Here is a 288,358-nt window from a genome sequence, read left to right as displayed (position 1 = left end):
AAAGAAAACATGTTCTATGATCAACGGAATCTCGCCACTAATGCGAATTTGGACATCCTGCACAAACCTGCCATTTTTAAATAACCAATCCCGCCCACACTGAGCGGTACTGTCATGCATCGTAATAAAACATCTCTGCAATTCATTCCTCATGAGGGAAAGATGATAAAATTACATTTTTTAAGTGATAATTTATGCGCTATTTAATCCTAGCGTGTAGCAGGCTAGTAATTGTTTTTTTGACCTTGGAATCCCAAACACAGATTCCTCAATTAAATTAGTCAGGTTCAATATATTTCAAGCTCCTCTGATTTTTAAGAGCATGTGAGCAGGAAACAGAATATTCATAAATTGATTCATAAACAGACAGTCTCCCATCATCCCTGCATCACATTCTAGAGCAGCACTGTGACTAATTACACCAATCAAGCCAGTTAAAATCCAAATTAATGTACTTATATATAGAACATACACTGTAACAGATTGCTGAAAGAAAACAGCCAAATTTTGACAGTAACATACCGTTTTTCATTAAAAATGTATTATACTGTAGAAAACAATGCATTGCAATGGGCAATATTTGTAGGTAGCTTGCAGTTTCCCATAAAATATATGATATATATATATATATATATATATATATATATATAAAAGATATTTTCTAAGTCTCTTCTTGTCCACATTCTTAATGGCTGTATTTCACGTAACTAACTCATTCAGTATATGGTATATAAATGACTAAAGACAGCGCTTAATTCATAGTAATTGGCTTTCAGACAGTAAAATGCTCTATTTACAAAAAATGACTGCATTGTTTACTGCAACAATATTGCAACTAGCTTCAGCACTATACTGTGATTTAGTCTACTGTAAAAATCAATGAAATGCAGGATTTTACTGTAATTCAGTATGTGGTTTTATCACAGTAACTACTGTAAAGTAGATAACAGTAGAGGAACTGTAGAATTAACAGTAGAATGCTGCCAGTATTTTACTGTTAATTTACGACAATTGTTTACAGTGTATGCAAACAATTCCCTTTACCCTTTACCTTAGTGTACTAGTACCAGATGTATAAAATGTATCTGTGATTACTCACAAAGACAGAAATAAGCATTATTTTGTTTAATTACAGACTAAAATTGCACACACTGATTCTGTTAAATACATTAGAGTGACTGTGGAGGGAGAAGCCTGTTCATCAGCCTCATTTCCACATCCACAGTGACCCATTAATGAATGTAATAAAGCTCTTCTCATCAATAGGCCACTCATTAGACCTGTCAGTGAGATAGAAAGGAGGGCGATTTCACCAACAGTGTCGCATCATTACACTCGTCATTATGAAGGCTGTGGCTGTGTGTCCATGCCACTTATTCATTACATTTCTGCAAACCATCATTGCATTAAAATCTCAATTATCATTATTATTATTCAACATCAGAAGAATGATTTATGATTGATTCAAAGTGGTCATGTTGAGTGCTTCATAATTCATGATCAGATTAAATGATCATCAATAGGGAAGTGATGAATGACGCAAATGTAAATAAAACAATAATTTAAAATGAAGTGCATTAATTTGCCTTTGATTAACACAATGTAAATAATGGCTGTGATATCTAGAGTTATTTACTGTTTTATTCACAGTTCATCACTGTGTTTGATTTTTACAGTATGGTGCTGTATAATTTACAATAAAAATCGGTCCTTGTGACAAAATTACAGTAGTCAAAGCATTTATGTGGAAAAAACACAGTAGACAGTATAAATAGTAAAGTAGACTACTGTATTTTTCCATTTTCATCATAATTTTGATCAGAATCAGTCCTATACAAATGCTGTTTAAATAATTAACTTAAAGTAAAGTTTTTCATACAAAACACAGCATGGAAATCAATTGTAAAACTGTTAATATTATTTTCTTTAGTGAGTAGAGTAATTACTTGCGATTACTAGTTATTTCTATAAAAAAATAATGATGAAATTATTATCAAACAGCATTGTTTACTGTGCCATATTCCCATATACAGTACCATTAAAAATCACAATGTTTGACTGTTTTTTTATTCTTACAGTAAACAAATCAGTACTGTAAATACAACTAAAAAATCAGTGTTTAATTTTTTTATTTTACAGTATAAAAAACAGTACTGTAAATAAAATACAGTAGTTCTACTGTAAATAATAATTACAGTCATTTACTTGTTAATTGCTGCCAATAAGTTACTGTAAAAATTACAGTAAATTCGTTACAGTGTACATTCAGTGAAACTGACAAACAATTTAAAAACAATGTTACCCGATCCATCTCCTAATATATATTTAATCTGCTTCTTACTATATCACCCACATGGCCCATGTGTACTCCTGGTCTGATGTCAGCATGTTCTTCTTTTATAAATACCAATCAATGTGTGGGAAAATGCATACACATTATTTATTCATATGGCCTCTACATCTGCTGACGATGCCATGTTTGTAGGATTGTCAAAACTGAATTCCACAACATTGGGTACTAATTTACAGGACCTTATACACTGCAAAAAAAGAAAAGTTGGGTGAACTCAAAATTTCAAGGCAACAAACATCGATAAAATTTCAAGTTGGACAATTAAACTAAATATTTTAAGTTTTGTTTTTGAGTTTGCTCAACTCTGAATTCAGATTTTTGTCAACTCAACTGTAAGTTGTGCTAACTTGTGCTTCTTTACATTGTAATAACTTTTAATCCTTACTTCTGCTAACTTCTGCAATGTGCTGAATTGGCACGATTGTAACGCCGCAATGAAATGTCAGCTAATGTTGTGACCACAATTTTGAGTTAGCTTTGATATGCTAATGGCTACTCTTGTAGCTGTAACAAGCAGCGCCGCTAGCATCAGTTAGCCGCTAGCATCAGTTAGCCGCTAGCTTCAGTTAGCCGCTAGCATCAGTTAGCCGCTAGCATCAGTTAGCCGCTAGCTTCAGTTAGCCGCTAGCTTCAGTCAGCCGCTAGCATCAGTTAGCCGCTAGCTTTCACTAATGACCAAATTTCCCAACAAAGAAATAAGAGTTAGCAGAACTATTGTCCCTTGTTGTGAACCCCAACTTAAAGATATAAGTAACAACAACTCACCAACTTGTTTTTGAGCAGACAACTGGCTTCCTTTGTTGTGCTAACTTACATTATTGCCCTAAATGTCAATAATTTATATTTCCAAGTTTTACCAACTTAAATCACTGTTTTAGGCCAAAAAACACAAGTTGGCTTTTTTGCAGTGCAGAATAGGAGGAGCACACAAAAATAGAGCGCACATCGATTAAAATACGGCTTCTACTCATAGTAATATCTGATATCTGAAGAGGAGAGAGGCTGCTAAACTCCATAGTTAGCACAACAGCTAGTATTCAGCTACCAGCGTTTCTTATTTTGGGCACCCTTCCAACCCCGTTTGAGGTAATAAACCTGGTTAAACGTCAGCCACTGTGTCTTCATCCTTTCCTTTTCAGCGAGGACCCGCTGTGTTGGGTTGCAAACGCCACAATACTGAATTATTTTAAGTTCATAAGTAAACAGACAAAGAAGAACTTTTGATTCCAGACTTTTATTTTCTGACGTTTGTGTTGAGTGCAAAGAACTTTGAGGTCCTACAACTAGTGAGTAAGCATTGCTGCACTCACACTAGTGGCTCAGTACAGTGAAAAGAACTGCACAAAGCTTGGGCAGTAAGCAATAACTAACAAAAATAAGACACTCATAGTAACAAAGTCTGCAAGAAAAGTAAAAAAAAAACAACAATAATGAAGAAGCACAGGGTGATTGGAGTCACAGCATCGAGGGGCCTCTTGCACCATGCATCAGTGTTTTAAGTTTTAAGTTTTTTTTTAGGAATAATAAGCCGCCACCTCAACCACATGTTAATAGCCTCAGAATGACTGGAAGTATGAACAATGTTGCAGTAAAACCATGTACCATCCAACCCCAGCAGGTTGTTGTTATCGGACGATTGGCATGCTTCCTGTTTTTTTTAAAGGTTTTGTAAAAGGCTGTGTCAATGCAACTTATGAACCACCTTGAAACAAACAATTACCTACACAATTTGTATTCAGACCCAAACGTTCCACAGAGAAAGCAAATTGCAACCTTTTGGAAAAAATCTAGTCATACACAAACAAAACTAATTTAGTCTACCTGGGCCTTTAAAAAGCATTTTACACATCATAAATCACAGCAACCTTATCTCCAAACTTTCCAAGTTGCCTGTATTAAGTTTCTCTGAAATAAAAAACCTTGTCACAGTTTGCACAAAATAAGGAATCCCACAGGGATCCATGCTAGAACCTTTAGTCTTTACATGAACAACCTTCCTGATACATGACCAGTTTTCAGTTAACAGTCATTCAAGCTTATGTTTGACACTTTATTTATTGCCTTTCTTACTAAATACTGTAAAGAAAGGCTGGTAAAAACAGTGGAAATATTTAATCAAATTAAGAAGATTAACTAAATGGTCCCCTCCCCAACACTAACACTAACACATGCAGACACACACACACAGATTCATGAACACGCATACATGCACCACCCCTTATTTTATCATTAGTCTATTTTAGTATATCTTAGTATTTTATTTATTTATTTATTTATTTGTTTATTTTTATTATTATTATTATTATTATTATTATTATTTTTTGTGTCGTTAGTTTGTTGTTTATTCCTTTTCTTGGAGATTCTCATTTGGGGAATACCAGTTTGCCTTGTATATATGTTTGTCTGTTTATTGTTTTGTTATTTACTTTGTGAATATATACCTTGAAAAAAAGGGGGAAAAATGCAAGGTACAATATTGTAAAGAAAACAAAATTATTGATTATGTTAGTGAAAGTAAGAAGCCTTGCAATAAAGTATATAAAAAAAATGTTTGACACTTTATTTCAATAAAACAGTGTCCATTAGTTTCTCCAATGGAAGACAGCCCACATCAACTGATCTAGATCAGCTGATCTCAACCTTGGGGTCGGGACCCCAATTGGGGTCGCGAGATGATTTCTGGGGGTCGCCAAATCATTTTGGAAGTCAGCTCTGTCTCCACTGTGTTAAAGTGTTCATGTGTTCATGTGTTTTAGTCTTTTTGGTCATTTAATGTCTTTTTTTTTGGGTCATTTTGTGTCTTTTTTTTTATCATTTTGTGGTCATTTTGTGTCTTTTTTAGTCATTTTGTGTCTTTTTTTTGTCATTTTGTTTCTTTTTTGGGTAATTTTGATCATTTTGTGGTCAATTTGTGTCTTTTTTGGGTGATCTGAACTGTGCGTGTGAGATTGTGTTCAGTGAGTGGGGGTCAAGGACAACATGCATGTTAAATTGGGGGTCGCGACTCAAAAAGGTTGACAACTACTGCTCTAGATGTAGATGTAGTGATGTTTTTTCGTTCTTCCTTCCTTGGATGTAGTCCAGGAGTTCCTTAACTGCATTAAAGTTCCCTTCACTTGCATCTTTTCCTTGCACCTTGGTCCCTCCCAGGAAACCAACTAAACTCGCTGAGAGGAAATGTTTTCAGAGATGTGAGACAGATTTTATGAAGCGTGATATTCACACAAACAACAGCCCCCACTAGCTGAGTCATATTTTCTTTCATAGAAAGGAAATCAATAGAACAGGTTGTTTGTGCTGTAAACAAGCTGTCATTATTCCAGTTTGCTCACATCAACTTATCTGTTTAACTTTTATATTTTGTTCACATTGTCTCCTTGTTTTTTTGCACAATTTGTTTTTGCTTTGTGCTATTTCTACAGTTTGTGCTCATAAATCTACAAAATCCTTGAAGAGGTGTTTGGTGTATGAATGCATTTTATTTATGAGATGCTGTGAATAAAACTATGAATGAGAAAAAGAAGTTTGAGTTGTGCAACACGGCTGTTTGGAACATAACTTTGGAAAATTAATTTGTGAAGAGACATTAGTTACTTATATAACTAAAATCATTGTTATCCCCAAGAAAACAAAACTATTTAACACACTTTGTTCAAGAAATACAAAAATCACCATGATCATGATCATCTGATGACTTAATAAAGACACATGGATAAGACACATGGCTGCTTTCATGAAATAATAGATAGATAATGAATAGAAATAATTATTTATTGACTAACTGTTCAAATAAATCAATTCCATGTGTGTCTCAGAGTGGCCCGTCCTCCTCCTCAGTCTCATCCTGAGGGAACTCCATGAGCTCCCCTTGTTTTGAATTGTTTAATTTGAATTCAAGTTGAAGGTTACTATATTACATTAATGTTGTTTAGTTAAAAAGGAATAACAAAACATTAAAACATGCTATTATCATTCACATTTACATAATACTGCAGCATATTTGAGAGTAAATGTTCCAATTTGAACAATGCCTGCAAATGTAATAAACCACAAACGTAACAAAAATCTGCAGCTTTTTTTTCTTTTTCAGAAATTTTATTGAGTAGGATAAACCCCTTGAGAGGAATCCTCTCGTTTTCGAGGGGGTCCTAAAGTACATTACAAAACAAAACAAAACACTCAACAATTTACAGACATACAACAACAACAAAGACAACAGGCATCAACACAAACATAACAAACAAAAAATGAACACAAGAATAATCACAACCTCTCAATGGCCACAAGTTGGCCATAACATTAGCCTAGTAAAACTGAAAGAAGTAACATAATATTATTGTAAATTGAAATTGCATTTCTAAAAATTAAAAAAATTCAAATAAAAAATAAAAATGACATAATATTATCTGAAACATGTGCAGTTTAACTCAAAATAAGAAGACAGGGCATATTTAAAACTATGAAAAGACGTCAATGATCGTATGTTTAAAGGAAGATTATTCCAGGCCGATGGCGCTTTGAACATAAATGCTTTTAATGCAATAATCCCACAAATGTAATACATTTTCCACAAACGTAATAACCGCTGCTACTACAAACATAACATGAGATTTACCACAAATGTAATAACTATTAGGTTTGCAGGGATTTATTAAGTTTGTGGGGAAGTGGAAATCTTCAACTTTAAATATTGTAATAAGTTCCCACAAATGTAATAAGGCAAAGAATAATGGTTGTTGTTGTTTGTTTGTTTATACACACAATACAAGATAATTTAACTTTTTGTGTGTGAAAACAATACGTCGCGTTAGTCTATTATTCAAATAACCGGCCTTACCAGCCTTATTTATTATTATTATTATTATAACTATTATTATTATATATTATATATCATATTATTTTACTAATAATTACTTTATTTATATTTTTCATTTTATTTCTATATTGTTTATTATCTATTATTACATATTATATTATATATAATATATACTGTACTATTATTATTATTATTATATACCGTCTAGTCACTATAGCTTCATTGCCATCATATCACCAGTATAATTACCTTCATCTTGCCAACCATCCTACCAACTGATGTTCTTTTTTAACTTCTTAAGTGTCCTTGTTCTATTCTGTGTTTTTTTTCTATTGTTGTTTTTATTTATGCTACCTCAGTATTTTATTCTATTGTATTTTATTGTACTTGAATACCGAACTGCTGTGACAACCGAATTTCCCTTCGGGGATGAATAAAGTAATCTATCTATCTATCTATAAAGGTATTTTATATAGGCTACACCTTGAAACATGTCTAGCAGGAGTCTTTAATGATTGAATTGTGTTATTTACATCACAAAATGATAATTTATTGGATGGGCGGAGAGCCAGCAGCTGGATTTTGCATCCTCGGTCAGTATTAGTAGTGTGTGTGTATAGGCAAACAAACAAACAACAACAACCATTATTCTTTGCATTATTACATTTGTGGTAAATCTCGTGTTACGTTTGTAGTAGGGAGTGGCTATTACGTTTGTGGAAAATGTATTACATTTGTGGGATTATTGCATTAAAAACTGCAGATTTTCATTACGTTTGTGGTTTATTACGTACACAAAATAAGTACAACAGGAATCCCACAGGGATCCATGCTAAAACCACTAGTCTTTAGTCTTTACACAAACAACCTTCCTGATGAATGACCAGTTTTCAGTTAACAGTCACTCAAGCTGTTGCATTCACATTCCCTTCACTTGCATCTTTTCCTATTCGTTTGTGGGATTTTTACATTGAAAACTGCTGATTTTTATTACATTTGTGGTTTATTACGTTTGTGGGGATTATTACATTTGCGGGCCTTACACCCACTTTTTGTCTTTACTGAAGCTTCTACTACACTACACCAGCTATTCTCAACCTTGGGGTCGGGACCCCAATTGGGGTCGCAAGATGATTTCTGGGGGTCACCAAATCATTTTGGAAGTCAGCTCTGTCTCCACTGTGTTAAAGAGTTTATGTGTTAATGTGTTTTAGTCTTCACTTAGTCTTAGTGGTCACTTAATGTCTTTTTTTAGTCATTTTGTGTCTTTTTTTTTGTCATTTTGTGGTCAATTTGTGTCTTTTTTGGTCATTGTGTTTCCTTTTTTGGTCATTTTATTTTTTTTGGGTTATTTTGTTTCTTTTTTTGGTCATTTTGAGTCTTTTTTTGGTCAATTTGTGTCATTTTTTAGGTAATTTTGTGTCTTTTTTGCCAATTTGTGTCTGTTTTGGTCATTTTGTTTCCTTTTTTGGTCATTTTGTGTCTTTTTATGTCATTTTATTTCTTTTGGGTTATTTTGTTTCTTTTTTTGGTAATTTTGAGTCTTTTTTGGTCAATTTGTGTCGTTTTTTAGGTAATTTTGTGTCTTTTTGGTCATTTTGTGTCTTCTGGTCATTTTGTGTCTTTTTTAGGTCATTTTGTGTCTTTTTGGTCAATTTGTGTCTTTTCTGGTCATTTTGTGTCTTTTTTTGGTCATTTTGTTTCTTTTTTTGGGTGATCTGAACTGTGCATGTGAGATTGTGTTCAGTGAGTGGGGGTCACGGACAACATGCATGTTAAATTGGGGGTCTCGACTCAAAAAGGTTGAGAACTACTGGACTACACCAATCTACTGTCAAGACTTTTTTCCAAAGGGGGACATGCAGAGGTGGTTGTCTCATCATTCTGCTCTGTGGCGGGGCCATTACTGGTGCAATGCTGTGCTCAGTCCTCACTAGCTGGCCACCAGTAGTGTCCCCAGCTGGAGGAGATGATGAGCCACCACTGGAGGCTGATGGTCATCATTGACATATGAGTCTAAAGTGACTGAGGCTCAGCAGAGTTCAGCCTCCCAAAGGCCTCATGCATCATGGAAACCAGGGCCAGGTGCTGCTGTGGCCCCCCGTTAGTCCCCATCAGGTGGGTTTTTGAAGATGTAGACACACTAAAACCACTAGAATGAGATGCATTCTCAATTTCAATTCAATTCAGTTTATTTGCCAGACTCATGTCCAAAAGCCACGCAAGACAGGACAGATAAAAACAAGACAAGCAAACAAACAAGAAGGAAAACAAATACAAGAATTAAAATACATACAGACATTTCAGCCAATGTACTCTCAGTCTGGATGTGTACCTGGAGCAGCTCACAAAGGGATCTGAGAGTACCACCATGATGCTGTTGGTGGACTCATCCAGACGCTGCATGAACTTAAACATCAAATTTATTAAAAATGCTTTCAGTGTGCTAACTCCTACAGATACAAACATCTGACTAACACTCCCTCCTCTGGGAATCTTGAGTAAAATTCTCATTGCATCATTGTAACTTGGCAACTTGTAAGTTAAATCACTCAAATTTCTGTGAAACTGACACGGATTTGGCTACAATGTATGTTGGAACTTGCAAAGTGATTATGTACATTCACTGAGTGAATATTTAGAAAATAAAACATATATTTCTCGCTAGAAATGTAATCAAAATCCATTTTTATGCAGAAACTAAGTCAAAATATTGATTTTTTTCACTAAAAATGAGAGAACTGTCCGCCATTGCAGCAAAATCCGTGTCAGTTTCACGTAAATTTGAGTGATTCCGTGGCTATTCCACAGATTTTGAGTTAAGCAAATCCATGGCTATTCCACGGGTTCCTGTGAGACCAGGTTCTACAATAAGCAAGATCAATATTTACAGCACACACGTCATAGGTATACGTTAACAACTGGGATAGCACAAAATTGAACCAATTGAATGTCAACCAACCCAGCACAATATATAATGATACAGTTTCCTCAATTAATAATCTTCAGACCTATACTTGATGAAGGATTTTTTGTGTCTCTGTCCCTGTTAAGTGAGATATTTTTCAAAGGCCTGCATGTCATTAAGGAGAAACCTTATTTCACTCATGACATACAATCAATGATCAGCAAATGAATGGTTATCGTTGATGAATGGTTTACTCCTTTCCATCAACAAATTTCGATGCACATTTTAAAGATTGGCATTAGAAAAGGTTGATTGAAACTGAAAATGTGCATAAAGGTTTTACAGTCGCTTGAGGAGATTTTTGTCCTTTTTGAAAAATATTTAACGCTTTCTGAATAAGTTCTAGCAACGTAGCGAACATTTAACTCACATGACCGATGAGCTGTTTCACTCTGCTGGTCAAGACGAGAGGACATGGAAGAATAATTAGTTGCCTAATTTAATTTAATCTAATTCTTGGAGACCTGTTTTCTCTCATGGGTGGCCAAGGTTGTCGGAATAGCAACCTCTTTCTTATTTTTATTTTTTCTCTTGCTCAATCTTTGCCATCTTAGTACATATATGCAGCTTTGTTCATTAGATCTAACCAGGTGATGGAAACATCCCTAATTCACATTTTCTTTAATGCAACATGTCAAAATTTCACTTCAAAATTTTGTTTCGACTTTAAAGAAAACACGTCTACAGAAAGTTTGGGTCTTGATATTGGCAGCTGAACAAAAATATGTGAACACTGCAAAAAAGATGTTTAGTCTAAAAACCAGATAAAAACAGTAAATCTGAGGGAAATGATCTTGCTGCATGGACAGATAATTTACCTTGACAAGATTTATTAAATTAAGATGAAAAATCTAAAAATGTATAAACGCTTAAAATAAGAAATGAACTCTTAAAAACAAGATAAATTATCTAACACTTCTAAATCTAAAGTTTTTTTTTATCTTGGGAAGAAACAAATAATTTGCAGTGCACCCTTTAATTTATCTTGTTTTAAGAGTTAGTTTCTTATTTTGTGTTCAACATGCTTATTTCTAGATTTAATAATCTGAATTTAATAAATCTTGTCAAGGTAAATTATCTGTCCATGCAGCAAGATCATTTCCCTCAGATTTACTGTTTTTATGCTGGTTACCATGGTGACATGACGTGATGAACAAATATGTTGGAAACATGTTTACTGACAGACATCAAATCCATGATGAAATTATTTTACATTACAGCCATTTAACACTTGTTTGTGCTGTTTTTCTGCTATGTTTTTGGAAGTTTCCAGATGGAGCAACAAATAATGTAATTAATGATTAATCCTCTATAATACACATTATGATGCCAGTTAGGTAAAAAATGTTTGGAGTGTCTTTTTGTCTTAAAATAAGCAAAATAAACATAATCTGAAGACATTTTATAATTCTTTTTTTTTTTCTTTTTTTTTATTTGTTTTTAAGTTTTTGGGGTTTGTTTCCTATAGGCCAGTAGTTCTCAACCTTTTTGAGTCGTTAACATGCATGTTGTCAGCGACCCCCGCTCACTGAACACAATCTCACACGCACAGTTCAGATCACCCAAAAAAGAAACAAAATGACCAAAAAAAGGAAACAAAATGACCAAAAAAAGACACAAATTGACTACAAAATGACCAAAAAAGACATTAAATTACCAAAAAAGACACAAAATGACCCAAAAAAGAAACAAAATTACCAAAAAAACCACAAAATGACTAAAAAAAGACACAAAATGATTAAAAAAAGACACAAAATTACAAAAAAAAGGAAACAAAATTACCAAAAAAGACACAAATTGACCACAAAATGATCAAAAAAAGACACAAAATGACCAAAAAAAAAGACATTAAGTGACCAAAGAGACTAAAACACATTAACACATGAACACTTTAACACAGTGGAGACAGAGCTGACTTCCAAAATGATCTGGCGACCCCCAGAAATCATCTCGCGACCCCAATTGGGGTCCCGACCCCAAGGTTGAGAATAGCTGCTATAGGCAACATTGTACCAAAATGGTGCACAAGTGAAAAAGAGAGTTCTTAAAATTTTAACATACTTTATTTGATAAACATGTAAAAGATTCAGTTGCTTCAACAGGATACAATACAAAACATTTTAAATTTAAAAACTTTATAAAAGGGAACTTTTTTGACCTGTTTCTTGTCTGAATACCATTGAACCAAGGACCCATTGAAATGAATGTCTTGAACAGTTTATGTTTATGTTTATGAAACTATCAAAAATGAAGATTTACTCAGTAGGAATATTTTTTGTCCAGATGGAAAAGTGCCAGGTGTTTTGAGTGGTTTTTGGTGGAGCTGTTTCCTTTGGAAAAGTCTGAAAAATAGTGTTTCAATGTGGCCTCCTGGAGGTCATGTGACAAATTAAAGCATTGCTATTGGTTCCCTATACTCTTCCCTCTTTTTTAAAGTATTGCGTCACTCAAAAATATGCATTGTAGAAATCTGACAGGCCAAAAAAGGGTATGCTGCCTGAGGGCAACACCGTACCATAGAGGGTTAAATAAATGTGCATTGGAGACATTTTCATCTGAAGTTCTGGTACTGAAGAAGAAAAGTGTACATCAAACTAGTGATGACTCAGCACAAACAGAACTAAGGCCGTATGTCTGAATCTGAGCATGACCGTTGAACATTAAGCCATATTTGTTTTGCTACAGTAAGTTTAGCTTTCTTTAGTTAAAACCATTAACATTCTGCTGGAGACATCACCAGTGATGCGATTACCCTGCATTAAGCTTGTTATTGTTATTGTTATTGTTGCTAATGTGCACATCTATTTTTCATGACTCATGTCTATCCATCCATTATCGTTAACCGCTCATCTGTATCGGGGTCCGGGGTGCTGGAGACGATCAGCTGACATCAGAGGTCAAGAGGCAAACAGACAGAACAGAGGAGCCACGAGACTCTCCTCTGGAGGCTCTGTACTCCTTCTAATGAAAGGAGGTGCTGGGACGCCATCTCACTCAACAACCAGAAAAACTGTTCCGCCCACTTCTATGAAGAATATTAATGATTACTAGAAAATTTCCTCTGGGGAAATTCTGAAAGGGCCACGGGGGCGCAGATTCACGAGAAAAAAAGTGAAAAAAAAAACAACAACTTTTTTCTTGCACATTCACCACTTTAAATCTCATAAATCTGTGCATTTTTTTCTCGTAGATTTGCCACTTTAATCTCGTCAACTTTTTTACAGTTAATTTGAGAATTTTTTCTCACAAATGTGTAACTTTTTTTTACCATTAATTTGAGAATTTTTTTCTCATAAATTTGTAACTTTTTTTACCATTAATTTGAGATTTTTTTCTCACAAATGTGTAGCTTTTTTACCATTAATTTGAGATTTTTTCCTCATAAATTTGTAACTTTTTTTTACCATTAATTTGAGATTATTTTCTCACAAATCTGTTACTTTTTTTACCATTAATTTGAGATTTTTTCTCATAAATTTGTAACTTTTTTTACCATTAATTTGAGATTTCTTTCTCATACATTTGTAACTTTTTTTTACTGTTAATTTGAGATTTTTTTCTCATAAATTTGTAACCTTTTTTTTTACCAATAATTTGAGATTTTTTTCTCATACATTTGTAACTATTTTTTTACTGTTAATTTGAGATTTTTTTCTCATACATTTGTAACTTTTTTTTACCATTAATTTGAGATTTTTTTCTAACAAATGCGTAACTTTTTTTTACCATTAATTTGAGAATTTTTTCTCATAAATGTGTAACTTTTTTACCATTAATTTGAGATTTTTTTCTCATAAATTTGTAACTTTTTTTACCATTAATTTGAGATTTTTTTCTCATAAATTTGTAACTTTTTTTTACCATTAATTTGAGATTTTTTTCCTCATAAATGTGTAACTTTTTTACCATTAATTTGAGATTTTTTTCTCATAAATTTGTGACTTTTTTTACTGTTAATTTGAGATTTTTTTCTCATAAATTTGTAACTTTTTTTTACAATTAATTTGAGATTTTTTTCCTCACAAATGTGTGACTTTTTTTACCATTAATTTGAGATTTTTTTCTCATAAATTTGTGTCTTTTTTACTGTTAATTTGAGATTTTTTTTTCTCATAAATTTGTAACTTTTTTAGCATTAATTTGGAGGTTTTTTTTCTCATAAATTTGTAACTTTTTTACCAATAATTTGAGATTTTTTTCCTCACAAATGTGTGACTTTTTTTACCGTTAATTTGAGATTTTTTTCTCATAAATTTGTGACTTTTTTTTACTGTTAATTTGAGATTTTTTTCTCATAAATTTGTAACTTTTTTTTACAATTAATTTGAGATTTTTTTTCTCATAAATTTGTAACTTTTTTTTACCATTAATTTGAGATTTTTTTCTCATAAATTTGTGTCTTTTTTACTGTTAATTTGAGATTTTTTTTTCTCATAAATTTGTAACTTTTTTACCAATAATTTGAGATTTTTTTCCTCACAAATGTGTGACTTTTTTTACCGTTAATTTGAGATTTTTTTCCCATAAATTTGTAACTTTTTTAACCGTTAATTTGAGATTTTTTTCTCATAAATTTGTAATTTTTTTACTGTTAATTTGAGATTTTTTTCTCATAAATTTGTAACTTTTTTCTCATAAATTTGTAACTTTGTTTTAACATTGATTTGAGATTTTTTTCCTCATAAATTTGTAACTTTTTTACCATTAATTTGAGATTTTTTTCTCATAAATTTGTAATTTTTTTACTGTTAATTTGAGATTTTTTTCTCATAAATTTGTAACTTTTTTCTCATAAATTTGTAACTTTGTTTTAACATTGATTTGAGATTTTTTTCCTCATAAATTTGTAACTTTTTTACCATTAATTTGAGATTTTTTTCTCATAAATTTGTAACTTTGTTTTAACATTGATTTGAGATTTTTTTCCTCATAAATTTGTAACTTTTTTACCATTAATTTGAGATTTTTTTCTCATAAATTTGTAATTTTTTTTACTGTTAATTTGGAGGTTTTTTCCTCATAAATTTGTAACTTTTTTTTACCATTAATTTGAGATTTTTTTCCTCACAAATGTGTGACTTTTTTACCATTCATTTGAGATTTTTTTCTCACAAATTTTTAACTTTTTTTTACCATTAATTTGAGATTTTTTTCGAACAAATGTGTAACATTTTTTCCATTAATTTGAGATTTTTTTCTCACAAATGTGCAGCTTTTTTACCATTAATTTGAGATTTTTTCCTCATTAATTTGTAACTTTTTTTACCATTAATTTGAGATTTTTTTCTCATAAATTTGTAACTTTTTTACCATTAATTTGAGAATTTTTTTCTCATAAATTTGTAATTTTTTTTACTGTTAATTTGGAGGTTTTTTTCTCATAAATTTGTAACTTTTTTTTACCATTAATTTGAGATTTTTTTCTCACAAATGTGTTACTTTTTTACCATTAATTTGAGAATTTTTTTCTCATAAATTTGTAATTTTTTTTACTGTTAATTTGAGATTTTTTTCCTCACAAATGTGTGACTTTTTTTAGCATTAATTTGAGATTTTTTTCTCACAAATGTGTTACTTTTTTACCATTAATTTGAGATTTTTTTCTCACAAATGTGTGGCTTTTTTACCATTAATTTGAGATTATTTTCTCACAAATGTGTTACTTTTTTTACCATCAATTTGAGATTTTTTTCTCATAAATTTGTAACTTTGTTTTAACATTGATTTGAAATTTTTTTCTCATAAATTTGTGACTTTTTTCACTGTTAATTTGAGATTTTTTTCTCATAAATTAGTAAATTTTTTTACTGTTAATTTGAGATTTTTTTCTCATAAATTTTTAATTTTTTTAGTGTTAATTTGGAGGTGTTTTTCTCATAAAGTTGTAACTTTTTTTTACCATTAATTTGAGATTTTTTTCTCATAAATTTGTAACTTTGTTTTAACATTGATTTGAAATTTTTTTCTCATAAATTTGTGACTTTTTTCACTGTTAATTTGAGATTTTTTTCTCATAAATTTGTAAATTTTTTTACTATTAATTTGAGATTTTTTTCTCATAAATTTGTAACTTTTTTTACTGTTAATTTGGAGGTTTTTTTCTCATAAATTTCTAACTTTTTTACTGTTAATTTGGAAGTTTTTTTCTCATAAATTTGTAACTTTTTTTTATCATTAATTTGAGATGTTTTTCTTCACAAATGTGTGACTTTTTTTACCATTAATTTGAGATTTTTTTCCTCACAAATGTGTGACTTTTTTACCATTCATTTGAGATTTTTTTCTCACAAATTTTTAACTTTTTTTACCATTAATTTGAGATTTTTTTCTAACAAATGTGTAACATTTTTTCCATTAATTTGAGATTTTTTTCTCACAAATGTGCAGCTTTTTTACCATTAATTGAGATTTTTTTCCTCATTAATTTGTAACTTTTTTTACCATTAATTTGAGATTTTTTTCTCATAAATTTGTAACTTTTTTACCATTAATTTGAGAATTTTTTTCTCATAAATTTGTAATTTTTTTTACTGTTAATTTGGAGGTTTTTTTCTCATAAATTTGTAACTTTTTTTTACCATTAATTTGAGATTTTTTTCTCATAAATTTGTAACTTTGTTTTAACATTGATTTGAGATTTTTTTCTCATAAATTTGTAACTTTTTCACAGGTAATTTGAGATTCTTCTTCTCATAAATTTGTAACTTTTTTACCATTAATTTGAGAATTTTTTTCTCATAAATTTGTAATTTTTTTTTACTGTTAATTTGGAGGTTTTTTTCTCATAAATTTGTAACTTTTTTTTACCATTAATTTGAGATTTTTTTTCTCATAAATTTGTAACTTTGTTTTAACATTGATTTGAGATTTTTTTCTCATAAATTTGTAACTTTTTTCACAGGTAATTTGAGATTCTTCTTCTCATAAATTTGTAACTTTTTTACCATTAATTTGAGAATTTTTTTCTCATAAATTTGTAATTTTTTTTACTGTTAATTTGGAGGTTTTTTTCTCATAAATTTGTAACTTTTTTTTACCATTAATTTGAGATTTTTTTCTCATAAATTTGTAACTTTGTTTTAACATTGATTTGAGATTTTTTTCTCATAAATTTGTAACTTTTTTCACAGGTAATTTGAGATTCTTCTTCTCATAAATTTGTAACTTTTTTACCATTAATTTGAGAATTTTTTTCTCATAAATTTGTAATTTTTTTTACTGTTAATTTGGAGGTTTTTTTCTCATAAATTTGTAACTTTTTTTTACCATTAATTTGAGATTTTTTTCTCATGAATTTGTAACTTTGTTTTAACATTGATTTGAGATTTTTTTCTCATAAATTTGTAACTTTTTTCACAGGTAATTTGAGATTCTTCTTCTCATAAATTTGTAAATTTTTTTACTGTTAATTTGAGATTTTTTTCTCACAAATTTGTAACTTTTTTTTACCATTAATTTGAGATTTTTTTCTAACAAATGTGTAACTTTTTTTTACCATTAATTTGAGATTTTTTTCTCACAAATTTGCAACTTTTTTTACCATTAATTTGAGATTTTTTTCTAACAAATGTGCAGCTTTTTTACCATTAATTTGAGATTTTTTTCTCATAAATTTGTAACTTTTTTACCATTAATTTGAGAATTTTTTCTCATAAATTTGTAATTTTTTTTACTGTTAATTTGGAGTTTTTTTTCTCACAAATGTGTAGCTTTTTTTACCATTAATTTGAGATTTTTTCCTCATAAATTTGTAAAATTTTTTACCATTAATTTGAGATTTTTTTCTCACAAATGTGTAGCTTTTTTTACCATTAATTTGAGATTTTTTTCTCATAAATTTGTAACTTTGTTTTAACATTGATTTGAATTTTTTTCTCATAAATTTGTGACTTTTTTCACTGTTAATTTGAGATTTTTTTCTCATAAATTTGTAATTTTTTTTCTGTTAATTTGAGATTTTTTTCTCATAAATTTGTAACTTTTTTTTACTGTTAATTTGGAGGTTTTTTTTCTCATAAATTTGTAACTTTTTTACTGTTAATTTGGAGTTTTTTTTTCTCATAAATTTGTAACTTTTTTTATCATTAATTTGAGATTTTTTTCTTCACAAATGTGTGACTTTTTTACCATTAATTTGGGATTTTTTTCTTCACAAATGTGTGACTTTTTTTACCATTCATTTGAGATTTTTTTCTCATAAATTTGTAACTTTTTTTACCATTAATTTGAGATTTTTTTCTCACAAATTTTTTCACTTTTTTTTACTGTTAATTTGGAGGTTTTTTTCTCACAAATGTGCAGCTTTTTTACCATTAATTTGGAGTTTTTTTTCTCATAAATTTGTAACTTTTTTTTACCATTAATTTGAGATTTTTCTTCTCATAAATTTGTAAATTTTTTTACTGTTAATTTGAGAATTTTTTCTCACAAATGTGTAACTTTTTTTTACCATTAATTTGAGATTTTTTTTCTCACAAATGTGCAGCTTTTTTACCATTAATTTGAGATTTTTTTCTAACAAATGTGTAACATTTTTTCCATTAATTTGAGATTTTTTTCTCACAAATGTGCAGCTTTTTTACCATTAATTTGAGATTTTTTCCTCATTAATTTGTAACTTTTTTTACCATTAATTTGAGATTTTTTTCTCATAAATTTGTAACTTTTTTACCATTAATTTGAGAATTTTTTTCTCATAAATTTGTAATTTTTTTTACTGTTAATTTGGAGGTTTTTTTCTCATAAATTTGTAACTTTTTTTTACCATTAATTTGAGATTTTTTTCTCATAAATTTGTAACTTTGTTTTAACATTGATTTGAGATTTTTTTCTCATAAATTTGTAACTTTTTTCACAGGTAATTTGAGATTCTTCTTCTCATAAATTTGTAACTTTTTTACCATTAATTTGAGAATTTTTTTCTCATAAATTTGTAATTTTTTTTACTGTTAATTTGGAGGTTTTTTTCTCATAAATTTGTAACTTTTTTTTACATTAATTTGAGATTTTTTTCTCATAAATTTGTAACTTTGTTTTAACATTGATTTGAGATTTTTTTCTCATAAATTTGTAACTTTTTTCACAGGTAATTTGAGATTCTTCTTCTCATAAATTTGTAACTTTTTTACCATTAATTTGAGAATTTTTTTCTCATAAATTTGTAATTTTTTTTACTGTTAATTTGGAGGTTTTTTTCTCATAAATTTGTAACTTTTTTTTACCATTAATTTGAGATTTTTTTCTCATAAATTTGTAACTTTGTTTTAACATTGATTTGAGATTTTTTCTCATAAATTTGTAACTTTTTTCACAGGTAATTTGAGATTCTTCTTCTTATAAATTTGTAACTTTTTTACCATTAATTTGAGAATTTTTTTCTCATAAATTTGTAATTTTTTTTACTGTTAATTTGGAGGTTTTTTTCTCATAAATTTGTAACTTTTTTTTACCATTAATTTGAGATTTTTTTTCTCATAAATTTGTAACTTTGTTTTAACATTGATTTGAGATTTTTTTCTCATAAATTTGTAACTTTTTTCACAGGTAATTTGAGATTCTTCTTCTCATAAATTTGTAAATTTTTTTACTGTTAATTTGAGATTTTTTTCTCACAAATTTGTAACTTTTTTTTACCATTAATTTGAGATTTTTTTCTAACAAATGTGTAACTTTTTTTTACCATTAATTTGAGATTTTTTTCTCACAAATTTGCAACTTTTTTTTACCATTAATTTGAGATTTTTTTCTAACAAATGTGCAGCTTTTTTACCATTAATTTGAGATTTTTTTCTCATAAATTTGTAACTTTTTTACCATTAATTTGAGAATTTTTTTCTCATAAATTTGTAATTTTTTTACTGTTAATTTGGAGTTTTTTTTCTCACAAATGTGTAGCTTTTTTACCATTAATTTGAGATTTTTTCCTCATAAATTTGTAAAATTTTTTACCATTAATTTGAGATTTTTTTCTCACAAATGTGTAGCTTTTTTTACCATTAATTTGAGATTTTTTTCTCATAAATTTGTAACTTTGTTTTAACATTGATTTGAATTTTTTTTCTCATAAATTTGTGACTTTTTTCACTGTTAATTTGAGATTTTTTTCTCATAAATTTGTAAATTTTTTTTCTGTTAATTTGAGATTTTTTTCTCATAAATTTGTAACTTTTTTTTACTGTTAATTTGGAGGTTTTTTTTCTCATAAATTTGTAACTTTTTTACTGTTAATTTGGAGTTTTTTTTCTCATAAATTTGTAACTTTTTTTATCATTAATTTGAGATTTTTTTCTTCACAAATGTGTGACTTTTTTACCATTAATTTGGGATTTTTTTCTTCACAAATGTGTGACTTTTTTTACCATTCATTTGAGATTTTTTTCTCATAAATTTGTAACTTTTTTTACCATTAATTTGAGATTTTTTTCTCACAAATTTTTTCACTTTTTTTTACTGTTAATTTGGAGGTTTTTTTCTCACAAATGTGCAGCTTTTTTACCATTAATTTGGAGTTTTTTTTCTCATAAATTTGTAACTTTTTTTTACCATTAATTTGAGATTTTTCTTCTCATAAATTTGTAAATTTTTTTACTGTTAATTTGAGAATTTTTTCTCACAAATGTGTAACTTTTTTTTACCATTAATTTGAGATTTTTTTTCTCACAAATGTGCAGCTTTTTTACCATTAATTTGAGATTTTTTCCACATACATTTGTAACTTTTTTTACCATTAATTTGAGATTTTTTTCTCATAAATTTGTAAAATTTTTTACCATTAATTTGAGATTTTTTTCTCACAAATGTGTAGCTTTTTTACCATTAATTTGAGAATTTTTTCTCATAAATGTGTAGCTTTTTTTACCATTAATTTGAGATTTTTTTCCTCACAAATGTGTGACTTTTTTACCATTCATTTGAGATTTTTTTCTCACAAATTTTTAACTTTTTTTTACCATTAATTTGAGATTTTTTTCTAACAAATGTGTAACATTTTTTCCATTAATTTGAGATTTTTTTCTCACAAATGTGCAGCTTTTTTACCATTAATTTGAGATTTTTTCCTCATTAATTTGTAACTTTTTTTTACCATTAATTTGAGATTTTTTTCTCATAAATTTGTAACTTTTTTACCATTAATTTGAGAATTTTTTTCTCATAAATTTGTAATTTTTTTTACTGTTAATTTGGAGGTTTTTTTCTCATAAATTTGTAACTTTTTTTTACCATTAATTTGAGATTTTTTTCTCATAAATTTGTAACTTTGTTTTAACATTGATTTGAGATTTTTTTCTCATAAATTTGTAACTTTTTTCACAGGTAATTTGAGATTCTTCTTCTCATAAATTTGTAAATTTTTTTACTGTTAATTTGAGATTTTTTTCTCACAAATTTGTAACTTTTTTTTACCATTAATTTGAGATTTTTTTCTAACAAATGTGTAACTTTTTTTTACCATTAATTTGAGATTTTTTTCTCACAAATTTGCAACTTTTTTTTAACATTAATTTGAGATTTTTTTCTAACAAATGTGCAGCTTTTTTACCATTAATTTGAGATTTTTTCCTCATTAATTTGTAACTTTTTTTACCATTAATTTGAGATTTTTTTCTCATAAATTTGTAACTTTTTTACCATTAATTTGAGAATTTTTTTCTCATAAATTTGTAATTTTTTTTACTGTTAATTTGGAGTTTTTTTTCTCACAAATGTGTAGCTTTTTTTACCATTAATTTGAGATTTTTTCCTCATAAATTTGTAAATTTTTTTACCATTAATTTGAGATTTTTTTCTCACAAATGTGTAGCTTTTTTTACCATTAATTTGAGATTTTTTTCTCATAAATTTGTAACTTTGTTTTAACATTGATTTGAATTTTTTTTCTCATAAATTTGTGACTTTTTTCACTGTTAATTTGAGATTTTTTTCTCATAAATTTGTAAATTTTTTTTCTGTTAATTTGAGATTTTTTTCTCATAAATTTGTAACTTTTTTTTACTGTTAATTTGGAGGTTTTTTTTCTCATAAATTTGTAACTTTTTTACTGTTAATTTGGAGTTTTTTTTCTCATAAATTTGTAACTTTTTTTATCATTAATTTGAGATTTTTTTCTTCACAAATGTGTGACTTTTTTACCATTAATTTGGGATTTTTTTCTTCACAAATGTGTGACTTTTTTTACCATTCATTTGAGATTTTTTTCTCATAAATTTGTAACTTTTTTTACCATTAATTTGGGATTTTTTTCTCACAAATTTTTTCACTTTTTTTTACTGTTAATTTGGAGGTTTTTTTCTCACAAATGTGCAGCTTTTTTATCATTAATTTGAGATTTTTTTCCTCATAAATTTGTAACTTTTTTTACCATTAATTTGAGATTTTTTTCTCATAAATTTGTAATTTTTTTTACTGTTAATTTGAGAATTTTTTCTCACAAATGTGTAACTTTTTTTTACCATTAATTTGAGATTTTTTTTCTCACAAATGTGCAGCTTTTTTACCATTAATTTGAGATTTTTTCCACATAAATTTGTAACTTTTTTTACCATTAATTTGAGATTTTTTTCTCATAAATTTGTAAAATTTTTTACCATTAATTTGAGATTTTTTTCTCATAAATTTGTAACTTTTTTCACAGGTAATTTGAGATTTTTCTTCTCATAAATTTGTAAATTTTTTTACTGTTAATTTGAGATTTTTTTCTCACAAATTTGTAACTTTTTTTTACCATTAATTTTAGATTTTTTTCTAACAAATGTGTAACTTTTTTTTACCATTAATTTGAGATTTTTCCTCATAAATTTGTAACTTTTTTTTATCATTAATTTGAGATTTTTTTTCTCACAAATGTGCAGCTTTTTTACCATTAATTTGAGATTTTTTTCTCATAAATTTGTAACTTTTTTTTATCATTAATTTGAGATTTTTTTCTTCACAAATGTGTGACTTTTTTTACCATTAATTTGGGATTTTTTTCCTCACAAATGTGTGACTTTTTTTACCATTCATTTGAGATTTTTTTCTCATAAATTTGTAACTTTTTTTACCATTAATTTGAGATTTTTTTCTCACAAATTTTTAACTTTTTTTTACCATTAATTTGAGATTTTTTTCTAACAAATATGTAACTTTTTTTACCATTAATTTGAGATTTTTTTCTCACAAATGTGCAGCTTTTTTACCATTAATTTGAGATTTTTTTCCTCATAAATTTGTAACTTTTTTTACCATTAATTTGAGATTTTTTTCTCATAAATTTGTAATTTTTTTTACTGTTAATTTGGAGTTTTTTTTCTCATAAATTTGTAACTTTTTTTTACCATTAATTTGAGATTTTTCTTCTCATAAATTTGTAAATTTTTTTACTGTTAATTTGAGATTTTTTTCTAACAAATGTGTAACTTTTTTTTACCATTAATTTGAGATTTTTTTTCTCACAAATGTGCAGCTTTTTTACCATTAATTTGAGATTTTTTCCTCATAAATTTGTAACTTTTTTTACCATCAATTTGAGATTTTTTTCTCATAAATTTGTAAAAATTTTTACCATTAATTTGAGATTTTTTTCTCACAAATGTGTAGCTTTTTTACCATTAATTTGAGATTTTTTTCTCATAAATTTGTAAAAAATTTTTCCATTAATTTGAGATTTTTTTCTCATAAATTTGTTATTTTTTTTACTGTCAATTTGAGATTCTTTTCTCATAAATTTGTAACTTTTTTACCATTAATTTGAGAATTTTTTCTCACAAATGTGTAGCTTTTTTTTACCATTAATTTGAGATTTTTTTCTCATAAATGTGTAACTTTTTTACCATTAATTTGAGAATTTTTTTCTCATAAATTTGTAATTTTTTTTACTGTTAATTTGGAGGTTTTTTTCTCATAAATTTGTAACTTTTTTACCATTAATTTGAGATTTTTTTCTCATAAATTTGTAACTTTTTTCACAGGTAATTTGAGATTTTTCTTCTCATAAATTTGTAAATTTTTTTACTGTTAATTTGAGATTTTTTTCTCACAAATTTGTAACTTTTTTTACCATTAATTTGAGATTTTTTTCTAACAAATGTGTAACTTTTTTTACCATTAATTTGAGATGTTTTTTCTCACAAATGTGCAGCTTTTTTACCATTTATTTGAGATTTTTTCCTCATAAATTTGTAACTTTTTTTACCATTAATTTGAGATTTTTTTCTCATAAATTTGTAAAATTTTTTACCATTAATTTGAGATTTTTTTCTCATAAATTTGTAACTTTTTTCACAGGTAATTTGAGATTTTTCTTCTCATAAATTTGTAAATTTTTTTACTGTTAATTGAGATTTTTTTCTCACAAATTTGTAACTTTTTTTACCATTAATTTGAGATTTTTTTCTAACAAATGTGTAACTTTTTTTTACCATTAATTTGAGATTTTTTTTCTCACAAATGTGCAGCTTTTTACCATTAATTTGAGATTTTTTCCTCATAAATTTGTAACTTTTTTTACCATTAATTTGAGATTTTTTTCTCATAAATTTGTAAAATTTTTTACCATTAATTTGAGATTTTTTTCTCACAAATGTGTAACTTTTTTACCATTAATTTGAGAATTTTTTTCTCATAAATGTGTAACTTTTTTACCATTAATTTGAGATTTTTCTTCTCATAAATTTGTAAATTTTTTTACTGTTAATTTGAGATTTTTTTCTAACAAATGTGTAACTTTTTTTTACCATTAATTTGAGATTTTTTTTCTCACAAATGTGCAGCTTTTTTACCATTAATTTGAGATTTTTTCCTCATAAATTTGTAACTTTTTTTACCATCAATTTGAGATTTTTTTCTCATAAATTTGTAAAAATTTTTACCATTAATTTGAGATTTTTTTCTCACAAATGTGTAGCTTTTTTACCATTAATTTGAGATTTTTTTCTCATAAATTTGTAAAAAATTTTTCCATTAATTTGAGATTTTTTTCTCATAAATTTGTTATTTTTTTTACTGTCAATTTGAGATTCTTTTCTCATAAATTTGTAACTTTTTTACCATTAATTTGAGAATTTTTTCTCACAAATGTGTAGCTTTTTTTTACCATTAATTTGAGATTTTTTTCTCATAAATGTGTAACTTTTTTACCATTAATTTGAGAATTTTTTTCTCATAAATTTGTAATTTTTTTTACTGTTAATTTGGAGGTTTTTTTCTCATAAATTTGTAACTTTTTTACCATTAATTTGAGATTTTTTTCTCATAAATTTGTAACTTTTTTCACAGGTAATTTGAGATTTTTCTTCTCATAAATTTGTAAATTTTTTTACTGTTAATTTGAGATTTTTTTCTCACAAATTTGTAACTTTTTTTACCATTAATTTGAGATTTTTTTCTAACAAATGTGTAACTTTTTTTACCATTAATTTGAGATGTTTTTTCTCACAAATGTGCAGCTTTTTTACCATTTATTTGAGATTTTTTCCTCATAAATTTGTAACTTTTTTTACCATTAATTTGAGATTTTTTTCTCATAAATTTGTAAAATTTTTTACCATTAATTTGAGATTTTTTTCTCATAAATTTGTAACTTTTTTCACAGGTAATTTGAGATTTTTCTTCTCATAAATTTGTAAATTTTTTTACTGTTAATTGAGATTTTTTTCTCACAAATTTGTAACTTTTTTTACCATTAATTTGAGATTTTTTTCTAACAAATGTGTAACTTTTTTTTACCATTAATTTGAGATTTTTTTTCTCACAAATGTGCAGCTTTTTACCATTAATTTGAGATTTTTTCCTCATAAATTTGTAACTTTTTTTACCATTAATTTGAGATTTTTTTCTCATAAATTTGTAAAATTTTTTACCATTAATTTGAGATTTTTTTCTCACAAATGTGTAACTTTTTTACCATTAATTTGAGAATTTTTTTCTCATAAATGTGTAACTTTTTTACCATTAATTTGAGAATTTTTTTCTCATAAATTTGTAAATTTTTTTACTGTTAATTTGGAGGTTTTTTTCCTCATAAATTTGTAACTTTTTTTCCCATTAATTTGAGAATTTTTTTCTCATAAATTTGTAATTTCTTTTACTGTTAATTTGAGATTTTTTTCTCATAAATTTGTTACTTTTTTTACCATTAATTTGAGAATTTTTTTCTCATAAATTTGTAATTTTTTTTACTGTTAATTTGAGATTTTTTTCTTATAAATTTGTAACTTTTTTTACCATTAATTTGAGAAATTTTTTCTCACAAATGTGTAACTTTTTTACCATTAATTTGAGATTTTTTTCTCATAAATTTGTAACTTTTTTTTACCATTAATTTGAGATTTTTTTCTCATAAATATGTAACTTTTTTTTACCATCAATTTGAGATTTTTTTCTAACAAATGTGTAACTTTTTTTTTACCATTAATTTGAGATTTTTTTCTCATAAATTTGTACATTTTTTCCTCAAAATATTACCCCCCTCCCCCGGGTCGGTATGTTTTTTTATTTTTTTACACATTCTGGCTGTATGTAATATCCTCCAATATTCTCTAGGGTTGAAATTTGGAATTTGCAAGTATTTCAATGAGTCCTATTAAGGGTTAAATACATTTTTTTTAACATCTACTCGCTGAATGGGATTTTTTGGGTCACTTACTTGTTTTGAATGACTCTTGGTCCTTGAAAGTTGCAGAACTCTGAAGTGGATGAAAAGCAGGTTGGTGCCAGTGTGAAAACAGGCCTTCGTTTTCATTCACATTCTATTTTTGACATTTCATTTTTAGCTGACAACAGCGCCATGAATTCTTGATGAGAAGTCTCGGTTCCCAGGGACCATTTCTCAAAAAAGACAACTAAATGGCCGTATTTATCTTCCTCCAGGATACGGCCAATCGCATCTAAGACGGCCAATATTCTGGCTGTAAATATCTTTTGTGGAACGATGGTGCTTGTGAATCAGATGTGAAAATACAGCCAAGCTTTAGATCTTTCCCTCTTTTTTACCCTCTCTGAATCTTAAACGCACACACACAATTCACCCGGTCATTTCATCCTTGGGATTTAGAAGTGACAGTTCCATTTACCCCATGGAGAGCTGGACTCTCTTCAACCACTTCCATCTGTTTTGATGAGCAGAATGAAGTAATGTGTCTCCATGGGAAGTGGCTTTGAAATCAGCTTTCTTTTAAAGGATTCATAATTGAATTAGTAGAAACGGCTCACACAGATATATTCAGATTTATATAGCACCATGTAAAGCTTATGTAAGGGTTTAATGGAATAGTATACAGCTTTTTCTCAACACAAAACTTATTAACTACAGAAATTACTACACTTTCAACCAATTTTCGATCACCTTGTCCCTCTAAAATGTCCTTAATTTGAAATATTTTTCCATAAAAGCTTATCTTTCATGCCAGAAGGACTTTAATCAGAGTAGGTGTTGCAATTTTTTTTCAGTGGCTATCTTGCGTGGGAACTACTCTTCAGATATTCCCTTAATGTTATTTCATCAGGCCATCACTCGCCAGCTTTAGATGCAAATTAAAATTCCGGCTACACTCACCCACATCTAGAGAGATGGAGACGACACACAGCAAAAATGTGCCCCAGTATCTCGTTTCTCTCTGGGAAAAAAACATAAAACACTCAGGAATGTGGAGATGCTCTAAATCTATCTGCAATCCACCCAAACACACACACACACACACACACACACACACACACACACACACAGACATTATTGTACTTCTATCTTTGTGAGGACCCTCATTGGAACAGTTAATTCCCTATCAAGGTTATAATAGTTTTGTATTCAAATTCAGTTAGTTTTAATGAGCTTTTAGAGTGAGTTTTCTAGTTTTAGTTTAATGTTTATTTATTTTAAATGCGTTATTTTTAGTTTACTTTGTAGTTTTTTGTAATGGGGTATTTGTTTGGTGGGAGATTAAAAGAGGTCACAGTAAATTTTGCCTTTATTTCCTTTGTCAACTTTTTTCATAGATAATGAAGATGGATTAGACAAAGACGAAAACGAAGGACATTTTCACTATAATTTTAGTTAGTTTTGTAACCACACAATACAGTTTCAGTTAATTATCATTATCATGTAACCTTTAACCCTTAAAACAAAGTCTGAAATCTAAAAAAAGCCTTTAAAGAAGTGAGGACCGGCCGAAATCTCCTCACTTTGCAAAAATGTCCTCACTCTGTTGGTTAAAAATGTGTTCCGGTCCTCACAATGTAGGAAGTACAAGAACACACACACACACACACACACACACACACACACACTCACACACACACACACACACACACACACACACACACACACACACAGACGTGTGCCTCCATCCAGCAGTCCCATTACTGCCGTTAGAGGATTCCAGCAGTAGTGACCACCCTGGTGGCAGATCAATAAGCTGCCAGCAGCACATAATAGTGTCAGCTAGCCAACAATGCAGTCAATGCTGAGAGGAACAATGCTCCATGTAATATTTAACCCATAGACTGTATATGAATAATGACGTAGTGTCACCCATTGGTTTGTGGCCCGTTGGAAGCATCGAGTTCAGCGTTATACTCGTCTCCATCTTGTTTCCGATACAGGAAGCAGACCATATTTGGACTGTGGAGGAGGAGAGGGATCTGATCACTGACTACAGCCTCTCTACACCTCAACCTGACTGAGAGAAGCTGCTGCTAATTCATGTTAGCATTAGCTGGGATGTTAGCTTTGGCTAGCAAAAAAACAAAATCAAAATGTTTGTTACTGACCTCAGAAAACTGAGCAGCGACTCCTTGGAGTGTCTGTTAGTCCAACCAAACACTGAACAAGACATTTACTGAACAAAACGTTCAAATAAACTGTCATTAAGTGAAAATACAGTGAAAGGGTCAAAGTTATGAGACCAAACGCTGAACGTTCTTTTTAACTTTATTGACACGTTGCCGTGGATACGCATTGCTCTGCTTCTCTCCTGATGACGGCTCGCCTTGTTAGTGACCTGTCAATCAAAGGTAGCCCCGCCCCAAATCATACGATTCTTTATCTTCTATTTTCTTCTAAATGGGGCCATTATTAGAACTATTGACATCAAATTGTCTTGAAGAAGATTTTTTACTAGTGATTGAGACCATAGTGTTGTCCTGAAAAATGTTTCATTTTGATACTGTCTCTTCCTGCTCTAAAAAGAGAAAATCTTCCAGGGACTATATTTGTACTATATTTGGTGCAAAACATATTTGTGTACCTGTATCAAACAATGTGAAGTTGTGGACAAAATTAAAATATGTGCAAATCTGAATGTGAACTTGTGCAATAAATGTTCAATGTATGTGAAATAATTTCTCACAAAAATATTTGTGTTCTTTTAAAACACAAACACATTCAATAAGTACAACTGGAATCTCCCCCACCAGTCACAGATTCTGTTTCCTTCAACTACAAATCACAAATCGCTCCACTCCACTGAGGTCTGTGGTGCACAACGATCTGTGCATTCAGTCTATGGAGCAAAAGGCGGGTGTTGATCTGAGATGGACTGATCCATCAGCCAATCAGAGGAGAAAAATGTGAGCGTGTCAGTTTTTTTATCTGTGCACCTGTAATTAAGAATTTATGAATGTGTAAGTACACAACTCATAGTATGGGACTTCAAATTTACTGATACACATTGTAACCCAGGTGAAGAAACGCACTTGGGATTAGTTAAAGAATAAATTATTAAATTGTTATTAGGGCCTCGGGGCAATCTCCCCAGCACTGGTCCCATACAGCAATATCTGTAGGGACCAGTGCTGCACTACTGTTATACTGTGGATTTCTTCTTATTCCTCTTCCGGACGCAATTTCGTCCCGCTACTAACAAGGCGAGCCGTCATCAACAAATTATATATCAAAACGTGCGGTTTGATCGGGATCGGTGTGCTATTACTTTTCTCTACGGAATATGAATTTTTCGCGACAAACCAAAATTTTGCATTGAAATGAATGGGACGGCCGACAAAAAATGAGCAAAAAAGAACATTAATTGAAGATTTTCAGACGTCTACTTCTCCGGCGTAATTTCACCTAGAGACTCCATTTAAACTTTAAACAGTAGACACAAGTCTTGTGTATTGGTGTATTACTTTGCGTTTCGATAGGTCATATAGTTTTTTATCAATCCCTGTTCAATGACCATGATCATTTTTGGAGAAATTCTGAGATTATAATGGGTGTGTATTGCACGGAATGTTCGTGTCACAGTGTGTGATGTCATCACTCAGAGTGTAGAGGGAGAGGTAAAACTGTCAAAAAATAAATTTGAAAACTGCGCTCCAGGCCGCAAATTCCACTCTACAGAAATAATTTATACATAGAAACGTAGGAAAATTTGTCTTCTCACTCACAATCCTCTGGTAAAGCTGTCAGAGTTATAGTTTGGGCGTACGACGCAAAGATGCGCCACCAAAACCACCAACAGCCTCATTGGGTCCCATATTAAAAACGCAGGAAGATTTCGGAAAAAGTGAGATTTAACTGTTTTTTTAGATCGCTCTAACAAAGCTATTTTTTCATTTTTCTTAAAAAAAAAACATATGTAGAGGTTCAGGAAGAACTCAGGACGCTCAAAGTGAAGTCGGATCAATGATAGGTATTATGGTTTTGCCAAAAATGCTTTCTGCTTGAGGCCAGAAATTTCACTCTGCCCACCTCTGGCTGCTGTCACTCTGCCAGAAGATTCCACAGCTGTTAATTCCGTTGATTGCTCTGCTCTGATTGGTCGACCCCAACGCTTTGATGCTTTGATGTGATTACAGTTACAGATACACGCACGCACACACACACACACACACACGCACACACACACACACACTGGTCATTTAATGTAATAACAGTTAAAGATACACGCACACACACACACACACACACACACACACACACACACTGGTCATTTAATGTAATAACAGTTAAAGATACACGCACACACACACACACACACACTGGTCATTTAATGTAATATCAGTTAAAGATACATGCACGCACACACACACACACTGGTCATTTAATGTAATAACAGTTAAAGATACACGCACACACACACACACACACACATATGCGCGCGTAAGCGCGCACACTCCTCCAGATACAAATGTTTCACACACACACACACACACATTTTGAGGTTAAAGGTCATAGGTTGCTGTATAAATAAATACTTGAAGAGGAATGCTTGTTGTACGTGTGCTCCTTGTATATTATATAGTATCATAACATTACTAGTATTAATTGTTTGAAATCTCTGAAGAATCTCATCATAGTGTACACACACCGGCAGTAGCCCCCGTGGCCCTTTCAAAATTTCCCCCAGAGGAAATTTTCTAGTTATGTTTGTTGTATCGGTAAAGTTTCAGAAATCCGATTGTATTTGAATGCACCATCCAGCCCTCTGACCCTTAGCAGCCAATCAGGTGTTGCGCAGGCCACGTTCAGTGCCGGCGCGGTGTTTTCTGTTTTTTTTTTTCTCTGACTTGAGCCACGAGAGAGAGCCGCAAAAAAAGCTAAGACACACGAGGAAAAGAAGAGGAATAAGAACAAAGTTAACCCTATAAAGCCTGAACCATGAAATAATTGCCAGAAAATTCAATTTTTGTAAAAACTGAGTGCTTATTAACCTGCTGACGAATTTTAAGAAATAAATAAATTGCATATATGAATTCTAATTTGTATCATATTTGATACATCAGGTCTTTTTCTGCAATTTGTTGCTCACAGTTTGTTTTTCTCGAACTAACAAAAACATATAAACCCTAACATATTTAACCTATTAAGACTTTGACTTTTCCTTTTTCCTCAAACATGCAAAATACATATTTTTTCCATATAACACAACATCATACATCTGCTGATATGAAGTTTTTTAATGCAGCAATGACTGATCCATTTTTGGAACCTGCATATCATTTTTGCTACATCTGGTATTTTTGTGCAATTTGTTGCTCAGTTTGTTTATCTTCAACACATGTATACATCAGGTTTTTGATGATGTAGAGGTCTCAAAAATAACTGTATCTAATATGATACACTTGGCTTTATAGGGTTAAACGACTTTGCAGAAGAGGAGAGTTTGCCGGTAAGACGAGTCGTTTATTGAGAAAAAATGCTCGTTGGTACTTACAACGTCGTCATGCTAATGCTAACTCGCTATCTCGTGGGCTACGGGAGTGGCCCTTTCCACCTGCAGAGCCGCTGCGAGCCTCGTCAACAGCGTGTTTGATTTTGTCCACCCAGAGCAACGGTGAGAAACACGTTAGCTGCTCTGATGCTCATTTTTGCTCTCAGCATGCTGGAAAAATAGCGGTGGTGGCATTAAAATCAAGTCAGAGAAATAATATAATGGTGTAATGTTTTGTATAAATGTATTGAGTATATTTTATGCCAATTTATACATTTAAAGGGATCTGTTTGGTTCTATTGCAAAGTTAAAAAAAAGGTAATTTTGTTATATGTGAGGGCACAATTACAATTTATTTTGTAAATGTAAAGCACTTATGTATTTTATTTAATTTCAGTCATGAGTTTAAAGTTAAACTAGAGGGTAATTTTTCTTGCAGTTTCTCACATTATTAGGCCTGTAGTGTGAGAATACTTAAGCATATTTCCTAAATATCTCTGAAACCTCATGTGTATTGTTTACAATGTAATTACAAATTGTTTGGTTTGACATGGTTATATACATATATGTTGAATTATAATGGTTACTTACCATAAATATTGAGATGCTGTCACATGAGCGGTATGAAGTGAGTTCTGAAAATGTTTAGTGCTCAGAATTGATTTGATACATTTGAACTTTAAAGTTGTACAACTGAAGAACTGAACTGAACTAAAGATTTAATAAGATTTGATGAGATTTATGTGCAAGATTGATAAAACATTTAGTATACTTGTACCTTATGTCTGTAAATGATGCATCTGACAGAATATAGATTGAATAGAGTGTAATATTAACTTATATGACCTTGTCTATAGGTCAGGTTTTAAGGAGACGGGGAAATCCCGGATCTTGGCAGAAGGCGAGCCGGAGGCGTGAGAAGCACATTGAAGGCGACACACATACACATATACACAAACACTTTCCTGAGTTTTAAGGATCAAAACAGGTACCTGCAACACTTTTACTATTAAAGGGCCCCAACGTGCACACTTTTTGGATGCTTTTTGGACATTTGTTTTGACACTTTTGGACACTTTAAGGTTGTTTTGTTTACATGTTTAGTTTTGGTAATATTTGGTATCTTGTATATTTTCCTGCAAGGTAGCTATTTTTCTTATTTTGCTGTACAATACATGAGTGGCTACTCAAACTCAAATTTTCTTGTCTGAATCATTATTGGTTGCTCAACATTGGCTCCTAGCGAATTTAGTTTTCTTCTGATACTGGTCTCATTATTGGTTTAATCTATTTATATACTGTAATTCTCTTTTAAATTCCTAAACTTGGTTACAACATACACAATCACTGTACTACTACAAATTCCACTGTTAGAGGCGCTTCAATGTACACTACTAAGAGCTGCAGTGCATTTGGAAAGAATTTAGACTCCTTCAGTTTTTTCACATTTTGTTATGTTGCAGACATGCATAAATAATTTCAATGATTTTTTTTTCCCATCATGAATCTACACTTAATACACCGTAATGACATACACTACCGGTCAAAAGTTTTTTTTTGGTCATTTTGTGTCTTTTTTTAGTCCTTTAGTCCAACATAAAATGTGATTTTGAATCTTTTTTTTTACTTTCAAAACACTATCATGCTCAATAAAGAATTTTAAAAGTTGCAAATGTGCATTCATTTCAGAGTACACTGAGACATTAAACTGCATCATTTTCAATTAAATTCTGGAAAAGTTGGTGTGTTCTTAAACTTTTGACCAGTAGTGTACCTTCATACTTTTAGCTCGGACACAAAATGCATAAACTGACAAACTAATCTGTAACACGACAGCGTATCAATAATGCTTTCTTTAATAATTTAGAACTGAGGGGTTTTTTTAACCCATAAGAACCCACGGTGACACGGTGTCACAAACATTTAAATGTTCTAGTAATGTTCATGAATGTTTTCTCAAGTACATAAGTCTGTTTTCAGTGTCCTACAGCTACAGTAGCTTGTTGAGACACCTTCCAATAAGGCAGTGTTATTTATATTTATTTATTCTCCATTTATTATTATTTTGTTACTTAAAAACAAATCTGAAATGGAATTTGTTGTCTAACAGCACTATTAAAGTCACAATTGTGATATATGTGGTGGAGATGCAAAGAAAAAGGCAAATTTGAGTTTCTGTAAGCAGAAAAGGTGTCTAGTTTATTCATTTAAAAATAAGATATATCATAAGGTCCACTTGGTCTATGGTATATCCCCCATCATTTTCCTTTTTAAGGATTACTGGCTCTGGGTTCTTACGGGTTAATACCAGGTTCTGGTACCCATGCCTCTAAGTTTTCCTTCCAGTCGAGAAAATGTGAGGACGTGCCCTTCAGAGTGCACTAATGGAAGGAATACATGATGCAGGCCATATACAGTGGCCTGCCCTACATGTGAGATAACGTTCTGCACTCAGACAGCCTGAGCTCCTCATCACTAGTAGGTACGCTTCAGATTGGTAGGCCTGTCTCGCCCATGGGGAATGAGCGAGTACGAGACACATGCCGAGATGGGATAGACTGGTGCCTAATGAGTGTAGTCAATGAATCTTTGATTGAGTCAGTAAGTCAGGAGTCTTCCCCTGGCAGTGAGGCTACCAGTCTCCCTGCTGTGGACTTGCATGCAGATGAGCTGCATGTAATCACAAGACAGCCTACCTAACATACACACATGCATGCATGCACACATGTTGGCATGCAAACACACACGCACAAACACACACACGTGTGAAATGCTAATTAAGAATACATGGCTTGGCTTATGTGAGGGCCTGCAAATTTGCATATATTCCTCCATACCCTGGAGGTGCTACTGACAATCGCATGCTACTGTGCAGCAAATACACATGCAACATACAGCCGAGTACAGTATAATTATGTAAACTGTGCAAAGGAAATAACCAGAAGCATTGTCATCTCACTGGAAAACAAACTGACAAATGGATTGTGATCTACACGACCTTTGTCTGCAGTAATGAGACAATGTGACAGTAATCTAACCAACAACCACTTGATGAATCTCTGACAAAGACACGAGACGAGACACAATAGAAACAAATCATCCACCAGCTAAAGGTCAAACTCCTCCTTTTGGCGTGGCTCTGCTGTTATTGAGGGATTCATTGATGCTTTCCAGGTTTCAAGCTCTCTGGGGTTTTAAATGCAATGTGATTGGGAGGCAGGCCATCGTGCTGCCCTTTAGGCCCATCAATTATGAATGGACATTTGTTGAAAAGCCTTTTGGTGAATGGTGTATAGGGTGCTGGAAACTGCTTTTGACGCTCCCAGACATTAGATAGACAAATACAGAAAGGTTATGTTGAATAAATAAACACATTTAAAACTCAAAGGATAAATAGAAATATATGTACATATGATATAAAATGGCTGTTTCCAGGTGGACAACACATGTTGGATTGTAACAGATAGGGCATGATGGGAAAGGAAATGATTTTCACTGTGCTGTTGAGATTAACAGGCCATGCTTAAGGCTGACAGAGTTTCCTGGTGTGTAGCTGACCCTTACCAGACAGAGCTGTTGATGTTTAGCTGTGCCCTGTGGATGGCAATGATGGTCTTCCAGTCACGATGTTGGTTGGTTCATCACTTTGGTCCAGAGTTAACCCTTTATCAGGCAAAGAACCATATTTGGTAACTTGAGCGGACATCTATAACAGGTCTCCTCGCTCTCCGTGAGCTCATAGAACCACATAGTGACACTGTGGCATCTGACCAATCAGTAAATCATACAAGATTCAAGCTTTCCTTTATTGTCATTGTATTAAAAAAGTATAAAACTAAATGTACGTGTGCTTCTCACATATAAGGTGCTTTAAAAAAGACATTCAAACATTACGCATATGTAATAAGTATTCTAAAAAGATGATAAATAGGTAAAAGATAAAGTGGTGATAGATGCAAAGAGACTATAATAATAACTAGAAAATTTCCTCTGGGGAAATTCTGAAAGGGCCACGGGGGCTACTGCCGGTGTGTGTACACTATGATGAGATTCTTCAGAGATTTCAAACTATGCCCTTTAACCTCAAAATGTGTGTGCGTGTGTGTGTGTGTGTGTGTGTGTGTGTGTGTGTGTGTAGCGAAAATCGCATAAAGTTACCTGTGTGTGTGTGTGTGTAGCGAAAATCGCATAAAGTTACCTGTGTGTGTGTGTGTGTGTGTGTAATTAAAATCACATAAAGTTACCTGTGTGTGTGTGTGTGTATGAAGCATGTGTATGCATGTGTGAGGATTGTGCGCACTTTAGTGTGTGTGTGTATCTGTAACTGTAATCACATCAAAGATCAAAGCAATCAACAGAATTAACTGCAGCTGTTAATATTCCGAAAGAGTGACAGCAGCCAGAGGTAGACAGACTGGAATTTCTGGCCTCGAACAGAAAGCATTTTTGGCAAAACCATAATACCTATCATTGATCCGACTTCACTTTGAGCGTCCCGAGTTCTTCCTTATCGTCTACATATGTTTTTTTAAAAAAAAATGAAAAAATAGCTTTGTTAGAGCGATCTAAAAAAATGTTAAAAACTCCCTTCTTTTAGAAATCTCCCTGCGTTTTTAATATGGGAGCCAATGAGGCTGTTGGTGGTGTTGGTAGATCATCTGTGCGTCGTACACCCAAACTATAACTCTGACAGCTTTACCAGAGGATTGTGAGTGAGAAGACAAATTTTCCTACGTTTCTATGTATAAATTATTTCTGTAGAGTGGAATTTGCGGCCTGGAGTGCCGTTTTCAAATTTATTTTTTGACAGTTTTACCTCTCCCTCTACACTCTGGCGATGATGTCACACACTCTGACACGAACATTCCGTGCAATACACACCCATTATAATCTCAGAATTTCTCCAAAAATTATCATGGTTATTGAACAGGGACTGATAAAAAACTATATGACCTATCGAAACGTGGATTAATTCACCGATACACAAGACTTGTGTCTACTGTTTAAAGTTTAAATGGAGTCTCTAGGTGAAATTATGCCGGAGAAGTAGACATTTAAAAATCTCCAATTATTGTTCTTTTTCGCTCATTTTTTGTCAGCTGTCCCATTCATTTCAATGCAAAATTTTGAGCAGTTTTTCGCGACTTACGTCGTGAAAAATTAGTATTCTGTAGAGAAAAGTAATAGCACACCGATCCCGATCAAACCGCACGTTTTGATATATAATTTGTCCTGCAACTCTTCAAGTTGTAGGACTAGTAGCGGGACGAAATTGCGTCCGCAAGAGGTAGAAGAAGAAATCCACAGTATAACAGTAGTGCAGCACTGGTCCCTACAGATATTGCTGTATGGGACCAGTGCTGGTGAGATTGCCCAGAGGCCCTAATAATAATGACTCAATTGACCTCGATTTGCAACATAAAAATGAAACATTTTGCAAAAAGTCTTGTAATGTCCTCCACTAACACTTCAGGGTTGAATTTTCAATTTCCAGGAGTCCCTATAAAGGGTTAATATTGTATATTGTAGTTTTTGAAGGTTAAACATAGGACCTTTTTTTCTAAAAATGGGGAACATAGGGATGACCCCGCTGGCGCTAGTGTTACCTAATGACTCATTCTGACTCCCAATACATTCTGCTTATCACTGTCTACAAAAAACATGATGACAGCCAAAATATTGAACTCTCAGGCTTCAAAACCGAAGTCCACCAACCAGTGAGTGACATCACGGTGACTAAATTAGTTATTTTCATACAGTCACACGTGTGACTAACGTTAGAAAATAATATTACCTGGATTGCTGTGTCTGGTATCATTGCTCTTGCTTGATGTTAGCAAAGTTGTTTTTTACTAGATTTTGATCACATAAGTAATGTAATCATAACTAATGGAAGTGTACAGCTGCAAAGGAATCTTGAAAACTTATTTAAATTATTCATCAAGATGACCCATTCTAGCCCCTTATAGTCTAGACGGAATTGTCCAAAAAGTGAAAGTGAGGAGCATTTATGGGTACAAGTCGGGAACTGGCCTACTTTACTTATTTCAAGGGTGCTGAATCCAAAAAAAAATGGTTCCCAAGCGAAATTTTGAGTTTTTGACCTTCTCATTTGCATATCAAAATGGCAGCCGTTGGTCATTGGACCATTTCCCCTTAGTTTTTTTGTAAGTAGGCAATCAAAGATGAGGAAAATAAGTTTCTGGATCTAATGGAGGCTCAGTGTCTTTATATATATATATATATATATATATATATATATATATGCAAAATACAAACTTTTAAGGTGAAATTAAGCATTATTTGTGTCATTTTTTAAGGCCGACATAAATATTCAATCAATATCACTTTTAAATGTTCCAGTTGGTATTTTGCATATATATATATATATATATATATATATATATGCATAAAAAAGACACTGAGCCTCCACTATATCCTTGCTCTGACTCTAGACTATAGATCCAGAAACTTAATTTCCTCATCTTTGATTGCCTACTTACAAAAAAACTAAGGGGAAATGGTCCAATGACTGTGCAAGATGGGCAACTTGGTGGCCATTTGATACAATTTAGAAGGTCAAAAACTCAAAATTTCGCTTGGGAACCATTTTTTTTGGACTCAGCACCCTTGAGATATGTACGGTAGGCCGGTTCCTGACTTGTACCCATAAATGCTCCTCACTTCTTATAGGAGGCCTTTTTTCTGAAATCCGTCTAGACTATTAGAAGAGTCCACAGATCTGCAGGGACCAAGGGCATTGCATACTGTGTACCAGCTTTCTGGCAGATTTACCTGATCCTTTTCCTGAAAAGGTACTGCATGTGTGGCCCCAAGGGGCTCAGGAGGTCATTGTGCCAAGCATGGGGCTACTGGCCCTCACTTGTGGGAGTTGGTATGACATGTGATGCAGCCACAGGAATACTGATGATGTTAGCCTGTTTGACTGGCAGCCCAGTCCCACATGTAACATACACACATAATCCACCTGCAATGCTAAACCATCCTGACAGGTCCAACCCCCAGGACAGCATCTTAGGATGCATGGAGCACCAACAAAAGTGAGCCATTACCATGTAATGTTTCTGTTTCTTTTTATGTCTGTAATCTGGATTGCAAAATGAGATATTCAGACTAATACATGAGGCTGATTTGCCTTTGATTAGAAAAGTGGAAATCAGACAATCAGTGTTGGTTCATTTTCAGTATGATGCAGACTGTTTGACTGACAGTTAATTTCACTTGTTGTCTGTGGGATGTCATTATTCATTCATCCAATTACAACATTATGATTGGATTCATCGGAGTGTCTGTAATAATGTGATCATCATACTGTGTTTTATCCAGGACTTAATTTGTCCCACTGGTCTGCGGTTTCACTTAGCACTTTTATCTTGTTCAATTTATTGGCAAGAAAATTGCCTGACTCAAAGCCACTGATTGTCAGCACAAATTACAGCTTCATTGAAATTTTGTATTATCTGTTAAAATTAATTAAAATAATTTGAATTTTTCTATGTTTTTTCTATTTTTTCAAGATTTGCTTGCAGCGACATGTGAAGGCAGCTGTGGACTCAGGTTGACGGCTGGACAGATGTACCTTGACAAGCCTGAATTCCCTCCAGACAAAATCTGGGAATCCAATCATGCAAGAATAAAGAGGATATAACAGCCTGCCGCCCCTCCCTGGATATTTCACAAGCAACATGTGAGTCAGAGGAAATGGATCGAAGTGGTTAATTGTTTTTAGAGTGAGTTTGCTAGTTATATATATGTACATTATGTACATTTATTTACTGTTTAAAATGTCTTTTACAACGTCTTTCTAAGAAGTTTTTTGCCGTAAACCTAGGTCTGTGGTTTTGTAGCCTAAATTTACAGAAACTGAAGCCTTTTTTACAACCGTGTGCTACTTTTAGAACGACCCATGGTACCGTGAGCTGCGAAACGCTCATTTTAACAAATTCTCATATGTGTCGTTGTGGGTGGACTATTACAGGACTGACACATCAATGACTGAAGTGCCCTTAAGCAAGGCTCCTTATCCCACCACTGCCTGGGCGCAGAAACGTTCTGCCCACTCCTCCTAAGCACGGTGTGTAAAAAGGATGGGCTAAACGAAGAGGTTAAAAACATTAGGCATTCATTATGTGAGAAAGAGCTGCAGTGCATTCGGAAATAATTTAGACCCCTTCAGTTTTTTCACATTTTGTTATGTTGCAGACATGCATAAATCATTTCAATGATTTTTTTTCCCCCATCATGAATCTACACTTAATACACCGTAATGACATACACTACTGGTCAAAAGTTTTAGAACACCACAATTTTTCAATTTTTTAATTGAAATTCAAGCAGTTCAACTCCAATGAACAGCTAGGGAGGGTACAAAGGTAAGTGGTGAACTGCCAGAGTAGGCTTTACTGCTGGCGGCCATGTTTTCCGCTACTTCCGTAAACACTGAGCACGCTCGCTGCGTGTGACGTCGTCGTGTCCTCCAATGTGCATGCGGGACACTTTTGGTACGTTTAAAGTTCACACTGGAGATCACATACAAGTCACATTTAATTGGAAATGTGAACGACCTTGCAAAAAAATCGGATTCCACAAAAAAATCAGAATTGAGCATTAAGCCCTGCTGTCTGAACGTAGCCTAAAACTGGACCTCACATGCAAAATTGATGGAAGTGCACCATTGAAATCATTCATTCATTATCCTAAAGCGCTTATCAGCACTCGTTTGGAGCTGGAGCCGATCCCAGCTGACATTGGGCGAGAGGCAGATACTCCCTGGACAGATCTCAGACTACAGCAGGGCTGACATATATACAAACAATCACACTCTCATTCACTCCTATGGGCAATTTAGAGTCACCAATTAAACCTAAGTGCATGAAGCCGGAGGACCCGGAGAGCCCCAGAAGAGCCGCAGGCGGGAGTCGAACCGGCGACCCTCTTGCTGTGAGGCGAGAGCGATAACCACTAGACCAATGGAAATAAGAAATAAAATATTTAAATAGAGACACTAATCTATTTCCAGTACTCTGAGGCTGATATAAACAGAAGTAATTTGAAAGCAGCCAGCAGCACCAATGGTAAAGGCCAATCACTTAACCTGTAGAGGCCCAGGTAATAATGCTGCAAGCAGCTGGTGATTACACATTAAAAACTCAGATTATATTTATTTCATGCGGTGATAAACTGAGGATTTATTCTCCTGACTAAAGCTGTTTTTGTGTACATGCATGCATTCCTGTGTGTACTGTGGAGAGCCATGCAGCGTTCCCTCAACATCACGGTAATGAGAGCAGCTCGTTGCGGCTTCAGGGAAGTTTAAGGAGGAAGTGTTTCAGCCTCAGGAAATTATGAGGCAAAAAATATTTTATTAATGTGTCATTAAAAATTGATTCATGTTCATTACTTTCTCTGATAACTTTCACCCACTTCGTATGCAGAGAGAGAGAATGTAATTTCCTCCAAGAAGAGGCATTAGTGGTTTGATGCAATAAGCTCTAAATATTCTTTTGCCGGGAATGGCTGAGTTAAGAATCTGCCAATCAGCACACAGAGCTATTAAAGACTCAATTATCATGATACTGCTGTCTCAATTCAGAGTTTAGTGAGAAGATTGAAAAATGTCTTGGCTTGGAATGTTTTTTGTAATGTTACAACACCATAAAGACATTAGTAGAGATATGCTTTACATTGCATGTTGCATACATGTACATTACATGGGTCCAAACTTATGGAAGTGAATTTCAAACAGAGAGTCACGTGATCCAGAACTGAATACGTATTTTTTGAACATTAAAGCATGTAAACAATGTTCAAAATACCAGTCTGAACCAAGGCTATTGTAGTTAACGAAAACTAACGAAAAAACAAAAAAAAGAAAATTGAAAAAACATTTTCATTAACTGAAATAAAAATAAAAACGATAACTAACTGAAACTGTATTTTGTGGTTACAAAACTAACTAAAATTAACTAAAATTATAGTGAAAATGTCCTTCGTTTTCATCTTTGACAACTTTTTTCATCCGTAAACCTTTTTGGTTGATATGAAATCTATTTCATCTATCTGGTTTTATGACTTAATAAACTTATTGGGGCTGAGATGGATCAGACAAAGGAAATAAAGGAAACATTTATTGTGACCTTATTGAATCTGGACCCAACAAATACCCCATTACAAAACAACTACAACTAATAAAAACTAAACTACAACTAATAAAAACTAAAACTAATAAAAACTAAACTAAAACTAACCTTTTTCCAAAAAAACCCAACTAATTAAAACTAGCAAACTCACTCTAAAAACGAATTAAAACTAACTGAATTTGAAAACAAAAAATCACAACAAAATTAAAACTAAAACTAATGAAAAATTATTAAAACTATTATAACCTTGGTCTGAACCTGAATATGAGAATAGTTTTATGAATAGCGGCTCTGCTAACCTGTGACTTTTTCAGAAAAATGATAAAAGGATATTATTGCTCTAAAACTCATAACCAACTCTTCACTTGCTTTCACTGTTATTTGATTTTAATGTGACATGGAAATGTATGTAACAATAAACTATTAAATACATAAATAAATAAAAAAGAAGTACATGCAACAATATGTGCTGTATTTCACTTTAATTCTTTGTTTGATTTTTTTCTTATTCAGGCATTTGAAATCTTCCATACCAAACCAAAACTAAGACCATGCTTGTTCATACACTGTAAAAACCAGCAGCTGTGGTTGCCAGAACTTTACCGTAATAAATATGGTGCAACTTTTTATACTATTACGGTAAAATGATATTAGCACTGTTGATTTCATGTTTAAGATTGCCATTTTATTCCATATTTTACTGTAAAAAAGAAAACGTTTTTCAATCAAAAGAAACTCTGTTCTGCCATATAATTGACAAGAAAATACTAATTATAATTATAAATGCCGCATAATACAAAGATTTTAACATTAAATATCACAGTATATTTCTGTTAGAGATATGGTGTTTAGTCCATTTAAAAGTGAGAAAAAGTATTTTTACAAAAAATAAATGCAAAAATTATAGTGGTGGCTTGTATATATATTACAATATATTTTGTTACAAACAAGGTGCCAGTGTATTTTACAGTGGAGTTATGTATTTAAAAAAAAAACAGTTTTGGCTGATATATATATTTACAGTGTTTCATTGTTACTGAAACTGAATTAACTCATTTATCATTTTACGGTATTTTACTGTCATGGTTTAGCAGTTTTTCACCGTAAAATCTACAGACATTTTTTACAGTGTACTTCATACAGTATTTCTTAACATTTACTGAAGATGGTTTCTGCTTGGAATGTAATGAATCTGCGGATTGTAAACTCTGCCTCTGACACACATAGCTTTACCAAAGCTCCTTAAATCTCTCCCTAATTCTCTCAGTCCTGGAAAAGAGCAATTGCACATATTTCCTGTGCATACTATGAATACATAGGGGACTTGCACCAGATAAACTGGGTACTGTCCCAGATCCAGACATTCTTCTTTCACCTCTTTTCCTGCATCTGTTCTCTCTAATGGCTGTGAATGGCTGGGAGTGTTGAAACATGTGAGGGTTTAAGAGCTGAAGAGGAATAAAGAGCCGTCCTTACCTTCGCCCCGGTCCTCAGAAGAAGCGCCCCTCCTCTTCTTTCAAAGGGAAGGACAGAACTGCACCAACCCCCACACATTTCCCTGGCTCAGATGTTTTCCAGCCTGCAGGCTGCAACTCCTCTTCATGGCTCTTATCAGGCTCAGGTAGAACATTAGAGATGATCTGATTCCATCTCTGGAAACCACACGTCTCCAGATCAAACGCACACCTACACATCAGGTGTAAACTGGCCAGTCAGCAGCTGCAGCGTGAAACGGGATTAAAGTGTTTCCACACAACAAAGCTCGGTCCTCAACTATCCCAATTTAAAGGATTTTAATTCCAAAAATCTTAAAAAAAAGAGAGAAAAAGGAATAAATCAGTTAATATATACCGTCCCAGACTAACCCTTGCAGTTTTATGATCTGCTCCCATTTTGATTGATGGCTCTGCTTTAAAGGTGTCATTGACAAATTGATGAATGCAGTGTGATCTGTCAGTGTGTTAAGAGAATTTTAATGACCCCTTAGAGGTCAGAACCGATACCTCAGCAACACTCTGGCTTCTCTCCCTGCACACCTCCTCATGCAGAAACCAATTTAGGACCCTTTCCCATTTCCATTCTATTATTCAAATGTTAAAAGAGTGAATTAATGAGTCTTGCTTCCTGATGGGCTGCTGTTGTCTGCATAGCTTAATTAGAATAATCTATCTTCACGGGTCAGGACACACAGAGCTAACCCTGCTGGAGCATCTCACTGCAGAATGTTCTGTCAGGAGGTTCACGGAGGAAACTGTGGACTGAAAAAAATGTTGAATTAATAATTTTCATAGCAGACATTTTGACTTTGTCGAACAAAGATCTTACTAATTGCTGCACTGCAATTAATGTAATAATTTTTGTTTCATCTGTGACATGTCTGTAGTGAGAACCTGGTCTCACAGGAATCCGTGGAATAACCACGGATTCGCTTAACTCAAAATCCGTGGAATAGCCACGGAATCACTCAAATTTCCGTGAAACTGACACGGATTTGGCTACAATGCAAGTTAATGACAGTCATATCCCGTGGCTATTCCATGGATATTTGTTCCTATTGGTTTGTTCCAAGTCACGTGACTTTCAAGGTCCCGGCGGTCAGAACAAAAAACATGGCGGACAGTTCTCTCATTTTTAGTGAAAAAAATCAATATTTTGACTTAGTTTCTGCATAAAAATGGATTTTGATCACATTTCTAGCGAGAAATATGTTTTATTTTCTAAATATTCACTCAGTGAATGTACATAATCACTTTGTATGTTGGAATAGCCACGGGATATGACTGGCATTAACTTGCATTGTAGCGAAATCCGTGTCAGTTTCACGGAAATTTGAGTGATTCCGTGGCTATTCCACGGATTCCTGTGAGACCAGGTTGGTAGTGAATTAAGTCTGTGTATGAAATTGCGTACTAACATATGCTGCCTACTCCATCACTATATACTGATATCAATAAATGATTAAGTATGATATTTCCAACTGACTGTGTGTCCAGAACGACTACCACAGCTAGTGTTGCCAGCTCCCTGAGAGATAAAGGGACACCTCATTGGCAGGGCCGGTCGGGTGTAAAAAATGAGAGCAATATTTTGGTTATGAGTGCATATATTATACCGTCTATGTCTGTCTTTTGCTGTTTGTATGCTGCTGTAACACAACAATTTTATGTTATTAATAAAGTGTCTATCTGAGCACAATATATAACGAACTAAACCAGGGATGGGCAACTTAAATGCTGCAGGGGGCCTCAATTTATCATGTTCACTACCACAGGGCATCACTAACCAGATATGATGAAACTGCAACTTTAAATATGTTTACAGTGCAGTAACTTAACATATTTCATGCTCTAATGCATGTTTAACAGTATAAATAGGAATACAAAAGGTTTGAAGCAAATAAAAAATAACCACTTACTGTGATTTTTTTCTTTTTGTGTCATTTTGTGTCTGTTGTGTCTTTTTAGTTATTTTGTGTCTTTTTTTTTGGTCTTTTTGTGTCTTTTTTTTTGTCATTTTGTGTCTTTTTTTGGGTCTTTTTGTGTCATTTTGTGTCTGTTGTTCTGTCTTTTTTAGTCATTTTGTGTTTCAATATTAAATATGTTTACAGTGCAGTAACTAAACATATTTCATGCTCAAATGCATGTATAAATATATTCAGTATAAATAGGAATACAAAAGGTTTGAAGCAAATAAAAAATAACCACTTACTGTGATTTCTTTTTTTTTTAGTCCAAGAACAGCAGACCAACATTAATTGCAAGAAGTAATTTTGTGCATTTTTACACTGCACTTTTAAGATTTCATGCTCAAATACATGTAGTTGTACTGAGGGCCACTTCAGGTGAGGGTGAGGTCCGTATGTGGCCCCCAGGCCTCCAGTTGCCCATCCCTGGACTAAATTATTGCTACTGCCTGACATTGTAGAACATTTTTGTGTTATTAAAACAACAATTTCTCAGCACTGTGCTGCCTTGGTGGTGTAGTGATTTCAAAATGCTTTCTCCCTTTTCATCTTAACCCATAAGAACCCAGACACAGTAATCCTTAAAGGAAAATTATGGACGATATACCACAGACCAGGTGGACCACATAGAACACATTTATGTTTTTAAAAAAAAAATTCTACCCCTAAATGTCAAAGATCTGACGTGTGACATAAATGTTATATTGTGTGTTTATGGTATTTATGTTTATGATATTTTTTCAATTTTAAAAATAAAAAACTAGACACATTTTATGCTCACAGAAACACAAATTTGCCTTTTTCTTTGCATCTCCACAACATTTATCAAAAATTATTTTTCAGATTTGTCTTTAAGTAACAAAATAAGAATAAATCAATAATAAAAAATAACCATTTGCCTTTTTCTTTGCATCTCCATAACATATATCAAAATTGTGACTTTAATTTGTTCATGAAATATGGTCAGAACAAGTTAAATGTAATACAGGACACCTTATTAACAGATTAGAATTGTTAAATGGGTTTAAACTTAGCCCTGGAACAAAAAATAAGCTCTTTGAAATTAGCCACTTTTTCACATTTCTGTTTCCAGTCACAGCCACATTTTGGAGAAGTCACTATATGACCACCACACCAGGTGTTGAGTATGTGTCGCTTAGGGATTTAATGAGTTAATGTGAAGCATAAAGCTGAATATGGGAGATTCTAGAAGATTTAACCCTTTATCAGGCAAAGAACCATATTTGGTAACTTGAGCTTCAGTAAATCATACAAGATTCAAGCTTTCCTTTATTGTCATTGTATTAAAAAAGTATACAACTAAATTTATGTGTGCTTCTCATATATAAGGTGCTTTAAAAAAGACATTCAGACATTACGCATATGTAATAAGTAGTCTAAAAAGATAATAAAGAGTTTAAAGGTAAAAGATAAAGTGGTGATGTATGCAGATGATGTGTTATTGTCTATTTAGGGTTGCTGTGGGAAAGAGACTATCATAAATATAACTAGAAAATTTCCTCTGGGGGAAATTTTGAAAGGGCCACGGGGGCTACTGCCGGTGTGTGTACACTATGATGAGATTCTTCAGAGATTTCAAACAATTAATACTAGTAATGTTATGATACTATTCCTCTTCAAGTATTTATTTATACAGCAACCTATGCCCTTTAACCTCAAAATGTGTGTGTGTGTGTGAAACATTTGTATCTGGAGGAGTGTGCGCGCTTACGCGCGCATATGTGTGTGTGTGTGTGTGTGTGTGTGTGCGTGCGTGTATCTTTAACTGTTATTACATTAAATGACCAGTGTGTGTGTGTGTATCTTTAACTGTTATTACATTAAATGACCAGTGTGTGTGTGTGTGCGTGTATCTTTAACTGTTATTACATTAAATGACCAGTGTGTGTGTGTGTGTGTGTGTATCTTTAACTGTTATTACATTAAATGACCAGTGTGTGTGTGTGCGTGTATCTTTAACTGTTATTACATTAAATGACCAGTGTGTGTGTGTGTGTGTGTGTGTGTGTGTGCGTGCGTGTATCTGTAACTGTAATCACATCAAAGCATCAAAGCGTTGGGTCGACCAATCAGAGCAGAGCAATCAACAGAATTAACAGCTGTGGAATCTTCTGGCAGAGTGAAAGCAGCCAGAGGTGGGCAGAGTGAAATTTCTGGCCTCAAACAGAAAGCATTTTTGGCAAAACCATAATACCTATCATTGATCCGACTTCACTTTGAGCTTCCTGATATCTTCCTGAACCTCTACATATGTTTTTTTTTAAGAAAAATGAAAAAATAGCTCTGTTAGAGCGATCTAAAAAAACTGTTTAATCTCACTTTTTCCGAAATCTTCCTGCGTTTTTAATATGGGACCCAATGAGGCTGTTGGTGGTTTTGGTGGCGCATCTTTGCGTCGTACGCCCAAACTATAACTCTGACAGCTTTACCAGAGGATTGTGAGTGAGAAGACAAATTTTCCTACATTTCTATGTATAAATTATTTCTGTAGAGTGGAATTTGCGGCCTGGAGTGCAGTTTTCAAATTTATTTTTTGACAGTTTTACCTCTCCCTCTACACTCTGAGCGATGACATCACACACTCTGACACAAACATTCCGTGCAATACACACCCATTATAATCTCAGAATTTCTCCAAAAATGATCATGGTCATTGAACAGGGATTGATAAAAAACTATATGACCTATTGAAATGCAAATTAATACACCAATACACAAGACTTGTGTCTACTGTTTAAAGTTTAAATGGAGTGTCTAGGTGAAATTATGCCGGAGAAGTAGACGTCTGAAAATCTTCAATTAATGTTCTTTTTTGCTCATTTTCTTTCGGCCGTCCCATTCATTTCAATGCAAAATTTTGGGCAGTTTTTACGTCGCGAAAAATTCGTATTCCGTAGAGAAAAGTAATAGCACACCGATCCCGATCAAACCGCACGTTTTGATATATAATTTGTCCTGCAACTAGTAGCGGGACGAAATTGCGTCCGCAAGAGGAATAAGAAGAAATCCACAGTATAACAGTAGTGCAGCACTGGTCCCTACAGATATTGCTGTATGGGACCAGTGCTCGGTGCGATTGCCCCGAGGCCCTAATAATAATAATAATAATAATAATAATAATAATGACTCAATTGACCTCGATTTGCAATATAAAAATGAAACATTTTGCAAAAAGTCTTGTAATGTCCTCCAATAACACTTCAGGGTTTGTTAAAGTGTTTGCTACATGGGTGTCACCATAGGTTCTTATGGGTAAAAGTTGGTGTGCAACATGTCAAAACCTTAATTACAGTGATTATAACAACCTACTATAAAGACAGACATTAGTGTAATTATTGTAAACAAGAAATACAAGCAACACGGTACAAAGCAGAGTTTGTGTAGTTGCAAGTGTCTTTTATTCTTTTCTCAGACACAATAGAGCACATAACCCAGAGCACAGGGGGACTAAAGGGTGATGAGGAGGAGTCCTGATGAAGAGTAACGACTGGTCCAAACCTCTGGACAGACGTGTCATCACTCAGGCTGAGCAAAGCATTTCAGTGGAGTTTTTTTTTTTTTTTTAACTTGCAATAACAAATCACACGTGCACTTCTTATTTGCAATATTAAAAAACACATTTCTATAAATTATTGTTAATGTCGTCGGCGGTGGCGTCTTTCTCATCGGCTGGCGGCTCTGACATCATCCAGCAACGGGTCATTTCACTCCATGATGAATTGCGATGATTTATTTTCCCTTTCTCTACAGTACAAAGCTCCACCTGGGTGTTCAAGTGATTTCAGCTGTCAATTAACCAAATAAAGCGCTTTAACAACACGTCAAAGCTACATTTTGATAAAACACAGTTCTGCAGAAAACAGTAGAAGAAATCACTTATACTGTAAACAGATAGCAATTACAATGTAATCTGATCCACAACAGTAATATATTATTCTTTTATAATTCCCGTCATAGCTCTCATTTATACAACATTGGCTTTAAAGTCAACATCTTTAATTTCTTTACATGACATGTAAGAAAGTATGCTACATAAGCTTTGAATAAGAGATATATATAAAGCTGAATTACCCTTTAAAACACTCCACAATATCAATATTCTTTTTGTGAAACCATAATAGTTATGGCTCAGTCCTTTTGACCTTTTCTACCAACACATTCTACCAGACTCTGTAGTGGATGGACTCAGTACATGAGAACATTTGACTCAAATTTCACTAAAGCAACCAGTTACACCTCCCTGAGATGAAGACCATACTGAAATGAAAGCATCTTAACCAGGAAATAGAACACTGACCACATACAGCTGACTGTATATGGCGCATTACACAGCAAAAGAAAAGATTGCAATTTGTGGAAAAGATCATGTCTTTTAATATCTGTTTAATCTGGGAGGCATCATTTTTGTTTGTTTGTTTGTTTGTTTTGGTTTATCTCGACAGGAGCATCATTTCTGTCTCATGTCTGAGACTTTGGTGCAATCGCTGCGACAAAGTAAAGGCAAGAAACATGAGCAGTCAGTCAGGTTGTACACAAGCTAGCAGTTTATCCAGATTATACAAACCACTGTAAGGCCTGCAAATGTAATAATGCCCACAAACGTAATGAATATCTTCAGTTTTTGAAAACCAACGGATGGAAGCGTCCATAAGAGCATGGTTGTGTTGCTAGGCAACAAGGAATTCACATATCACCATAGCAGCACATCCAGCCTCAAGTATCACCTCAATGCTAAACATATAGCAGCTAGCGGCTAGTGTGCTAGCTAGCGTGGATTGTGTTTTACTTCAAAAACCAAAGTATTCTAGTTTACAGAAGGTCTACCTACCTATAGGCTACCTGGATTTATGAAATGTACTATATTTATAAATATGCTATTGCTACACTTAATGGCAAAAATAGCACTGACTGGTCTGTTGGACTTGAACAAAAATAAACAATATTTTTGTTGCTTAAGCTTATGTATTCAGTCCTTATTCAATGGTATACTAAAAATCCATGTGAAAAAAATGACTTCTCACTGTTCTCAGGTCAAATATTTATATGCGATTAAATTAAATTAATTAATTACAAAGCCTCTAATTAATTAGATTAATTATTTTAATCGAGTCCTGGCCATAGTTATTACATTTGTGGGAACTTATTACAATATTGAAAGTTGAAGATTTCAACTTCCCCACAAACCTAATAGTTATTACATTTGTGGTAAATCTCGTGTTACATTTGTAGTAGCAGCGGCTATTACGTTTGTGGAAAATGTATTACGTTTGTGGGATTATTGCATTAAAAGCTGCAGATATTTATTATGTTTGTGGATTATTACATCTGTGGGCATTATTAAATTCACAGACGTTCCAAACACTTTACTTCCCTGTCAAATCAAAGGGGCACTGCTCGTGTTTTTTGCCTCATAGTGTGACAAATTTGAATGAACCTTTGGAAGCTTTAAAATGATCTTCTGTTCCTGTGTAGATGCAGACACATAATTTTACCCGAGTCACAGACAGAAGTCTATAATTCCATTACAACACATAGTAAGGGTCCGACTGGTGTCATTATTGCCATCGACCCCTTTATGACACAAGGGGATTTAGCTCCACTGCAAGCATGAATGCAACAGAAGCATTTTAGTTGAGTTGCACTGTGTGTACCATACAGAATCTGAAAGGGTAAAGAAAATGATCGACTCATAATTAAAGCCCACAATGCTAAATAATGTAAAAATAATCTTTCCCCTTTAATTTCAAATAAATATGCTCTCTTTCATTCAAGTAAAAGCAAACAAAACAAGTTTAAAAAAACAACCCCTTATATTCTCAAGTCAAAATTCCATATACAGTACGTAGCTTTCTTGTGAAAAATAAAGTATAATTTAGTCTATGCATTTTTAGAAAGGCTGCTGTGAATCAGATCCACTTTTCATGCTCTCAGACGGTCAGTGGATAAAAAACACAGCTGCAGTGGAATGTCAAAGGTCAATGATTGAAGAGCAGAGAAACTGTGTAAACTGTACTGTATACCGACAGGTGAGAGAGTTGATGCAGTGCTAGAGTGTTACAAAAAATCTCTTTATTTTCCTCCTTGTCAGGGTGGCTGAAAGAGACAGAAAGAGAGAAAGAGAGAGAAAGAGAGAGACTTGAATGATGTGGAGGAGAGCAGAAGCAGGGCAGAGGCAGAAAAAGCAGGGCAAGCTGACCACAGCTTGTCTGACATCAATCCAATAGTTGGTTTTTATCTTCGGCCCACACTCACTGGACACATATCTGATTCTTCAGACTGTTGGAGGAAGACAGACAGAGAGGGCAAAGGTCAGGCTTATCAGAGATACATAGCAGGTCTCATCATCACAATAAGAAAATCATTTTTGAACAATGTAATGCCAGCCATCCCCTGCACACTGTCATCAACAACCAGAAGAGCGTGTTCAGGATGCTCCTCCCCAAGAACAACACAAACAGACTGAGAAACTCCTTTGTCCCCCGTGCCATTAAACTGTAGAACACCACACTTGGAGGTAGGCGGCAGCAAAAAGGAGGTCAGAGGTCGCGGAGCAGAACCAGGCCTGACCCACTACACAACACCAATCACAACATGGCCACTCTATACACTTGCACTAATTAAGTACTGTTGTTAGAGTGATAGTTTATCTATCTATCCATCCATCCATCCATCCATCCAACCCATTCTATCCATCCATCCATCAATTCATCCAACCAATTCCATCCATCCATCCAACCAACCGATTCTATCCATCCATCCATCCATCCATCCATCCAACCCATTCATCCATCCATCCAACCCATCCATCCATCCATCCATCCACCCATCCAAACCATTCCATCCATCCATCCATCCATCCATCTATCTATCCAACCCATTCCATCCATCCATCCATCCATCCATCCATCCATCCAACCCATCCATCCATCCATCCATCCATCCATCCATCCATCCATCCATCCAACCCATTCCATCCATCCATCCATCCATCCATCCATCCATCCATCCATCCATCCATCCATCCATCCATCTATCTATCCAACCCATTCCATCCATCTATCCATCCATCCACCCATCCATCCATCCACCCATCCAACCCATTCCATCCATCCATCCATCCATCCATCCATCCATCCAACCCATTCCATCCATCCATCCATCCATCCAACCCATTCATCCATCCATCCAACCCATCCATCCATCCATCCATCCATCCACCCATCCAACCCATTCCATTCATCCATCCAACCCATCCATCCATCCATCCACCCATCCAACCCATTCCATCCATCCATCCATCCATCCATCCATCCATCCAACCCATTCCATCCATCCACCCATCCACCCATCTAACCCATTCCATCCATCCATCCATCCATCCATCCATCCATCCATCCAACCCATTCTATCCATCCATCCATCCATCCATCCATCCATCCAACCCATTCCATCCAACCATCCATCCATCCATCCATCCATCCATCTATATTGGCCTTATTCACAGAGAAGTCATCGATTTGTACAGTTTCCCCAAAACAGTAAATGGTTAATATATTGCACCTGTATAGCACTTTTCTAGTCAGAGCAACCTCATCATTCACACACACATTGACTCACTGGTGGCCCATGTGACCACAATGTGCCTCCTGCCAATGAAGATTTACAGGAGACATGACACCAACTGAACCAATGCTGAATGGAACAGTGGACTCAATAGTAGCATCTCCAGACAGTTTGCTAGTGTTATTTTTGTTAGTGTTATTATTGTCACTTTAACTTGTACCTTGTTTGCTGTATTGTTTTTGTCTATATACAGTACATGTAAAAACTCAATAAAAATTTAAGTGATATATGTATATAAAAAGGACAGGATGGGCCAGGACTAGCTGTTTAGCAGTAGCAGGACATCTCTACACGTACATAGACATCATCGGCCTAACGGCAACATTGTCAGGTTGTCACATTCTGTTGATTATGTGATTTCGGTTTTAAAATGTTTTAGATTAAAAATCTGGCCAACAATTACAAATTGCACCTTGAAACAAATTGTTTTTTTGTTTAAAAATCAGTCATAACAATGATTGTCACATTGTGTTGCAGTTGTCTAGTGCAGTAGTTCTCAACCTTAATGAGTCGCGATCCCCAATTTAACGTTATGATCCCCATAACCGCGACCCCACTTACTGAACACAATCTCACGCGCACAGTTCAGATCACCCAAAAAAAACACAAATTGACCAAAAAAAGGAAACAAAATGACCAAATAAGACACAAATTGGCCACAAAATGATCAAAAAAAGACACAAAATGACCAAAAAAAAAATACACAAAATGACCAAAAAAAGACACAAGTTGACCAAAAAACAAACAAAATGACCAAAAAAAGACACAAAATTACAAAAAAAAGACACAAATTGACCAAAAAATACACAAAATGACCCAAAAATGAAACAAAATGACCAAAAAAGACACAAAATGCCCAAAAAAAGGAAACAAAATGACCAAAAAGGACACAAAATTATCAAAAAGAGACACAAAATGACCAGAAAAGACACAAAATGACCAAAAAGACTAAAACACATTAACACATGAACACTTTAACACAGTGGAGACAGAGCTGACTTCAAAATGATTTGGTGACCCCCAGAAATCCTCTTGGGACCCCAATTGGGGTCCCGACCCCAAGGTTGAGAACAGCTGATCTAGTGTATGCAACGTACAAGTTCACATTCAACATATCTGTGGTTCAAAAATATTGAGATGGCCTACATTTATACTATCGGCTTTCTCCCTGCATCATCCTAAGAAGAATATTGTACTCAGCATGTCAGCTGCTGAGATCTGGGAATGTGGCGACATCACTTAACATGAGCAGTCAGATGCTCCACCACATCAATCTGACCTAGTGATAATCAGACTAAACTATTCTCCCTTCAGTTTACAGCCTGTTTGATTGTCAGACTGCTCATTTCTTCCTCCACTGAATTTCCTGGGAGTGATGTTGCCATTGTCCCAGACTGCAGCAATTACTGTGGTGAGTACAATAATATCATAACAGACAGAAATGATGGCCAAAACTATGAAAGTAAGTAAACCATGATCATCATTTAAATGGCATTTTTATCTGACAAATTAATCCTCAAAGCATTCAGTTTTTTGACATTACTAACACAAAATAGCACTACTTGTAATGGTGTAAACAGATCATAAAGGAAAGGGAGACCATCAAAAAGAGGCTCCTCTTGAAACCTTATCAGGCTATTCCCATATTCCCATATTTGAAATGAACCCTCCCAAGAAAAGTGACACTTCAGATGTATTAGCAAATGCCCAAAAAGACAAACTTACAACGTACATATAGTATGAGTCTACATGAACAAAGGCCACAATAATTAAGTCCTTTTATATACAGAACACATGCTGTACAGCAGTAGTTCTCAACCTTTTTGAGTCGCGATCCCCAATTTAACATGCATGTTGTCCGTGACCCCCACTCACTGAACACAATCTCACACGCACAGTTCAGATCACCCAAAAAAGAAACAAAATGACCAAAAAAAGGAAACAAAATGACCAAAAAAGACACAAATTGACCACAAAATTGTCAAAAAAGCCACAAAATGACCAAAAAAGCCACAAAATGACCAAAAAAGACACAAAATGACCCAAAAAAGACACACAATTACCAAGAAAGGAAACAAAATGACCAAAAAACACACAAATTGACCACAAAAAAGATCAAAAAAAGAATCAAAATGACAAAAAAACACACAAAATGACCAAAAAAAGACATTAAGTGACCAAAAAGACTAAAACACATTAACACAAGAACACTTTAACACAGTGGAGACAGAGCTGACTTCCAAAATGATTTGGCGACCCCCAGAAATCATCTCGAGACCCCAATTGGGGTCCCGACCCCAAGGTTGACAATAGCTGCTGTACAGTATGTGTTGTTATAGAACTATGGAGATGGAGAGGTCCTTGTGGATGGATGGGTCAAGGACTTGTCAAACCTGAAAAACGCCACTCCAGTAGATATTCTAACCCAAATAACAATGTCCCCCTAAACCACTTTACCAAGTATTTGTCAAATCAAAAACTCAATGTGGAAATGCCTTAAACCTGCATTCCATCTAAAGGCCAGCAGGGGGCGACTCCACTGGTTGCAGAAAAAAGTCTCATATGAAAGTAAAGAGGAAAATGACCCTACTGCTCACTGGACTTATTACCTCAGTAAATATTCACATAATGAGTAATTCAAAAATAAAACAAAATGGTGTTTGGTGATATTAGGGTCAAAGGAGGCATAAAATTGAAATTAAATTGTTTTGAAATTGAAAGTGTTTATAAAATCAAGTTTTTGGGAGTAATTATAGATCATGCATTTGTTGGAAGCTACATATAGAATATATTAAAAGGAAATAAGCTAAATCTATTGCATTCTTATGGTTTCTCTGGTCTGATCGTCGGTGATATTTCCATTTTAAAATGCGTCTCTCCTGCATATCTAATCAAGCACTTTCTACACCAGTAGTCCACCAACCACCAGGGGGCAGGGCCGTTTTTCTTTATATTGATTACAATACTGATCAACATAATCGTGATTATCATTTTGGCCCTAATTGTGCAGCCCTGCCCCTAAGGTAACACTCGGGGGACACCTTCAGTACATTTGGACTGACCTGTAGAGGACATAGAGCTGTTTGGGAGTATGGACAAACTGCTGTGCCTGACTAGATGCATGAATCTGAAAACTGCTTTGTTCCATGGAACAGAAAATGAAATGCCCCCAAAGGGAAAACAAAGTTGTCCTGTTAGTTTTAAGACTTAATTATAATTGAGTAAAAAACTAAAGTGACTCTTTAAAGTGATTTGTTTTGGCAGTTTTACTCAGAGCAGTGATCAATGACTCTCAAGAGAAAATACCTGGAGCTATTGTGATGGATAGAAAAATCATAATAACTGCAATTATAATCATCAATATAATTATTGAGTAAACAATGAAGTAGACGTGTAGACTTCAGCTGCAGCTTTTATTTGATAGTCACAAGATTCCAAATCCCCTTCTGCTGCGTGCTACACTGTAAAAAAAACAACTGTTTTTTTTACGGTAAAAAAACGGCAGATGTGGTTGCCAGAACTTTACCGTAATAAATAAAGTGCAACTTTTTCTAATATTACAGTAAAATTATATTAGCACTGTCATCATCATTAGAATGATTTCACATTTAAGACTGCCATTTTTATTCCATAATAAAACATAAAAAATAAAATATTTTCCCATCAAAAGAAACGCTGTTTTGCCATATAATTGACAAGAAATATACTTTATAAATGCTACATAAATTAAAGATTTACCATTAAATATTACAGTATATATTTTGTTAGAAATATGATGTTTAGTACATTTAAGAGTTATAAAAAGCATTTTTCCAAAAATAAATGCAAAAATTAAAGTCATGGCCTGTATTTATATTACAGTATATTTTTGTTACAAACAAGATGCCAGAGTATTTTACAATAGAGTAATGCATTTTTTTTTAAATGTAAAAAACACAGTTTTGGCTTATATATACACTACTGGTCAAAAGTTTTAGAACACACCAACTTTTCCAGAATTGAATTGAAAATGATGCAGTTTAATGTCTCAGTGTACTCTGAAATTAATGCACATTTGCAACATTTAAAATTCTTTATTGAGCATGATAGTGTTTTGAAAGTTAAAAAAAAGATTCAAAATCACATTTTATGTTGGACTAAAGGACTAAAAAAAGACACAAAATGACCAAAAAAAAAGACACCAAAAGACACAAAATGACTTAAAAAAGACACAAAATGACTTACAAAGACATGAAAAGAATTCAAAAATGGACAAAATAGCCCAAGACTCCATAGAGTTAAGTTGTTAACCCATTTCTTGTTCCCTGAAAAAGGCCTACTTGTATAATTCTGAAATGTACATTATTTTTCAGTTTTGGTTAAGCTTACCTTTTTTTATTTACCTCTGGCAGTTCACCACTTACCTTTGGACCCTTTCAAGCTGTTCATTTGACTTGAACTGCTTGAATTTCAATAAAGAAATTGAAAAATTGTGGTGTTCTAAAACTTTTGCCCAGTAGTGTACATTTACGGCGTTACATTGTTACTGAAACTGAATGAACCCATTTATCATTTTACGGTCTTTTACTGTCATGGTTTAGCAGTTTTTCACAGTAAAATCTACAGACATTTTTTACAGTGTACATGACGCTTTTGTTTCATGTGTTCAACAAAGCCCTGTTCCTCTCTTGTGTCAGGAGGTTGCCATCTAATCCCGCTGCTGTGTGATTGAATAGGTGAGTGGAAGCCTTTCATGTAGCGGTCCAGCAGCCCGGACCATCAGACGGCCTCGTCTTATCACTTTATCACCGCACAATCGCTGTTCTTATCTCTCCCCGGCTAGCAGACAAGATTTACTCGCAGGCACAATCGCTCAACCCACTGAGGACTGTGTCAAGACAAGCCTGTCTGTCTGTCTCATAGTCAGTATAAACAGGATCACCACTGCTGCTGTGGATTAATAGCACAGATGGAAATAAATGGAGAGGAAACCTGCAGCGTGCCCCAGTGGGGCTATACGGTGTACGGTGACAGCTAACGGGGGCGGATACATGACAGAATGACAGCGTTGTTTGTTGCTTTATTTTTACTGCACATAATCAATGCAGCTTCCACTGTGGGATTGCATGTTGTCTTCAGGTGAACTAAGCAGAGTGATCACAGCCTGCTCTGTAACGGGGACCTCCCGCTGCAGGGACACACCTGCTGCAACACAACAAGCTGTCATGCTTATTGTCCTGCTGAGCTTAATGTGGCAGAACGCAGCGATGCAGCAACATTTACAATCAAGCATAAACCTATACACACATAATGTTTTGATTTATGTACATATTAGATATAGCTACACTGTAAAAAAAACAACTGTTGTTTTTAAGGTAAAATAACAGCAGCTGTGGTTGCCAGAACTTTACCGTAATAAATACGGTGCAACTTTTTTTTATAATATTATGGTAAAATATATTAGCACTGTTGATTTCATGTTTAAGATTGCCATTTTATTCCATATTTTACCGTAAAAAAAATAAAACGTTTTTCCATCAAAAGAAATGCTGTTCTGCCATAGAATTGACAAGAAAATACTTTATAAATGCCGCATGAACTAAAGATTTTACCATTAAATAATACAATGTATTTTTGTTAGGGTTATGGTGTTTACATTTAACAGTGAGAAAAAGTATTTTTTACAAAAAATAAATGCAAAAATTATATATTTTGCTACAAACACGGTGCCAGAGTATTTTACAGTGGAGTTATGTATTTTTAAAAAATAAATAAAAATGTAAAAAATACTGTTTTGGCTTATATAAACATCTACGGTGTTTAATTGTTACTGAAACTGAATTAACTCATTTATCATTTTACGGTCTTTTACTGTCACGGTTTAGCAGTTTTCCACTGTAAAATCTACAGACATTTTTTACAGCGAAAAAAAACCCAACTTACAGATTGTGGAACTATTAAAGGAAATGCACGACATGCTTTTCCCCTACGAGCCTGAACGCTGCCTGAGGTCCCGTCTCATTACAAACGGTGACCGGACATTCGCTGTCCGTGCACCACAGCTGAGGAACTTCCTGCTGGAGATCTCAGGCAGGCGAAAGACTCACTTTTATCCATTGGCCTTCTCTTAATTTCCTTTTATTATCGTTGTATGATTACCTTGTTGTAAATGGTGATTTTACATTTAAAATTTTTTAAGTCCAATGTCATTTCTTTTTTGTGGTTTTATTTTGTTGTTGTTGTCAGTTAATTGTATTTGATACATTTTATTTCTGTTGTACAGCACCTTGCAACTCGTTTTTCAAAGGTGCTATATAAATAAAGCTATTATTAGTATGATTATTATTAATAATAAAAAAGAAATTATATCCATTGTCAAATTTTAATCTCTTGTCTCACTCATATCTTGCGATCTGTCTACAACACTCTCTTAACTAGACATGGCTTATTAAGCACTGTGTAATGTGTAATTTATCCACAAGATAAACCTTTCACATGTCTTTCAGCACACAGTCAGACACATACATAGCCATATATAATTACTATGCAGTAAGTGAAACATATGTATGTATGTACAACCTTAAGACTGCAGGGGGAAAAGCCTTAAATTCTTAGAATACCAGTAATGGATTGCTTTCATGTTGTATTCTGCTATAATTTGAGGTGCTTCACATTTCTGGTATCTTTCATATCCATAAATGTACACTCAGTCTTACGCTTTGCATTGCTGTAAAACCTGCCTTAATTATGGTGCATTCAGGATGAGGTGTTGTCTCTTTTCATAATCCCACAGATGAAACATACAGCACAATGACCTTATTCAAAGAGAGAATTTTCCCCTTCAAGGCATCATTACATCACATCCATTCTTCTAACATAAAACCATATTTAATTTGATATGATGCAGCTGGCAAACCTTGGTTAAAACACAGTGTGAAGGTCTCAGAGCAGAGTTCAATCTGTCCAATTTAGCAGCTCGTTACACCAGTGAGCCGTCTCAGCCTGCAGCTGGATCCAGAGCCTCCTTCAGACCTGCTTACCTTCTCCTGGTCTGTGTGGTAAACAGCCTGCAGGGAGTCAGGCTGCTGGTAAACTGCATGTCAGGGGGTTGATCACTAGGTAGTCAGTGTATTTATTCACCGGGTCAAAGATCAGACATCCTGACATCCTTACATTATGTTGTATGCTCAATCCTCCCTAAAGCCTGATTTCCACCGGGCGCGTTACAGCAGCGTAACGTCAGCGTCGCGTCTGACGTTGCAAATAGGTAACACTCTAATCAATGAGAGCGTTTCCACCGGGCGCGTAGCGTAACGTTACAACAGCGTCTCTACGCGAGCATTAGGTAGGACTTCTATTTCTCCGTGAGACGCTGCCAAACCACGTGAATCTCAACAGAGCAGATCACCAGACAGGAAGTCTGACTCAGAATCAGCGTAAAACACTTCCACCCCTTTCAAAATAAAACACAATACACAGTTCATGCAGCCTAAAACTACTTCACCTCAACATGATTATGATTGTAATGTAATGACCGGGGCACCAGATCAGCAATCAATCAATCAATCAATCAATCAATCAATCAAAGGGTCTCAGAGGATCAGTGACACGGACGACAAGAGACTGATTGTTGAAGTGGAACATCATACAATCATTTATATATTTAACATATTGTTTTTATAAGGATAGATGGTCAGATCAACAGATCTTTCACGTGAGAGAAGCAAAGTAAGTTGGTTGTTGTTGTTGTTGTTTACTTTATACACACAGTTTATCCATAGACTGTATAAATAGAGTTTAAAGTTTATCACGGGATCTTGCGGTCTCCCGTATGGTCAGGATTATCGCGTGATCTCGTTATCTCGCGTGTATACGACCGGCTCGCTAAGCTGACGTGCTGCTGCTGTAACGCGCCCGGTGGAAATCCCCAGTCAGACAGTTGTTTGTTCTACTTTAATATGAGAGCCTCTGAATGTCTCTTATTCAGATCCACTGTGTGTGTGCATTTATATTTATATATGTTTTCTGCCCCGTGTCTCTGGTTTTCTCTCCATTTTAAAGCATTGGAGATCATTTTAGCTGAACAGCCTATAATTGTTTGCACCTCTTTATAAGTTTTTCCTCTCCAATCAACTTTTTAATCAAAGTACGCTGTTCTTCTGAACAATGTCTTGAACCACCCATGTTCAACAAGTGCTGCTTCATCTTAAATAGAGGCCACCTGATTCACACCTGGTTATTCACTAAATTGATGACCTCACTGATTGAATGCCACACTGCTATATTTTTGAACACACCCCTTTCAACTAATTGCCCAATGTGACAGCCTTCAGAGCTGCATATCACCAATGCTGGTCTGGTTGGTTTTCTGAGAATCTACTGCACCTACTGGTACCTTGTTTACCATGTAGCAATAAAAATATACTAAAAACCTGGATTAATCTGGTTAGTCACATTGGACTGATATTATTTTGAACACTACTATAGATGTATGCACAATGCATTATCATCCCATCTGCTGTTGCAGAGAAATGCCTCAATATTGCCGACATGTTGTTGTTAGCTTCCTGAATCGGCATGCAGCTAACACCTGACATAATACGCACGTGCATACAAAAACCTGTTGTTTTTACGGTAAAAAACCAGCAGGTGTGGTTGCCAGAACTTTACCATAATTAATACGGTGCAACTTTTTCTAATATTACGGTAAAATGATATTAGCACTGTTGATTTCACGTTTAAGATTGCCATTTTATTTCATATTTTACCGTTAAAAAAAAAAGGTTTTCCATCAAAAGAAATGCTGTTCTGCCATATAATTGACAAGAAAATACTTTATAAATGCTGCATAAATGAAATATTTTACCATTAAATATTACAGTATATTTCTGTTAGAGATATGGTTTTTAGTACATTAAACAGTGAGAAAAAGTATTTTTACAAAAAAATGAATGCAGAAACTACAGTGATATATATATATATTACAGTATATTGCCAGTGTATTTTACAGTAGAGTAATGTATTTTTTAAAAACTGTAAATAATACTGTTTTGGCTGATACATTTACGGTGTTTCATTGTTACTGAAACTGAATTAACCCTTTTATCATTTTACATCTTTTACTGTCATGGTTTAGCAGTTTTTCCACCTTAAAATCTACAGACATTTTTTACAGTGTAGGTTTTTCTTGGGAATATGTAACTTATTTGGCATGTAGTGTGGGAGAAATGCTTTAAAATAACCTAACACCCAACCACAGGATTAGTAACAAGTAGAGATAATATAAAACTTCACAACTTTGATACTTAGCGTCTCATTAGTGGAATTAACAGAGATGGTAGGGACTAATGTTAGAAGAGCTGGAGACACCCGTGTGTTGTGACTCCTCTCATAATGCTCCTCTGGATTGCAAAAAGCAAGTATTGGTTATTTAATAAACTCCTCTCCAGCACAGCATGGCGTCTCACACTTTCCTGATGAGCACTTTGAATAGATTAATCAGTCAAGTGAAGGCACTGAGAAAACATCTTAAGGGCTTTTTGGTGCAAGGGGCAAGTTGGTGAAAAGACTTTTCAGTGAGTATCTGGAACCCTTGCTGCTGTTTGCCTTCCTCTCCATCAAAATGTCAGCGCTCAAATGTGCATCCTCCCCAAACTGACACCAGGACAGGCTTTTAAAGACGCTCGGGGATGATACATGGCCTCAAGCCCAGCCATCAAATCCTACAGCTCCACACACACACTCACAGATTTAAGAGTAACAATTTTTAAAGCGACTGTATATCAAGGCTCCCAGCCGAAGAAGGCTCTCATAAGTAATTCACCGTGCGGTCTGTATAGGTTACAGCGCTGCACGACCTCCAGCGGCCCAGAGAAACCACACCACTGACAGCATACACTCCTCCAACGTGGCTACTCTGCAACTTATGTATTCCTGTGGCGTGTGACAAATTGTGTCAGCACATTACTCTAGTGAAGCATTTTTCATGCATAATTCATCCTCAAGCCTACATTCCACATGGACATTTTCAAATCCCTTTGAAGTTAATTCCCTCTTCGTGATAAACAGCCCCGCTCGCTTCAGCTGTGTGCAGCTTATGATTGTCTGTGTCGTCTGTTTGGAGGAAGTCACCTGTCCGAAACAATTTCACTGTACAATAGTGTAGAGCTGCAGAGATTTACATCAATAATCCACCGTGCAAACAGCAGAAACAGCCTCCTGCGTAGCTTCACTGTTGTACAGTCAAGGAAAAAAGGATAGTTTTACATGTTTAAGTTAACACACACACACACACACACACACATGCACACACACATTCTTGTACTTCTATCTTTGTGGGGACCATCGTTGAAGTAGTGAATTCCCTAGCCCCTTAACCTAACCTTCACCATCACAACTAAATGCCCAACCCTAACCCTAACATGAACCTTATTGTAACCCTTAACCCTAAAACAAAGTCTGAACCCTCAACGAGCATTCAAAAAGGTGAGGACCAGGTGAAATGTCCTCACTACGCAAAATGTCCTCACTCTGTTGGTTGAAAAACTGTTCCGGTCCTCACTATGTAGGAAGTACAAGAACACACACACACACACACACACACACACTCATTCTTGTACTTCTATCTTTGTGACGACCCTCATTGGAATAGTGAATTTGCTAGCCCCTTACCCTAACCCTTAACCTAACCTTCTCACACACACACACACACACACACACAAATTCTTGTACTTCTATCTTTGTGGGGACCATCGTTGGAATAGTGAATTCCCTAGCCCCTTAACCTAACCTTCACCATCACAACTAAATGCCCAACCTTAACCCTAACATAAACCTAATATTAACCTTAACCATAAAACAAAGTCTGAACTCTCAACAAGCCTTTAAAGAAGTGAGGACCGGCTGAAATGTCCTCATTTCGCAAAATGTCCTCACTCTGTTGGTTAAAAACCTGTTCCGGTCCTCACTCTGTAGTAAGTACAAGAACACACACACACACACACACACACATTGTTAACCCTAACATAAACCTAATATTAACCTTAACCCTAAAACAAAGTCTGAACTCTCAACAAGCCTTGTCCTCATTTTGCAAAATGTCTTCACTCTGTTGGTTAAAAACCTGTTGCGGTCCTCACTATGTAGGAAGTACAAGAACACACACACACACACACACACACACTCATTCTTGTACTTCTATCTTTGTGAGGACCATCGTTGGAATAGTGAATTATCTAGCCCCTTAACCTAACCCTTACCCTAACCTTCACCATCATCACTAAATGTCCAACCCTAACCCTAACATAAACCTTATTGTAACCTTAACACACGCACAATAAATAACAATAAATAATCTCGCACCGCAGCAGCGTCCACACAGACAGTGTTGCTGCTGCTGCTCCGCTGCTGCCATCTACATTGCCTGTTACAAACTATGGAGCTGTGCAACTGCCTGCAAGTATTTCACAATAAAAGCTTTGTGTTTACGAATCAAGGGATTTTTGTCAACGAACAAAATATTAAAAGAAAACATCAGAGTCACGCATACACGGAAGAAGCATTGAGAAACAAAATGATGAGTATTATCAAACTAAAACACAAGACAACAAAAACATAATAATCTAAAGTTAAAAAAAGTAATTATGGTTTGATCTCTGCCCGCCATTATGTGTTGGGACTATTATCGTCACCACTACATTGCATTGTGGGACATTCATGTTGGCATGGTGTCCAATGTTTACATACTGTAATAATTAATTGGAAATAGTATGCAATTTGTATTCTATTTGTTTCTTACTGAAGTTTTGGACACACCTGTACTGCTAATGCAGGCAGGGATTGGTAATGCTTTCTAGAGGGTCACTGCTCAATCCAAGGTGCCTCAAAACAATCACTCAAACATTATTTATCCTTGTAAGATCATTCAGGAGGAACCGTCATTTACAATTAAAACATCAAATGAAGGACAAGGCAATGACAGACAGATTTATGATTAAGGAAAATCATTTTAAAGACAAATTAGGACAGGGGTGCTCACAGTGTTGATGGCTGAGTTCCAATTTGTTCAGAATATTATTGAGGGCTGCAAATGTCACCAAGCAGTCCCACACAAACGCTCCATAACTGAACAACTCACTCTGCATAGCGATTTCAGGAACTAGCACACAGCTAGCCTGTATTAAAGCTTCACTTCTATTCAAAAGATTTGTGAAGACTGTTTTACAGCTGAGACTTGTTCACCTTTTTTTAATTAACACTCTTCACTCATGAATTTATCATCAGATTTGTGCCGTTTAAGAGTAAATTATATGAGAACCAAATTCACCTGTTTGCTGATAAGGAATATCAGTTTATCTGTCCGAGCACTATGTCATGTAAGGAGACCTGTTCATCTAAAAATGGGCAAAGTTTGCAAAGACTATTCCTGTAAAGGATCATTTCTTTTGTTTCAACAACCAGGTGATGATGATTCATTTTTACTCTGAGATCTGTAGGCTTTAGCTTCTTCTTTCTTCATCTTTTAATGTCAGTTTGACATCCTAGATCAGACCTGGGCATTTGGCGGCCCGCGGGCCACATCCGGCCCGTTGGCTGTCCTTGTCCGGCATTTTTGCATAAAGTTAATAAATTAACAATTAACAAGTTAATAAATTCCTTGGTCACCTTGTGAATCCACCATAAGAGCTACGAGGTGGGAAAACAATAACAAACATTAGCATTAGCACTGGAGCTAACAAGCCCAAGACAACAAATATAGCCACTAATATATATGACAGAAGAAAATAAACTCTAACAAACCTTGTGTCCTGTCAGTCACTATAGAAGCCTTTTGATACTTTATATCAACTTTATATGAATTACAACGCACTCGCTATTATTTACCGTTCGTTTTTCATTTTACCGTTCCACCTGTTATTTCCTGTCACTACCTTTCAAAATTAAAGCACCCGTTTCACATTGGACAGCACCTTTTCAAAATAAAAGCATCACAACATTGTAAAACACCTAGAAAATTTACAAACATGAAAAACAAGCTATATAATACAAAAAACTCTCACTCACTGTTAAAAATTAACAGTCTTATCATAACATGTATTCTCATCAGCAGCAGCTCAAAACCAGATAATTTACTGTATTTTATAAAGCGATTACATTAATATTGAGCAGAATTTAGTTCAGTTTTGGTCCGGCCCCTGCAACCTTCGTGGTATTGGTCATGTGGCCCCTTGGGAAAATGAATTGCCCACCCCTGTCCTAGATCAATCCTTATATGCATATCAGACACTTTTTCTTTCCGAAAGCACCTTTTCATTTTTCCAAAAAAAGTTATAGTATTTCCTCAGGGAGTGCAGTTAGTAACAGTGTGGGCTCCACCAAGCTCTGACAGCTTGGTGGAGTAGCAGCAGCTAACAACAGGGCGGGGCTTAGCAAAGGCTCAATTATTTCCAAGAGAGTCTGGCTGAAGACCTGCACTGTCAGGACCCTTCGTTGCAGACCTGCACTGTGAGGTCCACTGCACTGTCAGGACCAGAAGTTGATTTGAAGCCTGTCAAAATAAAAGCAAGCATACTGGAAGCTGGAACTTAATTCTTTCAAATTAATATAACTTTACAGGGCAATGTATAGTGTGCAACGTAACGTTCTAGTGATGAAGACTTTTCTGTTTCTTCGTATGACGAAAAGTTGTTGTCACTTGACTTTTACTCACTTTCTGGTCTCTACACTTCACACAGGAACAAAAAACATGTGCTTCCGGTAGACTGGCTTTTATTTTGAAAGGCTTCAAATTACTTTCCGGTCCTGACAGTGCAGTTCTGCAGCCAGACCCATCTCATTATTTCTGGGGAGAATATGTTTTCGCTCAATGAATTTAATGGCAATACATCCAATATTTGTAGATAAACTTAACAAAAATCCACAAATGAGAAGCTCATGGTGGCACTGGAAGAAAATGATCAAAGTCATTAAGATTCATCTTCTGGGAACCCTGAATTAAAAAAAAAAAATTCATGGCAAACCATCCAGTAGTTGTTAAGATACAAAGGTTGACTGGCCGCCAATGCCACCCAAAGAGCTGCTTTTTAGCTTAGCTAAAACTAAAAAGCTTGCTAACTTGATCTTGATTTAATGGAGGGGGGGGGGGGGGGGTTACCGGACACAGGGAGGTTTGTAGTTGAAGGACACTTTATGCTTTTAGGTGATGGTTGTCACAATGCCATGCTGCATCTGTACACTATGAATTCAAACTGATCTTCTTATACACAGAGATAAGATTTCCAATATTACAAAATTCAGAAGTGGATGTGTAATTACCCTCCAGGAAATGAGAGTGAATAAAATGATCAATTGTTGGCATATCCTCTAGCCTCAACATCAGCAGGCCCAGGGATAACACCAGCAGAAGAAAGTGACAGAAAGAAAAGAGGAAGGCGGGTGAATTGATAGGCTCTTGCCCCAATTGGAGGTTGACAACTGCCTGCTCTGTAGCTAACAGCTCCGTGAGTTATTCCCCTGTGCACCAGGGAAAAGGGCCTTGATGATTGGGAAATGAGGCCGAATAATAAAGGAGCATGACAATCCCTCTCTGTGGTGTTTCTTCCTTCGTCCTTTGTCCCAAACAGTGACAATTCCTCCTGCTTCCTCCACACACACAATGCACTGTACATGCTACATATTTAGCCTTCCAGTGCTCCAAGTCATTTCCACAGCTTCCCACTGATGAGATCATTTCAAAAACACTCTCTCCACACTTCTTTTTTTTTCCTTCAATTTTCGATGTTGGATGAGGTAGTTAGCTGAAGATCACCATTCAGTAACTCACAGGGAAAGCAAAGTATATTTTTTATAGTCAGTTTGTCATGGCAGTGAGATGCAAGTATTGAAGCAAATAAGAAAATGACTTGTTTAACAACCCTTCCACCCTGTGATGTTTCATATTAGGTAATATAAAATAAGCAGTATGTCACGCCGTGGTGAGGTGGTGTTTTATTTGTGTTCTGGTCTTGTTATTTCCTGTTTTATTTTGAAATAGTAACTCTCCTCTGGTTTCAGGTCACTTGTCCTTCCCCGTGTGTCATCTGTCTGATTGTCTCCCCTAATTACTGATTGTGTTCACCTGGTGCTCCCTTCCCTCCATGTGTTCAATAGTCTGTGTTCACCTGGTGCTCCCTTCCCTCCATGTGTTCAATAGTCTGTGTTCACCTGGTGCTCCCTTCCCTCCATGTGTTCAATAATCTGTGTTCACCTGGTGCTCCCTTCCCTCCATGTGTTCAATAGTCTGTGTTTCCTTGTCTTGGTCCAGTGTTTTGGATTCCTCACTAGAGTGATTTTTCTTTGTAATTTATTAGTTTAGCTCAGTTCTTAGTTTCATAGTTTTTTGAGTCAGCCGTTTTGTTTTTCCTCCTTTTGGAGTCATTTTGTGTTCTTTATTATTTCCCCCCCTTTAGTCCTGATCCAGTTATTTATAATGTTTTTGTAGAATCTTTTATTTTTCCTATCAGGTTTTGTTTCTCCCTTTTGGAGCGCTTTTTTGTGGGTGTTTTTATTTTATTGTTTTCCTCTTATCTTAGATTAGGATTTATTTAGTTTATTAGTGTAGCTAGCTTTCAGTGTTTTCCTCCTTTGGAGCGACTTTTCTTTGTCAGGTTTCTCCTCAGAGTCAGGAGTTTCATAGCCATGTTCTTTCACTCTGTGAGGTTTTCCTTGCTGCCTTTTGAATAAAGACATTTTAAGTTCATCTGAGTCCTGACTTGAGCCCGGCTTGACACAGTGTAGGATTTCACTCTCAATTCAAGTCATTTTATCTGTACAAACAGGTCTCAATTTTTGGGAATAAATAATAATACTCAACTGCAGTGCCTCACCTTAAGCCTCACAAAGACAAAAAGTAATAATGCATTTGGCTGCCTTCTTCAATTCATAATGTACATATGACATTGTAAACATTAGATTGTGATGGCACGGTGAATATATTTATCACTGACAACAAGATGGTGACATTTTAACACATTCAACATCTAGATGACAAACTGCCTTGTACACTGTTGACAGATGGAAGAGACCCCGTTTACACAAGATTGGCAAAAAAAGAGTTCAAGGTGCTGACTGGTAGACTTTCATAAGCTATAATGCACATTTTAGTTGATTAAAATGTTTTAAAAATCTTTTTACAGCCATGTATAATCTACACATTTTTACAATTGGAGAATACAAATTGCTTTCGGCCTACACCATTGAAAAATACAATTGTAAATGTAAAGAAATAAACATTTTTGTATAATAATTTTGTATATTTTTTTGTCACAGCCACATGGTTGCCTGCCCCTACACTGTAAAATGTTTTTGTAGAAATAACAATAAAACACAGTCAATTTGCAGCAGAAATAGGTCGTAAAATTAAACATTGTACATCACCGTAGCAGATACTTTTAATTACTGTCAATCAAAGAATAGTAAAAAACTTTAAATTCTACCGCCATAAACTGTAGAAAACACACAGTTTTGCTGTAAAAATATACATTTTTAATGTAAAGTTAATGGAGAAATACCATGATGACACAATGATCCTAAAAGTAATGGGATTATTCAGTATAAATCACAGTTTCTGCTGATATTTACATTTACATACGCTCACTGTATTTCTTACGGTGATGTTCTGACAACCACAGCTGCCGGTATTTTATCGTAAATTAAACTGATTTTTTTTCACAGTGTACCCTATAACTTTAAAATGAATGGAAGTGGACATAAAAAAAACCCTGCTACAGATAAATTAAGTTTGTCCTCTAAAATGAGCCAAAGGAAATAAATATCTCTCTGAGACATGGCTTCTTATTGTCTGAGACCACGTTTACACCAGATTGGCAAAAAAAGAGTTCAAGGTGCCGACTGGTAGACTTTCATAAGCTATAATGCACATTTTAGTTGATTAAAATGTTTTAAAAATCTTTTTACAGCCATGTATAATCTACACATTTTTACAATTGAAGAATACAAATTGCTTTGGGCCTACACCATTGAAAAATACAATTGTAAATGTAAAGAAATAAACATTTTTGTATAATCCTTTTGTATATCACAGCCACATGGTTGTCTACCCCTACCCTATGCCTTATGATACCCTTACCATCTATTTTCTTGTCTTAACCACAACCCAGCCACGACAGAAACGGTAAAAAAAACAAGAACTTTAAAATGAATGGAAGTGGACATAAAAAACCCTGCAACAGATAAATTAAGTTTGTCCTCTAAAATGAGCCAAAGGAAATAAATATCTCTCTGAGACAGGGCATAGCCTTGCTGCAGTTATTATGGATTTGATGTTAAAATGCAAATTTCAACAGAAGCTGGCCTTTCAAATTGGACACAGTATATTTGTTGATAGATGTTTCCCAAGGATGCCCAAATGGCCATTTTGTTTCCATGTTGGAAAAAGCACCAGTCAATTCCCAGCAGGCTGCTGGAGCTTTGCATACTGTACAGATAACAAATGTGAGCAGCTGAATCTGGCTTCCTTTTGAATAGACAGAGTAAATATGTTGTCTGAATTGCAATGAGGGAAACTGTCAAGGCTTATTAGAGAGCGTTCTTTCATGCTTTGAAGATGTTATCATTTGTATGCGCATGTTTTACTTGTTTGAAATAGGTTGAATGGGAGGGAAGAATAATGGTGGTGGTGATGGTGATTGGTGGCAGGCAGGATGGAGCCTCATGGGGCTGATTGCTCCCCAGGCTAGCTCTCTCACTGACTACCATGCCTGAGAGAACACTAAAGAAAGACTTTGGATAGACCTGTCAATGACACCCAAAGGAATTCTGCTGCAGAGTCGCTGCCAATTATAGTCAATGGATGGGAAATCACTCCAAAATAACATACAGGCTGGAGACTTTTAAGAGTTGACAGTGAAGCGCTGGTTGACATGACTATTTTTCAAGTCTGAGAAAAGTAAATATTAGATTGTGATAGCAGGGTGTTGTTGAAATGTCATTGATAAACAACATCAGCCAGATGATAAATGGCCTCCAGCTAGAGTGTGACAGACAGGAGAGAGCTTCTTATTGTTAGAGTGGAGATATAAAAAAAAACAAATCAACAACTTTATTTGAAAAACCTGTCTCATGCAAACACTGGCTGTTATAGGAAGTGAAGCACTAACTTTAGCTTTTAGCCCTTAAGTAACTACAGTTTTGTATTAAATATCAAAGCCATGAACAAACGTGTCAGTTCCATTTAGAGCTTTGCATCTGTCATGAACCAGCTCATAGATCATGACAAACAAGGAGACCACACATGTTTTGAAGTTATAATAAAGTAATGTTTATTTTATTTACCAAAAGCAACACAAAGGAACTTAATTATGTGAGTCAGTAAATCAGTGGTGAGGTGTGTGCATGCATGCGACGTGATGAAATGCAAATGTATAAGCCAAAGCAACCAACCAAACTAAACAAAACCAACATAATCAAACCAACTAAACAAACCAAGGTGGAGGCTGTGGAGGAGAAGAGAGAGAGACAAAAACGAGGCCTCAGCTCCTGTATATAACCTCAGTAATTGAGAGTGGAGTCAGGTGTGCTCCTCCAGCCTCCTCCAGCCTCTGCAGACTGGAGGAGTGGCATGTCCTGTGACTCCTCCTACACAGGAAGAGAAATACAGAATGGCACAACACCCAGAGGGGGAGGGGATCATCACACCCCCCCGCATAAGAAAGGAGACCAAACAGGTACTCCGCAACATACATTAAACACTTAAATAATCCCATCCCCCAAGATACATCTTTTCTGGGCACTCAAGTCTGACTGAAAACACAATTAGGCCTCCTTCAATTTTAAGTTTGTTTATCTTACCAGTTTGGCAAAAACTCTTCCTACCCCCTCCGCAACCTTGAGACCTAGGAGCACTTTAAGAGAGAGCAGAAGAGAACATGATGGAATGAAGGGAAAACGCATATAAGGCAATATTAACTATGCAGACTTAGCAAGCCACTAGAAGGCACGAGAGAGGGCATCAGCCATATATTTTCCTTGCCCTCTATAAAAAGGCATCAACCCAAATCACAAGACAGCAGAAACGGCCACCTCAAATGGCAAAACCTTTGTTTTGTCATTTGCCCCACCATATACAGTCTATGCCTGAAGACATTCACAAAGTCAAGCAAATTCTGCCGCTGACAAGTTTTGCTGAAAACAGCGACATCCTCTTCCAATCTGGGCCAAAAGAAATGCTGCAAGACTTGATGGCAAGTTCCATGAACAGCCCCATGCCCAGCCACATCATCATGGGAGGCTTTCATGACAGACTCTCCAAATTTTCCAGGCACCACAATCTGCACTACTGGTTTTCCCACACAATCACCCTGTGCAGAACATTTACACACCAGCGCACCACTTTGTAAGTACCCCTGAGCTGCAGTTTCCATGTCTACCACTGGAGACACCAGATCAAACAAAGCACTCACTGAAGGATCAGTTTCTTGTTCTCTAACAAGATCAATGTAAGGGATGGACTTCAGAGGCTCAGGTATGATAACAACTTTTCCCTCAGCCTTCGATCGTTGAGCAGGTTGGTCTCTTACCTGACTCATTGCTCGAGTTACTGCACAAACTGGAAACAGCTCAGCCTCAGGATCAGCCTCTGTCCTCACAGCCTGTGAGACAGCAGGTAGAGGTTCAGGAACCTGGGTGACCTCACTAAGGGGTGGAGCCTCAGCCCAAACTCTATCTCCTGCCAGGTCATTACCAAGAATTACGTCAAGCCCTTCCACAGGTAATGCAGAAAACGGAGGTACTAAACGCAGACTAGTGGCAACCTCAAACAAAGGTGGACCAGGAAACACTTGAGCTCCACTTACTGAGCTACCAGGTGCACTTAAGCTCAACCGACGCACCTCTAGTTCCAGCCTGCGTGTTTCCAACCTAATCCTTTCATTATCCAGCCGCAACAAAAACAACTCTCTCTGCTGTTCAAACGTTAGACCCGAATTACTTCTAGCACTCAGAAACTCCATGGCTACCAAAACAAACAAATCAGCCTGACAAAATCACTCCAGACAAACTACAAGTCAATGTATCTCTTAAACTACACTCCACATCCAATGATGCTACAGGTAAATAAATTACACATGACCCACAGCACGCCAACCGTCCACAATACACATCCAAACCTACCACCAAAGTTCGTCCCACTAACTGCCTAACCAGAATCTAAACTAAGTTCCCCCCCTAGTCTTCAGGAGGCTAATTGCGGCGGGTAATTATGCACTAAAGCCCGATTTTTGTTGCAGCCCGGTAGCCCGATGCAGCCACCAGCAATGGCAGCTTCCTGCAACGCCGGATGTGCTCCCGAGACAACTGCTGAAAACCGCTTTCACCCCCACACTATAAACCCCCCAAACGAATTCCAAGGGAACCCGCTCTTATCCTAACAGGGACAAACAATGGCAGTTAACAAAGAACCTGCATGTGAACGCTTGTACACTGAGCCACAGTGTCCGAGCACCAAACTAAGACACAAAACAAAAGCTCTCACTCCCAAAACAATACATGTGTGTCTCCCACAAACAATGTAATCCAACAACCAAAATGGTGGAACAAACTTTCCCAAAGGTTACTTACCAAGAAAGTCCACAATCAAATTCCACCACTGCAAACTAGTCCAAACAAAAACACTAAATTAGTCCTAAATGGACGAGCGGACGAGCCCCCATTTTGTCATGAACCAGCTCATAGATCATGACAAACAAGGAGACCACACATGTTTTGAAGTTATAATAAAGTAATGTTTATTTTATTTACCAAAAGCAACACAAAGGAACTTAATTATGTGAGTCAGTAAATCAGTGGTGAGGTGTGTGCATGCATGCGACGTGATGAAATGCAAATGTATAAGCCAAAGCAACCAACCAAACTAAACAAAACCAACATAATCAAACCAACTAAACAAACCAAGGTGGAGGCTGTGGAGGAGAAGAGAGAGAGACAAAAACGAGGCCTCAGCTCCTGTATATAACCTCAGTAATTGAGAGTGGAGTCAGGTGTGCTCCTCCAGCCTCCTCCAGCCTCTGCAGACTGGAGGAGTGGCATGTCCTGTGACTCCTCCTACACAGGAAGAGAAATACAGAATGGCACAACACCCAGAGGGGGAGGGGATCATCACACATCAGAAGTGAATAAAATGCTTATAATACTGGAGCTTAAAAAATGAACATTGTATAATAGATATAGATATACACTACTGGTCAAAAGTTTTAGAACACTCCAACTTTTCCAGAATTTGATTGAAAATGATGCAGTTTAATGTCTCAGTGTACTCTGAAATTAATGCATATAACAAATAAACAACTGAAGTTAAAAAAATAAATCGTAGAATCAATTTAGAAAGGAAAATGTGTTCTAAACTGTTGACTCATTGGAGTAGCACCTTAACAGATAGAACAGCTGAACACACTCAATGGAAACCAAATATTCTTCAGAAAGTTCTTCCCAACTCTGTTGCAGAAGTTCCCTTAAATGTGGAGCAACTTGTAGGTTGTAAGTGATCAAGAAAAGTTGGGACACCTGTAGGAATTGGTAGCAACTTAGCAACTTTCAAGGCTTGATCAACCTCCGTTGCTGCAGAACTGCTTTAAGTTTTTAACCCATTTCTTGTTCCCTTTAAAAGGCCTACTTGTATAATTCTGAAATGTACATTATTTTTCAGTTTTGGTTAACCTTACCTTTTTTTATTTACCTCTGGCAGTTCACCACTTACCTTTGTACCCTCCCTAGCTGTTCATTGGACTTGAACTGCTTGAATTTCAATAGAAAAAAATGAAAAATTGTGGTGTTCTAAAACTTTTGACCAGTAGTGTATATGAAAAAAGGGGGAAAAAAGAACATTGTGACAAGTTATTCCACAGAAAGGACCATAGCCAGGATTTGAAAAATAAAATATGTAAATAAGTCATTAAAATGATTATCTTAAAAACCAAACATACAGATTAATACAGGAAGCCATCCGTCCTCTGACATCTCTACCGCATGAGGCTGTGATTATCCCAGAGGTCACAACAGGTTATTTTATACTTTTTTTATATATAAAAATGGTCTCACAATAAAATGGCAACTAGGGGGACAAACCCAGAAATATTCAAATACAATAGGCAAAACTAGAAAATTTCCTCTGGGGAAATTCTGAAAGGGCCACGGGGGCTACTGCCGGTGTGTGTACACTATGATGAGATTATTCAGAGATTTCAAACAATTAATACTAGTAATGTTATGATACTATATTATATACAAGGAGCACACCTACAACAAACATTCCTCTTCAAGTATTTATTTATACAGCAACCTATGCCCTTTAACCTCAAAATGTGTGTGTGTGTGTGTGTGTGTGTGTGTGTGTGTGTGTGGGTGAAACATTTGTATCTGGAGGAGTGTGCGCGCTTACGTGCGCATATATGTGTGTGTGTGCGTGTATCTTTAACTGTTATTACATTAAATGACCAGTGTGTGTGTGTGTGCATGCGTGTGTGCGTGCGTGTATCTTTAACTGTTATTACATTAAATGACCAGTGTGTGTGTGTGTGTGTGCGTGCGTGTATCTGTAACTGTAATCACATCAAAGCATCAAAGCGTTGGGGTCGACCAATCAGAGCAGAGCAATCAACAGAATTAACAGCTGTGGAATCTTCTGGCAGAGTGAAAGCAGCCAGAGGTGGGCAGAGTGAAATTTTTGGCCTCGAACAGAAAGCATTCTTGGCAAAACCATAATACCTATCATTGATCCGACTTCACTTTGAGCGTCCTGAGTTCTTCCTGAACCTCTACATATGTTTTTTTTAAGAAAAATGAAAAAATAGCTTTGTTAGAGCAATGTAAAAAAAATTTTCCATCTCCCCTTTTCCGAAATCTCCCTGCGTTTTTAATATGGGACCCAATGAGGCTGTTGGTGCTGTTGGTGGCGCATCTATGCGTTGTACGCCAAAACTATAACTCTGACAGCTTTACCAGAGGATTGTGAGTGAGAAGACACATTTTCCTACGTTTCTATGTATAAATTATTTCTGTAGAGTGGAATTTGCGGCCTGGAGCGCAGTTTTCAAATTTATTTTTTGACAGTTTTACCTCTCCCTCTACACTCTGAGCGATGACATCACACACTCTGACACGAACATTCCGTGCAATACACACCCATTATAATCTCAGAATTTCTCCAAAAATGATCATGGTCATTGAACAGGGATTGATAAAAAACTATATGACCTATCGAAACGTGCATTAATACACCGATACACAAGACTTGTGTCTACTGTTTAAAGTTTAAATGGAGTCTCTAGCTGAAATTATGCCAGAGAAGTAGACGTTTGAAAATCTCCAATTATTGTTCTTTTTCGCTCATTTTCTTTCGGCCATCCCATTCATTTCAATGCAAAATTTTGGGCAGTTTTTCGTATTGTTATTGTTAAAAATTCGTTAAAAATTCTTATTCTGTAGAGAAAAGTAATAGCACACCGATCCCGATCAAACCGCACGTTTTGATATATAATTTGTCCTGCAACTTTTCAAGTTGTAGGACTAGTAGCGGGACGAAAAGTGTCCGGAAGAGGAATAAGAAAAAATCCACAGTATAACAGTATTGCTGTATGGGACCAGTGCTCGGTGCGATTGCCCCGAGGCCCTAATAACACACTTATACTGTATCAGAAAAATTGCATGGGACTAGCATAAAGTGGGCATTAAGGTTATTATAGTTAACGAAAACTAGAATTGAAAAAACATTTATGTAACTGAAAGAAATAAAAAAAATGAGTTTTTAAAAAAACCCGATAACTAACTGAAACTGTACTTTGTGGTTACAAAACTAAAACTAACTAAAATTATAGTGAAAATGTCCTTCGTTTTTGTCCTTTCATCTTTTTTTTCATCGGTAAACCTTTTTGGTTGATATGAAATCTATTTAATCTTTCTGGTTTTATGACTTAATAAAGTTATTGGGGCTGAGATGGATCAGACAAAGGAAATACAGGAAACATTTATCGGGACCTTATTGAATCTGGACCCAACAAATACCCCATTACAAAACAACTACAACTAATAAAAACTAAACTAAAACTAATAAAAACTAAACTACAACTAATAAAAACTATAATAAAACTAACTAGAAAATTTCCTCTGGGGAAATTCTGAAAGGGCCACGGGGGCTACTGCCAGTGTGTGTACACTATGATGAGATTCTTCAGAGATTTCAAACTATGCCCTTTAACCTCAAAGTGTGTGTGTGAGTGTGTGTGTGTGTGTGTGTGTGTATGTGTGTGTAATTAAAATCACATAAAGTTACCTGTGTGTGCGTGTATGAAGCATGTTTATGCATGTGTGAGGAGTGTGCGCACTTTAGTGCGTGTGTGTGTGTGTGTGTGTGTGTGTATCTGTAACTGTAATCACATCAAAGATCAAAGGCAATCAGATCAAAGCAATCAACAGAATTAACTGACACCTGTTCTGGCACAGAGACAGCAGAGGTGGACTGGTGAATTTCTGGCCTCGAACAGAAAGCATTTTTGGCAAAACCATAATACCTATCATTGATCCGACTTCACTTTGAGCGTCCTGAGTTCTTCCTGAACGTCTACATATGTTTTTTTTTAAGAAAAATGAAAAAATAGCTTTGTTAGAGCGATCTAAAAAAACTGTTAAATGTCAGACAGCTCAGGAATCTTCCTGCGTTTTTAATATGGGAGCCAATGAGGCTGTTGGTGGTGTTGGTGGATCATCTATGCGTCTTACGCCCAAACTATAACTCTGACAGCTTTACCAGAGGATTGTGAGGGAGAAGACAAATTTTCCTACGTTTCTATGTATAAATTATTTCTGTAGAGTGGAATTTGCGGCCTGGAGTGCAGTTTTAAAATTTATTTTTTGACAGTTTTACCTCTCCCTCTACACTCTGAGCGATGACATCACACACTCTGACACCAACATTCCGTGCAATACACACCCATTATAATCTCAGAATTTCTCCAAAAATGATCATGGTCATTGAACAGGGATTGATAAAAAACGATATGACCTATCGAAACGAGGATTAATACACCGATACACAAGACTTGTGTCTACTGTTTAAAGTTTAAATGGAGTCTCTAGGTGAAATTATACCGGAGAAGTAGACGTTTAAAAATTTCCAATGATTGTTCTTTTTTGCTCATTTTTTGTCAGCAATAGCACACCGATCCCGATCAAACCGCACGTTTTGATATATAATTTGTCCTGCAACTCTTTAAGTTGTAGGACTAGTAGCGGGACGAAATTGCATCCGGAAGAAGAAATCCACAGTATAACAGTAGTGCTCGGTGCGATTGCCCCGAGGCCCTAATAAAAACTAAACTAAAACTAATAAAAACTAAACTTAAACTAAGCATTTTCCAAAAAATAAAAACTAATTAAAACCAGCAAACTCACTCTAAAAAATAATTAAAACTGACTGAATTTGAAAACAAAAAATCACAACGAAATTAAAACTAAAACTAATGAAAAATCCAAAACCATTATAACCTTGGTGTGCATGTCTATACAGAGCAGACTTGTGGGTACCCATAGAACCATTTTTATCGTCATCTTGAGGCCAGCGGTTAAGGGACCCTTTTGAAAATAACCATATCAGTTTCTCCTTAGACCTCCTAGTTTTAGATGATGCCAGTATCTTCTGTGTAGCCTTAATATTGGGTGCTAAGGGATTAAAAAAAGCTATTCATTAATCCATTTAATCATATATTATATTTTCTATACATTTTAGCTCCCTATATTATAGCCTGGAACCAGGCAGATTCAGGAGAATTCCTAATTCCTTTCATTTGAATGTAATGCATGTATTACATTTTGGCCTTAAGCAGTCAGTTGTAGTCCAACAGACAAATATTAGATTTAGTCTCAAAAAAACATTTATAGTTTGTGTTTAATTGTAGAACGAAAAAATCTTCTTCATGTTGTCATAAACGATCAACATTCCAAAGGAGAAATAAATATTATGTACAGTGGCATGTAGCATATATAAGCCGTGTTTCTACATATTCGCAAATAAACTGCCAGTAAATTGGGCTCAGAATGAGTAAATGCAGAATGTGCAGAGCGGTCATGGAGCTGAAGTGAAGGGGAAAACGTACAGTATCTGCCTGCCTGAGTGCTGTCATGGCCTGTTTCTAAAAGGAGCATGTGTGACGTGAAACGCTGGCTGTTATAAGTGGACGGATGAGAGCATCGCCACTTGTTTCTTTTTGTGGCCATTGAGAAGAGACACATGCACTATAGAGAGAAACAGGTAGGCGAGCAGCAGCCTCTGACATAACAACGTGCCATCCTGTTTCACGTCTCCGGGCTGAGCAGAAAGCAAAGAACCAGGATACACAGAATACATCCTGCTGTTAGACAGAAGAACTGGCTGAGTACAGCACATATTACAGTATGTTCTCCTCTGGCTGAGGAAACAGCATCAGTCAGAGTACAGCACCCTATATATAACCACACTGCAACAAAAACAACTTGTATTTTTTGGCCTAAAACAGTGATTTAAGTTGGTAAAACTTGGAAATATAAATTATTGACATTTAGGGCAATAATGTAAGTTAGCACAACAAAGGAATTAAGCCAGTTGTCTGCTCAAAAACAAGTTGGTGAGTTGTTGTTACTTATATCTTTAAGTTGGGGTTCACAACAAGGGACAGTAGTTCTGATAACTCTTATTTCTTTGTTGTGAAATTCGGTCATTAGCGAAAGCTAGCGGCTAACTGATGCTAGCGGCTAACTGATGCTAGCGGCTAACTGATGCTAGCGGCTAACTGATGCTAGCGGCTAACTAATGCTAGCGGCGCTGCTTGTTACAAATACAAGAGTAGCCATTAGCGTATCAATGCTAACTCAAAATTGCGGTCGCAACATTAGCTGACATCTCATAGCAGCGAATTCAGAGTTGAGCAAACTCAAAATCAAAACTTAAAATATTTAGTTTAATTGTCCAACTTGAAATTTTATCGAAGTTTGTATCCTTGAAATTTTGAGTTCACCCAACTTTTCTTTTTTTGCAGTATAGGCAAGTATTGGCAAACAAGGGAGAGAAAAGAAGAAGAAAGGAAAGGGCAGGAAAGCTGTACAACACAGTATATATGCTAGTCAGATTATACCTTACACCAAAAGTTGTACATGGAACCCAAACAATGTAGCCTACTGATTTCAGCGAAAGCTAGCAGCTAACTGATGCTAGCGGCTAACTGATGCTAGCGGCTAACTGACGCTAGCGGTTAACTGATGCTAGCGGCGCTGCTTGTTACAGCTACAAGAGTAGCCATTAGCGTATCAATGCTAACTCAAAATTGTGGTCGCAACATTAGCTGACATTTCATAGCGGCGTTACAATCGTGCCAGAGAAATTCAGAGTTGAGCAAACTCAAAAACAAAACTTAAAATATTTAGTTTAATCGTCCAACTTAAAATTTTATTGAAGTTTGTTGCCTTGAAATTTTGAGTTCACCCAACTTTTCTTTTTTTGCAGTGCATGTGATCTCCCCACCATCAGGTTCAAATTTCTTTCTTTCTTTTTGTCCTTTTGTCTTTTTTTGTTTGTTTATAGGTTTAGTGGTTTTGTAGCCTAAATTCACAGAAACTGCAGCCTTTTTACAACCATGTAGCGTTCGTGTATGTATAATGACGTGTGTTAAAAATGCTCCCCACTGTATTGTGAGCTGCAAATAGCTCATATGGGTTATTTTGACAAACGGTCTATTCTGTTGTTAAGGTTGGAAATCTTGAGTTTTATTGTACAACAGATGTGTCCAGTTGTCAGAGGTATCACTAAAGGAAAGGTAAGGTAAAGGTTTTGAGGTTCAAACTGATATCTGATGATGATCATATTTATTTACACAACACATTATATAGAGCAGGGATTCCCAAAGTGTGGTGCGTGCACCCCTGGGGGTACGTGAGCTGCTGCTAGGGGGTGCGCGAGATGAAAAATGTAATGGCGGTCTGATAATGACACAATTACATTTAATTTTTGCATCTATTTTGGTCATTTTTGCATCTATTTTTTGGTTGTTTGGTCATTTTTACATGTATTTTTGGTCAATTTGTGTCTATTTTGATAATTTTGTGTCATCTTTGGTCATTTTTGCATCTATTTTTGGTTGTTTTTGATCTTATAATGAAGCGTAGAAGAAGTTAGCTTCTTGTTCTTGTATCATTTTTCCAACCTGTTTTATGATGAATGGGTTGTGTTCACTCCACGCTCATTTAAATATATCATCATTATCATATGCAATTTTTGTTCAACGCAATATTTTTGTTCAATATTATAACATTTGTCCCAACTGATCTGCTTTCTGCCTCTGATCCTGATCCTGTCATCATCCTCCACCTTTAATATGGCTATAAAAACTCTTATTGCATTTTGTTTTTTTGAAGGTGTGGGGGATTGGGGTGCGTCAACCCAGTTGGGACATAGAAGGGGGTGCACGGCTGAAAAAGTTTGGGAATCGCTGATATAGAGGATATTGGAGAACCTGCTGGTTTACCGGTTAATCTCCTTATTCATGATGTCATGCATGGAAGAGGCCACAGGGACAGATTAATCCGTTAATCAGAGAATAAATGTTAGTCACACAGGAAGAAGTCTCTGCTGCTTTGGGAACTCCATCCTAACCACTGGAACAATCACTAATTCTCTCAGAGACCCTTAAACGGCAAAATAAAACTAACTCCCCGGTGTTTGCTTTGATTTGCTCTGAAAATCAGCCGTGCAGGAATAAATTATTTTCAAGGTATTTAATTGAAACCATGTTCTTTTTTTAATCTAACCACATACTTTTTATTTTCTAAACCCTAACAGGAGTTTTGGCACTTGAACCAATAAAAAAACTGAATTAGAAATGTAACAAAAGTGCAACTGGCTGTTGTGAATAAGCTGATAATGTCCTTGTACACATGCTGACAGTTGGAGCAGGGAACTTCTGACCCGGGGTCCGGGGACCACTTGAGGGAATTTTAACGGGTCCCAAAACAAACAAAACCCATTTAAGCCAGGAAAGCATTACCGCATTTCTAGCATTAAAACCTGTTGGGGCGCTGTTGTGTTATTCTACCATTAAAGCTGGGAGAGCGGATACGTCGTTTTGTAGTATTTGTAGTTTTTTCCACCTATTTTCAGTCTCTTGGCCAATGAAATGCATCTGAATACATGTGGGAGTGTCTCAATGCATCATGGGACTTTTCTAGAACTTATAAATCATGGTGAAGACGACTATAGCGGAGGAGCTCAGATATAACAGCTATAAGCTCTCAAATACTTTTGGAATTTCATTTCTACCTGTTACAAGGTTTTAGGGGGTTATCTTAAAATCGCCCAGATGTTTTACAGGCATTTTTTCCAGGCCATTTAATGTGCTGATATCATTCATACAGGTGTGGGCCACCATGGAAGACAGTGGCGGTTAGACCAGTGTTACTGTGGGGGCCAAGGAGGGCCCGTGTTTAATCAGAGGGGCACATTAAAAAACGGCAAAGATGATATTTTTGAAGTATATTTGATACAAAAACATTGATTGAAACAATGAGACTTACTAACAATAACAATTATTTTTGTACGACAATGACATTTCTCATTTTTGTGCACAATTGTTTTTTTTTATTTTGAAAGTGCAGCACATTGAGAATTATGTTTTTTTATATAGCTTTTATTGCACAATTAGACTATTATACAATGTACACATTCTGGGTTCCTTTTGTGTACAATGAGATGTTGTTTGAACAAAAAATATTAGGGCCGGGACTTTTATGTGTTAATTAAGATTAAATAATGACACAAAAATTAAAGCGTTAAAAAAATGTACGCATTTTAATCACACTTATTTTTGCACGCGGAACGTTTCTCCCTGGATGAGTTTCAGGAGGAGCGATTATACTGGAGCACCAACTAGCGTTGATGAGTTGAGACAACAACAAACCACAGTGAACATGAAGGAAGAAGCTGATGAGACCTTTGGTTGGCCCCGTGGATGATGGGACATTTAGTTACTAAAAACCAACGGATGGAAGCGTCCATAAGAGCATGGTTGTGTTGCTAGGCAACAAGGAATTCACATATCACCATAGCAGCACATCCAGCCTCAAGTATCACCTCAATGCTAAACATATAGCAGCTAGCGGCTAGCGTGCTAGCTAGCGTGGATTGTGTTTTACTTCAAAAACCAAAGTATTCTAGTTTACAGAAGGTCTACCTACCTATAGGCTACCTGGATTTATCAAATGTATATAGGTGTATTTCAATGTGATGAAACTGTACACATAACTGCACAGCCTTTAACATTAACCTTTTCATGGTGAACTTATTAAAATAACTGAAGACCAATCCTGCTGGAGTACTCTGAGGTCAGATCTCTGCAAAGGTCAACACTTAGAGAGCAGCATAGATCTCCAGATTGATTCAGTGGTTGCTCTTTAGTGTTTGTGGTGACAGCAGGGAAACACTAGAGAGAGCTCTAGCAGTTCTCCTCACCCAGGGGTCACATGGGTTCCTTCTCTTCCCCTTAGTTAACACTGACCAGTCACACCAGCTAGCATCTCCACACACACACACACACACACACACACACACTCCCTCTCTTCCCGGCTAGCGACCACACAAAGCCGCTGGGTTATTTCTGTCTTAGCTAGACAGGCTCACTGTGACGCTGAGAGTCAAAAAGAAGAGGAGCTACTTTAGGTTTTCTCTCCTTCAGGTTTGGAAACTGAGGAGGCGAGAGTAGAACACACACTGTAATAAATCATTATGTAGTCATTTCATTTTACTTCATATATTTGATAAAATGTATTAAATATAAATGCGTCCTTGATTTTGAGGCAGTTGTTATAGTCAGTAGTTCTCAACCTTTTTGAGTCGCGACCCCCAATTTAACATGCATGTTGTCTGTGACCCCCACTCACTGAACACAATCTCACACACACAGTTCAGATCACCCAAAAAAGAAACAAAATGACCAAAAAAAGGAAACAAAATGACAAAAAAAGACACAAATTGACCACAAAATGATCAAAAAAGACACAAAATGACCAGAAAAGACACAAAATGATCAAAAAAGACACAAAATGACCCAAAAAAGAAACAAAATTACCAAAAAAACACAAAATGACTAAAAAAAGACACAAAATGATTAAAAAAAGACACAAAATTACCAAAAAAAGGAAACAAAATTACCAAAAAAGACACAAATTGAGCACAAAATGATCAAAAAAAGACACAAAATTACCAAAAAAAGACATTAAGTGACCAAAAAGACTAAAACACATTAACACATGAACACTTTAACACAGTGGAGACAGAGCTGACTTCCAAAATGATTTGGTGACCCCCAGAAATCATCTCGTGACCCCAATTGGGGTCCCGACCCCAAGGTTGAGAACAGCTGGTTTAAGTAACTTTAATATAAAAATGTTTGAGATAGAATCTACTTATTCTGATCACATTAAATATCATCTTTATGTGTCTGTAATTCTAAATCAAGAGAATTTTACTCGTAACTTGTAACGTAGTTAGATTTAATAAATAACACTGCGTGCAATCAGTTGCCTCAATTTTATTGAGTAGCTATTGTTTATCTTTTGTTACAGTGCAACTGTGAGAAGAATATAAAAAAGGAAAGAGAAAATGATGCTATGAAGCCAAATCACACTAGTAAATCTTTGGTAAAGGCGATGAGGGTAGTTTCCTGTTAGGATGCAGCAGCAGATCAGAAGGTGAAACATCAGAGTTGTTGTATCATGTAGCTGCTCGTTAACGGAGTATCGATCACTCTCCTCATTAGTTCTCCTCTCATGGACCGCTGGTTGTTCTCCTCCTCACTCTAAATTGAATTTCCTCATCTTCCTTAGTTCATCTCAGCCTACAACAGCTACAGACATGCAACGTCTGGGCTTTATTTCCTGTTTTGTACAACATCAATGTGACCCTGTTCATATCGATGTCACACACACACACACACACACGCACACGCACACACACACACACACACACACACACACACACACACACACACATTCTTGTACTTCTATCTTTGTGAGGACCCTCACTGGAATGGTGAATTCCCTTGCAAGGTTATAATAGTTCTGAATTTTTCATTAGTTTTAGTTTAGTTTTTATTAGTTGTAGTTTTTTGTAATGGGGTATTTGTTGGGTGGGAGATTAAAAGAGGTCACAGTAAAATTTGCCTTTATTTCCTTTTATTATCCATCTTCATTATGTATGAAAAAAGTTGACAAAGACGAAAACGAAAGCTATTTTCACTATAATTTTAGTTGGTTTTAGTTAGTTTTGTAACCACAAAATACAGTTTCAGTTAGTTAATGAATTATCTTTTTTTGAACATAAACCTAATTGTAACCTTTAACCCTTAAAACAAAGTCTGAAATCTCAAAAAATCCTTTTAAGAAATGAGGACCGGCCAAAATGTCCTCACTTTGCAAAAATGTCCTCACTATGTTGGTTAAAAACGTGTTCTGGTCCTCACTATGTAGGAAATACAAGAACACACACACACACACACACACACACACAAACCAAGGTTATGATTAAATAAACTGATAAATACATTTTTTATCAGTTTTCGTTGTGATTTTTTGTTTTCAAATTCAGTTAGTTTTAATTCGTTTTTACAGTGAGTTTGCTAGTTTTTATTAGTTTTTATTTCCTGGAAAATGCTTAGTTTTATTTTAGTTTTTATTAGTTTTAGTTTTTTTGTAATGGGGTATTTGTTGGGTGCCAGAATTTAAAAAAGTCACAATATGTCGGCACATTGTTAGAGCACTGAATCCAAGTTATATTTAAAGTGTTTCCAGCTCATTTATTTAACCTGGGTGGGCCACTGAGGTAGCCGCCAAATGTATCTGGTGACCTGTTGAAGCTTTTTGAATTACTTTCTTTCTTTTTTTTTTACCATTCAGGAGATGACACACTCCACTTACTATCTCCGCTTGCACTATTAAACATGCTCTGCAGAGAAAGAAACAGGAAGAGAGATGTTCTCTGCTGCTACGTTAGAGATGCTGAGATGGTGCAATATGTGATTAACATAATATTCAGTTTGTTTACAGATGCTCTAATGAATCCACTGGTTTCTAACAGACACTAGGAACTAGTTTTCTACTGCTGAGCCGAGGCGGCACAGTGAAGGAGATCATTAGACCAGACAAGCAGAGTTCATCTCATGGAAAACAGAAACTGCACCAATATGGACAAACATTTTGGATGAAATAAGGAGAAGACACAAGGTCAAATGGCTCCAAACACTTGGGAAACAGTACATGCACAGTATCTAGCTCACACCTGTCCAAAGGCACAAAAGCGATGAGCCATCCTTTTATGTGTGGTGCTGTCTGCTATAACCAACAACACCACAGCTGCAGGTAAACTGAGCATGTGCACCAAGCGTAGTAGTCTAGACAGATTTCAGAATAAAGGCGTCCTATAAGAAGTGAGGAGCATTTATAGGTTTATAGGTACAAGTCAGGAACCGGCCTACTTTACATATCTCAAGGGTGCTGAGTCCAAAAAAATGGTTCCCAAGCGAATTTTTGAGTTTTTGACCTTCTAGATATCCTTAATTTTAGATCTGGATCTATAGTCTAGGGTCAGAGCAAGGATATAGTGGAGGCTCAGTGTCTTTTTTATGCATATATATGCAAAATACCAACTGGAACATTTAAAAGTGATATTGATTGAATATTTATGTCGGCCTTAAAAAAAATGACACAAATAATGCTTAATTTCACCTTAAAAGTTTGTATTTTGCATATATATATATATATAAATATATATATATATATATATATATATACACATAAAAAAGACACTGAGCCTCCACTATATCCTTGCTCTGACCCTAGACTATAGATCCAGAAACTTAATTTCCTCATCTTTGATTGCCTACTTACAAAAAAACTAAGAGGAAATGGTCCAATGACCAACGGCCGCCATTTTGATATGCAAATGAGAAGGTCAAAAACTCAAAATTTCGCTTGGGAACCATTTTTTTTGGATTCAGCACCCTTGAAATAAGTAAAGTAGGCCAGTTCCCGACTTGTACCCATAAATGCTCCTCACTTTCACTTTTTGGACAATTCCGTCTAGACTATAGGGCGCCATGACCCCATGTCTTCTCCTCCTTCTACCCTCCCTGAAACAAAAGGGCTAGGCATCACGCTCTGCTTCTTCTTCTTCTTCCTATTCTTCTTCCTCTGTTTATTGGCAGTTTGCAAACTAGCTTGCAGGTATATTACCACCACCAAGGTGACTGGAGTTGCTACACTCTCAATCATGGCCTCAAATAGTTCATCCAGCTCAGCGATGGGCAACTTAATTGCTGCAGGGTCCCACAATATTTCATGTTCACTACCACAGGGCCACATATACTGTAGGGCCGTGCACTTAACCAGATATGATGAAACTGCTATTTTAAATATGTTTACAGTGCAGTAACTTAACATATTTCATGCTCTAATGCATGTTTAACAGTATAAATAGGGATACAAAAGGTTTGAAGCAAATGAAAAATAACCACTTACTGTGATTTCACCAGACCAACATTAATTACAAGAAGTAATTTTTTTACACTGCACTTTTAAGATTTCATTCTCAAATGCATGTACTGAGGGCCACTTCAAGTGAGGGTGAGGGCCGTATGTGGCCCCCGGGCCTCCAGTTGTCCATCCCTGATCCACCTCCATTAGTTTGTTTCAACTTTGTTAATCATCTGAGACGTGGCCTCCTAAAATTGTGCTTTTTGTTAAAAAACAATCACTTTTTTTTAATATATTCTGCCCTACAGAGTCTAACTACAGTAACTACGCAAAGGGTCAAACTGAGAAAAACTGCTTTAAAGTATTTTAACGTGTTTTAACTGGCCGGCCAAATGGGTTATAGGTAGATAAGTGATATGACACTTATTTCTACATGTATTGATGATGTCATTTTTATGCTCAAAAATCATGATGATTTATTTGACCTGCAGAGTGCAGTAACTACAATGTTGTCGTCTTCTTTCAGCTTTTATATTTTGTTTTCAGTGAATAAAGAATTTCAAATTGATTTTGTTATAAATGTATTTAAAAGTGTTTAACAACTCTATTCAAAGATTTGTGTATTTTAGACTTAATATTATAAAGAAATGTTATATTTTAGTCTTAATATCATTTTATCTCACTTTTTTACATCATCACTATCTAGATAATAATTTCCCTTTCAAATAAACTTATCATTTTTTATTATTTGTATGTTTAAATTAGTATATATATCCAAAGCAGACGGTGGTAAGTGCAATACTGCTTGGTTTTGAGTTGGATTTTGTGGTTTTTATATAATTATTTCTCTGAAATAAGGCAAAATTGAAATCTAAAACTTTGTCACAAGATAAAACAGACATCAAGGGGTTCATTTTTAGTTATAACTCAATTTTGACCAAAAATTAAATGACTGCAGTTAGTCTTTGTAGGGCAGTATAGATAATTCTGTTTCAGGTCACGTTGTGATAAAGGACACCAGACACATAAAATATTTTCCTCAGCCATTCTGAGTTTTGTAGAGCAGAGAAGCCTTTATTCTGTCCATGTAAAGTGGCATTAAACAAATGAACTAAATAGACCCAAGGCATCGTTGTGGGCTATGTGGATGGAGTCAGGCTGGTCGGGCTGGAGGGTCGCGTGTGGTCTGAAATCTGTGAGAGAGCCTGGCTCTGGTCATGGTCATGGTCATGGTGGGAGGATGGATGTGACAGTATGTTGGGATCTGCATAGAAACCCAATGGCTCCAACAAGGCAGTAGAGCAGGGGGGGGCAATTAATGTCGCCAAGGGGCCACATGACCAATACCACCAAGGTTGCAGGGGCCGGACCAAAACTCTGAACTAAATTCTGCTCAATATTAATTTAATCGCTTTATAAAATACAGTAAATTATCTGGTTTTGAGCTGCTACTGATAGGAACACATGTTATGATGAGACTGTTAATGTGGAGTAAATCAAATATAGCAGTAAAAAGTAGTAAATACTCCAATCACTATATCACTTTAACATTTATTTTAAACACAACTGTAAATAACCTTTAGCAAGGTTCATATTTATGTTTTTGTATTATATAGCTTGTTTTTTCATGTTTGTACATTTTCAAGGTGTTTTACAATGTTGTGATGCTTTTATTTTCGTCCAGTGTAAAACGGGTGCTTTAATTTTGAAAGGTAGTGACAGGAAATAACCGGTAGAACGGTTAAATGAAAAAACGAACGGTAAATAATAACGAGTGCGTAGTAATTCATATAAAGTTGATATAAAGTATTAAAAGGCTTCTATAGTGGCTGACTGACAGGACACAAGGTTTGTTAAAGTTTATTTTCTTCTGTCATATATATATTAGTGGCTATATTTGTTGTCTTAACTATAGTAAAAGTGCTTGTTAGCTCTAGTGCTAATGATAATGTTTGCTATTTTTTTTAAAATAAAAGCACTGCGGCTATATTGATTTCTAATATCTTGGTAACCTCACGCGGGCCAACAAGGACAGCCAACGGGCCGGATGTGGCCCGCGGGCCGCCCATTGCCCAGCTCTGCAGTAGAGGCATCCGTGACTGGAGCACAGGGCTGGTAGACAGCAGGTCACGTCTCCTGATGCCAGCATCCCTTTGGATGTGTGCAGCCAGACGCTGGCCAACAGGGGGGATTAATTCCAGGACATGCACCGTGGAAGCCCCATCCACCCACACCTGCTGCCCAGAAACCCCACGCAGTTTACACTTCTACTGGTCCTGCTGGAAGTAACTGGTGCACAGGAGACTGGAGCAAAATCAGATATCAATGAACAAGCATGGAACTGGCAAAACGCTTCATCATCCTTTTTTTCCCAACTCTTTTTATTGATTTTCCTTATTTTGAAAATAAAACATATCAGTCACTATGACACGATACACATTAACAAGTACACGTATGCATAAAAAGGTCATTTAAGTTGTATTAACTTATCTATCTCAAAATGAAAAAAAATAAATAAATAAAAGTTCTTCTATTAAGAGCACTTCTATAACTTGCTCTCAGACTTTGTGTTCTGGTTAAAATAATCAATAAATGGTTGCCAAATTCTATAGAACTTTGTTTCCTTATTTTTCAGTAAGAATCTGATTTCTCATAAGTTGGGGCTGTCTTTTGTTTCCAATTAAGTAATTCCTTTTCACTGAAATCCTCTGACATCATGTCAGTAGCTGGTAGCTGTTTTCACTTGACCAGCATGAACTCCTTCAACAACATGTAGAACAAAATAAAACAAAAAATGAAAATAAAATAGCATGCTTGTTATTTTTATGATGAGTTTTGTGATTTTAAAACAGAGATGTGTCAATCACATTTTATGGTAATCCATCCATTAGATACACAAAACCCCACAAATGTCCACCCCATGGAGACACAATGAATGTCACAAAAAGTCCAACCAGTATAACAACTGACCAGTATTATTGGCTGATATTTGCCAGTAAATGGCATATGAGTATCTGACGTATCAGCGTAGATTATGTCCGATACATAGATATGGTATTGTACTTGAATACCGGACTGCTGTGACAACCAAATTTCCCTTCGGGGACCAACCAACCAACCAACCAACCAACCAGCCAACCAACCAACCGACCAACCAACCAGCCAACCAACCCACCCACCCACCCACCAACCAGCCAACCAACCAACCGACCAACCAACCAGCCAACCAACCCACCCACCCACCCACCCACCAGCCAACCAACCACCAACCAACCAGCCAACCAACCAACCAACCAGCCAGCCAACCAACCAACCCACCAACCAACCAGCCAACCAACCAACCAACCAACCAACCAACCAGCCAACCAACCAGCCAACCAACCAACCAACCAACCAACCAGCCAACCAACCAACCAACCAGCCAACCAACCAGCCAACCAACCAACCAACCCACCAACCCACCAGCCAACCAACCAACCAACCAACCAACCAGCCAACCAACCAACCAACCAACCAACCAGCCAGCCCGCCCGCCCGCCAACCAGCCAGCCAGCCAGTCAACCAACCAACCAACCCATCCACCCACCCACCCACCCACCCATCCATCCATCCATCTATCTATCTATCTATCTATCTATCTATCTATCTATCTATCTATCTATCTATCTATCTATCTATCTATCTATCTATCTATCTATCTATCTATCTATCTATCAATCTAACTACAGTATGTGTAGGGTGATTAAGAAGAGGTGTGAGCTATTTATATAACTGTATTTATTTTTCATTTGAATGGTCAGGACTGATTGGTACTAGTACTACTAGTACTGGGGACATATTCACACATCTTCAGGCTAGAAGTAGCATGGAACATTACATCATCCATACCGATGGGGTCAGGCCGGCCCTTTCTCCCAGTTCCTAAGTAAAAGTTGGTCTCAGGAGATTAGCGATTAGGTTTTAAGGGCATATTCTTTTAGAGTCATTTAGAAAATCTTCTAGTAGTAAGAGAAACTGTTTGGTGATCAAGGGCGGATATTTAGTAAATTATTAAATTTATATCTATGTATAATCTCAGTTATCATTTCTAGAATCGGTTAACAATGTAATTCATTGTGTATATAAAGTATAATAATGGGAAATTTTATTCCATAAAAGTTATTCCAGCTCAGGAACCGGGTTAATTTTATCCCCTAAAAATTAGTAATGGTTTCCAAAACCATCCAAAAAATGAAAATAAAATAGCATGCTTGTTATTTTTATGATGTGTTTTGTGATTTTAAAACAGAGAAGGACTGAGCAGAAAGTTCCCAGATACATTGTAAAAGCCAGTGTTCACTTCAGTTCCAGCCCCATTTGTTTGGGATAACTTGTAGATTTGCTTAATGGTGCATGAATTTTCAAAAGCTTCATTCCAGATACCTCTTGTGACTAGCAGGGAATTAGCTGTGTGCAGCTGTTTTTAAATGAGCTTTTGTTTTTATGGTTGGATTAAAGACAGAAGTTCCATCAGGCTGCCTGTTTGTTGACTATACTGTAAGAGCTTGAGAGTCTCAGCTTGAGTTTGGCTCCTGCAGGCACCACCACCAGTTAGCTACGCTGCCAACGTTGGAAAGAGCTCAATTAGAGAATTTTTCTTTAAATTGTAGCCTGAACTTTAATGGGAGAAAAAAATCACAGGAAGCCCTCAGCAAAACAGGCCCATCTGAATGTCTCTCTCAGCAATGCAGCTCTTTACAATGCCCTCATCATTTATGCATGCAGTGTGTAATGCACTGAATCTGGAGTGCAAAGGCCGCATTAAGAAGCAGGGGATTTCAAGGACACATATACAAGCAAAGAAAACAACATATTTAGGGCCAAAAACGAGTTGTAGCATTTAGCCCTGCAGCATTAATAGTCTAAAGTGTAAATGAGCTCCGTTGCAGTAAAAAGTAGCATGATCCACTCACTTGTTTTGGTGCTTTGAGCCCTGGAGATGTGCATGGTACTGTGCCACAGAGTTCAGTGTGACGCTGCAGACTTCACAGGTATAGCTCCGTTTCAGACCTGGAATCAGATAGAAACACAGTTTAAATCGGTTTTATTTCATAGGAGTATTAGTGGTGTGACGAAATCTCGTGCCACGAGATCTCGCGAGATTAAACTCGACGATATTTCTCATTGCGTTAAAAATCTGTCTTGTGAGATTTGTGAGCTATCCAAACTTCTATTGGTGACCTGTGGGGACAGTAAAAGGAAAAGGAGAAGAGGAGGAGAAGCAGCTGCAGAGCCAGAGTCTTAACTACAGAGACTGTTAACTAACTGTTAACAGTCTAACAGTTAGCTCTGTAGCAGTACGGTGTGTATGTGCTAACAGGCTAACAGTTAGCTCTGTAGCAGTACAGTGTGTATCTGCTAACAGGCTAACAGTTAGCTCTGTAGCAGTACAGTGTGTATGTGCTAACAGGCTAACAGTTAGCTCTGTAGCAGTACAGTGTGTATGTGCTAGCAGGCTAACAGTTAGCTCTGTAGCAGTACAGTGCGCATGTGCTAACAGGCTAACAGTTAGCTCTGTAGCAGTACAGTGTGTATGTGCTAACAGGCTAACAGTTAGCCCTGTAGCAGTACAGTGTGTATGTGCTAACAGGCTAACAGTTAGCCCTGTAGCAGTACAGTGTGTATGTGCTAACAGGCTAACAGTTAGCTCTGTAGCAGTACGGTGTGTATGTGCTAACAGGCTAACAGTTAGCTCTGTAGCAGTACAGTGTGTATGTGCTAACAGGCTAACAGTTAGCTCTGTAGCAGTACAGTGTGTATGTGCTAACAGGCTAACAGTTAGCTCTGTAGCAGTACAGTGCGCATGTGCTAACAGGCTAACAGTTAGCTCTGTAGCAGTACAGTGTGTATGTGCTAACAGGCTAACAGTTAGCTCTGTAGCAGTACAGTGTGTATGTGCTAACAGGCTAACAGTTAGCTCTGTAGCAGTACAGTGTGTATGTGCTAACAGGCTAACAGTTAGCTCTGTAGCAGTACAGTGTGTATGTGCTAACAGGCTAACAGTTAGCTCTGTAGCAGTACAGTGTGTATATGTCAGCTGCTGATGTTGTGCACAGTTAGCAATCTTAATTTTAATTAATTAATTAGTCTTATTCCAGCTCAGGAATTGGGTTAATTTTATCCCCTAAAATTAATAATGGTTTCCAAAATCGCATCTTGGGTGGGCTCTAGTACAAAATTGAAAACCATCCATTAGTTAAGATATTCCAGCCCAAAGTGGGTAAAACCATCCCTAGAGCCAAGTATTCAAAAAAACATTTAATGTCATAAAGTTGTGAGAAAGTGATCAACACAGCTCAGGATGTAAACAGTCCCTGAAACCTTGAGGCGTCAGAATTATTTGGGATCAACAAAATTGAATAACTTGTTTAATTTGTTTAAATCACACAACAGCAGCGTCCTGTGTGTCTGTGGTAATGGGTGTATTGAGTCAGGGCCTGTTGCTGCAAATTATGAGCACCCTGTGCAATCGCTGTCATGTTGTACTAATCTCATTGTCGTATGAGAAATGGCTGTCTTGATTGCCTCGCTTTCAGAATTGAGTTAACTCCTTCATAAATATGCCTCAGAGCAAAAGGCCAAGAGAATATAAATGTCACCCCACACTCATTGAATCACATTTCCATATCCTCTTCAATCAGATTTAGCCCATGAATGATCATTTACTGTAAACCGTCACACCAAGGAACAAGCTGCTTACATTTAGAAAGCTTACTTCCTTCCTACACTGTAAAAAATGTCTGTAGATTTTATGGTGAAAACTGCTAAAGCATGAAAGTAAAAGATGTAAAATGATAAATGGGTTAATTCAGTTACAGTAACAATGAAACACTGTAAATGTATATATCAGCCAGAACAGTATTTTTTCCATTTTTTAAAAAACATTACTCCACTGTAAAATACACTGGCACCATGTGTGTAACAAAAATATACTGTAATATATACAAGCATCACTGTAATTTTTGCATTTATCTTTTAAAAAAAATACTTTTTCTAACTGTTAAATGTACTAAAAACCATATCTAAAAAAAATATACTGTAATATTTAATGGTAAAATCTTTAATTTATGCTTCATTTATAAAGTATTTTCTTGTCAATTATATGGCAGAACAGCGTTTCTTTTGATGGAAAAACTTTTGTTTTTTACGGTAAAATATGGAATAAAATGGGAATCTTAAAGGTGAAATCAACAGTGCTAATATATTTTACCATAATATTATAAAAAAGTTGCACCGTATTTATTACGGTAAACGTCTGGCAACCACAGCTGCGGCTTTTTTACCGTAAAAACAACGTTTTTTTATTTATTTACAGTGTGTAGACTTTAGCCACCATGCACCATTACCAGTATTGTAATACAGTAAGTAAACTTTTGCAACTGTATGTTTTTCAGCTTGTAAAATGTGCATCATATATATTTTAGCAGGTCTACAGAAGTCATATTTCTAAATATCTTTCCTAGAGTGTTACTATTCAATTTTGTACTGTAATGATGAAAAATGAATAATGATTGTGAGACAAATATTTCACAGTCGCCCGTACTGTTACTTTTTATTCATACAGTAAAAAATGGAAAAAAATGGCAATCTTAAACGTGAAATCAACAGTGCCAATATCTTTTTAATGTAATATTAAAAAAAGTTCTTCTGTATTTATTGCGGTAAAGTTGTGGCAACCACAGCTGCCGTTTTTTTACCGTAAAAACAACAGGTTTTTATTTTTTTACAGTGTGTAGAAGAGCATTGTAGGGTGTGACTTTAGCCACCATGCACCATTACCAGTATTGTAATACAGTAAGTAAACTTTTGCAACTGTATGTTTTTCAGCTTGTAAAATGTGCATCATATATATTTTAGCAGGTCTACAGAAGTCATATTTCTAAATATCTTTCCTAGAATGTTACTATTCAATTTTGTACTGTAATGATGAATAATAATAATGATTTTTTATTTAATTGACTTTTTATTTATACAGTAAAAAATGGGGGGAAAAATGGCAGTCTTAAATGTGAAATCAACAGTGCCAATATCTTTTTAATGTAATATTTAAAAAAAGTTCTTCCGTATTTATTACGGTAAAAGTCTGGCAACCACAGCTGCTGTTTTTTTACTGTAAAAACAACAGGGTTTGTTTTTTTTACAGTGTGTAGAACAACATTGTAGGGTGTGACTTTAGCCACCATGCACCATTACCAGTATTGTAATACAGTAAGTAAACTTTTGCAACTGTATGTTTTTCAGCTTGTAAAATGTGCATCATATATATTTTAGCAGGTCTACAGAAGTCATATTTCTAAATATCTTTTCTGGAAAAAAATGGCAGTCTTAAATGTGAAATCAACAGTGCCAATATCTTTTTAATGTAATATTAAAAAAAGTTCTTCCCTATTTATTACGGTAAAGTTGTGGCAACCACAACTGCTGTTTTTTTACTGTAAAAACAACAGTTGTTTTTTTTACAGTGTACTACAGTGCAGGGCTGTAGCAGCTAATGTTAAAATTGTTTCATTTTCTCACAACTTACTTCTCAGATATTGATGTCAGCTGTTTTCTTTCAACATTTTGATGGAGGGCAGTATTCCCCACAGAGAGATCCTTATCCTCCTGATAAGCTGCACAATAACCACTCTGTCAGTCTGCTGCCACCACGGCGGAGATTTCAATTTTGCACGGCCGTCCCCAGACGCATCATGAGCTGACATTAAAGTTGTGCAGCAGGCAGCGAGGCTCTGCTCCGGCTGGCCCTTTGACAGCTTGCTTCTCAAATAATTTCTGAAGGGGTGAAAGATTACAGAGCGGCCCCGGTATCCATCACTGCCAGCCACCTGCGGCTCTTCCCACATGGCGCTGCCCTGCATGAGCGATGGAGCACCGGGAGCCTTCGGGCCCCTGCGGCGCTCGCCCTCCATCACCTGTACTTCCTGCTCTCCGAGGCTTCGCCCGCCAGTCGTCGGAGACTCGTTTGTTTTGGTTAACGCGTCCCTTCGCCGGGGAAAGGGACGCAGCTCGGGAGTGGATGCAGAAGATGAAAAATGTCCTCTGCAGTTTCATTTGTTTGGGTTAAGTTGGAATTGTATAAAACCACAGTAACAGGTTGAGCTGAAGCATGCTGGGAAAAATGCCATCTGATGTCTTATATCTTCATTTGATCGTACGGTCACAGAGGGAACTTGAGAAAGTAAAGTAGAAGTAGGAAAGAAAGTAGCGCACACTGTAAAAAAAGTCTGTAGATTTTACGGTGAAAAACTGCTAAACCATGACAGTAAAAGACCGTAAAATGATAAATGAGTTAATTCAGTTTCAGTAACAATTAAACACTGTAAATGTATATATCAGCCAGAACAGTATTTTTACAGGTTTTAAATTAAAAAAAAAACACTACTCTATTACTGTAAAATACATTGGCACCATGTTTGTAACAAAAAGCATCACTGTAATTTTTGCATTTATTTTTTGTAAAAATACTTTTTCTCACTGTTAAATGTACTAAACACCATATCTCTAACAGAAATATACTATAATATTTAATGGTAAAATCTTTAATTTATGCGGCATTTATAAAGTATTTTCTTGTCAATTATATGTCAAATCTTTTGATGGAAAAACCTTTTATTCATACGGTAAAAAATGGAATAAATGCAATCTTAAACGTGAAATCAACAGTGTCAATATCTTTTTACCGTAATATTAGAAAAAAGTTGCACCGTATTTATTACGGTAACGTTCTGGCAACCACAGCTGCCAGTTTTTTATCGTAAAAACAACAGGGTTTTTTTTACAGTGCATGTTACTGAAACTGTTGGATAAATCCGTAGAACATACATATATATATATATATATATATATATATATATATATATATATATATATATATATATATATGTAATGTCATATATATATATATATATATATATATATATATATATATATGACATTAATGTAGGATTTGGCACAGTTTAGGAGTTCAGTTTTATGGGAAAAGACAAACTCATTAAATGAATCAGCCTAGCATATCGTTAAAAGGATGCGCTGGTTGATACGATAATATCAGAATAGGAATCTGACCTCCCAAGTATGTTCTGATATCGAAACTAGGACATAACAGGAAATAACAGGACATTAAAACCCTACACTGCAAAAAAGCCAACTTGTATTTTTTGGCCTAAAACAGTGATTTAAGTTGGTAAAACTTGGAAATATAAATTATTGACATTTAGGGCAATAATGTAAGTTAGCACAACAAAGGAAGCCAGTTGTCTGCTCAAAAACAAGTTGGTGAGTTGTTGTTACTTATATCTTTAAGTTGGGGTTCACAACAAGGGACAATAGTTCTGATAACTCTTATTTCTTTGTTGGGAAATGCGGTCATTAGCGAAAGGTAGCGGCTAACTGATGCTAGCGGCTAACTGATGCTAGCGGCTAACTGATGCTAGTGGCGCTGCTTGTTACAGCTACAAGAGTAGCCATTAGCGTATCAATGCTAACTCAAACTTGTGGTCACAACATTAGCTGACATTTCATAGCGGCGTTACAATCGTGCCAGAGAAAAAACAAAACTTAAAATATTTAGTTTAATTGTCCAACTTAAAATTTTATCGAAGTTTGTTGCCTTGAAATTTTGAGTTCACCCAACTTTTCTTTTTTTTTGCAGTGTACCTGGCCTTCAGTTGTGTTTCTTTAAAGAAAGATTTTCTACAATAAAACAAAAAAAGATTCAAAAGGGATTGGAGTAAACATAATTTGAATCTGCTCATCTCAGCACCTCATTAAACTGACTAGTTGGAGTGAAACCTGGAGCTGTATAGAGAAAACATCCTCAGGCTATTAGAGCTCCACTGGCTGAGTCCTTCTCAACTTTATTTCAAGGTCTGAGAGTTCATTAGATACATTAAAATATGCTAATAACCGCTGGTGAATGTAACTAAGTACATTTACTCAAGTACTGAACTTAAGTACAAGAATAAGGCATCAATAACAACTTAATATAGACTAATTAAGAGCCAATATGTTACTTATTTGCATGCTAATAAGCAACTAATTAATGTTGAATATGTGTTCCATAATCTAAAGTCTTACCAAGTACAATTTTGGATACTTCATACTTCTACTTCACTACATTTTGAGACAAATATTGTACTTTTTACTCCACTACATTTAGCTGACAGCTTTAGTTACTTTACAGGTCGAGATTTAACATAAAAAACATGATCACTTTAAAGTGATTAGACATATATTTTTGATTAAACCTCATAACAGTATATTAAGTAGTTAAAAAGTTTTGAATGCAGGACTTTGATCTGAAAACTTTTTCCACCACTGCTAATTACCAATCAAGTTCTAACAGACTCATATGGGAAAAAGAGATATTTTATTTATTATTTTATTTTATTATAAAGCTGATCTAGGTGCTATATAAATACTGTAAAAGTATCAAAACACTTAATTCACAGAGAACCTGTGGTTTTAAATGAGCTGTACACTGTAAAAAAATGTCTGTAGATTTTGCGGTGAAAAACTGCTAAACCATGACAGTAAAAGACCATAAAATGATAAATGAAACACCATAACTGTATATATCAGTCAAAATAGTGTTGTTTTTAAAATAAAAACATATTACTGTAAAATTCACTGGCAACGTGTTTGTAACAAAAATATACTGTAATATTTAAAAAGTCATTTATAAAGTATTTTCTTGTCAATTTTATTTTTAAAAAATGGAATAAAATGGCAATCTTAAACGTGAAATCAACAGTGCCAATATCTTTTTATTGTAATATTAAAAGAAGCTCTACCATATTTATTACGGTAAAGTTCTGGCAATCACAGCTTTTACAGTGTAAGGACCTCTGTTAAGGGGACTTAAATAGAAAGGCTCTAAGGATGAATACAGGTTTATTCAAACAGACAGTATGAGAAAAACAATGTTTGTTGAACGATAAAGTATGTCAACATGTTCTAGTAGAAACCCAAATGATGTCCTTTAACTGTATCAGGCAGGTCAGTTAATACGTTTCCTACTGGGGAAATCATTTGCAGCTCTATGGTACCTTATATATCACTGTCAAAATGATTAATCTAATTTGAACATATTTTAATTTCACTCTCCTATAGTGATGAATAGTTCAATTCACATTTACTAAAAGATCCCAGTAACCTGTCAACCACACTGCAAAAAAGCCAACTTGTATTTTTTGGCCTAAAACAGTGATTTAAGTTGGTAAAACTTGGAAATATAAATTATTGACATTTAGGGCAATAATGTAAGTTAGCACAACAAAGGAAGCCAGTTGTCTGCTCAAAAACAAGTTGGTGAGTTGTTGATACTTATATCTTTAAGTTGGGGTTCACAACAAGGGACAATAGTTCTGATAACTCTTATTTCTTTGTTGGGAAATACGGTCATTAGCGAAAGCTAGCGGATAAATGATGCTAGCGGCTAACTTATGCTAGCGGTTAACTGACGCTAGTGGCTAACCGATGCTAGCGGCTAACTCATGCTAGCGGCTAACTGATGCCAGCGGCGCTGCTTGTTACAGCTACAAGAGTAGCCATTAGCGTATCAATGCTAACTCAAAATTGTGGTCACAACATTAGCTGACATTTCATAGCGGCGTTACAATCGTGCCAATTCAGCACATTGCAGAAGTTAGCAGAAGTAAGGATTAAAAGTTATTACAATGTAAAATTATAAGTTAGTACAACTTACAGTTGAGTTGACAAAAATCTGAATTCAGAATTGAGCTAACTCAAAAACAAAACTTAAAATATTTAGTTTAATCGTCCAACTTAAAATTTTATCGAAGTTTGTTGCCTTGAAATTTTGAGTTCACCCAACTTTTCTTTTTTTGCAGTGCAGCCACTGTAGGTTCCAAGTTCTTCAGTAAAAGTTCATCTCAGCGGTGTCCCGTGTCCAATGTAGCCCTTGTTCTGTATGAAATTTCTTTCTATGTGTGAGGGTATTTAAGTCTTCTGTTATAGCCCATACGCAACGCATGGGTGCGTCTTCTCGGACACAAACAAAACACTAAATTTACTTTTTAACCTTATTTAGGTCCACACTCCAACGTCTCTTCTGTTTCATAGGCACCTGTCCCCAGAGCCCGCAAATAGACCGGAGACTCTGTTCTGACCAGAGGTCACTTATTGTAAGTCGCTTTGGACAAAAGCATCAGCTAAATGACATGTAATGTCATGTAATGTAATGTATCTAGCCTATAAACACATCACAGTGTCTGAGAGGGAGGGAACACACCCCTAAATGGAAAGAAAAAGTCCCTTCCCTTTTGAATTCAAACCATTTAGTGCAGATAAGCACTGATGGAGGATTAATAAACCACAATCCAATCTCATTGAAAGCTGATAGAACATGGTAACTTCCAGCTAGTCCATGTCTGGCACACACGCCTCGACATTGACTCACCAATAAGCCACAGATTGGGGTGCCGAGTTGAGTTATTTGGTTTGCTCCGTAGTAAATCTCTGGTTGTCTCTCAGCTAATTGAGACCTATTGCCTAAGCCGTTGGGAGGGGACATGGTGGCAGTATGACTGATCAGCGGCGTAGTCCTCTGTGTGGACTGTTTATGAGCAGGGAAAAGGTGGTGCAGGTCCAGGGTTCATGCTAAATTAACCAGCAGCCATCTGGCCCACTCAGATGGTGCACGTTTAGCTCCTTCCCTCTCTGGTCGCAGCAGGGCGCTCAGGCTGAATGAGCATATGCTAAATCTGAATCCGTATGTAACAAATTGTTTGGTAAGTTGCAACTGCAGGACTTGTTATAATGGGTTGCTTTGTGAAACAGGCTTTTAGAATGAAATCATCATTCAAAAGTGTTTTCAACCCCTTGAAGCAACAAATCAGGCATGCTCACCAAATCATGGATAAGATTGCTTTGTGAAATTGGATGCAGTTAGGAAATGGGCAGTAGGTAGAGATGTAATACACTGATGAGCTGGGAACAAATGACTGGCCTTCTGCTGCTCCAATCTAACGTTTAAATTGGACAGTTAGTGTACACAACAAAGACGTTGCCCTTTGTTTTCTCTTGAAGGGGGCCTTGATCAGTCAGCCATTAGGGTATTAATAGATCTATTTTAGGATGAGGGGAGTGGAAAACATAACACAAAAATAACACACAGCCAAGAACGACATCTTGAGAAGTGCAGCTGCAGGGCTAGAGCGCGTAGCAGAGGAAGTGAGAATGAGGTGGACAACGTGCTAAATCACATCTGCCAGAAACGCATCTCTGATTAACAGCTATGATGGAGTCTGGAAAAACACAATTTGTCTGTGGGGATGTTTGACAGGCTGGACTACTCTATATTTAGTGTGTTAGAGTGAGTGCTGACAAGATTGCAGCGTGTCTTCTTTTGGCAGCTACATGAAGAGCCTAAAGAAACACAGTGATCCTTATAACAAGAGAGTTCAGACAGCCACACATTACACTTAAAATAAAATATTATTAATCCATGGTGATAACTTTCTTATAGTACACTCCAAAATGATACTGAGCTAAACGCTGTAAAATAATTTAAATATTTTTTAAATCATTTTTATTTTTGCACAGTGATTTATATATAAGAGCTTTAGTTACTCTGGATGCAACCTCATGCACTGATGGTAACACTACAATTCAGCAAGGTTTTTTCTTGGCAGCATCGAAATTTGATTTAACAGGCATAATAGCTTTGAAATACCAATGTAAAAAAAACATAAAATAAAAAAGCTCACATCACTGTTTATAAATTAAGGTAGTTAAGTAGACTGTTAACTTGTAGTCACCCAAAGCCTGCTAGAATGTGATTGGTCAATTCTACTTGGAGTACCGACGAACAACAAACAGTCCAGAATGCCTCTGATACCATAATCCATTGTCTGCATTCATATGCAGATATCTGCTTATAGAGATTAGGAAATCCATGTTGAAGTATTGCTTTACTGGCTAGCTAACTGGTCAATGGACATTGTGGCTGGGAAGAGGAGCACCTGGAATACTTAGCTTAGCCTGCTGCCCCTGCGACCCAGCCCCTGATAAGCGAATGAAAATGGATGGATGGAATGGAATGGATGGATGGATGGATGAATGGAATGGTTTGGATGGAATGGGTTGGATGGAATGGGTTGGATGGATGGATGGATGGATGGATGGATGATGGATGGATAGATGGATGGATGGATGGATGGATGGATGGATGGATGGATGGATGGATGGATGGATGGATGGATGGAATGGTTTGGATGGAATGGGTTGGATGGACGGATGGATGGATGGATGATGGATGGATAGATGGATGGATGGATGGATGGATGGATGGATGAATGGATGGATGGATGGATGGATGGATGGATGCACTCCTGATCTCATGATCTTGTTATGATTTGTCCAACTGTAATGATGACACTTTCTGCTAACAAGGGATTTATAGGTAATCTATATTGTGTGAGAGCCATGTCACATTTTAAAATTAGTTTGTGCACCACATACAGTATCTATGTTTGAATGAGGAGTTAAAAAAAATCATATATTAGAGCCCAACTTCAACAATCACGATTAACTTTTCACACCATAGCTGCTCATTTTCACAAAACTCCCACATTCCTTCTCTCATACTGAGAAAGAACAATTCCTAATTGCCCAAAATACACAGTGGTTCTTCTTTAGATAAATCATGCTCTCTTCACATAGCATTAATAATGCTAAGGTCAATAAACATCTCCTGTGTCTCCTCATAATCATTTACATTCAGACAATGACTTGGGTCAGCTGCCTGCTGACACAAACCTGTTGTTTGTGCTTTGTCAGAACAAGCAGAGTTACTTTGAGCTAAAGTGACCACTGTAATAGCCACCATTTACTTTATTGATCAAAACCAGGCAGGTGTCTGTAAAGCGATGGTCATCAACGGTGTTTTAAATGTCTCCAAACCAATGAAATTGGTCGGATATGATGTTGAAGGTATTTAGATTGAAAAAGTATTGCAAAATTTTGAGAAAAAACATTATTCTAAACCAGCTGTATATGTAAGTACAATAATAGTACATAATCTTTGACATGTCCTATCATTTTCTTATAAAGAAACACATTAAATACAAAAATAAAGCAGTGTACAGCATGTGTAAAATGTGCCTGTCTCCATGTGAAGAGCTTTCCCCTGCATTCAAGAGGAGCTACAGCACCAGGAGAAGCACTTTGTCAATATGTGTTGCTCAGACTGAAAACCATTTTCAGGGTCTGTTCGAGCAGGAGACGCTCCAGACGCAGAGTAGACATGAAACATAATGGACTCTCCTTCTGACAGCCATGGTAATGGATGACTCCACCAGCCAGGCACAGCATTGAGTCCAAGTGACTATATGTTTACCAATGTGTTTTTATCCATTTTCACATATTGTTAGTGAAGAAAAAAAACATACAATTAATTTAAATAGAAGGGCTGAGCAAATAATCTCAAATAATAATTTTTTATCTCAAAATAATATGGAGGCACAGAAAGAACTTCAACATGTTTTCTCCATTGAAGGGCACCCCAGGGGGCACTTCATTAGGTTTCCAGGCTGTAGTTGACTCAGTCTTGAGAAAAGAAAAAGAAAATAAATTGATCTAAGGAATCCATTGGTACCATGACAGGGTATCATGATGGAAATGGGGAGAAAAACCCCTTATTGTCAATACATCCTCTGAATGCCTGTAGTTGTAAAGTTTGATGAGGCTGAGATTGTCCTAGAGGTCAAAGCAGCTCATTGAGGGAGATCAAGTTGCTCACTATAATGAAAGGCTATTATGGGGACTAACATGATGATACATGATGGGCTCATTGAATCCACAAGAGTCTCAACATTTCTCAACATAGGCGTTTCTATGAAGTGGAGAACTGTGGGTACCCATAGAGCCCATTTCATCATTAGATCTTGAGGAAAATATATCCAAAGCTTGGACTTTTATTTAGCATCCTTCATGACATGATGACCGTGGTTAGTACCAATGGATTCCTTTGGTCTCCTAGGCCCCGTTGGAACCTGGTCTCACAGGAATACGTGAAATAGCCACGGATTCGCTTAACTCAAAATCCGTGGAATAGCCACGGAATCACTCAAATTTCCGTGAAACTGACACGGATTTGGCTACAATGCAAGTTAATGCCAGTCATATCCCGTGGCTATTCCATGGATATTTGTTCCTATTGGTTTGTTCCAAGTCACGTGACTTTCAAGGTCCCGGCGGTCAGAACAAAAAACATGGCGGACAGTTCTCTCATTTTTAGTGAAAAATCAATATTTTGACTTAGTTTCTGCATAAAAATGGATTTTGATCACATTTCCAGCGAGAAATATATGTTTTATTTTCTTAATATTCACTCAGTGAATGTACATAATCACTTTGTATGTTGGAATAGACACGGGATATGACTGTCATTAACTTGCATTGTAGCAAAATCCGTGTCAGTTTCACGGAAATTTGAGTGATTCCGTGGCTATTCCACGGATTTTGAGTTAAGCAAATCTGTGGCTATTTCACAGATTTCTGTGAGACCATGTTGTCCCGTTTACACAAGGACGCTTGTGGGTAAAAACAACAAAATATTTTATGGGAAGTGCCTTTCGTTTAGACGGTGACGGCGTTTTGGGGGCTTAAAAACGCAAAAATCTGAAGTGGAAAACTTGCGTCTACACAGCCAAGACACAAAACTCTGATCTGATCTGCTCACATCACGTATGTGTTCACGTCACATACATGCTCCAGTACAGGAAATAAACAAATGTGGGATTATTTCCATGCGTCGGACCTTCAAGCTGCTCTGGCAGCTCTACTTACAGGAGTCTTTCCACCAAATGTCCAGGATATGTACAGATAGTATTAGTAGCCAGACGGCTGTGAACGAGACCTGGGAGATCTAGTGATGGTGGAGAACTTTGTGGAAGGAGTAGCTGATGAAAATGCGTGGTGTGAAAACTTCCACATGCCCAAAGATGCTCTTATGGCTTTAAGTGATGCCGCCTGGCTGCATACCCAATCACATTCACACACTTTAGATCACCGTATGCAGCAGATTTCCTCCTGGAAACACTCGTCTAAACCATGAATAAAAAGTGAAGACGTGACGCCACTTTAGGTCTTCTTTTCAGACCGTCATCATGTAAACAGAGCCCTAGTTTCTTTGATACCAGTATCACCACTGAGCCTGCTCCAGCCTCTGGAGGATGGGAAGTCAATCCAAGGACGCTGCCGTCCTCGAGGAGTTGAAAAGGGTTGATGATCAATCAAGTCAAGTCAGTTGTCACTATATGGTAAAGGGAGTCACATGCAAATGTGAAATTAAAAGCTGATCATTCTCTTACATCAAAAACCGGGTTGCATCAGTTTGTATAGAGTATACAGACCTAGGCTCTGGCAAATAAACTGACTTGTAGCTGTAGAACTGCCTCAATGATTGGATCATCTTGAAAAGGCCGAGTTATTCTGTCAAATCCTGTCAATATCACACTATCAGTGAGCCGTCTCCCCTGTCATCTCTGCTTCAATCTCATGTGCTGCACTTGTCAAAATAGTAAAGAAGTCAAGCAACACTGTGGATTTCCCTTTAGATTCAAATAAACGTGACACAACTCAGAGAATAGTATTTAGAACGGCTGATCCCAATGAAAATATACACTAACTACACGTTTGTTTTTCCTAGACTCTTGTCTTCTTTACATTATTAAATATATCTGATTATTCTCTCTGGCATGAATTACATGACTAGTGGATGTATATTATGTCTGCTGCTGTTAGCAATCACATTAAGGTAAAGTACACAGCCAACTAAGAATGGTTAATAAAACATGGGGAGTGACAGCGTGTAGGCATATTTTATGATTCAGTGTTCACTGCCAGACTTCACAGATAATGGCAGAGCTAATTTAGCTCTAAATAAGATCAAACTTCAGTGTGTATAATGTCACATTTATGCCAAGTTAATGCTGAGCTAAAGATCAACAATAATCACCCAACCATTGATATAAAAGCAGTTGGCCCATTCAATGAACGAGTTGCTTGATCAGCTAAACCCTGCGGCTCCGGAGCCACATGAGGCTCTTCAAGCATCTGAAGGCTTCCTGTGGTTGTGACAAAAAAACAAAATGAAACGTTTATTTCTTTAAATTTTTAATTTAATTTATCAATGGTGTAGGCCCAAAGTAATTTGTATTCTTCAATTGTAAAAAAATTTTAAAAACATTTTGGTCAACTACAATGTGCTTCATAGCTTAAAAAGTCTACAGACCAGCACTGTAACCTTTACATTTTGCCAACTTCAAGTCTGGTTTTGAGTTTTCCTTGCCAGGCTAGCTTTTGATTCCATATCTCCTGAGATATTTCTTTGGTTTCTAGCCTCTGATTTACACCTGGGTCCTCACTGCATTCTGACAAGATCATATTAGTACATGCTCATTATGATCTATTATTAATGTTGGTAGGCTTATTTAGATATTCTAAGGTTCAGATAAGGTTTGCGGCTCCATTTTGCGACTGTTTTCTTCTTATTTTGGCCAAAATGGCTCTTCTGTTAGTAAAGTTTGCCGACCCATGCACTGCAAAAAAAGAAAAGTTGGGTCAACTCAAAATTTCAAAGCAACAAACTTCGATAAAATTTTAAGTTGGACAATTAAACTAAATATTTTAAGTTTTGTTTTTGAGTTTGCTCAACTCAGAATTCAGATTTTTGTCAACTCAACTGTAAGCTGTACTAACTTATAATTTTACATTATAATAACTTTTAATCCTTACTTCTGCTAACTTCTGCAATGTGCTGAATTGGCAAGATTGTAACGCCGCTATGAAATGTCAGCTAATGTTGCGACCACAATTTTGAGTTAGCATTGATACGCTAATGGCTACTCTTGTAGCTGTAACAAGCAGCGCCGCTAGCATCAGTTAGCCGCTAGCATCAGTTAGCCGCTAGCATCGGTTAGCCGCTAGCATCAGTTAGCCGCTAGCTTTCGCTAATGACCGAATTTCACCGCTTTCCCGCATTTCACAACAAAGAAATAAGAGTTATCAGAACTATTGTCCCTTGTTGTGAACCCCAACTTAAAGATATAAGTAACAACAACTCACCAACTTGTTTTTGAGCAGACAAATGGCTTCCTTTGTTGTGCTAACTTACATTATTGCCCTAAATGTCAGTAATTTATATTTCCAAGTTTTACCAACTTAAATCACTGTTTTAGGCCAAAAAATACAAGTTGTTTTTTTTTGCAGTGTGAGCTAAACCAAGGTGCCTGCTGTCTGGCTTTATGTCTGGTCACTGTCAGGTATGGTGGTAAACATGGGATGGGGTTTCACTTGGCAGAACAGATGCAGAGGCTGCATGGAGACAGAATAGTAGAGAGAACAGAGATGAAAGAGTCTCGGTCTGATGTTTCTTCTTTTAGGACTATCAACTATATTCTTTTGCAATGAAGAGAAATCACCAGCAATCATCTCTTTGTATTCCTCTAGTTATAGATGGCTGCAGTCATCTCTGGCACTATGTGCCCTCATTACACAGGCCTGCACCATAATAAGACTCTAGAATATCACCTTTGGATCATTTTATCTTTCAATCTTACAGGAAATAAATGTTGATGCTCAAAAGAAAGATTAGGGGTTTAATATAGGGCGCCACAGGGATTTATAAACCTGGAAGTTAGCATTTTTAGTGCCTGGGGTCTAACCTCTCAAACTCAATGAGGTTTTTTTTCACTTTGAATGGGTTTTTGGTCAGAAGCCTGAAATACAGTCTGTGTTTAACACAAGCTGAAGAGATGTTCCCGTTTTATTGTACGACATAAAATACATTAGTAAATACCCCCACTTGTAAATTTTGTTGTTTTTACCTGTCCTTCAAAAGACGGTTGCTAACAAGTTAAAGCTAAATGAGGCTACAGTGGTTGTCGGGAACAATAAACATCATCACGCCGGACACAGACAGGAAGTCTCTCACTAGTCCACCTCACAGCCTCTAGTCGTGTTTATCAGAGCTCTTCCAAACTCTTGTAGATTGTAAATTATCTTAATACATTTATTAGGCTACGGATTTTGCTAGCTTGTCAAAACTGCTAGTTAGCTTGTCGTAAAGCATCTGAAGCATAACGGTAGTGAAGCAGCCGTGGTGTAGTTCACTACAGGTTAATATTAGCTTTTTACTTCAGTCGGCTGCATTAATACTTCAAACCTAATTGTGAGGAAGCATCAACTCCCTCACTAGCTGTTGCTTAAACCCCTTTTTCTTTTACAAAAGTGCCCAGACTCATACACAGTTTTCTTGGTTTCCTTTATTTTATATCAAATGGTTACAGGATAAATTTAGAAATTCAAGTTATTTACTTTGCATAAAGCTCAGTTTGAAGTGAGTCCATAACCTCTTCTTTGTGGAGGCCATCTTGTGCTGGTGCTTAAAGAGGAAGCACGCCTCAGTTGCAGCCCTTTTATGATGTATGTGCACTTATTGATGCACTAATAGCTCTTATTGCACTATACGTTGATTGTTTGCTTTTACTCTTCCTGTAAGTCGCTTTGGATAAAAGTGTCTGCTAAATGGCTAAATGTAAATGTAAATGTATGTGAGTATGTGGGTACTTGCATCTGATTGGTCAAAGGAAGTGTAATGAAAATGACAGCTAATTAAGGTAAATCTTGAATGACAAAGATATGTTACACTTAATTTGAATGTATAACATTAATGATCACATATTGAAGAAATTAAATGGGGTTTGTTGGTGTGAGCAAACTAAGAATAACTATGTATATTAGTGTTTAACCTCTCACCTCTCATGTTATAGTGCTGACCTGATAGGCCAGTTTGAACTGGCAGGGCGGGCTCTCATACTACATATATGAGTGAAATGACCGAGGCAGAGGCTGATAGAGGGAGAGCGGCGTCTGAACTGTTTGAGCTGCAAACAGTTTTTTTTACTCATATTTTATTTTGCCTTGCTCTATGTTTTTTGAGACTGAAAATAAAAGTCTGAGTTATTTTTCAGCATAACTCCTGGCTATTGTGATGTTTTTTTTGTCCTCCCCAAGTCTCACTATATTTCCCTGCATCTCACATTGCAACACTAATAAAAGTGGTGTTCATTTGTGAAGATTATCCTGCTGAACAAAACCCATAAGAATCAGAAACGTGTGTTTGCCACAGAGCTTATGTTCTGCAATGATCCAAAATCCAATGCAAAAATCCTATAGGTGAATTCTCAATAGACCCCATGGTGATGCTACTTCCAGGTTGGCCTACAAAAATATGTAATTTAATTTGCTGTCTATAAACCCAATCTGTAATTAAATCAATCACACAAATGTGAAGAACTGTATATTCACAAACATAATTGAGGGTTAAATTATATTGGATTTGTTGAACAGGTAACTGCTATGGGGTCCTAGATCTGCAGAGGCCCCACATTCAATTGCAACAAATTTGCACCACTAAAGCGTGGAGCACTAAAGTGTGGGTAATGAGGACTGATCAGACTGTACTACTGAGAAGCTCCTGCAGCAGTCAGTGCTGGTGTTGGTATAAATTACTTCCTTCAGTCAATTATACACTTACTGTTAGTCTTTCTCAGCTTGCACATTAAAAGAGTTTTACCCAACATGCTGCTGTCCACTATTGATGATGCACCAACAGAAAACATGGTGTCTCTGTATGATAGGCATGTTCAGGGGGAATTTCCTTATCATTTAACCTGAGTCCTATTTTCCCATGGTTTTGTGTTTAAGTGACTAATGGGGATCGATTTTTGAACAGGGTCCAGTAATGAGGCAGAGAGCTGCAGTGGGAACCAGTTATAATGTACATCGACTGGCTCACTGCACACCTTCAATGTCCACTGAAAGTTTGTTCAAGTGTTTTTGCCACTGACATTTCATTATTTTAGGTGTCTGACAACATTCTGGAAAGATTGATTGCTGCCAGAGAAAACTGGGGAAATAAGAGTGAGGAGTGTCAGGAAGAGTTTGTTGTGATTGAGTACAGAAAGCTTAGAGTTATCTAGTGTTCAATATAAATAATGCTTTGTGTTTGTGCATTTCAGCATTGCACCAACAAAATGTTGAGCAACACTTCACACAGTTTTCGTAGACTACATATGTTGGATAATCCAGGGTGAAGTTGTTTATCCTAAAACTCTGGACCATACCATTGGGTCTGCAGTCAGTATGTTTACATTACACTTGAAAAAAACTAATTATTGCCTTAATCTGACTACAACTGGACAACTGAAGTGCATGTAAACATGTTCCTCCGAAAATGTCGGAGTTCTCCAACTCTGATTAGGACACCCAGATGATGCGATTGGAATAGGATTTTTGCTGGCATGTATGACAAGACAACGCATGTGCGCATGCCGCCATGCTCCACCCCCACGCTGGCGAATGTCACCGGAACAAAAACATTAAAGAAAGCCGGTCGCATTAGCCGGTCATATCAGCCGGTCGAAGTAGCCAGTCACATCAGACGGTCGCCTTAGCCGGTCACATTAGCTGGTCACAATAGCCGGTCGCAGTAGCCGGTCACATCAGACGGTCGCCTTAGCCGGTCACATTAGCTGGTCACAATAGCCGGTCGCAGTAGCCGGTCACATCAGGCAGTTGCCTAGCCGGTCACATAAGCCGGTCGCAGTAGCCGGTCAAATTAGCCGGTCGCAGTAGCCGGTCACATTAGCCAGTCGCACTAGCCGGCCACATTAGCCGGTCACATTAGCCAGTCGCAGTAGTCGGTCACATTAGCCGGTCACATCAGACGGTTGCCTATCCCATCACAGTAGCCGGTCACATTAGCCGGTCGCATTAGCCGGTCGCATAAGCCAGTCGCAGTAGCCAGTCGCAGTAGCCGGTCACATCAGGCAGTTGCCTAGCCGGTCACATTAGCCGGTCGCAGTAGCCGGTCGCAGTAGCCGGTCAAATTAGCCGGTCGCAGTAGCCGGTCACATTAGCCAGTCGCACTAGCCGGCCACATTAGCCGGTCACATTAGCCAGTCGCAGTAGTCGGTCACATTAGCCGGTCACATCAGACGGTTGCCTATCCCATCACAGTAGCCGGTCACATTAGCCGGTCGCATTAGCCGGTCGCATAAGCCAGTCGCAGTAGCCAGTCGCAGTAGCCGGTCACATCAGGCAGTTGCCTAGCCGGTCACATTAGCCGGTCGCAGTAGCCGGTCAAATTAGCCGGTCGCAGTAGCCGGTCGCAGTAGCCGGTCACATTAGCCAGTCGCACTAGCCGGCCACATTAGCCGGTCACATTAGCCAGTCGCAGTAGTCGGTCACATTAGCCGGTCACATCAGACGGTTGCCTATCCCATCACAGTAGCCGGTCACATTAGCCGGTCGCATTAGCCGGTCGCATAAGCCAGTCGCAGTAGCCAGTCGCAGTAGCCGGTCACATCAGGCAGTTGCCTAGCCGGTCACATTAGCCGGTCGCAGTAGCCGGTCGCAGTAGCCGGTCAAATTAGCCGGTCGCAGTAGCCGGTCACATTAGCCAGTCGCACTAGCCGGCCACATTAGCCGGTCACATTAGCCAGTCGCAGTAGTCGGTCACATTAGCCGGTCACATCAGACGGTTGCCTATCCCATCACAGTAGCCGGTCACATTAGCCGGTCGCATTAGCCGGTCGCATAAGCCAGTCGCAGTAGCCAGTCGCAGTAGCCGGTCACATCAGGCAGTTGCCTAGCCGGTCACATTAGCCGGTCGCAGTAGCCGGTCAAATTAGCCGGTCGCAGTAGCCGGTCGCAGTAGCCGGTCACATTAGCCAGTCGCACTAGCCGGCCACATTAGCCGGTCACATTAGCCAGTCGCAGTAGTCGGTCACATTAGCCGGTCACATCAGACGGTTGCCTATCCCATCACAGTAGCCGGTCACATTAGCCGGTCGCATTAGCCGGTCGCATAAGCCAGTCGCAGTAGCCAGTCGCAGTAGCCGGTCACATCAGGCAGTTGCCTAGCCGGTCACATTAGCCGGTCGCAGTAGCCGGTCGCAGTAGCCGGTCAAATTAGCCGGTCGCAGTAGCCGGTCGCAGTAGCCGGTCACATTAGCCAGTCGCACTAGCCGGCCACATTAGCCGGTCACATTAGCCAGTCGCAGTAGCCGGTCACATTAGCCGGTCACATCAGACGGTTGCCTAGCCCATCACAGTAGCCGGTCACATTAGCCGGTCGCATTAGCCGGTCGCATTAGCCGGTCGCATAAGCCAGTCGCAGTAGCCAGTCACATTAGCCGGTCACATCAGGCGGTTGCCTAGCCGGTCGCAGTAGCCGGTCACATTAGCCGGTCGCAGTAGCCGGTCACATTAGCCGGTCGCAGTAGCCATAAAAGCATGGCAGAACAACTTCTCCATCTTTCCATAATGTTCTCAGATACTTATGAGACATCCCATTAGACACAAAAACATGGAGTTCCAGGTTGAAAATTAAAATAAGTGAGCAAACTGAAATCAAGCAAGGGAAAACAGCTAATGCTACATAAATGTGAATATCTTAATTTGTTACATGGACAGTATGCCATACCAAGGTGCAGCTGCTGCTTACCGTCAGTGCAGCACCATACATATGAACGCAGAGGGACCTTATGTCAAGAAATACCTTCATCATTATTGTTTGAATGCATCACATGATCCATATCCCCAAATAAAGATGTGTTTAATCAAATTACCACAGATTTAACCTATTTACACACAAAAAACTGGTCTCCTGGCAAGTAATGAAGCTGCCATGGTGGAATTGAGATATGTGGGGACGTTTTTACATGGAAATGACTTACTGTGGTTTAAAATGTAACAATTTTATGCACCAGTGTAAGCACAAGGATTGACAAGTACCAGTAGAAAAAAGAAGTTGATGAATCTCTAGTAAGAAACAGCTGAACTAAAAACTCAGAAATAAGTTTAAAGTATCTTTAAAACAAGATTCTTAAGTAAATGTTTTCTTATTTGTCTCGTATTTCAGGAAAAATTGACACCATTATCTTTGTGGAAAAGACACCATCATCTCTTTTAAATTCACTGCAGTGGAAAAGTGCTTACACAATCTGTCCACATTAGTGTCTTAATAGACTGTCTAGCACAAATGAATTTTCCATCTCATTTACAATTCTGCAAACATTACAGTCCTCACTGTTACAGTTAATGAAACAGCTCATCTCCACACCATTCACTTTGAGCAGAGTGAGCATCTGTTTTAAGAAATCACACTCTAGTTCAAAAGAGTACTAGATCCTTTGCAAAGTCTACTAGCTAGACCAAATCTTAAAGTTAAGTTAAATACATTTGAAGGAGCACAGGTGAGCTGTTACATCAATTTTACAGTGAACTGCAAAGTAAGGCTATATTTTCTCACACTGCGTATATAAATCTACCTCTGTGGCCTTCCTGTATACACAGGTAGCTATAAAACTTTTAAAGACCTCCTTTTAAAGTCTGGTTTTTTTATCGTGTGGTGGTTGGGGCTAAGAGCTGAGTGGGCAGCAGGTGGGTTTGACCCCTGGAAAGTCTTCTTCTCTACCGTTAAAACTCCAGGCTAATGGCCTGCCCATGCCTTTACTCTCTATCTCTATCTCTATCTCTATCTTTTCCCCCTCTCATTACTTTGCCATCGCTGCACTGTGCTGTATACACAACAACAGACTGTTGTAGACCCCCTCCTTTATGGGAGCTGCTGAATATTTCATCACATCTTCAGAGTCAGACTGAACATTTTCTCAGTATACTTCAGCCTACTCCCTTTTTTTTCCGAACCAAAATGATATAAGGAAATGCATATTGAATATTAAGTTAACTGGTTCTTATTATCTAATTACTTAAACGGGCCAGATGCATGTATATGTATAGGGCTTTATATACTGTATGTGTGTAAATGTTAATATGTTTATGTACATCTGTTTAATGGTGTTTATGTGAGTATGTGTATGAATATGTATTGTTTGGATTTTAAAAATTCAGCCCTCCGAAAAGGCTTGACAGGAAGCACACTGAAGCAATAACTCCTGTTTTATCCTTGGTCTTCTTTTATTTGTTACAAAATGACCGCAGGTGACCACAGGTCATAAACCTGAAATGATTAATCGAAAAACAATAATATTAATGAAATTGTAGCTTTAAATAGCTATTTTTACTTTTTACATAAAACAAGCATTTACTCTTTTTAAATATAATCAAACGTCTTCTTATGAACTAAAGTAATGAATTGCAGTAACATAGTAACCCAAAAACTTAAACACAGTGTCTTAGCTAAACATTAGCAGTTAACTGCTAGCAACACCTAACTACTTTACTTATTGTAAGTCGCTTTGGAAAAAAGCGTCTGCTAAATGACATGTAATGTAATGTAACTAAGTGCTAGCCTGAAAGCTAATGAAGTTAGCCCTATGCTAAAAGGAGTTAGCGACAATTCTATCGCGAGCTAGCGGCGATGCTAACCACGAGCACTAAATAACACTCTCAAGCCTGCCTAACAGTGCAGTAAACATCAATAATACATTATATTTATAAGACACACATTATTAGCAGTCTATTCCTTAGCTAGCTGCAGCTTACCAATGGGCTATGTGCTCCTGTCAAAACCCTGGATGCAACTGCTGCAATCAACAACACAGGAAGCAACACAGGAAGCAACACAGACTTTTCAAAATAAAACGGAGAGGCACAAAACCCTTAAATAATTATTTAGAGCTACAAATAATGATAAATAATAAACGTCTTGACATGTATATGCATCTAGCCTACGCTGTTGTAGTTTATGTTGTTTATTTTTTTTCGGTTCGAAAAGAAGAATTAATAAAAAAAATAAAAAATAAAAAACAAAAAGTACGTTGGAAAGTGTGCATGGACGGCTGGAGGTCAGGGAGAGGGAATGGGAAGCAGGAAACATGCAAAAAGATGGAACTGAGCAAAACGAAGCTGCAGAGGAAGATGAAACAAAAGATGAAGAAGAGCCAGCAGCAGCAGCAGCACCTCCCTGTCCCGACTGCCTGCTCCTCCTGCTCCGCCTGCTGCGCCTCCATTCTGCTCTCCACAGGCTCACAGCGCTGGTTTTGCCTGATAGGATGATTTGCCACTTCATTACTAATTGATAATCGCCGGAGAGAAACACTCATTAGCCCAAGTGCTGAATAGTGCAGCTAGCACGCTGACATTCCCAGCCTCTCTGTAATGACTGTGTTGATGCTGGCGAGTCCTTCGCATCCCGACACACACACACACACAATCAGACTCAGTGCTAAAGTCAAAGGGACAGATATAAAAAATCTTTCCTTCCACATGCCATCACACTGTACAATAACAAATAGTCTGGTTCATTACATACCGTCGTTATGCACTTTATGTGTTTTTTATGCACACTGTTCATTGCACCTTATTGTTTCACGACACCAACATTTTTATACTGCATATTCATATTTATTCTGCACTGGAATTCTACTCCTTAATACATACTCCTTCTTTAGACACTTTATTTTTACATTACATTTTATTGTATTTTTATTGTATTTTATTAGGGCCTCGGGGCAATCGCACCGAGCACTGGTCCCTACAGCAATATCTGTAGGGACCAGTGCTGCACTACTGTTATACTGTGGATTTCTTCTTCTTCCTCTTCCGGACGCAATTTCGTCCCGCTACTAGTCCTACAACTTAAAGAGTTGCAGGAAAAATTATATATCAAAACGTGCGGATTGATCGGGATCGGTGTGCTATTACTTTTCTCTACAGAATACTGCCCAAAATTTTGCATTGGAATGAATGGGACAGGCAACAAAAAATGAGCGAAAAAGAACAATAATTGGAGATTTTTAAACGCCTATTTCTCCGGCATAATTTCACCTAGAGACTCCATTTAAACTTTAAACAGTAGACACAAGTCTTGTGTATTGGTGTATTAATTTGCGTTTCGATAGGTCATATAGTTTTTTATCAATCCCTGTTCAATGACCATGATCATTTTTGGAGAAATTCTGAGATTATAATGGGTGTGTATTGCACGGAATGTTCGTGTCAGAGTGTGTGATGTCATCGCTCAGAGTGTAGAGGGAGAGGTAAAACTGTCAAAAAATAAATTTAAAAACTGCACTCCAGGCCGCAAATTCCACTCTACAGAAATAATTTATACATAGAAACGTAGGAAAATTTGTCTTCTCCCTCACAATCCTCTGGTAAAGCTGTCAGAGTTATAGTTTGGGCGTAGGACCCAAAGATGATCCACCAACACCACCAACAGCCTCATTTGCTCCCATATTAAAAACGCAGGGAGATTTCGGAAAAAGGGAAGATGGAACAGTTTTTTTAGATCGCTCTAACAAAGCTATTTTTTCATTTTTCTTTAAAAAAATCACATGTAGACGTTCAGGAAGAACTCAGGACGCTCAAAGTGAAGTCGGATCAATGATAGGTATTATGGTTTTGCCAAAAATGCTTTCTGTTTGAGGCCAGAAATTCCAGTCCACCTCTGGCTGCTGTCACTCTTTCATTAACAGGTGTCAGTTAATTCTGTTGATTGCTTTGATCTTTGATGTGATTACAGTTACAGATACACACATGCGCGTAAGCACGCACACCGGCAGTAGCCCCTGTGGCCCTTTCAAAATTTCCCTAGAGGAAATGTTCTAGTTGTATTTTATTGTATTTTTATATGTTATTGCTTGAAGTATGCCTAGGTTGTTCTTATTTAATTGTGTTGTTATTGTCTCTGTGTGTAATGCTGCTGCTACACTGTAATTTCCCAGCTTGGGATAAATAAAGTATCTATCTATCCATCCATCCATCTATCTATGAAGCTGAAGATGGTGGAGGTGGAGGGAAGCCTTTCTACAGGAATAGTTCTTGTGACTTTACAATAAAATCACAGTGATATTTTTGTGTTGCTATTGACAACAACAACCCAGTTTGTTTCCAACACCACTGACTATCCTTCACTGTTGCTCTCAACTGGAGCTGCACTATAAATAATCTCTGTGAAATCTACAGTTATTTACTGTATTATTCACAGTTCATCACTGTGTTTGATTTTTACAGTATAGTGCTGTATAATTTACAATAAAAATCGGTCCTTGTGACAAAATTACAGTAGTTTAAGCATTACTGTAGAAAAAACACAGCAGGCAGTGTAGTACTATGAAAAGTAAAGTAGACTACTGTATTTTTCCATTTTTATCACAATTTTGATCAGAATCAGTCCTATACAAATGCTGTTTAAATAATTAACTTTAAGTAAAGTTTATCATATAAAACACAGCATGGAAATCAATTGTAAAACAGTAAATGTATTAATATTATTTTATTTAGTGAATAGGGTAATTACTTGCAATTACTAGTTATTTCTATAAAAAAGTAATGATTTAATTATTATCAAATCAACAGCATTGTTTATTGTGCCGTATTGCCATATACAGTACCATTAAAAATCACAATAATTTTAATTTTACAGTAAATAATCCAGTATTGTAAATAAAACTAAAATCAGTGTTCAATTGTTTTTTATTTTACAGTTTAAAAAACAGTACTGTCAATAAAAACAGTATAGTTCTACTGTAAATAATAATTACAGTACGTTACTTGTCAATTGCTGCCAATAAGTTACTGTAAAAATCACAGTAAATTCTTTACAGTGCGTTTATCACATCAGCACTTATTGAAATGAAATAACAGGAAAATGATATTCTTTGATTCATTCACATGTTATAGAAAAACAACAGGAATAACGCAATCTTATTAAAATGTAAACGTGTTGTAAAAAATAATGTATTAACAACGATAGATCGTGCAATGTAGATATTTTTTTTCTCTTACTGTATGTGTATTTGTTTATGTCATAAAAACATCATGATGCCATTATATCTGATTTGGATTATATGGATAGGTCTTCTTCTTTTTTCTTATAGGCATTGTATTATCATTATATCTATTTCATTTTATGTATTTAAATGTATGTCTTTAAATGCCAACTGGATAATTTCAATAACCATTTACCTGAATTAATATAGTAATACAATATATGTGTAGATAACCCTATATTAAAAAAAAAAAGCTGTGAATACTCCCAGTAAAAAGTGCATTAGCTTTGCATATCCACATACTGTATTTGTATTCAGAGACTTGCATATGTATATACTGAGCCTGTGGATATATGTATAGGTGAATATATGGAGGCATGCATATATAAAAAATACTAATTTGTCCTCATGTTACTGAAAAAAGACATGGTTTAACTGTGTTGGAGTGGGGTTTAAAATGCTCAATAAATTAAGTTTTATATAAATATTATCATGTGTTTATTATAGTTATAGAGCAGAAGAGCTATACTCTTGTCACACCGAGGTGAGGTGGTGTTTTATTTTGTCTTCTGGTCTTTCCTGTTTTATTTTGAAATAATAACTCTCCTCTTGTTTTTCAAATTATTGTTTTCCCCTTGAGAGTTTTTCCCTTATCTTAGATTAGGATCATTTATTTAGCATATTAGTGCAGATAGCGTTCAGTGTTTTTTCCTCCTTTAGAGCGACTTTTCTTTGTTAGATTTCTACTCTTGTTATTTTCACAGCCACAGCTTGTCTTGTTTTCACCCTTTTGGATTCCTCGCAAGTTTAGCGCAGTTCTAAGTTTCACAGTTTTTTGAGTCTGCCGTTTTGTTTTTCCTCCTTTTGGAGTGATTTTGTGTTCTTTTGTTTGTAGGAGTTATTATCTAATAGTTTTTCCCCTCAAGAGTTTAGTAAGTTTTTCCCACTTATCTTAGATTAGGATTTATATTTTAGTTTTTAGTGTAGATAGGTTCAGTGTTTTTCCTCCTTTGGAGCGACTTTTCTTTGTTAGATTTCTACTCAGAGTCAGGAGTTTCATAGTTTCTTTCACTCTGTGAGGTTTTCCTTGCTGTTTATTGTAGTTCACCTGCTCTACATCTGAGTCCTGACAACTCTAATATAACTATTATATTAAGTAGATATGTTAGACATCCATGGACCAAATGTATTCTACCTGAAATAGACATCATGTACTCCAAACCTCAATAGCTAACATGACAAAGCTGAACTGACTGCAACCACTCAGTTTGCCCTCAAAGAGCCACCACCTCTAGGCATGAAGAACCAATCAGGCCTGGAGCTGTGGTCCATGTCCCATCAGCTGTGAGGACTTGTTTCTCCCATTCGGTGCGGTCATGCGCCACTACCCTTTATAACACCTCTGGGCGTCCTGTGCTCAGCTGGCAGCGGGCCCTCCACCGGCTGGAATAATATTGTGTAATTGTTATTGACATATTGTGACGGGGAGAGGAGAAGAACGTCCTTCTCCTCGGTAAAGTTAACAGCTTGTGACACGCTGTGGGCTCCAGGAGGAGTCAAGCTGACAGCTCTAGTCAGGAGGGCATCTAGTAGAGGACTTAGGAATGATAAGAAGTATTTCCAAACATAATGCTGCTTTCTCCGACCAGTATTGCATGTATCACATTTCTAACAAACCTTTAGTACAAGTGATTACCAGAATTGCCGTTTTAACATCCTTTACAAAGCAATAGGGCTGTTTCCACTACCGGGTAATACCCGGAATGAGGCAGGTCACACTTGCCGAAACGCCCCCAATTTGAATACGAGCAGTCCGGAGCCGGCTTTTGTCTTTTTTTTTTTAGTCCCTGTAGAAGAGCAGGGTCTTCTTTCTCCCCTGAAAACAGCCTGGTTACTGATTGGATAGATCGCTAAGCAGGATGTGACGTAGTACTCTACATGACAACAACACACAACATTTGTAAAAGCTGGTGAAGCAGTGTTCCCAACTTAGCCACTTTGTTGCTAAATTTAGCAACTTTTCAGACCCCCTTAGTGACTATTTTTCAAGAAAGCGACTGGAGACAAATCCAGCGACTCCTTCTTACTCTTCTTAACGAGCCGGAGCTTGTTAAGAAGAGCCGCCGTTAGCGGCAGTTAGCTACAGTTAGCTCTGTAGCAGTACAGTGTGTATGTGCTAACAGTCTAACAGTTAGCTCTGTAGCAGTACAGTGTGTATGTGCTAACAGGCTAACAGTTAGCTCTGTAGCAGTACAGTGTGTATGTGCTAACAGGCTAACAGTTAGCTCTGTAGCAGTACAGTGTGTATGTGCTAACAGTCTAACAGTTAGCTCTGTAGCAGTACAGTGTGTATGTGCTAACAGGCTAACAGTTAGCTCCGTAGCAGTACAGTGTGTATGTGCTAACAGGCTAACAGTTAGCTCTGTAGCAGTACAGTGTGTATGTGCTAACAGGCTAACAGTTAGCTCTGTAGCAGTACAGTGTGTATGTGCTGCTGCTGCAGGAGGTGTTCACTTAGTGATCTCTGGTTGTGCAGTGTCTGGTGCTTGTTGTAAACAGTTAGTGATGCCAGTCAATCGCAAAATCTTTCAGCTGCAACCCTGTGAAACAGACTCAGGATCACATAAAAACATACTTCAAAGCAATGAGCTGGCTTTCTTTCATAAATAAAAAAATAAACAAAAAAGCGTAAATAAAAGTAGTCATTGCAAGGTATCACAAGACATTGGGGACATAAGTGAACCACTCCAACGTGTCATACAGGCTGAAGAAGCTAACTCGGATAAATAACTCGTTCCAACGAGAATCGATAAAACAAGACTGGTCTCCCCTCAGAAACATCAATATAAGCCTTTGTACATGCAGCAAAATACAACTCACATTGACATTTTAGAGCAGGGTGTCAAACTCATTTTAGTTCAGGGGCCACATACAGTCTAATTAGACCAGTAAAATAATAGCATAATTACCTAGTAGTAGTTTATTACCTTTCATCTCCCCCATGTCCAGGGTCTTGCCCAGCTGCTCCAGCAGGTCTGCTCTGGCAGCGTTCTTCTTGTGCTTTTTGCCGTCGTAATGTTGCTGAGCCATGCCGGGGTTGTTGAACCAGGCGTTGCATAGCTGGCAGTAGCGGTCCGAGTCACGGCGCTGTCGCGGGGAGGTCATGGGAGACGTTTCTGGAGAGCTCTTTACAGGACTCGGGGAGGCCTCTAAATGAAAAACACACAAACAAAACTCAAAACTGAGCTTCTGCAGGGCTTTTACTGAGGTCTACTCTAAACCTGGAGTTTACTAACCCTTAGAGGTAAAACTCAGGAAGAGCAGGGAGAAGTGTCAATATCACAATCACAATAAAGTTTTATTCAATGCTGTCCATAATGAATTGTTTACCAGACCTTTTTCCTTGATGAAGTAGTGGAGTCTGACTGTGTAGCTTTATGTATTTCATATTACATTTTAAATACATTTGTTTAACTTTATTCTGAAAGGAACAAAACACCAGGGCCAGCAACTGGAAAACATCATAATTTCAAACATAATTTTGCAGCTGCACCACAATCCTGCTCATTCAGAAAAACAATATAATTAGATTTTATATAATAACAATTATATAATCACATAATCTCCAGTATTATAGGAATTATGTTCCATGAGTGCGACCAATCACATCATGAGTGATAGAGATAATTATTCATTGATCCTAGCGTCTCCAAGGCTTCATCATGTTTACAATTTAAACAGATTACATATTAACCATTTTGGTGGAACTGCTCTAACAAACAGTGTAAAAAATATTTAAAAAATAACTTCCACTCTCAAAAAGAAGGACATGCAGCAAGTTTTACTCTGAAAAAGGAATTATAACTTGAGGTATCCAACCCTCCACTAATTAATGTGCTTCAACATGTGATTTGATATGGACTGAACCAATGAGGAGATAAACAGGCCTTTTTAAAAAATATATTTTTATTTAAATGTGCACTTTGGAGCATTGAATTTTTTAAAAAGTACTCATGTTGTTATACAGTATCTATTTTCACCTAAAAAGTCAGTAAATACAACTACTTTTGACATGTCATGCTTGGCTTTGGCTTTGACTGGACATTTGCTTTCACTTTGGGATAAAAATATCTGGATATATATCGTATATCGATATTCAGTCTAAATATATAACGAGATATGACTTTTGGTCCATATGGCCCAGCCCTACTTTACCACAGACAGTGTTATTGTGACCACTGTTTCATTATCCAAACAGAAAAAAACACTGTTTAAGAATTAAATATTTTTCCTGCGTACTGTTTTTTTTTATTTTTATTTTTTTAACGAAAATGCAAACTACTAACGACATGTCAACACAGCCTAAAAACACAAGTTGACTTTATAAAGTGTGGCCCTGCAGCCAGCAGACAGGACAATGTAAAGGCTTTAATGAGCTGATCAGCAGCAGTGGAACAATGACTGTTACTGCAGTCCCTGAATAACAAGCTGTTATCTCCATTAAACGCCTGAAGAGGAAAACCTAAATTCTACTTGGCAAACGGATTAAAGAGCCTGCTCTCCTCGTGGCTGTCCACTTGTGCCTTCATGCATGGATGACGGCGTTAACCCCCAACCAGTGCAGCGCTGCACTGAGACACACACAGCCACACCATCAACCTCATCAGCTTTAACCTTCCAGTGCCCCCCCCCCTCCAGTCAACATTTACTGTTCTCCCATTACGTTCCATTACACCAGTCAACATTTCAAATTGGCCACTTCAGTGAAAAAGAATGTATAGAATCTTTACTGTCAGCACATTGGCCTCTGCACTGTTAAAAAAATATTTGTAGAAATTACAGTAAAACACTGTTAAATTGCATGAGAAATAGGGCGTAAAATAAAAAAGTGCATATTACCATAACATACACTACCGGTCAAAAGTTTTAGAACACCCCAATTTTTCCAGTTTTTTGTTGAAATTCAAGCAGTTCAAGTCAAATGAACAGCTTGAAAGGGTACAAAGGTAAGTGGTGAACTGCCAGAGGTAAATAAAAAAAGGTAAGCTTAACCAAAACTGAAAAATAATGTACATTTCAGAATTATACAAGAAGGCCTTTTTCAGGGAACAAGAAATGGGTTAACAACTTAACTCTATGGAGTCTTGGGCTGTTTTGTCCATTTTTGAATTCTTTTCATGTTTTTGTAAGTCATTTTGTGTCTTTTTTTGGTCATTTTGTGTCTTTTTTGGTCATTTTGTGTCTTTTGGTGTCTTTTTTGTCATTTTGTGTCTTTTTTAGTCCTTTAGTCCAACATAAAATGTGATTTTGTATCTTTTTTTTTTACTTTCAAAACACTATCATGCTCAATAAAGAATTTTAAATGTTGCAAATGTGCATTCATTTCAGAGTTGACTGAGATATTAAACTGCATCATTTTCAATTAAATTCTGTAAAAGTTGGTGTGTTATAAAACTTTTGACCGGTAGTGTACACTTTTAATTACCGTAAATCAAGGAATAGTACACAACTTTTCAAAAACTTTTGAAAACATGCAGTTTTACTGTAAAAATAAAAACATTTTCATGTTAAATGAATGGAGAAATACCATATTGTGACAAGGACACAATTACCCGAAACATAAAGGGACGACTCAGTCTAAATTACAGTTTTTGCTGATATTCACATGCACATTTACAGTAGAAAACCCACTCACTGTCATTTTTACGGTGAAGTTCTGGCAACCACAGCTGCTGGTATTTTACCGTAAATTAAACAGATTATTTTTTACAGTGTGTTTATTCTGAGTTCAGTGATTCAGAGCTGAGCCACGGGCAGAGCAGAGTTTAAATTTGCATTATATTTTAAAGCTTTTATCCACAGCAACTGGCTATTATGTAGGATTTGAATCTGTGACTTTGTGGTTATAGGGTGACCTCCCCAACTAATAGGCCAATGTAAACTGTCAGACTTAATTTAATCCCTGTAGTTCCCTTTGCAAGGAGGTCAGAGGTCAGCTGCAGAACAGAAGCCCAGGAGCTGTTTAGATTTAATGCATAAAGGAAAGTGGCGTTTACAGACAGAGGAGCGTGCATCCACCATACACTACAGAAACTAACAGTGGTGGAAAGTAACTAAGTACATTTACTCAAGTACTGTACTTAAGTATAATTTTGAGGTACTTGTACTTTACTTGAGTATTTCCATGTTATGTAGCTTTATACTTCTACTTCACTACATTTAGAGGCAAATATTGGACTTTTCACTCCACTTAATTTAGCTGACAGCTTTAGTTACTTTTCAGGTCGAGATTTAACATAAACAAACATGACTAATTAAAAGTGTTTTTTAAAATTAAATCTTATAACAGTATATTAAGTAGTTAAAATGAGCCATGTCTTTACAAAATTAAAGCACTTATATAAATGCATCAATACAAATAGCCTAATGTAATAATATATTTGGAATAAATATTACAATCTGAGTGGGTCCATTCTGCATAACGCGTACTTTTACTTTTGACACTTTAAGTACATTTTGATGCTGATACTTTTGTACTTTTACTTCAGTAAGTTCTGAATGCAGGACTTTTACTTGTAGTGGAGTAAATTCACAGTGTGGTATTAGTACTTTTACTTAAGTAAGAGATCTAAATACTTTCCCCACCACTGGAAACTAAATCCAAGGACTCAAACCAACTATTATAGAGCCTTCACACTGAGCTCTTTTACTCATGATGAGTGAGAAAACTACAGTTGGGAAGTTGACATAGAGAGAGACCTCCATCAAAGCTGTTTGTTCTCCTCTGGTATATGAGACATCACCTGGAAGCTCAGCTCTTGGTTTCAACAATAACAGGCAGGCAATTACCTGCTGCAGCAGGGAGATGGATGACAGGATGTAAAAGAGAGAACTTAAAGCCTGTGGGAAACTCAAAGAAGGTGAAATATTTACTGTTTGGGAAGAACAAAAGGAAAGCAATCACTGATCCCCGAACAACATCTTGACTTCATACTGTACTTTCTGTTTGATGATTTCTTTTTATTTGCAAATAATATTTTTTTTCTGAACACTAGGCTATAATTTGTTACACAAAATGACCAAAAAAAGACACAAAATTACCAAAAAAAAAGACACAAATTGACCACAAAAAAGTATAAAAAAAAAGACACAAAATGACCAAAAAAAGACACAAAATGACCAAAAAAAGACACAAAATGACTAAAAAAAGAAACAAAATGACCAAAAAAAGAAACAAAATTACCAAAAAAGTCACAAATTGACCACAAAATAATCAAAAAAAGAAACAAAATGACCAAAAAACACACAAAATGATCAAAAAAAGACACAAAATGACCAAAAAAAGACATTAAATGACCAAAAATACTAAAGCACATTAACACATGAACACTTTAACACAGTGGAGACAGAGCTGACTTCCAAAATGATTTGGCGACCCCCAGAAATCATCTCGCGACCCCAATTGGGGTCCCGACCCCAAGGTTGAGAATAGCTGGAGGATATTACATACAGCCAGAATGTGTAAAAAACCCATACGGACCCGGGGAAAGGGGGGTATGTATATATCATATGTATATGAGACATCACCTGGAAGCTCAGCTCTTGGTTTCAACAATAACAGTCAGGCAATTACCTGCTGCAGCAGGGAGATGGATGACAGGATGTAAAAGAGAGAACTTAAAGCCTGTGGGAAACTCAAAGAAGGTGAAATATTTACTGTTTGGGAAGAACAAAAGGAAAGCAATCACTGATCCCCGAACAACATCTTGACTTCATACTGTACTTTCTGTTTGATGATTTCTTTTTATTTGCAAATAATATTCTTTTTCTGAACACTAGGCTATAATTTGTTGCACAAAATGACCCAAAAAAGACACAAAATGACTAAAAAAAGACACAAAATGACCAAAAAAAAGACACAAATTGACCACAAAATGATAAAAAAAGACACAAAATTACCAAAAAAAGACACAAAATTACCAAAAAAAAGACACAAAATGACTAAAAAAATAAACAAAATGACCAAAAAAAGAAACAAAATGACCAAAAAAGTCACAAATTTACCACAAAATAATAAAAAAAGACACAAAATGACCAAAAAACACACAAATTTACCACAAAATGATCAAAAAAAGACATACAATTACCAAAAAAAGACACAAAATGACCAAAAAAAGACATTAAGTGACCAAAAAGACTAAAACACATTAACACATGAACACTTTAACACAGTGGAGACAGAGCTGACTTCCAAAATGATTTGGCGACCCCCAGAAATCATCTCGCGACCCCAATTGGGGTCCCGACCCCAAGGTTGAGAATAGCTGGAGGATATTACATACAGCCAGAATGTGTAAAAAACGCCATACGGACCCGGGGAAAGGGGGGTATGTATATATCATATGTATATGAGACATAACCTGGAAGCTCAGCTCTTGGTTTCAACAATAACAGTCAGGCAATTACCTGCTGGAGCAGGGAGATGGATGACAGGATGTAAAAGAGAGAACTTAAAGCCTGTGGGAAACTCAAAGAAGGTGAAATATTTACTGTTTGGGAAGAACAAAAGGAAAGCAATCACTGATCCCCGAACAACATCTTGACTTCATACTGTACTTTCTGTTTGATGATTTCTTTTTATTTGCAAATAATATTTTTTTTCGGAACACTAAGCTATAATTTGTTACATTTCCTTTGTTGTTATTGATATAATTGTGTGTCTGAGAAGAAGAGGTAGCTAATTGCTATAGCGCTGCTAGAAATAATACATTAAATATTGACTTGGATTAGATTGTACGGGTGCTTCAGCTGATTACATTAGGGCTAGATGGGAGAAGGAGCTGGGCATCGACATCTCCCCTGAGGAATGGCTTGATATGTGTGAAACACCACACTCCACTACAAGTTCACCAACGTGGAGGGAATTTAGGTGGAAAAATTTGACCAGTTTCTTTATCACACCCAAGATTAAAAGTAGACAAAATGCTACAGAACAACTGTGTTGGCGGGCATGTGGGAGCAAAGAAGCTAACCATGCACATATTTTCTGGATGTGCCCCAGGCTGCGCTCCTTTTGGGATGGTGTCGGTGCCATAATTAAAGATATGTTGGGGTATGAAATACCAAATGAAAGTAAAATTATGTACCTTGGAAATGTAACTGAAAGTGTAACTGGTAACTGATTGTGTGCTTGCCTCTGGACCGTGACTCTCATGGTTTATCAAAAGGGGCAGGGATTAAACAGGGACTTTCTGCTGAGTACACTCACACCTCATACAAGTCTCTAGGACAAACGATTCACTAGTTAGTAAAAGGGGGCGTGGCTAATCAAAGGGGCGGGGTTATCAATCACCAGTTAGACAGGGACTCTATGCTGAGTAATCTGACACCTTATATAAGTTTCTAGGACAAACGGTTCATTAGTTATGAAAGGGGGTGTGGCTAATCAAAAAGGGCGGGAATTTATGAAACATTGTTATGTTGAACTGGTAAATGATGAACCATCATCATGCATGACAAGTTTGAGGCAGATTGGACAATGTATGGTCAAGTTATAAGGTCTCATGTTTTATGAAGAAATGCCATGTCTGTTGAGTTAGAGTTAACTATTTTCAGTTAGAATGTCTGTGTTGGAGGAGGGGGGGGAGGCTTTGGTAGCTAAGCAACCAGGTGGCCAGGTGGAGTCGACCAATCAGAGCAGAGCAATCAACTGAAATTAACTGACAGTTCCGCCACACTGAGGAGCCAGAGGTCGACAAACTGAAAATTCTGGTCTCGAACAGAAAGCATTTTTGGCAAAACCATAATAGCTATCATTGATCCGACTTCACTTTGAGCGTCCTGAGTTCTTCCTCAACGTCTACATATATTTTTTTTTTAAGAAAAATGAAAAAATAGCTTTGTTAGAGCGATCTAAAAAAAACAGTTACATGTCCCTTCTTAAGATATCATCCTGCGTTTTTAATATGGGAGCCAATGAGGCTGTTGGTGGTGTTGGTGGATCATCTGTGCGTCCTGCGCCCAAACTATAACTCTGACAGCTTTACCAGAGGATTGTGAGTGAGAGGACAAATTTTCCTACGTTTCTATGTATAAATTATTTCTGTAGAGTGAAATTTGCGGCCTGGAGCGCAGTTTACAAATTTATTTTTTGACAATTCGTTCTCTCCCTCTACACTCTGCTTGATGACATCACCACTCTAGACTCTCCATAGGGTTACATTGGGGGGATTTTTTGACGTGTTTTTGCCCAATAATTTGAAAACCGTTTGTCGAAACCCTGAGACCAAAACTCTGGGAGGAGTAGTCGACCGAAAAATGACACGGAAGAAACGGAAGAATAAAAATAGTCTCAGTGAATAGTAGTTAGTGTGCTTTTGCAAGCAAGCACACAAAATGATAAATATATAGTCAAGATACTGCTGATTGCAACCAAGAAGACAATAACAAGGAACTGGTACAAGACTGAATCTCCTACCATAGAACAATGGCTATGGATTGTAAGAGAAATATACTGTATGGAAAAAATGACCTACCAGCTTCGACTGAAGGAAGATGTTTCTATTTCAAAGTGGAAAAAATGGGTGTTGTATGACATAACATAACATAATGTGAACTGTAAACTGTATGAATCTGATTTTGTAGAATACGGATACCCACAGCCATGAATGTTGATACTGTTTTATTAATGTTAAGTGTTTTTCTTTTGTTGTGTATGTCTCTTGTGTACATGGAAAAAAAACCTAATAAACAAATATAAAAAAAATATTGACTTGGATTAACAAATAACTGCCCAAAGCAACTGCTATAAACTTTCATTGTGTGTTTATTTGGACAAAACCACCAACTTGTGTCATAAAGATCTTAATCTGGTCTAATCTGAGGTAATTAATCTATTCATGGCTATGTAAGATTAATAACTATAATATGACTATTGTAAAAAAAAAAGGAAAAAACTGTTTTACTGATTAGATTCACCTGCTATTATCTTTTTCTCCCTAATAAATTTACTTTGTGTTCCCCTCATTCAATACCAGTCTTTGTATCCGTTGTCAAGCCCTCCAGACCTTTTCCTTACTGTCTAGTTGTTTTTTTTTATTGTTTATTGTTTTATTGTTGTTTTAGCCCGGTCCTGTACAGTTCAACAGGTTCAACATGCCCTGGGCAGAGGACAGGGCTGCACATCTTTCTACAGAGCACAGATCACAAATACAAAGTTAAGAACAAGTCTTTAAGAGAGAGAATTGTTGAGTTTCTTTTGGACGAAACAAAGGTTTATATGCAGATATATGATTTAAGTGTGAATGTTTGGCACTTGGTTAAGATGAGAAAACAGTTTGTCTTACTGAAAAGATCTTCAGTGACTTTTCAATATTTAATAGTCTAGACGGAATTGTCCAAAAAGTGAAAGTGAGGAGCATTTATTGGTACATCCGTTGCTTATTTAAAAATATTAGTCAGTGCAGCTATAATCAGTGTTTTTGTGACCTAAACTTACTGTGTGTACAGCATTTATGTGTATTCATAGACTGGAAGAAGTCATATGAAAAAATAAAATAAAATCTCCTGTGGCCCTAAAGTTGAAAGTGATGAGAAAATGAGAAGCAAAGTAGAGAAACTCTGGCTAATATTTTTCTGCAAAAACGCAGGAATTACAGGGAATGATTACAAAACTTGAGCAAAGATCATTTTTCATCATCAGTACGACCTGTCTTTATAGTATCCTCCTCCAGCGAAGTGTAATCACACTGATTTAATATTCAGAGTGTCCCGGACGTCCACCTAGCAGCCCACCAGCTTTACCTAAAGTATTTACCTTCAGCACCAGGTGACAGACTCTTTCGTCTCAGGCTGTTATTGCACAATGGCTCTCCAGTCTCATAGATAACCCAGCAGGCACTTAAAGGAGTGGAACCCTTTCCTCCCATTTAGTGCATCATTAGAACCATACTGTTTAACACCCCTCTGTGCTTTGATTGAGGGTTCAGCTCAGTTCAGAAGGCGGGGCTCGCCGCCATCGCCAAGAGGCAGATGGCGTCGGTTCAGTGCAGCACCTGCTGCGTTAAGGACACTTTAAAGCCTGGTAAAAGGCCCTCGCTCCTCCATATGAAAGGCCTGAGATAAAAAATGTCCCTTATTTGTGTCTCTCAGAGATGAATTTTATGAGTTTTGGACACGCAGTGCTAAGCACAGCGAGCACACGAGAAACCACTCTGAGAGGATTGTAGTTCTTTTCTGAAGCCTAACAATTTTTCTGACATTGACGTCTCAGAAAAACATTTTTGGGGAGAATCATCAGTGCACCAGGGTATGAATCATCCCAGCCTCATGGTCTTGATTTATCATCAAGTCAAGGAGACAGTACACATGCCACATTTCATAATGGCAGCCTTGTAGCAGCTTAGTCAGAGGACACGCACACACTGCAGCCTTTATTGGCCTGATAGGCTTTCTGCTCTCTGACCAGATGTGAGGGTGAAGGCTTCTGTTTGGACTGTAAACAAGAGAGCACAGGAGCTCACAGTGCAGCATTTCTCTTTTTCAGTTTCACTTTTAGTTTAAGGGTGTCACAATGTCAATTCTGAATTGAAATATCAGTTCTTTTTTTTTAAAGATTATTTTTTGGGGCATTTTTTTGCTTTATTGAAAGTGATAGGGGCGCCAAAGATCCACAGAGGGTCTTGAAGCCCTCTTGATTTTAAGGGATGTAATAAATCTAATGTGTTAAATATAGATGAGTCAGCATTTAATTCATTAGTGGGACAAAAACAACTAAATAAGGGCTACATTAAACATTTATTCATTTATTTAAATAGAAAAATCACTTTAGAAAAGTTTAAAAATAGACTATATTGCGAGAATAAGGACATGTGTAACATCCCTCCTGCAGTATACACAGGTAACCTCACCTAGTGGTAACCTCACCTAGTGGTAACCTCACCTAGTGGTAACCTCACCTAGTGGTAACCTCACCTAGTGGTAACCTCACCTAATGGTAACCTCACCTAGCGGAAACCTCGCCTATCGGTTACCTCGCCTAGCGGTAACCTCGCCTAGCGGTTACCTCGCCTAGAGGTAACCTCGCCTAGCGATAGCCTCGCCTAGCGGTTGCCTCGCCTAGCGGTAGCCTCGCCTAGCGGTAACCTCGCCTAGCGGTAACCTCGCCTTGCGGTAACCTCGCCTAGCGGTAACCTCGCCTAGCGGTAACCTCGCCTAGCGGTAACCTCACCTAGCGGTAACCTCGCCTAGCGGTAACCTCACCTAGTGGTAACCTCACTCTGTACCTTTAATACTCAAATTGAAAATGCTTTATATTGAATAATATGTTGATCAGCAAATCAACCTCAGACACAGGGCATGTAATGGGCCAAGGTTTGATCCGTTAAATACACAGAGGATCAGGGAGATTTCAAAATAAAACACAGCGGATCGTGTTTTTCTGGCGAGATCTTCGAAGTGATTATGTACATTCACTGAGTGAATATTTAGAAAATAAAACATATTTCTGTCTAGAAAAGTGATCAAAATCCATTTTTATGCAGAAACTAAGTCAACATATTGATTTTTTTCACTAAAAATGAGAGAACTGTCCGCCATGTTTTTTGTTCTGACCGCCGGGACCTTGAAAGTCACGTGACTTGGAACAAACCAATAGGAACAAATATCCATGGAATAGCCACGGGATATGACTGTCATTAACTTGCATTGTAGCCAAATCCGTGTCAGTTTCACGGAAATTTGAGTGATTCCGTGGCTATTCCACGGACTTTGAGTTAAGCGAATCCGTGGCTATTTCACGGATTCCTGTGAGACCATGTTGCAAAATAAAGTGCATACATATAACAACACATATATAAGAGAGTAAGTACTTATAGTACTTATATATATAAATCATCTGTACCACATTTGCTCAAACATCCACCATCTGACATAAAAAAGCCCAAAAAAATAACAGTTTTTACTGATTCGCGGCACTTTATAATAATATTATAATATAATGAGATGACCAATTACTTTGTAAAAGTCTTTAAAGTGTGAGTGAGTATTTGATTTGGTTCTCAGGGTTATAGAAACTAGAATATGTCCATTATTGCACTTGGACCCAATGGGAAAGGAATGTTTAACTAAATGCTGGTCGCCATTTTATAAAATGGCTGCCACGTCAACCAGGGTCTGAATTTGTGATGGCCCAATATCCAGTTTTGTTCCCAATATAATTATCAACACATCTGCCAAATTTGGTGCTTTTATCAAAAAATGAACAACTGTTATGATGTATTGAGCTATGAGCCACTATCCATGGTTGATTGTAATGGATAATAGGCTCCTCTGTAGATGCTGTTTGAATTTGAAGGCTGTATTGTACCAAATCCAGTTTGTGCCAGAATGTTAAAGTACGTGTTTGCATAAAAATTGTCAAGCCTTCAAGAGACTGTGAATTTAAATTGATTGTGATTCAGATTGTGGCTTCCTTGTGCTGTAGTAGAGACATGTTCTCTGGCAGTAATAAGTCATATTCACATCACTTAGTGTTTGTCTCCGGGGAGATACGCAGCACTCTCGCTAGATGAAAAGCTTACATTTCAAAAGAAAGCTTTACATAAACAGCCTTATTTTCATAATGCAATTTTAATGCAAATGCATTTCAGAAAATACAGAGCAGCATTTGTTTGGGCTTTATTGGCGAAGGGTTAAACAAAAGCGGCACTGCAGCAACACTTTGAGATGCTGGCTCTGTCAGCTGTCAATTTAAACACATTCTAATTAATTAATTCAGCTCTTTGGTTGGCTCTGTTTTGTGCTTCAGAGGGATTTTGTGTGAAGATTTAGCTTATAATTAACCAACCTAGTTAATAACAGAAGACTAAAAATCCATTAAAAATATAATCTACTGTAGGGAGAAGCAAACACATCCTTTTCACCCGCTCCAAATCTGAAAGAAATACATTATTTTGTTTTCATGTGCCACACTGTTGCAACATTTTATGCCTTTTCACCTGCACTAGTTTAGAGCACTGAGCTGTGTTTAAAAGCCAAATCCCCTTTCTTGCATGGCATTGGTATGCAGACAGAGAAGCAGTACAAAGTAGACCTATTTAGCGTGAACAGAGTTATAAATCTGAGGAGATTCAGCCTCTGTGAGGAGAGAGGATCAAAGTGCTCTGAATACATGCAGTTATCTCTTCCTACAATGCTGTTCCCTTTTGGGCTTTCTACTCGCAACCCTCTCCTACGGACCCCGTCTGACTTGGGAAACTAAACATTTTCTCATTTTTTCACTTTGTCTCTGAGGAGGAATCTCTGCAAGCTGTGCAGGCAGGCCATGAAAAGCTAACAAACAAAACATCGCCATCCTTGCTATTAATTGCTATGTGAACCAAGCTGAACCCGAGCTGCAGACTGCTTCTCCCTTCAGACAAAGTTGGAAATAGGAAAACCAAAACTGAGCCTGTTGTAGATCACAATCAGAATCAGAAATCAGAAAGCCTGTATTGTCATTGCATAGGGGAGTACAACGAAATTTGCCATCAACCCGTCCAAAACGTATAAAAAACACACAAAAACAATATGACAGAGGTGGACAGGACAGTAGACAGGGATGAAGAGAAAGAATACAGCCCAACATGAGGCAGAGCCGCCCCAAGCCTCCATGGGGCCCGAAGCAAAATTCAATTTTGGGGCCCTCTGTTTCTGCCAATAATATTGATTGTTGATTATTCACACATCTACTATAAACTCATTGCGGCAAAGGCAGTGTTGTCTTCACACATTTAGGGGGTGGCCCAGTTAATTACATCAATAATACCAATGAATGAATAATGTCCAGGGTGTCACACATGGTTTTTAATCTCAAAATGTAGCACATTCAACTACAAGAGTGACCTGGGGGATTTACACAACAAGCCAAATGGTAAAGCATCATATTTACTGTAAAAGTGTCATCTGGTTGATTATTTTTGGCTTCAAAAAACCACAACAGCAAAATAAGTTGTAGTGCAGCACTCTGACATAATATTGTTTTTGTACAATAATATATCTTCGATCATATAGAAATCATCACTCAGACATGCAAAATATTAAACAAAATATATACATTTGTTAATTGCTCTTGGGGGCCCCCTACACCACAAAAAAAGAAAAGTTGGGTGAACACATTTTAAGGCAACAAACTTCCATAAAATTTTAAGTTGGATAATTAAACTAAATATTTTAAGTTTTGTTTTTGAGTTTGCTCAACTCTGAATTCAGATTTTGTCAACTCAACTGTAAGTTGTACTAACTTATAATTTTACATTGTAATAACTTTTAATCCTTACTTCTGCTAACTTCTGCAATGTGCTGAATTGGCACGATTGTAACGCCGCTATGAAATGTCAGCTAATGTTGAGACCACAATTTTGAGTTAGCATTGATACGCTAATGGCTACTCTTGTAGCTGTAACAAGCAGCGCTGCTAGCATCAGTTAGCTGCTAGCATCAGTTAGCTGCTAGCGTCAGTTAGCGGGGAGGATGTATGCGTATCTGTACATGTGGAAGTTGGAGTGTGTAAGCCTGAGACCCTTTGTCCAGTGCCTATCTGTCCGGTCTCAGCTCACAAAAACGAAAACATAGCAGTTGCTATGGAGACAACCTTCCAAGGCCTCCAGACAGCAGCAGATAGTCAACAGGTGTCGACTGTTGTTGGGTGCAAAAATTTCACTACAGGTGTGTTTTTGCACAGCCATTTCATCTGATATGAATGGAGGGTCCTTCAAATAGATCTGATACTGTTTGTGAACGTGTTGCACAAAAAAAGACACAAAATGACCAAAAAACACACAAAATGACCAAAAAACACACAAAATGACCAGAAAAGACACAAAATGACCAAAAAATGAAACAAAATGACCAAAAAAGACACAAAATGACCACAAAATTATCAATAAAAGACACAGAATGACCAAAAAAGCCACACAAAAACCCCCCACAAAATGACCAAAAAAAGACATTAAGTGACCAAAAACACATTAACACATGAACACTTTAACACAGTGGAGACAGAGCTGACTTCCAAAATTATTTGGCGACCCCCAGGAATTATCTCGCGACCCCAATTGGGGTCCCGACCCCAAGGTTGACAATAGCTGATTTAGGAGACCAGCGAAGTCAAAATAATGATAATGCTGTAACTATAACCTACTTTATTTATGTCATGCATTTCCTGTTGCCACAAACTTACCCAAACTGCTGCACTGCACCAGAACACCAACAAAAAAGAAGGGGCAATTAATACTGTGTCCCTTTAAATGTTATACTGCTATGATTCATACACTTTAACTGTTGTTTCACTGGTAACAGATTGAGACTTTTAGCACCATTAGATTATAGCCTCAGTTATATGTGAATGAAGAGAGCCGTGGCCATGTGAGCATATGAACATTTTAGCTCCAGATTTCTCCAAATCACTTCCCACTAAATCAGTGCAGGGAAAATATATCCCCCTATTAAGCTGCAGATGTTAAAGGAAGTGACATTCATGGCAGCTATTGCGCTCACGGCCCAGACGATTGGAAAGAGGCCAGAATGTGGAAACAGTGCTTAGAGAAACCGTGGGGAGGAATATGAAAATGCATGTGGCTGTGATTATATAAAAATACTAATGGCAAATTAGCATTCACTCAGCCTCCCTGAGCTCTAAAATAGAAACTGAATAGGACTTGCAACACATTGCAACACTAACAGTTGATGTTAAACTAAAAATGCACGCAGATGAGTGTGTGCTATATGGGTCAGTGAGAATATTCACAACAGTGCCTGAGTTTTAGGGCAAACAAGGGTTATTTACTAGCCTATAGAGGCTATGCACTGTAAAAAAATTTTTTTTAGGAATTACAGTAAAACACTGTCAAATTATATCAGAAATAGGGCGTGAAATTAAAAATGTAATATCACCGTAGTAGACACTTTTAATTACCGTAAATCAAAGAATAGCACAAAACTTTTACCTTTTTTCTGTCATAAACTTTAGAAAACACAGTTTTGCTGTAAAAAATATTATATTTTTCATTTAAAGAAAGGAGAAATACCATAACGTCACAAGGACATAACTACCCTAAAAATAATAGCAGACCAAAGGACCTAACAAAGGACCTAAAATGACCAAAAGAGTCACAAAACGACCAAAAAAAGAGACAGAAAACGACCAAAAGAGACACAAAACCATCAAAAAAGACACAAAATGACCAAAAGAGACACAAAACTATCTAAAAAGACACAAAATGACCAAAAAAAGACAGAAAACGACCAAAAGAGACATGAAATTATCAAAAAAAAGACACAAAATGACCAAAAAAATACGTAAAATTATCAAATGAGACACAAAATTACCAAAAAGAGACACAATAGGGATAAAATGGCAAGTGATTTTTCAGTCTAAATGACAGATTTAGCTGATATTTACATTTAAATTTACAGTAGAAAACCCACTCACTGTAATTTTTACGGTAAAGTTCTGGCAACCACAGCTGCCGGTATTTTACCGTAAATTAAACAGAATATTTTTTACAGTGTGGGTAATACAGCACCTGAGGATACAGCCTGCAGGAGGAATATTAAACATTCATATCAACTGTCAGGTGGAATTCTTACATGTTCAAAAAGTTCATTTAAAATTCAGAACCGCTTACACAAGGCTTTTTAACACCATGACTTCAGACTGATGACGGTGCGGTTTTGAAATGTTTATCAATGTTTTGAATGGGAGTTATGGACCCGAAGGGATGATGTACACCATCTGTACAAAGGTAAAAAAAAGAAGAAAAAGGCATCGCATCAAGTTTATGAGGCTCTCCCATGACAACAGAGGAGCTGTGTATCCCATCAGTGTTTATTGAGGCATTTTTTAACCGCAGCACCTGCAAGGATGTGTTTGGAGTGAACGGGAGGAATAATGCTTGGCAAGCTGGAGTTTTTGCAACTGAATAGTGTCTGACAGCAGGCTGGAACAACAGCGGGTCCCGGGAGGAAGGCAAATCAACAGAGGAACACGGCCAGTCTGCTGACGTTACTTATGTAGAAATCAATAGCCGGGGCCTCCTGGTGCCCTGGATTTATCTTCCTGACATTTTCTATTTGTGACAGATCTGGGTGCCTGTACAATAGAGGTGCTTTAAACGACTGTTTCAGTGGATAAAACAGGCTCAGTCCGAACCGAGCAGTTTCTCTGTTTCAACTGGAATATGTGTTGTTTGAACCAGAGCAACAGACTCAACTTATATTATATTGGCACACTCATTATTTCCCTTTGGTATCTTTTGATATGTGCAACTATTAGGGCTGGGCGATATGGACCAAAAAGTCAAATCCCGATATATTTAGGCTGATTATCGATATACGACATACACTACCGGTCAAAAGTTTTAGAACACCCCAATTTTTCCAGTTTTTTATTGAAATTCAAGCAGTTCAAGTCAAATGAACAGCTTGAAAGGGTACGAAGGTAAGTGGTGAACTGCCAGAGGTAAATAAAAAAAGGTAAGCTTAACCAAAACTGGAAAATAATGTACATTTCAGAATTATACAAGAAGGCCTTTTTCAGGGAACAAGAAATGGGTTAACAACTTAACTCTATGGAGTCTTGGGCTATTTTGTCCATTTTTGAATTCTTTTCATGTCTTTGTAAGTCATTTTGTGTCTTTTTTTGGTCATTTTGTGTCTTTTTTTAGTCCTTTAGTCCAACATAAAATGTGATTTTGAATCTTTTTTTTACTTTCAAAACACTATCATGCTCAATAAAGAATTTTAAATGTTGCAAATGTGCATTAATTTCAGAGGACACTGAGACATTAAACTGCATCATTTTCAATTAAATTCTGGAAAAGTTGGTGTGTTCTAAAACTTTTGACCAGTAGTGTACATACTGATATTTTTAAAGTGAGAGCAAATGTTCAGTCAAAGCCAAATATGACATGTCACATAACTTTTTAAAAAAGAATCAAAGCTCCATTAAGTGCACATTTAAATAAAAAAAATGTTTTAAATAAAAATAGCCTATGAAATAAAATAGGCCAATCTATCTCTGAAATAAATATATTTTCTATGAGAAAAGAATAATGGACATTACAAAATAACTAAATATGACAAACCCTAGTAAAGTCAGCATTTATAAATAAAGAAAGAAAAAAAAGAACTATATCGATATATGCGATACGGTCTAATTCCATATCACATTTAAAAATATATCTTTTATATCGATATATCACCCAGCCCTAGAAACTATGTATTAATAGTCTGACAGAGCATAAAGTATTCATGCTTGTGGGTAATATGTGGCTCTGATATTTGTATTTCATCATATCTATAAATATTAATGGGGAGGTTTAGTGTCCTATGATGTTTTGAATACAGTACAGACACACAAAATCATTTTACTGTTTAATTAAAAGTAAATGAATCTTGGCAAAACAAGAAAAAAAAAGGATATCAGCAGCTGTAATTCAACAAAGTTCTGTTTTTTCCAATGTGTGTGTGTGTGAGGGAGGAGGTTCCTCTGTGTGCCATTAGTTTGCTGGGTGTCAGAGCGATTGATGGCCGTGTCAGCGTCTGGTTGGCAGCGATGGAGCTGCCTCTGTTCCAACCACTGGCCACAGATGGCAGCTTAATGGCTGAGACTGCCACTGATATGTTGAGAAGAACCAAAGGAGCCAAAGGGCGCTGTGTGAGCTCTACATCACACTGTACTTTTCTTTTTAAGAATCCTCATAGCAAATGCAATCAATTAGTGTTCAAGTTTGCCAAAGTATCTTTGCATGGATCAGGGGGCGGCAACCTTTTCCATGAAAAGAGACATTTTTGGCCAAAAAACAGAAAGAAAAATCCTTCTGGAGCCGCATCTTTGAGGCTTACCGTGTGTTCAGACCGGACGCGTAGCGAATTTGAATTTACTCGCGTCACTCGCGCAAGTAAATAACTCGCGAATTTTCGCCCAAGAGACTATTTAGCGCCAAATAATTCCCTCCATTTCATTCTGTCATCAACCATGACAAGCATAGCGTCCCTGTACCTGCTCTGGAAGTCCGAGATACGTCGGAAAACACGCCGTCGTGTCTGGGTTAGTGACATCATCCGGAGGCGCCCTCAGCACGGAGAGAGGACCGCAGAGTATTTCCACCTTTTTCCCTCCTGCCGACCCACTCCTCCTTCCTGCCTCTTTTCTCCTCTCTCTCATGTATGTATCTCGGACACTGTCGTCCAGAATCTCAACGCTGATAGGCTGTCCCGACACAGCGTCACGCGAATATTTCGCCAAAGTTGAATTTATTGAAGTCACGCGAATTCGCGTTGTTTCATTCGCGCCGCGATATTCGCGTCGCGCGAAACCCGCGATTCGCGCCGCCGGCAAAAATTTGCGTCTATTAGCGTTCCGGTCTCAACGCACCGTTAGGCCCCGTTTACACCAGGACGCTCGCGGGTAAAACCTAATTATTTTATGGGAAGTGCCTTTCGTTTAGACCAGGGGTGTCAAACTTAAATACACAATGGGCCAAAATGTAAAACTTGAATAAAATGGCGGGCCAACATTGAACAAATAAACCTTTTAATATATACCAAACATGTTTTGCTTTAACATTAAATATGGAACCAGCAACGCTTATAAACATACAATATATAACTAAATAGTGCAGACATGCAAAATCAAATTTCAAATAAAAAATCACAACACATCAATTTCATTAATTTACAATAATAATATAATAATATAGTATTGCCCCGGGGGCCAAATAAAATTACACTGTGGGCCAAATTTGGCCCGCGGGCCAGAGTTTGACACCCCTGACATAGATGCTCAGCTCTGTGTGTGAAGCAGTTGGAGTCATAGATCTGAAAACAAATTAATTATTGAATTTAATTAATATATGAAAGCTATTTGCATTGCCAATGATGTCTCATCTACCACATCAAGACACCAAGACGTTAAGGAACACCATAAATCCATGCTGTGATTTGGTCTCAGTAACTTTTGACATGTTGAGGCTTTCTGCAGGTTTTGTATTTTTTGTATTGAATGGAAACACTTCAGTTTTAGCTGTTGAGAAACCTCCTTATAGCCAATATACCTAGCCATCCATCCTCTGACTGCTCCAGGTCTCTAGTTTGTGTTTATAAAAAGTTTCATGAGGCTGATTATACTCATTTTCAGTAGTGGAATGTAACTCTACACTGTAAAAAAAAAGTCTGTAGATTTTATGGTGAAAAACTGCTTAACCATGACAGTAAAAGACCGTAAAATGATAAATGGGTTAATTCAGTATATATCAGCCAAAACACTATTTTTTTACTTTAAAAAAAATTACATTACTCCACTGTTAAATACACTGGCGCCGTGTTTGTAGCAAAATATACTGTAATATATATGCAAGCCATCATTTTTGCATTTATTTTTTGTAAAAATACTTTTTCTCACTGTTAAATGTACTAAACACCATATCTCTAACAGAAATATACTGTAATATTTAATGGTAAAATTTTTAATTCATGCAGCATTTATAAAGTATTTTCTTGTCAATTATATGGCAGAACAGCTTTTCTTTTGATGGATTTTTTTTTTTACGGTAAAATATGGAATAAAATGGCAATCTTAAATGTGAAATCAACAGTGCTAATATCTTTTTACCGTAATATTAGAAAAAAGTTGCACCGTATTTATTACGGTAAAGTTCTGGCAACCACTGCTGCTGTTTTTTTAACGTAAAAACAACAGGGTTTTTTTTTACAGTGTACTCAATTACTGTACTTAAGTTCAATTTTATGGAATTTGTACTTTACTTGAGTGTTTTCATTTAATGAAACTATATTGTGCTCTTTACAAGTGACCCCTTTGAAAATCAGCTTTTCCCTTACTACAGCCTCTGAGAGATAAAGGTTGTCAAAAAGTTCTGCTTAGGGGTTAAACCTCTTCAGTCTCCTATATTCACCTAACAACTTACACTGCAAAAAAAGAAAAGTTGGGTGAACTCAAAATTTCAAGGCAACAAACTTCTACAAAATTTTAAGATGGACAATTAAACTAAATATTTTAAGTTTTGTTTTTGAGTTTGCTCAACTCTGAATTCAGATTTTTGTCAACTCAACTGTAAGTTGTACTAACTTATAATTTTACATTGTAATAACTTTTAATCCTTACTTCTGCTAACTTCTGCAATGTGCTGAATTGGCACGATTGTAACGCCGCTATGAAATGTCAGCTAATGTTGCGACCACAATTTAGAGTTAGCTTTGATACGCTAATGGCTACTCTTGTAGCTGTAACAAGCAGCGCCGCTAGCATCAGTTAGCTGCTAGCCGCTAGCATCAGTTAGCCGCTAGCATCAGTGAGCCGCTAGCATCAGTGAGCCGCTAGCATCAGTTAGCCGCTAGCTTTCGCTAATGACAGAATTTCACCGCTTTCCCGCATTTCCCAACAAAGAAATAAGAGTTATCAGAACTATTGTCCCTTGTTGTGAACCCCAACTTAAAGATATAAGTAACAACAACTCACCAACTTGTTTTTGAGCAGACAACTGGCTTCCTTTGTTGTGCTAACTTACATTATTGCCCTAAATGTCAATAATTTATATTTCCAAGTTTTACCAACTGAAATCACTGTTTTAGGCCAAAAAATACAAGTTGGCTTTTTTGCAGTGTAGTTGAAACTCCATACCTTGAATGTTTTTATGTAATCATAGCAGAAGGTTAATGCTGTAGCCACAGGGGTAGCAGTTTTATTTTCTCTAGCTTCAGAGCTGAGCAATGTGGAAAATAACAAACTAAAATTCCCTACAACAGAGTCCTCGACTTTCAGAGATAGCAAACTTTTAAATAAAAGATATGCCTTTATCCTCCAACTCGTAAAAAATGAACAAAAATGCACTTCTTGCTCTTCTGGTAGTATGCTGCTTTAATAAACACAAAAAGGTGATAAATAAATAAAGTAGGGACTGCTCTAGTTTGTGACATGGTGAAAATGTGTCTCCCCTTCGGTAGTTTAGCCATGAAATTAATAGGAACACTGTATTGAGAATAAATAAAACTTAAGTTGGTGTCAGGCTCTGTTTGGAACATAAATATTTCAGAGCGATCGATGCCCACCTCAGGAACAATAGAGCTTACAGTAGAGGTGGATGGAGGCTGTAAATGCAGCACAGGAAGCAGAAACAGCAGGATGCTGCAGCATCAAGAGTACACAGCTGATCAACATTTATGGATAAATCACACCAGAATTTGAGCTCTTATTTTTTCTGTCAAACTATTACAAAAAGACACAAAATGACCAAAAAAATGACACAACATTACCAAAAAAGACACAAAATTATTACAAAAAGACACAAAATTACCAAAAAAAGACACAAAATTACTAACAAAAGACACAAAATTATCACAAAAAAGACACAGAATTACCCAAAAAACCCACAAAATCATTAAAAAAGACACAAAATTACCAAAAAGACAAAAAATTATTTAAAAAAGACACAAAATGATTACAAAAAGACACAAAATGACCAAAAAAAGGACACAGCATTACCAAAAAAGACACAAAATTATTACAAAATTACCAAAAAAAGACACAAAATTACTAACAAAAGACACAAAATTATCACAAAAAAGACACAGAATTACCCAAAAAACACAAAATTATTAAAAAAAGACACAAAATTACCAAAAAGACACAAAATTATTTTAAAAAGACACAAAATGATTACAAAAAGACACAAAATGACCAAAAAAAAAGGATACAGCATTACCAAAAAAGACACAAAATTATTACAAAATTACCAAAAAAAAGACACAAAATTACTAACAAAAGACACAAAATTATCACAAAAAAGACACAGAATTACCCAAAAAACACAAAATTATTAAAAAAAGACACAAAATTACCAAAAAGACACAAAATTATTTAAAAAAGACACAAAATGATTACAAAAAGACACAAAATGACCAAAAAAAGGATACAGCATTACCAAAAAAGACACAAAATTATTACAAAATGACACAAAATTACAAAAAAAAGACACAAAATTACTAACAAAAGACACACAAATATCACAAAAAAGACACAGAATTACCCAAAAAAACACAAAATTATTAAAAAAAGACAAAAAATTATTAAAAAAAAAAACAAAATTACCAAAAAAGACAAAATTTCCAAAAAAAGGAAATAAAGGGACGTTCCACACACAACACGGTAAAGTGCCATTCATATAAAACTCTCTCTGGCTATAAGTAAGAGTGCAAATATTGCACAAAATATCCGACTTCACGTCTTCCTCCTTCTCAATGTCTCATCTCCCACATCAAGACACCAAGACGTTAAGGAACACCATAAATCCATGCTGTGATTTGGTATTAGTAACTTTTGACATGTTGGGGCTTTCTGCAGGTTTTGTATTTTTTGCATTAAATGGAAACAGTTTAGCTGTTGAGAAACCTCCTTATAGCCAATATACCTAGCCATCCATCCTCTGACTGCTCCAGGTCTCTAGTTTGTGCTTATATAAAGTTTCTTGAGGCTGATTATACTCATTTTCAGTAGTGGAATGTAACTCTACACTTTAAAAAAAAGTCTGTCTTTATGGTGAAAAACTGCTAAACCATGACAGTAAAAGACTGTAAGATGATAAATGGGTTAATTCAGTATATATCAGCCAAAACACTATTTTTTTACTTTAAAAAAAATTACATTACTCCACTGTAAAATACACTGGTGCCGTGTTTGTAGCAAAAATATACTGTAATATATATGCAAGCCATCATTTTTGCATTTATTTATTGAAAAAATAATTTTTATCTCTGTTAAATGTACTAAACAGCATATCTCTAACAGAAATATACTGTAATATTTAATGGTAAAATCTTTAATTTATGCAGCATTTATCAAGTATTTTCTTGTCAATTATATGGCAGAGCAGCGCTTCTTTTGATTTTTTTTTTATTTTTTTTTAGGTAAAATATGGAATAAAATGGCAATCTTAAACGGGAAATCAACAGTGATATCATTTTACCGTAAAAACAACAGGGTTTTTTTTTTTTTACAGTGTACTCAAGTACTGTTCTTAAGTTCAATTTTATGGAATTTGTACTTTATTTGAGTGTTTTCATTTAATGAAACTATATTGTACTCTTTACTTTATATTGTACTCTGACCGTAAAATGATAAATGGGTTAATTCAGTATATATCAGCCAAAACACTATTTTTTTACTTTAAAAAAAATTACATTACTCCACTGTAAGCAGCATATCCGACTTCATGTCTTTCTCAATGCTAAATAATATGCCCGTGCTGCCACAGTGAGAGGAATGATTCTGTTCTTTTTCTAGCCAGATTGGCCCAACAAACATTAACTGCAGGAGAGGAGCTTTGTGCACCAATCTACTGATTCAATCCAACCTCTTTAAGAGGAAGAAAGGCTGCAGAAGCAGAAGCAGCACTAATGCAGGATACATTCTGAACACTGCAAACGATGGGACGCTTCAGATAATACCACAAGAAGAATGCACTGCCTTATCAGTCAACAGAAAACTTCCAACAAATTAACAGAAAAGTAGTGCTGAGCACAAAGCACAAAGCTGTGAAGTGCATATAAATGAGTCGGTAACAAGCCAGTAAACAAACTGATCTGCTCACTGTGTACTCAGGTGTTGGGCTCCACAACTATCTGAAAATATATTCTTTATCATGTTTCTCATTCACTCCCCCCCACCCCGACCTTCCCACATTATTCTTACACAACTGCCAATTTGTTGGTACATTCAAGGTGAGCAGCTGTCAGCGGATTACAACAGCAGCAGACTTCAACCACCCCGAGGTGAAGAACAGTTGGTGATTAAATCTAAGTAACATATGCACAGACACACACAGGCTCAGGCCAGACAGCCACTAACACCAGCTGGTCGGCTGCTGTTAGTAAGTTGTAATTGGCCCCAAAATCAAGACATGCAACATTATCATACACTGCAACAAACTGCTGTAAGAAAATAGCCAAATTGTGACAGTAACATACTTTTATTCCATTAAAAAGATATTATACTGTAGAAAACAATGCATTCTGGGCAATATTTGTAGGTAGTTTACACTGCAAAAAAGCCAACTTGTAAGTTGGTAAGTTGGTAAAACTTGGAAATATAAATTATTGCCATTTAGGGCAATAATGTAAGTTAGCACAACAAAGGAAGCCAGTTGTCTGCTCAAAAAGAAGTTGGTGAGTTGTTGTTACTTATATCTTTAAGTTGGGGTTCAAAACAAGGGACAATAGTTCTGATAACTCTTATTTCTTTGTTGGGAAATACGGTGAAATTCGGTAATTAGCGAAAGCTAGCGGCTAACTGATGCTAGCGGCTAACTGATGCTAGCGGCTAACTGATGCTAGCGGCGTTGCTTATTACAGCTACAAGAGTAGCCATTAGCGTATCAATGCTAACTCAAAATTGTGGTCACAACATTAGCTGACATTTCATAGCGGCGTTACAATCGTGCCAATTCAGCACATTGCAGAAGTTAGCAGAAGTAAGGATTAAAAGTTATTATAACTTATAATGTAAAATTATAAGTCAGTGCAACTTTCTGAATTCAGAGTTGAGCAAATTCAAAAACAAAACTTAAAATATTTAGTTTAATTGTCCAACTTAAAATTTCAAGACAACAAACTTCGATACAATTTTGAGTTCACCCAACTTTTCTTTTTTTGCAGTGTACTGTTTCCCATAAAATACTGTAATATACCATAAATAGCATTGCATTCTGGGAGTTATGGTAGAATCAACAGCAGAGAGGCTGAGAAAATACGGAAAGCTACTGTATTTCTAGAGGAAACATGAAGACAACTCTGGTCTTTACTTTCTTGGAACATCCTTTTTAATCTTGCATTTCTTGAGCAAATCACAGCGTAAGTTAAACTATGTTTTATTTTTGTTAGATGATCAGTATTTTACTGTCAAATCAAGGAGATACAGGATTTTACTGTAATTCAGTATGTGGTTTTATCACAGTAACATACTGTAAAGTAAATAACAGTAAGGGAACTGTAAAATTCATTCAAATGAATTTACAAGACAATTGTTTACAGTGTAAATAACACTGAAAGTCTATTTAATGCTAGAAACGCTATCAGGCTAATCTTAGGCACAGACAATCTTAGCCTTGTGGTTGTTATCAGAATCAGAGAGTCTTTATTGTCATTGCATAAGGGAGTACAACGAAATTATCACAAAAAGACACACAATTTTTTTTTTAAAAAAGACACAAAATTACCAAAAAAAGACACAGAATTACCCAGAAAAACCACAAAATTATTAAAAAAGACACAAAATTATTTAAAAATAACACAAAATTACCAAAAAAGACACAAAATTTCCAAAAAAAGGAAATAACGGGACTTTTCACACACAACACGGTAAAGTGCCATTCATATAAAACTCACATTAAACTTTCATATCAAGGTGGGGGCCACAAAATATCGTCACGAGGGCCACAATTGGCCCGCGGGCCGCCAGTTTGAGACCCATGGTCTACAGTATATCTGAGTTGCAAGCAGCTCCCTTTTCAGTTTGTTTCAACAAAATAGTTTCTGGAGGTCAAAGATTGAAAATCCCTATATTTTATAATAAAAAAGGGAAAAAATCTGAAAAAAACATCACTTGTTTACAAGACATATGTTGTTATTACACCTTCGGAAGCCTCAGATTTATTATGCGTGAGTCTTGGGAATAGCAGTGTCACGGCTGAATACATAAAGGAACTGGTACAGCAGCAGACACTGTTGCCAAAATTACAAAACAATTCTAGATTCTCACTAACATTTATGGGTCTGTGCTTGCACTGCAAAAAAAGAAAAGTTGGGTGAACTCAAAATTTCAAGGCAACAAACTTCGATAAAATTTTAAGTTGGACAATTAAACTAAATATTTTAAGTTTTGTTTTTGAGTTTGCTCAAATCTGAATTTCTCTGGCACGATTGTAACGCCGCTATGAAATGTCAGCTAATGTTGCGACCACAATTTTGAGTTAGCATTGAGCACCAAATTTCCCAACAAAGAAATAAGAGTTATCAGAACTATTGTCCCTTGATGTGAACCCCAACTTAAAGATATAAGTAACAACAACTCACCAACTTGTTTTTGAGCAGACAACTGGCTTCCTTTGTTGTGCTAACTTACATTATTGCCCTAAATGTCAATCATTTATATTTACAAGTTTTACCAACTTAAATCACTGTTTTAGGCCAAAAATACAAGTTGGCTTGTTTGCAGTGTGCATTCTTAATGCATCATTCTACCTGCTAGGTTTGCTGGATAGAGCAGAGGGAGAAAGTTTAGCGCTGACACCTCAAGGTGAGCTGCAGTAATGGAGGAGCTGAGAGGACAGGGCCAGAGAGGGAGAGCGATTAGAGGCAGACATGGTGATCATCTTAATGCAAAATGATCATCTTAATGCAAGCGATGTGAAAATGTCAGACCATGCTCACCAAGAATCTTCTCCCTAGACAATCCCTTAGACTTTATTCATTATTATTTATTTCTTTACTTTGCAGTACAAGGTTAGTTTTAAAAGACATCTGGTATATTTGACTGAGTAAGCATTTTAGAGTGTACGCTTCACTTTATTAGTGAAAAAAATCAATATTTTGACTTAGTTTCTGCATAAAAATGCATTTTGATCACATTTCTAGCTAGAAATATGTTTTATTTTCCAAATATTCACTCAGTAAATGTACATAATCACTTTGTATGTTGGAATAGCCACGGGATATGACTGTCATTAACTTGCATTGTAGCCAAATCCGTGTCCGTGTCAATTTTGTGTCTTCTGGTCATTCTGTGTTTTTTCTGGTCATTTTGTGTCTTTTTTTTGATCATTTTGTGGGATTGTTTAGTCATTTTGTGTCTTTTTTGGTAATTTTGTGTCTTTTTTTTTATTTTTGTGTCTTTTTTGGTCATTTTGTGCCTTTTTTTGATCATTTTGTTGTCAATTTGTGTCTTTTTTTGGTCATTTTGTGTCTTTTTTTAGTCATTTGGTGTCTTTTTTTGGTCATTTTGTGTCTTTTTTGAGGGGGAAACTTAAGGAAATATGCTGCTGCGTTGAATTATGGGAATGAAGGATCTAGCACTTTTTTGGAACTTCCTATTGGTTTGTTCCAAGTCACATGACTTTTAAGGTCCCGGCGGTCAGAACAACAAACATGGCGGACAGTTCTCTCATTTTTAGTGAAAAAAATTAATATTTTGACTTAGCAAATGTATGCAAAAACAGAGAGCTACCAAATTTTGCTGCTCCTCCATAAAGGAGATTTCTGACCCATATATTCTGTGTGTATGTGATTTTCAGAGCACCACATCAACACAGTGCAACTGCAATAATAATGTACTGTATACTGGACAGTAATATTTTAGATAGTGACATTGGTATTTGTCAGGACTCCAGCCCAGAGTGAACAGTGGGTCTCAGTAGGGAGAAAACACACTCAGTGTGAACTGAGAGCCACATAATTATTTAAAACCATCTCCGAGGTTCTCCTCCACTTCATAACAACACCAGGCAACATTGTCAGCACATATGGCATCCAGTGTCTCATTTCTTAGTTATTTTTCTTCTCAATAATAAATCTCCTTTGGACAGATGTACTGTAGCTCCTCCATTATTTACACCCACAATGCAGTTTGACAAGATGCTGTACCTTTGGCTGTGATCACAGGCTGCTCCCCAAGTAGAAGTTTTAGCCTCTTGGCGTGGATTTTACCCTGGTAGTGTGACTGTGCCACCACTGCTGAGGTGAAGGACATGTTACACAGCGTGCAGCACTTATTCTTGTCCACGTCGCCTTTGTCGCTGCCCTAAAAGAAAACACAGAAACGTCTTATTAGTGATACATCAAATCATCTAGTAGGACATTAACCCAGAAGAACCCAGACCCAGCAACCTCCTGAGAGCCAAGCCTCTGTTTGATGTGTTGTTAGTTTCTCCTACACTGCAAAAAAAGAAAAGTTGGGTGAACTCAAAATCTCAAGGCAACAAACTTCTATAAAATTTCAAGTTGGACAATTAAACTAAATATTTTAAGTTTTGTTTTTGAGTTTGCTCAACTCTGAATTCAGATTTTTGTCAACTCAACACGATTGTAACGGCGCTATGAAATGTCAGCTAATGTTGCAACCACAATTTTGAGTTAGCATTGATACGCTAATGGCTACTCTAGTAGCTGTAACAAGCAGCGCCACTAGCGTCAGTTAGCCGCTAGCATCAGTTAGTCGCTAGCGTCAGTTAGCCGCTAGCAACAGTTAGCCACTAGCTTTCCCTAATGAGCGAATTTCACAACAAAGAAATAAGAGTTATCAGAACTATTGTCCCTTGTTGTCTATCAAAAGCGTCTGTAGGTAGCTCTTAGCCAATCAGATCAGTTATACCAGATGACGTAGTAGAGCAACATTTTGTAGTCATTTAGTGTCTTTTTAATAATTCTTTTTCTTTTTTTAGTCATTTTGTGTCTTTTGCAAGTCATTTTGAGTCTTCTTTAGTCCTTTAGTCCAACATAAAATGTGATTTGGAATCTTTTTTTTAAATTTCAAAACACTATCATGCTCAAGAAAAGCCAGAACTTTAGAGGTAAATTTACAGTAGGGCTCCACGCTGCTTTGTTTTTACGAGTATAGAATATTTAAAGTGTTTGTTACATGGTGTCACCACGGGTTCTTATGGGTTAATTCTATACTTATTATTATGCTGTTCTAGCAAGACAGCTGCACATTGAACACATCACTAATCTCTACCACATTCAGAGGAGGGGAGGAGTGCAGTTCTCCTTGCCTAAAGACTTTACATCCTGTTGGGATGCAAATGTGTTTTAAGAGGTGATAGGAAGGCCGATACAGCTGACGGAGGACCGCTCTCTGAGCCTCCATCTGTGCAAGCTGCAACAAAAGCCATTATAGTGTGAGGATTTGCAGTAACTTGCAGTGCATGGAGAAATGGATGCAACAGTTTTTACTGAGAAGTGGAAGGGGGGGAGAGGGAAACAGCCCCAGCAGGCAGGCCGGGTCAGGAAAGGGCTGATATTCAGTGTGGAGGAAGCAGAGGGGGACGTGAACTCATCACCTCATTCAGATGTCTGCTCCTCCGTCTGCTGTCTACCACATATAGCCAGAGAACAGCAGGCCTGAAGGTGGAGGAATGTAATGCAAGTGTATGGCTCTTCAGTTTGAGACAAACTGAAATAATGAGCCCATTCACCTCCATGATAAATAGACTTGTAGAACCTGATAATGTAATAAAAATCTGCACATGAGTCCACTGAAAATGTAATAAAACCTGATAATGTAATAACTTCCCGATAATCAACCTGGTCTCACAGGAATCCGTGGAATAGCCACGGAATCACTCAAATTTCTGTGAAACTGACACGGATTTGGCTACAATGCAAGTTAATGACAGTCATATCCCGTGGCTGTTCCAACATACAAAGTGATTATGTACATTCACTGATGTGAAGTCAAAATATAGATTTTTTTCACTTAAAATGAGAGAACTATCCGCCATGTTTTTTGTTCTGACCGCTGGGACCTTGAAAGTCACGTGACTTGGAACAAACCAATAGGAACAAATATCCATCAACACATCATATTATACAGGGACAAGAATCTAAATTCTAAGAAATTTCTAAATATTCACTCAGTGAATGTACATAATCACTTTGTATGTTGGAATAGCCACGGGATATGACTGTCATTAACTTGCATTGTAGCCAAATCCGTGTCAGTTTCACGGAAATTTGAGTGATTCCGTGGCTATTCCACGGATTTTGAGTTAAGCGAATCCGTGGCTATTTCACGGATTTCTGTGAGACCAGGTTGACTTTAAACACCCTACTGTGTTATGTGTAGTTTTAAACACACTACCCCAACTGCTCCTAAATAGGAAGTTGGCACCATGTATGCATGAATGTATGCATGAATGTGGTGGGTAGACCCGGAATATATACATATATATATATATATATATATATATATATATATATATATCTAAACTCTTATGTGACTTTTAAACACAGAGTTCTGTCTTTCACAGACAGCAGCAGGTGTTCTTAGCTTTTATTCATGAAGGCTACATTGAATTCTAATGTAATCAAGGTTGATTTGCCTAATGTATTAACTGATAGTGGTCTAATTCAGTGTTAACACATGTACCTATCTCTTTTCAAAAATGATTTGAGAAGGAGCCAAACTAATTACAAATGCAAACTGATTTAAGCCATCTTCACACTGCTTGTTCTCATTAAACATGCTGGATGTGAGCCGCCAAACAACAGCTGCCACTTTGCACTGACTTTATTTTACAGCTTTTTAAACAGCATTTGCTTTTTACTCTGCTTGAGCAAACAGTAGGTGTTTTCAGCACTTCTTAATTACTCATAGAGCCACTCAATTGCTTTCAATAAGCGAGGATAAAGACTCTCGTATTCACTGAATTAGTCTGTGGTCTATTTACGGAGAACATGATCTTTTCTTTCTACAGGAGGACAGGAATGGACAGATGGAGTGGACATTTCATCATTTTTCTAACATAGGCACTGGACGTTCTAGCAGAGCCAGGTCTTCCAGTCTTTATGCTGAGCTGAGCAAATCAACTGCATGCCATAGCTTCATATTTAGTACAGACATATGAGTGAAATCAATAGTCATCTTACTCTCCAACTAGATCTCCAACCTAAATGACAGAATAGACCGTTTGTCAATACCATCCATGACAACACATGAGTGTTTGTCAAAAGTGGCTCACGGTACAGTGGAGCATTCTAAAAATAGCACAATCGTCATGATACAAACACGTACGGTTCACAGTTTTAAAAAACACAAAAACCACTGACGTAGGCTAAACTTACGAGGGTGAAGTGTGTCACACCGCGGTGAGTGTCATCTGTCTGATTGTCTCCCCTAATTACTGATTGTGTTCACCTGGTGCTCCCTTCCCTCCATGTGTTCAATAGTCTGTTCACCTGGTGCTCCCTTCCCTCCATGTGTTCAATAGTCTGTTCACCTGGTGCTCCCTTCCCTCCATGTGTTCAATAGTCTGTGTTCACCTGGTGCTCCCTTCCCTCCATGTGTTCAATAGTCTCTGTTCACCTGGTGCTCCCTTCCCTCCATGTGATCAATAGTCTGTTCACCTGGTGCTCCCTTCCCTCCATGTGTTCAATAGTCTGTGTTCACCTGGTGCTCCTTCCCTCCATGTGTTCAATAGTCTGTGTTCACCTGGTGCTCCCTTCCCTCCATGTGTTCAATAGTCTGTGTTCACCTGGTGCTCCCTTCCCTCCATGTGTTCAATAGTCTGTGTTCACCTGGTGCTCCTTCCCTCCATGTGTTCAATAGTCTGTGTTCACCTGGTGCTCCCTTCCCTCCATGTGTTCAATAGTCTGTTCACCTGGTGCTCCCTTCCCTCCATGTGTTCAATAGTCTGTGTTCACCTGGTGCTCCCTTCCCTCCATGTGTTCAATAGTCTCTGTTCACCTGGTGCTCCCTTCCCTCCATGTGTTCAATAGTCTGTGTTCACCTGGTGCTCCCTTCCCTCCATGTGTTCAATAGTCTGTTCACCTGGTGCTCCCTTCCCTCCATGTGTTCAATAGTCTGTTCACCTGGTGCTCCCTTCCCTCCATGTGATCAATAGTCTGTTCACCTGGTGCTCCCTTCCCTCCATGTGTTCAATAGTCTGTGTTCACCTGGTGCTCCTTCCCTCCATGTGTTCAATAGTCTGTGTTCACCTGGTGCTCCCTTCCCTCCATGTGTTCAATAGTTTCCCCCTTTAGTCCTGATCCGATTTTTCATAGTTTTTTGTAGAATGTTTTATTTTTCCTATCAGGTTTTGTTCCTCCCTGTAGGAGCCGCATTTAAGTTTCTTTAATGATTTTTGATTTGTGCTTGATTATGTGCGCAACTAATCTCTGTTGTGTGAGCTCCTCCCTCCTCAGGTGGTGAGGAGGTTTCAAAATATTTTCCCCCTTATCTTAGATTATGATTTATATATTAAGTTTTTAGTGTAGCTAGCTTTCAGTGTTTATCCTCCTTTGGAGCGACTTTTCTTTTAGTTTTTAGGTGTTTCATGGCCCTTTTCTTTCACTCTGTGAGGATTAACCCTGCTGCATTCGTTGAATAAAGAAACTTTTAAGTTATGTAAGTAATGTAAGTTAGTTAAAAATCGTTTACTTTTGTTTTCACACGGGACACAAACTGTTCTCTTGGGTGACACTGCGTTGTTTGTTCGACCCATCCACCTCACCTCCCTCCCACCCCTAGTGTGGCATCCGCCATTTAAACGCTGCATGGCCGTCAATCACTACTACTAAGTCAGCAAGATGGCGATGAAGGACAGTCTAAAAACGACTTGTACTGATGTTTTTGAGGGGAGACCAGTCTGGACTATTCAAACTGAGATTATAGATTATTATAGATTGTAATGTCAATCATTACTCTCCAAAGTGGCTCACTGGTATACTAACATTGGTGCAAAGTGAGCCACTTTGAGCCAATGTTATTCTACCAGTGAGCCACTTTGTAGAGTAATGATTGACATTACAATCTACCAATCCTCATCCAATCATCCAAAAGGAGCCACCTGTCAGTCAAAGGTCTGGAGAAGGTGTTTGCTATTTGCCGTTTCCATGGTTTCGTTCACCGCTATGTAGAGATTATAAAGTCCACACAAAGTAAAGCATATTAAGATCATAACTCATATACAACAACTTCCTTACTTACTACTAATAAGCAATAATTCTGAGGTTATTGAGGGAAAACTCTTAGTTAATGTCTTACTGGTTGTATAATAAGGCCATGCAGAATAAGGCATTAATAACTACTTAATAATGACTCATTAAGAGCCAATATGTTACTTATTTGCATGCTAACTAATTAATGTTGAATGTGTGTTCCCTAATCTAAAGTGTTACCGAAAGACGAAATTTCCTTTAACATAAAGTCCAAATTTAAACCCATATATTAGCAAAACTATCTATCTTTTTCCACATTACACCATGAACCACCATGACAAGGCCACTGCTCTGGTATATGACAGAGATAGCCAAGTCACAGACCAAACATTTTCAAACAACGTAACCTTGGGGTAAAAGAAATGCATGAAATGACTGAAATGTTACATCCATAATGGTCTGCTGACACCATGAAATTGGAAAAACCCAACAGCGTTGTTTATGCTTTGATAAACTGGATCAAAGCAACATTGATTGACTGAGCTACAAGCCCTGACTGTATGTGACATGACTTTTAATTATATTCCACTGGTGCCAAATGCTTGTTCACTTTGTACACTTGCATACATTCACATAGAATGCAAACACCTGTAAAGGCCATCTACATTAACACAGGTGACATTTTAACTGTCTAATCAGACAAATGAGCTGTTTTCTACTTCATTAGGTACCCAGCAATACCACTGAAGGCTCATGGGACTTTTCACCTGACCCCAACATCAATAAACAGCTTGATAAGCCGACATGACCGTGCCCAGAACCAGAATATATTCCATGTACACTAATAAGGATAGTGATTAAGGAATTTAATGATGAAACATAGCCTGGCTAACACCAGACCAATCACAAATGAGATTAGTCTGGAAACCAGCCGTTCATTTCTCCGTAGAGGAGGTGTGGTTTACGATCCTCCAGAGCCGTTTATTGGGCGCTATGAATGTCTATCAAAGCGTCTGTAGGTAGCTCTTAGCCAATCAGATCAGTTATACCAGATGACGTATATAGAGCGACAGAAATGGATGTTTACATAGGCAGACTAGCCCATCTCTACTTTGAGACTAAAATGCTGATTTCTGCTTCTGCAACGTTTTTCTGCAGCATGTTCTGACTCTGGCTGCTCTGTAGTTTCAGCTCACAGTCTACCGGCAGTGTGTGTGTGTGTGTGTGTGTGTGTGTGTGTGTTGCTTGCTGCTTTGCTTCTCCAGTTCTCTCTTTCTGCAAGATTATTTATTTTTACGCCTTATCCCCCCTCATGTCATTCAGCCACACATCCACTGATTTTATGGTCACTAGACGAGCTGCTGGGGGTCTCTGGGGGCTCCGCTGTCCCCCGGCTCGTAGCCAGATCACCGTGGTTACAGCAGCGAGCGGTAGCGGGGCTAGTTGGTAGATTAGGCTTTGGCCAAATCCTGTTGGAAGCAAGGCTAAAATATCCTTTTTGGTGGTGAAACAGGAGTGTAAAGTCAAACGTTGTTCTTCTATTAGAATAAACTTTCGCTCTAAACTATTTAAAACACCATCTACAGCTAAAGAGAGTTTCGTGTCTGCTGCAGCCATGTTGGATCCGTAAGAAAACTACAAGTTTCCGTCTGCCGAGTAGTACGCGTCATCGTCTTGCCGTCCCTCCCCGTTCTGTGATTGGATCCTAAAACAGGGCTAAGAAATGGCCCTGGTTGCCAGACTGCCTGGAGGTTCAAAATGAAATCGAGCGTGCAAGGCAGTATGGGTAAACCCAGGCTAGATTAAACCTGCAAAAAGAATAGGATTTGAAGCAGTAGTTTACACAGGCCTCCTTCTCAAAGTGTTGAACTCCACGTCACAGTGCTCTGGTGTCTCATGATGGAAGAGAAAGGTTTGGCTCCAGCACAACAGCTTCTCCCAAGAGGAAACTAATGTCATTGTGTGGGAGGTTCTGAATTGCAGTAAGCAGACACTGAGCTCTCTAAATAAGCTGAGGGCAGAGGATGTTAAAACAGTTTAGGAGGGGATGATACAATTGCTTAATGTGTTATTGTGGTTGTGTCAAAGTCAAATTGGCCAATGTATCATCCGCAAAAAAGAGTTAGAGAGCTTATAAAAGGGACAGGCTAGAACATCTGTGCCTTGTAACAACTGCTTTATACTTTATCTGGAGAGCTCTTTTATTCCAATGATCCTTGGTTACTGTGTGCTGGTACTGGAGTCTATACTAGTAACTGGACTGCATAATATGTTGCCTGTCAAGATCAAGGTTATTATAGTTAACGAAAACTAACGAAATAATGAAAACTAGAATTTAAAAAACATTTCCGTTAACTGAAATAAAAATAAAAAAGAGAGTTTTCAAAAAACAATAACTAACTGAAACTGTATTTTGTAGTTACAAAACTAACTAAAACTAACTAAAATTAGTGAAAATGTCCTTCGTTTTCGTCTTTGTCAACTTTTTCCATACGTAAACCTTTTTTGGTTGATATGAAATCTATTTAATCTATCTGGTTTTATGAGTTAATAAACTTATTGGAGCTGAGATGAATCAGACAAATAAATAAAGGAAACATTCTTCATCTACCATAAAGCAAAGAGCCTCTTTTGCAAGTCACCAACGTTATTATAGTTACCGAAAACTAACAAAATAACAAAAACTAGAATTGAAAAAACATTTCCGTTAACTGAAATAAAAAAAAAAAATAAAGTTTAAAAAAAAAATGATAACTAACTGAAACTGTATTGTGTGGTTACAAAACTAACTAAAACTAACTAAAATTATAGTGAAAATGTCCGTCGTTTTCATCTTTATCAACTTTTTTTCAATCATAATCCAGTGTTTCTATTCTCCACCACTGAGTGTGTGTATTCCTGCTTTGTGGCTTCCAGGAGAAGCGTGAGTTTAATCACCGTAATGACTCCATGTTGACTGTAAAGAGAAACTTCTCAGCTTTCAGAAATCATTGGAATTTACCCGATAGCACAAACTGTTTAGTTATTATGGTAAAAGTGTCTCCGGCGCAACACTCTGTAAACTCTGGATGGTTTCACTGAGTGCAAATGAAAGTCTTCAATTCAACCATAGACATTACAAATCACTTTTTTTTTTCTTTTTGGTTGATATGAAATGTATTTATTAAGTTCCAACTAAATATCTGCTGGTTAGTGAACATGCAGGAACACATGGTGAATATATTTACTGAGACTGGGATGTCTAAACTCCAACCAAAATTCATATCAAATATAAGATAAACCAAAGGAAATAAAGGCAAAATGTACTATGACCTCTTTGAATCTCACACCCAACACATAGCCCATTACAAACTAGCAAACTCACTCTAAAAACTAAATAAAACTAACTGAATCTGAAAACGAAAGTTTACAACAAAATTAAAACTTAAAGTAATGAAAAATCCAAAACTATTATAACCTTGATACAGCCTTGATTACAATGAAGTTGGGACGCTGTGTAAAGGTTAGTCAGAATTCAGAGTTTGTACATTAACCCTTAACAGGACACTCAAATTTCAACCCTCGAGAATATTGGAGGATATTACATACAGCCAGAATGTGTAAATAAACATGCAGACCTGGGGGAGTTAACGAGATTAAAGTGGCAAATCTACGAGAAAAAAATGTGCAGATTTATGAGATTTAAAGTGGTGAACCTGCGAGAAAAAAGTTGTTTTTTCACACTTTTGTCTTGTAAATCTGCAACTTTTTTCGTGCAGATTCGCCACTTTAAATCTCTCAAATCTGTGACTTTTTCTCTTGTAGATTTGCCACTTTAATCTGGTAAATTTGCAACTTTTTTCTCGAAATATTGATGATATCCACTGAAGCTGCCAAATATAGTTCTTCCCCTAATAAAGGCTTAACCTTTTAAAACCCATCTGACCTGCACTAAGGCCAAAATACATTTAGCTTCACTTAAAGATAACATCTTCTAGTTTCTGCAGATTTTAGGCATGTGGCTATAAAACCAAAACTACATAAAAAAAAACCCTAAAGTTTTTGTTCTAACCCTTACCCGCTGACAGACAATAGACAATGACAGACAGTTATGACAATATATTTTTACAACATACACTGTAAAAAATGTTTGACAGTTTTTTACTGTAATTTCTACAAATTGCATCAGAAATAGGTTGTAAAATTAAACATTGTACATCACCGTAGTAGATACTTTTAATTACTGTAAATCAAAGAATAGTATAAAACTTTGAATTCTACCACCATAAACTGTAGAAAACACACAGTTTTGCTGTAAAAATATAACATTTTCATGTAAAGTTAATGGAGAAATACCACGATGACACAATTATCCTGAAAGTAATGGGATTATTCAGTATAAATTACAGTTTTTGCTGATATTTACATTTACATACGCTCACTGTATTTTTTACGGTGAAGTTCTGGCAACCACAGCTGCCGGTATCTTACCGTAAATTAAACAGATTTTTTTTTACAGTGTACAATATATTGATTAATATATTGCCTTTCTGCATTTTCTGATTGAATAGATGTCACAAATGATTTGCAAATGATCAAATTCTGTTTTATTTACAATTAAGTTGTTTTTAAAATCTGGGTTGTAAATGCAAATTATACCATGTGACACAGTGTGATTACATGAGAGGAATAAAATATCCTTGAGTTCAGAAAATCACATTGTAAACAAAGGCCGTGTGGGCACGGATGTGTTACAGCAGGGGGGGGGGGTCGGATGCTGCAGCTTCAAATTGGACCTTTTTTCTGAAACGCTATTTGCAGTGAGCTGTAATCTGGTGCAAATCAGCACTGTTGGTGTGTGTGTGTGTGTGTGTGTGTGTGTGTGTGTGTGTGTGTGGATGAGAAGACAAAGACACAGTTCTTCCTCCCACAGTGTGATAACAGAAGAACACTGCTGCACTCTGAGTCATTCTCACACACTCACACTCACACACACACACACACACACACACACACACACACACACACACACACACACACACACACACACACAACCTTGGCCTTGTCCTTCACACTGATGTATACACACCCTTCCTTCAGCGACCAGGCTAGCAGCAGCAGAGAGACTGGATTGCAGAATTTCATCGTCATAATGAGCAAATATATATTCAGGAAGAGACCAAAATACAGCAGGAGATGAGACGCTACCTCCAAGTAGGAAGGATCCATAATTTCATGGTTAATTAAAACTGGATAAACGAGCAGCTAATTGCAGGGAAATGTAATTAATGAAGCGGTAGGTAGGTGTCTGTTGCTAGATTGACAATCACAGTGTAATATACAGACCTGGCAGCCAGAAATAAGCCTTATCAGTGTGTTGTATTTTAGATATAGGCTGGCTACGGGATGTGCGGCGGAGTAATAATTCAAATGTGAAATGATTATCTAAGTTTAGGAATGTGGAGGGATTTCTGATAAGCTCAGCAACACAGTTTTAAATAACTTTTTTTCTTTCCTTTTTGGTTCCAGAAAAGCCCCGTCATCTAAAACACAACATATCCAATCTCTGCCATATTCCAGCAGTCATGTATGGTGTGCTTCATTTTTTGTGTAATGATAACCCAACAGTGAAAAAATAATTGGAGTTCTGCACCGGCAGAATATAGTGCTGCGCTGCACTTCTCTGCATATGTAACCGAGGGAGACAGAGACGCTGCATTTTGAGAGAGGTGGTGGTGGTGGTGGTGGGGGGGTTCTGCCTCATCCCCATTCATGTGAGGCATAATAAAATAATCTTTTTGATTTGCAAGCAGTAAATTCTCTTTGCTGTCAGCGCTGCTGTGCTGCACATTTCCATCTTGCTTTCAGTGGAGCAGCGTGTCCTTGTTTGTGCTGTAATATAGACGAGCAGCGTGACGTCTCGCTGCTCTGAACTGGACTCTTGTTTTCTGTTGTCACCACATCACAAATGCCACGGATGCTGCCGAGACTCCGTCTATGATGCGACATTTTCTTTCTCGTGCAGGAGTCAACAAGCTGCTCCGCTTGAGGTAATAGCTCCAGGCTGCAGTTAGCACGGACTGGATTGGCCTGATGCTGCCCTGGCTTACCACCGTATAATGCCTGGGCTAAATCTGGAGGTCAGGGAACACTCACTACTCATTTGCATCTCCCCTAAGGCACACGCACAAGAAATAGGACAGCCAAGTGCAAGGGTATTCCTGCAAAAAGGGATAAAAAGGACTTGCTGCCAACATAGCTGTGGACAATGCAGTCTATTGCTGCCAAGCCGAGCATACAGGGAGAACTAAGCAGGTCTGGCTCAGTGGTCACTGCTGCTGCTGCTGCCAGCCAACATACAATGAAGTCACCTTCAGATTAAACGGCAGGCCGAACCAATAGGGACAGAGAATACAACCTGCCCGGACTCACAGCAGGCAGTGAGAGAGAGGGAAAGTGGTTTTACACATTCTGCTCTCAACGGTTTCATGCAAAATCCCCTTTCACTAGAGCAGCTGTTCTCAACGTTGGGGTCGGGACCCCAATTGGGGTCGCGAGATGAGTTCTGGGGGTCGCCAAATCATTTTGGAAGTCAGCTCTGTCTCCACTGTGTTAAAGTGTTCATGTGTTAATGTGTTTTTGGTCACTTAATGTCTTTTTTTGATCATTTTGTGGGGTTTTTTGTTTGTCATTTTGTGTCTTTTTGTGTCTTTTTTGGTCATTCTGTGTCTTTTATTGATAATTTTGTGGTCAATTTGTGTCTTTTTTGGTCATTTTGTTTCATTTTTTGGTCATTTTCTGTCTTTTCTGGTGATTTTGTGTCTTTATTTGATCATTTTGTGGGGTTTTTTGGTCATTTTCTGTCTTTTTGGTAATTTGCTGTATTTTTTTGGTCATTTTGTGTCTTTTTTTGTCATTTTGTGGGTTTTTTTGGTCATTTTCTGTCTTTTTGGTAATTTTCTGTATTTTTTTTGATCATTTTCTGTCTTTTGGGTCATTTTCTGTCTTTTTTTGATCATTTTCTGTCTTTTTTGGGTGATCTGAACTGTGCGTGTGGGATTCTGTTCAGTGAGTGGGGGTCGCGGACAACATGCATGTTCAATTGGGGGTCGCGACTCAAAAAGGTTGAGAACTACTGCACTAGAGCATAACAGGAGTATCAAATCAAAGCTCAATAAAGTGCACATTTAAATGAAAATATATCCTAAATAAAAATAGCCTATGAAATAAAATAGGCCATTCTTTTTTCTGAAATAAAAATATTCATATAAGAAAAGATGAACGAACATTACAAAATAACTAAATATGACAAACCCTAGTAAGGGCAGCATTTATATATAAAAGAAAAAAAAGAACTATATCGATATATGCGATATGGTCTAATTCCATATCATATTTAAAAATATATCGATACATATTTTATTTCGATATATCGCCCAGCCCTAATCAGTTATATTAGAAGTGGAGAGTAGAGCGGAGAGCAGCTCTGTTCTCCTGAGAGGTTTCAGCTCTGTGTGATGGTGAAGGCAGATGGTCCGTCCAATCACCTGCCAGATATTTTTTAAAAGTGTGTGCCCTTTTCGCTAATTAAATATGGGTGGTCAGACAATCAGGCAGGTAGGTTTACTTTACTGGCCACTTTATTCGGAGGAAAAACTGAAAGTGAGCACACCTATGATGTCACTTGGTCCCTCATTGCACGGTGAGATCATGACAGGTATGGTAAGTCAATAGAGCTACTTTTACCAATTTGACTGTGTTCCAAGTTGCCAGCAGTTATTTTGGTGTATTGAGTGTTATTAAAATGGATTAAGCCAATGACTGAAGCTACAAACATAAAACCCTAGTTGTTATAAACTCTATGTCCCTTTACTGTAATTATAAAACGTCTTTTTTCAATCTATTTTTCTGGGCACTAATCCACTACTGACACTGTAAGAAAGACAATGACAGGCCATTCCTGTCATTACTGTCACCTCCTCATCCATCACATGACGCGCAAAAAACTCTTTTTTGAATGAAGAGAAGCCATTCAGCTGAAGGACCGTGGTGCATTTATAATATGGGCACACTGCAAAAAAGCCAACTTGTGTTTTTTGGCCTAAAACAGTGATTTAAGTTGGTAAAACTTGGAAATATAAATTATTGACATTTAGGGCAAAAATGTAAGTTAGCACAACAAAGGAAGCCAGCTGTCTGCTCAAAAACAAGTTGGTGAGTTGTTGTTACTTATATCTTTAAGTTGGGGTTCACAACAAGGGACAATAGTTCTGCTAACTCTTATTTCTTTGTTGTGAAATTCGGTCATTAGCGAAAGCTAGCGGCTAACTGATGCTAGCGGCTAACTGATGCTAGCGGCTAACTGATGCTTGCAGCTAACTGATGCTAGCGGCGCTGCTTGTCACAGCTACAAGAGTAGGCATTAGCGTATCAATGCTAACTCAAAATTGTGGTCACAACATTAGCTGACATTCATGCGAGAACTGGAGAAGCAAAGCAGCAAACAACACTCTCTCACAGACACACACACAACAAACATCCATCTCTGTTGCTCTACTACGTCATCTGGTATAACTGATCTGATTGGCTAAGAGCTACCTACAGACGCTTTGATAGACATTCTAAGCGTCCAATAAACGGCTCTGGAGGATCGTAAACCACACCTCCTCTACGGAGAAATACATTGCTCATTGCCAGACTAGACCTCATTTGAGAATAGTCTGGTGTTAGCCAGGCTAGGGGAACATAGTGATGACCCTGGACAAGTCCACATAAACCCCTTAACTCAGTTTGACCAGAAGCTTCTGCCCAGCACGGCTCGTCTTGAGCTTGTGACGTCCACACAGCACGGCAGGTTAAAGAAGCTGTTCACCTGTTGGAAGTGAGACTCTGCAGCTCTTCATCTAACATCTCACTGTGGCTGCTTCTGCTTGTACTGCTACACTGCAAAAAAGGTTTTTAGTCTAAAAACAAGATAAAACAGTAAATCTGAGGGAAATGATCTTGCTGCATGGACAGATAATTTACCTTGACAATATTTCTTAAATTAAGATGATTAAATCTAGAAATAAGCATGTTGAACGCTTAAAATAAGAAATTAACTCTTAAAACAAGATAAATTATCTAACACTTCTAAATCTATTTTTTTTAATATCTTGGTCAGAAACAAATAATCATCAGGTCACTCTGCTCGGGCCAGTTCATCACTGCTGGCAGCTTTAATTCATCTTGATTTAGTGTTTTTATCTTGTTTTTAGACCCCCTTTAGACCCTTTTTTGTAGTGTACTCTCTGCAGTGTAAAGAGATTTGTTTTTATAAAAGAATAGCTGCTAACAAAGCTCTACTAATTCATAAACAACATATTTAATTTCACATAAATTATTCACAATAAAAGTCCCCTGTTATTTTGTTATTAAAAAGCTTTTATCATTAGGCTGTGAAGTCAGGCAATGTTTGGTTTTCATCAGCAGTAATATAACACAACTCCTCCATGAACATGAAACAGCAAAATAAAGCAGATATCTGAAAGTAGACACATGGATCCATGACAGAAGGTTATTCAAACCACAGAGATTCAGCTGCAAACGTACTGAGAGAGACTTTTCTTCACCACAAATGTTATTTGAGGGTAAGAGAATGGTGACCCGTGCAACATCACAACCTGTGGAGGCGTGTCAGGTGAACTTTGACCCTACTTCGGCATTGTTCGCTCAGTGTGGATAACTGGGAATGGAAACACAAATCAGTGTGGTATTTTTGACTCAGCACGGCCAAAAGTACCAATGGAAAAGCCCTAATAGTTTACACCAGGGGTGCCTAAACTTTTTTCGGTGGGGGCCACATCAGCTTTTCTTTCTGTGATGGGGGGCCGGGGTCAGTCTATAACAGGAAATGATTTGGGCCAAAGTGACCACCAGTGTTATTGTGTAAATATAACGATCATTTGTTGGCCTTGGCACCACCTGTTGGTTTGCAAAAAGTAAGAAAAAGTCTTCAGATGTTTATTTGAAGTACCACAGATATTCCTTTTATTTTGTAGAAAATGAAAACACAAGTTGATGCCAGTTAACAATGAGGTAATGTGATTTTGTAACAGGTTCAGGTGAAAATAGATTCTGCATTCAGAATCTATTTTCCGTTTCCACATTTTGTTGACCGACTCTCTTCCGTTAGCTAGCTTAACGGTAGCTAGCTTAACGGTAGCTAACTTGGCGCTTATGGCTTGGCATCACGTAGATCGGAATATACCATTGTGTGTGTGTGAGGGGTGAAAATTAGCTACTACTGTAAATAATTCACAACTAAGGTCAGTTTTAATTAGAACGCCTACCTTAATCATTACATGAGGATATTTTATAGATAAATATATAATAAATGCAATTAAAAAAAACAGGCATTAGAGGGATTGTTTGGGATAGTTGAAGTGGGACACTCCAATTGCTTTGGCTGGCCGGAAGTGGCCCGTGGGCCGTAGTTTGGCCCACTTCTGTATAATATTCTGTGTAAAGAGTTTTGGACTCTCTGTCATTCAATTTGTGCCACTGATCAAAATAAAAAAGTCTTGGCAGTCCAGACGGTTGAAGCACCAAAGTTCTTAAAGTAGGTCTTGACACAGAATAAATTAATCATACTGAATTAATTTATTTTACCATTACTATTTTAAACCAAGGTTATAATAGTTTTGGAATTTTCATTAGTTTTAGTTTTAATTTTGTTGTGATTTTTTCTTTTCAGATTCAGTTAGTTTTAATTAGTTTTTAGAGTGAGTTTGCTAGTTTTAATTAGTTTTACTTTTTTGGAAAATGCTTAGTTTTAGTTTAGTTTTTATTCGTTTTAGTTTTTTTGTAATGGGGTATTTGTTGGGTGCCAGATTTAAAAAAGTCCCAATAAATGTTTCCTTTATTTCCTTTGTCTGATCCATCTCAGCCCCAATAAGTTTATTAAGTCATAAAACCAGATAGATGAAATAGATTTCATATCAAACAAAAAGGTTTACGGATGAAAAAAGTTGGCAAAGACGAAAAAAAAAGAACATTTTCACTATAATTTTAGTTAGTTTTGTTACCTCACAATACAGTTAGTTATTGTTTTTTTAAAAAACTCTCTTTTTTATTTTCATTTCAGTTAACGGAAATGTGTTTTTACTTTTTTGTTATTTTGTTAGTTTTCGTTAAGTATAATTACTGTGTTAATGTTTTAAACGCTGTCCAGGTCTTAAGTTAAGAAGCAATTTACCACAAATTCACATAGAGTTTGCACCTCACAGGGAAAAGGAGAGATTCAGGATAAGAATAATCAAATGTTCTGGTATGAAGCCCATTGATTGACACATTTGTCTTCCTCCAACATTTGCCGCCTTCTCTTTGTCTTTTCACAAGGTTAAACTGCTCATCTCTATCTGAGCTTTTCACTGTGTAACATAATTGTGAACAGCAGGTTCACAGTGTGAATGACCCAGCCGAGGGACTCGGATATTCTGATCAGTTACACCAACTCAGCAAAACGTACAGCTGTGGTGTCTGCCCGCTCAGCTCTTTTACTGAACCATATATAGCTGACATATTCACCCAAATTAGTTTTCATTGGTGGAGTCACACCTTACCTTACAGACGAGACCCAGACAGTCTCCTAAATAAACTCACAGTTCTGTGCCTTGTGATGATGAGCAACTTAAAGTATCACTAAAAGATGTTTTTCTCAAGTTTCAGCATTTTCTATCAGACTAAATCCCCCTCCACTTTTCAAATGGTTACACTTTGCTGTGAGAAGGCTGCAAAATTGAGCAATTACTTTAAAAAAGGAATTATTTATAGTCACTCGTTACTTCTCCCAAAAAGTAACTGAGTTAGTAACTGGATTACTCCACCATAAAAGCAACTAGTTACCAGGCAACGTAACTATTTTGTTACTTTTAAAAAAAAAGTTTAAATAGCGGGTTTCACAAGCCAGTAGCATAGAATAGAAGTGCATAGACAGGAACCTACACAGAACCTTTGATATTTATTGCACCTCAACAGACCACAACTGGACTTCAAGTATTTTCTTCATCACAGAAATATTCAGTGTAACAATATGAGCTTAGCTGCTTGGACTGTGTGGCTCCGTGTCCTTCTTTGTTAGCGGAGCTCACGTTAGCCACGTTAGCCTGCTAGCATCATCAACAGTGTCAACAATGGTGTTTTTAGCCAGTGATTCCCAACAGGGGGGGCCCGACCCCCCCAGGGGGGCGCCAAAGATCCACGGTTACACAAGTTAAAAAAAAGATTCAAAATCACATTTTATGTTGGACTAAAGGACTTAAACAGACACAAAATGACAAAAAAGACACAAAATGACCAAAAAAAGACACAAAATGACTAATAAAAGACACAAAATGACCAAAATTGTTACGCTAAACACACAAGTGTCAAATGTAGTCCCACTAGAATAAAAACCAGAGTTGATGACAGGATCACACACAATCACAAGATCACATTTATGTTGGTTTTTCTTTTTTCTTTTTGGTTCTAAATGTTGATCCAGTAAGTCAGAATAAAGAAAATGATTCAGAAATGGGCAATATAGCCCAAGACTTCATAGAGTACTGAAAAAAAATAGGCCGTTTGTAATGCTGTTTATTTTAACGCCATTATTCCCATCACTGATAATGAGTAATACCTGGTGGCATAAGCAATGTGACTTTTAGAAGAATCTGCTTTGAAAGTTATTTTTGTGATCCATTCTTTGACATTTGGATTTGCAAAACACCAAAACCTGCTTCTATAGCCGTCCATCCCCTTCACTCTGCTGAAAAGGTCCACTGTGAAAGCCAGTGAATATTATTGTGATGATTGAAGTTTTACTCCGGGGAAATGAGAATACAGTCCCATGTGGAGTGGAGACGGCATGCAGCTCCAGTCTAATGAAGGAGGAATAACATTGTCAGATCACTCAAACCTTCCCATCGCCACTAATGGCTTTCTTTCTAAAGCCATTGTTTGACTCCTTTTTCAGAGGTTTCTATTTCAAATACTTCATTACCTTTAGATCTGTGCTGTGTCTCTGGGCCTGTGCTGGGCTCTGCTTTCTGCGTGGAGTTTTTTTTTGCAAAACCCAGACTCTTTACTTGGAATAATGGCCCACCTTCCTCTCAGAGCAGCAATTTACAATGATTCCCTTTGCGAAGAAGCTCAGAGGACATTTAATATGAGAAGAGCTGCACAGTAAGGAGGGGCCTCATCCTCTCCTCGGTTCATTTTTCAAAGAGGAGAAGACTGACACTTCAGTTCTTATGAAGCATTTGATATACGATCTTATACTCTTAGGTGCCTTTATATTTATTCAACTTTGTGTACTATAGTCTTTGTGCATTTATCGTTAGTGCGAAGCCTTAGAGTCATATCTAACTTCTCTTTGATATGTCACAGAAAACAGAGGAGTCTTAGTGTATTGTTTCCAGGCAAAAGTGGCCAAAAATGCTCAGTAATCTCAGTAAAGAGCTTATCTAAAGACGTCTTGTTGCCTCTGTTGGACCTTTGTTTATTTTATCTTTAAGAAAAACCTCTTTTCATGTGAAAACAATAAACTGTGAAAAGCTGGGAACAGATCATCAGGTTATTGAAACCTAAACATTTCTCTACACTATTATCTCAAAGATGCACACACTACAAGACTTGATAGTAATGGGGCACCACACACTACAGGATATTATTAAGATTACACATGACCACAAATGGACACTAAAACTGAGGACACACTGCTTTGAAAGTAAAAAAGAAAAAGATTCAAAATCACCTTTTATGTTGGACTACAGGACTAAAACAGACACAAAACGACAAAAAAAGACACAAAAAGACACAAAAAGACACAAAATGACTGAAAAAAGACACAAAATGACCAAAAAAGGACACAAAATGACCAAAATGTTACGCTAAACACACAAGACACAAATAAAACAGAGTCCCATTAGAATAAAAGATGATGACAGGATCACATTTATGTTAGGTTTTCTTTTTGTTTCTTTTTGGTTCAAAATGTTGATCCAGTAAATCAGAACAAAGAAAAGGAGAAAAAAGATTTTTTGCCAGATTTTGTTTGGAGCAATGTGGGATGACACTCAAAACTTAGAAAACAAAGATAAACGAGGCAGACAGTGCAGTATGTTTTGCACATGTGGCACCTCACTGTGGTAATCAAATTATGCAAATATGCTGCACATCTATTCTTGGCAAGTGTCAGTAATGAATTGCGTAGCTGGGTACTTACTGCATGGTGCATCCATCAGTAGACCAGAATAATCTCATATGTATTGTCATGTTGTACATTATATTTATCTGAATTTGCTTACAATTTGATTTTTTTACTCTTTAGTCAAAATACTTGGACAATCACAAGATTGATTGCAATTAAACCTGTGAATTGACCTTGTTACTTTATTTTAAAGGCCGTTGGTAACTCCTAGAGTTGAACAGATTTCTAGTTCTCTGCATGCAATCCCACATTTACCTTAAACCACCAGAGGCCTTTTTTTCCATTTCTGGCCGTACTACAGATTTAGTGTGCAAACATGCTATAAAGAATGTGTGTACTTGCTATAAGTGTGTGCACACCAAGTGTGCAATCTGTTGGATATTGCTCAAGGAGAGGTTGAGGCAATGAAGCATAAGACTGCAGTCACTTCTTGTTGAGTCAAGGCGGGTTGGGACACCTGGGCCAGCGCTGCGTCTCCACCAGGATCCAGTGGGCTGGCTGCAGGCCTGACTTAATGGGAACTGGCAGTTGAATAAACTGACAGGCAAACACCCGAACCAGCCAACCAACTGTACAAGTCTGAGCAGATCAACATTTATAATGATATTACTTCTGCTTGACCAAGTACAAATCTGTGTATTGATTACTAAGCGCAACAAATGATGCAGAGACATTTTGTGTTTAGGAAATGTTCTTATTAATCGCAAACTGTCGTTGAAATCAAAGGTTATGGGGCAGAAGTCTTGCTGCAAAGGAGTTTAAGATCCAACAGGGTTTAGATATCCTGGAGATGTTCACTTTAAATGTAGCTGAAAGGTTGGCAAGATGGCGTCGCAGCGTGAGCGCCTCGTCTTGTTACTGAAATACCCGTCTAAAATACATGTTCACCTGGTGAAACGCTATAAACGTGTGTAGGAGTAGCTCTATAATGAGCCTGGATGACTATTTTTTTAAAATGCCTTGCACCAGTGGCGGACTCAGGGGGGGGACAGGAGGGGCGACCGCCCCCCCCCTTATGCCTCCGTGGTTGAAAAAGCGCGCTAAAGTGCCTCTAGAGTGGTGAAAACGAGAGGAAGTGCCTTATTGGCTGCCCTTTACACGTGCAAAAATGTATTTTGTGCCCTCTATGGTGCCCCCTCATACAATAAATTATGATGATGTGCCCTCTAGTGCAAGAAAATTTGATAACGTGTCTTAATGAGTGCCCTTCTGGTGCCCTTTTTCCTGTTTGGTGCCTCCGTGGTTGAAAAAGCGCGCAAAAATGCCCTCTAGAGTGGTGAAAATGAGAGAAAGTGCCTTATTGGCTGCCCTTTACACATGAAAAAACGTATTGATTGCCCTCTAGGGTGCCCCTTTATACAATAAATTATGATGATGTGCCCTCTAGAGATTCTATAATACGATATCACCCAACTGTGAATAATGTTATGTGAGATGTTTGCTCTCATTTTGCTCTCAAAGTGCACAAAGTAGATGCATTTTACTTAAAAATGTACAAATTTTCTCCTGGGGGGGCCATGCCCCCAGACCCCCCTAGATGGATCGGTTCGATGGTTTTAATTGTCAGTACCATATCATTAATTACTTTGATCTGGATCTCCTTTTAACTTAATGCTAATATTTCATCATACATGATGCATCATAGCTTTCTGTGCTGGTGGGGCTCCATGTTGTGCAGAATAGGCCCTTTTATTTTTTTGCCCCCGCCCTTTAACAGTCTGAGTCCGCCACTGCCTCGCACCAAGTCTAAGAAAAACACTGCTTCAGGGATGCATGCTAGCGACATCAAGGAGCCTGCTGTGCCCGAAGAAGCTAGCGAGGCAGAAGCTGCTGCCGAGGTTGATGAAACAGAGAGAGACGTTTGGGGGCGGCTGTGGTTCAGTTGGTAGAGCGGTTACCAACTGATCGGAGGGTTGGTGGTTCGATCCCCGACCATGGCAGCCTACATGTCGAAGTATCCTTGAGCAAGATACTGAACCCTAAATTGCTCCTGATGCTGTGTTCATCAGTATGTGAATGAATTCCCAATGGTGGCAGGTGGGACCGTTTAGGGTAGCCTCTGCCACCAGTATGAATGTGTGGGTGAACGGGTGAATGAGCGCAGTCTGTAGTGTAAATCGCTTGCAAAGACTAGAAAAGCGCTATATAAGTGCAGGTCCATTTACCATTTACGTTAACCCGAGCACTTGATATAGTCATCCAGGCTCATTATAACCTGATTACAAAAAAGTTGGGACACTGTGTAAAATGTAAATAGAAAAAGAATGCATGAAATCAGAAATCAGTGTGTAGCTATTAAACACAAAAATGTATCAGTTTGAAGATTAAATATATTGTCTTTGTACAGTTTTGAATCGAATATTAGTCATAAAGGATTATTATCATAAATTATCACATTCAGTTCTGTTTACATTGGCAATGTCCCAACTTTTTTGGAATTGGGGTTGTATAAACTCATGGTTTGTGGAACTTCATATGCTCATCCTGTACTTGTGTTTACTGCTATAAAAATGTCAGCATGCTAACAAGATGATGCACACAGCAAGTATCACCTGGTAAACATCAACAAGTAGCATTACTGTAGCATTTTAGCATGTTGATCTCAGCTTTTAGCTCACAGCTGTGGTGCTAGCATAACATGCTAGCATAACAACATTCTTCTACTTTTGGCAGCTCCATTCCAGCAGTTTGGATTGGAATACTTTGTTAAAGGACCTTGACACCTTGACAGCAATTCAAGGTAGTAAAAACATAATAAAAAATTGAATAGCATAAAAAATCTTTGTTACTAAAGCACCCATAGCCTAACAGCACAATAACCAACAAGCCTGTTTGTCAACAGGTCATGCATTCCTTCGACCAACATGTCATTTCATGTTGTGTGAACCTGGTCTCACAGGAATCTGTGAAATAGCCACGGATTCGCTTAACTCAAAATCCGTGGAATAGCCACGGGATCACTCAAATTTCCGTGAAACTGACACGGATTTGGCTACAATGCAAGTTAATGACAGTCATATCCCGTGGCTATTCCATGGATATTTGTTCCTATTGGTTTGTTCCAAGTCACGTGACTTTCAAGGTCCCGGCGGTAAGAACAAAAAACATGGCGGACAGTTCTCTCATTTTTAGTGAAAAAATCAATATTTTGTGTGTGTGTATGACTAGGCTTTTATAAGAAGTCTAGCCTGGCCTCAGACATGCTAAACCAACCAATAGCATGTTTTGTAGCCATCATTAGCACTAGCTGTGTGGGAGAATGTGATGACTTGTATTTCCATATTAAAGTGAGCAGAACTCTGGAGAACAGGCAGCACGAAGCATCTAAGGTACCATCTGAGCAAACTGCCTGCAGTTTTAATTGGTGTGTTCGACAAAGCTTTCACACAACATAGAAAGACAAATAAAAACATGTTCCCTGTGTTCACAAACAGAGCTGTGATGGTTCCTGCTGGTGTAAAGTGGAGCGCTGCTGTCTTTAATAACAGCGTTGCCTCATATTGAATCCCTGCAAGCAGGATTTCATCAAACATCAAGCTCTCCATTCAACTACAGATTATATAAAGGTGTGGATATGTGTTTAAGTGACTTCCACTGGCTGTGTTTACATCTTCTAAAGCAGCTGTTCTCAACCTGGGGGTCGGGACCCCAATTGGGGTCGCCAAATCATTTTGGAAGTCAGCTCTGTCTCCACTGTGTTAAAGTGTTCATGTGTTAATGTGTTTTAGTCTTTTTTGTGTCTTTTTCTAGTCATTTTGTCTTTTCTGGTCAATTTGTGGCTCTTTTTGTACATTTTGTGTCTTTTTTGGTCATTTTGTGGCTCTTTTTGAACATTTTGTGTCTTTTTTGGTCATTTTGTGTCTTTTTTTAGTCATTTTGTGTCTTTTTTTAGTCATTTTGTATCTATTTTGGTCATTTTGTCTTTTTGGTGAATTTGTGTCTTTTTTGGTCATTTTGTTTCTTTTTTGGGACATTTTGTGTCTTTTTGGTCATTTTGTGTCTTTCTGATCATTGTGTGTCTTTTTTGGTCAATTTGTGTCTTTTTTGGTCATTTTGTGTATTTTTTTGGGTCATTTTGTGTATTTTTTTGTCATTTTGTGTCTTTTTAGGTTATTTAGTGTCCTTTTTGATCACTTTGTGGCCAATTTGTGTCTTTTTTGGTCATTTTGTTTCCTTTTTTTGGTCATTTTGTGTCTTCTTTTAGTCATTTTTTTGTCTTTTTTTTGTCATTTGTTTCTTTTTTGGGTGATCTGAACTGTGCGTGTGAGATTCTGTTCAGTGAGTGGGGGTCGAGGACAATATGCATGTTAAATTGGGGGTCGTGACTCAAAAAGGTTGAGAACTACTGTTCTAAAGCAATCAAATGTGAGATCTGCATTAAATAGACCATGCCAAACTGCATGTTGTCCTTTGAAACAAACAAAACTGTGCACATCACAAAAAATTAGGGCCTCGTGGCAATCGCATCGAGCACTGGTCCCATACAGCAATAGCTGTAGGGACCAGTGCTACGGAATACAAATTTTTCGCGACGTAAGTCGCAAAAAACTGCCCAAAATTTTGCATTGAAATGAATGGGACGGCCGAAAGAAAATGAGCAAAAAAGAACAATAATTGAAGATTTTCAGAGTAGAGATTTCACCTAGATTTCACCTAGAGACTCCATTTAAACTTTAAACAGTAGACACAAGTCTTGTGTATTGGTGTATTAATCCACGTTTCGATAGGTCATATAGTTTTTTATCAATCCCTGTTCAATGACCATGATCATTTTTGGAGAAATTCTGAGATTATAATGGGTGTGTATTGCACGGAATGTTGGTGTCAGAGTGTGTGATGTCATCGCTCAGAGTGTAGAGGGAGAGGTAAAACTGTCAAAAAATAAATTTGAAAACTGCGCTCCAGGCCGCAAATTCCACTCTACAGAAATAATTTATACATAGAAACGTAGGAAAATTTGTCTTCTCACTCACAATCCTCTGGTAAAGCTGTCAGAGTTATAGTTTGGGCGTAGGACGCAAAGATGCGCCACCAAAACCACCAACAGCCTCATTGGGTCCCATATTAAAAACGCAGGAAGATTTCGGAAAAAGTGAGATTTAATTGTTTTTTTAGATCGCTCTAACAAAGCTATTTTTTCATTTTTCTTAAAAAAAAACATATGTAGAGGTTCAGGAAGAACTCAGGACGCTCAAAGTGAAGTCGGATCAATGATAGGTATTATGGTTTTGCCAAAAATGCTTTCTGTTCGAGGCCAGAAATTTCACTCTGCCCACCTCTGGCTGCTTTCACTCTGCCAGAAGATTCCACAGCTGTTAATTCCGTTGATTGCTCTGCTCTGATTGGTCGACCCCAACGCTTTGATGCTTTGATGTGATTACAGTTACAGATACACGCACGCACACACACACACACACACACACTGGTCATTTAATGTAATATCAGTTAAAGATACACGCACGCACACACACACACACACACACTGGTCACTTAATGTAATATCAGTTAAAGATACACGCACGCACACAGACACACATATGCGCGCGTAAGCGCGCACACTCCTCCAGATACAAATGTTTCACACACACACACACACATTTTGAGGTTAAAGGTCATAGGTTGCTGTATAAATAAATACTTGAAGAGGAATGTTTGTTGTAGGTGTGCTCCTTGTATATTATATAGTATCATAACATTACTAGTAATAATTGTTTGAAATCTCTGAAGAATCTCATCATAGTGTACACACACCGGCAGTAGCCCCCGTGGCCCTTTCAGAATTTCCCCAGAGGAAATTTTCTAGTTCTTCATGTAATAGTGTTTGGGCCTATAAATTATCGCTGAAAATGACTCCTTTTTTGTGTGTGAAGACAATTAGCCTACTTGAGTTGTCAAAATGTAAAAATAATAATGACGATTATTATAATACAAGATTGCATTATAATAATTTTCATAGTCATAGAAATTCTTATTTTGTCTGATTAGTTTTGACATTCAAAAGGGGTTCAATTCATCATGATATAACATGGAGAAAAGCAGCAATCTGAGAGGCTGTAATCAGCAAATGTCTGTATTAAAATATATATTAATATATTAAAATTGTTAATGATTTTTCTGTCCACCAACTAATCAATCAACGCACTCATTATTTCAGTACAAGTATAATATATGAAGCAAATTCATTTCCAGCTCCGTTATCGACAAAACGCCTTTCTGCCTTCAGCGAATGTTGAAACTTTTCTGCATACTGAGGATGTTTAACTGAAATATGCAATTCTCATACAGCTATCCAAATCTGATACTTCATAATTTGCATAAAATGCTTGGATGGATATTCAGCTGCTGTCCAAACATTTAAACAGAAAACCTGCAATAAGAAATTAGAAACCACTCAGTCATTGAAATCCACAGACACTCAGCAGGCAAACTGGCAGAACTGTCTCCTCCATGCAGGTTCTGGTTTATCCTCACTAGATTAGTACAAAAATCAGCCTCAACTCTATGGAGTCTTTATGGGTTATTTTGTCCATTTTTTAATCCTTTCCTTCTTGCCTGTATTCACCACTTAAAAATGTTTAAATGCCATTTTGGTATATTTTATTTATATATATATATATATTTGTTTTTGTTTTTTTTGTCATTTTGTGTCTTTTTTTGGTCATTTTGTGTCTTTTTTTGGTCATTTTGTGTCTTTTTTAAGTCATTTTGTGTCTTTTTTTGTCATTTTGTCTTTTTTTGTCCTTTAGTCCGACATTAAATGTGATTTTGAACCTTTTTTTTTACTTTCAAAACACTGTAATGCTCAATAAATAATTTTAAATGTTGCAAAAAAAGACACAAAATGACCAAAAAGAGACACAAAATGACTAAAAATGACACAAAATGACCAAAAAAGACACAAAATGACCAAAAAAGACACATAAAAGACACTAATTACCAAAAAGACACAAAAAAGACAGGAAAATGATTCAAAAATGGACAAAATAGCCCAAGACTCCATAGAGTTAATGAGTTCATGTGAAGCATAAAGCTGAATATGGGTTACACGGGTGTCACCATGGCTTCTTGGGTTAAACAGAAGACTGCATGACCTGCAATAAAACATTAGAAACCACTCAGTCATTGAAATCTACAGACACTCAGCAGGCAAACTGTCAGAACTGTCTCCTCCATGCAGGTTCTTGTTCATCCTGTTAGTCTCCTGCAGGACGTCCTCACTAGATTAGTACAAAAATCAGCCTGAACAACAATCCAAAACATGCTATTTTACCATCTTAGTCCTTAAAACTACAAAAAAGCAGAAAGATCTACTACGTGACTGCTTGAGAGCAGGTTATCACAGCGAGCATCATCATTTTGTGTCTTTTTTGGGTTATTTTGTTGTCTTTTTTAGTTATTTTGTGTCCTTTTTTTGTCATTTTGTGTCTTTAATTAGCCATTTTGTGTCTTTTTTTAGTCATTTTGTGTCTTGTTGTTATTTTGTGTCTTTTGTTGTGTCTTTTTTTAGTTATTTTCTGCCTTTTTTGGTCATTTTGAGTCTTTTTTTAGTCTTTTTGTGTCTTTTTTAGTCCTTTAGTCCAATATTAAATTTGATTTAGAATTTTTTAATAACTTTCAAAACACTATCATGCTCAATAAATAATTTTAAATGTTGCACAAAAAAAAAGACACAAAATGACGCAAAAAGACAAAAAAAGACACAAAATTACCAAAAAAGACACAAAAAAAGACTGAATTGAAAAGAAAATGATTCTAGTGGTGTTTAAACTGTTTAAAATGATTTAAACAGAAGACTGCACAGACACTCAGCAGGCAAACTGTCAGAACTGTCTCCTCCATGCAGGTTCTTGTTCATCCTGTTAGTCTCCTGCAGGACGTCCTCACTAGATTAGTACAAAAATCAGCCTGAACAACAATCCAAAACATGCTATTTTACCATCTTAGTCCTTAAAACTACAAAAAGCAGAGAGATCTACTACGTGCCTGCATGCGAGCAGGTTATCACAGCGAGCAGCATCACCAGCAGCGTGTTCACTTGTCACATGTCATCAGCTCAGCCAGGTCCAGACGCCGGGCCACGCCGGGCCCCGCACACTCCCCCGGTCTCTGGAGGCGGTGCTGCTGAGGGTATTTTTAGACGTTGCCACCTTATAAGCACAGCCTGGTCGCATCACATCTGTGTAGTTTAAGCGGAGCCCTCGACCATCGAGGCAATGTGCCCTTTTACCAAGAGCCTAAGGTCAGACTGCAGACCCAACACAGATTTACTGTGACACGTGAAAAAACAAAGATGAAACAATGTGTGAGGCTTCTCTGATCTGCTCTTACATTCTGTTATCCAGCTACGGAAGCCAAACCACACTGTACAGTAGGCTGGTTAAGAAGTCTAAATAAATCACATTTATTCATCTTTTCTGTAGCCAAACAGGTGAGAATTTAAAAAAAAAGCATTGTTAAAAAATGTATTATTAAAAGGAAGAAAGATATTGTAAAAACCTAATCTAAAACTCTTCAGAGATTTAAGTCTGGAACCAAGTCAGCCAACTACAATTACCATATATATATATATATATATATATATATATATATACATGGCTATATATACATATATATATATATATAGCCTATATACCAAAAAATTAACAAAAAAAGATGGAGCAAATTAACAAAGAAAATTAACAAAAAAAATGGAGCAAAAAAGAATGTGAACACATATTGTAAGTGAAGGAACTATTCTTCCCATAAACCATTGTGGATGATACATCTTTTTTAGTCCTTTAGTCCAACATTAAATGTGATTTTGAACTGTTTTTTTTTATTTTCAAAACACTATCATGCTCAATAAATAATTTTAAATGTTGCAAAAAAAAAGACACAAAATTACGCAAAAAGACAAAAAAAAGACACAAAATGAACAAAAAAAGATGCAAAAGGAATAAAAAAAGACACAAAATGACCAAAAACTTCCCATCTTCCCATAAACCATTGTGGATGATACATCTTCCAAGCTTGGAATTTTCAAATTCTTGTCTTTAAAAAATAGAGCATGTCAGAAAGTCAAATTAAAGTAAGATGTGTGGAGTTCACAGAGGTCCCTGTAACACTTTAACTGAGCTTAATGTATGATTCTCCCTGACATTGAAATAACATGTTTTTCCTTAAAACGATGGTTTTCATACGGTCTTGTGGCTTCTAAAGGAGCTTGCGGTTAGATTTTAGACCATGAGTGTTTATAAAATTGTGGCCATCAAATCCTGATTCAAACTATGGATGGGTATTTAACCTATAGAACTTCACTTCTGAGCCCCATCAATGGCTCTGACGAAAAATGTATACAAAATGAATTTCTTTAAAATGAATGTTTCATTTGTCTAGGCCCAAATCAATTTGTTTATTTCAATTGTAAACATGTTTAGATTATAAACAGCAGTAAAAATGTTTTCAAAAAAGATATAGTCTACAAGCCGGTGCCATATCCTATACATTTTTGCCAAATTCAAGTCTAGTTTTGAGTTTTCCTAGTTTTCCTGAGATATTTCTTCAGTTTCCAGCCTCTCATTTACACTTGGGTCCTCATTACATTCTGACAAAATCATATCAATAAATGCTCATTATGACCTATTAGTAATGTCTGTAGGCCAATTCAGACTAAGAAGAGTGTTTTATCTTCATTCAGGTTCAGAATAAGGTTTGTGCTCCATTCCCACTGTTTTTCCAATGGCTCTTTTGTTAGTAAAGGTTGCCGACCCCTGATCTGACCAGACACTCGTCACATTTGGATGTTTAATGTGCTGCAACTGAGCAGCTGTCCAGTCTGAAAACTGATGTTTGCTTGATGAGAGCTAACATGGGTTGTTGTTAAGTGTTGTGTTGTGTAGCAGGCTGCTGTCTGGCTCAGAGTCATCTCAATCATAATGTCATTACTACTGTATGTGTAGACATTGTGGAGAAAAAGACATGCAGCTTAGCTTTAATTGGTGACTGTAAATGGTCTATAGGTGTGAATTAGAGTGTGAATGGTTGTCTGTCTCTGTTTCGGCCCTCGTTTGGATGGTTAGGGATAATGGAAGATTTAGAGATAAAGGTGTGTATATGTGTTAAAGTGACTTCCACTGGCTATGTTTACATCTCCTAAAGCAATAAAATGTGAGATCTGCATTAAATAGACTATGCCAAACTGCATGTTGTCCTTAGAAACAAACAAAACTGTGCACATTACAAATAGTTCTTTATGTAATAGTGTTTGGGCCAATAAAATATCACTGAAAATGACTTATTTTTTGTGTGAAGATGATTAGCTTAACATTATAATTTAAAATAATTATTTTAACGCATCCTCTGCCTTTATTAGTTAGCAGACAAGAGAAAAATACAGGAAACAGACATAAGGAATAGCACGCAACAAAGGTCCCTGATTGAAAGCAGAAATGGGCACAAAGTGGTTTAGTGCCTTACGCCACCAGGTTAGCCAAAGAAAATGAGTCAGTGAATGTTAAGCATGACTAAGAGTCTACAGCCATGCTAGCAGCTCTGTGAGACTGTACATGCACAGCGGTGCCGTGAGCTAAATGCTAATGTCAGCATGCTAACATGCTCACCGTGACAATGGAAACAATTTTTATACAAAGCAGGTATAATGTTTATCATTTTCACAGCCATAGTTTCACATGTTAACATGCTAACATTTGCTCATTAGCCTTACACACAAAGTACAGCTGAGGCTGATGGGGATGGGAATGTGTTTTACTGGTGCAGATGATGGTGATGGCGCTGGATGAGACGTGTCACACAAATCCATAAACATCAACCTGGTGCTAGTGTTCAATGAAAGGTCAGGGAATGAGCAAAGACAGTATGATCTTATGTGCATGTCTGCTCAAAATGTCACTGCAATGCATCAAATACAGTAGTTGTTGACATATTTCAGTCAGGGCAAAAGACTAACCATGGCCCAAAACATACAAATAGAGAGGTTTTAAAGGGAGCGTGTCTATGTTCCCCTCTTTGTATGAGACTGGGGAACATAGGACCTTTTTTCCCCGCTCTTCCCAAAAAGGGTCCTATGTTCCCCGGTCTGTCTTTTTCCACCATTACTGCCAAATTCCATGGCAAATAGGCCTAGATGAGGAAAGATTAGGTCAGGGGTGCAAACCTGAAGGTCTCCAGCTAACCCTGACCCTAAACCTAAACCTAAACCTAAACCTAACCCTAACCCTAACCCCCAGTATGTATTGCTACAGGTGAACATAGGACCCTTTTTCAGGAAAAGGGTCCTATGTTCCCCACTATGCTCCCCGGTATGTATTGCTACAGGTGAACATAGGACCCTTTTTGGGGAAAACGGGGAACATGGGGATGACCCCCGTTTTGAAGATCATCCAATGTCATTTCTGGTTATGGTATGCAACAGTGCTCCAGTTGGAATGCAAAACAAAGGTTTGGCATGTACCTCTGAGCAGAACCAGATATTTTCTGATAGATTGGGTTTTTGCAACTTTTGTGCTGCTGATTCAGCTGAGAGGTTCATGTCCATCCGAGCCTTGCAAGCACTTACACTACCAATCATTGTCATTGTCACTGCAGGAAATGAAAATATCTTCTGAATACTTCTGAATCTGAATGCCCGGAACTTTTCCTATTTTCTAAGCCTGTACAATCCAGACCAGATTGAGAAGCTGAAGCAGCTGACCAGCAGCCACCAGTGGAGCATATGTCCCTTGGCTGACCCACTTTCTGCATTCAGCATTTAAAGTCCACTATGGACATTGCATTTATTTAATTCACCCTTGCATTCGATGCTCTGTGGCCTCTGTCTTTTTAAATGTTAATGTTTGCAATGTAAAATATTGGGTGTAAAACTAGATCCATATCTATAATATATGAAACATGACAGATTAAGAGGCTGCAGACGGTAAACTCTGGAAGAAATGCTGATCAACCGCAACAGAAAAGAGCAAAGGATAGTAAACCCCCAACCTCTCAGCCCCATTCTCCTCTCTCCCAATATAACAGGAGCCGTCTGTCTCTCCTGGAACAGATATTAACCCCAAGGTTGATTTAATTTGAATAGCAGTGAGGCTCAGAGGAGTTGTTCCATTAGCTACAAACCCCTCCCTTGGCTCTCACTCTAGATTCTGCATCGAGCTGCAAGTCCCACTGATTTTTCTGTCCCCATGTTAGAGAAGTGGATTATTGTGAGCTAAAGTGAGCAGCTGATTTGTGGAAAACGCAAATGGGACAGTCTCTATGAGCAGACTTGATGGTTGCTGTCCTGCTGGATGGCATCTCGTTATCAGCAATACACTCACTGTCAACAATGGTGTCACACTGAAAGTACTGTGGCTGAAGCAGGGTTTGATGGATGCCAAATAAAGACATTTTACTGTTCACTACTGGAGACCCAAAAGTAAACTTTATTATAGTTTTAATAGGGGTAGCTCTTTGAATACATAAAACAGCCTCTCTCTTAATTATATGATTAAAATGTCCTTAGTGTTGTTGGTCCTAACGATGACAAACTGGGATATGTAACGATACGACTGACACATACAAAATAAATCCTGAGGCAATATCAATACTGGCTGATTTATTGAATAGGCTCAAAAACTTTATGCTCATTGACCTAATCATTTTAGTTGCGTTTGCCTTTAAACTTTAGTTAACCTGTCAAGACAAATTTGGGAAACATGTCCACAGATGGCTGCTACAAGTCTTCATGTTACAATGTTACAATTTGATCCAATTTCATCTCAATATTTAAGAGTTCATACAACACAAGGAAAAATCGAGTCAGAAGACAACACATAAGTAAGAGCCATGGGGTTTAGTTTGAGACCAATTGGACGAAATTGCAGTCGGACATTGTATAAGGACAGTGCATATATTTAATGTTTCCCTCCCATTACCTGGATCACAGATTACCTGACAGGAAGACCACAGTATGTCAGGTTGGGGACTGTGTTTCTGGGACATTAATGAGCAGCACAGGGGCTCCACAAGGCACTGTTCTGGCTCCATTCCTGTTTACACTGTACACAGCAAACTTCATTTACTTTCGCTTTCAGCCATCTTTAGGTGACAGACTAGATGTGCACAGCTTTGTTGGAGAAACTAAGTAACCATGACTCCATTTGAAAATCACCACATGCATCGCTTTCTACATTTTGTTTTGTAAAAAAACTTTTCATATGGGTACATATTGGACACAATTAAAGCTAATACTGATGATGACAGGCCAATATTGGCCAACCAATATATCGAATAAACAGCGGACAACAAAAACAAAAGTTAATGACCTTTTAAGTAACTTCTATTGTTTACATAACTTCCATAACTTCCGCAGCTCGTGTTTTTTTTTTCTATTACCTGACTTGCGTTTTTTTTTTTTTGGCGTAACTTACATTTTCTGCGTAACTTCCGTGGCTCGGTATGTCAGGTTGGGGAACTGTGTTTCTGGGACATTAATGAGCAGCACAGGGGCTCCACAAGGCACTGTTCTGGCTCCATTCCTGTTCACACTGTACACAGCAAACTTCATTTACTGTTGCTTTCAGCCATCTTTAGGTGACAGACTAGATGTCCACAGCTTTGCTGGAGAAACTAAGTAACCATGACTCCATTTGAAAATCACCACATGCATCGCTTTCTACATTTTGTTTTGTAAAAAAACTTTTCATATGGGTACATATTGGACACAATTAAAGCTAATACTGATGATGACAGGCCAATATTGGCCAACCAATATATCGAATAAACAGCGGACAACAAAAACAAAAGTTAATGACCTTTTAAGTAACTTCTATTGTTTACATAACTTCCATAACTTCCGCAGCTCGTGTTTTTTTTTTCTATTACCTGACTTGCGTTTTTTTTTTTTTGGCGTAACTTACATTTTCTGCGTAACTTCCGTGGCTCGGTATGTCAGGTTGGGGAACTGTGTTTCTGGGACATTAATGAGCAGCACAGGGGCTCCACAAGGCACTGTTCTGGCTCCATTCCTGTTCACACTGTACACAGCAAACTTCATTTACTGTTGCTTTCAGCCATCTTTAGGTGACAGACTAGATGTCCACAGCTTTGCTGGAGAAACTAAGTAACCATGACTCCATTTGAAAATCACCCCATGCATCGCTTTCTACATTTTGTTTTGTAAAAATTTTCATATGGGTACATATGGACACCATTAAAGCTAATACTGATGATGACAGGCCAATATTGGCCAACCAATATATCGAATAAACAGCGGACAACAAAAACAAAAGTTTACATAACTTCCATTTTTTTGCGTAACTTCCATTTTTGCGTAACTTGTGTTTTTTGCGTAACTTCCATGGCTCGGTATGTCAGGTTTCTGGGACATTAATGAGCAGCACAGGGGCTCCACAAGGCACTGTTCTGGCTCCACTCCTGTTTACACTGTACACAGCAAACTTCAAATCATATTTCAGTTAGCTTCAGTAGCAACTCAAACTCAGCCAACGCAAACCCCAGCAGCTCAGAATGAAAAAAGATTTTACCCATTTCAACAGGAAAATAGAAAAAAAAGAAGAGAAAATACATATAAAATGCGCCCCCGCCACAAATAAATCGGATAGATCATTTTATTCAAATTAAAGATTTTGTTTCAGCATTTTAAAACATTTTTTTTAGGTTGGTGTAGTCAAAGAACATCATGACAGACCTTTGATGTGTCATGTGAGCACCTCGTTAAAAAACGACATTCAATACAGAAGTGATAAATATTCATTAGAAGTTTGAGATGATCATTTCTGCAGCCTTGGAATAATGTATGAGAAGTCCCTATTAGAGAAAGCTTGATGCATCTTATTCATCTGTACCAGAGAGCTCTATCATTCCCTCAAAACTATTAAAAACACATCAGTGGGCTAAGCTGTTGCACTGGATGACATGCTCCCTCCTAACCATGAACACACTCTGTAGTTTATTTTGACTTAATCCGTCAAGCTGGATATACTCACTAGAGTACAGAATCTGAAGCTCTCCACTCTTTTCTCCTGTTTGAGTTACGTTTGCTAAAGACTAGAGCCTGACCGATAAGGGATTTTAAGCAAAAAAGGACTCAAATTGACCACAAAATGACCGCAAAAAGAAACAAAATTACAGAATAAGACACAAAATCACCAAAGAAGACACAAAATGACAAAAAAAAAACACAAAATGACCAAAAAAAGACATTAAATGACCAAAAAGACTAAAACACATTAACACATGAACACTTTAACACAGTGGAGACAGAGCTGACTTCCAAAATTATTTGGCGACCCCCAGAAATCATCTCACGACCCCAGTTGGGGTCCCGACCCCAAGGTTGAGAATAGCTGCCTTATACTGTCATCCTTTTATACTATGGGGTTGTTAAACAAGCCATTTGCCATTTGATGCACAGAGCCTTAAAATTATTATATTTCCTTTGCTCTCTTGAAACGCTGATTCTAGCTCTGATGTAGACGTCTGTGAGCTGCGTAGTTTTTTTTCAGAGACTAGCACAACATAACCCCCCCCCAAACACACACACACACACACACACACACACACACACACACCAAGGCCTTTACGACACAAGCCATCAAGGTCACCTCACATGAACTAGCATGAAACCCGACCAGAGCCTTTCCCTGGTAATTCTGCCCAGTGATGCTGCTCTATGGAGTGATTCCAGCTGTATCCATGTAGAAACATATTTCCCTCCAGTCCCTGTAAACACAGACAGTACTAGCAGACACACATTCTACCTGACAGCCGTGCACACAATACAAACAGCTTTGATACTGAGAGCAGTTATAGTTATACTATAGGCCACAGAGGGGAAATACAACATGCATCTGCTTCTACCTCAGGCACTCTGCCAAGTTCTCAATGATTCTGCATGAATATGTTTCACTATCAACATTTACTGTGCACTTAAATGTCCCATGATGGTTTGACTGCTGCACTGATGGAAAGGAACTAAGTACGCTAAAGTATTCTACTTAAGTACAATTTTAAAGTGGCTTTTTCTTTTTTTGAGTATCCCATGCCACTTTACACTTTTACTTTATACAATTTCAGAGGCAAATTTACTTTTGTATTTGATAATTGACTCTATTCGCCTCAGAAGCAACATTAACTCTATGGAGTCTTTATGGGCTATTTTGTCCATTTTGAACCCTTTTCATCCTGCCTGTATACACCACTTAAAAATGTTTAAATGCCATGTTGGTATTTTTTATTTTATTTTAGAACAACCTCACCTATATGACCTGATAATATTTGATATTTCATTCTGACTAACTGGATCAACATTTTGAACCAAAAAGAAACAAAGAAAAACCAACATAAATGTGATCCTGTCATCCAACTCCATCCAACAAGGTTTTTATTCTAGTGGGACTCTATTTTTTTTGGGTCTTGTGTGTTTAGCCTAACAATTTCGGTAATTTTGTGTATTTTGTTGTGTCTTTTCTGGACATTTTTGTGTCTTTTGTTGTGTCCTTTCTAGTTATTTTGTATCCTTTTTTTGGTCATTTTGTGTTCCAAACTAATAAATTCAATTTCAAATTACAATTCAGATTCAGTTTTTCAATGCAATGGTTCAAATTGAACAATACAAATTCAAATTATGTGATTCAAATTCAGTTTTTTAATGTAATTATTCAAGTTAAGTAATTCAAATTCAAATATAAATAATTCAAATTCAGTTTTGAGTGGCACACATTTCAGCCCATACACTTCATTCAAAACTAGACAATGATTTATACAAAAACAGTCTGATTCCATTTGAGCCAGTTCCACACTGCTCAGCTCAATGTAAAACACTTTTTATTTTCTTAATAATATAGGCTTGGTTTGATTTTCTAGATATCAATAGTGTAAAGAACATGAATATATTGACCAATCACAACACACAAGTCCTGTTCTGCACACTGATGATCCTCTCTACACTGCAAAATCACTCAATATATCCATGCAATTCCAAACCAGGCTACTCTATATTGAAAGGTGTGTGGTTACTGAGGATGTTTGTTTGAATTTCTCTGAGGCCTTTCACATTATTGGCTAAAACCCTTGTTCCTCTGAGAATATGGAGTCCCTTCCTCCCTCAATTCTTGACCCTCAATTCTCTATAGACCAATCAAAATACTTGTAAAATGTCACAGGATAGTGTAAGTGTAGTTCAGTAGTTCTCAACCTTTTTGAGTCGCGACCCCCAATTTAACATGCATGTTGTCCCTGACCCCCACTCACTGAACAGAATCTCACACGCACAGTTCAGATCACCCAAAAAAGAAACAAAATGACCAAAAAAAGACACAAAATGACCAGAAAAGACACAAAATGACTCAAAAAAGAAACAAAATGACCAAAAAAAGACACAAAATGACTCAAAAAAGAAACAAAATGACCAAAAAAAGACACAAAATGACCAGAAAAGACACAAAATGACCAAAAAAGGAAACAGAATGACCAAAAACACACAAATTGACCACAAAATGATCAAAAAATGACACAGAATAATCAAAAAAAGACACAAAATGGCCTAAAAAGACACATAAAAGACAGAAAAAGACAAACAAAAACACCCACAAAATGACCAAAAAAAGACATTAAGTGACCAAAAAGACTAAAACACATTAACACATGAACACTTTAACACAGTGGAGACAGAGCTGACTTCCAAAATGATTTGGCGACCCCCAGAAATCATCTCATGACCCCAATTGGGGTGAGAATAGCTGCTATTGACCAATTAAAATACTTGGAAAATGTCACAGGATAGTGTAAGTGTAGTGAATGGGAACTTGTTTAGTGCATGCAGTGGGATAAATTGCACTGCTTTTACTGTAGACAGTGGAGAAAATTCAGTATTCTGGTGTAAATTTCTGAGTTAGTGCTGCAACAGTATTTCTGCTGCTCTCTGCCCAGAGTCAACCCAGAGTTTACAACATGGTGAACCAACGTTGCTCCTATCTGGTGATAAATTCACTCCTCTCTCCCTTTTCTTCTTACTGCAGCACTGCCTCAAGGACCTGATGACAATAGAAGCAGTGCTTCGGCCTGATTGGTGAGTTTACAGTTCAGGACCTGTCTGTACACATGACAGCAGTGTTTGATCAGGTTTTTGAAGGGCATTGTCTCTAAGTAACAAAGAAGTGACTGGGCTGAGTTTGCTTCTTGAGTATCAGGTGAACTAGTGCAGTGCTCGTTGGGGCAGGTGCAATGCGCAGTCTTCATGATTTATTGATAAATTAATGCATATTTTAAATGAAACAATGCAAACTTTGTGTGTTCAAATCTGCAATCTCTCAACAGCTCTTTTTATTTAGTCCCAGCTCCTTTCATATGGCCTTTAAATGGTACAACATGTAGCCATAAAACTATTAACTATAACTGTATTAATTATTAAAATTAATACAAAAGCAACCGATCCTGATACTCACCAGACAGAGCTTGCTTTTCAAGCTTGGCAAAACCAACTATTTTTTTACAAAATTGTTCTTGTATTATGTAGATATTTGTTGAAATGATATAATATAATCATGAGTTGATGAGTAATTGAAGTGGTTTGTCGCAGGATGAATGGGGAGTGTTGAAGACAGCATAGACAGCTGAATGGGGTTGCTGACATTTAACTGCATTGATTCAACAACATTGGTGTTGGACTACAGATATGACATTATTTAGGTTGATTTTTTATTCATAATCACATAATTTGAATTTGTATTGTTCAATTGAATTGTTGAATCATCTTTGGAACTGCACATTTAGTTCTCTCAATTAAAATTAAGTTTGCAAAATTAAATTTCAAAATTAATTAAATTAAATTTAGGCAGAGCAATCGAGCACAGATACACAGAGCACCTCTTCAGCCAATCAGCACCTCCATTATTTTGGTAACATTTGTTGCCACTCGGTTGCCATAGCGACTCTTCGGCCAATCAGCACCTCCGTTTTCTTTTGTAACATTTGTTGCCACCCGGTTGCCATAGCGACTCTTTGGCCAATCAACACATCTGTTTTCTTTTGTAACATTTGTTGCCACCCGGTTGCCATAGCGACTCTTTGGCCAATCAGCAGATCTGTTTTCTTTTGTAACATTTGTTGCCACGTGGTTGCCACTCGCCACGAAAGGAGGAAGAAGTTAGACTGGTTTGACCATGGATCAGGCTGGAACGGAATGGAAGAGCTGATTGGTCGAAGAGGCGCCATGGCAACCGGGTGGCAACAAAGGTTACCAGAAAAAACGGAAGTGCTGATTGGCTGAAGAGGCCCTCTGTGTATCTTTGTCGCAGAAAATTGAAATCTAATTTCGTGAACTGAATTTGAATTGTGAGAACTGAATGTTTCAGTTCCAAACTAATAAATTAAATTTCAAATTACAATTCAGATTCAGCTTTTCAATCCAATGATTCAAATTGAACAATACAAATTCAAATTATGTGATTCAAATTCAGTTTTTAATGCAATTATTCAAGTTAAGCAATTTGAATTTGGATTATTTATATTTTAATTTAGTTTCTGGTGGCACATATTTCAGCTCATAAACTAAGAGCAGCACAGCGTTGAGCTTGACTCTGTGGTCGTGCTGACAGATTAATCTATTTATTTTCAAAAATGATTTTTTTTTTGTAAATATGTATTATTTAAATATGTATGTTTAGGGGGAAAAAGTGTTAATTGAGTAGTGGAGAAGGGGTTTAGGTTTAAATAAGCATATGCTTCATCCTACTCCTTTTCAGACATGTTGCGTTCACATTACAGCGTTTGTTTAGACTATTGCTATTTTTTGTTTTGTTTTCATTATTCTCATTGGATATATTTGTTTTTGTGTTTACTTTGTTGTGTTACTCGCACATGTTCGAAATAAAAGCTGAACTGAACTGAACTGACAGGTGATCGTGGAGGTTGTTATGTTTGCATTAACAAGGAAACATGGCAAGGAATAACAGCCTGTTTGTAACATATGTCGAAATATCAAGTATTCCTTTTCAACACGAAACATATCTCTTCACTATTTTACAAAAAACAACAAAAACTCTCTGGTGAAAGAATTGAGTTGCCCGTGTAGCCGACAGGACGCTAATGGGAAACACATGCAAAGCATCAGCAGAACGCTGACAGCAGGCAGAGAACCAAGACTCCTGAGAAAAATCTAACCAAAGAAACGTTACAGAAACACCTTTTGCGGAAATGTAAGGATGAAAAGGAAGGAAGCTACAGGAGAACAAAGAGGAGAAAGAAAAATAACAGAAAGATAGCAGTGGAAAGGTTGGAAAAAGGATAAATGAATATAAAAGGAGGTAATGCAGACTGCAGGAGAAAAGAAAAAGGAAGAGGAGAGGGAAGGTTAAGAGAAAGGGGAGGGGAGAGAAGGGACAGGATTAGGAATGAAAAGCAGAAATGATAGAGAAAGAAGATGAGGTGAGATCAGATGGAAGGGACCGAGAAAGATTGGAAAGGATGAAACAGTAGAAAGGAAGAGGAGAATAATGGGAAGGGATGAAGAGGAGAGTGAAGAAAAATGGGAAAGACGGAAAGGAAAGTAGAGGGAGATAAGAAGTATAGGATAAGAAAGGATGGGAAAGGAAAGGAATAGGAAAATTAGTGGAAAGGACAAGAGAAGAAATGGAGGATTTTTTTTTTAAATGTAGAGGAAAGGAGAGGATTAAGATAGGAACGAAAGGGAAAGGAAAGGAAAGGATTAAGATAGGACAGACAGGAGAAGGAAGGGAATGGTGTGGAGGAAAGAAAGAAAAAATGGAGCAAAGGAAAGAAAAAGATAGAAAAGTTGATCAGAGTAGAAGAGAAAAGTAGTGGAAAGGAAAAGAAAAAGGTAGAACAAGAGGAAAGTTGAGAAAAGGAAATGGTACACTGCAAAAAAGCCAACTTGTATTTTTTTGGCCTAAAACAGTGATTTAAGTTGGTAAAACTTGGAAATATAAATTATTGACATTTCGGGCAATAATGTAAGTTAGCACAACAAAGGAAGCCAGTTGTCTGCTCAAAAACAAGTTGGTGAGTTGTTGTTACTTATATCTTTAAGTTGGGGTTCAAAACAAGGGACAATAGTTCTGATAACTCTTATTTCTTTGTTGGGAAATTCGGTCATTAGAGAAAGCTAGTGGCTAACTGATGCCAGCGGCTAACTGATGCTAGTGGCTAACTAATGCCAGCGGCTAACTGATGCTAGCGGCTAACTGATGCTAGCGGCGCTGCTTGTTACAGCTACAAGAGTATCCATTAGCGTATCAATGCTAACTCAAAATTGTGGTCGCAACATTAGCTGACATTTCATAGCGGCGTTACAATCGTGCCAATTCAGCACAAGCAGAAGTTAGCAGAAGTAAGGAGAACATGGTAAACATTACACCTGCTAAACATTAGCATGTTAGCATTGTCATTGTGAGCTTGTTAGCATACCAACAAGATCGTACAGTTCGCGGTTGTAGAAAAGGTTGCAGTTTCGTTGAATTTAGGCTACAAAACCACTGACCTGGGTTAACGACAAAAAACTTCCTGGATAGGTGTTATAAAAGACAGTTCATAAAGTAAATAAATGTATGGAAATGAAGTAGATATGAGGGTGTTGTGACTACCGTAGATGACATAGTTGCGTAAAAACGTAATGCACAAAACGCAAGGCACGGATGTTCTGTGATGTTTAAATGACATTGTTTACTTTTGTTTCCACATGGGACACGATGGAAGAAAAGGAAGAGAAAAGAAAAGAAAAAAGGAAATTAGAGGGAAATGAAGGCAGTGGAAAGGAAGAAAAAGGAAATGAAGAGGCATGGTGTAATAACAGATGAGCAGAGGCATGTGACGGGGGAAACAGAGGGCAGATGAGGAGATGAGAACAAAAAAAGACAGAGAGGCAGAGAATAGAGCGATGCTCTGGGGGAAATGTACAGTGAAACAGAAACAGATTGTCAGGAGTGGTTGATGAGCTGAAGCAGCGAGAGGAAGTGATGACTGATAGCTGCCTCTTCTCACCTCCTCCATCACACCAACCCTAAAGCCTCCCTCCACTGATTTAGGCATTTTAATGATATTTCATATTTTCCGTTTGAACATAAAAATTAAGTAAATTGTGAAAAAATATTTGGCAGTGTGACAAAGTTGAAGAAACACAGTTGTTTATAAAACGGGAAGATGACATATGATTATAGTAGTTCTACTATGGTACTTACTAAAGTTACTCTCATGACTCTTTGTGTGGTTATTGCTCATATACAGTGTAGGAGCCAATATTATGTTAAGTTGAGATTTTTATTGTAGATTACAGCGTGTTTTATATTAGTTTTGGTTGTGTTTATTGCTTAGCTGTCAAATTTACCACAACACCTGAAGTAGGTGCTGCTAATGCGCATAGCATTATTCTGAAGGACCTGCTAAAAGGTAAAAACGTGGATTAGCAGAGTGCTAACAGGTACAGGGAAAAAAGTTTTTTTTGACTGTCACTTTAAGATGTTACCGTCATGTTACCGAGAGAAAATATATCTTTGATTCAATTGGGCAACTTAGAATTGTTATTTCATGTCAGCTCGTCTTGACTGGTGGATCGAAAACAGCTGATCAATAGTTACATGTTCACTGTGGAAGATCGAATTCGAAAAAACTGTCCTCATCTCCCATTTAGTGCATTAACTATTTTTTGAAAAAACACCTTGAGGGAGCGTTAAAACCTTTTTTTGACTGTCACTGTAAGATGTTACCGTCACTGTAATATGTAATATGTTACCGTCACTGTAAGATGTTACGTCACTGTAAGATGTTACGTCACTGTAAGATGTTACCGTCACTGTAAGGTGTTACGTCACTGTAAGATGTTACCGTCACTGTAAGGTGTTACAGTCACTGTAAGATGTTACCGTCACTGTAAAATGTTACCGTCACTTTCAGATGTTACTGTCACTTTCAGATGTTACCGTCACTGTAAAATGTTACCGTCACTTTCAGATGTTACAGTCACTGTAAGATGTTACCGTCACTGTAAAATGTTACCGTCACTTTCAGATGTTACAGTCACTGTAAGATGTTACCGTCACTTTCAGATGTTACAGTCACTGTAAGATGTTACCGTCACTTTCAGATGTTACCGTCACTGTAAGATGTTACCGGCACTGTAAGATGTTACCGTCACTGTAAAATGTTACCGTCACTTTCAGATGTTACTGTCACTGTAAGATGTTACCGTCACTTTCAGATGTTACAGTCACTGTAAGATGTTACCGTCACTTTCAGATGTTACCGTCACTGTAAGATGTTACCGGCACTGTAATATGTTACCGGCACTGTAAGATGTTACCGTCACTGTAAAATGTTACCGTCACTGTAAGATGTTACCGTCACTTTCAGATGTTACCGTCACTGTAAGATGTTACCGTCACTTTCAGATGTTAATGTCACTGTAAGATGTTACCGTCACTTTCAGATGTTAACGTCACTTTCAGATGTTACCGGCACTTTCAGATGTTACCGTCACTTTAAGATGTTATCGTCACTTTTAGATGTTACCGTCACTTTAAGATGTTACCGTCACTTTTAGATGTTATCGTCACTTTAAGATGTTACCGTCACTTTAAGATGTTACCGTCACTTTTAGATGTTATCGTCACTTTCAGATGTTACCGTCACTTTCAGATATTACCGTTACTTCCAGATGTTGTGGAACGTTGTAAAAACCAAGAGAAGCTTGAAATGATGTGTGTATTAATGTAAATACCTGGATTCAGTGACGAGAAATAAAACAACAAAACTACGACCTGACTCCGGTGGTTTGTGAGTAATTAAGGAACACAAAACACAGTCTATGAGTTAGCAAGGTGTATATAGCTGCTCTATCTTTATTGCCTTTATTGTATTTGCTAGTTTCCTCCACCTTAGTTTGACGTCTGTGAACAAACACATCATTAAATTTGCAGATGATTCTGTACTTGTTATCCTTCTCGAGGATAAAGAAGACAGCCATGGCCCTATTGTAAATTATTTTATTTGTTGGTGCAAAGGTGCTTTCCTTCAACCTAATGTTACCAAAACTAAAGATATGTGTATTGATTTTAGACAGCATGCTACAGCAGCCCTCCAGAGCAGTGTCAGAAATGGCCAAGTAGTGGATGTGGTGACCACTTATAAGTATCTTTGCACCGTGTTTGATAAAAAATTAAAATTTGATTTCAACACAGAAGCGCTATGTAAGAAAGGCCAGCAGCACCTTTTTTGTTTAAACCTCTGAAGTCCAGGAGATTTTGGTTTAAATGTTTCAACTTCCTCTGCATTAATGTCTGTCTCTGTTCAGCATCTTTCAGTCTGTCCTCACATCACATGCATGGCTCCTTTTTCTACACAAACTTGGCTATCGGTCAGATTTTTCATTTTATTTTAATTAACAAAGTATAAAGCTGCCAGGAACTTTACATGTTCACTGTGGAAGATCGAATTCGCAAAAAACTCCCATTTAGTGCATTAACTATTTTTTGAAAAAACACCTCGAGGGAGCGTTAAAACTTTAATGCGCATTTTTGAAAGTTTTTATTTTTTATTTTGGTGTTTTCATCAAGCTTTTCTCATGTCAATCTTCAACATTTGCATGGAAATAATTGATGGAAACACAGCTTCACTCTCTTTCTTCCCTGTGGCTCACTGCCGGGCACAGGCCACCACAGGATGGATCATAGACATGTTTCAGAGGCCTGCCACTTAAAATGCAGTTTCCAGATGACATGGAGGTTTGCTCCATCTGCCTGCACCAGCCTCAAACAGGTCTGGACACTGGGGAGCACACAACTTTCAGCCCACATACAAAGTAAGAAGCAAAAGCCTGTTTGAATAAAAATACTTTCATCAAAGCATCAGGACTAGACATAAGGACAGACTCTTCCAAAGTTTTTCTAGCAACAGCATGAAAAGCACAGTCACCTCAAGTTTTACAGTCAGTTTAAAGGTATTTCAGTAACTTTTTCTCTCAAGGAATCTAAGACCTGGATTTGGCATAAATGGGTGGAGGAGGTGAGCAGTATACCATGGAGAAAGTCAAAGAACAAGAGAAAAGTGGATGAAAAGCATCACATTGCAGCCTGGTGTGGTGTCAGTGCTGGAAGCTGGTCGACGGTTCAAACCTCCAAAATGTTTAGAAACTGCATTTTAAATGACGGACCTCTGCAGTATGCCTCCATCCTGCAGGGTGCTGTAGTCAGGAGTGCAACAGCAGCAAGGTTATTATAGTTAACGGAAACTAAAAAATAACGAAAACTAGAATTGAAAAGCTCACAGAACAGTTCCAGATCAAGACTGGGGTCAGAAAGGGTTGTCTTCTATCCCCATTCCTGTTTTTACTAGCCATTGACTGGATCATGAGAACAACAACAGAACAAAGGAAGAACGGAATCCGATGGACATTATGGACACAACTGGATGACTTAGATTTCGCAGATGACCTGGCACTACTGTCACATAGCTACCACCAGATGCAAGACAAGATCAATACACTCAAAGAGACTTCCTCACAAGCAGGACTTAACATCCATGAGGGTAAAGCAAAAAACATAAGGATAAATACAACTAGTACGGAACCGATCACCCTTGGTGACATCATGTTAGAAGAGGTAGAGTCCTTCACCTACTTGGGGAGTATCATCAGCATACAGGGTGGTACAGATGCAGATGTAAAAGCTAGGATAGGTAAGGCAAGGACATCATTTCTACTTCTCAAGAACATCTGGAACTCTAGAGAGATACGGGAAACGACTAAAATCAGAATCTTTAACTCCAATGTAAAATCCGTCCTGCTCTATGGGGCAGAGACATGGAGAATCAATAAGATCACAATAAATAAAGTGCAAACCTTCATAAACAAATGTCTCAGAAGAATCCTGAAAATCTACTGGCTGAACAAGATCAGCAACAACGATCTGTGGACAAGAACAAAACAACCCCCAGCAGCAGACGAAATTGGACGAAGAAGATGGCGATGGATCGGGCACACATTACGCAAACCAGTGCCAAACACCACCAGACAGGCTCTGACCTGGAACCCTCAAGGAAAGAGAAGCAGAGGACGTCCTCAAAACACCTGGCGCCGGGACCTACAGGCAGACACCAAGAGACTGGGAGGCACCTGGTCGCAGATAGAAAAGAACGCCAGTGACCGTGAACTCTGGAGGTCCCTTGTCGACGGCCTATACCCCAGTAGGGTGTAAGGCAAGATGATGAGAATTGAAAAGACATTTTCGTAAACTGAAATAAAAATGAAAACGGGAGGTTTTTCAAAAACGAGAACTAACTGAAACTGTATTGTGTGGTTCGTCTTTGTCAAATTTTTTACTGCTTTGTGTGCGTCCAGGAGAAGCGCTAGTGAAATTACCGTAATGACACCATGTTGGCTGTAAAGAGAAACTTCTCAGCTTTCAGAAAACATTGGAAATTTCCTGATAGCGCAAACGTAAAAGTGTCGCCGGCGCAAAACTCTGTAAACTTTGGATGTTGTTGTGCTTTCACTGTGTTCAAGTGAAAGTCTTCAATTCAACCATGATATTACAAATCACATTTTATTTGCAGCGACGCTGAAAATCCAGCAGTGGCAGCTGGGGGAAACACTGCATAAACATTGCATAATCCTTTTTGGTTGACATGAAATGACACCCAGAACTGTAAGAGTTAATAACCTTATTGGGGCTAAGATGGATAAACCAAAGGAAATAAAGGCAAAATGTGTTATGACCTCTTTGAATCTCGCACCAACACATTACATCTCGCACCCATTACAAAAAAACTAAAACTAATAAAAACTAAACTAAAACTACAAAACTCACTCTAAAAACGAATTAAAACTAACTGAATTTGAAAACAAAAATCCACAATGAAATTAAAACTAAAACTAATGAAAAATACCAAACTAATATAACCTTGGTGAGTTGTGCTGATTCTTTTTTAACCCTCTATGGTACGGTGTTGCCCCATTTTTTGGCCGGTCAAATTTCTATAATGCGTGTTTCTGAGTGATGCGATACTTTAAAAAAGAGGGAAGAGTATAGGGAACCCAGGCGGCCATATTGAAACCCTATTTTGCAGACTTTTCCAAGGGAAACAACTTTGCCATTTTGGGCCACAAAAAGAAAATCACTCAAAACACCATTTCCTGGCCCTTATCCATCTGGAAAAAATATATTTCTACTTATAGGTGAGTAAACCTTCATTTTTTTATAGTTTCATACACTTAGACTGTTCAAGACATTCATTTCAATGGGTCGTTGGTTCAATGGTACAATGTTTCCTACAGGCAAAATTCAGACAAGAAACCGGTTAAAAAAGTTCCTTTTATAATGTTTTTAAATTTAAAATGTTATGTATTGTACCCTGTTGAAGCTACTGAATCTTTTATCTTCTTGTTTAAATCTTCTTGTTTATAAAATAAACGATGATAAAATAATTTAAAAAACTTTCTTTTTCACTTGTGCACCGTTAAGACAAAAAAACACTCAAAACATTTTTTTCTCAACAGGCATCATAATGCGTACCATAGAGGGTTAATTAGTCATCTGATAAACAAAGTAACTTGGAAACCATATGGTACTGAATGTTCTAACTATGTTGGACCTGGGTTGGAAAAGGATGCAATATGATTACCAACATATGGATTATGTGTGACTATTAGGCCCCGTTTACACGAGGACGCTTGCGGGTAAAAACAACAAAATATTTTATCTGAAGTGCCTTTTGTTTAGACGGTGACGGTGTTTTTGGGGCTTAAAGACGCAAAAATCTGAAACCACCCTCCAGAGTGTAAAAGTGTAATCCTCTCCTCCGTAGCGTGTCGTCTACACTGACAAGACACAAAACTCTGATCTGATCTGCTCACGTCACGTATGTGTTTACGTCACATACATGCTCCAGGACAGGAAATAAAGAAACGTGGGATTATTTCCATGGTGGGACCTTCAAGCTGCTCTGGCAGCTCTAATAAACTTACAGGAGTCTTTCCACCAAATGTCCAGGATATGTACAGATAGTATTAGTGAACAGAGAAGGATCTGGAATTACCTCCATCACATTCTGGATGCAGCGATTGGTGGGAGGAGCCAGACGGCTGTGAACGAGACCTGGGAGATCTAGTGATGGTGGAGAACTTTGTGGAAGGAGTAGCTGATGAAAATGTGTGGCGTGAAAACTTCTGCATGCCCAAAGATGCTCTTATGGCTTTAAGTGATGCCGCCTGGCTGCATACAATCCAATTCCACACACTTTTGCGTCACCGTATGCAGCAGATTTCCTCCTGAAAACGCTCGTCTAAACGAGGAATAAAAAGTGAAGACGCGACGCCACTTTTGCATCTTCTGTTCAGACCGTCACCATGTAAACGTAGCCTTAATCTCACACTCCCAGGAAGTAATACTGGTTAGAGAGGAACATGGAATGGAAATGGAAATGCTCCTTTGACTGTAAAGTAGATGTAAAAACCATGTATTTGCCCAAGGGAGGCATAGAGGAACAGAAGGTGTTTCAAGTGGTAAAGGCTAGAATAACCAAACAATAAATATCACCACCAACATATGTCATACAGGGAGTGACAGGCTACATAATTGCCTGTCAAACATGTCATGTACTTCCAATTTCCATGACAGAGAGGGCTGGGAGGGCCAGATACCTCACAATATGTTTTAGTATTTAATGAACAGTTGGCAGCATTCAACCACAGTGACATCACGGCTGCACTGCACAAAAACGGCTGTTTATATACACTATAAGGGAAACTGTTGTTTAAAAAAATGTCAGCATCAATTAATCACAATATACCCTGATTCAACAAAACCTGGTCTACATTTATTTAAAAATTCACCTCTCTAAATGCCTGATCCCAATTCCACAGAACTTTGCAACACACCTCTTTTTCCCCCTGAAATATCCACATACACGTACACAAGCACTTATAAATACAAAGTACACACACTTTCACACACACATATGCAGCTATAGCATTTACATACAATTCTCGCATCAGAAGTCAATGTTAACTGGTGTTGTAAATATCTACTCTTTATTTTTTTTATATTTTCTGTTTAAGTTGTTTGACCTTTTCTTGTTCTGTAAATAAAAATAAAGTTGTCCACCAAAAGTGTGTGTGTGTGTGTGTGTGTGTGTGTTGTTGTTGTTTTTACGGTAAAAAAAACGGCAGGTGTGGTTGCCCGAACTTTACGGTAGAACTTTTATTAATATTACGGTAAAAAGATATTAGCACTGTCGATTTCACGTTTAAGATTGCCATTTTATTCCATTTTTTACCATATAAGTAAAATGTTTTTCCATCAAAAGAAACACTGTTCGGCCATAGAATTGACAAGAAAATACTTAATAAATTCTGCATAAATTAAAGATTTTACCATTAAATATTACAGAATATTTTTGTTAGAGATATGATGCGTAAAAATATTTTTTACAAAAAAATAAATGCAAAAAAACATGCAAAAAATATAGATTACAGTATATTGCCAGTCTATTTTACAGTGGAGTAATGTATTTAAAAAAAAACTGTAAAAAATACTGTTTTGGCTGATATATACATTTACAGTGTTTCATTGTTACTGAAACTGAATAAACTCATACACTATAAAAAAAAAAGGTTTGCAGAAATTACAGTAAAACACTGTCAAATTAGAAATCAGAAATAGGGTGTAAAATTAAAAATTGTATATCACCGTAGTAGACACTTTTAATTACCGTAAATCAAAGAATAGCACAAAACTTTAACTTTTACTGTCACAAACTGTAGGAAACACACAGTTTGCTGTAAAATATAACATTTTCATGTAAAGTTAATGGAGAAATATCATGATGTGTGAATAAATGACACAATTACCCTAAAAATAACGGGAATATTCAGTCTAAATTACAGTTTTTGCTGATATTTACATTTAAATTTACAGTAGAAAACCCACTGACTGTATTTTTTACGGTGAAGTTCTGGCAACTACAGCTGCCGGTAATTTACCATAAATTAAACGGAATTTTTTTTACAGTGTATATTATTTTACGGTCTTTTACTGTCATGGTTTAGCCGTTTTTCACCGTAAAATCTACAGACATTTTTTTTTTTTTACAGTGTATAGCTATGCTAACACAGAGTGGGGGTGGGGGTAACAATAAAGATTTCCATATGTTTGTGGCGGCTGTGGATTGATGTGTTTCTGTTCCTCAGTGATTACTGAGGAACAGAAACACTGTGACAGGAAGATGTTTAATTCACACATTCAGGACTCACATTGTCTGTTCTGAGCTTCTTGGCAGGGCAGCCTCCATCCACAGGATGTAGCATGTAATACAACCGCACTTTGTTGGCGTGTTTCCGACTCTGAGAGAGAGAAAAGAAACGAGTTAGTATCTAAGTCATTAAAGTGGTTCAGTCTTGTTCTCCTCAGGTGTTACACATACTCACCTGTCAACCAGACAGGATGTGCAGCTCTGTTAAAATCATTAGAAGGCAACATTTACAGTGTGTTCTGATCATCATTGAGCATGCCTGGCCTCACTTCCCCTTGGATCAGCTGTTCTCAACCTTGGGGTCGGGACCCCAATTGGGGATTCCTTTTCACTCAAGGAATGAAAAGTGTGCTTTCAACCCTTTGTTTAACAGAGTGCACAATTTAGTGGGTTCATAAAAGAAAAAGATGGTTCATGAAGCTTTATTTGGCCATCACTAGCTCACTGTTTAGTAATCCACACAGGCCAATAAACTGAGAAAGCTGACATTATACTGCATTATATAGTATCCACAGTAGGGATGCATGATATATAGCAGGCAGATAAATTATTAATTATTACACATAGTAACCTCACTGGGAGGTATCTCATAGACATTATATTCATGACTAAACCACTGCAATCACAACATGATGAGGTGGTGTTTTATTTTGTGTTCTGGTCTTGTTATTTCCTGTTTTATTTTGAAATAGTAACTCTCCTCTGGTTTCAGGTCACTTGCCCTTCCCCGTGTGTCATCTGTCTGATTGTCTCCCCTAATTACTGATTGTGTTCACCTGGTGCTCCCTTCCCTCCATGTGTTCAATAGTCTGTGTTTCCTTGTCTTGGTCCAGTGTGTTTGACCAGACACTAATCTCTTTCTTGCCACAGCTTGTCTTGTTTTTCACCCTTTTGGATTCCTCACTAAAGTGATTTTTCTTTGTAGTTAGGGCCTCGGGGCAATCTCACCGAGCACTGGTCCCATACAGCAATAGCTGTAGGGACCAGTGCTGCACTACTGTTATACTGTGGATTTCTTCTTCTTCCTCTTCCGGACGCAATTTCGTCCCGCTACTAGTCCTACAACTTGAAGAGTTGCAGGACAAATTATATATCAAAACGTGCGGTTTGATCGGGATCGGTGTGCTATTACTTTTCTCTACAGAATATGAATTTCGCGAAAAACTGCCCAAAATGTTGCATTGAAATGAATGGGACGGCCGACAAAAAATGAGCGAAAAAGAGCAATAATTGGAGATTTTTAAACGTCTACTTCTCCGGCAATATTTCACCTAGAGACTCCATTTAAACTTTAAACAGTAGACACAAGTCTTGTGTATCGATGTATTAATCCACATTTCGATAGGTCATATAGTTTTTAATCAATCCCTGTTCAATGACCATGATCATCTTGTAGAAATTCTGAGATTATAATGGGTGTGTATTGCACGGAATGTTCGTGTCACAGTGTGTGACATCATCGCCAGAGTGTAGAGGGAGAGAAAAAATTGTCAAAAAATAAATTTTAAAACTGCGCTCCAGGCTGCAAATTCCACTCTACAGAAATAATTTATACATAGAAACGTAGGAAAATTTGTCTTCTCACTCACAATCCTCTGGTAAAGCTGTCAGAGTTATAGTTTGGGCGTAGGACGCACAGATGATCCACCAACACCACCAACAGCCTCGTTGGCTCCCATATTAAAAACGCAGGAAGATTTCAGAAAAAAGGAAGATGGAACAGTTTTTTTAGATCGCTCTAACAAAGCTATTTTTTCATTTTTCTTAAAAAAGAACATATGTAGACGTTCAGGAAGAACTCAGGACGCTCAAAGTGAAGTCGGATCAATGATAGGTATTATGGTTTTGCCAAAAATGCTTTCTGTTCGAGGCCAGAAATTCCAGTCCACCTCTGGCTGCTGTCACTCTTTCATTAACAGCTGCAGTTAATTCTGTTGATTGCTTTGATCTTTGATGTGATTACAGTTACAGATACACACACACATGCGCGTAAGCGCTCACACTCCTCACACATGCATACACATGCTTCAAACACGCGCGCGCACACACACACACACACACACACACACACACACACACACACACACAGGTAACTTTATGTGATTTTAATTACACACACACACAAACACACACAGCCACGGGATATGACTGTCATTAACATGCATTGTAGCGAAATCTGTGTCAGTTTCACGGAAATTTGAGTGATTCCGTGGCTATTCCACAGATTCCTGTGAGACCATGTTCCTGTAAAGATATAAGTAACAACAACTAACCAACTTGTTTTTGAGCAGACAACTGGCTTCTTTTGTTGTGCTAACTTACATTATTGCCCTAAATGTCAATAATTTATATTTCCAAGTTTTACCAAAAAATACAAGTTGGCTTTTTTGCAGTGTCCTGTTTCACAGATCTGGCTCCCAGCTCTGCCAGGTGAGGGCTCCCATTAAAACCAGGAGAAGACTTCTAAATGAAGAGCACACTGCCGCTCCCTGACTCTGGACTGAATTGCTTATTAGCGCTCAGCTTACTGAAGGTGTAGCAAGAGTCTTCTTACCAGCCGCCCATCGATCCCCCGGGATCTGATAGCACAGCCTCCACAAGATGTGGAAGGAAAGATTAGTTTATCTCAATTCTACTTCGCGATGAGACGCTTCACATGTCAGCAGAAGTGACACAGAAAGAAGCAGGGAAACTACATTCTACTGCCGTTGCATGGTCAGGGGAAGCCACAGATAAGGGAGAGTTTATAGTTACATAGATAGCATCTAGTGAGGCATACAGGAGCGTGGACAGGTGCCCGGTGTGTTACTCCGTCAGGCAGAAGGACAGCCACCGGCTTCTCTTCACAAGGCCACCACACACCAGCTCATCCTGCCTGCTCCGGGTGAAAGGGAGGCTGCAGGAATCTATTTGTCTTGCCTGTCTGGTTTCTTGGCAGAGATGCTGCAACGTGAGCTCCGACGCTTCTTTGAGGGGGAAAAAATTATCAAGCTTGAAAAGCATGAAGGATAAATAACAGTTAACTCGATACACTTTTCAAACAGCTTCCGGTTTGATTGACTCCTGAAAGTATTCACACAAAATGTAAAGAATTTAACTCAAATGAACAAGGAGAAATCATATCCTGCCTTTATATAAAACCCTCTGGAGTCCATCTATTTATTGAAAATACACTGAGCATGTTTTATTTACAGTGATAACTTTATTTATATATCATATGTAGACAAGCTGAGAAACACAGTTAAAGTGCAATCATAGGGGCTTTTTACAGTGAGCCATTTATCTTTCTAGAGCAGGGGTGTCAAACTCAAATACACAATGGGCCAAAGTTTAAAACTTGAATAAAATCGCGGGCCAACATTGAACAAATAAACCTTTTAATATATACCAAACACGTTTTGCTTTAACATTAAATATGGAACCAGCAACGCTTATAAACATACAATATATAACTAAATAGTGCAGACATGCAAAATCAAATTTCAAATAAAAAACACATCAATGTCATTAATTTATTAAATAAAAATTAAATAAAAATCGTATGCCTCTTTTCTATTTGTATCCTTCTGATTTAAATATCAAAATAAAGTTTTTCAACAGGTTAATACATTTAAAAATAAAATAACAATAATAAATCTAGTATTAGCGGTAAATGCGCCGTATAATACCGGCGGGTCAGCTTTAATAGTACAATATTAATATAATAATTTGGTATTGCCTCGTATTACACTGCGGGCCAAATTTGGCCCGCGGGCCAGAGTTTGACACCCCTGTTCTAGACCATTTTTAAAATGTTAATTTTCTTTGTACTTATCTATTGCTATTTTTAATTGACATGCAAATAGACATGTTGTTGATGTTTTTATAGTTATTTATTTATTTCATTATTTTCTGCTGTTTTTGTGTGTATAAATAGTGACAAAAATTGGAACATTTCCATAAAAACCTATGTCCTTTGTTTTTATTTTGGGTTCCTGGCAGCTTTATACTTGTAATTTAAAAAAAGAAAAAGAAAAATTTGACTGATAGCCAAACTTGCATGCGTGTGATGTAAGGACGGACTGAAAAATGATAAACAGAGACAGAAATTAATGCAGAGGAAGTTGACACATTTGAACTAAAATCTCCTGGACTTCAGAGGTTTAATTATGTATTTAACAAATGTGAGGTTGATATTGTATTACCAGTTTAATTTAATATGCTCACTTAAGCAGATTTGTTTCAAATTCTGTGCTACAAATATAATGTTTAGATCTCTTCTGTCATGTTATAAGAGATGATGATATGGATAAAATGCCTTTCCACTATATTTACCACACGAGCACGATTTGAGGCACCCATGGGTTTGATTCACCCCCCAAAATTACATCAGTTTTTTTTTTTTTACCTGCAATCAATTGCACTTCTGGTGCCCAGACACATTATTTGTTATGTCACCCTAAAGTGCCTTTTTATGCACTGAGGTAACATCTATTTTTTGCAGCAGAGAGCTACTTGGGTTTCTGCAGAGCAAACACTTCCAGCTGCACACTGGATAGAAATGTTCCACTTGACCAGCTTACAGAGGATGTTGAAGCAAGATGGCTATTGTGCCTTTATATTCGCACATTTCAAGTTCTACTCATGCACTCCAAAGAATCAGCTCTTAAAAACAAGGGGGAAAAGTACAAAAATTAGGTGTATTTTGCTTAGAAAATAGCAAAATTATCTGCCAATGGAACAAGAAAATTTGGCTTGTCAAGAAGTAAAAATATCTAATCTCAATGAAGCCCAAATACCTTAGAATTAGTGTATTCTAACTAATAACAAGTGCATTTTTCTTGATTCTAATGAAATACACATGACCTATTTTCTCAGTATTTTGAAAAATATTCTTGAATTAATAATAAATAAATGCTAGAGCCATCATCTTGACATAATGATATCCATAGGCATTATATTTCTAGAAACCAGCAAAGAAAAAAAAAAATTACAGTGTACTTTTCTTGATACAGCTACAAATATTTTGATCTGTATGTAGATTATTTTTCTTAAAATTCTTGAAATAAAGCTAAAGCTGTGGAATCTTTGTATCAAACAATCCAATCCAATCCACTTTATTTATATAGCACAATTTTAGCAAACACAAGGTTTCCAACGTGCTGCACAAACAATAGATAGATAACACAATACGATGTAGTAAACAATAGAACAGTTAGATGCAATAAGATAAAATAAATTAAAAATGGGATAAAAAATAAATAAAATAAAATGTAAAATGTACTGCCTGCACAAAATAAAATATGCATGAATACAATAAAAACAAAAAAAATCATAAAATCATAAAATCAACATAAAATCAACAAGTGAAACAGTCTAAAAATAAGATATTTAATCTTACTCAGATTTCAGTTTTTGCAGTGTGGTATTTTATTTATCAATTTATTTATTATATACTTCCACCAAGGAGGTTATGTTTTTGCTTTTGGTTGGTTTATTGATTTGTAAACCTACCATTGTAGCCTACAATAATAGCAACCTGGTGTGTTTTGTGACTCTGCCTGCTTCTGTCTATGTGCTGTCTCACTGTGTTTGTGATTTATTCTTTTAGTACGGCCACTGAAAACCATAAAACAACACCAGTATTACTATATCTCCCTTATATTTGGGGCTCTACTGTGAAAAAGATTATGGCTGTAACAGTAAACTAGCTAATCCCATTGGAGAACCATGGTGGCTAACTGCCAACGGCAAAAGTAACTTGACTTAAATTTATGAAATACTGCTTTGTTTTTGAAATTGATATATTGTGGGATAGTTGAAGTGGGGTTGTATCTATTATCCATAGTCAGTGTGTTACCTACTGGAGAAGCAGGAGTAACATTATCAACAAAAAAACAATAAGCAGCAGGTTCAGCCTGCTGGGCATTAACATTGTAGCAGAACTTTATTCTCATCTGCTACTTAAAAAACTCACTGTATCATTAAGATAAACTCTCTTGTTTTCTTTCTTCCACATAGCTAGAAAAGAATATGGATAGCTTCATCCCCGTTATGTGTCCAGTACATTAATTGGCACACAGACTGGAAGCAGGGTACTTGGATATATTATATATATATATATATTTTATGGGAAACGGCAAGCTACCTACAAATATTGCCCAGAATGCATTGTTTTCTACAGTATAATACCTTTTTAATGGAAAACAGTATGTTACTGTCACAATTTGTCTGTTTTCTTACAGCACTTTGTTCCAGTGTATCAACAAGAGAGAGCAGATGATGTGTAACCAGTGTTACTGTCTCTGTTCCAGTACAAAAAGAAGTTTCAGAAAAAAAAATTTCATGACTAGTTTGTTCCATAACTGGCTCATTTGAAAATTTGATGAGAGCGTGCATTTGGAAAGCTGATAGCCTTCATGTGGGAGTTTATATCCAACTCCAGTTTCTGCCAGCAAGTCCCCTGGTGCCTCCTCCCACTGTACTGTACCAAATGTTAACCTGTATTACTGCATCTTTCAAAACTGCACCACAAGCGAAGAACTATTGAGATGTGTTCGAGCTCTGTGTACTTGCTAAAAGTAGCTTGTTTGTGTGAGAAAAGTTTGGGGTGAATGTGAGGAAAAGGTAAGAGCCAATAGGTTGCATGGTGTATAATTTAAAATTAATTTCAGGGTAAACTGAAAATAAAATTGCATTGTATGCTATTGTACTAAATATGGCAAATATGCAAATAGAAAACATAGATATCATACATAGGACAATAGGGTCCAGGTTAAAAATACCAAAGTTTCCCTTTAAAAAGGAACAAAGCGCCAGGTTTAATGAACACATCTTTTTTAATTTTAAACATTTTAGCAGTGTTGCCATAGCGATGACGATGCTGGTCAGTCCACCACTTTGGTCCGAACTGAAATATTTTGACAATTGGCCCATATGGGTCAATGAGGTGATCTAACGCAGTGTCAGTTGGTGTAACCAGTAATTTTCTTCCCATAAAAATCTGATTATATACAGGAAAATAAATGTGAACTAAAATGAAATAATAAATTACATTGCAACACTATGGTATACAACAAATTTTACATAATTTGTCAAAACTGTAGAAAAAAAATTGTTGTATTTAGAATATGTTCTGCTCAATATTGACAAAAATGTGTAAATGTAAAAATGGTAAAAACAAAATAAAAAATCATTTGATGTTTTTAAAATGAAGTAATTATATGTATCAGTCCACTAATATATATAAAAAATAATATAAAATACAATGTAGGTGGTTGAAGTATTAAATATTTATCATTTTTTGTGTTTTTTGTGGTATATGTTATGTTTTGCCAATCCTTATTTGTCACTGACCCATATATTGGATGGAGTGTCACTAAATTTGCTACTAAAGATGAAGCATACTGACTTTAAATATTAGAGTTTGGTTAATTTACAGTTTTACAGCTCCTGTTTGGTGTATGAGCCTGAATCAGCTTTTGCAATTCTGACACATTGAGACAAATGAATGAAGTGCTGACGGCATCACTAAATCCAACTTTTATACTCTGTTTCTAGAACTTATACTTTACTTGGGTGGGCCGCGGGGTTTATTAATGGCTGCCAAAGTATAACTGGTGACCCATTTCAGCATTATATTATGCACATGCATTCTCTGCAGAGAGAAATGAAGTTGTCAGCCCTCACCGATAAATAAAACACTTTTTAATACTGCACGGCAGCAGAGGAAACGGATGTGTTTATGAAGAAACAGTGAGGAAAGCCAAGGGCTGAAGCTGTCTGTTTCCTCTGCTGCCATGCAAGATATTTGAAAAGTGTGAGGGCTGATCACTTCATTTCCCACTTTTATGATTTTTGGGTCAGTACCGGTTGAACTAAACAAACATTTGAGCTCAGCACGCCAGTTCTTTCTTTGATGCACGAGAGAGAGAGAGAGAGAGAGAGAGAGAGAGAGAGAGAGAGAGAGCAAGAGCGAGAGAGAGCGAGGGAGAGAGAGCGAGAGAGAGAGAGAGAGCGAGAGAGAGAGAGAGAAGAGAGAGAGAGAGAGAGCGAGAGAGTGAGAGAGAGAGAGAGAGAGAGAGAGCGAGAGGGAGCGCGAGAGGGAGCGCGAGAGAGCGAGAGAGAAGAGAGAGAGAGAGAGCGAGAGAGAAGAGAGAGAGAGAGAGAGCGAGAGAGAGAGAGAGAGAGAGAGCGAGAGACAGAGAGAGAGAGCGAGAGCGAGAGAGAGAGAGAGAGAGAGCGAGAGAGAGAAAGAGACATTGGTATTATGTTAGAAGACGCGGGCAGAGTGCATGATAACATAGTTATCGTATTAATATGTTTGTTTACAAATGGACAATCTGAGCCACAAGTGTTTACCAGGCCGTGCTCCTGTACACATGGAGGAGATTAGGAGATGAGGGAGGAGGTTTAGTAGGATTCACATAATCACTGTGGTGAAAGTGTCCTCTTGGATGTCCCTGTGGTGGATAACACATGATGGAGAGCCCTTTTTATTGTTTTTGACCCTCAAACATCCTGAGTCTGCCAGTGTGCACCATGCATGTTGTGTTTGTTTACTAGAAATTTCATTTTTTGGGGGGATGACAGAGTTTGTCTCAAAGAACAAATACTGCCAAAATAATACAATCATCAGTAGAGGTCGACCGATACATCAGCCGGCCGATATATTGGGCCGATATTTGGCATCGGCCGATACGAGCGTGTGATACGTGCGTCACATGACAAAAGAATGAAAGACGGATCAGTATGAATTAGAGGTCGACCGATATATCAGGCCGATAATTGCGTTTTTTACTTGTATCGGCATCGGCCGATACGTGCGTGCGTTCTCCGATCAATGATTCCATTTCACTGAGCCAACAGCAGGCAAGGCTGTGTGCAACACCTCCAGTCTCTGGTGAGCTGCTGCTGATACCAGAAAAAAGAAAAACACATCAAATATGTGGATCATCTGAGGTGCCACCACCTCCAGGCCTAGAACAACATACACATTGTTTGATATCCAACTGTTAATATGTTTTGTTAATAACACATTTTTGTTTGAATTAAGACTTGTGTAACATTTAATAATAATATTAATAATGATACATTCGATTTTTATAGCGCTTTAAAAAGGTACTCAAAGTCGCTTTTGTTATTTTTTGTGATTGAGTCATTTTTATCATGTAAATGGAGGGAGAAAAGGCAATATCGGCTTCAAGAATCGGGCCAAAAAAATCGGCAGCACATATCAGGGATCAGTTAAGACTGATGTCAAAATAATCGTATCGCCATCGGCCTTAAAAAACCTGTATCTGTCGACCACTATTACACATGTCTGCAAACAGCCTCTTTCATTGCTAGAAGAGATGATAATGCCATTGTGTTGTTCAAGGCCTGAGGATGAACAATATCACATGTAAAGTTGTTTGGCTGAGCATTTCTGCACAAAATTACACGTTGCACCTGCCACAACAGGCACTAGTGGTTATAAAAACTGACTGACATTAAGGTTGGATGTTTGTTTTTTTAGCATTTTTGTTGGTTGCTCAGTTTTAAAGAGAAGAACGGTATCTATCTGACCATATGGGGATTCAGCAAGTTTTCTTTCAGTGCCAGTGTACAGACACCTCATGCAGTTTTGATGTTCTCCTGTACTGGATCTTCTAACCTAAAAAAACAAAATGTTGTATAACTCTTAAACAACACGGTTTAAATAATTGGTGAGTTGCAAAGGCAACATATTTTGATGAAGCGGGATGCAGAATGCTTGGTGGGATCATTTGGTCCCAGCATCCCGCTTCATCATCATTCATCAAAATATGCCTTTGCAACTCACCAATTATTTAAACCTTGTATTATGTGGAATAGATCATTGGCTCATGTTGTTAACATTCTCTTAAAATGTTTGAAATAAGTTGGTTTGTATTGGAAACAAGCCAAACTCCATTTTTTCACTTTTTAAGGCAATAAGAGTGAATATCATTGGGCTCTATGGGTACCCATGACCCTCCCCACTATGCTAATCCCAGTGTGCATTTTAGGGCAGAAACCATGCAGTTGTTGTTATGCATTACAAACGTTATTTTTGCTTATTGTATTGTGTTATACAACTTTTAAACAACACGGTTTAAATAACTAATGTCAAAATAATCGGTATCAGTATCGGCCTTAAAAAACCTGTATCGGTGTACCACTAATTATCAGTTCACTTTTGATGTATGTATTGTATGTTAATAATCTAGTAATTGTTGCAGCACTCATTTATTGCGTTGGATTACTGTGCTGCATGTACTTCAACCATTTTCAAGTTGTTGCACGTTGATTTTCATGCCACAGTAAATGAGGGGGAACTAATAACCTGGAGGACAGGAACAGTGTGTTTAAAGACACCACATTGTTTGGGAAGTGACCTGGAGGAAACCAAAGACCGGTAAAAACAACAGGCAACAGTATGCAGGTGCACAAGTGAGAAGACGCTGACTAATGAAGGATGCATTCACCTGATTAGTGTAACTGTGTTTACTGCAGATTCACAGCAGCTCAGCCATGTTTCAGCTGATCAGCTTGTCTGAGAAGGTAAAAAAATGAGTGAGAATGCAACAATACTATATTGAATCAGGCACATTGTGGGACGTGTTTGTATGAGAGAGAAGCTAAGCGCACGCTTGACATAATCAGTCCTGAAGAAAAATCCATACTGCATTACTAACACATCAGTGAGCTAATCAGCGCTTGTGTGGGCTCAGACGCTCCCCTCCCCGGGGACAGGGAACATCACAGACATCCCAAACCAGACTGTAAAACCACATGCAACAAGGAACTACTCGTATATAAAAACTGATCTTCAGCGATATAAATAATGTGTGGAGGAGGAAGTAGTGTAGTAGAAAGTGGATGAGTGCACACTGGCTCCATCTAAACAGCTGCCAGCCAGGTGCACTTTAGCTAAGAACTTAACCCCACACGGCTCCATTGTAGCTGCTCAGAAGGCTGGAGCTCCCTGCTACAAATGTATGAATGTGAAGTAGGGGAGCATTAGAAACAATGATGGAATGGAGTGAAAACAATGACTTTCCTGACAACAACAAAAAAATCAATGCCAATACTATTATTACATACACTCAGGAGTGCCATACGATATTTCCAATGCTGCTGAATAAAACAAAGAATCATAGAAGCTTTACTAGAGCCTGACTGTTCTAGTTCTGGATAAGAATCTGTGATGCTGCATAAAATAATTATTGGGTGTTACACATTCATGTTAAAATTAGGGCCGGGACTTTAACGCGTTAATTCCAATCCAATCCACTTTATTTATATAGCACAATTTTAGCAAACACAAGGTTTCCAAAGTGCTGCACAAACAATAAATACATAACACAATACAAAGAGATGTAGTAAACAATAGATCAGTAAGATGCAATAAATTAAAAATGGGATAAAAATAAATAAAATAAAATGTAAAATGTACTGCCCGCACAAAATAAAATATGCATGAATACAATAAAAACAAAAAATCATAAAATCATAAAATCAACATAAAATCAACACTCTACGTGGTGTTAAAAGCCAACGAGAAGAGGTGGGTTTTAAGAAGAGATTTAAAATGAGACAGTGAGGAGGCCTGTCTGATGTGCAGCGGCAATTCATTCCAAAGTTTTGGAGCTGCGATGGCAAAAGCTCGTCCCCCTCTGAGCTTCAGCCTAGCTCTTGGCACTCTCAGGAGAAGCTGGTCAGCTGACCTGAGAGAGCGGGTAGGAGAGTAGGGGTGCAGCAGCTCAGAGAGGTAAGGAGGAGCAAGACCATTTAAAGCTTTAAAAGCAAATAAAATAATTTTAAAATGAATCCTAAAATGAACGGGCAGCCAGTGCAGTGAAGCTAAAACAGGTGAAATGTGCTCATACTTTCTTGTGCCAGTTAAAAGACGTGCAGCAGCATTTTGTACCAGTTGAAGGCGGGCAATGGAGGACCCACTAACCCCCATATAAAGTGCGTTACAGTAATCCAGCCGAGTGGTCACGAAGGCATGGATTACTGTCTCAAAGTGCCTTGCTTGCAGGAGTGTTTTTATTTTTGCCATTAATTAAGATTAATTAAGTACACCAAAAATAACGCGTTAAAAAAATTGACGCATTTTAATCGCACTTATTTTTGCACGGCGGAACGTTTCTCACTGGATGAGTTTCAGGAGGACCGATTATACTGGAGCACCAACTAGCGTTGATGAGTTGAGACAACAACAAACCACAGTGAACATGAAGGAAGAAGCTGATGAGACCTTTGGTTGGCCCCGTGGATGATGGGACATTTAGTTACTAAAAACCAACGGATGGAAGCGTCCGTAAGAGCATGGTTGTGTTGCTAGGCAACAAGGAATGTCATGGAGCTCTTTGCCTCCTCGCATCTCTAGCACGCAAAACAAATTGTCATTCAAAAAATTACTTAAGACACACTTGATGCCGCCCACCAAATGAATGATTACTGATATGTTGCGATTTATTTTGTTTTTTTATTTTATTTATTTTTCTCTGCTATATCTGTAGCCTGATGATTCTTCCTTTTAAATGTTCTCTAATGACAAATGACAAGTTATAAGTGTATACAGCTGATATGGACACTATCTGAATTAATGATTTTTGCAGTATAACATTTGTCGGGTAAATATGAATGTAGAATTTTTTAACAGTATTGCATGTATGTATTAATTGAGTTTGTTATTGTTTTTCTTATATGTACTGTTTTTGTTTATGTTGTTTGTATGTCATTTTCTATGTCTTTTTAGGGACCCCAGGAAGACTAGCAGTCGCCAAGGCGTCAGCTAATGGGGATCCATTCAATAAACAAATAAACAAATTCACATATCACCGCAGCACATCCAGCCTCAAGCATCACCTCAATGCTAAACATATAGCAGCTAGGGTGGACGCTAATGTGGTATTCAACGGTATACTAACAATCCATATGAAAAAAATTACTCCTCACTGTTCTCAGGCTAATTGTGTTTTGCTGTAACGGCTGATTAGCGTGACGTAACTTCCTGTACCGTAATTCGAGAGCAGAAGAAGAAAAAAAACTTCCTGTCATTGATACGAAGGTCCGAACCATAACAAAAGTTGTTTTCACACTGCAAAAGGTTCGGACCTTGGTTCGTTTGGTCCGGACCGAGACCACCTCTTTTGGTCGGACCAAACTTTGGTCCTTTAGGTTCGGATCAAACTGAAAAGTCCTAAAGTCCGGACCAAACGAGATAGGTGTGAAAGCGCCCTTAATGGGCCAGGCACCACACCCATTCTGTATTTTTTACTCCCAAAATACAGTAGGGACTTTTATGCATGTAATGTAGGACTGCCCCAAGATTTATAACTTTCGGAAAATTGTTGTACGGACATTGTCGGGTGTAATTGACAGACAAATTCAAAGGTTATGTTTCAGAAGATATTCTGTCGTTTGTATCGATACATACATATACCTGTGAAAATCAATAAAAAATGAGTACAAAAAAAGCCAAACTGGTCAGGTGTTAAAAATGTTCCATCAGCATGACTCTTGATACATGTAATGCATTATTCAGAGGTGTGGGGGTTCCACGATGAGCCCAGCCAAAGATACAGCATCCAAGGAGCGTCCCCAGAGAACAGGTGGTGTTATCAGCCCAGCTTACAACATTTCTTATCACATCATAGAGGCATTATGCAGAAAAACTGGTGGGTTTCCCATCAGAGTTCCCAGCCAGCAATATAGTCAGCCGGTTATTAGTTGGGTGCTCACCAATTTTTGCCTTATCTGCATCAATTTATCATGGACATGTCTGTGTACTGTGGGTAAATATAATGGAATGGAATGCAGTAAAGCCCTTGCACTGCAATAAAGGTGTGTCTAAAAACAAGATAAAAACACGAAATCTGAGGGAAATGATCTTGTTGTACGCTTAAAATAAGAAATTAACTCTTAAAACCAGATAAATTAAAGCTGCCAGCAGTGATGAACTGGCCCGAGCAGAGTGACCTGATGATTTGTTTCTTACCATGATAAAAAAAACCTTTAGATTTAGAAGAGTTAGATCATTTATCCTGTTTTAAGAGTTAATTTCTTATTTTAAGCGTTCAACATGCTTATTTCTAGATTTAATAATCTTAATTTAAGAAATCTTGTCAAGGTAAATTATCGGTCCATGCAGCAAGATCATTTCCCTCAGATTTACTGTTTTATTTGGTTTTTAGACACACCTTTTTTGCAGTGTGGACATTCTGTATTGCTTTTTAAATATTACTTACAACCTTCACTTGAATGCACCATGAAGTCTGTCAGTGTCCATCGTACACACTAAAAACGGTCAACGGAAATACAATTGGGGAAAATAAAAGAAAGTAACTTCGTGGTGCTTGGCATCCATCATCTCCCTGAGAAATGCTGCATTGACGCTATTGTTTATTTAGTTTTCATGACTTTGCTAGTGATTGACGTTTTGTCACTGATCAAGCTGCTCATCCTTAAAGTGGAGGAAGAACACAGTTTGTTTGAGTTCAGTGGAGCTGACAGAGAGAGAGAGCACATTGGTAGAGCGTGCTAGGCAGTTAATGTAGAGAGGGAGGGTTGAACAAAGTAAACTGCTAGCCTGGGTATACCCATACTGCCTTGCGCGCTCGAATTTCATTTCGAACCTCCATCCAGTCTGGCAACCAGAGAGGTTTCTTAGCCCTGTTTTAGGATCCAATCACAGAGCGGGGAGGGACGGCAAGACGATGACGCGTACTACTCGGCACTTGGAAGCTTGTAGTTTACTTACGGATCCAACATGGCTGCTGCAGACGCGAAACTCTCTTTAGATGTAGATGGTGTTTTAAATAGTTTAGAGCGAAAGTTGAAAGTTGAAAGGTCTCTCGGCGGCTCCGCTGTCCCCCGGCTCGTAGAGAGATCACCGGCGTTATGGTAGCGGGGCTATTAGCGCCACTAGCGGCTAATAGCCCCACTACCGTAACAAGAGACCCCCAGCAGCTTGTTTATTGCCCATAAAATCAGTGGATGTGTGTGGCTGAATGACATGAGGGGGAATAAAGCGTGAAAATAAATAATCTTGCAGAAAGCGAGAACTGGAGAAGCAAAGCAGCAAACAACACTCTCTCACAGACACACACACAACAAACATCCATCTCTGTTGCTCTACTACGTCATCTGGTATAACTGATCTGATTGGCTAAGAGCTACCTACAGACGCTTTGATAGACATTAATAGCGCCCAATAAACGGCTCTGGAGGATCGTAAACCACACCTCCTCTACGGAGAAATGAACGGCTGGTTTCCAGACTAGATCTCATTTGAGATTGGTCTGGTGTTAGCCAGGCTAGTAAACAGATGAAACATTATTCTCTCATTGTCAGATATTTCTGTTTCATTCTGTGTCCCAAGGCTTGCCTGTCCTGTGCACCATTATTAGTACCATCTCCGCTCATCACAGCATCTAACTGCCTCATGTTGATGCCTGTTATACAGCTCGGATGCATCTCGCTACCTCCCTGGTCATTTTTGGTGTCTTTGACCCTTACAGAGTATTTAGACCAGTGGCTGTGTGCTGGCAGCCTTAGTGAGCCCTCTAATTATAGAAAGTCAGACACAAACAGTTGTGACTGAGGTCAGGTAAGCTCAGAGACACTCAGGACCCGGGCTGAGCTGTTTTACTTAGTTGCCCCTGGAAGATTTAGGCAGAGGGATCCCGTGCTAACCAGCCAGCCCAGGGCTCTGCACTAACTACTGCTACTGTTGTTGTACCCCCTCCAGTCTCTGACAAAGCTCACCACTACATGGAAGCATGCAAAGCACCACAGTCCACACTCTATCAAGCATTATCTCATGAATCATCACTCGCTTACATCAAAACAGCAGGCTCATGCAGGGGGGTGTGGGGGGATTACAGTGTGTTTACTCAGAAAGACCTCTTAGGATTTGATGCTTTCAGCACGGAACGAAGGAAAGTTCAGCTAAAGCTTTTCAAAACAAAGCAGCACAGCACAGTACAGCGGATGGTATAATTGTTGCCGAATATCAGCAACCTGCAACACGTTTACTGGAGGAAAGCATCAGGGGCAAACGGTTGATTTCCACAAACTGGCTGCTTCTGAAGTAAGTTAGTTTTTTCTTTGTTGACAACACAGTAAACAGACTGACCACTCCTACTACAAATACCATGTAATTAATGTCCCAGAAACACAGTTCCCCAACCTGACAGGAAGACCACAGTATGTCAGGTTGGGGAACTGTGTTTCTGGGACATCAATGAGCAGCTCAGGGGCTCCACAAGGCACTGTTCTGGCTCCACTCCTGTTCACACTGTACACAGGGGACTTGAAATACAACTCTGAGTCCTGCCACATCCAGAAGTACTCCGACGACACTGCTATTGTGGCGTGTATCAGGAATGGACAGGAATCTGAATATAGGGATCTGATAAAAGCCTTCAGAAGAACTATCTCCTACTGAACACCTCAATTCTCCCTCTGGGATAAATAAAGTAATTTTGATTTGATTTGATTGATTGATTGATGTACAGGCCATATGATAGGAGCTGGGACTAAATAAAAGGAGCTCTTGAAAGGAAATAGAGATTGTAAATTTGAATAGATCAAGTCTGTATTCTTTCATTTAAAATGTATATTTATTTATTAAAAAATCATGCTTCTTTAGAACACACATGGGCTGAAAGGGCACATTCAGTACCCATTAAACCCATGCCAGACTTTGGACATTTTTCCTTACATTGAATGATAAAATCATGAAAAAATGGGACAAATGAGTTCTCTTTGGCAAACTCCTGAATGGTGTGCTCATTTGCAGCCAGCTCTTGAGAGTCATACTATATTCTTAACCTGTGGTAAACACTGGTGAAAAACATGTCTCTGCTAACCAGCAGGGAGCAAGAGGTCTACCCAGAGAAAGCTTTTAATCTTTTCTCTCCTTTCATCCCTTCAGATGGCAAAGAGCATCACAGATCAGCTGCAATACAGAGAACGAAACACCTTCCAGGATTTGTGCCGTATTAAAGTTCAAAATGGTTTTACTGCCAGCTGCAGCCTTTCTACTGTACATGAGATGAGAAATGGTGGAGGACTAATGGAAGTGGCTGAGTGTTGGAGCATCTATGCTCCTGATGAGCTCCAGTTGAAATAGACCTATATCCATCAGCACAGCCTGCACTGCAAAAAAAGAAAAGTTGGGTGAACTCAAAATTTCAAGGCAACAAACTTCGATAAAAGTTTAAGTTGGACAATTAAACTAAATATTTTAAGTTTTGTTTTTGAGGTTGCTCAACTTTGAATTCAGATTTTTGTCAACTCAACGGTGAGTTGTACTAACTTATAATTTTACATTGTAATAACTTTTAATCCTTACTTCTGCCAACTTCTGCAATGTGCTGAATTGGCACGATTGTAACGCTGCTATGAAATGTCAGCTAATGTTGTGACCACAATTTTGAGTTAGCATTGATACGCTAATGGCTACTCATGTAGCTGTAACAAGCAGTGCTGCTAGCATCAGTTAGCCACTAGCATCAGTTAGCCGCTAGCATTAGTTAGCCGCTAGCATCAGTTAGCTGCTAGCATCAGTTAGCCACTAGCATCAGTTAGCCGCTAGCTTTCGCTAATGACCAAATTTCACCGCTTTCCCGCATTTCACAACAAAGAAATAAGAGTTATCAGAACTATTGTCCCTTGTTGTGAACTCCAACTTAAAGATATAAGTAACAACAACTCACCAACTTGTTTTTGAGCAGACAACTGGCTTCCTTTGTTGTGCTAACTTACATTATTGCCCTAAATATCAATAATTTATATTTCCAAGTTTAACCAACTTAAATCACTGTTTTAGGCCAAAAAATACAAGTTGGCTCTTCTCACCAGTACACTCACATCTAATACTGCAAAACTTCTGTGCTTGTTTACCTCAACTATTGTTCTTTTTATTGCATTTAACTTATTTTAAAAAAGAAGTTGCCTGCAGAAAAAATAAACAGGCAATATACATGAATTCATGGTCGATATAATTTGACCTTTTTAAAAATAATTTGGAAAAAAAACCCTCTTTAATATCAAAGTGAAAGCAGAGTTTTTACAAAATAATGTCAATTAATTAAAAATATATAGAGTAAAATAAATGATTGCATAAGTATTCATCCTATTTAAAGTAACTGACCTAATTCAACAGAGTTCCAGCTAGTTGATGCAGCAGAGTCTCAATCAGTTAGTAAATGGAGATCACCTGAGTAAAGTTGATGTGTGTCAAGTGATTTTAGTATAAATATATACTATTCCTGATACAATCACAACATGAAGACTAAAGAACACTCATAGCAACTCAGAGAAAAGATCATTAAAAAGTATAAGTCAGGAGATGGCTACAAAGAAATGTCAACTCACTGGACATCCCACAGAGTTCAGTTAAACCATCATTAAGAAATGGACGCAGTATGGACCTTGTTTAAATCTGCCTAGAGCTGGACGTCCTCACAATCTGAGTGACCTGACAAGAAGGAGACTGGAGAGGGAGGTCAGTTACTTTAAAGGGGATGAATACTTATGCAATCATTTATTTAACCTTATATATTTTTAATGAATTTACATTAGTTTGTAAAAATCTGGTTTCACTTTGATATTAAAGAGGGTTTTTTTGCAAATTCTTTTTAAAAATTATATTGACCATGATTTCATGCAACAAAAGGGTGAAACATCCAAGGGGGATGAATACTTTTGCCAGCCACTGTATATGCTCATTCTGAACTTCGTGCCAGCAACACATTTCGAAAAGTTAATACAGGGCCAACAAAAGACTGGGACGCTCTAAAAAATATCTGTTTGGAATCATTCCACAGTTCAACAAGATCTCCGACCTACACGACATAATAGACGACACATATGAGCATCTGTCATATGAGTGTTTCACGGCTCACGGTACAGCGGATCGTTCTAAAAATAGCACACACCTCATTATACTTATACGTATTGTTATAAGAAATTTTTAGAGTGACCCTTCAAAAAACGATTGGATTCAGAGGATCAAAGTTAAGTTGAATTTAATATTCATGTACAAGAAGGAGCCTTTAACAGTGCAACACAGCAAGTGAGGTTACAGAGAAAAAGGCTCAATCTGAAGAGCCTGGACAGTTTATATGCATCCTATAATAGACGGTTTCTGATGTGACTCTATATAACTTGATTAATCATAGAAGCTTTCTTCCTCAATTTTCTATGTGTCATGGGGAAATACGTCTAACCCATCTCTGACCCTTATTCTGTCATGTATGCTTCCTCTATCTATACATAAAGCTGAGCCTTATCTGACCCATATCTGACCCTGCCAGCCTCAGGGGACACACTGGAGCATTTATCTCCAACATATAGCTGGCAGGGACACATCTAATTAGTATCATTGTAAAACTTCAGGATAATACAATATTTAATATAATTTTCATAACATGTATGGTTCACAATTGTAAAAAGACTACAGTTTCTGTGAATTTAGGCTACAAAACCACTGAGCTAGGTTTAGGGCAAACAACTTCCCGGTAAGACGTTATCAAAGACAGTTTAAACCGATTTCCTTAATTCTGCGGGATCGGCGATCGGCCGTTTCTTTTACGTCAAACCGATCTTATCTAGCATCTCATCTACCTCAATAATAACCTCCACCGGCGAAGCAGTGCTCCCAACTTTGTAGCTAAATTTAGCAACTGTTCAGACCCACTAAGCAATTATTTTTCAAGAAAGCAACTGAAGACAAATCCAGCGACTGCTGCAGAGCTAACTGTAGCTAACTGCCGCTAACAAGTTGAAGCGGCATAGTCCTCCTGCAGCAGTCTCTCCCAGCTGCACAGCCGGAGCGCTGCAAATTGCTAACAGGCTAACAGTTAGCTCTGTAGCAGTACAGTGTGTATGTGCTAACAGGCTAACAGTTAGCTCTGTAGCAGTACAGTGTGTATGTGCTGCTGCTGCAGGAGGTGTTCACTTAGCGATCTCTGTTTGTTTACAACAAGCACCAGACACTCTGTGCACAGTTAGCGATGCCGTTAATTCACAATCACTATGTTTATGATCAGCAGAGACTCTGTGCATAATTAGCCATGCTGCTTTCAGCTGCTGACGTTGTGCACAGTTAGCGACGGTGAAAACCAAACGTCACCTCCAGAGTCTCTAAATCCCTCTGGGGGCTAACAGACTTGTCCCGCCGTGGAAAACCCTCTCCGTTTGTTTCTTCTTCTACAGTTTGGCATCTAGCCGCCACACTGCATCATCAAATGTTGCCCCCGTGTGGAAGGCACCAGTAATACAACTTTTTTTCCTTCCAGATATGAACTATTCGATTTTTTTATGATTTAATGACTATTTGAATATTCGAAATCGATGCCCATCCCTAGTTGTATGTTGTATGTATGTTGTACTATAACAAAACCAAAAACCCTTTATTTATGTTTGCAGTTCTTTTGTTAGTTTGTCCTGTAAATTGTTGCTATTACTTTAGGTTCAATATTTTATTAACTACCTCAGACATTGCGATTTCCTTTATTTGTTAAAGAAAAATACTGCTGTGTTATTGTTTTTTTCAATAAAATAAGATTCAAACATTGAAGATGTATGCTGTGAGTTATAAAAAAAAAACGGTATCGGAATCGGCAGGTCAGGCTTTTTAAAAATCGGTGATCGGCCAGAAAATTGCAATCCTAGTTTAAACAGTAAATAAATGTACGTAAATGCCTGAAATGAAGTAGTTCTGAGGGTGACGTGAGCCATGCAAGTTTCTTTAAAAAATTGTAAGTTACGTAAAAAAGACATTTTTTACTGTTGTTTTCACATGGGATACGAAGCCCGTTCTCCTGGTGAATTAAATTGTTTTTTTTAAATCATGGACATTGTGTCCCCTGGACTAAAGAGGAAAAGGACCATCCATATTGTTATCAGTGCAAAGTGCTAACAATAATAAAAGGCACAAACAGGTTATGGAGCAACATATGCTGCATCCAGACAACAACTTTTCCAGGGAAGTTCCTTCTTATATCAGCAAGATAATTTCAAGAAAGATGTTTTTCAGAAACATGTCTCCCATTGAAATGTATAGTGCATTATGAAGTGCAATATACAACAGTTTGCACATTAAATATTTTGTGTTAGTACGGTTTTCAATTAAATATATGTCAAATTATTTAGCAGATGATTACACTGTCTTTTATTAATGTTTTAGTCAGTGCCCCAACTTTTTGGAATCAGGGTTGTATTTTGACATAATGCTTTATTGTTTGGCAGTGTTTGTTGATTTTACTTCATGTTAGTTATGTGCAGATGTCACAGAAATGTGTAGTGGTTGATTTGGGATCGTGGGAGATAATACATTAATATACTAATTGTCTTGTATCTTGTGGATTGGTATGTATTTTTTTTTATCATAATATGTATTTATTTTTATTTAAATGTTGATTGACTTGTGTTTTTGACTCTGAGGACCACCTTGAAAATGAGATTCTGCATCTTAAATTTGAAATAATATTGGCCCAACAGCTCTCATTTCAAGTCATTTTGGCTGTCGCCTTACATTTGTCACGTTAACACCTGCCAACACATCCATTGTTGGACATCAGCCTCCCTTAAGCTGCTCATGCCAACACAAGCAATTGCTTTTAGAGAGTAAATCAAAGTTAATTTGTTTCTCGGACAGGAACCAACTTAATTCTTCACTATTGACAGTCTGATGTGAATAAACCACCTCGTTACATTGACACAGAATTTGAAACCTCATACTAGATGGATTTGTGTTCTTTTTTGACTGTTTAACCATTTCTAGACTAAGACAGCACACTGGAGTAGGGCTGGGCAATATATGGATATAAAAAATATATCCATATATTTTTAAATGTGATATGGAATTAGACCATGTTGCATATATCGATATAGTTTGAATTTTGTGCTGTGATCCTTACTCCAGGCAAGCTGCTTTATACAGTCATGGAAAAAAATTATTAGATCATTGTTTTTCTTCAATTTTTTGGTCATTTTAATGTCTGGTACAACTAAAGGTACATTTGTTTGGACAAATATAATGATAACAACAAGAACAGCTGATAAGAGTTTAATTTAAGAGCTGATATCTAGACATTTAACATGGTTTTCTTGTTAATTATTTTGGTTATTATCAGGAAAACCATGGAAAATGTCTAGATATCAGCTCTTAAATTAAACTCTTATCAGCTATTCTTGTTGTTTTGTTATTATTATATTTGTCCAAACAAATCCAAACAAGAAAATTAAAGAAAAACAATGGTAATGCTAATACCAATAATAATTTTTTTTTCAGAAAAAGATTGGCCTATTTTATTTCATAGGCTATTTTTTTATTTAAATGTGCACTTATCCTAGAGGTTATCACAGGTCATTTCATACAGTGAGGTCAAGTTTCAAAGAATGGTGCCACTACAATGAAATGCTAACATGAATTAGGGCTGGGCGATATATCGATATATCTATATATTTTTTAATGTGATATGGAATTAGACCATATTGCATACATCGATATAGTTCGAATTCACACTGTGATCCTTAATCCAGGCAAGCTGCAGCTTTTTATTTAAATGAGCACTTTATGGAGCTTTGATTTAAAAAAAAAAAAAAATTGCTCTCCCTTTGCGATAAAAATATTGGGATGTACACTACTGGTCAAAAGTTTTAGAACACTCCAACTTTTCCAGAATTTTATTGAAAAAATTATGCAGTTTAATGTCTCAGTGTACTCTGAAATTAATGCATATAACAAATAAACAATTGAAGTTCAAAAAATAAATCGTAGAATCAATTTAGAAAGGAAAATGTGTTCTAAACTGTTGACTCATTGAAGTAGCACCTTAACAGATAGAACAGCTGAACTCACTCAATGGAAACCAAATATTCTTCAGAAAGTTCTTCCCAACTCTGTTGCAGAAGTTCCCTTAAATGTGGAGCAACTTGTAGGTTGTAAGTGATCAAGAAAAGTTGGGACACCTGTAGGAATTGGTAGCAACTTAGCAACTTTCAAGGCTTGATCAACCTCCGTTGCTGCAGAACTGCTTTAAGTTTTTAACCCATTTCTTGTTCCCTTTAAAAGGCCTTTTTGTATCATTCTGAAATGTACATTATCTTTCAGTTTTGGTTAAGCTTACCTTTTTTTATTTACCTCTGGCAGTTCACCACTTATAGTCTAGATGGAATTGTCCAAAAAGTGAAAGTGAGGAGCATTTATGGGTACAAGTTGGGAACTGGCCTACTTTACTTATTTCAAGGGTGCTGAATAAAAAAAAAAAAGGTTCCCAAGTGAAATTTTGAGTTTTTGACCTTCTCATTTGCATATCAAAATGACGGCCGTTGGTCATTGGACCATTTCCCCTTAGTTTTTTTGTAAGTAGGCAATCAAAGATGAGGAAATTAAGTTTCTGGATCTATAGTCTAGGGTCAGAGCAAGAATATAGTGGAGGCTCAGTGTCTTTATTATGTATATATATATATATATATATATATATATATATATATGTTTGATGTACAATTTCGAAGGTCAAAAACTCAAAATTTCGCTTGGGAACCATTTTTTTGGACTCAGCACCCTTGAGATATGTAAGGTAGGCCGGTTCCTGACTTGTACCCATAAATGCTCCTCACTTCTTATAGGAGGCCTTTATTCTGAAATCCGTCTAGACCATTACCTTTGTACCCTCCCTAGCTGTTCATTGGACTTGAACTGCTTGAATTTCAATTAAAAAAATTGAAAAATTGTGGTGTTCTAAAACTTTTGACCAGTGTATATCATATATCAATATCCAGCCTAAATATATCAGGATGTGACTTTTGGTCCATATCGCCCAGCCATACACTGGAGGCAGTCTGGGCTTTAAACCCTCTCGGAGGCAGCCAGTAGAGCCGAGATCGCTAAAAACAAATCCTGAGACAGCTAAAAGAACCTTTTATGAAAGTAGGCCATGCCGTCGATCCTCAGACTCCCACTGAAAATACGATATCGACTGCAAACAAACCGGCGATCAAAAAGAACAGGCCCGTCGGATTTATACAACATGCAGTCGTAGAGAGCACAGATGCAGCTGTTTCACTGGCTTCAAGAGAAATGACATCATGCGAATATGTTTGTGTCGCTTCAGTTGTACTTTTACATTCCTGACAGTGTCACCTGCAGAGCTGCAGAAGCAGAACAAGCTGTCAGTCTGAGGATGCTGATGTACCTGTCTACCCATGGACACGCCGTAACAGCTGCACTTACACATTTAGATATTACCAGACAACAACGTTCTGTCAGAAACAGATGTAAAGAGTAAATATATTATGATTCTGTGGCTGATTCAAGCACATGTCTCCCCGCTAAGCCTGAGGACTTTTCACTTCACTGATTCTCTTTCTGACAGCTCCTAATATCATATCTCATTCCTGTTCCCCAGAGCTTGGAAGGCTTTTGTTCTTCTTTCCATCAGTGGATTTCAAGATGATTTCTCATGAAAGTTGGACTGATGAAAACAGCCTGCGAGTGCTGCAATACCGTGGAGAGTGCTTTCTTCTTATACACTATATGATAAAAACCTGTCCTTCACAAATCTCCTAAATAAAATGACTGTATGTGTATCATCAAACACAATCTGCAAAAATAACACAAAAAACAGCATGCTTTTTGGCCCAAGCTGCATGGAATTAGCATTTTTATTCAGATTTCTTGAGGTCAGAGGCCAGAGTCCCGTTTAAAAAAAAATTTTGGTCACATTTTCTCTTGCTTAAACTAAGTATAACGCGTTATTTCGTCCCCTTCTCCACAAGATCTTGGTTGGTACCAATGTATTCCTGCTGAGCTCATAACTACAAAGTCTGCACTCACATTTTTCCTTCATAACCCTGCCCTCACACTGGGATAAAAAATCAGCCCTGGCATTTTTGCCCCGACCAGCCCATCACAACTGATTACTCACCAACTATCTTAGTAGTCTACTGAACATGTTGATATAGTCAAGTCAATTTATTTATTTTATTTATATATACTGACAATGAGTCCACAATCTCGGCCCTCCCTCCACCTGTTTTTTTGATCATTGGCCCAATGAGTACCAAAAACAAGGTTGCTGGGCCCAAAAGACTTGTCGAGCTCGGCCCTCTCTCTGCTGTTTTATTGTCCATTGGGCAATCAATCAACCAAAAAATTAAGAAATATATATTATTGGCCCAAAAGACCTGCCGGCCCACCCACATTTCCATAAACCCGCATAAATACGCCGTCAAGCACCATAATAAGTATGTAGGGAGAAGGAGATAAGCCATGATAAGAGAAGGATAAAGCCATGAAAGCCAATCAGAATCCTCAGAATCAACAACCAATAACACAAGCCACTTCCTGTTCCTTTAAAACAACTAGATAGAATGAGCGTGAGAACCTAAAACCCTGTTTCTCCCAGTTGACACGACAACACATAACCGGAGTTTTCCAAATTCTCCACTTTGAGTTTTTAGAAATAATCGTTTTCTGTGATAAAAACAGGGTTTTCGTGTAAATGAGAGGCCAAACCGCATGGAAATATCTACATTTCCCTTCGTGTAAACGGGGCCTCAGAGTACTTTTCTTGGACTAACATTTTTTCGTGTTTGCTGTTTCCAGGAGTTCTTCCCTCTTCCTCTTCCTGTCTGTGTTCTCGTCTCTGCCCCAGGTCCATTGTGGATTACCCCCTTGTGTCTAATAAAGACTATTTTTGTTTTTTTACCCACTGTCTGCGTTTGGGTCCGTTCTTCAGGGAACCTTAACAAATTGGGCTACCCCACTAAAGAGAAGCTTAAAGAAAGTATCTAATTTCTTGAGTGTGATTTCATTTTTTGCATCCACTACCACTACTCAAATATGTGCATTCTTATTTTTCAATGAGTTTCATTTTTAAATTTGGTCCCAAAATGTGTCCTGCAAACCTCCAAAATAGCTCCACGAAAGACTCTAAAATATGTTGATGACTCCAGTTTGGTGCATGAATCCTCTGTATTTAAGCACAGCAGCCGTAATGGCCAAATTATCATCATAGCAGGCAACAAAACACTTTCACCACACCACCAGAGGCATGATTCACAATGTTTAAAAATGTGGCTTGTTGTTTTCACATTGTGCCTCGTAGGGCTGGAAGCACATGTGGCGGGGAGGGGGAGGGGGAGGGGGGGTGTTATATTGAAATTAAAATCCTGCCTTGGATTATGAGCTGAGTCATGCCGAAACTGTGAAAGAATTCAATCTAAGTGTGAGCGGGAATCTGCATCTCACGCTCTTTAGATTTGACACACTTCACTGGCTAATCACCTCGCTGTCAGAAAGATTCTGGGCTGTTTCGAACTCGTTTAATCATCTTTCAAGAGCCGAAAGGACTGTTTCACCTCTCTCTCTCTCTCTCTCTCTCTGTCTCTCTCTCCACTCACCAGCGCTACTTTTAAAAGGGCAGACTAACAACTGATCTCCCAGGACTATTTCCATTAATAACCCCTCCTTCGCTCCACTGTTTCCCAGTGAGACAGGCTCATAATTAAACTGTGTAAACGCTTCTGCATTGGAGTGAACTAAATAAAAAGGGCTAAGCATCTCAGCGGTGCAGTTTTTGCTTACACAAGAAGCTTTGGGCCACTTTTCTTTGTGCCAACATGTTTGGAAGCATTTTAATTGCTTTCTTCTTAGCACATGGCACAGAGACAGATTCCTGAGCACGACACGTTTGTCTTTTTCCATTTTCATCTAACGAGAAGGACTTTTATAAACAAGCAAAGTGTCTTTACTGTTGATTATGTGAAGCGCTGATCACACTTTTCAGCCTCTTCAATTATCAGGAGCGCCGTGATGATTCAGTCTCATTTCATTACTGTAGATTACTTTCTGTCAGCACTAGAAATGGCTAATATTTCCATCCCATTAACTCCGAAGCGTATGAAAGTGACAGGAGATGATGGATGGGTGCAGTGTGGGCATCACTCTTGCAGACGCAAACAAGAGCATCTATAAAGTCTCTGAGCGACCTGCTGGAACTATTAGGAGACCTCGCTCGCCTAATGATGCATAAGAAGTAATTAAGAAGGGATCATGGAAATTAGTTTCTTTCTTTATCTAACAAACGTTAAACTGAGAATAGACTGCAGGGCTGCAAAAAGAAAAAAAAATGCAAGTGCTGCAACTTCCTGCTGCCCTTCAGGAAGCGTCAGTCTCCTGTGTGAGTATAATCTTTAATGAAAATACATTCTGTAGCCCTGAATAGGGGCTGCAGGATTTGGAGAAAATAAATGTAATTATTAGGGCTGGGACTTTAACTTTATTACTTTATTACACATAAATTAACGCATTAAAAAAATTGACGCATTTAATCTCACTTATTTTTGCAGCGCGGAACGTTTCTCACTGGATGAGTTTCAGGAGGAGCGATTATACTGGAGCACCAACTAGCGTTGATGAGTTGAGACAACAACAAACCACAGTGAACATGAAGGAAGAAGCTGATGAGACCTTTGGTTGGCCCCGTGGATGATGGGACATTTAGTTACTAAAAACCAACGGATGGAAGCGTCCATAAGAGCATGGTTGTGTTGCTAGGCAACAAGGAATTCACATATCACCATAGCAGCACATCCAGCCTCAAATATCACCTCAATGCTAAACATACAGCAGCTAGCGGCTAGTGTGCTAGCTAGCGTGGATTGTGTTTTACTTCAAAAACCAAAGTATTCTAGTTTACAGAAGGTCTACCTACCTATAGGCTACCTGGATTTATCAAATGTACTATATTTATAAATATGCTATTGCTACACTTAATGGCAAAAAATGTCACTGGTCTGTTGGACTTGAACAAAAATAAACAATATTTTTGTTGCTTAAGCTTATGTATTCAGTCATTATTCAATGGTATACTAAACATCCATGTGAAAAAAATTACTTCTCACTGTTCTCAGGTCAAATATTTATATGCGATTAAAATGCGATTAATTAATTACAAAGCCTCTAATTAATTCGATTATTTTTTTAATCGAGTCCTGGCCCTAGTAATTATATGACTGATGCTGCAATATGATTCGTGATATTGGAGGGAATTATTTTTTTGCATCATTTGTAGAATTGTCATTAAAATTATATTGAACGAGGATCTGCAACCAGGATCTGCAAGCAAAACTTTTTTTTTCTTAATTTAATCTAAACGGTGTGCGTACTGACAATGAAAACAAACACTTCTTCCAGGAAGCCAAAGTATTACAGAGAGAGTTTGTTGTTTTATAGGCCCCTGCTTTTTTTTTTTGTAAAAAAAAACAAACAAAAAAAAAAAAACACTCATCTAGGAAAAGCTTGGATGGATACAGTTTTTATCTTAATGCAATGCATAGTTATTTAATTGTCGAGCAGTGTGCAGCGTGTAAGTCTGTTATCTAACAAAATAAAAGTATCTAATCTGGGCTGGTATCAGCAGATATTAAATATTAAAAAACATCTCTAATCTATGTGTCTATACTGGCAGTTGGTGTGTTTAAAATGAGCTGCTGTATATGTTTGCTGATTCTTTAATTGGAAAAATATATATATTTTCTTAATTCCTGAAAAATGTGTGGGTTTGGAGTGATACAATCTGAAGCAGGGCATCTGTGAGTACTCATACTGAGCTACTGGGCGTCACTAATCCTCTCCTTCAAAAATCAATATTTGCAAAGGTCAAACAGAGCGGGCATGGAAAATGCAGATTAGCTCGTCAATAACTGACACACTCCCTCCACCCACATGCTACGAGCTGCAACGAGCAGATGAAAGCATGTAGCGGAGGAAGGTGGAGCAGCTCGGAGTTCATAAAGTGTTCACTTGAAGGCCGTCTGAGGTTACCTTGGAATAAATTAAAACTAATGAAACCTTTTTTTATTTGTGTTTCTTACGTGTGTGTGCATTTATTTGTATTTGCATTCAAAATGTGAGCATATTTTTATATACAGCAAGAGAGGAGAAGTTCACCGCTATTCCACTAGGGGAAGCTTAACAGATTTTGTACCACCTAGAGTTAAGACAAACATGGTAAAAAGTCCTTTCTTTATGCTGGAACTATTCTTTGGAACAGGTTACCTGGCCCACTTAAATCAATCAGAAGCATACGCAGTTTTAAACAAAACTTGAAAAAATGGTTTAAACACCAATCTTAGAATGTTGGCAATCTGTATCTGTCGCGTGTATTTGAAACTGTAATTTATGTTTTTATGTGACTTATGAAGGATTGATGCATGTATGTATGTATGTATGTATGTATGTATGTAAGAATGGTACTTGTTTGATTTATGTAAGATATGCTGCTACTGCCCCTGTCTCCTGCCTTATAGGGACCACAATGGAAATAAGCCTTAGGGCTTTATTGTGTCATCCCTGACTATTTTTTATCTATTTATATTATGTATGACACAGGTTGCTGTTTCATATTTTTTATATCAGAAATGGTCAAATAAAATCAATCAATCAATCAGAGCTGCTACAACAAAAGCTGCTAATTAGTATCGGTCTTTCTCCTCGTCAATTTATCTGTCATCATCATACTAACTCCCTCTCTGTTGTTGGTTTCCAGGGACCTGGGGCTATTCCCGTACCACGGCTCACCCAGAGGAGGCCCCATCCCCCCACCAGGACGGGACCCCCCAAGGTCCCTCAGCGTCCAACCCACCAACCTGGTCTCACAGGAATCCGTGAAATAGCCAATTTAATCTATTGTACTTCTAAAACTCCTCTTGCAAACCCACAGAGACACTTGCTAGACATTCAGCAGCACAAAGAAAACAGCGTTGATAGGCAAACTCATTTTGATGCATCCAAGATAATGGAAAGCAATTAGTGAAGCCATGAAGTGGACAAAGAGCACAGCAGCCAAACACTAACACCAGAGCATCCTCCCTGCAGATGGATGCTCATATTATCATATTCACTGTTGCATCTCTGGAGCCCCCAGAAAATGATTATGCTTTGTTTTTGTGAGGAGAATCAGGAGTTTGTATTAGTATGGTGGTCAGGCTCTGGAGCTGAAAAATACCAGTTGACAGGATTGTCCCTGGATGTGAGGAATGAGATTATTCAGGCTGAAGTGGAGGAAACACACCCTGCTGTAGATGAGTGAAACTGCTACAGGTAGACTGCTGTGGCATGCCTTTAAAAAACACAATGTCTGGTTGGTCTTATAAATAAATCATCTCCATAGACCTGGCCACGTATACTATATATTCATTTTTTCTACTTCTCATACTTCAAAAAAGTCTGATTTCAGTTGATGTGTGTGTTTTATTTGGTTGCAGAAATGATATATTTTATTCTTTTTTTTTTTTGAGTGAGTCATCACATCACACCTAGACGACTGTAACTCTTTGTTTGTTGGTCTTGACCAGTCAGCAGTGCTCCGCTTACAGGTTGTCCAAAATGCAGCCGCCCGCCTGCTGACTGGGAAGAAACGTTGTGATCACATTACTCCATCCTGCATCTTTGCACTGACTACCTAGCCTGGGTTTACCCATACTGCCTTGTGCATTTTGAGCCTTCATCCAGTCTGGCAACTATGGCCATTTCTTAGCCCTGTTTTAGGATCCAATCACAGAACGGGGAGGGACGGCAAGACAATTATACGTACTACTGGACAGATGGAAGCTTGTAGTTTTGTAGTTTTCTTACGGATCCAACATGGCTGCAGCAGACGCGAAACTCTTTAGCTGTAGACGGCGTTTTAAATAGTTTAGAGCAGAGTTGATTTTAAAAGAAAAACACCGTTTGACTTTACACTCCTGTTTCACCACGAAAAAGGATGTTTTAGCCTTAATGCTTCCGACAGGATTTGGGAAAACACTGTCGGTAGACTGTGAGCTGAAACTACAGAGCAGCCAGAGTCAGAACATGCTGCAGAAAAATGTTGCAGAAGCAGAATTGAGCATTTTAGTCTCAAAGTAGCGATGGGCTAGTCTGGCTATGTAAACATCAATTTCTGTAGCTCTACTACGTCATCTGGTATAACTGATCTGATTGGCTAAGAGCTACCTACAGACGCTTATGATAAACATTCATAGCGTCCAATAAACGGCTCTGGAGGATCGTAAACCACACCTCCTCTACGGAGAAATGCACTTAAAACATTATTAAAAACCTATTTATTCTCCTTGGCATTCAGTCCCAGCTATAGGCAAGACTCCTTGGCTTTTTTACTTATTTATTTTCCTTTTTAACTCTAACTCTGTTTTTACAATACCAATATTGACCACCACAAATAGTTTTTATATATTATATTGATATTGATTGATATATTGATTCACTTAGCTGCTTCTTGCAAAATAAGCAGTTATCATTTATTAAGAATTTAAATTTATAAAGAAGCTTTTTTTAGATTTTTATGGATTGAATCACATTTTTAAAAGATTCTGAAAAATGCATAACTATATATATTAGAAAATGCTGCATTGGATATAAATAGTTATTTCCATAACTCCTAAATTATTACGATTCAGTATGGAAATAAAATACATTTTAATAGATGAACTAATCACTTATTCAGCTGGCTTGATACTGGGTTAATGCTTTTTGTGCTTTCTATACTCAACTCAAGATGTAAAATTTGTTGATGCTTTTGGAAAAAGTTTTTCAGATTTAGGATTTTATTTGTTTCATTTTCTGATGTGACTCCCACATCTCTCCCAGGTCTCTCCCATCTAGTTTCTCTGTGGCAGTGGTTTAAAGAGGCTCTCCTGCAGCGCTTGGTGTCCAGGATATAAGCAAAAAGAGATGGATGCATAAATTAACATAAGTCACATGAGTCTTTGAACTGTGAACCAGAGACGGCTCTGATCTGCGCTGGCTTTGATGTGCTGAAGAAGGTTTAAAGATCAATTACTTCTCCTGTCTCTACTGTACGCCACCTGAGGACTGCTTTAAGTTTGGGCTTTAAAACGGGATTAAAAGCAACGTACAAAACTTCAAATGGGAAGTTGACGAATCTTGAATCACTTTGAAGCCTTTTAAATCTCAATTATATTTAACAAATGAATACAGTGTTTTAATATTTTTTTAATTAAGGGAGATTTTACTCTTGTTTTTCCAGTAATGCCCTGGCCATGCAGGGCTGTAGCCCCATAATAGACCTGGATAATTACTCACTGAGCACTAAATGGTCACTGGAGAATACGGTGGTGCTGTTATTTTGTATGTTCAGTGAACACATCAGGGGCAAGATGAAATCTTGAGGATTTAAACTCTGTCTGTCTGTCTGTCTGAGAGAGAGACTTTCTGTCCCGATTTGATTTATGATGGATGATTTATGACCCTGCTGACCTTTTGACCCCATAGGAAGTAAGGAAATTATGAACTTTAAACCACAACAGGTGTTGACCTCTGACCCCTAGGAAGTAAAAAAATGATGAACTTTGATCCACAGCAGGCGTTGACCTTTGACTTTAGATTTATGACCACTTCTCCTCTTTGTATCCTCTCCTAATCTAGTTGACCTTTGACCCCTAGGAAGTAAGGAAAAGATGAACTTTGATCCACAACAGGTAGGACGATATATATATCCTGATATTTTTATCACAAAGTGAGAGCAAATGTTCAGTCAAAGTCAAATATGACAGAAAGCTCCATAAAGTGCACATTTAAATAAAAGAAAATATCTTAAATAAAAATAGCCTATGAAATAGAATAGGCTAATGGTGGTATAGTTTGTCTGAAAGTAGCTGAAAAACACTTTTATATATGGGTGGTATGTGGCCAAGAGGTTAGGAAAGGTTACCACATTTTACCACAAAAAATAGAAATTACCAAATTATGGGATGTCCAAAAATGACTCCCTCCAATAAAAATCATAGTAGTAGTAGCATCAGTAGTCTATTTTTGCCAAAAATGGTCGAATTTTAAAATGCCTTAAAATGCTCGAAATTGGCTGATTATAGTCTTTTAAAGCACGTTAGAGAATAGTATTGACAGAAATGACAGAAAAACACCAAATTATGGGTAAAGTCTAGTATAGTATGTTGATTTTTGTCAAAAATGGTCAAATTTTAAAATGCCTAAAAATGCTGCAAAAGGGTCTATTATAGTCTGTTGAAACATATTAGAGCATCATATGGCCAGAAATATTTTTATTTATATGAGAAAAGAATAATGAACATTACAAAAGAACTAAATATGACAAACCCTAGTGAGGGCAGCATTTATATAGAAAGAAAGAAAAAACATTGAACTATATCGATATATGCGATATGATCTAATTCCATATCACCTTTAGAAATATATCGATATATTTTTTTTATCGATATATCACCCAGCCCTAACTCCCCCTCCTTATATCCTCTCCTAATCTAGTTGACCTTTGACCCCTAGGAAGTAAGGAAAAGATGAACTTTGATCCACAACAGGTGTTGACCTTTGACTTTAGATTTATAACCACTCCCCCTCCTTATATCCTCTCCTAAAGCCTCCACAGGGAAGGAGTGAAAGAATGACTGAGAAGTATTTAAAAGAAGCCCGCCACCCGTTTTCATTTTAACCAATCACAACTAGGTATGAATAAACCCCGCCCCCAGCCAGATTAACCAATCAGAAATCTCATCTCCATAAATTTCTGTTAAGAACGTTAACTTGACTCTGGCTGCAACAATGGCGGTTTACGGCAAAGTTGTTCCTGACACTAGCAAGAAGAAATGTGGGCGATGCAGCACAAGAGATTCGTAGCGTCTGTCATTTCTGAAACGCCTACACTGCAAAAAAAGAAAAGTTGGGTGAACTAAAAATTTCAAGGCAACAAACTTCGATAAAATTTTAAGTTGGACAATTAAACTAAATATTTTAAGTTTTGTTTTTGAGTTTGCTCAACTCTGAATTTCTCTGGCACGATTGTAACGCCGCTATGAATGTCAGCTAATGTTGTGACCACAATGTTGAGTTAGCATTGATACGCTAATGGCTACTCTTGTAGCTGTAACAAGCAGCGCGGCTAGCATCAGTTAGCCGCTAGCATCAGTTAGCCGCTAGCATCACTTAGCCGCTAGCATCAGTTAGCCCCTAGCTTTCGCTAATGACCGAATTTCCCAACAAAGAAATAAGAGTTATCAGAACTATTGTCCCTTGTTGTGAACCCCAACTTAAAGATATAAGTAACAACAACTCACCAACTTGTTTTTGAGCAGACAACTGGCTTCCTTTGTTGTGCTAACTTACATTATTGCCCTAAATGTCAATAATTTATATTTCCAAGTTTTACCAACTTAAATCACTGTTTTAGGCCAAAAAATACAAGTTGGCTTTTTTGCAGTGTATAAACATCTATCAGGAATCAGCCCTTGGTAAAGGGAGCTCAAGAAGAGTATTATGTATCTGCAGGACCCAGATGCCCCCGACTGAGTCTCTACATGAGCAGTGGTCTGGGCAAATTTAGGCTTTTTAGGTTTAGGATATAAAAATGTCTTTCATGGTGCTTAGACTAAGCCGACAAGATTTACAACAGCAGGCCGTCTTCAACACAGACTAATGAGTTAGTCAAAACTCACAATGCATCCTGAGGTTGGTACACTTTAAAAACAAACAAAGAAGCGTAAAAGTATGTAATAAACTGGTGCCAGACACACACACACACACACACACGGAAGGGTAAGAACTCAAAGAACATAATCTATGTATTATGATTCATATCATGAAGTAAATTTCCCTTCATCATAATTGTAGATGCCTTTTTATTCTGTTTTACAAACCTCCACAAGAGTAACTGCTTAAGTAATTGCTGTCACACTGAAAAAAACAGATATTTTGTTCAAAGATAATTCATACCACAGTCTTAATGCTCAACATGCAGTCTCAGACACAGAATAAAAGGAATAATTATAAACAAATCTATGAAAAACTAGAACATTATCTTAGGTGCAAAAGTGCCTCCTCTGTCTGAAGGAAAGAAAAGTTTTCACGTTTAATTCACATCTGTTTTTCTCTCCTTGCTGTCGTCACCATGACCCAAACATGTCACCATGCATTAGACCCTAACTGTGCTGAAAGAGAATCCAAATATGCCCCATCTCCAGGAGGCAACAGGCCAAGTGCTGTATTCAGCATTCAACACACAATAACAAAATGAATATTTGATTGGGATTGGTGCAGCCATTTCCTGTCTCCTGCAACGCCCCGAAGAACAAAGCAGTTCTCCTGTTACCCGTGGACAGTTAGGAATACTTTAAATAGCTCTCCACAGCAGCAGAATGAGCACAACGCCCTGCAGGAAACACAGTTTGTTGTTGCAGAAGAAAAGTTCACTCAAAGACAAAGTAATGCAAACTTAGAACAAAGTGACACAGTCAGATAGAATTAATAAAGCTTCGTTTCCCTTTGATGATGTTTCACCTCAGCATTAAACGGCTCTCTGTGAGGAACAACAATAGAAAATCAATCACATTCTAACTGACTCGAGGTCTCCAGTCGTTTTCTCCTGCTCTCAGAAGGAGAAACCAGCAGCCGTCCTGCTAAAACCAAAGAGAGGACAACAGTGTTCATATGAGTCCTTTCAACTCCTCTTACTGTCCAGTCGGACTCACCGCTCGTCTAATTCAAAGTGAAAGTGAGTGAGAGGCAGCATCTGCAGAGAGGAAGCTCCTCTAGCTGACAGCACTCAGGAACAGAGGCAAGGAGACCAACCGGCTACTTCACTACAATGTCCTTCAGCAACCTGGTCTCACAGGAATCCGTGGAATAGCCACGGATTCACTCAAATTTCCGTGAAACTGACGGATTTGGCTACAATGCAAGTTAATGACAGTCATATCCCGTGGCTATTGCACATTCACTGAGTGAATATTTAGAAAATAAAACATATATTTCTCGTTAGAAATGTGATCAAAATCCATTTTTATGCAAAAACTAAGTCAAAATATTGATTTTTTTCACTAAAAATGGACACAAACCAATAGGAAGTTCCAAAAAAGTGCTGGATCCTTCATTCCCATAATTCAACGCAGCAGCATATTTCCTTAAGTTTCCCCCTCAAAAAGATACAAAATGACTAAAAAAAAGACACCAAATGACTAAAAAAAGACACAAAATGACCAAAAAAAGGAAACAAAATGACCAAAAAAGACACAGAATGACCAGAAGACACAAAATTTGACACAGACACGGATTTGGCTACAATGCAAGTTAATGCCAGTCATATCCCGTGGCTATTCCAACATACAAAGTGATTAGTGATGTACATTCACTGAGTGAATATTTAGAAAATAAAACATATATTTCTTGCTAGAAATGTGATCAAAATCCATTTTTATGCAGAAACTAAGTCAAAATATAGATTTTTTCACTAAAAATGAGAGAACTGTCCGCCATGTTTTTTGTTCTGACCGCCGGGACCTTGAAAGTCACGTGACTTGGAACAAACCAATAGGAACAAATATCCATGGAATAGCCACGGGATATGACTGTCATTAACTTGCATTGTAGCCAAATCTGTGTCAGTTTCACGGAAATTTGAGTGATTCCGTGGCTATTCCACGGATTTTGAGTTAAGCGAATCTGTGGCTATTTCACGGATTCCTGTGAGACCAGGTTCCCTTGAGGAGTGTGTCAAGCCAAATAAGATGGTACTTTACACAGTAACTTCTCATTATCAACAAATCTTTATACCTACACTGTAAAAAATGTCTGTAGATTTTACAGTGAAAAACTGCTAAACCATGACAGTAAAAGACTCATTATATTATATTATATATATATTGTCTTCTTTGGTCTGATTGCCCCCATTTTATTTATTGTTTTATTTTTTTATTTATTATTTTATTATCTTCTTCCTTTTTTTCTCCTCTCCTTTTACTATGCCAGGCTTAAATGTCTGTATTTTGTGCATTATTATTATTAGTAATATGTTTTCTGTTCTCTCTTTTTTTTTAAAAATAATACACTGGCACCGTGTTTTTAAGAAAAATGTACTGTAATATATATACAAGCCATCACTGTAATTTTTGCATCTATGTTTTTAAAAAATACTTTTGCTCTTTTTAAAATACTTTTTAAATGTACTAAACACTATATATCTAACAAAAATATACGGTAATATTTAATGGTAAAATATTTAATTTATGCAGCATTTATAAAGTATTTTCTTGACAATTATATGGCAAAACAGCGTTTCTTTTGATGGAATTTTTTTTATTTAAATGTTAAAATATGGAATAAAATGGCAATCTTAACTGTGAAAATCAACAGTGCCAATATCTTTTTACCGTAATATTTAAAAAAGTTCTACTGTATTTATTACGGTAAAGTTCTGGCAACCACAGCTGCCGTTTTTTTACCGTAAAAACAACATTTGTTTTTTTTACAGTGTATATGGATATATATAGTTGATTTCCGTGTGCTTTCAAGTGCTTCCAATCAGTCTCCTTTGTGTGCATGAATAAATCACCATGGTGGACCAAGTTGGAATATCAAAAACTGCACGACCAATCAGAGACTCAGGAAGGCTAAATAACAACTGAATATTAATCATATCACTCACATTATCAGAGCGTTGAATACTTTTTTAATTTATGAACCATTTTTCTGTTTAAATCAGCAGGGCGAGGCACAGTCAACTATAGGGCTCGCTCTCTTTTTCCTTTTGGTAACACTTTACAATAACCATCATTTATAAATGGTAAACAGATTTAGAGTTTATTAATGTTTAATCATCATTTATAAACTGTATATAGGCCATTTAGAATGGTAAATACATATTTGTATTAATGTTTAACTAACTAAATCATTTATAAATGGCAAATAGATGGTATATTAATATAAGTTTATAGTTACTTTACCATTAACAAACCAATAGATTATATTTAATAGTTTATTAATAGTGTTAGTTGCACTCATTATAACATTTTTAACACCATATTAAGTATGTTAATGACTTAGAAATGATTCATTTACCTTTAAGAAATTGGTTTAAAACATTTAAAGATGAAATATGTGTAGCACTTTGTAAATGGTTAATAATTGGTCTCTAAACCATCTATAAACATTACATAGTTGGTTATTGTAAAGTGTAACGGGGTGAACGAAATTTGGCCCGAAAGTTTGATTTACAATAATGTAAAGTAAATGGAAGGGTTGTCAAAAGTATCGATACTCAAAAAAGTATCGATACTAAAACATTGTATCTGGATACGATACTCATTTTAAAAAGTATCAATTGTTAATATTGTTCTAATTGTTATTGTTTATTGTATTTATTTATTTTCTGCACTACCTCAGACCTGAAGCTTGTTATCATAGTTGCAGTTTCTTTTTGCACAACTGTTTTTATTATAAATATTTAACCTGTGGTTCTGTTCATTTTTACATGTTGCATTTTTCCTGTTATATTTTGGGGTCTTTGTTTTTATCATTGTGGTATAGAAAATGGGATCGAGTATCGGTGTCGAGTTGAAAATGTTTGTATCGTGACAACCCTAATAAGTGGGCTAAGAGTCTGAAATCTCCATCTGTCTGTTCTTCTGCTCTCTTTCAGTGTGACACACACATCATACAATGCTGTCTATTGTGAAATCACAGTGTTAGTCACATGCATCTCAGCCAATAATGTTGTTGTCTTTGCTATTTTTATACATTAATCCTAATCCAGGGAGATTCATTAGCAGAAAGAAAAACAGATTTGACGATAAATCAAGATTTAACCAATCAGATTTGACTATTGAAATCCTTAGTCAGGGACAACTTTACCACTTAAGCAACAAATGCTCAGAAGTCTTTGTTTCTACTCTTAAATATGTCCCACAGATGCATTTCCAAAATTAGCGCCCTCACCAGTTCCTTTAGCAAAGACTGTATATGCATATGATATACTAGCATATAGTATATATATACATCATATATTTCATAACCACATTTCCCACCACTGCCACGATTTGACTGTGAGATTGGCAGTCAGATTGGCTCCTTTGATCAAATCAGTAGTTCTCAACCTTTTTGAGTCGCGACCCCCAATTTAACATGCATGTTGTCCGTGACCCCCACTCACTGAACACAATCTCACACGCACAGTTCAGATCACCCAAAAAAGAAACAAAATGACCAAAAAAAGGAAACAAAATTACCAAAAAAAACACAAATTGACCACAAAATGACCAAAATATGACACAAAATTACCAAAAAAGACACAAAATTACCAAAATGACACAAAATTACAAAAAAAAGACACAAAATTACAAAAAAAAGACACAAAATTACCACAAAATGATCAAAAAAGACACAAAATTACAAAAGACACAAAATGACCAAAAAAAGACACAAATTAACCAAAAAAGACAAAATGAACAAAAAAAGAAACAAAATTACCCAGAAAAGAAACAAAATTACCAAAAAAAACACAAAATTACTAAAAAAAAGACACAAAATGACCAGAAAAGGAAACAAAATTACCAAAAAAGACACAAAATGATCAAAAAAAGACACAAAATGACCAAAAAAAGACATTAAGTGACCAAAAAGACTAAAACACATTAACACATTAACACATGAACACAGTGGAGACAGAGCTGACTTCCAAAATGATTTGGCGACCCCCAGAAATCATCTCAAGACCCCAATTTGGGTCCCGACCCCAAGGTTGAGAATAGCTGGATCAAATCATCGTAAAATCTACAGACATTTTTTACAGTGTACCATTTCAGTTGCATATTAGGTTTTCTAATTCTGTTATTCCTTAATTTCCATTGCAGCTCTCTGAGGTTTTTTGAAATAAGAAGTGGGTAAACTAAGGTGTGCTGTGTGTATTCAGTCTGTCAGCTGCAGGGCTCAGGTGTATAGATCAGCCCAGTGTCTCTGGGGGAAGAGCCCAAACAACACGAGCCCTCAGCCTTTCATTCATGACAAAAGAGTGTAGTGTATCAGACTCGTGTGAGGTAATGTGGGGGGCGTCTTCACCTCATAATGGGCGACCCTCTGGGACTCGGAGATGAGCTGAGCGCTGCACACTTTGCAGTAGCTGTCTGTGAAAAGCCCTTGGTCCACCTCTGTTGACTTCATCTGCAGAAAGAGACAGACACGGTTACTGACCTGGACGCACTTTACAGCAACGCTCTCAACACACAATGCTGAGCAGTTGAAAATAGAAAAGACCTGACATTTTTGTTTTAAAAATTCAACACGCTTCAGGAAGCATGAAATGTTTGGGTGCTGTGTTGGATCCCTGCCCACAAAATGAGGTAAAATCTAGTATTTTATTAAAACTTTAGGCTCGTTCAAATAAAAATCAGCTTTATTTATAGAGCCCTGTAGAACCTGATAATGTAATAAATTCCCGATAATGTAATAAAAATCGGCACTTGAGTCCAGTGAAAATGTAATAAAACCTGATAATGTAATAACTTCCCGATAATGTAATAAAGTGCATTTCCCAATAATGTAATACACTTTTTTACCAATAATGTAATAAAGTATAACATTAATGGGAGGTTATTACATTATCAGGTTAGCCTTCATTTCCCAAGTCCTGATAATGTAGTAATTCCTGTCGTGGCAATTTTGACTAACTTACGAACTTACTTGGGTTCAAGTGGTGATACTGTGTATCAACTCTAGCTCAACAGCTCTAGCGCCACCAACAGGTCAAAGTTGAATGTTTAGTAACTTTTGACCCGTTTTTCATCCATTTTTCACCAACGAGGTATCACTGGAACCCTTGGGCCAATCCCAGCTCAATGCATCCTCAATAGGGTTTTTCGGCCATATTGGATTTTCCGCCATCTTTGATTTGATCAAAAACCTTCCATTAATGTAATACTTTATTACATTATTGGTAAAAAAGTGTATTACATCATTGGGAAATACACTTTATTACATTATCTGGAATTTATTACATTATCAGGTTCTACAAGCCCTTTAAGACAGCGTTAGCTGATACAAAGTGCTGTACGGCAGGACAGACCAACAATAAAAACAGAGAACAAGCAAAAACAACTAAAACAAAGAGAGTCTCATGCTGGGTAAAAACCAGTAAATAAAAGTGGGTTTTAAATTTTTTTTTTTTTTAATCTATTTTGTTATCCTGCTGTATCTTATTTTATCTTATTAGGGCCTCGGGGCAATCGCACCGAGCACTGGTCCCATACAGCAATAGCCATTTAAACTTTAAACAGTAGACACAAGTCTTGTGTATCGGTGTATTAATCCACATATATAGGTCATATAGTTTTTTATCAATCCCTGTTCAATGACCATGATCATTTTTGGAGAAATTCTGAGATTATAATGGGTGTGTATTGCACGGAATGTTCGTGCCAGAGTGTGTGATGTCATCGCTCAGAGTGTAGAGGGAGAGGTAAAACTGTCAAAAAATAAATTTGAAAACTGCGCTCCAGGCCGCAAATTCCACTGTACAGATATAATTTATACATAGAAATGTAGGAAAATTTGTCTTCTCACTCACAATCCTCTGGTAAAGCTGTCAGAGTTATAGTTTGGGCGTACGACGCAAAGATACGCCACCAAAACCACCAACAGCCTCATTGGGTCCCATATTAAAAACGCAGGAAGATTTCGGAAAAAGTGAGATTTAACTGTTTTTTTAGATCGCTCTGACAAAGCTATTTTTTCATTTTTCTTAAAAAAAAAAACATATGTAGAGGTTCAGGAAGAACTCAGGACGCTCAAAGTGAAGTCGGATCAATGATAGGTATTATGGTTCTGCCAAAAATGCTTTCTGTTCGAGGCCAGAAATTTCACTCTGCCCACCTCTGGCTGCTTTCACTCTGCCAGAAGATTCCACAGCTGTTAATTCCGTTGATTGCTCTGCTCTGATTGGTCGACCCCAACGCTTTGATGCTTTGATGTGATCACAGTTACAGATACACACACGCACACACACACACACACACACACACACACACACTGGTCATTTAATGTAATAACAGTTTAAGATACACGCACGCACACACACACACACACACACTGGTCATTTAATGTAATAACAGTTAAAGATACACGCACGCACACACACACACACACACACACACACACACACACACACACACACAATGGTCATTTAATGTAATAACAGTTAAAGATACACGCACGCACACACACACACTGGTCATTTAATGTAATAACAGTTAAAGATACACGCACGCACACACACACACACACACACATACACATATGCGCGCGTAAGCGCGCACACTCCTCCAGATACAAATGTTTCACACACACACATTTTGAGGTTAAAGGGCATAGGTTGCTGTATAAAAAAATACTTGAAAAGGAATAGTATCATAACATTACTAGTATTAATTGTTTGAAATCTCTGAAGAATCTCATCATAGTGTACACACACCGGCAGTAGCCCCCGTGGCCCTTTCAAAATTTCCCACAGAGGAAATTTTCTAGTTTGTATTTTTATTTCCATTTTCCTGTTTTAATTGACTGATAAAAGCAAATAAAACAGAGCAAAGGCACATGTTGAGTTTGTCTTTCGTATCCGTTTATTTGGGTCAATACATGTCATTAAAACAGAAGTAAGAAACCAGAAAAAAAAAAAAAAACATTGATCAAAGTAAACAATAAGTAAACAGAGAAAGAAAATTAATAATAGACATTTGGACGGAAAAGGCTGAAGCATCTTATTACGCCTACCCTGGTACAACTCAAGTTGATTTAAAAATTAGAAATGTATATTTCTGTTATTTATTAATAAAATAAATAAGCAGTCACAAAAGAGAGAAAAGAAAGAAGCTGCTTGATTTTTCTTTTTCCTAAATAGTAGCCGCATAGCACGTGTCACCACTCATTACTCTAATTTATATAAATGAATCATCCTATTTTTAAATACTTTTTTGAATAAGTTAATGGTATTGCAAGTTTTTAAATCTTTCTCCAATTTGTTCCATAAATTAACAGCTGTCACCGTGGTGCATTGTGATTTGGTGTTGGTTCTGGTTTTTAACTTTATAAATATACACACCCCTCTGAAAATGGTATAAAAAGGAAATTGGTATAAATGTCATGTCCAAAATATTAAATAACTAGTCTTTTGCTTTTTCTTGTCACTATCACATGACATTACTTTGCCATGACAAACCGACTGAGACGTAACAGAGCAAGTAAACAATAATCTCATTTCATACTTTCATCACTGCTAATCAATATTTCATCACCTCCAGCTTTTGAGTTAGTGACAGACGCTGAGCAGCTTTGGCAAGCAATGAGTCAGAAAAAACATTTCATATCAAACATCCCACTAAAAGTTGAAGCAATGAAGCCAAAATTATATTTTAAGATGATGAATAAATAACAACGACAGATCACGCTAAAAGTTTTTCCTGGAAATTCATTAAAATATATGAGTGAACTTGTTGCTGTGCAGGGGGATTCAGAGTGGCACGGCTGCTAAAAGCTTTATTTCCTTCTGCACAGACACAGCTGAGCCAGCTCTGCTTTCTATTACTAATTCAGCCCGGCTTCCATTAGGGGCTCACATTTCATATTTGGAGGCAGTCAGGCTCAACTCATCCTCATTACACAGGCACGTCTTCATTAGAAGCAGCAGGACGGAGGAGAATTGAGGTCATGTGGGTGTAAAAGCAGACTCTCTCCAACTTGTATGAATATTCTTTACTCAGAATGGAGACAAAATAACCAAAAGAAAATCACTTATACAACTAATTTTGTTGTGGTTTGTTGTTTCGCATACAATCTGTAATAAAAGTTAGTTAGTTAGTTAGGTACACTGCAAGAAAGCCAACTTGTATTTTTTGGCCTAAAACAGTGATTTAATTTGGTAAAACTTGGAAATATAAATTATTGACATTTAGGGCAATAATGTAAGTTAGCACAACAAAGGAAGCCAGTTGTCTGCTCAAAAACAAGTTGGTGAGTTGTTGTTACTTATATCTTTAAGTTGGGGTTCACAACAAGGGACAATAGTTCTGATAACTCTTATTTCTTTGTTGGGAAATACGGGAAAGCGGTGAAATTTGGTCATTAGCGAAAGCTAGCGGCTAACTGACGCTAGCGGCTAACTGACGCTAGCGGCTAACTGATGCTAGCGGCTAATTGATGCTAGCGTATCAATGCTAACTCAAAATTGTGGTCACAACATTAGCTGACATTTCATAGCGGCGTTACAATCGTGCCAGAGAAATTCAGAGTTGAGCAAACTCAAAAACAAAACTTAAAATATTTAGTTTAATTTTATCGAAGTTTGTTGCCTTGAAATTTTGAACCCAACTTTTCTTTTTTTGCAGTGTAGTTAGTTAGAATATTGTCAAAGTGTATTAGGGCTTAGAAAGTTATGATTTTAAGAATATTAAGAATATTCCCATGCTTTATTGTTTTTCAGAAGTTGATGCAGATGCAGGATGATGCAAATCCCTCCAACATGCCAAATTAACACACTAAGTCCTTGAGTAACACCATAAAAAAGCATGCTGTGTGTGGTATCAAAAACATTCAACATTTTGGAGATTTCTGCAAAAACAGCACTCTTTAACGATTGAATAGCATCCACTTGTGATACGAAAACTGCTGAGAAACCCTTATTGTTAATATACCGGAAAGCCAAATATCCTCTGAAACTTTTTACAGTAAAAAATGGAATAAAATGACGATCTTAAACATGAAATCAACAGTACGAATATCTTTTTATTGTAATATTTTAAAAAGTTCTACTGTATTTATTACGGTAAAGTTCTGGCAATCACAGCTGCCAGTTTTTTACCGTAAAAACAACATTTGTTTTTTTTTACAGTGTATATGGATATGTATAGATGATTTCCGTGTGCTTTCAAGTGCTTCCAATCAGTCTCCTTTGTGTGCATGAATAAATCACCATGGTGGACCAAGTTGGAACATCAAAATCTACACGACCAATCAGAGACTCAGGAAGGCTAAATAACAACTGAATATTAATCATATCACTCACAATATCAGAGCGTTTTTGAATTGATGAACTTTTACATCAAATTTTGTTGTGGTTTGTTGTTTTGCATATAAATTGTGCTGACTTCAGATTATTTTAAATGAATCTCATAAACCTGCTAGACTGGTGTTTGTAGATACACCAACATATTCTTGGATAGTGAAGCTAAAAGTTGAGGAAAGTTTGATAAAATGCTGCAGTTGCTGTCGTCCAACATGTTTGATATCAGTTGAGTTCAGTTTGACTGGATACTTTGTTGTCAGTCTGTGGGTTTGACTCTCATTGTGGAGAAATAAAAAGACTGAAGAGAGATGAATAGAATGTTCTCTGATTTGACAAAACAATTGTGGACACAAAATGCAGGTAAACAGTTAAATCACAATATATTGTATCACAAGTACGGTGGCCCTGAAGTGCAAATCACAACGGCAAATCAAAAAACAGAACAACAAATCAAAGAACACAACAGCAAAATTGAAAACACAACAACAAATAAAAAAACACAACAACAAAACAGAAAACACAACAACAAATCAAAGAACACAACAACAAATCAAAAAACACAACAACAAATCAAAAAACACAACAACAAAACAGAAAACACAACAACAAATCAAAGAACACAACAACAAATCAAAAAACACAACAACAAATCAAAAAACACAACAACAAAACAGAAAACACAACAACAAATAAAAAAAGACAACAACAAAACAGAAAACACAACAACAACACAGAAAGCACGACAACAAATCCAAAAAACACAACAACAAAACAGAAAACACAACAAAACAGAAACACAACGACACATCATTAAAACACAACAAATCAATAAACACAACAAATCAAAAAACACAACAACAAATCAAAAAAGAGTTATCTGTTTTGTTGTTGTGTTTTTTTGTTTTGTTGTTGTGTTTTCTGATTTGCCGTTGTGAATTACACTTCAGGGCCACCGTACTAATGGGTAATAATAAACTTTAATTATTATTAATTTAAATGCTTTTTGTGTCTGGTAATATCATATTTTACTGGCATCACCTCAAACATTTCTTTGGTTTCCTGCGCTGCTGTTACTTGCCAACACAACAGGATGACCTTCAGGTCTCAGACTTTCTTTTCATCTTTAGCATTTAGCGCCTTTAGTGTCCTAGGAGCTCAGCAGAGTTACAGCAGGAGCTCTCTGCTGCTCTCTGAGCCCTGCAGCCCAGAGCAGCTGTTCTCAACCTGGGGGTCGGGACCCCGATTGGGGTCGCCAAATCATTTTGGAAGTCAGCTCTGTCTCCACTGTGTTAAAGTGTTCATGTGTTAATGTGTTTTAGTCTTTTGGGTCACTGAATGTCTTTTTTGCCCATTTTGTGGGTTTTTTTTTTTAGTAATTTTGTGTCTTTTCTGGTCATTTTGTGTCTTTTTTTGGTCATTTTGTGTTTGTTTTTTTTAGTAAATTTGTCTTTTATTGGTCATTTTGTGTGTTTTTTGCCCATTTTGTGTGTTTTTTTTGTAATTTTGTCTTTTTTCAGTCATTTTGTGTCTTTTTTGCCCATTTTGTGTTTTTTTTTTGTCATTTTGTGTCTTTTTTGGTCATTTTGTGTCTTTTTTGGTGATTTTGTGTCTTTTTCTGGTCATTTTGTGGTCGATGTGTGCCTTTTGGGTTATTTTGTATCTTTCTGGTCATTTTTTGTCATTTTGTGGTCAATTTGAGTCCTTTTTTGCTTAACTTTATGTAATTTTTTGGTCAATTTGATTCTTTTTTGGGTAATTTTGTAGCCTGGGTATACCCAGACTGCCTTGCGCGCTCGAATTTAATTTCGAACTGCGGCGGAGTCTGGAAACTAGGGCCCATTCTTAGCCCTGTTTTAGGGATCCAATCACAGAGCGGGGAGGGACGGCAAGACGATGACGCGTACTACTCGGCACTTGGAAGCTTGTAGTTTTCCGGATCCAACATGGCTGCTGCAGACGCGAAACTCTCTTTAGCTGTAGATGGTGTTTTAAATAGTTTAAAGCCAAAGTTGAAAGGCGAAAGGTCTCTCGGCGGCTCCGCTGAGATCACCGGCGTTATGGTAGCGGGGCTATTAGCGTAGCTAGCGGCAATTAGCGCCGTTAGCGGCTAATAGCTAATAGCCGCTAATAGCCGCTAACGGCTAATTGCCCCGCTACCGCGGACAGCGGAGCCGCCGAGAGACCCGCAGCAGCTTGTTTATTGCCCATAAAATCAGTGGATGTGTGTGGCTGAATGACATGAGGGGGAATAAGGAGTAAAAATAAATAATCTTGCAGAAAGCGAGAACTGGAGAAGCAAAGCAGCAGCAACACTCTCTCACAGACACACACACAACAAACATCCATCTCTGTTGCTCTACTACGTCATCTGGTATAACTGATCTGATTGGCTAAGAGCTACCTACAGACGCTTTGATAGACATTCTAAGCGCCCAATAAACGGCTCTGGAGGATCGTAAACCACGCCTCCTCTACGGAGAAATACATAACTCGTTGCCAGACTAGACCTCATTTGAGAATAGTCTGGTGTTAGCCAGGCTAGTAATTTTGTGTCTTTTCTGACAAATCCCAAATTAGCAAGTTATTACTTTACAAGGAGTCTCTGGCTTGAAGCTGACTGTTACAAAAAAATATATAAATGCACAGACAGAGAGATGTTTTAGTTGTTGTCTGCTTCATTATTTGTCCAAAATGCGTCGTATCAACTGAGTTTGTCTGATCTGATTGTGAGATTCTGTTCAGTGAGACAACATGATGTTAGATTGGCGGTCGCGACTCAAAAAGGTTGAGAACTCCTGGCCCAGAGGACACGGCAGACTGACTGGAGAAGGATGAAACATGTCAGGAGGTATCATGTCTGCAGACAAAAGTCAAGGGAGGAAGATAAATATAAATAAATCAGGATGTTGCTCTCCTCCTCGTGTTGTAATCAGTGGAGAGCAGAGCTGCTTCCTGTTCTCTTTCTACAGGACAAACAACATAAATGAGAGGCTTTGAGAGCTCTATCAGCTGGTGCCAGTGTTGGGCACACAGCCTGTTTCAGCGGTGCACAGATGCTGGAAATGAATGATTAATAATCACCCTAAATTCTGTTAGGAAACAGAAGCATCAGCAGCATGAGGAGGTGCAGCAGCATGAGGAGGTGCAGCAGCACGAGGAGGTGCAGCAGCATGAGGAGGTGCAGCAGCAGCAGCAGGCTGGGAAGGAAAACAACTCTTATCTCACATTTTATTATTTTAACAGCCAGAGGAAAGGTTCATTCCTGGTCGGTTTGTTTGGGACTGAACTCTCCTGATGCTGCAATATGAAATAAACAGATAAAGAAAATAAATAAACTACGGTGGCCCTGAAGTGCAAATCACAACAACAAATCAAAAAACACAACAAAACAGACAACTCTTCCTGGATTTGTTGTTGTGTTTTTTGATTTGTTGTGTTTTTTGATTTGTCGTTGTGTTTTCTGTGTTGTTGTGTTTTCTGTTTTGTTGTTGTGTTTTTTGATTTGTTGTTGTGTTTCTTGTTTTATTGTTGTTTTCTGTATTGTTGTTCTTTTTTTGATTTTCTGTTGTGTTTTCTGTTTTATTGTTGTTTCCTGTATTGTTGTTGTGTTTTTGATTTGTTGTTGTGTTTTCTGTTTTGTTTTTGTTTTCTGTTTTGTTGTTGTGTTTTTTGATTTGTCGTTGTGTTTTCTGTATTGTTGTTGTTTCCTGTATTGTTGTTGTGTTTTTGATTTGTAGTTGTGTTTTCTGTTTTGTTGTTGTGTTTCTTTTTATGTCTTTGTGTTTTTTTATTCGTTGTTGTGTTTTTTGATTTGTCTGTGTTTTCTGTTTTGTTGTTGTGTTTTCTGATTTGTCTGTGTTTTCTGTTTTGTTGCTGTGTTTTCTGATTTGCTGTTGTGACTTCAGGGGCCACCGTAAGTAAACCGTACAGTTTGTGTTTATTTCTGTTGTATGTCTCAATGATGCAGCATCATGCTGCAGAGGAAACACTGAGCTGTGTCCATTGTGAGGATCTGAACTATGACCCTAACTTTAGTCTGCATAGAGCCAGTAATCATGTCATTGTTGCTGCAGAGTGCTCAGCTCTGGGAGAAACACAACTTCTTATTAATCATTTTAATGGTTTTGGCCATCATTTCTGTCCGTCCTGATAACATTGTGTTCACAAAAATAATTGCTGAACAATCGATGATGGAGCAAGAACAGCAGACCAGACAAGCCGAAAGTTCAGCCGCATCAGGGTTTCTGCCAGGAGAGTTGTTAGAGGGTGGCGTATTACTAAAATAGCTGTTACTCTGTAAGTTTTTGTACCAGTTGCATTGTTCAAAATACCAGAATAGTAGTGGACAGACGTCTGATTCAGTGAAGTTGGACTATGTGGGCTGTAATACAAATAATTCAGTTTGATCCACTAAACTTGAGATGAACAGACTGAAAACTGTGTTTTATTAGATAAAAGCGATAACTTTTCCACTGGGAACATAACATTCACTCGTTATCACAATAATCACATATCGCGAAATGTTTAAAATCGCAATAATATATCGTGACTTAAATATATTGTGACTTAAATATAGTGATAATATCACATGGTGGGACTTCTGGTGATGCCCACTCCTGACGTCCACAGCTATAAGGTTACTGGGGGATAACTGATACAGCATAGTATCGCGATATTTTGGGTGGAAATATGATATTGATTCATGGCTGCCAAGCATCTGACGGCCGTCTGTATTTTTGCCTTTTTTTTTTTTTTTCTCAGAAGCTGCATTGGGAATATACTGGAGATACTGGTATCATATGAAACTAGAAGATCTAAGGAGTCTATAGGCACCATGTGCTTCAGTGTAGGGAAGTTGTTGAAATAATGCTGCAAAGTTAGGCTATTGTTTGACGTTACATGGTGATTTTCAAAGCTCGCTGTCTCAATGAAAACAGGCTCTCTGTGTTCCCACAAGTCTCCTCTTTATACATGGCTGTCTCCCAGTTCAGAACGCGCAGAGAAAATAACACAATCCTTTACTTTCTTCATTTGCACAGACTTGAGGTCATACAACAATGTGGAAAATGAGGGTTTCAGCTACATGCTAAAGACACTGGAACCCAGGTGAGTGACTCTGTCACCACGTTATTTCACAGACACAGCCATATCGAAGCTATACACAGCACTGAAGTTTGTTGTTTTTGAAAGTTTGATAAAATGCTGTAGTTGTTGTCGTCCATACTCCTGACATTCACAGCTATAAGGTTACTGCCGGTTGGTTACTTTATACTTAACGTCACAAACACTCTCTCAACTGAACAATCAACTTCACCCAAACAACCTACACACTGCCACCTCTTAAAGGAGTTTGCTATGTGTATGACACAATTTAGTTTAAAAAAAACAGCTTGAGAATGGGATTTCAAAAATTCCTGATGCTTGGGCTTCATACACCACCAAACATGCAATCCACTGGAGGAAACCCTATAAATAATATCCGTGTTTCCACTAGGGGGAAAGTCTCAGGCCACGCCCTCTCAAAAGAGTGCTCATTCTGTGTCTCCACTACTAGTTAGCCCCCAGAGGGATTTAGAGACTCTGGAGGTGACGTTTGGTTTTCACCGTCGCTAACTGTGCATAACGTCAGCAGCTGAAAGCAGCATGGCTAATTATGCACAGAGTCTCTGCTGATCATAAACATAGTGATGGTGCACAGTTAGCGATGCCGTTAATTCACAGAGTGTCTGGTGCTTGTTGTAAACAAACAGAGATCGCTAAGTGAACACCTCCTGCAGCAGCAGCACATACACACTGTACTGCTACAGAGCTAACTGTTAGCTCTGTAGCAGTACAGTGTGTATGTGCTAACAGGCTAACTGTTAGCCTGTTAGCACATACACACTGTACTGCTACAGAGCTAACTGTTAGCCTGTTAGCACATACACACTGTACTGCTACAGAGATAACTGTTAGCCTGTTAGCACATACACACTGTACTGCTACAGAGCTAACTGTTAGCCTGTTAGCACATACACACTGTACTGCTACAGAGCTAACTGTTAGCCTGTTAGCACATACACACTGTACTGCTACAGAGATAACTGTTAGCCTGTTAGCACATACACACTGTACTGCTACAGAGCTAAGTGTAGCTAACTGAGGCTCTTCTTAAGAAGAGTAAGAAGGAGTCGCTGGATTTGTCTCCAGTCGCTTTCTTAAAAAATAGTCTAAGGGGGTCTGAAAAGTCGCAAAATTTAGCAACAAAGTGGCTAAGTTGGGAACACTGCTTCGCTGGTTTTAACAAATGTCGTGTGTTGTTGTCGTGTAGAGTACTACGTCACATCCTGCTTAGCGATCTATCCAATCAGTAACCAGGCTGTTTTCAGGGGAGAAAGAAGACCCTGCTCTTCTACAGGGTACTACAAAAAAAAAGACAAAAGCCGGCTCCGGACTGCTCATATGACTACTGGGGTTTCACAAAGTCAGTCACTAGACTGGCCAGGAGCGTGTCTATGTTGTACCATAGGACCCTTTTTACCTGCTGTTCCCCGGTCTGTTACTTTTTCCACCATTACTGCCAAATTCCATGGCAAATAGGCCTAACCCTAACCCTAACCCTATTTAAAAAGCCAAAAAATGAACTGCAAAGTAACCAGAAAGTAGCTGCTGTGCAAATGTAGTTTTGTGCTGCTTGAGCTAAGGTGGCCATGAGACGGTAGGCCTGCTGGCTGCTGAGAGTCTACTGTAAAGATTGATAGATTACGGGGAACATAGGACCCTTTTTCAGAAAAAGGCTCCTATGTTATGTGTTGCTACGGTGAATAAATAACTCAGGGAACATAGTGATGACCCTGACTGGCCAAGATATTTGTGTTGAATCCAAAATGCTGCCTTGCATTACAGTGGGTTTCAAATAATTATTTAAAGATAAACTGAAAGTGAGCTAATCTGTGATGAATGTTACAGTTAGTTTTCTACCAACCTTAACCTGGGGACTTCAAAAAGGGTCTGATCAGCTCAGGTTTCTTGCTGCGTCAGACTTCTTCACGGCATTCACTAAGCAATTAACTAGAACAGGATTGATAGCCAAAACTATGAAAAAAAGACCCAAGTTGTAGTACATCAGAATCGTCTTTTAACCCTTTTCTTGACACCATCACTTTCTCCTCGACCTCCAGTCTGTCAGCACAAGCAGGGAGGCAGGAAAAGTGCTGCCTGAGTGTGAAGTAGAGCTCTGCAAAGAGCAACCACCGCTCACTAAATTAAAATGTCCCTCTCCTTGGCGATCAATTCATTAAGCTAATGGATTTTACTGTCAGATACTACACTGTAATTGCAAGAGGTTGACTCTGTTCTAAATGAGATGCTGAGAAAAATATTAATTTTCCCCCAGTGTAATTGGATAAAGGAGAGCATCACGGTGTAAACCAACAGGGGGTTCTCTACACAATTCAATCATCAATATCTGATCAGAGCAGCTGTTGTTAACACTGTTACAGCACCGTCAGCTCATTATACAAACCGTACTGCTGCACTGTGGTGGAGGAGAAACACGGGACAGAGAAGTCTTAGAGGGAACAACGCCGAGTGGCTCGTGTTGACGATCAAATTAGCAGGACGCCAGCTTGTTTCTCACACCTAGTCAACACTGTTTACCATCTGTCTCTGACTAGGACCAGCCATGCGGAGCTGGGAGCCTGAGGCAGGAGGGGCTGGGCCGGGGTGGGGGTGGGGAATTTAAAAAAAAAATGGCTGATAAAACAGCGGGAGGGAAAGAGTGCAGACATGAAGGGAGGTCACAGCAGCGAGTGCTTCGCTCTGTAAAAGGTCACTTGTAATTCATTAGGGATGGTGTCAGGTTGGCAAGCTGGATAAACGGCCACATAGATGAACTGAACTCATACTTTCCTCAGCACGAGGTCCCCTTTAACCCAGGACAGGTCAGGTTGGGTTTGGATGAGATCAGATCCTGAGCAGCTCATCACACAGCTATATAGGGCGGCTGTGGCTCAGTTGGTAGAGTCGGTTGGCACCCAACTGAAGGGTTGGTGGTTCGATCCCTGAGCCTACATGCTGAAGTATCCTTGAGCAAGATACTGAACCCCAAATTGCTCCTGATGCTGCGTTCATCGGTGTGTGAATGAATTCCCAATGGTGGCAGGTGGCACCGTTTAGTAGCCTCTGCCACCAGTATGAATGTGTGTGTGAAAGGGTGAATGAGCATAGTCTGTAGTGTAAAGAGCTTTGAGTGGTCGCAAATCGACTAGAAAAGTGCTTTATAAGTGCAGGTCCATTTACCATTTACAACAAGACCAATGGCCAGGCCTTAAAATCACCTCTAGACTAAAAGGGACTTCAGGGAATTAAAACAGCAAGTAGCACCTACATTAAACAAAAATGGGAAAGGGATACTAATAGTCACATTACGGAGGAAATTTGGTGTGTTTGGCTGGAAAAGTCTCAGTAGATTCTTTATTACACCAGTTCAGCAGTCACATCACTCAGGTTCTTCCAGCTGTTGGAGAAAGTGTGGCTCCCAGGAGGCAAATCATTATCACTTGTTCTGGGCCTGTCCACATGTAAATGCTTTCTTGCGTAAGATCTACATAGAAGTGGTGACAATATTTGGGACAAACTTTGCTTTTAATTGGGATTAATTTCTTTTTGGGCTTCTGCACTCTACATCCTCAAATAAAAACACAAAATACCTTTTTGGCATACTGAGTGTAGCTGCTAAAAAAGCTATAACAAGGAAATGGCTTAAGCCAGACAGCCCATCTATAGACGAGTGGTATGACATCATCTATGACATTCAAAAAGCCAAATTTGAGGAAATCTGGGAGAAGTGGAGATTGTACATCGCCCCGAAACGCCCTTCTTCTGTTTAATATTGTGTAACTTTTTTTTAAAATCTGTTTTTTACTACTTACTGTAGATGGAAACACCCCCAACTTCTGTTTGTTTGTTTATAACTAGATACAAATCTGAAAATATGGATCACAATGCCAGTTATCATAACGGTGATGACTGTTGTAATGTGATTCTAAATAAAGACAAAATGTAAAAAAAAAAAAAGAAAAGAAGACCAATGGCAAGTGTAAAGGAGACAGATTTTAAACTGTGGTCCTACATTGTTTCATTGTCCATCACACCAACAAATACTGACTACATTACTTTTAATAAAAGCACTATGGACCTACGGGCACTCCAGTAATGGTGCATGGTGAGCCTTTGTGCAGCAACGGACTCTTATTTTTGACTGTGAGTGAATGAAAGAAAATGTTTTTCATAGAGATAGACCGATATATGATATTTGTTAGGTTATTTAGGTAGGTTTACGCCTGCAGACACCATGACACCATGATCACGAATCATGAATATTAAGTAGCCATGTGGAACACACAGTCTGTTCACAATATGATTCCATCAGATCTTATATCTACACTGTTTAACCCAATTCGGCACCTATGCACAGTCCTATTATGTTTTACAGGCATTTGTAGTTAACTAATAAGATCAAACATTTTGTTTATGCTGCATTTTGCTGAAGTTTCACTTCCCTTAGTATCATAGTATTCCCCTTAAAAAAATACAGATGTTTTCCCTAACATGATGAATAATCGTGATTATCATTTTGGCCATGATCATGCAGCCCTATGATGAGCATTATTGAACCCTAAGTACCATTCCAGGCTCACTAATGACTACCTACATATGTGTCTGAGAATGGCACTAATTCCACTCAAGATTCAAACTTCTAAGAGGACAATCAGAGGACAGTTTCTTTCACAAAGAAAGTAAGCAGAAAAAAATGTTAAACAATGTGTGGAGAAATGCTGGCGGGGTTTGTTGGCGGTGTTGTGTCTGAACCGCAGCCAGGCAGGCTGGAAACTGACCCGGGTTCAGCTGCCTCTATCAACATCATGGCAGAGGAGAAATGAAACAAAAAAGGATGATGTGGGAGGAAGCAAGAGGAGAGAAGGAGAGGCCAAGTGGCTGAGAAAGAAGCCGCCAGATCAGAGTAAATCTTGGACTGGCCTTTATAAAGCTTTGTGAAATAAAAGGCTGCAAGACAGACACCAAGCTGATGTTCTTACTGTTCTAGGAAGAAGTATTTGCTAGTCCTGGTTTTTTATCCCCACCTCAGTGCTGATTCCATCGTTTGCTATTTTCACTACATGGGGATGCCTACTGTAAGCTTTTTTGTTGAGTTGTAAGCAATTTTGTTTAGTTCCAAACTATTTTGTTGAGTTATTTATTAGCCAAATGCTCTCGGCTGAGCTTTTATTGTAAAAGGACATAATGGAAGTATAGTGATGCCTGAATGCACTGTGACTTGACAATGTGCCATCTTGGTTCAGACTACGGAGCCTTCACTTTATTATTTTACTACCATCATAAGTATAGGCACAAGTCATAAAAACCTACTTTGTCCCATAAATCCAGCCTTCTTTCTCACCACTTGTTGGCAGATGGGATAGTAAAAGCAAGGCTTTTTGGGAACTAATCTAAACGCTGATGGTGTCATTATTCTATAGCAATTACATTGTGCAATCAATATTTCCTTCATAATGATTGCCACTTTAAGATACATTATTTTAAATTAAACAAGTTAACCTTGTGGTGGTGCTTTATATAAATTCAACAAGAACAAGTGACATTGCCATCCCTACAGACCACCACTACCTTGGCTAAAAACCAGGCGGCAACCCCCCAGGTCTGAGCAGGGAGGCAAACCAGGAAGTGCCTTAAGCTGAATTCTACCAAAAATTCCAGCAGGGGGCGCTAAGGTTGGCTGCAAAAACATTTCTGTCCATTCATTTCAATGCAAAATGAGAAAACTTCTAACTTGATTTATTACCTCAGAACATTTTTTTAGGACAACACTATGGTCTTAATCACTAGTAAATAACTAGTAAAGTAATATGATTTGGGGCGGGGCTACCTTTGATTGACAGGTCACTAACAAGGCGAGCCGTCATCAGGAGAGAAGCAGAACAATGCGTATCCACGGCAACGAGTCAATAAAGTTATATGTAACGTTATATAGATATAAAAAAAGGAGGTTTAGCGGTTTGGTCTCATAACTTTGACCATTTCACTGTATTTTCACTTAATGACAGTTTATTTGAACGTTTTGTTCAGTAAATGTCTTGTTCAGCGTTTGGTTGGACTAACAGACACTCCAAGGAGTCGCTGCTCAGTTTTCTGAGGTCAGTAACAAACATTTTGATTCTGTTTCTAGCCAAAACTAACATCCCAGTTAATGCTCCAGCTAATGCTAACATGAATTAGCAGCAGCTTCTCTCAGTCAGGTTGAGGTGTAGAGAGGCTGTAGTCAGTGATCAGATCCCTCTCCTCCTCCACAGTCCAAATATGGTCTGCTTCCTGTATCGGAAAATAGGTGGAGACGAGTGTAACGCTGAACTCGATGCTTCCAACGGGCCACCAACCAATGGGTGACGTATATAAAGTCTATGTGCTGGACTGACTGACCAGCTTGCCATCCCTACAGACCACCACTACCTTGGCTAAAAACACAACACTGTCTTTTCATTGGCTTCTCTCCATACTACTGAACCTTTTCTATGTTGAGCAATGATCTCATACAACCAGGGCAATTTAAAAACCAAATGTGTCTCCCCATTAGTTAATTTAATTTAAAGTGCTACTGTATTCACTGGGGTGATTCAGCACCTCCCACGCCAAGACCTCAGATTCTTCTTGTGAGAAAGTGTTGTGGCAGATCAGCCCCAGACTGTTCTCTCCATCATTAAACTGTCAGAGAGCTGCAGCACTGAGCACAGTGCTTTAAAAGAGAGTAAAAGAGGCGCTTTAAAGGTCATGAATGAAACCAGCCCTGAGCACTTTATCCAAATCTGTTTCCAACTCGACCGTAGCTGCACTGTGCATATCTGGCCACACTGGTACCATTGATATTCCACCAGTTTATCTCACACTAGCTTGGTAGCAGCCATTTTTGTTTTATAACCAGAGGTTCCGCAGTAATCCTGAAATGAAACATCATCCATTCATAACTTTTTCTTTTTTTCAACTTTTTTTTATTGTTTTGATAACATAACAAACCAAGGGTTGCATCATCTTACAGTATGCCGATAAATTGTCATATAGATTCCTGATCAACCCTCCCTACCTCCTGCCCTCCCACTAGAGGTAGACCGATAAAAACGCAAATATCGGCCCGATATATCGGCCGGCCGATATATCGGGCCGATATTTGCGTTTTTTGTTGTATCGGCATTGGCCGATGATAACATTTGTTATCATTGTCATTATCATTGTCATTTTTATCATGTAAATGGAGGGAGAAAAGGCAATATCGGCTTCACGAATCTGCCCAAAAATATCGTCAGCACACATCTGGGATCAGTTAAGACTGATGTCAAACTAATCGGTATCGGCATCTGCCTTAAAAAACCTGTATCGGTCGACCACTACCTCCCACCCCACATGTACCCCCTCCTCCCCTCCACATCTGGTCCGACCATTGTTTTATAAAATAAACCAATAAAATAATAATAACTACAAAAAGTAATAAACAAATAAATAAAGCAGAGTATCATCAATAAAAACCAAGAATACTGTGTAACAGAGACCATGGGTAAAACTAAATATCCATTTTAAATATAAGAGTATGTATATACTGTATATATATATATATATATATATATATATATGTATATATATATATATACATATATATATATATACCACCATTATTCACATATATACACACATATACACTCTGGAGTAAATACGTTTTTAAAAAAGGAGGAAAAAAAGAACACCATACATTATACAAATCTGAGTTCTACATTCAGAAGCTGAGGAAGCAGCGACTACAGATGTGCAAAATGAACATGAAGTCCCCACTTCATAACTTAAATACATGTTCATAAATGAGCTGCGAATAAGTGAAGAAATGTGCCTTTATATAATTGATGTGCAACTACAGTAGTCCTGCATTGCCAGACCTATTTCCACAGCACTGTGTCAGCACTGACTGCACCCATTACCATTCTACAATCACTGAATAAATGCCCTGGCTTGGCTGTATGTCTATAAACCATTCACAATCATCTTTGGCGAGGCTAGAAAGGATCCGTCTTGTGTACATATGATGTAATGTTGTCATGCCCTTCTCTGTCTCTGGCTATCCTGACCTTAACCAAATCTCATTTCTCATGGCTAACTCTTGCAAGACCTTGCAAAAAAAGCAGCCATACCCCTGCAAGAAAGACAGCGGAGATAGATAATAGATACAATTTAAATAGGAGGCTGTCTAGACCGTGAACATCATGTCAGTGTCCTGCTCATGTGACAATAGTTTTCCTTCTTTCACAGGAGCAACTTTCTATACAGGTTCTATCTTGGTTATGAATTTAAAAGTGTCAAGCAGCAAAAGAAGGTCCAAGCTTTCTGTGGAGTGTGTGGCAGTAAATGCATAGTGTAAGTTACAGTTAGCTCATGAATAAAAAAACTGCAGCTCCTGAAGAAGTCCCCGTGTCCTGCTTCCCAGCTGCTGGGAAAGGGAAGAGAGAGTACGGGATTATAGATTACAGCGGAGTGAGCTGCTCCCTGGCTCTATGCACACTCTGCTCCGCAGGGTCATCACGATTTTTTTTAGAAAAAAGGTCCTATGTTCCCAGTTTTTCCCAAAAAGGGTCCTATGTTCCCCTGTAGCAATACATACCCTTTTTCTGAAAAACGGTCCTATGGTAAATGGACCTGCACTTTCTAGTCACTTTGCGACCACTCAAAGCTAATCCAAAGATTTGGATTATTTTAAATTTTCTGGTGATTTTAAAAACAATCACCAAAATGGATCTAAACCAGGCTCTCAATTTGACACATCTCATAAAATGAATTCCTATTTGATCCACGAGTCATGCGAGTGATGGATGTCAAAAATGTATTAGTCATTAAGCATATTATTACTTGTTCATATTACTGGGACAAAAGCATTCTAAAATATTCACATCATAGACACTACCATTTCCTGTACCCACAAAATCATATTGGTAAATGGAGTGCACTTATATAGTCTATCAAAAGTGCTTTACAGACTGCGCTCATTCACCCTTTCACACACACATTCATACTGGTGGCAGCTATTGGGAATTCATTAACACACCGATGAACACAGCATCGGGAGAAATTTGGGGTTCAGTCAAGGGTCCTCAAGGATACTTTGACATGTAGGCTGCGACGGTCAGGGATCGAACCACCAACCCTCTCTACCAACTGAGCCACAGCCACCTTGGGAACATTTAATCCAAATGGGCTATAATTTAATGGTTTGATTCTGCAAACTGTCTTTTTAATTTAATATGTTCCCACTGTTGCGGGGGTTAGGGTTAGCTGGAGACCTGCAGGTTTGCCACCCCTGACCTAATCTTTCCTCGTCTAGGCCTATTTGCCATGGAATTTGGCAGTAATGGTGGGAAAAGTTACAAACCGGGGAACATAGGACCCTTTTTGGGAAGAGCGGGGAAAAAGGGTCCGGGGAACCCGAGGAAGATAGACACGCTCCCCTGCTCCGCCTAGGTTGCAAAATGTAGATTAATATATTTATTCAGCGCCTTTTCTATGCCTTGTTGACATGCATCACCCTCAAATTCCGTGCATATTGTTGAAAGAAGTAAACTTGAAGTGTAAATAAATGCTTCAGGTCACATCTAAGACACAGCTGAGGCACCAGCCTGCACGGAACCACTGCAGACAGCTGTAGGAGAGTATGTCTGCTGCATGAGACGTGAGAGTGAAAAACGCCTGTAAGACTCGGGCTACACAATTGATCGAATTTTAATCGTGATCACGATTTTGGCCGCCACGATTAAATTAACCTGATCATCGAGGATATTTCCATTTTAAAATTTGGGCTCTCCTGCATATCTAATCAAGCACTTTCTACACCAGGAGTCCACCAACCACCAGGGGGCGGGGCCGTTTTTCCCCCCTGAAAACAGCCTGGTTGCTGATTGGATAGAACGCTAAGCAGGATGTGACCTAATACTCGACACCACAACAACACGCGACATTTGTAAAAGCCAGCAAAGCAGTGTTGCCAACTTAGCAACTTTGTTGCTATATTTAGCGACTTTTCAGACCCCCTTAGCGACTTTTTTTTTTTTTTTTTAAAGACTGGCGACAAATCCAGCAACTTTTTCTGGTGTTATTGGAGACTCCTTATTATTGGAGACTCCTTCTTATTCTCTTCTTAACCCTTAAGAGCGAGTCGAAGCGGCACAGTCCTCCTGCAGCAGTCTTTCCCAGCTGCAGAGCCGGAGGGGATGTTAACCCCTTAGCGCACATGTCAACCACACACTAAAAACTGTTCCTATTGTTTGTTTAAAAGTAGTGCAATAAAAATGCAGATTCTTTCCCTAACACTATGAATAATCATGATTAATCATCGTGATTACAATATTGATCAAAATAATCGTGCAGCCCTATGTAAAACTATTGTGGTCTGGTAAGTCAGACTACCACTTCAGAGAATAAAAAAAACATGCTTGTTGGGAGAAGACACTTCAAGGTAAAATTAATGCCAGGTCATCTTAAAACACTCTTACAGCACCACTTCACTCAGTCATAGACGACCTTTTATAATTTATGATGAAGAGGCTTTAATTTATGCTGTATTAAACAGGTCCATACATTTCACAGCAGCTTCGAAAGAGCTTTTACTTTTCTCTTGCTAGTCCTGGGAGCCAATCACTATCCCTCAGGTGTCTGAAAATGCAGGTTTACATATGTAAATTCATGTCAATTTTACACAATGAAATGTGTTTTTAAGAATCTCAAGACATTGAGGAAGATTATGGTTACATTATTTAAGTTAATGATTTGAAATAAACTAGCACCTGGCATAGAGTACAATAAGAAGGGCATTATAGTTGAAAGTCTTAGAGTAGCAGTGAGACATTGTGGAAGAGGAAAGCCCGCTCTATCAGAGCTTTGATAAAAAAGTTCTTGAGCAAACCTTTTATAGACTGAGTGTCATGCACGCCAGCTGGATGAATTGGTATTCACTGGACACTGGGAAGCCATTCAATGACAGAAAATCATGTGTGGAGAGAAGAGAATCCAAAGTGTCAGAAAAGAGACAGAAAGTGAGCCTTTAAGCCTACATTGGAGAGTGAAAGTAATGAAAATGCTTATATTTGCCAAAATGCTTCTAATTTTCTTGATTTCCAATGATGGTCCTGCTGCACGTTTTTGAGCTTTTGCTGTGAAATGAATCACAGCTAAGATTCGATATTACTTAACAGTTTATCAGGACCTGGATTCTAATAAAGTTAGGATGCTCTGTAAACAAAAACAGCTGTACATGTGAGGACTGCTGTTTTAACCCATTAAGGCCTAAAACGCCTGGAAAACCTCTGGGCGATTTAGAAAGAACCCCCTAAAACCTGAAGTTTTTCTGGAAATTCAACAGAAGATTTTTCAGCCTCTGTAGCAGATAGAAATGAAATTCAAAAAGTATTTGAGAGCTTATACCCGTGGCTTTCATGAGAAGTTTATTTGTCCAAACCTTCAATAAAGTTTTTTTTAAAACCAACAAACTCAGCAAATGTTACATTTGACTGAATAAAAATCCTATGCATAATACTAATACATGCCCATTAGCAAGATGCAAACATGATATGACCATTGGAAGAAATAGACATAGTTCTCATTAGCCTACTGTAATAATATTTTAAAAATTATCATGATAATAATAATAAATAATAATAATACATTTTATATATTGCACTTTTCAGGGTACGCACGCAAGCTCGGTAAAAACACGCATGTAAAAACATGCAAGTTAGGTAAAAACGCTCAAGTTAGGTAAAAACGCTCAAGTTAGGTAAAAATATGCAAGTTAGGTAAAAACATGCAAGCTAGGTAAAAACACGCAAGTTAGGTAAAAACATGCATGTTATGTAAAAACACGCAAGTTAGGTAAAAACACGCAAGTTATGCAAAACGAGATTTACAAACTGTGAGCCACGTAACTTAAGTAACCAATGTAAAAATAGTCTGCACTATTTCAAGCTCCCATGTATTCAATTAAATAACAACACTGTGATGTTTCCAGCATTAAGCGTGTTTTGTTTGACTTTTACATGTTCTTCTGTCTAGTTCCTCCACCTAGACTTGTCTGCCTGCTTTAGTTTTCTCCTGCAGTAACATATAATACGCCTATTCATTTACCCATTCACACAGTCGCCAGCTGTTCCTCCTGCATTTAGCTGCACTGGATTGTAATCTGGATTGTGTGTTTACATCATTCATATTGTCTAATACCATAATAAAATTTGTCCATGTTTGTAATTGCTCATTTAGTGCAAACAGACTGTATGAACACACTCAACTAGACTGGGAAACATGAGTTAATAACCAGCATCATAGGGCTGCTTAGTCTGATTATGGTTGTTAGGTAGAGCCAGATTTATGATGGGGTTGAATTAAATATTAATTGCATTACCTGTCATTGGCTATTTAGTTTGGATTTCCTCAGGTAGACTAATGCAACCAATTTCAAAATGCCTTTAGAGAAAAATAAAGACTCATGTAAAAATAATGAACCAGATTGGTCTCCGTTCCCAGAATAAAGTAACCTTTAACAATAAGGTGCAGACCTGTTTAATGGAGAATGATGACTACACATACATGATAGTGGTAACTCATAAATCAGAAGTTGGTCATTCATTCCATATGCAGTGTAACACTTAGTAAAACTGACAATTAATCACAGCTGCTTCACACATTAGGAGACTGGGCTTGAGAGAGGAGTGGTGGGAAGTCGTGGCTTTGAGCTACTGTCACAGAGAACTGCTGAAGCGCTCAACGCAGTAACGCTCATAATGAGGTCCTGTTAAAAAAAGGCTAACAGTCTGCATATTTCTCACCACACTTGAAAAAAACAGCCAGTGTGAGTTATTGGCGGCTGTTAGGACTGTGCCTGGCTTCATATTCTACAAGTCCAAATCTGAGACATTAGTAATCACAGGGTTTATCATTTCACCACAGGCTCTTGATCACAAAATGAGCAAGTTCTGACCTTTCAGCTACCGCCTCACTTACCTTGGACAGAAATAAAAGAATGGTCGCTTTCATGGGATTCATACGACTCACACCGAGTTAAACTGTAACCAACTACGAGCACTGAAGCCATGCTGGCACTGTGAAAACACTTTTCCATGGAGAAGTATGGCAAAAGGCTGGAGGTGCTCTGGTTCAGACAGACTGCCAGCTGTAGCTCTCCATTTAACCAACTTGGGGATCATTGCTTATTGCTTAATTATGATTGGCTGAGCCTCCTTCTAAGCCGTCATAAAATACTCTACACGCACACGCCAGTGACTGCATTGTATCAGTATTATGTGCCAAACAAATTGCTTCCACACACTAGCCTGGCTAACGCCAGACTAATCGCAAATGAGATTAGTCTAGAAACCAGCTGTTTATGTCATTCAGCCACACATCCACTGATTTTATGGTTAATAGACGAGTTGCTGGGGGTCTCTGGGGGCTCCGCTGTCCCCCGGCTCGTAGCCAGGTCACCGGCGTCACGGTAGCGGCGCTAGCAGCGGGGCTAGTAGCTGCGCTAGTTGGTAGATTAGTAGATTAAACTTTTCCCAAATCCTCTCGGAAGCAAGGCTAAAACATCCTTTTTGGTGGTGAAACAGGAGTGTAAAGTCAAACGTCAACTTTCGCTCTAAACTATTTAAAACGGCGTCTACAGCTAAAGAGAGTTTTGCGTCTGCCGCAGCCATGTTGGATCCGTAAGAAAACTACAAAACTACAAGCTTCCGTCTGCCGAGTAGTACGCTTCTTGCCGTCCCTCCCCACTCTGTGAACAGGGCTAAGAAACCTCTCTGGTTTCCAGACTGCCTGGAGGTTCGAAATGAAATTTGAGCGCGCAAGGCAGTCTGGGTATACCCAGGCTAGCAAAAGGCTCTGGTTCTCACAAGAACAGACTGCCAGCTGTAGCTCTCCATTTAACCAACTTGGGGATCATTGCTTATTGCTTAATTATGATTGGCTGAGCCTCCTTCTAAGCCGTCTTGAAATACTCTACAAACACACGCCTGTGACTGCATTGTATCAGTATTATATGCCAAACAAATTGCTTCCAAACACTTGATTTTGATTTCCTCAAAGAAAGGAGAGAAAGGAGATGCGTTGAAATTACTGAGAGAGAAATTCAAGAGTTGGAACAGTCAAGGAACAAAGTCTGTGAACAGAATGTAGTCCCTTCGCTGTTTTCAGACCTGGTGTGCTGAGAAAGATTTGGATTTTTGATTTTAAAACAATCACCAAAATGGATCTAAACCAGGTTCTCAGTTTGACACATCTAATAAAATGTCACGCGAGGATGGATGTCAAAAGTGTATTAGTCATTGAGCATATTATTACTTGTTTATATTACTGGGACAAAAGCATTCTAAAATATTCACATCATAGACACTACCATTTCCTGTGCCCACAAAATCATGTTGGTAAATGGAGTGCACTTATATAGCGCTTTTATCCAAAGAGCTTTACACTACAGACTGCCCTCATTCACCCGTTCACCCACACATTCCTACTGGTGGCAGAGGCCACCCTAAACGCTGCCACCTGCCACCATTGGGAATTCATTCACACACACCGATGAACGCACACAGCAAAATCTGGTGTGTTAATTCAACTGACAGAGTGTTAAATTTAACACTTTTTCTGAGTTTATATAGTTCTCACGGATCTGAGTTAAAATTACACTTTGAAAAGTGTTAATATTTTAACTCTTTATTAGTGTTAAATATTTGACACCCTTGGTGTTGTTTTATGACACCACATAAGAGCATTTTTAACTCGAAATTGTGTTAATCCTTTTCACTTTGAGTGCTAATTTTTAACAAAAATTGTGTTACTTTGACACAAAGTGTATTTCTAACCCTAAAATCATGTTATTTCCTTTCACTAATGTGATAATTAACATTCATTGTTTTGTTTTGCGATACATTAAAAGTGCATTCTGTGTTGAGCTGATCATACAAGTCACTAAATCTGAAAATCAACTCCAACTGAAGGGAGTCTAACTCAGGTGTTAACATGAAACAACGCTGGTAGAGCTTTTTGATCACTACAATGTTAAAACAACTCCAAAATCAACACTCACCAACTCAAAATTATTAACACTGAAAAAACAACAATACTGATTTTGCTGTGCAGCATCAGGAGCCATTTGGGGTTCTTGTTTAAGGATACTTGGACATGTAGGCTGCCATGGTCAGGGATCGAACCACCAACCTTCCGATCAGTGGGTGACCGCTCTACCAACTGAGCCACAGCTGTCCCTATTGATCAAACACGGCCAGCCATATACTAGGTTTTGACCTAGTTTGAAATTTTTTTTGATTTTGCACAAAAAATAACACAAAAGACAAGGATAAAGAGATAACAACAAAATGAAAGTGCAAGGCAGCGGCAAGAAACCCAAAAGGGCTTATACAGGGCCTATACCTATATTAAAATTCACAAGTTAAATTAAGACAAGTAACTATGAAATAGAAAAAATAATCACACATAAAATGACGTAAAATTATAATATTATTAATAGTAAATTAAAACAAAAGTGTAGGTATAGTATGTGCCTGCGTTCCTGTGTATGAGTGTGTGTACTATTTAGTGACCTGAGCAATCAGACCGCTGTTTATCGCATTGTTTATTTAATGAAACATTGCAAAGTATTATGTAGTAACTGTTAAGAAAAAAGCAATAAGCCATGAGAGCTTGTTCTCACTCCGTAATATATACAGTGTAAAATAAATGAGGGAGAAAGACGAACTGATCTTTCACCAGACTGCCTGAGCAACTGACCATTCACCTGTAACTGCCTTCCTGACTACCACCAGCAGAGCAAAAACTCTTAGAAAAGGATCAGAACGGCAGATGTTTAACAGACACAATACAGCAGTCTGGTCACACATTATATGTCATCAGCTAACCCAGTAGTTCTCACCCTTTTTGAGTCGCGACCCCCAATTTAACATGCATGTTGTCCGCGACCCCCGCTCACTGAACACAATCTCACACGCACAGTTCAGATCACCCAAAAAAGAAACAAAATGACCAAAAAAAGACAAAAATGACCAAAAAAAGAGACAAAATGACCAAAAAAAGGAAACAAAATGACCAAAAAAGACACAAATTGACCACAAAATGATAAAAAAAGACACAAAATGACCAAAAAAATACAAAATTGACCAAAAAGACACAAAATGACCAAAAAAAAGACACAAAATGACCAAAAAAAGACACAAAATGACCAATAAAAGGAAACAAAATGACCAAAAAAATACAAAATGACCAAAAGGACACAAAATTACCAAAAATGACCAAAAAGACACAAAATGACCAAAAAAAGACAGAAAATCAAAAAAAAAAAAAAGACCCAAAAAAAAAGACAAAAAATCACCAAAAAAGACACAAAATGACTACAAAAACAGAAAATTATCAAAAAAAAACCCACACTAAATGTCCAAAAAGACTAAAACACATTAACACATGAACACTTTAACACAGTGGAGACAGAGCTGACTTCCAAAATGATTTGGCGACCCCCAGAAATCATCTCGCAACCCCAATTGGGGTCCCGACCCCAAGGTTGAGAATGGCTGAGCTAACCTATTATAAAAACAGGGAAAGAGATGATGTTTTCACAGTATGATTCACTCTCACAGCTGTTTGAATCAGCCCAGTTTAAAAGCTGACCATAATTATAGTGTGAGTTATGCTTCTGGTTCGGGCTGGACATCCCTACTGTAGTAATATTGCTCTTTAACGATCTGGCCTTTTTATTATGGGCCAGTGTGGTCATACAGTAGTTCTTTTCTGACCACAGCTCCGTTAGAGTGGTCTCTAAATTACCCTAAGGAGTTTCTAACTCGGGTGCTGTTCACAGCTACTAAATTATGTTTTATTCTGGATATTTCTGCAGAGTTGAATAGTTCCCTGATGGTCTGAATGTTGTTAGGAAAGATTTTCCAGCTTGGCCAGTGTCTGAAGACCTGGTGCTGTAGGAGAAAATGTAGTTAAACCTCTTTAGAGCCGCTTCTTAGTTGTACATATTTATTTATAAAATCAATACATCATCCACTTCAGTCAGAGTGCTGATGTGAAGCAACATCCAAACAAGAGTAGCAATCATCATAGCCAGTGATGATTGAGTTGTCAAAGGTCACGGTCCTCATAGTTCACCATTTATGTATATTCTCAATAACTCCTCTCCACACCACCTACATTTTTTATCATTTTGCCTGACTTAGCAAGTGAAACAGATGAGTTTTAAACGCCCAGCACAGCAGAAAGAATCAATCACTGATACGGTACAATGGCAAGAATTGTACTTTTTAAATGAATGGTTGTTATCTTTGCTGACCTGTTGCTGACAGTGAATGATGATAAGGAATAAAGAGAGCATGTCGGCCATGAATTTTGGAGGGCCTCCAATGCTCTCTGGGGCCAGATATTAGTGTAAAACCTAGTGTAGGCAAAAATTCCCAAGATGAATAAGATGCCATCTAAAAGTCACAAACTGTCTGTATAGTGCTGAGTACCAAACTCCAACCCTAGGAGGAACTCAGCCAGATTGTGATTTAACCCATTAAGGCCTAAAACGCCTGGAAAAATGCCTGTAAAACCTCTGGGCGATGTTGAAAGAACCCCCTAAAACCTGAAGTTTTTCTGGAAATTCAACAGAAGATTTTTCAGCCTCTGTAGCAGATAGAAATGAAATTCAAAAAGTATTTGAGAGCTTATACCCATGGCTTTCATGAGAAGTTCAGTTTATTTGTCCAAACCTTCAATAAAGTTTTTTCAATAAAAACCAACAAACTCAGCAAATGTAACATTTGACTGAATAAAAATCCTATGCATAATACTAATACATGCCCATTAGCAAGATGCAAACATGATATGACCACTGGAAGAAATAGACATAGTTCTCATTAGCCTACTGTTATAATAAAAATAACTAGAAAATTTCTTCTGGGGAAATTCTGAAAGGGCCACGGGGGCTACTGCCGGTGTGTGTACACTATGATAAGATTCTTCAGAGATTTCAAACTATGCCCTTTAACCTCAAAATGTGTGTGTGTGTGTGTGTGTATGTGTGTGTGTGTGTGAGAAACATGTATGTGGAGGAGTGTGTGAGTGCGCATACGCGCGCATTTGTGTGTGTGTGTGTGTGTAATTAAAATCACAAAGTTACCTGTGTGTGCGTGTGTGTGTGTTTGAAGCAGGTGTATGCATGTGTGAGGAGTGTGAGTATCTCTAACTGTAATCACATCAAAGATCAAAGGCAATCAGATCAAAGCAATCAACAGAATTAACTGACACCTGTTAAAGTTCTGAAAGAGTGACAGCAGCCAGAGGTGGACTGGAATTTCTGGCCTCGAACAGAAAGCATTTTTGGCAAAACCATAATACCTATCATTGATCCGACTTCACTTTGAGCGTCCTGAGTTCTTCCTGAACGTCTACATATGTTTTTTTTAAAGAAAAATGAAAAAATAGCTTTGTTAGAGCGATCTGAAAAAACTGTTCCATATCCCTTTTTTTTAGAAATCTTCCTGCGTTTTTAATATGGGACCCAATGAGGCTGTTGGTGCGTGTTGATGGCGCACCTGTGCGTCGTACGCCCAAACTATAACTCTGACAGCTTTACCAGAGGATTGTGAGTGAGAAGACTAATTTTCCTACATTTCTATGTATAAATTATTTCTGTAGAGTGGAATTTGAGGCCTGGAGCGCAGTTTTCAAATTTATTTTTCAACAGTTTTTTCTCTCCCTCTACACTCTGGCGATGATGTCACACACTGTGACACGAACATTCCATGCAATACACACCCATTATAATCTCAGAATTTCGTGGATTAATACACCGATACACAAGACTTGTGTCTACTGTTTAAAGTTTAAATGGAGTCTCTAGGTGAAATTATGCCGGAGAAGTAGACGTTTAAAAATCTCCAAGTTTTGTTCTTTTTCGCTCATTTTTTGTTGGCCGTCCCATTCATTTCAATGCAAAATTTTGGGCAGTTTTTCGCGACTTACGTCGCGAAAAATTCATATAAAAGTAATAGCACACCGATCCCGATCAAACCGCACGTTTTGATATATAATTTGTCCTGCAACTCTTCAAGTTGTAGGACTAGTAGCGGGACGAAATTGCGTCTGGAAGAGGAAGAAGAAGAAATCCACAGTATAACAGTAGTTCAGCACTGGTCCCTACAGATATTGCTGTACGGGACCAGTGATGGTGAGATTGCCCCGAGATTGTAAATACAAGTGTACAAAAGAGATTTTGATTTTTCATTGTATTAAAAAACACAATCATCCCGTTCTTAAAGCCATTTGATAGTTTTAACATAAACAGGTGTCAATTAATTATGTTGATTGCTTTGATCTTTGATGTGATTACAGTTACAGATACACACACACATGCGCGTAAGCGCGCACACTCCTCACACATGCATACACATGCTTCAAACACACACGTGCACACACACACGTGCACACACACACATACACACACACACACACACAGGTAACTTTATGCGATTTTCGCTACACACACACACACACACACACACACACACACACAAACACACATTTTGAGGTTAAAGGGCATAGTTTGAAATCTCTGAATAATCTCATCATAGTGTACACACACCGGCAGTAGCCCCTGTGGCCCTTTTAGAATTTCCCCAAAGGAAATTTTCTAGTTATAAATATTACTGCTCCATGAATTTGTATCCTGCATTTTACTGCTGTAGATGTTTAAGGTCTAGGCTAATTTAACTCATGATGGGTAGTTTTAATCTGCAGTATAGTAAAGCAAAAGCATCTAATTCTCCAACATCACCATGTGTTTGTATCATTACCTTACTGTAAGAACCACTAATCACTAAAAAGTCTTAAGGTCGTCATAAAGTCAGCTATTCTCAGCTTTTTGACGATTCATTTTCCAACTGATCCTGAAGAGTTTAATAGCTACGATGGGCAGCACATTGTGTATCCACCTGGAATGAATTGTGCTTCATAAATAAAGCTTTGCTTGCTTGCACCGCTGCTGGAAGAAAACACTCAGACCTTTTTTGTCATTTAAGTAGAAGGCCTTGTGCTTTTCTCAGTGTACTCAAATGAAGTTACCCAATGACTGCAATTAATCATCCCACCATCTCCTCTTCACCGCCAACAAGGCCAAAACCAAATAACAAAACAGTATTGTTAGTTCTGCTAGAGTGACGTTACATTCTCCCTCCAGCTTTCTGTTGGAACTCTAATCTGACAAGCTTACTCATCTTCATTGTGAGCAAGTGACTTCATTGTTTGGGTCAATAACAGAGCAGCATTGCCCAGGGGAAACTCAACGCATTCTTCAGCTTTTGGTTCCAGTTGACTTTTTTTTTAGATCACTAAATGTCACTTAGTGTGGTTATACAGTTCATTTTTGGCATGGCTTTTTACCCTCTATGGTACACATTATGATGCCAGTTAGGAGTGTTTTTTTGTCTTAAAATAGACTAAATAAAAATAATCTGAAGAAATGTTATAATTCTTTTTTTTTCTTGGAAGTTTTTGGGTTTGTTGTCCATCGGCAACATGGTACCATAACGGTGCACAAGTGAAAAAGGAAGTTTTTAAGTTAATTTCAACAGGAAACATTATACCATTGAACCAACGACCCATTGAAATGAATGTCTTGAACAGTCTAAGTGTATAAAAACTATCAAAAATGAAGGATTACTCACCTATCAGTAGGAATATATTTGTTTCCAGATTGTAAAGGGCTAGGAAATGACATTTTGAGTGATTTTTTGTGGTGCAAAATGCTGTTTCCTTTAGAAAAGTCTGCAAAATAGGGTTTCAATATGGCCTCCTGGAGGTCATGTGACAAATTAAAGCACTGCTAGTGGTTCCCTATACTCTTCCCTCTTTTTTAAGAGGTAAGAAGTATCGCATCACTCAAAAACATGAAAAAAAAAATGGTTCCCAAGCGAAATTTTGAGTTTTTGACCTTTTTGACCTATATATATACATATATATATATGCAAAATACCAACTGGAACATTTAAAAGTGATATTGATTGAATATTTATGTCGGCCTTAAAAAAATGAGACAAATAATGCTTAATTTCCACTATATCCTTGCTCTGACCCTAGACTATAGATCCAGAAACTTAGTTTTTTTGTAAGTAGGCAGCAATCAAAGATGAGGAAGTTAAGGGGAAATGGTCCAACAACCAACGGCCGCCATTTTGATATGCAAATGAGAAGGTAAAAAAAAACCTCAAAATTTCACTTGGGAACCATTTTTTTTGGATTCAGCACCCTTGAAATAAGTAAAGTAGGCCAGTTCCCAACTTGTACTCATAAATGCTCCTCACTTTCACTTTTTGGACAATTCCGTCTAGACTATCACAGCAACACCGTACCATAGAGGGTTAAATCACTGTTATCTCCAGTGTAAATGAGACTACCTGTTGGTGGGTGATGTAGTAATGAGATCAGCTGTCTCACTGTGACCTGTGAGGTCCATAGAAACTGTTACCTCCATCATCAGCAGCATTATGTCCAGCTGCTGCTCCGGGCCGGGGAGAATATTGCTCCAGGGGGGCAAATTAACCAGCCTGGATGAGTGAGGCTGCACACACACACACACACACACAGCAGAGACTGTACTTGCTACCCCTGATCCCTGTGGACTGATCTGCCTCCCATTCTGTCTCTATCATTCTGCTGCTTTGGCTTCAGGGAGGCGGAGGCAAGCCAAATTGCAATGCCATGCCTCGAGGTCAAAACAATGAGCAGTTACTTTGTGTTTGCTGCTAAGTGGCCTATTCCCATGCAGTGTGACCTAAGCACCGTCCACAGATCTGCTGAGTGAAAACATTAACACGCACACTGGGCACCCTGCCTGCACTTCAGTAATATAATCAGCTTGGTGTTCAGCCAGAGCAGACATTTAGGGCAAATGTTGAGTCGGTGCGACAATAAAATTGTGACACTGGTCAGCCTTATGAGATTAATTCTTTCCAGTGCGGGCACAACATCAAGCTGGATGATTCAAACTCAAATCATCCGCTGTCAAGGAAATATTACAGCACACACCTGTTGCAAGAGACTGTAGCTCTTTGATTATACCCAGTCAGTGGTGGAAAAAGTATTCAGATCCTTTACTTAAGTAAAAGTACTAATACCACCCTGGTAAATTACTCCACTACAAGTAAAAGTTCTGCATCCAAAACTTACTGAAGTAAAAGTAGAAAAATATCAGCATCAAAATCTACTTAAAGTATGAAAAGTAAAAGTACTCGGGTTATGCAGAATGGACCTACTATGATTGTTTTATATATTCTAAATATATTATTACATTATTTGTATTGGTGATTTAATGCATGCTGTGTTTTAATTTTGTAAAGATTGGGCTCATTTAATTACTTAATATACTGTTAAAAGATTTAATTAAAAAAACGTCTAATCACTTTACATTGATCATATATATTATGTTAAATCTCAACCTGAAAAGTAACTAGGATTTAGCTGCCAGTTTTAGAGTAAAAAGTACAATATTTGCCTAAAAATGTAGTGGAGTAGAAGTAAAAAGTTACATAAAATGGAAATACTCAAGTACAATTTTGAGGTATTTGTACTTTACTTAAGTACAGTACTTGAGTAAATGTACTTAGTTACATTCCACCACTGTACCCAGTACAGCTGGCTGTTAACCCTTTGATGCACAACATGGTCTAAAGTGACCAGACAGAGTTTTTATGTTCTATATCTTTGCAATAAATTATTTTCATCATTCAATATTCCAGGTTTTCCTTTGTTTTTGATCATCATACATCCTCATTTTATGTTTTCCTTTATTCATTTTTGAATAAAATCCCCTTTTGTGTCACTACCCTTCTAATGCACAACATGGGTCAAAAGTGACCCATATCCATTTTTTAGCTAAGTAGCTAATTTCTTGGCTAAGAAGTTAGCTAAGTAGCTTGCTAAACTAACTACTGAGCTAACTTCTTGGCTAAGTAGTTAGCTAAGTAGCTTGCTAAGCTAAATACTTAGCTAACTTCTTCGCTTAGTAGTTAGCTTAGCAAGCTACTTAGCCAAGTTGTTAGCTATGTAATAATACAAAAACGTTTTTCTTCATAAAGTATGAGAAGCAAAATGTAAATAATGATCTGTTGTTATCAAAAACAAGATATTTAAAGAATACTTGGAATATTCAATCATAAAATAAGTTGATATCAAAAGAGAGCACAGAAACACACAGCAAGCATTAAATATGAATTAAATATCATGGGGAATGAATGTGGGTCATTTTTGACCCATGTTGTGGGTTAGAAGGGGTGTCAATATGTTGTTAAATTCTCTCTCTAGTAAAAGCCTCACTAATCTCATTCTCAAAGCACCTGGCTGTAAGGTGAAGTCTGCAGATCTATATATCGAGTTGGTCTAAGAATTAAAAGACTTTTGGAGCAGCAACAGCCGATCAGGGAATACAAAGTAAGGTTGTTTTCCTCTAGCTGAATTACAAACGCTTAACGGTCCAGTTAATTGTTTGTAGCCTTACTCCAACATGCAGATCGTTACGTATTTGGTGACTTATGACTTATGACTTATATTGGTGATCAGTAAAACACTGCAACACATGCAACTTTTTTCCTTTTGTAACAACTCTTTCACATGCAACCACACATACACAGTAGGGCTGGGCGATATGGACCAAAAGTCATATCCTGATATATTTAGGCAGATTATTCGATATATATTCGATATATATCCCAATATTTTTATCGCAAAGTGAGAGCAAATGTTCAGTCAAAGACAAAGCCAAATATGACATGTTACAATTAGTTTTATTAAAACTTTTTATTTAAGTGAACATAAATACTGTATAACAACAGGAGTACCTTCTTTTTTTTTTTAATCAAAGCTCCATTAAGTGCACATTTATGTAAAAAAAGATCTTAAATAAAAATAGCCTATGAAATAAAATAAAACAGTCTTTTTCTGAAATAAATATTTATGAGAAAAGAATAACGAACATTACAAAAGAACTAAATATGACAAACCCTAGTAAGGGCAGCATTTATGTAAAAAGAAAGAAAAAAATTGAACTATATCGATATATGCGATATGATCTAATTCCATATCACATTTGAAAATATATCGATATATTTTTTATATTAATATATCGCCCAGCCCTAATACAAAGATATTTTCGAAAATGTAGCTTTTCTATGAGATTTGTCCTTCAATACCCATGCAAACAGCTTGAGGATCTTTTTGAAAAACTCTCATCTGCCTTTAAGTCTGACTCACTGGATGTAAAATATTGTTATAAGCCATTGGTTGCATCTCTTTTGTGCTATTTCCCCCCTGCTATCTATTTTCCAAGGACATCATCCCTGCATTCTGGATGGAGCACCGTCCGTGACAACTGAACCTTTGTTTTCATTGCATATGCATGTAACTCATTTCACTCAGGAGCAAAAGTCTGCCTTTAAATATGAAATAATAAATTATTTGACATTTATCTTGCTAAATATGGATATCAACTGTAGGGATGTAAAGATGCATCGCAAGACAGTTAACAATCAATACAAATGTGTAACGATTGAAGTCAGTTGAGATGAAAAATGAATCACGATACCCTTTTATATCAGCAGAGGGTGGAATCTACTTTTGATTTCACTTGTGCGAGCATATGTCACTGTGAGTATGGCGTCATATTTGAGTCATAAGTCGCGCGAGCGTTAACACATCTGCAAATCGCAGAGAGACAAGAAACCGCACATTTTAACCTTTTTATTACCAGTGATGAAGCGGAGAGTTTTAGTCCTGAACGTCATGAAACAACCGTTGTTGTTGTTTACTTGATGCCTCCAACAGAAAATTCTAGATTTTCAAAGTAACAGTCGGCTACAGACAACACTATGTAACCACTAAAAGTAGCCTACAAAAAATGACATTGCAAGACTAAACCAACACCAATGCAATAAAACAAGTGTTTTTTTAAATTAAAGATCCGGAAACTAACGAAGCCTCATCAATACTTATAGAGCCACTACCGTTTTTTATATATATGTTTTGGTTTTTTTTTTACATTTATTGCATATTTTTTGTTTGCACTTATACCCTACCTCAGAAATGTGTTTTTTGTCTGAGAAATAATTTTAGGGATCTTTGACTTGATGTGATCCAACTTGTATTTTTTGGCCTAAAACGGTGATTTAAGTTGGTAAAACTTGGAAATATAAATTATTGACATTTAGGGCAATAATGTAAGTTAGCGCAACAAAGGAAGCCAGTTGTCTGCTCAAAAACAAGTTGGTGAGTTGTTGTTACTTATATCTTTAAGTTGGGGTTCACAACAAGGGACAATAGTTCTGATAACTCTTATTTCTTTGTTGGGAAATGCGGGAAAAAGGTGAAATTCGGTCATTAGCAAAGGCTAACGGCTAACTGATGCTAGTGGCTAACTGATGCTAGCAGCTAACTGATGCTAGCGCCGCTGCTTGTTACAGCTACAAGAGTAGCCATTAGCGTATCAATGCTAACTCTAAATTGTGGTCACAACATTAGCTGACATTTCATAGCGGCGTTACAATCGTGCCAATTCAGCACATTGCAGAAGTTAGCAGAAGTAAGGATTAAAAGTTATTACAATGTAAAATTATAAGTTAGTACAACTTACAGTTGAGTTGACAAAAATCTGAATTCAGAGTTGAGCAAACTCAAAAACAAAACTTCAAACTTCAAATTTTATCGAAGTTTGTTGCCTTGAAATTTTGAGTTCACCCAACTTTTTTTTTTTTTTGCAGTGTAAGTTTGAACAGTTTGTAAGGCCTCAGTCTGCAGGTCAGACATCCGGAGGGAGCTCGGAGTAGAGCCGCTGCTCCTTCTCCTCTAAAGGAGCTGGTTTGGTAATTAGTAAATGGACCTGCACTTATATAACGCTTTTCTAGTTGCTTTGTGACCACTCAAAGCTCTTTACACCCGTTCACCCGTTCACACACACATTCATACTGGTGGCAGAGGCTACCCTAAACGCTGCCACCTGCCACCATTAGGAATTCATTCACACACCGATGAACGCAGCATCGGTTCAGTATCGTGCTCAAGGATACTTGGACATGTAGGCTGTGACGGTCAGGGATCGAACCACCAACCCTTCGGTCTCCCGGGCGCCTCTGCTCGGGAGAGGGACGCTTGGAATACTCTGCTTATCCTGCTGCCCCCGCGACCCGGCCCCGGATAAGCGGAGGAAAGTGGATGATTGGATGGATGATACATCTGCATCTGCTACATCAAATTCCACTTTCTTTTTTAAATCTATCTCCCTCAAGTCACCCAACTTTTTGGAAGTGCAACACAAAATTGCTGGTCTCTCATTCACAGATTTGTAAGTTGTCTGTAATCTTTGAAGAAGCGATGTGCTTTGATTTATACTCAGAGCTGTCAATCAGAAAAGGTGTTGAGGTGTTTGGGAGGCTTCATTGGATTTCTCTTTTAGAAACTAGAAAAGAAGGCAGTTTGCATGTTTGTCTTAAAAAGGGTACACATTGTTCTGCAGATCCAAGGCCAGTAAGGAGCCTTTGAAAGTTTGATTTGTATTCTGCTGTTATGAAAAACTGGAGGAAAAGATCCATCACCTTTGATAAAGCACGCATTTCTCTCTGTGATGTGGCTGACTTTGCTTAGTTGTTTGCTTCAAAACAACATCTACAGTCTTTGAAAATAAATGTGTTCAGCTAAGAATATTGGAGCTTTTTGCAACTTTATGTGCTATTTATAAAAACCCTCAGACCCGTGTCAGTTGACCTTCTGTGGAAGAAATAATGGAGATGGAGCTGCAAACAACTGCTGCAAGAAGAAGGCAACAAAGCAGCAGAGCAATTTTAACTTTACAAAAGCAAACAATTATTGATGACATCGAAGCATTGAGCTTCAAAGTCTTTTATTTATAGGCATTACAAATTACAGACAGCAGACGGGGGAATAATGGAAGTGTTTTTTTGCCCCTCTTGAAGTTTTTCAAAAATAGAAAGGATGACTGGAGGGCCTAAACAGACGCTGGAAAATCACTGGGATATTAAAAAAAAGGGTCGATGAAGGAGCTTTGCTATCTGTAATGTGTTGCTGTTACGTGCACAACTTTAAATATGTGTCTAAGAAGAGAGAAAAGGTGTTCGAGACAGGTTTGTGGCAATGGCAAAGATTTAAAAATGCTTCCATGGTGCCAAGATGGAGCCACCTGGTGGTTTACGGGAGGAGATGGTGAAGATATGGAGTCAAGTTTAAACGAGGCGGATTGAGATGAAGGTTAGAGCGGCTGGCTGGTGAAATGCTGCATTATTCTTTTCTCATCACGCTGGAGGCTGCAGAATAAAACACTTCATCCATATCTGGATGTTAAGTATGTGTTGAACTGGTGCTGCAGGAGGAAAACAGAACTCCTCTTTCAAAATAAAATATCTACTGTTGGGAGAAAGTGGCACCTAAAAACAAATGACGGTGCTTTACATCATTTGTAAATGTACATATATTCCTATGTATCTGGTTACATATACATAATATAATGGAGTTTGTTTCACAGATAATGTGATGATCCATTGCTTAAAGATATCTGATCTCCTCATACCCGTAGGAAACAATGAAATACAGCAAAACAGAAACGAGGGCTGAACAATTTGGAAAGAAATATCTGATTGTAATCATTATGACTGATGTTGTGATTGCAATATGACTCATGATGTTGAAGGGAATGATCATTTTTCTGTACTTAACAAGGATAAATCTAAAGAATACTGTACATTCTGTACTTTGCCTTTCATAAATATTGCACTTCCTGTAATTTGGATATTGCATTAATCCATATTGACGTTCATATACAGTTTTGATTGATTGTTCAGTCCTACGGTGGCTTCAGTAACTACTATGATAATTGATTAAATGTCATGTTTAAGCAAAAATGACAGCCACTGGCTCCAGCTCCTCAAATTTGAGTATTTATTATTATTATTATTATTATTTATATCATATACTGGGGTTTGGGACTGTTCCCCTGACAAAACAAGACATTTAAAGACACTGGGAAAATATCATGTTGACTTTTTTTTTCTTTTTTAACATTTTCTGACATTATACAGACCAAACAATTAGCTGAATAATCAAAAAAATAATCAGAAATATTCAGTTGGTTCATCAATAAAACATATTATAGTGATTTTCAGCCCAGATTTAGAAGAGTGTACATCTCACTGGGTGGGAAAAAACCATACTGGAGCTATGCATGAGAAAAACAAAGCAATTCATGCTGCATATTTTTTTTTATTCCACCTCAGACATCAAAGCAAAGACTGTAACAGCCATATTTTCTATTTTCTCATTTTCTGTTTGCTTTTCTGTGGAAGACAGAAATTATATTGACTGTTAGTGTCAGTCAGTCAACATTTTCACTATTTTTGAACATTTTATCTAATTAATCAATTTGACAAGACAATTATTCAATAATGTGAATAACCCTTAGCAGAACTAATATCTTTATCAAACATTTACAGCAGTTAATGGGGGGAAAGTATTTAGGTCCTTTACTTGGGTAAAAAGTACTAAAACTCGACTTCTAGTCGTGAATTTATGTAACAAGTATTACCACAGAATTTAAGTATTAAAAGTAAAAGTACTCCTTGTTCAGTGAAATGCTCCCTGTCAATGTTTAATTATTATTATATAGGTATGATGGTTTTTTGTTGTTGTTAGTTTTTTTAAAATATTACTCCTACACTGCAAAAAAGCCAACTTGTATTTTTTGGCCTAAAACAGTGATTTAAGTTGGTAAAACTTGGAAATATAAATTATTGACATTTAGGGCAATAATGTAAGTTAGCACAACAAAGGAAGCCAGTTGTCTGCTCAAAAACAAGTTGGTGAGTTGTTGTTACTTATATCTTTAAGTTGGGGTTCACAACAAGGGACAATAGTTCTGATAACTAATTTGGTCATTAGTGAAAGCTAGCGGCTAACTGATGCTAGCGGCTAACTGAGGCTAGCAGCTAGCTGATGCTAGCAGCTAACTGACGCTAGCGGCGCTGCTTGTTACAGCTACAAGAGTAGCCATTAGCGTATCAATGCTAACTCAAAATTGTGGTCGCAACATTAGCTGACATTTCATAGCAGCGTTACAATCGTGCCAGAGAAATTCAGAGTTGAGCAAACTCAAAAACAAAACTTAAAATATTTAGTTTAATTGTCCAAAATTAAAATTTTATCGAAGTTTGTTGCCTTGACATTTTGAGTTCACCCAACTTTTATTTTTTTTGCAGTGTATTAGATGGACATATGTTTGTGGAGTGGCTGTCTGGGAGCCATGCATCTCTAAAAAGTCAGAAAAAGGACAATCCCTCTCACCACCTCTACTAAACACTGGACAAGCTACAGAAACAGCTTCAGCAACAGACTCATCCAACCTGCTGCTCCAAGAACCAGACAGGAAGTAGTTCCTTCCTTCTGCAATAAGACTCTATAGCTCATCTACCTGTCAGCACCAACATTACTGAACTGCACTAATCTACTGTCACTTTCTGCTCTGTGCACCTGTACAACACTCCAAATACTGGAACATAAACTTCACCTCATATGTGATATGTGTATTAATCATATTGATATTATATGTCATATTTATACAATATTCTTGTCCTTTTGCACATTCTACTTATTTACATATTCTTTATTCTTATTGTATGCATATCGTGTATAGTCAAGTATTTATATGCATATATAATGCCGGTACAATATATCATATTATATCATATCTTGTGTATATACATGTTTACATATATATTATGTTATGTATGTATGCACACCCTGCACAGGCTAAATATATGACACATTGCTATGTTATTACTACTACTACTACTACTTCTTATTATTATTATTATATACTGTTGCTGCAATTACTATTATTACTATATACTGTGATATACTACTATTATTATTATACTGGCCTTATTATTATTATTATATATTATTTATCATATCATTATTATATATTATATACTGTACTATTATTATATGCTGTCTAGTCACAATAGCATTATTACCATCATCTTGCCACTGTACTTTACCTACCAACTCATCTTCTTTTTAACTCTTAAGTGTCCTTGTTCTATTCTGTTTTTTCTATTGTTGTTTTTATTTATTCTACCTCAGTATTTTTATTCTATTGTACATAAATACCGGACTGCTGTGACAACCGAATTTCCCTTCAGGGATGAATACAATAATCTATCTATCTATCTATCTATCTATCTATCTATCTATCTATAAACAGCCATGCTTTCATCTTTGTGACGATGCACTTTCCAGCTTATCAAAGAGGGCTTTTAAGGCTTTTTTTTTTTAGCTGTAGAAGTATGGCAACACTTCCAGTTTATAATAAACATTCAAATTACAAATTAAGACTATTGGAGTTACATGGACTGAAAAGTAACTGTTAGATGTAGATGCAGTGGAATTAAAATAATACAATACAATAATAAAGTGGTGTAAAGTTGTATAAAATAGAAATATTCAGCTCCCTTGAATCACTTAAGCACATTAATTGAGTACAGGTAGTTAGGTACATTCCACCACTGATGTCCAGATCATAGCAACGAGTCCATTCTCATTGAAAGACGCATAAAAAGCTAGTAAACTATGACCTCCAGTCTACTTAATTAACTACAAAAAAATGTAAATAATGCAATTAAAAGTTGTTATTCTGGAGCCCCACTCGTGCTGAGGACAGCAGAGTGAGGAGCTCCATCTGAGTCTGATCCACTTTAAATGTCACCTTGAGAGAATCGACCAGCCGTCCGCTGCGTGCAGCTCTGGAGGCATGTGGGGGGAGTTGATGCCTTACTTAGTTTGTCCACACACTAGAAATAAACAGCCAGGCTGCAGAAATGCCATTATTTTGAAACTCTGAAACAGATTCCCCCCACAGATACCTCTGCATGAGGTTCGCAGGAGTTTAACCAGCAGCGGACTGAAGCTTTGATCCTATTCCTATTTCTTAAGTTAAACCTCTGACTGGAATAGTAAAGACTCCTTTTTTTCCGATGGACGTCTGTGTTAGTCATACTCGGGGGACTTCCAGGATCCCCCGGGGTGTCCCCGGCCGGACCTCCCTCCCAGCATGCAGGACCACTTGATGAGACGCGAGGCTGCCCTGCTTACTTTTAAACCCCCTCGTGCAGCGCGCCGCGCCGCGCCGCGCCGCTGCGCTCTGCTCCGCTCCTGGCAGCGCGCAACAAGAATCTCGGTGAGGGGGAAAAATCAGCATGCAACACGACAACCATGCCTTTCCCCCGCAGTAAAGCATCTCCATAAAGTCACACTCACTCCTCTGCACGCATGCACGCCTCTCCATCACGGAGAGTGAGCTAGAGGAGGAAGAAGAGGAGAAAGAGGAGGTGATGTACCTGTAACTCCACACTGTAGCCCTGGTAGAAGTGTGTCGGGTACACTGCCAGATGATGTTGCACTTGGAGGGAAACTGTATAATCCATGAACCAGTAGATGCTGAGTGGGGACAGGCAGAGCGGAGACGCGTCTGCTGTTGGCGGCAGTACTCCTGGAGTACAATCTGCCGCTGCTCTCCGCCCTGCTGCGCTCCCATTGGCCGCACGGCGCGCATCAGCCGCGTCAACCCGCTGGAGGCAGAGCAGGAAGTGGAGCTCTCATCAGCTAATGTCATCTGGGCTGCAGCCACACCATTCACACACAGGAGCGTTCACTTCAACCAGATAAACTATAGAGTCTGGGGATATTTATTTTTTATTTTTTAATCATTTCCATCCTGCCTGTATACACCACTTAAACATGTTTAAATACCATGTTGGTTTATTTTTTCACCTATATGACCTGATAATAATAATTGATTTGTTATTCTGACTTACTGGATTAAAACATTTAGAACCAAAAAGAAACAAAGAAAAAACAACATAAATGTGATCTTGTGATTGTGTGTGATGCTGTCATCAACTCTGGTTTTTATTCTAGTTTGTCTTGTGTGTTTAGCGTAATAATTTTAGTCATTTTGTGTCGTTTTTTAGTCATTGTGTCTTTTTTAGTCATTTTGTGTTTTTGTGTCTTTTTTTAGTAATTTTGTGTCTTTTTTGGTCATTTTGTGTCTTTTTGTGTAATTTTGTGTCTTTTTTTCAGTCATTTTGTGTCTTTTTTAATAATTTTGTGTTTTTGTGTCTTTTTTTTTAGTAATTTTGTGTCTTTTTTGTCATTTTGTGTCTTTTTTTAGTCATTTTGTGTATTTTTGTGTCATTTTGTATGTTTTTGTCTTTTTTTAGTCATTTTGTGTATTTTTGTGTCATTTTGTATGTTTTTGTGTCTTTTTTTAGTCATTTTGTGTATTTTTGTGTCTTTTTTGTAATTTTATGTTTTTGTGTCTTTTTTTAGTAATGTTGTGTCTTTTTGTCAGTTTGTGTGTTTTTGTGTCTTTTTTTTGTCATTTTGTGTCTTATTGTGTCTTTTTTGTAATTTTATGTTTTAATGTCTTTTTTTAGTAATGTTGTGTCTTTTTGTCATTTTGTGTGTTTTTGTGTCTTTTTTTTAGTCATTTTGTGTCTTTTTTAGTCCTTTAATCCAAAATAAAATGTGATTTTGAATTTTTTTTTTACTTTCAAAACACTATCATGCTCAATAAAAAAAATGTAAATGTTGTAAATGTGACCAAAGGTGTCAAATCTACCATATAAGAGGGTTCCATCCAGTTCTATCATTTGATACTAAATCTATTTGAGCTTGTCTCCAGTTTTACTTGGTATATCATCATCAAACTGAAACTGGCCTCATGGAGTTTACAGCCAGAACTTTAGAGGTAAATGTACAGTAGGGCTCCACGCTGCTTTGTTTTCTAGTCTGGATGTGATGAAGAAGTCTGGATTATTTGGAGCTTTTGGAGACTCCACAGGGTCTCTCAGAATTGGAAAAGACAAAAAAATGAACTATTTCTTCAATATAATTTTTTTTATCATTATCAGTGAATGCAGACTTTATTTACTTCATATTCTCTGCAAGACCAATGTATGTATCTCTTTTTCTTTTTCTTTTTATTTCTATTTCTCGTGATTAGTTCTTTGTTTCATGACATTTGTTTCTTGAAATCCCTTTTTGTCTGACCTCATGATTGTAATGTTCCTTAATTGTCAATAAAGACACAAAAAAAATACAGAGTGGAGCAGTTTTGAAAATGTAAATATACCCGTAAACTGTGGCAAGAAATTTGCTAATTTATTTTAGATAATATTACCTGCGACTTCAAGTTCCTCTTGCAAGATGTACTATTTGGTTTTAAAATGAGTAACATGACAGCTAAAAAAGAATATCATTTAATTAATCTAATTATGATCCTTGCAAAGTTTTACATCCATATGCCAAAGTGAAACCTTTCTACAACTACACTGTAAAAAAAAAAGTCTGTCGATTTTACGGTGAAAAACTGCTAAACCATGACTGTAAAATGATAAATGGGTTAATTCAGTTTCAGTAACAATGAAACACTGTAAATGTATATATCAGCCAAAACAGTATTTTTTAATTTTTTTTAATTTTTTTTTAAATACATTACGCCACTGTAAAATACACTGGCACCATGTTTGTAGCAAAAATATACTGTAATATATATACAAGCCATCATTTTTGCATTTATTTTTTGTAAAAATATTTTTTCTCACTGTTAAATGTACTAAACACCATATCTCTAACAGAAATATACTGGAATATTTAATGGTAAAATCTTTCATTTATGCGGCATTTATAAAGTATTTTCTTGTCAATTATATGGCAGAACAGCGTTTCTTTTGATGGAAAAACTTTTTTTTTTTACGGTAAAACATGGAATAAAATAGCTAAATCTTAAACGTCAAATCAACAGTGCTAATATCATTTTCTGTAATATTAAAAAAAGTTTCACCGTATTTATTACGGTAAAGTTCTGGCAACCACATCTGCCAGTTTTTACCGTAAAAACAACAGGTTTTTTTTTTAGTGTGGAGATACTTCAAGTCAATATCTAATGCTAAAAACAAGAAAGCTATCAAAACTGTGAGATCTTTGCTTGTGACCCCTGGCAATTTTTATTTTATACATATGAAAAATTATTATTTTACTACTATTGTTATTATTTTCATTTTCTATTTATTTTGTTTTGATTTTATGTTTCTCAAATATGATTAATGTAATGTTTCCCCTGCTACTTCTGTTACTGAACTACTGCTGTATATGTTCTATAAATGAATGTGAAATAAAGGTTATATTAAAAAAAAAAAAAAATAAAGGTTATATTTTCTTTTTAAAAAGAGTGGAGCAAGGGAGTGTGATGGAAAGATGTCATTGTTAGTCTGATGCCATTATTAGTCTGTCTATCATAATGCTAATATTTATTTGTATTAATATTATGCCTGAGTATTAGTAGTAGAATAAGCCTAGTATAAGTTGTATTCAATAGGCCAGTGTTTTAAATACTGAGGTCCCACATCTTCCTGCCCAACTATTATTAATTTATTGTTTTTATATATTTAACTTATTCAACCTTTCAGTCATATTTTTGCCTGGTTTCCATGTTCCATGTTTCACAGGGTCACCTATAAAGTTGGAATCAAATATTTTTTACCTCAATCAATCAATCAATCAGACTTTATTTGTATAGCACTTTTCATACAAGAGAGATGCAACACAAAGTGCTTTACAAAAAAAAGGAGAAAGTAATAATAGTGTTTTTAATATGGGAGCCAATGAGGCTGTTGGTGGTGTTGGTGGATCATCTGTGCGTCCTACGCCCAAACTATAACTCTGACAGCTTTACCAGAGGATTGTGAGTGAGAAGACAAATTTTCCTACGTTTCTATGTATAAATTATTTCTGTAGAGTGGAATTTGCGGCCTGGAGCGCAGTTTACAAATTTATTTTTGGACAGTTTTACCTCTCCCTCTACACTCTGAGCGATGACATCACACACTCTGACACGAACATTCCGTGCAATACACACCCATTATAATCTCAGAATTTCTCCAAAAATGATCATGGTCATTGAACAGGGATTGATAAAAAACTATATGACCTATCGAAACGTGGATTAATACACCGATACACAAGACTTGTGTCTACTGTTTAAAGTTTAAATGGAGTCTCTAGGTGAAATTATGCCGGAGAAGTAGATGTTTAAAAATCTCCAATTATTGTTCTTTTTCGCTCATTTTTTGTCGGCTGTCCCATTCATTTCAATGCAAAATTTTGGCTTACGTCGCGAAAAATTCGTATTCTGTAGAGAAAAGTAATAGCACACCGATCCCGATCGAACCGCACGTTTTGATATATTATTAGTAGCGGGACGAAATTGCGTCCGGAAGAGGAAGAAGAAGAAATCCACAGTATAACAGTAGTGCTCGGGGCTTTACCCCGTGGCCCTAATAATGATAACAAAACATAGAAACAATCAAACACCCTCCACCTGACCCTCCATCCACCATCCCATTATAAACAAAGCACAAACTGAGGAAGCTCCAGCTCAACATGGAGCAGTGAGGAAACACTGGAGGCAGCTTAGAAATTAATTAGATAAAACAAATAAAAAATAAAATAAGGTAAGATAAAATAAAATACAATAAAAAATAAAAGTAAATAATAATAGTTTTTTTTAAAAGCCAGATAAAAAAGATAAAAACAAATAAGTAATTAAGTAGAACATGATATATATATACTAATAAATAGTAGCAAATAAATAAATAAAAGAGAATGTAACACGAAGATGCATGAGCAGAAAAATCTCTAAAAATGGTTCAAGTAAAAGCCAAGTTAAAAAATAAGTCTTAAATTTGCTCTTAAAAATATGAACAGTCTCTGATGGCTTCAGGTCTTCAGGTCTGTTCCACAGACGTGGACCAGAAAACAACGCCTCACGGTGGGTTTTTGTTCTAACTTTTGGTTTTATTAAAAGGCTCCCAGAGTTCCTGAGGGTCCTGGAGGGTTCATAGGATGAAAGTAAATCAGATAAACAGGCTGGACTAAGACCATTAAGAGATTTATAAACCAGTAAAACAATCTTAAAATCTATTCTTGAGCGCACAGGAAGCCAATGCAGAGACTTTCTCTTACCATGAAATGATTGTGACTATGTGATTAATTCTTGACACACAAAGTGTAAATCTTCTCTTAACTTTATTGATCAATCCGTTCCAAATATATCACAATGAAAATGAAACCACAATAAACTGATACTGTGTCTGAAATGAAAATTATTCCAACTTCATGGACGACTGTGTATTATTTTGTCCATAGAGTCAACACATTTAAAAGTGATAACGTAAAAGTACACTTAACCAGTTTCTTTTAAAAAAAAAGGAAACACTGGGCATCAGTTATGTAATAATGGAGGTTTTTAAATGACAAAATTTGCAAAATTACAGATGACATTTGGCACCAGCTGGTTTTGTTCTAACCACTGTATGTATATTTAAAATTATTCTAAATTGACAGTCAGATCGGCAATCTGCATTTAGCCATCTCTATAAGCCAGGGGTGTCAAACTCAAATACACAATGGGCCAAAACTTAAAACTTGAATAAAATCGCGGGCCAACATTGAACAAATAAACCTTTTAATATATACCAAACATGTTTTGCTTTAACATTAAATATGGAACCAGCAACGCTTATAAACATACAATATATAACTAAATAGTGCAGACATGCAAAATCAAATTTCAAATAAAAAACACATCAATGTCATTAATTTATTAAATAAAAATTAAATAAAAATTGTATGCCTCTTTTCTATTTGCATCCTTCTGATTTAAATATCAAAATAAACTTTTTCAACAGGTTAATAAATTCTGCCTTTCTTTTCTCCATTTTTGGGAAGGGGTAGCTGGGAGACAGCTCTAGCTTGAGGTTGCTATGACGACTGTCACAGAGGAGCGTTTCTGGGTCCTGTCCTGATTGACGCGCCAAAACAACAGCAGGGCATTGTGGGATTTGTAGTATTAGCTGTAAATGCGCCGTATAATACCGGCCGGTCAGCTTTTATAGTACAATAATAAGATAATAATTTGGTATTGCCTCGCGGGCCAAATAAAATTACACTGCAGGCCAAATTTGGCCCGCGGGCCAGAGTTTGACACCCCTGCTATAAGGAGATACATTTACCTAGAGATGTGTCATGGAGAAAGTGGGGAAGTTGTTCTACAAGAGAAACATGGCCTCTTGGGGGGGAAAAAAAAAAATTACAACAGAAGAAATTGAATCAATAATGTCTAAGGTGGAAGCCAAAAAACATTTCCGAGGTGGGGGTTTGACTCTTGGTAACCAGTGAACGTGGAGGTATGTATGGAATGTGAGAAAAAAAACATGAATTCATTATTTATCATCATTTATTTATCTGTCAGCCCATTTGCTGGATGTAACCTGGACGTGTGTCCTTCTCTCTCATAGAAGAGATCTATACTGCTGACCAAAGTATCATATCTACAATGTCTAAATCTAGGGTCTGTATCAAAAATCTTAGACGTAGGACCGTACAGCCCAGAATTATCACAGGTTTACTCAGATTCACTCACTGACTTTTGGAAAAGGAGATTGGCAGTAGCAGACTCTGTAGGTAAATAATAATAGTAACTAGAAAATTTCCACTGGGGAAATTCTGAAAGGGCCACGGGGGCTACTGCCGGTGTGTGTACACTATGATGAGATTCTTCAGAGATTTCAAACTATGCCCTTTAACCTCAAAATATGTGTGTGTGTGTGTGTGTGTGTGTGTGAAGGTGTAATTAAAATCACATAAAGTTACCTGTGTGTGTGTGTGTGTGTGTGTGTGTGAAGGTGTAATTAAAATCACATAAAGTTACCTGTGTGTGTGTGTGTGTGTGTGTGTGTGTGTGTGTGTGTGTGTGTAGCGAAAATCGCATAAAGTTACCTGTGTGTGCGTGTATGAAGCATGTGTATGCATGTGTGAGGAGTGTGCGCACTTTAGTGCATGTGTGTGTGTATCTGTAACTGCTTTGATCTGATTGCCTTTGATCTTTGATGTGATTACAATCAACAGAATTTACTGCAGCTGTTAAAGTTCTGAAAGAGTGACAGCAGAGGTGGACAGACTCGAATTTCTGGCCTCGAACAGAAAGCATTTTTGGCAAAACCATAATACCTATCATTGATCCGCCTTCACTTTGAGCGTCCCAAGTTCTTCCTGAACGTCTACATATGTTTGTTTTTTTTTTTTGTTTTTTTTAAGATTATTTTTTTGGGCATTTTACATGCTTTATTGAAAGTGAGAGACAGATAGAAAGGGGGTGACAGAGGGGAGGACATGCGGCAAAGGGAGCTCAGGCCGGATTCGAACCCGGCTCCGCCGCAGCGAGGATTGTAGCCTCTATACATGGGGCGCCTGTGTAACCCACTACGCTACGGACCACCCCATATGTTTTTTTTTAATAAAAATGAAAAAATAGCTTTGTTAGAGCGACCTAAAAAAACAGTTGAATCTCACTTTTTCCGAAATCTTCCTGCGTTTTTAATATGGGAGCCAATGAGGCTGTTGGTGGTGTTGGTGGCGCATCTTTGCGTCGTACGCCCAAACTATAACTCTGACAGCTTTACCAGAGGATTGTGAGTGAGAAGACAAATTTTCCTACGTTTCTATGTATAAATTATTTCTGTAGAGTGGAATTTGCGGCCTGGAGCGCAGTTTTAAAATTTATTTTTTGACAGTTTTACCTCTCCCTCTACACTCTGAGCGATGACATCACACACTGTGACACGAACATTCCGTGCAATACACACCCATTATAATCTCAGAATTTCTCCAAAAATGATCATGGTCATTGAACAGGGATTGATAAAAAACTATATGACCTATCGAAACGTGGATTAATACACCGATATACAAGACTTATGTCTACTGTTTAAAGTTTAAATGGAGTCTCTAGGTGAAATCATGCCGGAGAAGTAGACATTTAAAAATCTCCAATTATTGTTCTTTTTTGCTCACTTTTTGTCGGCCGTCCCATTCACTTCAATGCAAAATTTTGGGCAGTTTTTCGTGACTTACGTCGCGAAAAATTCGTATTCCGTAGAGTCAATTATTATTATTGCCCTTAATTGACGTCGTCGAACGTCACCGGAAAGACCCGAGTAGTCCCGATTAGACCCGAATGAACGACGAACAGTTCCGGAGGAAAAGTTACCAGTTCAGTGCGCCGCTGCTGCCGCACATCCTCGTCGGTTACGGCAGAGTCAAACTGAGCCTCATCATAACTGTTATCACTTAGTGGTTGTTGTGTGTGAGTACAAGTTATCTAATCGGTTGATTATTATTATTTGCTGTATAATGTGTGTTTTTATGGATCCGGACCGGTCG

The 288,358-nt window shown here is 37.1% G+C and overlaps 1 protein-coding gene across 1 annotated transcript; it reads right to left on the bottom strand.

Moving 5' to 3' along the window:
- Positions 1–49,280: 49,280 nt before the first annotated feature.
- Positions 49,281–280,683, bottom strand: zmat4a (zinc finger, matrin-type 4a). Its single transcript, XM_059338096.1, has 7 exons — positions 280,414–280,683; positions 238,903–239,004; positions 199,009–199,098; positions 149,537–149,693; positions 121,837–122,058; positions 92,993–93,089; positions 49,281–52,181 (listed from the first exon to the last, which is right to left on the bottom strand). The coding sequence occupies exons 1-7, from the start codon at positions 280,498–280,500 to the stop codon at positions 52,154–52,156; spliced, it is 783 nt and encodes a 260-aa protein (XP_059194079.1). The 5' UTR covers positions 280,501–280,683; the 3' UTR covers positions 49,281–52,153.
- Between the last annotated feature and the right edge of the window lie 7,675 nt (positions 280,684–288,358).

This window comes from Centropristis striata, chromosome 7 (assembly GCF_030273125.1).
Source record: "Centropristis striata isolate RG_2023a ecotype Rhode Island chromosome 7, C.striata_1.0, whole genome shotgun sequence".
Taxonomy (NCBI): Eukaryota; Metazoa; Chordata; class Actinopteri; order Perciformes; family Serranidae; genus Centropristis; species Centropristis striata.
Note: the sequence above shows the minus strand (reverse complement) of the source record. Positions and strands in the feature narration are given on the sequence as shown.

Coding starts and splice junctions, on each gene's coding strand:
- zmat4a (XM_059338096.1), bottom strand. CDS start 280,500: ATGGATTATACAGTTTCCCTCCAAGTGCAACATCATCTGGCAGTGTAC. Junction 199,099..238,902: donor AGAGGGTCGCCCATTATGAG/GTGAAGACGCCC, acceptor TCTCTCTCTCAG/AGTCGGAAACACGCCAACAA. Junction 52,182..92,992: donor GGCTCAAAGCACCAAAACAA/GTGAGTGGATCA, acceptor TTCCTCCAACAG/TCTGAAGAATCAGATATGTG.